A 288,358-nucleotide genomic window follows, 5' to 3' on the forward strand; every position below is an offset into this window, starting at 1 on the left:
AGACATTCTTGCTTCAGATACTGCCTCTCCACTATTTTTTATTCTCTTCTCAGGAGCTACTCTTAGACCTATGAAGAAACTGCTCATTGTTTATCTACATCTCTTTTTTTTAATTATTGAATTTATTGGGGTGACATTGGTGTGCAAAATCATCTATGTGTTTTTTAAAAAATATATTTTTATTGATTTCATAGAGGAGAGGAGAGGGAGAGAGAGATAAAAACATCAATGATGAGATAGAATCATTGATCGGCTGCCTCCTGTACACCCCGGACTGGAGATTGAGCTGGCAACTCAGTCAGGAGAATTGAACCATGAACTCCTGGATAATAGGTTGACACTCAACTGCTGAGCCATGCCAGGATATATTAATATGTATCTTAATCCCTTTACCTTCTCTCATTCAGCCTCACAAACCCCCTCCCCTCTGACAGTTCTACGCATCCACACCTCTGTTTCTATTTTGTGTATCAGTTTATTTTTTTCATTAGATTCCACATATACATGAGAGCATATTGTATTTGTCTTTCTCTGACTGGCTTATTTCACTTAGCATAATAATCTCCAGGTCCATCCATGTTGTCACAAAAGGTAAGATTTTCTCTTTTTGTCTTCCTTTTCTTTTCTTTTCTTTTTCTTTCCTTTTTTCTTTTTTTACTGCCAAGTAGTATTCCATTGTGTAAATGAATCATAGATTTTTTATCCAATCATCTACTGATGGGCACTTGGGCTGTTTTCATATCTTATAGTTATACTTTCCATTTTTGCTTTTCTCCATGTATATCCTGGGCAATTTACATATTCTGTCAAGTTGTTTTTACATTATCCTGAGTCCTTAGTAGCAATAATTTATTATTGTGTCTGCAGACTCTATCTCAGATGGCTTTTATTCTCTTGTATGTCTTTTAAAATATATTTTTATTAATTTAAGAGAGGAAAGGATGTTACAGAATTTACCAGGCAACCGAGAAATACACAGGGAGTACTCAGAGATCTAGGATAAACCCATTTATTTTCAGATGTACTAATACAGTGACTCGGGGGGGTCAGTTCTCCAAATCCTGAGTGAGTGAATATGGAGGAAGATTTTCCTTTATACCCTTTGGTTTCTTTATCCCCCAAATATGGATCAGGCTTCTGGACCTTTCGCAGGCTTTGTGAAAAGCCCTTTGGTTGGGATGGGGGACATGAGACCACACCCAAAGGCCTGTCTTGGCGCCAGCACTGATAACCCCCTCTGGGGTTTGTGTATGGTTCATGGTTTATGGCCTCTGCAAAAAGGGAGCATTCTGGAAAACAGATTCTGCAAAGCAGGACAGGCATCAATGGAGTTAATTATCGGCTAACAGGAGTGTGCATTAGAAGGCAGATTATTGGCACAGATTCAGATTGCTAGCCCCCCCAACAATGTCTTATATTCACCATCAAGGAGATGGAGAGAGACATAGAAACATCAAAGATGAGAGAGAACCATTGATCAGCTGCCTCCTGCATTCCCCCTCCTGCAACCCGGCCATGTACCCTGACTGGGACTCAAACCATGACCTCCTGGTTCATAGGTTGATGCTCAACCACTGAGCCATGCCAGCCGTGCTCTCTTGTATGTTCTGTAATTTTTTTCTAGCGAGTTCGTCTTTAGAGGTACTTGTTTATTTTCCTGAGAGGATCCCATGGGAATGTGTTGGGTCACGTTCCTTAGAACAGACACTTGAGATGAGGATTCGATGGTAGTGCTTATTAAGGAAGTGTTCCAGGGAAACTGGCAAAGGGTTGGGGGAAATAGGTCAGAGGAGAGGAGAAATCCAAACACGGTATGATCTCAGGCAAAGTCCCACAGAAAATGATCTCAGGCTGATCCTGCAGGGGACTCCGGAGTTTAAAAGCTATGCCACAGAGTTGTAACTGAGGCTAGGGAGCTATGCAAAGTGGGTGAGTAGGGGGATGTGTTTGGAGAGCAGTTTCCTGAAAAAGGAGACCCAGTAGGTGCTGGATAGGAAAGCATGCGAAAGAGGGGATTCCCCTCCCAAGAAACAGTAAAAATAGATCCAGGAATCTGGGTGAAGCACTGACACTGACATTATCCACTACAGTCTCTGCAGGACAATTTTGCATTCAACTCTGCCAGGTACTTAAGTGTGTAACTGGCTGAAGACCAACATTTATGTTTGGTTCTCAGTTTAGGGATTCTCTGATACCATGTGGCTTTCTATTCTGAAAAGTTGCAGGCCAAAGGAGTTGGTTTCTCTTTTAACAATTGTTTTCACTCAAAGTATAAGCCAGGATGAGCTTGCATGTCGGCTCCCTGGGCTCTTGAGCCATTTCCCCCCCCTTCTTTGTTCCTCTTTACATGTTGGGAACAACTCCTCCACAAAAGGCCTTTAAGCAAGATTTCAATTCCAGCCCTAACCAGTTTGGCTCAGTGGATACTGCGTCGGCCTGCGGGCTGAAAGGTTCCAGGTTCGATTCCGGTCAAAGGCATGTACCTTGATTGCGGGCACATCCCCAGTAGGAGGTGTGCAGGAGGCAGCTGATCAGTGTTTCTCTCTCATTGATGTTTCTAACTCTCTATCCCTCTCCCTTCCTCTCTGTAAAAAATCAATAAAATATATTTAAAAAAATTCAAATTCCAAACCCTAATCTCCTGCCCTGTGCAAGGATTAAAATCCAATCCAGGTATTACCTGATCAAATTATCTCTCCTTATTACTCCCATAGCACCTCCTATAGTTGCACACGTTTGCCCCTAAGTCTGTTTAAAGATTTGGGGCTGTGTCTGCGAAAGAGCTCTTCTCACTCCTATTTTGGTTTTCTGCTTATGTAATCCTTCAGTTTTGAATCTTCTGTTTCTTCTGTCTTTTAGATGAGTTTTGTGTCGGAGAACTTCATATTTGAACTGAAAGTAAGATCCTTGTCTTTCCAGTCTCAGTTTGGACCCCAGTGGTGGAGAAAAGTTGGAGAGGGAAAACAGAGAAAGCTGTGACATCAAAGAGTTCCAGGAACTGAAGTGTGGAAAAGTTGATATCCTCAAGAGCGATAAACAGGAAGGACGTGTCACCATGCTAACAGGACGAGGAGGTGAGCATACTTCTGTGCTCTATGTCCTACAAATGTATCTTATTCCTGTAGCATGAAAAGGATTGGTAGGAAATTGTCTCTTTTAAACTATTTTCTTTTCTTTTTTAAAAAATATTTTTTTTTATTGATTGCAGAGAGGAAGGGAGAGGGAGAGAGATGGAAACATCAATGATGAGAGAGAATTATTGATCGGCTGCCTCCTGCACACCCCCTACTGGGGATTGAGCCTGCAACCCGGGCATGACCTGAATCAACTTGGGACCTTTAAGTCTGCAAACCAATGCTGTATCCACTGAGACAAACTGGCAAGGACTCTTTTAAACTATTTTTTTAGAAAATAGTATGAGTTTTCTGAGACAGCTGGAGAAACAACTGAAATGCAACTTTTCTCAGTTTTCCTTCTACCCCCTAAACTGAAAATGCCCAATGTATGACAGGAGCTAAGAGTAAAGTCTGGAGTTCTGATTTATTTCTATAGTGCTCTCTGAAAACTACTGACACAGTACCACCCCTCCTAACATGTCTGATAAGGTAACAGCCCAAACAAAGCTGGATAGGAAGCATTTAAGCTTCCAGCAAAGAAAGCTTTCAACAGATGATTCAAATGCAAACTGTAGCACTGACACTGACCCTTCAAGCTACAGTTCCCAAGTATGAAGCATTCTTTTATCTTTATCAAATGCAACTATAGGTTGATGTTAGTGTAATATGAAGAAAAATAAATAGAAATTCAAGACTATTTACGAGGATTTTTGTATGCCAACTCTGCCCAGTTTGGCCAGTAGGCTTATAATAATAACGGTCATATTCAGGTTCTTACAGAGACTGTGCTACAAAAATGATCAACTAGTCAGTTTCTTTCTCATATTAGTTGCCCATTCCCTAGGAATTGGAGAAAACTAGGATAGAAGAATGTAGCAAGCTAGGCTAGAAGAATATCTGCATAAGTCTGAGAGTGGGCTGCACAGCAGGGTCTGTTTTGCTATGAAGAAACAATTTCTCCTAAGGGAGGAGAAGATAGAAGTACAGAAGTTGGGTCAAGCCCAATATGTTATTGTTAGAAGGAAGTATTTTTGCATTTGCCTCTTAGATTATAAGTCAGCCTGGCTATCCTTAGCCTGAAAGCAAAGGGCCTGCAATGAAAAATAAGCAGTGCCCTGGCTAGTGTGGTTCAGTAGGGTGAGTGTCATTCCATGCACAGAGAAGTTGCTGGTTTGATTCCCAGTCAGGGCACATGCCCGGGTTGGGGGCTCTATCTCCAGTAGTGGGTGTGCAGGAGGAAGCCAATCAGTGTTTCTCTTTCATCAATGTTTCTCTCTCTCCTTCTCCCTTCAATAAAAACATATAAGAAAAGAAAAAGAAAAAGAAAAAGAAGCAAGATCTCAAGAGACACTGAGTCCTCCTGGAAGTGATGGCATTGGTGACACAGGGACAGAATCTTAGCCATGTTGACCACAATTGCATTGGTGGTATAGGGTAATGTTAAAGTACTTGCTTCAGTGCCTTTTATTTTCCAGATATAAAACACCAGAACCTCTAACTAGAGATGAGAATCCTCAGTCTTGAACTACTTGGCATCACTAGTGGTCCTGCCTATAAGGAAGTGTCTGGACAGTTCTATTGCTAATGGGTAACAATGGCATAGCTACCACTCTGAACTTAGGTGCATATAGACACATTTTCTTAATGATCTGGATCAGGAGATAAGAAAAACTATAGGCTCCCCCATGGTAGTCAACAAAATGCTATTAGAACTTGTGGGAGACACTGGATTTTCTTAAATTTATTTGGGAAGAGCCGGGTATTATATTTTTTAAAAACATGTGGAATGCTTCATGAATTTGTTTGTCATCCTTGTGCGGGGCCATGCTCATCTTCTCTGTATTGTTCCAATTTTAGTATATGTGCTGCTAAAGCAAGCACTGGGGGTTATATTTTTTGAGGAGTAAGCCAACAACTTGTCCATCACAAACACATACTTCAAACAACTGAACAGATGATTGTATACATGGACATAACCAGATGGCCAATATAGAAATCAAATAGACTATATAATTGGAAGCAGGAGATGGAGAAACTGTATTCTCTGTGCCAAAATAAGACCAGGAGCAGATTGTGGTACTGACCACGGATTGCTAATATCAAACATTAGAGTAAAACTGAAGAACACTGAAAGAATCATAGTGCCAAAATATAACATAATGACATTCCTGATGGATTTAAAGTCCACATAAAACACAGATTTGCACTGTTAAACTTAATTGACCAAGAACCAGCAGATCTGTGGACTGAGACTTCAAATATCATTTGGGAAGAATGAAAAAACGACAATAATGGACATAAAAAGGAAAGGAAAATTGAGATGGAAGACAGCAGAAACACTGAAAATTGCTAAAGACAGGTGAGAGGCAAAAGTAGGGGTTAGAATCCTGAACACAGTTTTTTGATGACTATCATGTAGAGATAAATAGAACTATTGTAATAGTCAATGCAAGGAGATAGGAGAAAATAATAAAAAAGGAAAAACAAGAGATCTCTACCAGAAGATTAAAAAGTAAAAGGGAAATTCAAACCTACACTAGGAGTGCTGAACAACCATCAGGAAGCACATTATCTGAACAGGAAAAAATAAAGGGAAGGTATAAACAGTAAACTGAAAATCTATACCAAAGCAACAAAAGGATGGCCAGTACCTTTAAAAAAGATTCCTATGAGGAAGAACGGTAATTCTAGAAAGTGAAGTGAAAAAACTTTCCTGAAAGTATTGGAAAGGAATTAATTGCCAGGAATAGATGAGATACTAATAGAATTATTTCAAGCCACAGAAACTGAATCTAATTCTAAAAATAGTATGTCAACAAATATGGAAAGCAAAACAATGATCTACAGACTGGAAATGTTCAATATACATCAAAATCTTCAAGAAAGAAGATGCCCAGGAGTATAGTAATTATACTAATTTTCCATGCAATTAAAGTGATACTCACGGTGATGCAACAAAGGCTTCTAACTTCTTACTATGGAGCAAGAAATGCTGGATGTTCAAGTTAGATTTAGAGAAGGAAGAGGCATTCTATATCTTATTGCAAACATCCATTGAATACTAGAGTTCTCCAAAGAACTTCAGAAGGTTAGACTATGTTTTATTTATTTATTACTATTTTTAAACATATTTTTATTGACTTCAGAGAGGAAGAGAGAGGGAGAGAGAGATAGAAATGTCAATGATGAGAATCATTGATCGGCTGTCTCCTGCACACCCCACACTGGGGATCGAGTCTGCAACCCGGGCATATGCCATGACTGGGAATCAAACCATGACCTCCTGGTTCATAGGTTGATGCTCAACCACTGAGCCAGACTGGCCAGGCTGTGTCTATGTTTTATAGCCTACAATAGAACCTTTGTGCTGATCATGAAAAGCTATGGGTTTCTCTGAAAGAAATGAGCGTGCCTCAGCACTTGATCATCCTGATGTGTAACCTGTATTGTGGGCAGGAAGCCACAGTCAGGACAGAATATGGAGAGACAGAAAGGTGTCAGACAAGGGTGCATTTTATCTACCCATTTGTTTAATTTGTATGCAGAATGTATCCTTCAAAAAACTGGGCTAGACTCAGAGGAAGGAAGAGTGAAAAAAATACCAGATATACAGATGCAACCATCTTACTGGCAGAAAATAGCACAGAATGGAAATGACTTCCAATAAAAGTGAAAGAAGAAAGTACCAAAGCAGGACTGCATTTGAACTTCAAAAAGACAAAAACCATGGCTACAGAAGAAATACACAACTTCAACATAGACAATGAAGACATTATAGTGTTAAAGAATTTTGTTTATCTTGGTTTAGTCATCAATTCAAATGCAGACTGCAGTCAAGAGAAGGCTGAGATTCGGAAGGGCAGTCATGGAAGAATTAGGAAAGCTCAAGAGCAAAGGTCTGTCATTAGAGACCAAGGATAAGGCCATCCATACCTGTATTTCCCAATCATTATGTACGGATGCAAAAATTGAACAGTGATAGGAAAAACATTGATTTATTTGAAATGCGGTGTTAGAGAAGAGCTCTATGAATACCCTGAACCACCAGAAAGGCAAACAAGTGGGTCCTAGAGCAAAATAAACCCGAAAAATTGGGCACATCATGAGAAGGAAGGCAGGGTTCATTGGAAAAAAACATTAGTGCTGAAAAAAAAAATAGCAAGCCGGAAAAGAGGAAGACCAAATATGAGCTAGATCAGTGATGGTGAACCTTTTGAGCTCGGCGTGTCAGCATTTTGAAAAACCCTAACTTAACTCTGGTGCCGTGTCACATATAGAAATTTTTGATATTTGCAACATAGTAAAACAAAGACTTATATTTTGGTATTTATTTTATATATTTAAATGCCATTTAACAAAGAAAAATCAACCCCAAAAATGAGTTCGCGTGTCACCTCTGACACACATGTCATAGGTTCGTCATCACTGAGCTAGATTGACTTAAAAGACACCATAGGCATGTGTCTACAGGAGCCAAGCAGTGTTGAGGCCAAGACATGATGGACATCATTCATATTTTTAAGGTCACCAGGAGTCAGAGCTAAGTCAACAGCCTATAATACACACATGTAGGACTGCAGATAGCTTCTTTTTCTTAATGGTTATTTTTTTGTAATCTTGTTTTTAAACCCACATTACAGTGACTCAGGAAATGCAGGTTATACATTTAGTCAGAAGAATGAACTCTGTTCTGCTTTCTCTTCTGAGGTCATCCAAACTCTGTTGCTCTTCTGTGTATCTATGGCAGATGCTGAAGTGTGCTGCTCCAATCCTCCTTCAAAGAGTCTGCTCCCCAGCCTGGAGGGGTTCAGGAGCTTTCAGGCTCTAGTAGTTGGCCCCCTTAGGGTCTGCCTCAGCTTTTGAACAGAGGCCAAGTTCTCAGTGTTCCCCCCTTCCCCTGCCAATGATTGAGCAAAGTGGTGGTACAGGCTTAGCTTTGAACGATTTTTGCTCCAGAGATATCCCTCTGAGCTGGCAGAACTTTTGTTAAGTCTCTGTCAGGGTCTGACAGCTCCCTCTTCCCAATTCTACTTCATCCTCTTTCCTTTGAAGGTATATTTGCCAATAAACTCTGTACTCCTAACTTATCTCAATATCTGCTTTCAAGAGAGTCTAATGTGAAGGGCATCCCACACTCTCTTCATGCCATACAGTTCTGTGTTTTGATATTCTGTGCAATACAATATCCTTCTGCCCCAGGACTTTTCTTCTTCTTCTTTTTTTTTTGAAACAGTCATTCTTTTTTATTTTACTTTATATTTTTTTGTTAATCCTCACATGAGGATATTTTCCCATTGATGTTTAGAGAGAGTGGAAGGAAGGGGGAAGGACAGAGAGAGGGAAACATTAATGTGAGAAAGACACATCGATTGGTTGCCTCCCCTATACGCCCCAAATGGAGCTGGGAATCAAGTATGCAACCAAGGTACCAGCCCTTGACCAGAATCGAATCCGGGACCTTCAGTCTGTGGGCCGATGCTCTATCCACTGAGCCAAACCAGTTAGGGCAGGACCTTTATTCTTAATTATTTCTTATCAGATAGGTAAGTTTGTACTGTTAAAACAAAGAGACCTGGTTTTAGATTCATACTTATTTTGGGTTTGAATCTCAACTCTGCCTTATATTTAGCAATATGAACTTGATCAAGCTGTTAATTTCTATGAGCCCCTATTTTCTCACCTTCTATTATAGACCTGGGAAACAGATCTCCCATTTGATAGAAAAATGGATGCATGCAACTGTTGTGCAAAACAAACATCCTCCTAACATTTCCAAGGGGAGAGCTCTCATTTCATGCTCACTATGGACTGCATGAATTTAGTTATAGTTACTCTGTTTTTATTTTCCTATATAAGAAGAATTTACAACTAAACTGTATAAAATGCATGAGACATTATTTTTCTTCTTCTTCTCCTTCCTATTAAACAAAAATTCCCTGCACTGTAAAAGTTGCTTGTACAATTTTTTCCTTTTCCTCTTGGAATCCCTACTTTTAATTATATATCATCTTCTGCTTCACTTGAAGTAAATCTTTTCTTTCTTAAAGTTTTGTACATATCTTAGTCTTTGACTAAGTTTTATTGTTGTTATTATTTTTGCTTTCCAATGAGGGGAGATATTAGCTCTTGGTCTTTATAATTAATAGGTCAGTTTGGGGATGTGAATTGCATCCCTTGTGTTATTTACTATATTTCAAAAGAGAGGTTCCACTCCATTTAACTTCCTCTTTGTCTTTTAAAATAACTACTTGAAATATTTTCCCTGGTGTTTTTCCATAGAAACAAAAAAATTGGGAGAGGGACAGAAAGAAAAGAAGGGTTATGGGAAATGTTTCAAGTGAAGTTAGCTTTTTTAGTGATTTTTATTTTCCTTGCCAAGTTTAAATCCATGAAGTCTTGACTTGATACTAAATACAGAAAGGACCCAAACAAATTAAACCTGTCATTATAATATATATATATATATATATATATATATATATATATATATATCCTTTTCTGTGTAATAAAATCTATAATAAACACCAAATAATACTAATTTTACAATCTTATGGTTTGACAAGAGTTTTCACTTTATCTTATTTTAATCTTGTGTAAAAATACCCAAAAGGCTGAACTGTTCCTTTTGTACTCTTCAGTCTTTTTTTATATAAACTAAGAAGACTGAAAAAAAATGTAATAGAATGTTAAAGTGAAAGTCTTGCTTGAGACCTTAAGGCGACAGAGCCCAAAGTTTCTAGACACACTCAGCAGTCTTTCTGGGGAGGTGAAAGACTTGAGAACAGTCACAAAACAGTTGAATAAGCACAATTATAGCATAAATAAGAAATAAGCTTTTGGGATCTCTGACTAAGTAGCTAGCATTACCTTAGTTACTATATTTAAACAATTAGCAAAATGTATAAGACAAAACTAATAATGCTGAAGGTTACAGTGATAGTAATTTGCATAGTAAAGAAATAAAAGATATTTCTACCACATAAATTAGTCAGTCTATTGTTAATAATGTATTAAAAAATAATTCATCCCTAGCCAGTTTGGCTTAGTGGATAGAGCTTCGGCTTGTGGACTGAAGGGCCCTGGGTTCGATTCCAGTCAAGGGCATGATCCCCAACTTGGGCATGATCCCCAGTAGGGGGTGTGCAGGAGGCAGCCAATCAATGATTCTCTCTCATCATTGATCTTTCTATCTCTCCCTCTCCCTTTCTCTCTGAAATCTATATATATATAGTTTAGATTATTACAGATGTCCCTGCATAGTTTCTGTTGAGAAATCAGCTGACAGTTGTATGGGTACTCCCTTATAGGTAACTAGCTGTTTTTCTCTTGTTGCTTTCAAGATTCTCTCTTTGTCTTTTTTTTAAAATATATTTTATTGATTTTTTACAGAGAGGACGGGAGAGGGATAGAGAGTTAGAAACATCGATGAGAGAGAAACATCGATCAGCTGCCTCCTGCACACTCCCTACTGGGGATGTGCCTGCAACCAAGGTACATGCCCTTGACCGGAAACGAACCTGGGACAGTTCGGTCCGCAGGCCGACGCTGTATCCACTGAGCCAAACCTGTTAGGGCTCTCTTTGTCTTTTGCCCTTGGCATTTTAATTATGATGTGTCTTGGTGTGGTCTTCTTGGATTCCTTTTGTTTGGGGTTCTCTGCGCTTCCTGGACTTGTAAGTCTATTCCTTTCACCAGGTAGGGGAAGTTTTCTCAGATGTTGGTACGCTTGAAGTTGTCACAGAGGCTCCTTACACTATCTTCATATTTTTGGATTCTTTTTTTCTTTTTGCTGTTTTGGTTGGGTGTTTTTTGCTTTCTTGTATTTCAAATCTTTGACTTGATTCTTGGGATCCTGTGGTCTATTGTTGAATCTCTGTATATTATTCTTTATTTCAGTCAGTATATGCTTAATTTCTGACTGGTCCTTTTCCATTTTTGGGGGGCATTCTCACTAAGATCCTTGAAGGTCTCATGAAGTTCCTCAGAGGTTTCTAGAAGATTCTTGAGTAACCTTATAACTGTGGTTTTGAACTGTATATCCAGTAGTTTTCTTTCTTCCATTTCTTTCATTTGTGACTTGTTTCTTTGTCTCCACATTTTGACTGCTTCCCTGTGTTTGTTTCTATGTATTGGGTAGCTGCTAAATCTCCTTGAGTTGATAGAGTGGCCTTGTGTAATAGGGGTGCTATAGGGTCCAGTGGCTCAACCTCCCCAGTCACCTGAGGTGGACACTCTTGGTGCACCCTTTTGTGGGCTTTGTGCCCAGTCTTGTTGTAGTTGAACCTTGATTGCTGTTGGTATAACTGGAAGGAACTGACCTCCAGGCCAATTGCCTGTGTGGACCAGCTGTGTCTACAATGGAAGAGCTGCTGTGCAGGAGACACCCTTATGGGGCAGGACTTTCTTTAGTGGGGCTTTGGTGCTCACTGAGTCTGCCCCTTGAGTGTGTCCCTTATGGATGTGAAGAGTTGTAATCTGGTATGGTCTCTCACTGACCACTGGGTACACTGGCTCTTGGATCTCCAAGGAGGAGCAAAGCCAGCCACTGCCTGGAGCCATCCAGCAGTAGCTACAGAGAGATCTGCAGATTCTTCCTCTTTGTATCGGGTTTGGAAGTGCCCAGACAAGGCCCAGCTGTGTAGCAAGGCAGGCTGCTGCTGGTGCTGGCCTTGGGCCTCCTTTTGATAGCTTTGGGGCTCCCTGACCCAGCTGAAGCTTGTTTGACATGTTTTAAGCTAAAAAAGGACAGGCCATTCATATGCAAAAGCCACTGCACACAGCTTGGGTGGGGTTTTAAATTGGGTGGGGTGGGGTCTCAGGGAATCTCCAGGGCAGAGAAACAACAATGGCTGCCAGGCAACCTTGCACCAGGGAGGTCCCAGCACAGGAACAATGACCATTGCAAGCACTTCTGTCTGGAAGAAAGCCGCCCTCACATTCCTGCCTGATGCCAGACAGTCCAGTTTCTCCCCATATCTGCCTGGGTCCCCCAGAGTATCACCCAGCACTGGAGCTCAGAGCAAGCGGGAGCTTGTATCTCCCTCCAGATTAAAAAAGCGGCATGCCCCGGTGTCAGCCCGTCCCACACCTCTGCACCTCCTATCAGTCTCAATGTGCTTTCTTCTTTACCTCTCTAGTTGTAGTACTTCCACTCAGCCAGCTTTCCTGCAGTTCCGGGTGATAGTTGTTATGTATTTTAGTTGTAATTTTGATGTGATTGTGGGAGGCAGCAAGTACAGGTGTTTACCTATGCCACCATCTTGGTTCTCCAATATCAATATATTTTAAAAAATAACAATTCAATGCAAGAAAGCAGGTGAGTACAAAAGAGCTCTATATAAGCTTATATATGTTTAAAAAAGAGGAAATAACCTAAATTTTCACCTGCTGATTGGTTTATTATTGATATTAGAATAAAATTTAAGATCTTTATTGTGACCGCCTAAGGCCTTGCCTACTCGGCTTCACCTTATGCTGCTCTTCTCAGTAGTTACTATACTTTTAACCAATGGCCTTCTGTTGGTGCCTCAAAGACATGCATCCCTTTCTACTGCAGGGCCTTTGCATATGTCCTCTTGACTTAGAACATGATGATTTTCTCTAACCTATTACCTTAGCTACAGCTTAGCTGTCATTTCCATAGGAAAACTTCTGACTAGATCTGGTCTGGCAGACCTACTTTCCCTTTTTAATATTGATCACAATTTTATTTTAAAATGTGTCTTGTTTTTTATTTAATGGTTTTCTTTCTTGTTAGATTTAAAGCTCTAGAAAGACAGAAGGTATGTCTACCTTGATCAATGCTATTTCCTCTTGCCACATGTGAGACGCATAGTAGACAGTCAGTAAATATTTGTTGAATGAATAAATCAATTCAAATATTAATATTCTTTGTTTCAAGAATCAAATGCTTTGTGAGGAATCAACCTGTTAATATTTAAGACTTCATTTTCATCAAGATCTAATGAATTGTACTTTCTTTGGCTTAAGAGAGATATCTTTTTCCCCATAAGAATCATAGAAAAAAAGGAAATGTATTCTTTAAATGGTTCACATTTGCAAAATAATAAAAAATTGTTGCATGTGACTGACCCAATAGAATCTTTAGAGCTTATCTAAATTTATTAAATGACCTCAGGATTTGTTTCCCAGATTAGCCTCTGTGATCTGCTGTTCCAGAAACATCATGTTCTTTTTTTAAAAAAAAAATTGACTCTGACCTTATGTCCTTTTATAGTGTTTCTTAAGGAAGTTAATCTGTGTTCACATCCACAATAGGAGCTTTTGAATATTCAGTATTAAATGCACATGCATGAGTCTATTTCCAGATTTAAAAAATTCTTAGTAATATAAATATAAATCTTATTTATGCTTTTTGTTTTGTATAAACATTTTGAATATTCTTAATTCCCATAAACCATCTCTGGAGAAACGGCTCTCTGGCTTCTGTTGCTTGGCTCATATTAACTATGGTATCATCCAGAACAAAGTTCATTGCTTGAAAAACAATATACCTGACCCAAAATCCTATTGGCTCACATCTACAAGTGTCCTCATGATATCTCTCAAAGAACACAGCTCATTGCTCTTAACTTCTGTGTTTCTCTTTACTTGTATCTCTGTTCTCATTTTAAAAAGACTTAGGGCAGGAGAATATAAAATTCTCTATGAAGGTTGCTATGGGTTAGTGAGAGTAAGGACATGATTTAAGAGATCATAAAAGGCTACTTGTTTGATGAGACTCCACTGGCCTTTTTTCATTTGTTCTTTAGGAAATCTATGCTTTGCACTTGCAGAGAGAAGAAAAGGAGTAGCAGCTACTAAGACTGCTGCCTTCTAAGTTCTCTTGATTTGAGGAGGAATGAGTTGGTTGGGACTTGTTTTGGATAGGAGTATGCTGACTAGAACTGGAGTCTATGCTATGCTGGGGACACACTGCAAAAGCCACATTAAAGGAATTGTTACAACTACGATACCAGAAAGAAAGGGCTATAGCAATCAATTTAATATTTATTATGTGGCAGTTAGATCCACAGTTGGGTGATGCAGAAAATGGGGTGTTGGGAAAGAGGACATACAGGATTCAGAAAGGAAAAAAAAGATTATTTGGGCAGCTGGATGAACAAAGGCAAGGCAATAAGGTGATAAGAGCAGGGGTGTGCACTGGAGTTGAAAGCAGTAGAATTTGGTTGGAATACAAAGGGCTAGTGAGAATGAGGCAAGCCTTGTGAGGACTTTAAATGACATAGTGAGTCATGAAAGTTGTGTGAATGTGGTGATTGAAGATGCATTTTAGGAAGATGAATATAATAAGTACATGTTGAATGATATAGGCAGAAAGAGACCAATTAAGAGGATGATACAACAACTAATGAGACTCTAAGAGAGAAGGGAGACAGAGAGAAAAGAAAAAGGCAGATGGAAGTCATTGCTAAACATAACATAAATTAATTAATAACTGTATGTGGGGGAAGAATAAGTGAAACTGAGCAATGAGTTCAAGATCCCTTCAATTCTTCAAATCTGAGTTACCAGTGAAATTAAACAGAGAATTAGGAACTGGGCCTAGTTTAGGAGTGGGGAAAGAGAGAGAGGGAGAATGAATATACTATAGATAGTTTAAATTTTTATTATGCTGACAGGGCACTCTAATAACACACACACACACACACATACACACACACACACATATAAATATATATGTACATATAGATTTAGATTTTGTTGAAGTCCTAAAAATATGGAGAATTTTTTCATGATAAATATTAATGTTCTAGGATTTCCCTACTGCCCTCCAAAGTTATGTCTAATTCTTATTGCAATTATGAAGCAATCCACTCTGTAGTATTCTCAAGGGCAAAGGGGAAAATTCCAGTTATATTCCCAGCACCACTGGGTTGATGGTGAGAGTGGCGAGAAATGTAATTACTCTCTTATCATTAGTTTATCAACATTGAAGGATTTGTTAAATACTTAGTGGACAGAATAATAGCAAGGTTGAGTAACATGCTTAGCCTGGTGCCTGACACATAGTAATTACTCAGTTTGCTTGTTATTAGTGTTACTTTTCACTAACGGAGAAGTGAGTCCTTGTGCCTTACAGACAGGCTGATAAAGGTAACAAACTTTTCTATTGTTTCTCTCCAGGCAAATTATCTGTATAACTAGTGGCCTGGTGCACAAAATTTGTCCCTCAGCCTGGCCTACACGCCCTCCAATCCGGGACCCCTCGAGGGATGTCTGACTGCCAGTCTAGGTCCAACAGTAGACATCCTCTCTCAATCCAGGACCGCTGGCTCCTAATCGCTCACCTGCCTGCCTGCCCGATCGCCCCTAACCACTCTGCCTGTCAGCCTGCTTGCCCCAAACTGCCTCCCTGCTGGCCTGCTCACCCCCAACTGCCCCCCCTGCTGGCCTTCTCACCCCCAACTGCCCCCCCTTGCCAGCCTTATTGTCCCCAACTGTCCCCCCTGCCTACCTGCTCACCCCCAACTGCCCTCCTCTGCCGGCCTCATGGCCCCGAACTGCCCTCCCCGGCCAGCCTGATCGCCTCCAACTGCCCCCCCTTGCAGGTCTTCTCACCCCAACTGCCCCACCCTTGCTGGCCTTATTGCCCCCAACTTCCCCCCCACTGGCCTGCTTACCCCCAACTACCCCCCGTGCCGACCTGCTCATCCCCAACTGTCCTCTCATGCTGGCCTCATGGCCCCCAATTGCCCCCCACTGCTGGCCTGCTTGCCCCAACTGCCCCCCCTGCCAGCCTGATCACCCCCAACTCCCCTCCACTCCTGGCCTGATTGCCCCTAACTGCCTCTGCCTTGGCCCCGCCACCATGGCTTTTTCCGGGAGGATGTCCAGAAGGTCTCCCAGTTTAATTAGCATATTACCCTTTTATTAGTATAGATTGTATTTTTTTCCAATACTTTCAGTTATTACCTACATGATGAGGAGGATTGCTTTAGCTTTTTACTTCACAGAGTTGGGACAAAGAAAGAGCTAAAACAATCTGCAGAGAAAAGAGAGGCAATAAAAAAAAAAAACCTATTGGGTGGAAAGTTGGGATTTGACTATTGAAACAGTGATTTCATTATCCCATGGCTAACTCAATAAGAAAATAAAGATTGAAGTTAAATTATAATTACCTTAGCCCAAGAGCTGTATTTGGCACCATGATTCAGCATCATTATTTGTATTTAAAAGTATTTGTAAGGCCGTTACACCACCATGTTTCTCAAACTGGGATACTTGACATGACAGAGTAATCATGATGTTATTGTCACAATTAACTAGTTATCTACACTAATAAAAGAGAAACATGGTAATTGGTGTACGACCGCTACCCTTTTCATTGGCTAATCAGTGAGTATATGCAAATTAACTGTCAGCCAAGATGGCGGCCGGCAGCCATGCACTGAAGCGAGCAGGGAGGCTTGCTTCCTCCAGGAACTGCAGACTCCAACGTTCCCCGCCTCACTTGCTGGACTCTCAACTGCAACTCTAAGCAACTATTACTATGTTGCAAATAAGAAGCTAAACAAAACCGGCTTTCAGTCAGCCCCGGACCGCAACATTGTATCCATGTTTTCAGCAGTGAAGCCTCAGAGCTAAAGCTGGCCCAGAATAAAAAAAAAAAAAAAAAGAAAACAAGGAGCGGTTGGGAGCTTTTAGTCAACTGCCAGCCGGAAAACAGCCCTCAGCCCCTCAGCCAGCCTGGCCAGGCACCCCAGTGGGGACCCCCACCCTGATCCAGGACACCCTTCAGGGCAAACCAGCCAGCCCCCACCCGTGCACCAGGCCTCTATTCTATATAGTAAAAGGGTAATATGCCTCCCGGCACCGGGATCAGCGTGACAGGGGGCAGCGCCCAAACCCCCTGATCGCCCTGCTCTGTGCCTGATGAGGGGGAGCTCCCCAATCCCCCGATTGCCCTGCGGCTCTGTGTGTGACAGGATGCAGCGCACCAACCCCCTGATCGGCCCTGCTCTGTGTGTGACAGGGTAGAGCCATAACCTCCCCATTGGCCCTGCCCTGAGTGTGACAGTGGCAGTGCCCCAACCCCCTGATCGGCCCTGCCATGTGGGTAATAGAGGGTGGTGCCCCAACCCCCCTCCATGGGCCTTGCTCTGTGTGTGACAGGGTAGAGCCATAACCTCCCCATTGGCCCTGCCCTGAGTGTGACAGGGGACGGTGCCCCCAACTCCCCTATCAGCCCTACTCTGTGAGTGACAGGGGGGAGCTCCTCAACCCCCTGATGGGCCCTGCTCTGTGAGTGACAGGGGGCAGCGCCCCAACCCCCTGATCGGCCCTGCTCTGTGAGTGACAGGGAGCAGCACCCCAACCCCCTGATTGGCCCTGCTTTGTGAGTGACAGGGGGCAGCGCCCCAACCCCCTGATCGGCCCTGCTCTGTACGTGACAGGGGGTGGCGCTGCAACCTCCCCATTGACCCTGCCTTGAGTATAACAGGGGGCGGTGCCCCAACCCCCCAATCAGTCTACCCTGAGCGTGACTGAGGGTGGCATTGCAACCTCCCGATCCGCCCTGCTCTGTGCATGACGGGGCGGCGCCCCAACTCCCCAATCGGCCCTGCTCTGAGCCTGACCAGGGGCTGCACTTAGGGATTGGGCCTGCCCTCTGCCACCCGGAAGCAGGCCTAAGCCAGCAGGTCGTTATCTCCCGAGGGGTCCCAGACTGTGAGAGGGCACAGGCTGGGCTGGGGGACCCCCACCCCGAGTGCACAAATTTTTGTGCACCGGGCCTCTAGTCCTATATAATAAAAGGCTAATATGCAAATAGACCAAACAGCGGAACAACAAAACAACCAAACAACTGGTTGCTAGGGCATTTTCTGACCACCAGGGGGCGCATGTGGAACATGGCAGGCATTGGCCACGGTGGGATGGTGGAGCAGGTGAGCGGAGGCACGAGCAAAAGGCTGGGTGCCAGTCGCTGTCATCTGGGCTCACCTCTGGTGGTTACTGAAAATTCTTTACTCCTGCGTGCTGTGGTCCCACTTGGCACACACACCTGCTGCTGGTGCTAGCCCTGCTTGCACCCACTGCTGGTGCCGGAGCTGCCACTTGCACCCGCTGCTGGCACCCAGCACCAGCCCTGCTTGCACCCGCTGCTGGCAACTGAGCTGCCAATCACACCCATTGCCAGCACTGGTCCCGCTCACACCTACTGCTGACGCTGGCCCCATCACTCCGTGCTGTGAGTGTGTGGGAGCAGTGGTGGTGGGAGTGGGGCTGCCGGCAGACAGGAGACTGGGGGCTGTGGCAGGAGGGACTGGGTGGGGGGGCAGAGGATGGAACAAGACTCGCCTCTCTGCCCAGTGCAGCCACATGTTCCACAGTTCCTTTCATGGTGCATGAATTCATGCACTGGGCCCCTAGTTAATAATAATAAAGGAAAACAAAGGGAAGGCCAGACAGTATAAGCATAGCCACCTGGGAGCTTCATCAGGAAGGTACAGCTTCAAGCTCTCCAGGGAACCACTGGTCCATTCCCTGCAGATCACTGCAGGAGGGAATCAAACAAAGGGGAAGATTGGCACATGTAGAGTAAAGTCAGGGAGACATAGTCAGGGTGCTTGCCTGCCAGTCTAGCCTGGGAAAAAGATGATTGGCTAGAAGGATTGAGCCACTGCAAGCATGTGGAATCTTGGAAATTTCCTGGTTAAAATCCACAGACCAAGAGTTCCCTCTGTCTTGCACACTTGTTCTTTTTCCCTCTCACTCTCTAGCTCTATGATCTGTACTCACCTGTTCTCTCTCCACAGTCATGTGGCTTTAAGCAACCGCATGGCCCATGACCACGTGGACCCCACACACAATGGACTGTAGCTGGGAACACAAGCTAAGCTAGACTAGACTGGACTTTAATATGGAGCAAAAATTCCGGGCAGTGGCCTTAATTCTGGCCCTGTTCAAGACAAGATTGGACTTTTTTCATGGCTAGATGGACAGATTTGGGACCGTGGAGTGGAACCCCCTTAATTTTACGTGATCAATAAAGCTTTCCATGAAATCCTATTCTTCCATGGGGTCCTCAGGAAATTATTTTCCTTGAGGTACCCCAAGAACTCCACTTCCAATAACAGTGGGGCATATTCTTAGTGCATTGATTTTACTTGAAGATCTGGGAAGATCTATTTTTCCCCATTAATGTCAACTTAGATATATTATATAATCATTCAACAAATATTTATTGAATTCAGACAGAACGTCAGATGCTGGAACATACTGATTCAGAAAATGGATATGGTTTATTAATGGTGGTGGTGATGTTACAGTGTAGAGTACAAAGTTTGTATGTATTTTTAAGTTGAAACAACAGACAACAAGAAATTTTGATCTATGTGGACTTTTTTGGATTAAACTGCTAGGTTCATGAAGATAGAGCTGAAAAAGTCCTATTGCCTAATGATGTGGGGGCAATCATAGTCCAAAGAATTACTGTTTTGAGCAGGTTTCAGTTTGCGCATAATAATGTTATGTTGTTTTCTACAAATAACTGAGGGCATTCACTTGGGCCCAATTCACAGCTCCCCCTTCTGAACTAATGTTACAAACAACTGGACCGACCTAACTAACCACCAGGAAACATTGAAGAAAAAAAAAAAGAGTCTAGCTCTAACCGGTTTGGCTCAGTGGATAGAGCATCGGCCTGCGGACTAAAGGGTCCCAGGTTCGATTCTGGGACCCTTGGGCATGTCCCTTGGTTGTGGGCACATCCCCAGTAGGAGATGTGCAGGAGGCAGCTGATCAATGTTTCTCTCTCATTGATGTTTCTAACTCTCTATCCCTCTCCCTTCCTCTCTGTAAAAAAAAAAAAAAAAAAAATCAATAAAATATATTTATATATAAAAAAGAGTCTACTGGTATTACTTACAGGCCCAGGAGCATATGGGCCCTAGGAAGCACACAGCAATGAGGAAAGGCCGGATAGGCCCAAGCTTCTGCTTTCAATGGGGTTGAGAATGGAAGCCTGAGGTTCTAAGGTCTCCCTCTTTTTAAAAAATACATTTCGAAGTAGTCCCATTTGTTTATTTTCTCTTTAGTTTCCATTGCCCTAGGAGCAGTATCAGAGAAGAAATTCCTTTGGCATATGTTTGCGATTTCGCTGCCTGTGGATTCCTCTAGTATTTTTATGGTTTCCCGTCTTACATTTAAGTCCTTTATTCATTTTGAGTTTATTTTTGTGTATGGTGTGAGTTGGTGGTCTAGTTTCATCTTTTTGCATGTATCTGTCCAATTTTCCCAACACCATTTATTGAAGAGACTGTCTTGACTCCATTGTATGCTCTTACCTCCTTTGTCGAATATTAATTGGGCATAGTGGTTTGGGTCGATTTCTGGGTTCTCTATTCCATTCCATTGATCTATATGTCTGTTCTTGTGCCAGTACCAAGCTGTTTTAAGAATAGTGGCTTTGTAATACAGCTTGATATCTGGTATTGAGATCCCACCTACTTTGTTCTTTCTCAGGATTGCTGCAGCTATTCGAGTTCTTTTTTTATTCCAAATGAATTTTTGGAACGTTCGTTCTAGATCTGTGAAATATGTCATTGGTAATTTAATAGGGATTGCATTGAATCTATAGGTTGCTTTGGGTAGTATGGACATTTTGATGATGTTGATTCTACCAATCCATAAACACGGTATGTTCTTCCATCTGTTTATGTCTTCCTCTATCTCTTTTTTCGGTGTCCTGTAGTTTTTCGCATATGTCTTTTACCTCCTTAGTTAAGTTTATTCCTAGGTATCTTAATTTATTTTGGTGCGATGGTAAATGAGATTGCTTTTCTAGTCTCACTTTCTGTAAGTTCACTATTGGTATAAAGAAATGCCATAGATTTCTTGGCATTAATTTTGTATCCTGCTACATTGCCAAATTCATTTATTAAGTCTAATAATTTTTTGATGGAGTCTTTAGGGTTTTCTATGTACAGTATCATGTCATCTGCAAATAATGACAGTTTTACTTCTTCTTTTCCAATTTGGATGCCTTCAAAATAAAAAGCTTTTGCACAGCAAAAGAAACCATCAACAAAACAACAAGAAAGCCCACTGCATGGGAGAACATATTTGCCAATGATATCACCAATAAGGGTTTAATCTCCAACATTTACAGGGAACTCATGCAACTTAACAAAAGGAAGATAAACAATCCAATAAAAAAATGGGCAATTTACCTAAATAGACACTTTTCGAAAGAGGACATACAGAAGGCTGAAAGACATATGAAAACATGCTCAAAGTCACTAATTATAGGAGAGATGCAAATCAAAACAACAATGTGGTATTATCTCACACCTGTCAGAATGGCTATCATCAATAAATCAACAAACAACAAGTGTTGGAGAGGATGTAGAGAAAAAGGAACCCTTCTACACTGCTGGTGGGAATGCAGACTGGTGCAGCCACTGTGGAGAACAGTATGGAGTTTCCTCAAAAAACTAAAAATGGAACTCCCATTTGACCCAGTGATCCCACTTCTAGGAATATATCCCAAGAAACCAGAAACACCAATCAGAAAGGATATATGCACCCCTATGTTCATAGCAGCACAATTCACCATAGCTAAGATTTGGAAACAGCCTAAGTGCCCATCAGCAGATGAGTGGATGAAAAAACTCTGGTACATCTACAGAATGGAATACTACACTGCAGTAAAAAAGAAGGAATTCTTGCCATTTGCAACAGCATGGATGGAACTGGAGAGCATTATGCTAAGTGAAATAAGCCAATCAGAGAAAGATAAATACCACATGATCTCACTCATTTGTGGAATATACAGAACAACCTAGACTGATTAACAGGGACAGATCCAAAGACAGAGAAACAGCGATCAGACTATCAATCCCCAGAGGGAAAGTAGTGGAGGGTGAGGGTAAAGGGAAGAGATCAACCAAAGGACTTGGATGCATGCATATAAGCCAAACCAATGGACATGGACAACAGGGGGATGAGAGCATGAGTGGCGGGGGGTTGAGGGGGGTTAATAGGGGGATGAGGACACATTTGTAATACCTTAACCAATAAAGAAATTAAAGATAAAAAAATACAATTCATTGATTTTAGAGAAAGAGGAAGGGAGAGGGATAGAGAGATTAGAAACATCCATCCGCTGCCTCCTGCAGGTCCCCTACTGGGGATTGAGCCTGCAACCCGGGCATGTGCCCTGACAGGGAATCAAACTAGTGATCGCTTGGTTCATGGGTCAATGGTCAAACACTGAGCCACATTGGCCAGGCAAGGGCTTACTCTTTATTGCTGAATTTAAAACATAAGAGTGGGAATCTGAAGTGCCAGGAGAGAAAAAAGCAACTAGTCCAAGTGGTCAGTTAAAGAAATCAATCAAGATTTTAAATGAAGGAGCTGTAGTAGGGGGAGGTAGCCCAGCTCTCTGTCTAGTCCAGTGATTGGCAATGTGTTTATTAGAGACAGAGATAGCCTCTGGATGTCCCTTTTAATCTCTCATAATTCAAAGCTTAAGTCATACATTTGCATTACAAAGAGAGAAGCCAAATATCAGGGCTTACACGCAATTATTCATGTTTTTGTGGTGATGCTGTTGCCAACAAACCCACTGTGCTTTCAGACCTATAAAAGTATAGCCGGTACAGTTACAATAGTAGGCTATCCCTTACCATCCAGGTTTGTGGAAGTCCACTCTATGACATTTGAACAACCACAGAACCACCTAAGGAAGCATTTTCCCAGAGCATATCTCCTTTGTTAAGTTGCGCAGAACTGCCTAGGTGAATCCAGAGAAATGTCAGTTAGACATATTTAAATATGCTCTCTAGGATATGAACAAATCTCACATACTATATAGCACTAATGAGAAATTAATTCTAGAATTCTGCCTACTAATTTATTAAGAATTTAATAAATTAGAATCCACAAAGGGAAAGCAATTACATTGAAACGGAATTTTTGGACTGGACTGGAACTCAGATTCTTTGTCCGCAGGAGTCGACGAATGAATCCACGGACAGAGGATAGTATAGCAAAGGTGGAGATTTATTGAAGAACAAGTACAGACTCCCACGTGGGGAGAGGGAAAGAGTCCCAAGAATGGACTCCCACATGGGGAGGAGGAAAGGGTCCCACAGAGTTCCTTTTTCCTATGGTTTAAAGGCTACAGATCCTTGTGCCTTGATATCCCCTCTGATTGGTCACTATTCCCTTAGACTGGTTACTATAGTAACTCCTGAGCTCAAAGGTCAATCTCACCTGTGACATGTGAGGTTCTCCCCCCACCTTCCTTGTTGTTTTCCTATTCCCTTTGGGATTTCTTCTTCTCCTTCTGGATGAAGGGGGTCCTTCCCTTTATTTTGTAACTATAGACCTTTTGCTGTTTCCAGCTCCCTCATTCTATGGAAATGTACCTGTTGCAGCTTTTCAGTTTCCCTATTCTATGGAAATATACTTCTGCTGCTTTGCAGCCCTGTGCTTCTTTCCATGGTCCCCTTGATTTCTACATTTTCCTAAAACCTGTGTTTTCACCCCTAAAAATTCCTGTTTCAGAGCCATGAGGGTGAGTAAGTTCTCTTCTAAAGAGTGTAGGAGGTGATGAAGGAAGAGAACCTAAAGTAACAACTAAATGTAGGGAGTAAGTAGTGAACGAGTCTCTGTAGGGGACTAAGCAAAAGTACACTACTGGAAGGAAGAGTTTGATGTGTTAAAACAAAGGAAGTAAACTTCCAAAAAGGAAGATAATTAAGAGTGTCAAAGTGGTAGAGAGAAGCCAGGCAGGATTAAAACTAAAAGAGGCTGCAACATTTGGCAATTAAGGAACTGTCTGGTGCATTATTCTTCTGAAAGGGTGTTCTGTTCTCTGTCCCACTGTGATAGTGGCGGGTTAGGCCCTCACCATCTCGCACTTGTTTTGCATCCCTGTTTCCATCTCACCCCCACCAACCTGTCTTCCACATTGCCTACAGAGAGATCTTTTTAGAGTAGGGATTTGGTCATAGAATCTCATGCTTGCTTGGGAAACTTGGGAAGAAGCTTCACCTTGTTCGGCTTGAAATACATCTTTATCACAAACCAGTCTCTAGCAATCCTTCCAACTCACTGCATCTTCATTTATTTATTCCACATTAAGCTACTTAGAGTTTTTCAAGCATGAGAAGGCTTATCAGGTTTTGAGTTTCTTCGGCACATGCTGTTCTTAGTGTTTGGGAAACTTTTTGAGCCTAAGTGCCCATCAGTAGATGAATGGATTAGAAAACTGTGGTACATCTACACGATGGAATACTATGCTGCTGTAAAAAAGAAGGAACTCTTACCACTTGCAACAGCATGGATGGAACTGGAGAGCATTATGCTAAGTGAAATAAACCAGTCAATGAAGGAAAAATACCACATGATCTCACCCATTTATGGATAATAAAGACCATAATAAACTTTTGTACAAAAATATATACAGAGGCAGAGCTGCCTCAAACAGACTGTCTAACTACAGCAGGAAGGTCGGGGAGGGTTGGGGGGGCGGGGTGGGGGGGTAAGAGATCAACCGAAGGACTTGTGTGCATGCATATAAGCATAACCAATGGACATAAGACACTGGGGGGTAGGGGAGGCCAGGGGATTGTCAAGGGCGGGGAAAAAAAAAAGGAGACATATGTAATACTCTTTGTAATACTTTAAGCAATAAAAAAATAAAAAATAATAATTTATCATATAATTATATATGGTAGTGAAAATTTGGCAATTCTTTGCCTAACAATAGGAAGATGGGGTTAAAATGTTGGGATAGCCACACAATGGAATACTATGCAGCCATTTAAATGATTTCTATAAAGTTTTAAAAATACTATTAAGAAATAATTGTTTTAATTTAATTTAATTTTTAAAAGAAAGAGTATTTAAATTTTTTAAAATATATTTTTTTGATTTCAGAAAGGAAGGGAGAGGGAGAGAGAGATAGAAACATCAATGATGAGAGAGAATCATTGATCAGCTATGCCCTCCACTGGGGATGGATCCAGCAACCTAGGCATGTGCCCTGACCAGGAATGGAACCATAACCTCCTGGTTCATAGGTCGACACCTAACTACCCAGCCATGCCAGCTGGGCGGGAAATAATTGTTTTAAAAGATACTGTGGGGAGATAAATTGTTTTGTAATTTCCAATAATATAAAACATACATAGTAAAAAAATAACCATAGCATAAACATTAGCTTTTACTGAACAGCAGATACTTTCTCAGCACTTTAAATGAATTGTATTACTTACCCTCACATCAAACCTATAAAGCATTTTTTTAAAAAATTTATACCATTGAACAGTTGAGGAAACTGATATACAGAGGGATGAAGCCACTTGTCCAAAGTCTCTGTGGTAACAAGTGGGATAGCAGGATTTGATAGCAGACCAGCTTCTGCATCCAACTCTTTTAAGCACTGCACTATATGGCTTGTTTTTGTTAAAACATAACAATGTTTTCAGTGGTTTTATAAGTTTGGGGGCTCATTGGCCTCCCTTATACTTTTCTATATCTTCCAAAGTTTCTACATTGAGCATTTGTCATTATAAATAATCTTAATAATGGGTTTTTTTAATCACCAAATCAACTTGATTTTGTGTAGTCCCACTCAGAGCCTGTATCTGGGGATTATTTGCAGCTCCCTCGTTCCAGTACCTGGATCCCCAATCTTGAAGCACTCTCTTTTCTCCCTGTGCGCCTGTGTCGCCCCAAACAGCTCTGGGGTGCAGTTAGTTGCCAAGCTTTTAAAGGCCGCAGGGCCTGAGCTCTGAGAACCCTCCCTGGTGCGGCCCCACGAGGCCCTGCAGACCCCTAGCGGCCACGGGTTCCAGGTTCAGTCGCTGACCAAAGCCAGGCATTCTTCCAGAGTGAGGCGCCCATGAGGAAATCCCCAGGGGCTGGCAGGCCGGGAATCGGTCTCTGCCCACCGTCAGAGAGGCCAGGAGGCCGCCGGGGTTTAGGGTTCAGGTCCGGGATCCAGCTCCGGGTGCCGTGGCCTTGGAGCGGCGCCTCTTGGGCGAGGGGTCGCGCGGGGAGCCAGGGAGGCAGCCGCCCGCCTGCCTGACCATCAGTTACCAGATCTAGGACAGTTGCCGAAAACAGTGCTTCCTTCAAGCCGACTGAGCACTGGTCTCCGAGAAAACAGCGTGTTACTTGAAGAAGGTGGTCTAGGAGGAAATTGATGGCTGGCGTCCTGGGGGTCGGGGGTTATTGTGGAGTGAGTGTGATTTAAACACGTTATCTTCTGAAGACTAAGTGATCTCTCTAATTCGGGTGGGGAGCACGAGTAGGGAGCATTGTGTGTGCAGCCGTGGGAGCCGAAGTCCCACTTTGGGGCGCAGGAGAAGGGTGGCCCTGCGGGAGCGGCCAATGGTCCGCAGGAGGAACCGAGGTTCCCAGGCGCGTGGGGCAACCATTCGCCTGGAGCCTGCCTTGCTCCTGTAAAACGTTCGCACGCACCAATAATACACCCCCCGCGGCCGGTTCTCCTGCCTGGAATGAGCCCTTCATTACCCCGGTCTGCTCAGGGGGGAAATAGTGAAACCCCCAAATCTGCCTCCTTGTGTGATCCATCAAAGGGCGCAAACAGAGCCCGGGGAAGAAAAATGCAAGCGAATGCCTCGCGTATTTTGACGTTTAAAAACCAGACTCCGGTGAATCATTGCATCACAGAGTGAAAGTTTCTGTGTCGGATGAAGCTTGGGGGACGCACAGTACTTGAGTTTCTAAAAAATCTCGGCACCGCGCGCCCCAAGTCAGCGACTCGCGAGCCGAGCGCCGGGCCGAGCGGGGGTGGGGAGGGTCTCCAGTCGCCGGCGCTGCGCTGCGCTCGGGGCTGCTGCCCAGTTTCCTGCCTCCGAGTCGCCGCGTCCGCCCCAGCCCAGAACAGTGTGTGCAATTTAGAAACTCGATAGGAGGCAGCAGCTGATCTCCCACCACCCTAAAAATAATCCACTGCGCGCCCTGCGGGCTTCGGATAGGGGAGGAAAGCTCTGCCTTCGGAGTAAGTGAGCCCACGTCTTTTACATTAATATCATTTAACCTCTTAAGCCGTCGGTTTGGATCTAACGTTTCGCCAACCAGAAGGCGCCCGCGCACTCTGCGGGGCTCTGCCTTCCCGGTGGCTATTTCTAGGATCAGGGAGCGGGCCTCAGCCCGAGTCCAGAGGGCGTGGGGATCAGGTTTCCAGCGTTTCTTGCAAAACTGCCGGCTCCTTCTTAACCCGCTGGAGATCGTGTAAGGAGTTAATTTCCTTTTTCCCCCCCCCTCTTAGACATTAACTGTGTTTTTCACGAAGTAGTTTTCTATCTGCTTAATTTTTGTTATTCTTTGTTTTGTTTTTTAGGAGTTCTGCTTCCCGGTTTGAAATTTACCCCTAAGACAGTGTAGGAAGCCGGTGTTTTGAAGGTAGCGCCAGTGCGCCAGTAGGGGTTTGAAGCAGCATCAAGCCAATACCAAAGGTATTTATTTGTTGCTTTATTTGTTTAGTTTGGGATTTAAAAAAAAACACACACACACACCATTGGCGTGTCTGTGTAAGGAATCTTATCTGCGGAGCAGTGCCAGCATTTCCTTTGGTTTGGGATAGAACTTCAATGGGTGCGTTCAGTTCAGGCACTGAATCCGAAGTCAGTGGGCATTTTTTTGGTAGTGATTTTCCCACTCGGATCTGTCGTTTATAGACAGATAGGTAGATAGACAGATAGATAAACAGACAGACATATTTGAGCTCATGTTTTATGACCCATCGACTGAATAACTTCAAGACGGTATTATATTTGTTTTAATAACTAGTTGATCTGATCCTGAAAATGCCTTAGATAAGGATAAAGTCCTAAGTAAATTATTTAATATGTAACGTTCCTTTCTCATAACATAATTTAGTTAATCTCTGAATAACTAAAGAGTGAATTATTGTGTAAATACGAATGAAAGCTTTAATATTGCTTTTGGTGTGTTTTCTTTAGATGTTTCCAGCATGTTAAATTCTCAGGGACTGCTACTACATTAGAACTGACACTCTCTGCTGGATGAATAAGAAAGAGTACTAGTTTTCCCTTACTTTACTCGTGTAAACTAAATCCACATTTTTTAACTCCTGAGGGTAGTTCTCATACAATGCAGTTCAAAGAATAAGAATACTGAGAGTAGAATTCTTGACATGAAATCATGTTTGGTCATCTAGGAGTAGTTTCTTTTTGTGTTTTTGCTCTGCAGACCACCCCTATCACAAAATTTCACTTCAGATGTTTGTCTTTAAAGTTCATTTAGTCACGTTCTCTGACTCTATCAGCTGTCCTAAACAAATACTTGAACATCTTCCCATGGTTTTATGCTGGTGAGGAGAAAAATGTCCTGCCTTCCTGTCTGGTCTGTCTTCCCTCTCCCTCCTCCTTGATGCTGGGCCTCTGTCAGTGCTTAGCTGAGCTAGACAGATCCAGAAGGGGTGGGGCTGAAAGATGTCAGGGATCAGAGTTTAGCCAGCAAGAGCAGCAATTTGTACCCTTCCCAAACCCTTTCTAATTTAACCTGGGTTCTGCTGGGAAACCTGGAATGATATTTGGAGATCTAAGAATTAGTTAAAAATCCTGGTTGAATAAAAACTCGTAAGGTAAACACAATGATTTTCAATGTATCTACCATAAGTTCATTCCTTCCTTCTTTTTGTCCCTGTTGGGTTGTAGTATGGTCTGGCAGTTAGAATGTGCCACAGTCAAAGGGAGAGGATGGAAGAGGAGGCAGGTGAAAAGGCAAAAGGAGAGATGTGGTGAGAGACAGGGAACAGGTTGGGAGCCAGGAGGAGTCTGAGGTTAGAGATTATGGTAGAAGGAAGAAACCATTCTAAAGCTTTCGCTTTATTAATCTGAAGTATGCACCTTCGTGTGATAATGTTACTGTATATTTCTCTGACTTTTACACCATAACCTTTACATAATACCAAGAACTGTTGGGATTGATGTAGCCTATCAGTCTAAAACCACAGGGACTGTTTCTGTCATCTGCACTATTGGATCCCTACTGTCTAGCACAGGATCAGCTTCTGTGAGTATTTTTACAGTTAATTAGTTAATGGTCTAGTATCCCAGATAGCAGGTACAGGACCAAAAATATTCTTTGTCTTTTTCAGGTTGTTTGTACTTCTTTGATAATTTCTTTCCACAGTCACACACATGTATCCAAAAGTTACTTAATTGGTTGGTATTAGGACTGATTAAATACTAAGCAGGTTATCCTTAGAGCTAATGAAGTTTTGCAAATTCAGATTACATTTTTAGCATCTGACTCAGAAATAATGATTAAATGTCAAGGTTTATAAATGTGGCCAATTGGAATATTATCATTTTGAATAAAATTATAAAACCAGCTAAAATAAATAAAACAGTTTATACATGTCTTTCAATTTAGAATGTACTTAAAGTTTTCTTTTATGACGTGTATTAAAAATTTCATTACTAGCTACTATTACTTTTTATTTTCTGTTTTTCATCATTATCAGAAATAATCTAACAATTATAAATCATAATTTCTGTATTCCTGTTATTTTAAAGATCTTAAGTTATTTTTAATTCTTTTATCCAGCTTGGAATCTTATAGTTGATAAAGATTTGCTAAGTATATAACCTTATCTTGAGTTTTTTTTAAGTATAACTTTTTTTTTAAGATAGAAAAGTCTCGCCAAGGCCGGTTTGGCTCAGTGGATAGAGCGTCGGCCTGGCGACTGAAAGGTCCCAGGTTCAATTCCGGTCAAGGGCACGTACCTGGGTTGCGGGCACGTCCCCAGTAGGAGATGTGCAGGAGGCAGCTGATCGATGTTTCTCTCTCATCGATGTTTCTAACTCTCTATCCCTCTCCCTTCCTCTCTGTAAAAAATCAATAAAATATATTAAAAAAAAAAAAAAAGATAGAAAAGTCTCAACTAGAGAGCATATCAATGATTAATAAAAACAAAAAAGGTTTACCAAAACAATATGTGAGAGGAACTCCATATAAGCTTTACTAGACTGTAAATACATAGGCTTTCTAACCAGTTGTTCTACTTATATAATGTTATATAAAACTTTTGTTTGAAATTTGGTTTCTCCAATAATTTACCTACTGTAGCCAATCTTTTCTATGTAACACTATTTTTTTCCCCAGGGAAAAAATATTATTTGTGACCATTGATTCTAAAACAAATCAAAGAAAGAGGAGAGAAAAATAGTACTGTTTTAGTTATTCAAGCCACTGCCAGCCTTTAATAATCTAGCTCAGAATCCAGGCCTACATAAATGAGGAAAAGAAATAAAGTCCAGTGAGGCTAAAGTCTTAAGCTGCTACTTATTTTAATAAGAATAGGTAAGTTATTTTCTTAAAAAAAATAGATTGGAGGCTGTGTGATACAACTGGACAAACAGTTTATAGTCAGACACCTAGGTGTGGATGCCAGCTATTCTATTGGTTGGCAAGTTTCTCAACCAATCTGAACCTCTATATCCTCCTCTGTGAATTGTGAATAACTCTACTAACATTGCATGGTTTTTCTTAGGGCTTAAGATAACACCTTTTTAAGGCTATAATTTTATAATGGAAAATTTAATAATAAGAGGCTCTCCTTTTACTCTTCATTTTAGAGTAAACCATATCATAAGAAATGAACCTTTCATTCTGTGGCGACAGCATTTCTTCATATAATATCAACGGTGGTGTTTTGGAAAATACCTGCTTTGTGGATGCCCTCAACCTAGTTCCTCATGTCTTCCTGTTGTTTATCACTTTTCCAATATTATTTATTGGTAAGTAATCTGTTCTATATTACATCACCTAATGTTTATGAAAAAGTCTTATTAATGGCTGAGATTTGGTATAATGTTGACTAATTTCTCCAAGATGAAAAGTGATATATAACTCTGTAAGAAAAAAAACAACATACACACAAGCAAGTATTATGTATTCCAGTTATTTATTTATTTATTTTACCTAACATTCTGTATGTAAAATAGAATTTACATGCCATCTTAGAAATGGACATCAAGTAGCAGCAACAGGGTTTTTTTTTAAAGAGGAAAAAGATAATTATACAAGATAAATCAAAAGCATTTGCTGAGTCTTACTTTATGTTAGGTAAAGAGAATGGAAAATGACTAAAGCACAGTACTTGCCTAGAATATTCACTGGAGTAAGCCAGTGAAACAGATGTGTCAAAATTAAGATAAATGATTACAATAGTCCCCCTTTATTTATGGTTTCATCTTCTGCGATTTTACTTACCTGCGGTCAACTGCACTCAGAAAATACTAACTGGGAAATTCCAGAAATAAATTATTCATAAGTTTTAAATTGATGTTGTTCTAAGTAGCATGATGAAATCTCGTGCCTTCCCATTCTGCCCCACCAGGGATGTAGTTCATCCTTTTGTCCAGTGTGTCCATGATGTACATGCTACACAGCCATTGGTTACTTAGCCAACTTGGTGACTATCACACTATCACAGTGCTTGTGTTCATTATTTAATAATGACCCCAAAGTGCAAGAATAGTAAGAAAGCTCAACTATGTCAAAGAGAAGTCATAAAAGGCTTATTTTAAATGGTAAGGTGAATACAGAGCAATTAAATATTTTAAGAGAGAAAAAAAGAACACATTCACTTAACTTTTATTACAATGTACTGTTAAAATTGTCTGATTTTATTATTAGTCATTTTTGTTAACCTGGTGTTTTTCCAAATTTATAAATTAAACTTTATCATAGGTATGTATAGGAAAAAAGCAATATATATAGTTTGGTACTATCTTCGGTTTCATGCATCCACTGGGAGTCTTGGAATGTATCTTTCAAGGATAAGGGAAGACTGCTATATACCACATTGTAAGTCCAATTACAGATATAGGAACAAATTTACCTAGGAATTAACCTGCTAGAACAACTAACTCTTCCTAGAGCTGGAAGGGAAGTTCTTTTTTTTTTTTTTGTATCATTTTTTTTTTTAATTTTTTTATTGCTTAAAGTATTACAAAGGGTATTACATATGTGTCCTTTTTTCCCCCACCCTTGACAATCCCCTGGCCTCCCCTACCCCCCAGTGTATATGTCCATTGGTTATGCTTATATGCATGCATACAAGTCCTTCGGTTAATCTCTTACCCCTCTTCCTCCTGCCCCCCAACCCTCCCCGGCCTTCCCGCTACAGTTTGACAATCTGTTTGAGGCAGCTCTGCCTCTGTATCTATTATTGTTCAAAAGTTTATAATGGTCTTTATTATCCATGAATGTGTGAGATCATGTGGTATTTTTCCTTCATTGACTGGCTTATTTCACTTAGCATAATGCTCTCCAGTTCCATCCATGCCGTTGCAAATGGTAAGAGTTCCTTCTTTTTTACAGCAGCATAGTATTCCATCGTGTAGATGTACCACAGTTTTCTAATCCATTCATCTACTGATGGGCACTTAGGCTGTTTCCAGATCTTAGCTATGGTGAATTGTGCTGCTATGAACATAGGGGTGCATATATCCTTTCTAATTGGTGTTTCTGGTTTCTTGGGATATATTCCTAGAAGTGGGATCATAGGGTCAAATGGGAGTTCCATTTCCAGTTTTTTGAGGAAACTCCATACTGTCTTCCATAGTGGCTGCACCAGTCTGCATTCCCACCAGCAGTGCACGAGTGTTCCTTTTTCTCCACATCCTCTCCAGCACTTGTCGTTTGTTGATTTGTTGATGATAGCCAGTCTGACAGGTGTGAGATGGTACCTCATTGTTGTTTTGATTTGCATCTCTAGGATGATTAGTGACTTTGAGCATGTTTTCATATGTCTCTTGGCTTTCTGAATGTCCTCTTTTGAAAGGTGTCTATTTAGGTCCTTTGCCCATTTTTTGATTGGGTTGTGTATCTTCCTTTTGTTAAGTTGTATGAGTTCCCTATAAATTTTGGAGATTAGGCCCTTATCAGATATGACGTTGGCAAATATGTTTTCCCACGCAGTGGGTTTTCTCGTTGTTTTGTTGATGGTTTCTTTTGCTGTGCAGAAGCTTTTTATTTTGATGTAGTCCCATTTGTTCATTTTCTCTTTAGTTTCAAGTGCCCTAGGAGCTGTATCAGTGAAGAAATTGCTTCGGCATATGTCTGAGATTTTGTTGTCTTTGGATTCCTCTAGAATTTTTATGGTTTCCTGTCATACATTTAAGTCCTTTATCCATTTTGAGTTTATTTTTGTATATGGTGTTACTTGGTGGTCTAGTTTCATTTTCTTGCATATATCTGTCCAATTTTCCCAACACCATTTATTGAAGAGACTATCTTGGCTCCATTGAATGTTCTTTCCTCCTTTGTCAAATATTAATTGAGCATATTGGTTCGGGCCGATTTCTGGGTTCTCTATTCTATTCCATTGATCTATATGCCTGTTCTTGTGCCAGTACCAGGCAGTTTTGAGAACAGTGGCTTTGTAATACATCTTGATATCTGGTATTGAGATCCCACCTACTTTCTTCTTTCTCAGGATTGCTGCAGCTATTCGGGGTCTTTTTTTATTCCAAATAAATTTTTGGAGAGTTCGTTCTAGATCTGTGAAGTATGCCGTTGGTATTTTGATGGGAAGTGCGTTGAATTTATAGATTGCTTTGGGTAGTATGGACATTTTAATGATGTTGATTCTATCAATCCATGAACACGGTATGTTCTTCCATCTGTTTATGTCTTCCTCTATCTCTTTTTTCAACGTCCTGTAGTTTTCTGAGTAGAGGTCTTTTACCTCTTTAAGTTTATTCCTAGGTATCTTAATTTTTTTGGTGCGATGGTAAATGGGATTGTTTTTCTAATCTCTCTTTCTGAAAGTTCACTATTGGTGTATAGAAATGCCTCAGATTTCTTGGCATTAATTTTGTATCCTTCTACTTTGCCAAATCCATGTATTAAGTCTAGTAGTTTTTTGATGGAGTCTCTAGGGTTTTGTATGTATAATATCATGTCGTCTGCAAATAAGGACAGTTTTACTTCATCTTTTCCAATTTGGATGCCTTTTATTTCTTCTTCTTGTCTAATTGCAATGGCTAAAACTTCCAGTACTATGTTGAACAGGAGTGGTGAGAGTGGGCATCCCTGTCTTGTTCCTGTTCTTAGGGGAAATGGTGTTAGTTTTTGTCCATTGAGTATGATGTTGGCTGTGGGCCTGTCATATATGGCTTTTATTATGTTGAGGTATGATCCTTCTACTCCCACCTTGCTGAGAGTTTTTATCAAAAATGGGTGTTGGATTTTGTCAAATGCTTTTTCTGCATCAATTGATATGACCATGTGGTTTTTTTCTTTCAGTTTGTTTATGTCATGTATCACGTTTATTGATTTGCGGATATTGTACCATCCTTGCATCCTTGGAATAATTCCTACTTGGTCATGGTGTATGATCTTTCTGATGTACTGCTGGATCCGATTTGCTAAGATTTTGTTGAGGATTTTGGCATCTATGTTCATGAGGGATATTGGCCTGTAATTCTCTTTCATTGTGTTGTCTTTACCTGGTTTTGGTATTAGGGTGATGCTGGCTTCATAGAATGAGCTTGGAAGTGTTCCTTCCTCTTGAATTTTTTGTAGTAGTCTGAGGAGGATAGGTTTTAGTTCTTCCTTGAATGTTTGGTAAAACTCCCCTGTGAAGACGTCTGGTCCTGGGTTTTTGTTTGCTGGAAGCTTTTTGATGACTGCTTCAATTTCTTCCATAGTTATTGGCCTATTGAGATTTTTAGATTCTTCCTGATTGAGTTTTGGAATGTTGTATTTTTCTAGGAATTTGTCCATTTCCTGCAGGTTGTCTAGTTTGTTGGAGTAGAGCTGTCCATAGTATTTTTTTAACAATCATTTGTTAAAAAATTTCTGTGGGGTCTGTTGTTATTTCGCCTCTATCGTTTCTGATTTTGTTTATTTGGGTCCTCTCTCTTTGCTTCTCGGTGAGCCTGGCTAGAGGTTTGTCAATCTTGTTTATCCTTTCAAAGAACCAGCTCTTGGTTTCATTGATTTTCTGTATTGTTTTTTGGTCTCTATGTCATTTATGTCTGCTCTAATCTTTATTATCTCCTTCCTTCTGCTCACTCTGGGGTTTTCTTGTTGCTCTCTTTCTAATTCTTTGAGTTGTCGAGTTAGATGATTTATTACCATTTTGTCTTGTTTTTTGAGATAGGCATGTAGAGCTATAAACTTCCCTCTCAGGACTGCTTTCATTGTGTCCCATAGGTTTTGGATTGTTGTGTTTTCATTGTCATTAGTTTCTAGGATGTTTTTAATTTCTTCTTTAATCTCATTGGTAACCCAATCAATATTTAATAACATGCTTTTCAGCTTCCAAGTGTTTGAGTATTTTGGGTTGTTTTTATTGTAGTTTATTTCTAATATTATGCCATCATGGTCTAAGAAGATGCTTTTTATGATTTCAATCTTCTTGAATTTGTGGAGACTTTGCTTGTGACCCAATATGTGGTCTATTTTTGAATCTGTCCCATGAGCACTTGAGTAGAATGTATTTTCCGCGGCTTTGGGGTGAAGTGTTCTGAAGATGTCTATTAAGTCCATCTGATCTAGTGAGTCATTTAGGATTGCTATTTCTTTGCTCATTGTTTGTCTAGAGGACTTATCCAGTGATGTCAGTGGTGTATTAAAGTCCCCTACTATGATTGTATTGTTGTCAATCTCTCCTTTGATATCTTCCAGGAGTTTTTTTATGTATTTGGGTGCTCCTGCATTGGGTGTATATATGTTTACCAGGGTTATATCTTCTTGTTGTATTGATCCCTTTAGTATTATGAAGTGGCCTTCCTTATCTCTGGTTATGGCCTTTACTTTGAGGTCTATTTTGACCGATATAAGTATTGCTACCCCAGCTTTCTTTTCCTTTCCATTTGCCTGAAAGATATTTTTCCATCCCTTCACTTTCAGTCTGTGTGAGTCTCTTCTAATGAGGTGGGTCTCTTGTAGACAGCAGATATATGGGTCATGTTTTTTTATCCATTCAGCCACTCGATATCTTTTGGTTGGAGCATTTAGTCCATTTACGTTTAAAGTTATTATTAAAAGGTACTTGTTTGTAGCCATTTCTTTTTTTGTGTGGCTGTTTTCTTTCTGAGCTTTTTATTTTTTTTTACACCAGTCCCTTTAGCATTTCTTGCATTGCTGGCTTGGTGGTGATAAACTCCCTTAGCCTTTTTTTGTCTATGAAGCTTCTTTTTTTTTTATTTTTTTTTTATTTTTATTTATTTATTTATTTATTTATTTATTTATTTTTTGTAACAGTATGTGAGAAACATTTTAATAAAAATTTTGTAACTTAATTTTTACAATAGCCTGTTATACATAATTATTAATAATGAACTACAATGTTCGCTAATGACTGATTACTATAATTGTGTTGCATTCATTTCCCTTATGCGCCTTACACGCAGGCGCACCATTTCTCTCCACTAATACTAGCAGCGAATATTTCAGCAGCTGATTGCCACATCTTTAGTCTTTTTTTTTTTTTTTTTCGCTTAAAGTATTACAAAGGGTATTACATAAGTGTCCTTTTTCCCCCCCCCACCCTTGACAAACCCCTACCCTCCCTTACCCCCCAGTGTCTTATGTCCATTAGTTATGCTTATATGCATGCATACAAGTCCTTCGGTTGATCTCTTACTCCCCTCCCTCCTGCCCCCCAACTCTCTCTGGCCTTCCCACTGCAGTTTGACAATCAGTTTGAGGCAGCTCTGCCTCTGTATCTATTATTGTTCAAAAGTTTGTAATGGTCTTTATTATCCATGAATGAGTGAGATCATGTGGTATTTTTCCTTCATTGACTGGCTTGTTTCACTTAGCATAATGCTCTCCAGTTCCATCCATGATGTTGCAAATGGTAGGAGTTCCTTCTTTTTAACAGCAGCATAGTATTCCATCGTGTAGATGTACCACAGTTTTCTAATCCATTCATCTACTGATGGGCACTTAGGCTGTTTCCAGATCTTAGCTATGGTGAATTGTGCTGCTATGAACATAGGGGTGCATATATCCTTTCTGATTGGTGTTTCTGGTTTCTTGGGATATATTCCTAGAAGTGGGATCACAGGGTCAAATGGGAGTTCCATTTCCAATTTTTTGAGGAACCTCCATACTGCCTTCCATAGTGGCTGCACCAGTCTGCATTCCCACCAGCAGTGCACAAGTGTTCCTTTTTCTCCACATCCTCTCCAGCACTTGTCGTTTGTTGATTTGTTGATGATGGCCATTCTGACAGGTGTGAGATGGTACCTCATTGTTGTTTTGATTTGCATCTCTCGGATGATTAGTGACTTTGAGCATGTTTTCATATGTCTCTTGGCTTTCTGAATGTCCTCTTTTGAAAGGTGTCTATTTAGGTCCTTTGCCCATTTTTTGATTGGATTGTTTATCTTCTTTTTGTTAAGTTGTATGAGTTCCCTATAAATTTTGGAGATTAAGCCCTTATCAGATATGACGTTGGCAAATATGTTTTCCCACGAGGTGGGTTTTCTTGTTGTTTTGTTGATGGTTTCTTTTGCTGTGCAGAAGCTTTTTATTTTGATGTAGTCCCATTTGTTCATTTTCTCTTTAGTTTCAACTGCCCTAGGAGCTGTATCAGTGAAGAAATTGTTTTGGCATATGTCTGAGATTTTGTTGCCTTTGTATTCTTCTAGAATTTTTATGGTTTCCTGTCGTACATTTAAGTCCTTTATCCATTTTGAGTTTATTCTTGTGTATGGTGTAAGTTGGTGGTCTAGTTTCATTTTCTTGCATATGTCTGTCCAATTTTCCCAACACCATTTATTGAAGAGACTATCTTGGCTCCATTGTATGTTCATGCCTCCTTTGTCAAAAATTAATTGAGCATATTGGTTCGGGATAATTTCTGGACTCTCTATTCTATTCCACTGATCTATATGTCTGTTCTTGTGCCAGTACCAGGCAGTTTTGAGAACAGTGGCTTTGTAATACAGCTTGATATCTGGCATTGAGATCCCACCTACTTTGTTCTTTCTCAGGATCGTTGCAGCTATTCGGGGTCTTGTTTTATTCCAGATGAATTTTTGGAGAGTTCGTTCTAGATCTTTGAAGAAGGCCATTGGTATTTTAATGGGAAGTGCGTTGAATGTATAGATTGCTTTGGGTAGTACGGACATTTTAATGATGTTGATTCTACCAATCCAAGAACATGGTATGTTCTTCCATCTGTTTATGTCTTCCTCTATCTCTTTTTTCAACGTCCTGTAGTTTTCTGAGTAGAGGTCTTTAACCTCTTTAGTTAAGTTTATTCCTAGGTATCTTAATTTTTTTGGTGCGATGGTAAATGGGATTGTTTTTCTGATCTCCCTTTCTGAAAGTTCACTATTGGTGTATAGAAATGCCTCAGATTTCTTGGGGTTAATTTTGTATCCTGCTACATTGCCAAATTCGTGTATTAAGTCTAGTAGCTTTTTGATGGAGTCTCTAGGGTTTTGTATGTATAATATCATGTCATCTGCAAATAAGGACAGTTTTACTTCATCTTTTCCAATTTGGATGCCTTTTATTTCTTCTTCTTGCCTAATTGCAATGGCTAATACTTCCAGTACTATGTTGAACAGGAGTGGTGAGAGTGGGCATCCCTGTCTTGTTCCTGTTCTTAGGGGAAATGGTGTTAGTTTTTGTCCATTGAGTATGATGTTGGCTGTGGGCCTGTCATATATGGCTTTTATTATGTTGAGGTATGATCCTTCTATTCCCACCTTTCTGAGAGTTTTTATCAAAAATGGGTGTTGGGTTTTGTCAAATGCTTTTTCTGCATCAATTGATATGACCATGTGGTTTTTTTCTTTCAGTTTGTTTATGTCATGTATCACATTTATTGATTTACGGATGTTGTACCATCCTTGCATCTCTGGGATAAATCCTACTTGGTCATGGTGTATGATCCTTCTGATGTACTGCTGGATCCGATTTGCTAAGATTTTGTTGAGGATTTTGGCATCTATGTTCATATTGGCCTGTAATTCTCTTTCATTGTGTTGTCTTTACCTGGTTTTGGTATTAGGGTGATGCTGGCTTCATAGAATGAGCTTGGAAGCGTTCCTTCCTCTTGAATTTTTTGTAGTAGTCTGAGGAGGGTAGGTTTTAGTTCTTCCTTGAATGTTTGGTAGAACTCCCCTGTGAAGCCGTCTGGCCCTGGGCTTTTGTTTGCTGGAAGCTTTCTGATGACTGCTTCAATTTCTTCCATAGTTATTGGCCTATTGAGGTTTTTAGATTCTTCCTGGTTGAGTTTTGGAATGTTGTATTTTTCTAGGAATTTGTCCATTTCCTCCAGGTTGTCTAGTTTGTTGGAGTAGAGTTGCCCGTAGTATTGTTTAACAATCATTTGTATTTCTGTGGGGTCTGTTGTTATTTCGCCTCTATCATTTCTGATTTGGTTTATTTGGGACCTCTCTCTTTGCTTCTTGGTGAGCCTGGCTAGGGGTTTGTCAATCTTGTTTATCCTTTCGAAGAACCAGCTCTTGGTTTCATTGATTTTCTGTATTGTTTTTTTGGTCTCTATTTCATTGATTTCTGCTCTAATCTTTATTATCTCCTTCCTTCTGCTCACTCTGGGGTTTTCTTGTTGCTCTCTTTCTAATTCTTTGAGTTGTAGAGTTAGATGATTGACTACCATTTTTTCTTGTTTTTTGAGATAGGCCTGTAGAGCTATAAACTTTCCTCTCAGGACTGCTTTCATTGTGTCCCAGAGGTTTTGGATTGTTGTGTTTTCATTGTCATTAGTGTCCAGGATGTTTTTAATTTCTTCTTTGATGTCATCAGTAACCCAATCAATATTTAATAACATGCTATTCAGCTTCCAAGTGTTTGAGTATTTTGGGTTGTTTTTATTGTAGTTTATTTCTAACATTATCCCATCGTGGTCTGCGAAGAAGCTTTTTATGATTTCAATCTTCTTGAATTTGTGGAGACTTTGCTTGTGACCCAATATGTGGTCTATTTTTGAATATGTCCCATGAGCACCTGAGAGGAATGTATATTCCGCAGCTGTGGGGTGAAGTGTTCTGAAGATGTCAATTAAGTCCATCTGATCTAGTGAGTCATTTAGGATTGCTGTTTCTTTGCTGAGTTTTTGTCTAGCGGATTTATCCAGTGATGTCAGTGGTGTATTAAAGTCCCCTACTATGATTGTATTGTTGTCGATCTCTCCCCTGATATCTTCCAGAAGTTTTCTTATGTATGTGGGTGCTCCTGCATTGGGTGCATATATGTTTACCAGGGTTATATCTTCTTGTTGTATTGATCCCTTTAGTATTATGAAGTGGCCTTCCTTATCTCTGGTTATGGCCTTCACTTTGAGATGTATTTTGTCAGATATAAGTATTGCTACCCCAGCTTTCTTTTCCTTTCCATTTGCGTGAAAGATATTTTTCCATCCCTTCACTTTCAGTCTGTGTGAGTCCCTTCTAATGAGGTGGGTCTCTTGTAGACAGCAGATGTATGGGTCATGTTTTTTTATCCATTCAGCCACTCGATGTCTTTTGGTTGGAGCATTTAGTCCATTTACATTTAAAGTTATTATTGAAAGGTACTTGTTTGTAGCCATTTCTTTTTGTGTGTGTGTGTGTGGCTGTTTTCTTTCTGAGCTTGATATTTCTTCTTTTTACACCAGTCCCTTTAGCATTTCTTGCATTGCTGGCTTGGTGGTGATAAACTCCCTTAGCCCTTTTTTGTCTGTGAAGCTTCTTATTTCCCCTTCAATTTTGAATGATAGCCTTGCTGGATAGAGTATTCTTGGATTCAGTCCTTTGCTTTGCATCACTTTGTAGATTTCCGTCCATTCTTTTCTGGCCTGATGTGTTTCTGTTGAGAAATCATTTGATAATCTAATGGGAGATCCCTTGTATGTTACTTTCCGTCTCTCTCTTGCAGCCTGTAAGATTCTCTCTTTATCCTGAACATTTGCCATGGTAATTATGATGTGTCTTGGTGTGGGTCTTTTCGGGTTCACCTTGTTTGGGACTCTCTGGGCTTGTGTGACTTTTTTCTTCCCCACCTCAGGGAAGTTTTCTGATATTATTTCTTCGAATAGGTTTTCTAATCCATGTTCATCTTTCTGTTGTTCTGGCACCCCTATTATTCGTATGTTGTTTCGTTTCATGTTGTCCCAAAGCTCCCTTAGGCTCTCCTCCTGTCTTTTAATTTTTTTCTCCATTTGCCGTACAGTTTGAGTGTGTTTTGCTTCCTTGTCTTCTAATTCACTAATTCGGTCCTCCGCTTCTCCTAGTCTACTGTTGGAAAGGAAGTTCTGTTACTGAAGCATACCATGTCATGCAAAGGCCAACATACTCTTGACACATACTTTTTCATGTTAAACCAATATATTGGGACTACAGTGGCCACGTATAGAATACTAGTCATTTATGTGGTATTATTTGTAGGACATTAAGAGTGGTGTTTGGTCAAAATTAGAACATCTTTTTTTAAAGTGCAATTCTATAATTAATAATTCTTTTTTGACATCCGATTTATTTCTTTAGAGTAAGTATTATAACATTCCTAACTGTATTTCTAGCATCAAACACAAAGGCTGGCAAAAAGATATTTAAATCAAGTGGAATTGGAGTGAATATTGTCAATGGGAAAAATCCAGACTATCTCTAATATTGGCTATTTGAGCTAGTGAGAGTACATAAATAAATCACAGTGATATCAAGGATGAGGAAAACTATAATGCTGCAAAAAGACACAGGGCTTGCCTGCAAGAATTTATGGCATAAATTCTAATAAACATGTTAACTGGACTCTGGTTGTTGCTGCGGCTCGAGCACCCCGGAAGCTGCCCCTTTTCGGGGTCATGATGGGCAGCAAGATGGCGTCCGCTAGCAGGGTCGTGCAGGTAGTCAAGCCACATACTCCATTAATAAGGTTCCCTAACAGAAGAGACAATCCTAAACTAGATGTATCAGAAGCTGTGAGATCAACAGGAGTACCATCTCACTAAAATAAACAAACAAACAAAAAACAAACAAACAAACAAAAACATGTTAACTGTAACTAATCATCTAATAGTAAGTTCATTTGGAAACAAATAAGACATGAATCAATTTTCTTTTCAAAGAATGCTTCAGGGAATCTCATCCTATCTAATAATAGACAAACATGGTAATTGACCATACCTTTGCTACGCCTCCATTGGCTAATCAGTGTGATATGCAAATGAACCCAACCAAGATGGCGGCCAGCAGCCACGCAGCTGAAGTGAGCAGGAGGCTTGCTTGGAGGAAGCCAAGGTTCCCCGCCTGCCGCGGCCCGGCTCTGAGCTCCGAAAGCAACAAAGTTTCAATTATAGAAGCTAAACAAACCCCAGATACCTGCTTTCAGCAGGCCGTGGCCACAGAGCTGGAGCGAGCAGGAGCCGGCTCTTAGCTCCAGTGATGGCAACCAAGTTTCAATTATAGAAGGTAAATAAATCCCAGAATTAAAAAAAAGAAAAAGAAAAAAAGGAGAGGCTGGGAGCTTCAGTTGCAGCCAGCCTGAAAATGGCCCTCAGCCCCTCACCCAGACTGGCCAGGCACCCCAGTGGGGACCCCCACCCTAAAGGGGGTGTGGCCACCCTGAAAACAGCCATCAGCCCCTCATCTAGGCTGGCCAGGCTCCCCAGTGGGGACCCCAACCCTGATCCGGACACCCTTCAGGGCAAACCAGCTGGCCCCGACCCATGCACCAGGCCTCTATCCTATATAGTAAAAGGGTAATATGAAAACTGACCCTAACAGCAGAAAGACTGGGAATGACTGGTCACTATGACACACACTGACCACCAGGGGGCAGACGCTCAATGCAGAAGCTGCCCTCTGGGGGTCAGTGCGCTCCCACATGGGGGAGCTCTGCTCAGCCACAAGCCAGGCTGATGGCTGCCAGTACAGCGTTGGTGGTGGGAGTCTCTCCTGACTCCTCAGCAGCGCTAAGGATGTCCAACTTCAGCTTAGGTCTGCTCCACACTGGCAAGTGGACATCCCCTGAGGGCTGCCGGGCTGCCGGGCTGCCAGAGGGATGTCTGATTGCCAGCTTAGGCCCAATCCCCCAGGGAGCAGGCCTAAGCCAGCAGGTGGTCATCCCCCGAGGGGTCCCAGACTGTGAGAGGGCACAGGCCGGGCTGAGGGGACCCCCCCAGTGCACAAATTTTTGTGCACCGGGCCTCTAGTCCTATATAATAAAAGGCTAATATGCAAATTGACTGAACAGTAGAACAATCAGTCGCTATGATGCACACTAACTACCAGAGGGAAGATGCTCAAAGCAGGAGCTACCCGCTGGTGGTCAGTGCGCTCCCACAGGGGGAGCACCTCTCAACCAGAAGCCAGGCTCATGGCTGGTGAGTGCAGTGGCAGTGGCAGGAGAGGCCCATGGGGAGCGGGCCTAAGCCATCAGTTGGACATCACCTGAAGACTCCCAGACTGTGAGAGGGCACAGGCCAGGCTGAGGGATTCCCTCTCCCCTGAGTGCATGAATTTCATGCACCGGGCCTCTAGTTTGTTCATAAAGAAATTTCTTCCTGCAATATTTCAGGCACAAAACTCATTTTTAAATTTATTTATTTATTTTATTAAATTTATTGGTGTGACATTGATGAATAAGATTATATAGGTTTCAACAGTACATTTCTATGATAAATGATCTATATATTGTATTCTGTGCCCATCACCCAAAGTCAAGTCATTCTCTATCATCATATATTTGACCCTCTTTTAACCTCCTTCCCTCTAGTAACCACTGTTGTCTGAGTCTATGAGATGTTTGTTTTTCTTGTGTTTTCATTTGTTGCTTTCAGTTTTATATCCCACATATGAGTGAAATTTATGGTTATTATTTTATTTCGCTTAGCATGATATTCTAAAGGTCCATCCATGTTGTCACAAATGGCAGTATTTCATATTTTCTTATGGCTGAGTAGTATTACATTGTTTATATGTACCATATATTTTTATCCAATCATCTATCAATGAACACTTCAGTTGTTTCCAATTTGAAAACATTTATTTGCAAAGACATATGCACTCCTGTATTCATTGCAGCATTATTCATGGTGGCCAATACATTCATTCTTGACACATATAGGACTTCTCTGGATTCAAAAAATTAGAAAAAAAGATGACAAAATGAGACAAAGTGGAGTTTTTTCCTAGTATACCACATATGAGTTGGCATTACTCTAGTTGTTTGAGGGAAACCATCAAAATTTTACTAAAATGTAATGAATTTTTTCTTCAATGGTGAGCTAAGGGTAAACCTATATTGTTCTTTTTTATTTTTATTAAATCTTTATTGTTCAGATTATTACAGTTGTTCCTCTTCCTCCCCCCCCCCCCCCATAGCTCCCCTCCACCTGGTTCCCACTCCACCCTCTGCCCTTACCCCCCCCCACACACTGTCCTCAGCCATAGGTGTATGATTTTTGTCCAGTCTCTTCCTGCACCCCCCGCACCTCCCAAAACCCCTTTCCCCCTGAGAATTGTCAGTCCTCTCCCTTTCTATGCCCCTGATTCTATTATATTCACCAGTTTATTATGTTCATCAGATTATTTATTCACTTGATTTTTAGATTCACTTGTTGATAGATGTGTATTTGTTGTTCATAATTTGTATCTTTACCTTTTTCTTCTTCTTCCTCTTCTTAAAGGATACCTTTCAGCATTTCATATAATACTGGTTTGGTGGTGGTGAATTCCTTTAGCTTTTTCTTATCTGTGAAGCTCTTTATCTGACCTTCAATTCTGAATGATAGCTTTGCTGGGTAAAGTAATCTTGGTTGTAGGTTCTTGCTATTCATCACTTTGAATATTTCTTGCCACTCCCTTCTGGCCTGCATAGTTTCTGTTGAGAAATCAGCTGACAGTCATATGGGTATTCCCTTGTAGGTAACTGACTTTTTTTTCTCTTGCTGCTTTTAAGATTCTCTCTTTGTCTTTTGCTCTTGGCATTTTAATTATGATGTGTCTTGGTGTGGTCCTCTTTGGATTCCTTTTGTTTGGGGTTCTTTGCGCTTCCTGGACTTGGAAGTCTATTTCTTTCACCAGGTTGGGGAAGTTTACTGTCATTATTTCTTCAAATAGGTTTTCAATATCTTGTTGTCTCTCTTCTTCTGGCACCCCTATAATTCAGATGTTGGTACGCTTGAAGTTGTCCCAGAGGCTCCTTACACTATCTTCATATTTTTGGATTATTTTTTCTTTTTGTTTTTCCAGTTGGGTGTTTTTTGCTTCTTCGTATTTCAAATTTTGATTTGATTCTTGCGATCCTCTAGTCTGCTGTTGGAACTCTGCATAATATTCTTTATTTCAGTCAGTGTATGCTTAATTTCTAGTTGGTCCTTTTTCATAACCTCGAGGGTCTCACTAAATTTATCAGTGGTTTCTAGAAAATTCTTGAAAAACCTTATAACTGTGGTTTTGAACTCTATATCCAGTCGTTTGCTTTCCTCCATTTCTGTCATTTGTGACTTGTTTCTTTTGTCTCCACATTTTTTATGCTTCCCTGTGTTGATAGAGTGGCTTTTTGTGCTAGGTGTCCTATAGGGCGCAGTGGCTCAGCCTCAGCAATTACCTGAGGTGGACACTCTTGGTGCACCCCTTTGTGGGCTTTGTGTACAGTCTTGTTGTAGTTAAGCCTTGATTGTTGTAGGTATCACTGGGAGGAATCGACTTCCAGGCCAATTGGCTGTGAGAATCAGCTGTGTCTGCAGTGGGAGAACTTCTGTGCCAGAGACACCCTTCTGGGGCAAGACTTGCTTCAGTGGGGCTTTGGTGCTCACTGAGTCTGCCCCCTAGTGTGTCCCTTATGGATCTGAGGAGTTGTAATCTGGATGGTCCCACTCTGACCACTGGGTACACTGGCTCTTGGATCTCTGAGGAGGTGCTAATTTAGCCTCCGCCTGAAGCTACCCAGCAGGATCTAAGGAGAGATCTGTAGATTCCTCTTCCTTGTTTGGGGTTTGGAGGTACCCAGATGACGCCCAGCTGTGAAGCAATGCAAGCTGCTGTGGGGCCTTGTGCCTTCTCTTGGAAGTTCTGGGTCTCTCTGACCCAGCTGCAGTTTGTTAGTTAATTTTCAGATTGCAAAGGGCCAGGCCTTTCATATGCAAAAGCCTCTGCACACAGCTTGGGTGGGGTGGGGTCTCAGGGGATCAACAGGGCGGAGCAAGCAGCTATGGCTGCTCCTCAGTCCTACCCTAAGAGGACCCGGGTCTCAGTGTTCCATGGTATTTGCTGCAAGCACTTCTGAGAGAAAGCCGCCCTCGAGTTCCAACCAATGCCAGAGAGTCCAGTTTCTTCCCCTATGTGTCTGGGTCCCCAGAGACTAGCCCGGAACTGGAGTTCAGAGCAGTCGGGAGCTTGTGACTCCCTCCTGATTGAAAAAGACAGCCACGTCCTCAGTTGCCAGCTCTTTCCACATGCGCCTCTGTACCTCTGCACTTTACTTCCGCACCTCCTCTGAGTCTCAGTGTGCTTTTCTCTTTCCTTCTAGTTGTTTCCACTCAGCGAGCCTTCCTGTGGTTCTGGATGATGTATGTTTTGTCTTTTAGTTGTATTTTTGAAGTGGTTGTGCGAGGCAGCAATTTCTAGTTTTTACCCCTGCCGCCATCTTGGTTTTTCCCTATATTGTTCTTTAAAAAAAATATTTTTATTGATTTCAGAGAGGAAAGGAGAGGGAGAGAGAGATAGAAACATCAATAATGAGAGAGAATCATGGAATAGCTGACTCCTGCACGCCCTTAACTCGGAATCCAGCCCGCAACCTGAACTGTGACCTTTTGGTTCATAGGTCGATGCTCAACCGATGAGCCATGCCAGACAGGGCCTTGATTCTGCTTAAAGCTCAACAATGAACAAGACTAGCTTTCTTAGAGAAAATACTCTACCACTGTTGAATAGTACTGGCCCAGTCATAGGTTTTCATTTTTCTCACATGATATGCATATGATTAAGAATTGACTCAACTAATGAGTTCTATATTTCATCATCACATATGACCTTTTTTTGTTAGTCTCTCATAGATCCTGTGTTTTGAGAGGCTTTAGACACCAAACTTATTTTATTAATACTATCATTAATTTTTTTCCTTTTGAATGAATCAGGAACCTGTCAATAAGACCTCTGATTAGCATGAAATAATCATGCTGTCACTCAGAGTTGGTGGTATTCCTGAACAATGCCGTAAGTGTTAACTTGTTAACTTAGGCCAGTGGTCGGCAAACTGCGGCCCCTTGAGTGTGGCTCGTCCACAAAATACCATGTGCGGGCGCGCACGTACAGTGCGATTGAAACTTTGTGGCCACACTCAAGGGGCCAAAGAGCCATATGTGGCTCGCGAGCCGCAGTTTGCCGACCACTGACCTAGGCAGTCTTGTAAAAATAATTTTGAAATTATTTTTTAATATAATGAAAATAGATCAGGATTTCCCCCGTTTCTCTAGAACAGTGATGGCGAACCTTTTGAGCTTGGCGTGTCAGCATTTTGAAAAACCCTAACCTAACTCTGGTGCCGTGACACATATAGAAATTTTTTGATATTTGCAACCATAGTAAAACAAAGACTTATATTTTTGATATTTATTTTATATATTTAAATGCCATTTAACAAAGAAAAATCAACCAAAAAAAAATGAGTTCGCGTGTCACCTCTGACACGCGTGTCATAGGTTCGCCATCACTGCTCTAGAAAGTGCTAGGTTTAATGAACTCCCCAAAGCATATCACAATGTTAATTATTTCCATGATTATAATGGATCCTTTTACTTATCTCTTTTTTTTTTTTTCTTTTTTCAGGATGGGGCAGTCAAAGCTCAAAAGTACAAATTCATCACAACACATGGCTTCACTTTCCTGGACATAACCTGAGATGGATTCTGACGTTTGCTCTCCTATTTGTGCATGTTTGTGAAATAGCAGAGGGCATAGTTGCAGATACGTAAGTGACTTGACTTAGTTAATGGGATTACACTATGCGTACAAGAGAGTGTATTGATAAGGGTAGTAGCTAAGAGCATGGCATCTCAAGCCTAACTTTTTGGTCATAACTTAGGAACAATAGCTGCCACCCAGTATCTATGATGAGCATGCATGTTTGCCATATTTTTGTATTGCTACATAATTTCTTTGATAATACGAGTACAGATCTCTGTGGCTTGTATGCATCGACGTACTTTCTGTTTCTTTGCTCCTTCATCTATGTAGCCCTGACAGAAAGTTCTATTCTTTAAAACACTTTGATGTTTACCTTGTCTTCCAAACTAGGTATAAATAGCAAGATTTAGACAGATAGCTCTAATAACTATCTATTTACAAATAAATGTATAACCAGTTCTCAGATGTTTCCATTTATCTTGTAAAGAAGCAAATATAGATGAGGCAGGCATTAAAGGAGTCCAAGAACCTGTTAGGATATAGCTACAAATCGAGGCACAGCACAAAATTATTTTTAAATCAGGGTTTGTCATAAAACCCTGACTTTTGAAGGAATTTTGTCATTCTTGTAAAAGAAGTTTGTATCAGGCAGTTAGAATGGAATGAATTCTATTTATAAACTTGAACATAATGTAGGGAAAATGTTTTTATCACGTAGTAACAGAAAATAAACTTAGATAATAGAAAAGTTTTGATTATGAAATTATGATAAATAGTACACCTTTCATGAAGAATTTATATGAAAGGGCCTTTAAAGATTTTATAAAGAAAGCTCAAAAAAAAAACATTCATTTTCCTCTTATCTAGTAAAACTTCCCTTGACATCTGTTTATGTTTTGCTCTTGTAATTAACAAGGAATGAAACTTCTAAACTTCCGACACAGAGCCAACTATTTTGTAATGTCATCTGAGAGTTCTTTACATATATGTGCACATCGTGATTTCTGATAAAAAGAAAAATCAGAGGCTCTTAGATATGCCGTCTCCAAGCATGTAGAAGCTTAATTGGCTGTTGTTATCTTAATGATAATTGTTTAAAACACCCGGGCATATTTGTATTATATTGTATTAGCATAGCCAATTCTAGTGTTCATTTTTTTATTCCTTTAATACATGTATAGGCTGACTTGACATGTTTCTCTGTGTATGTATAAAGGGGAAGATTGGTTAGTCCAATATTTCCTAAAACCCTGACATCACATAGGCAAGGATGACTTCTTTCCACCCTCATGGTTGATGTCAGAGACTTAGAAGAGACTGAACTAATAATGATGAAGGCATATGCTAATGGCAGGACCTTGTTTTAAAGTGGTAGCGATACAAGAGATCCATGCTAAAAACAAGCAGAGGTAAACCTTTGATCTTGTCCTATTCCTCCCATTCTTCAGCTATAGCCGTCTTCCCCTTACCCTTTATATCCAAGCCTCTCCAAAGCCATCTATCTGCCAGTTACTTTTGAACCCATAGATTTAGTTTGCTTTCTCTTGCCTTGTCCTATTCTGGAAACGGCTTCTACAAGAAACCCAATGAACATTAATAACATCTTAATTTATACTCTTTCCTCCTTAACATGGTTATTATATTTGATGCAGCTAATCATTCCTTCCTTATTTTTTAAAACAAAATATTTATGAACTATATTTTACTTAAAATATCACTTATGCTCATTATAATTAGCAAAACAATGCAAAGACCTTCCTAATTGAGTAATTAATTTTTATAGTAATACAGATATTAAAGCTATTAATTTTTCTTTTGAAATATCCTTATCTGTTGCATTGGTATTTGTAATGTGTTACCTTTTTTTATTTCTATGTAAATAATTTATGATTCCCGTGTAGATACTCTCTTAGGTCTAGGAATCATTTTTTAGTTCGGTATTTAGTCTAACTTGATAGGTTTATTATAAGAGCATATAATTTGTTAAATGAATACTTTTGGGGATTTATTAATATTTTCATAATAGTAAAATACTTGATATATTCTTTGTAGGAGATGAAATTTTATTGAGTTTACTGATTGGATTACTGAAGTCTTGTATCTTTATTATTTTTATATTATTTAATCTATTACATTCTAAAAATGTGTATTAAAATCTTCACTGTTATTATGTTTTCATTTAGGATTTTTAAAATTATTTTCTCCTTTTTGAAATTATTCTTTTGTCCCCCATGATGTACACTTTTTAAATTTTCTCCCTAACTTCCTGACTAAAGATTTTCCGCTATAATGAGATGCATATGCTACCACAGAACACTGAGATCAGTGAATCACACTCTAAAAATAATAGAGCTTAAGGGAAAGATTAGGGTTGGGAAAACCACTTGCAACCCAGACAACTTTGTGAGCAGAGCACTAACAATATGACAGTAATCCTAATAAAAAACTTGAATGGTTAAAAGACACAAATAAATGCCACAGTAAAACCTTATAGTAGCTTACTAGTATCTTCATTCATCCTTTATTATTGCTTCCCTTAATTATATTTTATCATTCTTTTTCTAACTTCTTTCATTGACTCTTTGCTTTATTATAATTATTTATTACTGAATATGTTTCTGAGTATAGCTTTTACAACATTTTATATGCTTTCATAAGTAGTATGATCATTTTAAAATATCTTAAATATTAAGTGATTTTTAAAATTCTTTCTTTTGTTCAATAATTAAAGAGTATTAGAAGTACTTCCTAATTTCTGTATTGATGAAATATTTATTTTCTACTTTTTCTCTTTGAACACTTTGAACTACTTCAAAAGTGGTGGGTCGTTCTTAAGCCAGTTTTTACGCTATCACACTTTCATTAATATGTCTATATTAATGATTCCAAATTCATCACTGATGTTACAAATCATGTTACAAATCTCTACATACACTTGCCTATTAGACAACTTGCTTTGCATGTTTATTGGTCCATACATTCCTGCTGAAACTTATTGGCTTCCTCTCTCCAGTTTGTTCATCTTCTTAAAATCTTATTTGTTCACACCACCATTCACTTAGGCACCGTGGGAATTATTCTCTACATCTCCATCACCATCACCCTCATTGTGAAACTCTATTAAAGTCCTGTCCATTTTAACACTTAATATTTTTGCAAATGTATTATTTCCTCCATGTTTCTGCTGCCAAATCTTAATTCAGGGTTTCATCATCCCTCACCTGGCCTATACCAATATTTTGCTAACTGCTTTCTTTCCTTCCAAGTCTTTCCCCTCACCTCAAACCTACACACTCCCTATCAACTCCATTATTCCCATTACTAACAGATTGAACTGTCTAAAACTTAAATATGACTGTACCACTTACCTATTAAAATATTTCAATTTTTTGCAAGATTAGATTCTAGCTCCTTATATATCATACAAAGCCCTTTATCCTATCTCATTACACTACTTGGAAATTTGAACATGTTATACTGTTTCATGCTTCTATGTATTTGCACATTCTGTTCCTTCATTTAAAGTGCTGTTCCACCACTTTCCTGACAAGTGGATTCCTCTTTATATTTGTTTCCATTGCCAACCATACCTCTTCTGAAGTGACTTTCCCAAATGTTTCTCTTTCCCTCATTCTCAAACAAGTTACTTTCTTTTCTATACTGCTTGTATACTAAAATATTTAAGTATTTGAGAAAATATAAATGTTTCATTGTGTGGCATTGTTATTGCAAAAGGAGTTGAGGACTGTCTACCATGCAAATCTGTGCTGTCATGTTTCTGATCCACCTGAAGCTGTCTATTGTCTTCAGAACAAAGCTTCCTCTCCTTGCAATCACACTGAATTGTTTGTAGTACCCTTGAACTTATCTAGACCCTCTGCCTGGAATTGTCCTCCTCTCTCTTCCTCTGGGTAATAATTTCTCATTCTTAAAGTTTCCATTCAGAAGTCCAATTTTTTTACAAAGCTTCCTCTGTCACAGACTCTAGCTCTGTATGTTCTCACAGTCCCTTCACCTGGGTTGTAATTTTCTATATACTATTACTATCCTCCATAAACTCCAAATTTTGTGACCACAGACCACAGACACTGTATCTTGTCTTGTGTCCTGTTACATCCCAGAATCTAATACAGTGTCTGGACCAGCTAACACGTATGTATTCAATGAATCAAGGAAAACGGAGAAATCACTGCAAAGGTTAGGAAAGCTATCAAAAAATAAACATACTTTTCACATACATTAGAGTTTATTTCCAGTGGATTGTTTTTACTTGCTATAGGTGTTAAAAATATTTCAGCAGGTCTTCCCTTTAGCTTTGGAGCAGTTATATATTTGCCTTAGTTGTTCATATTTTAATGTCTTGTTTAGCTGTGTTTATTCAGCCCTCCATGTTAAGGTAGATCCTTTCAATAGAATTTTGTCCCCCCAATATAATCTTCCTTATATGTTCTCTTGGCAACTACTCCTGTATTCTGTATTTTAAATCTCTGATTGCTAAAAGAGAGTTTTAATGAGGAAATTGGAAACAAAATGTGAGACTATCTGGAGCCATCAGCTGTAGACACTGACACTGTACCGCTCTCCATAGACGGTGGACGTCGCGGCATCTCCACCTCTTCATGCCGGCCGTGATGGGATTTGTTGCCACTACAACATCAATAGTATATTATCATAACATTGAGACATCAAATTTTCCTAAGTTACTTTTAGGTAAGTATGATCAAGTGTCCGCCTACCCCCCAAAATTGCTATTTGTTTTCCCTTTTTCTTATAGAAACTGCTATCAGCGTGGGTTGGGATTGGGAATAATTAAACATGGGAGAACGACAACGTTTCATTCTTCTGTAGTCTCCCAATAAAGGTGGAGGGGAAGATAAATTGAATTGCTTTAGGTTGTGAAAACATATCCCAGGACCTCTGTTCTCCACTAAATACCTCTCATGAAGTGTTTGTGTGTGGCAGGAGGAAAGTGTAGGGTATGTGCTGGCCTTCTGGCTTGCAGAAGCTGTACTCTTGAGAATCAGAGCACTTGCAAGGAGCTATTGCACTGTATGGTCCCATGAAGCAGCCATCTCATCTAGTTCCACGTGTTTCTGCCTTTGGCTTGGAGTCCTGAGGCATTTTCAGAAGGTTCAAGCCTTTCATGGATACTGTGGGAGTGTCACGCTCTTCCTAGAATTTCTGCCAAGGCATCAGGGGGCCCCGTGTGGCAGAGTATCCTTCATAGCATGCTGAAAACGATGTTGTCCTGCCTGGCCAGCGTGGCTCAATGGTTGAGCCTTGACCTATGAACCAGGAGGTCATAGTTCGATTCCTGGTCAGGGCAATGGGTCAGGGCAATGCCCACTGTGGGGTGGGTTGCGGGCTCCATCCCCACGGTGGGACGTGCAGGAGGAAGCACAGCCCCTCATCATGCCTGACATCATCTTTTCAGCTTCCCTTGCCTCCCTGTCCTGTAGAAATCAGAGGCTATCTAAATGTTACTTTTTCCTTAGGCTGAAATAACATAACTCATCCCAATTAGTTATATTCAATATTCTGCCCCATCTTAGCATTCGTTGGTGTACACTTTCATAAACAGAGCTAAGAGGAAAGGATAGAGCATGGATCATGGATGGGCTCCAGGGACCTGTGACTCTCCTAAAATGATAGACAGAGTTGTATGTGTTTGGGTGTGAATGAATGCTTACACTTTTATAAGGTTCATAATTTCATTTGATTATATATGAGGAACATAACATTGACTGATAAAGAAAAGTAATAATTAAACCACACATTTTCCCCACACATTTTAAATTTTAATGTTAATAAAATTTACATTAAAATTTAAAATGGATAAGGATATATTGATTATTTAATTTTATGGTGCATTGCATTATTTGATTGGGCAAATGTAATCTAATAAAAATAAGTAGACATGATAAATATTAATTTAAAAGGCTTATCAATGTCTGAATTACTAGAATGCTCTTTAGTACAAAATGACAGAGATATTATTACAGTAATTTTTTTATGAAGATGCCCCCCAAAAAGTGAAATTTCTGATGGCAACAGCAAAAATATACATAGCATTGGGAATTCGATACACTAGACATTAACTTTCTGAAAAACTGATGATAAAAGAGTTATAAGATATAATTAGAAAGGAAAAGTGCATGTTAATAATATTTTGAAGGAAATGTGATCAGAATCTGACTGTAATTTTGATGTAGGTACCAGGCATAATTTGATCATATTTCTGGAAGAGATAAAAAAGTCTAACTTTCTCCTTAGTTTAGGAAAGAAATATTTGGACCTAGAAAGATCACACTTATTTTAAGATCACAAAACTAGTAATTTTAACCGAACATTGTATTATGACCATACCAAACATAGTTGAAAGAAAGAATTATGCAAATACTCATATATCTACTACTTAGATTCTTCAATTTATATATTTCTTTATATTTTATCAAATATCTACATCTTTCTGTCCCTCTTTATTGATCAACACATCTTATTTTTGGTGTATTTAGAGTAAGTTGCAAAAAAATAAATAAAGTTGCAGACATTAATATGTATCATCCCCTGATGATTTCAGCATGCATATCATTAAATAGAATTTAAACACTTGTTTACAGTTCTTTTGGGGCGATAAAATTTTCACACTGAAGTACAGAAATCTTTATTTGCTAAATGCATAGATGCCTGTGTAAGCCTATAATTATATAGAACATTGCCATCATCCATGAAAGTTTTCTGGTGCTCCTTCCATTCAGTCCTCATTTTCATTTCCACAAAAGCAACACCTAATCAGATTTTTCCCCCTGCCATAGATTAGATTTGACTGCTTTAGAATTTCATATAAATTGAATCATATAGTTTAAACTCTTGTGTAAGACTTCTTTCTCTCAGCATGATTTTTTGAGGCTCATTCATATTGTAGTATCAATCAGTATTTTGTTCTTGTAACTGTGGGTATTCCACTGTATAAATATACCTCAGTTTTTCATATTCTTGTTGATGTATAGCTGGGCCGTTTCCGGTTTTGGCTATCATGGGCGGGGGGAAAGGCAGCTATAAACATTCATGTGCAAGCCTTGTTGTGGATTTATTTCTCTTTGTTTTATTTCTCTTGGATATATACCTAGGAGTGAAATTGCTGGGTCATAGGGTAGGTAGGCAAATGTTTATATTTGTAAGAAGCCACAAGATCTTTCCCCAAAGTGGCTTATTTTACAGGCGCACTAACAGTATGTGGGAATCCCAGTTGTTCACATGCTCTCCATCATTTGATGATCTTAATTTTGTAATTTAGCCATGCTGGTGGGTATGTACTAATAACACATTGTGGGTTTAATTTGCATTTCCGTAAGGACTAGTGATGTTCAGCACTTTTTGATGAGTTCACTGGCTATTTGTTATTTTTGTGAAGTGGCTATTCATATCTTTTGTTGAATTTTTATTTGGTTGTATTTTTATTGTTGAGTTGTAGGAGTACTTTGCATATACTAGATACTAGTATATCATCAGATACATGTTTTGAGAATATTTTCCTTCTAGTCCGTGGCATGAACACTCACTTACTTAATAAAATATAGTGATCAGAAAATTTTAAGTTTTTAAATATTTTATTTTATTTTTTCCATCTCCTTTATCCTATCTATGTCCTCTTCCACCTCCAATAAAATTTTAATTTTGATGTACTATAATTCATCATTTTTCATGTATAATTATTGTTTCTTGTGTCTTAATAAATCTTTGCCTTCTCAGCATGTTTCCCTCATATTCTCCTTTGACAACAGATTTCTAGGAACATCTCTGCTTCCATCTCATATTTGCTACAAAATTCTGGCTGTGGTTGTGATGGTGTAGATCCCTATCCTTCTGACATGACTACTTGCAGCCTGGGTTTGCTCTGTAGGACTGTTATTATTCTCTGCGCTCTAGTTGTGTGTGGTGTTTTAAACCATTTTGACTGATTTGTAAAGCAGTAAACCTATGACATAGCTTATGGATTCCATAATAATTCCAGGGTAGCACTATTAGACATATCCCTGGGAGTTGCAAGGCACTTATCTATTGGTTAGGTTACACAAATAACAACTTGTGAATTCGTTGTATAAGCAAGGCTTCTTAAAAAACAAGACCAAAAGATAAAGTAAATTTTTAAGTCTACAGAATTACACAAGTTCTGAAGTGTGTAGGCTATCCTTACCTATATCTCTCCTTATGTCTGTGCATCTGTCACATATAATCAAAAGAGGAAGCACTAACATTTTAAAATCATTACCATACCACACTAAAGCATACATGTTTTTTCAGCAAATAAAATGATCTGGAAATAGAATATTTAAAATTGTCTTTGTTATTAAAAAGCATTATATGTATATTGAAATTTCAGTGAGGTTTTGAAAAATATCAGTGAAAGATTGAATCTGTTTCTTTTTCCTTTTCTCAGCCCTATTCCTGTATTGGGTAATGGCCTTTATTACAAAAACCATAAAATTGGTCAAGCATTGGCAGTCTGGTTGGGGATTATCAGATCTGCGTTTCTGCATCACAGGCATAATGGTCATCTTGAACGGACTCCTGATGGCTGTGGAGATCAATGTCATTCGGGTCAGAGTAGGTATCTAATGGTTCTTTGTTTAGTTTCTAGAATTCAGGACCCTAATATTAAAGATCGAAGTCAGCTAGAAATCATTTGTGTTTAAGAGGATGAAGAAATGTATGTCATCTATGTGTATAAATATAAAGTTGAACTAATCATTAAGTTTTAGACCATTAATGTTTCAGAAAACTCAATTTGACCCTGGGATCTACTTATTAGTTCAAAAATATTGATTGGATGCCTGTTATGTGCTAAACACTATGATTAGTTCATATTATAGGTGAAATTGTTTTCATTAGAAGTTTCAAAAGCTTCATCATCCATGATTGATTCAAAGCAAGCCTGTGTTAATCAAACTACTGCATTATCAGAAATTTCAAACTGAAAAGATCTAATCCAGCTTGTTCATTTCACTGATGCAAAAACTTCTATAGAGTTAACTCTTGCTATATATCCAAGTAACATGGTCAAGACTCATATCTGGTCTATGATTACAAATCTATGGTACTTTCCAGAACCTAATGCTTCCAGTTATATTGTGACATACTAGTGACTGATTCTTTAATATTTATTTTCTACCAGTGCACTTTGAATTTGCACTGAATGGCAAGATACATGTTGCAATAATGTTAGGCCACAAATTAACAGAATGACAACAATGGTGTTGATAACCCATTTAAAAAAATCTAAACAATGTAAGTCATTTAGTTGACTTTCTCACAGGATAACATGAATGATTAAATTTTAGCACTGTAATAACTATCTTTTATAGGGATAATTGATTTTTTAGAAGTGGCTTCAAGTGGATTAAATATAAAACTCTGGAATTCAATTAGTTAATTGAGTCACAACCAAAGGGAAATATTTTAAAGAATATTTCAGAAATGGATGGACCAAAGTATGCAAATACAAATTTTGGCCTCTTGAAATGAAAATGTAGAAAAGGTTTAAATTTTATTTTTAACAAATGGAAAACGAATTGGGTTGTTATTTTGTGGACTGTTTCTTGCTACAGAGATATGTATTCTTCATGACTCCTCAGAAAGTAAAACCTCCCGAAGACCTCCAGGATCTTGGTGTGAGATTTCTTCAACCGTTTGTAAATTTACTGTCCAAAGCAACATACTGGTGGATGAACACACTTATCATATCTGCTCATAAAAAGCCTATTGATCTGAAGGCAATTGGAAAATTACCAATAGCAATGAGGGCGGTAACAAATTATGTTTGCCTGAAGGATGCATATGAAGAACAAAAGGTAACAGTATCTGTTTTTCATGATAATTGTGGGGAATAGACCTATTAAACATAAAGGCTCTAAGCATAAATAATACCTATGGTTAAGGAAGAATAGATTTGCTCTCTCTGTCTTCCCCAGTAGTTTTGAGTCATGTTAATTGGGCTGCTGAGGATCAACCAGAAATACAGGGTGGGGCAAAAGTAGGTTTACAGTTGTTAAGTTTGCAAAACACAGAGTTTATTCTTATATTATTATTTCTTAATTATATTATTTTTCATACAAACAACTACAAACCTACTTTTGCCCCACTTGTATGTTGTGTCAGCTGCCCAGTCAATATATGAGCAGGGATAGAGAGAGCACTCTTTTTCTCTGGGACCAAGTGGAAGGTAAGAATTAAGTTCAATAATAATGTATGTCTAATCGTTGTTACCATATAATCAATAATTCATGGACTTTTTGTTGTCTTTTATCAAGTATCTTGTCAATATTTGTTATTTAAAGAGAAAATAGATTATATCCATTAATAACTTAACTTTAAGAAACTAAAGTTTTTTATTAACTAAAATTTGAATGCTGAATTTCAAACTTAGGAAAATAAAGCAAATAAAGGGGTACTTCTACTTATACCATGTACCAAGCTATATTTCAGCCAAAATTGGTTTCTTCAGGTACTTTCTTTGCATATTTATAATTGCTTTAAAAATAGAAATGTAGGAATCTTGGATTTTTTCAGTTTGTTTTCAACCTGCATACTCTCCACAGTGGTAAATGTATTTTATATTGCAATCATGTGCACATTTTATTGTAATTAAAAATATGAGCATACACAACCAACATTGGAAAGGAATAGGATATGGGGAATCAGTTATAGAGTTTTTGGCTGTTTAAAATTAAGATAAACAAAGGATTATGGTAAATGATGAAAATGACCTCTGTTTTGTGTCAAACATGTGTATTATGAAATTAATATTTCAGGAAATGGTTACTACAAATAAACCCGAGTCATCTCTTTGATTTCACCTCTGGGAAAAGTATTGCATAATATTTTTAAACTACTGCACTAAAGTAAAGATTAACAATATAGCCTAAGCACAATTTACAGTTCTTAGTACTCTTATAACACAGATTAACTTGAATTTGGTGTGTTAATTAATCTTTTTTATAAAAAAAACTTAAAAATAATAAAATTTTATTTATCTAACAGGAAATTGAATATGAAATACAATTTAACTCTATTGTGTTGAGTTAGCTTCTTTGCCACAGTGAAAAGACTTTATTCGCCTTTACTCCAAGAGATAATTATGATTGTTCAGCTCTTAAAATATTTTCAGCACACAACTGTAGGTCTATGAAACTATGAGTTGGCTTACGCATATATGCCATTTTTTATTTTGCATTTTTTAAAGGAAGAACTAGAAAACACAAGTCTAACATAACTTTAAAAGTATCTACTATTCACAGAGATGGGAGGAGAAACAATTTGAAGTTGGGATCTTCTGTTTTGTTTAGCTTATAATAATTTGATAGGAGAATCTTTTATGATCTAGTAACTCCAGAAACCTTGTTAGCCTGTCAGTAACCTTGCCTTTATACATTACTATCTTCTTTTCATACAATGTTATTTGGTATATTCATGACAGAGCTACATTTTCCAAATAAAATCAAAGGGAATTAAAATAGATTTGGCCTTAAGAATTTTGGGTCATCCTTTGACAACTAAAAATAATACAATGTCATTTAAAAACTGTCCTGGTTACTCTTCATTTTCTCTATTACATTAAAATGCATTCAGTAGCATAGAATGCAAGAATACAGAATCATGCATATTATACTGAAAGGGACTCATTAACAGTTATTTATAAACATAAAAAAATGGGAAGAAATGTCCATAGTGGCAAAGATTAATTGATGAGCTAGTCATTTTATTTAAGTTCATCTGTTTTTTGTTTGTTGTGTTTTTCCAGAAAAAAGTAGCAGATCATCCAAATCGGACTCCATCTATATGGCTAGCCATGTACAGAGCTTTTGGACGTCCAATTCTACTTAGTAGCACATTCCGTTATCTTGCTGACTTACTGGGTTTTGCTGGACCACTCTGTATTTCTGGAATAGTGCAGCGTGTGAATGAAACCCAGAATGGGACAACAGGAGTAAGTTTATGGTACTTTTGAAAGGAAACATTATTGGCGGGTTTCATTGTCATTGTTACTTTTTACTAATGCAGTTTTATAAATAGTTCAAACGGTTATTTATAAAGAATTCAATGCTTTTTAAAAAAGAAATCACTAATTTTTCTTGTGGAGCATATTGTGCATTTATGTATTAATTGAATGGATATGGTCAACAAAATCTTTTCTCAGATTCAGAGCCTATAAAATTTTAATAAGCATTTACTGTGAGCCAGAAACTATGCTTGGAAATTTCACATTAGTTATTTTAGTTGATCTTTAAAACAATCCTTTGAAGAATTTTCATGCATGTGTGCATGCAAGGTGGTGGCTGAGTCACTTTTCTAGAGGCCTATGACCAATAACATTAGTAATGTGATTTTCAGTATGTACATTTTCTTTTTCTAATATATTAAAGCCACAATAATAAGGGCACATCACATTATGATATTTTTATTAGATATTATATTATTATTTTGGAGGCTATATAGTATTAGATATTTGCTGTTATAAATTTATAATCTTATATTTTCTCTTCTTAATAAACTCTGCATCATGAATTTCCTAGTTTCTTTCTAAGGGCAGAGTTAATTTCCCTAGATACACAGATGGAAATGCTAGTCCAGATGCATTGATTTTCCTTTTCTAGTCTCTCAGTCTAATTTCCTGTCATTTTTTCTTTACATTTTAAAATTTTATGCATTTTCAAATCCTGCAGTAAGTGCTGCCTTCTCAGGGAAGCCTTTTCTGATGATCTTAGTTGGAATTTGACTCTGCTTGTTACTCCCCTAACACAATGTCTACTTCACTCTGGCACTTGACATAGGTGCTATTTATAATGAGGCATACCATTTATGGATACCCTTATCTTCCTAGGTTTTAAGCTGTTATTTTCTTTTGTTAATCCTCACCTGGGGATATTTTTCCATTGATTTTTAGAGAAGTGGAAGGGAGGGGGAGAGGCAGAGAAAGAAACATCTATGTGAGAGAAACACATCGATTGGTTGCCTCCCACATGTGCGCTGACTGGGTGGGGATCAAGCCTGCAACCAAGGTATGTGCCCTTGACCAGAATTGAACCTGCGACCCTTTAGTCCATGAGCAGATGCTCTATCCACTGAGCCAAACCGGCTAGGGCATGTCAGCTTTTTAAACAGAATGACTGTGAATAGTTCATACTTGTGTCCACAATGCTTAGTCCAGTTCCTTACATATATTAATCCTCAATCATTATTGAAGTAGATATTTGCACTTTTGTGATGTTTTGTCCCTGCTAGCCTAATTACATGCATAGAATTTCCCATAGAATTCTTCTTTCATCCCTCTGCCTTACATATATTAGCCACATGTTTTTCTGAAAAGAAACAGAACTTACATATTTTATGTAGCCCCGTGAAAAGTGGAAGGGCCCAAAAGTAGAATTTTAGTGGACTTAAAACATAAAAAATGAGGAGTGCTCACACTGACATGATGTACTTATTTGAGTATTACCTTTCCCTCACTTCTTTTTTTTCCCCTTATAATCCTCATCTGAGGACATGTTTTTATTGATTTGAGAAAGTGGAAAGGATAGAGAGAGAGAGAGAGAGAGAGAGAGAAGAAAAAACACCCATAGGTAGGTTGCCTCCCGTACGCACCCCAACTGTGGATTGAACCCTCAAACCTAGGGTATGTGCCCTGACTAGGAATAGAACCCGCGACCTTTCAGTATACAGGACAATGCTCCAACAAACTAAGCCACACCTGCCAGGGCTTAGTTCTAACATACTAATTATCATATGCTATTGTTACAAACAAAAAACAATCAGTTTTGTATGATTATTAAGTCATATTCCTACTAAAATAATTATTTTCAAAAGTGTTTTGTCACTTCTTAGAAGTGTCATATGGGTGAAATCAGTGGCCAAGCTATATATTGTATATTTTATTATTTATTTCATTAATATAAGTTAAGGTATATGAAAATCAGAAAAAGTCAATTCTGTAGAATTATTTTGAAACTAGAGGCCCGGTGCACGAAATTCATGCATGGGGGTGGAGGACCCCTCAGCCTGGCCTTCATCCTCTCCAATCTGGGATCCTTCGGGGGCTGTCTGACTGCCTCTCACAATCCAGGACTGCTGGCTCCTAACTGCTTGCCTGCCTACCTACCTGATCACCCCTAACCACTCTGCCTGCCTGCCTGCCTGATTGCCCCTAAATACCTCTGCCTGCCTGATTACCCTTAACCACCTCTGCCTGCCTGATCACCCTTAACCACCTCTGACTGCCTGCCTGATCACCCCTAACTGCTCCCCTGCTGGCCTGATCACCCCTAACCGCCTCTGCCTCACTCCACACTTGGGACCCAGGATTCCCCATTCTCAGTTGCAGGCACCTGAGACCCAGGCTTCCCTCTCTCTGGCCAGCCAAGGGCACCTAAGACCTGGACCGGCTTTGCCTGGGCTGGCTGCAGCCACAGGGGACTGTGGGCAGACGGCTTCACCTGGGCCGCAAGCGCTTGGGACTGCAGGGCAGGCAGCTTGTCCCTCTCCCAGGCCGAAGCCACAGGTGCTGGTGGCCAGGACTGCAGGGCAGGCAGCTTGTCCCTCTCCTGGGCTATAGGCACAGCTGCTGGTACCCGGGACCACGGGGTGTGTAGCTTGTCCCTCTCCAGGGCCACAGGTGCAGGCGCAGCCACTGGCACTTGGTATCACGGGGTGGGCGGCTTGTCTCTCTCCCAGACCACAGCCCAGCCATTGGCGCCCACGACCACAGGGTGGGCAGCTTGTCCCTCTCCCAGGCTGCAGCCTGGCTGGTCCCCATTCCTCTCTTGCTAGCTCATTTGTTCCTGGCTGGTCCCCATTCATCTCTCCCCAGTGTTGAGTGTCTAAGCTATTATGGTGTGATGGCGTGAGAGTGTGATGACCATTTGCATATTATCTCTCTATTATATAGCACTAGAGGCCTGGTGCACAAATTCGTGCATGGGTGGGATAAGCTTGATGAGAGGCTGCAGAGGTTGGCTGGCCGGCCCTGTCCCCTGGTCAAACTACTGGTTGAAGAGACAATTTGCACATCAGCCTTTTATTATATAGGACTAGAGGCCCAGTGCACAAAATTCATGCAATGGAGGGAGTGTCCCTCAACCCAGCCTGCACCCTCTCCAATCTGGGACCCCTCAGGGGATGTCCAACCAACCAACAGGGATCAGGCCTAAACCAGCAGTCAGACATCCCTCTCTCAATCCAGGACTGCTGGTTCCCAACTGCTCACCTGGCTGCCTGCCTGATTGCCCCTAACCACTTCTGCCTGCCAACCTGATCACCCCCTAACCACTCCCTTGCAGCCTGATTGATGCCTAACTGCTCCCCTGCTGGCCCAGTCACCCCCAACTGCCCTCCCCTGCTGGCCTGGTCACCCCTAATTGCCCTCCCCTGCTGGTCTGGTTGCCCCCAACTGCCCTCCCCTGCTGGCCCGGCCACCCCTAGTTGCCCTCCCTTGCTAGCCTGATTGCCCACAACTGCCCTCCCCTGCCGGCCATCTTGTGGTGGCCATCTTTGACCACATGGGGGCAGCCATCTTGTGTGAGGGCGTGATGGTCAATTTACATATTACCGCTTTATTATATAGGATAAGGATGCAGAAATTGTATTTTTGTTCCATTGGACTTGCTGACCATCAGTTTTGTGTTTTTACTTCTAAGTTACAGTCTCAATTAACATCCATCTTCATTCGTTACTTCCCATTTTACCAATGTAGAATATATCTTTTCAGAAAATGTCTTCAAATTTTTAAAAAATAAAAATGTATTTTTTTTCTACAGTCAGGCATTTCCAGCTATCATAGTGATCCATTTGGGATCTTATGCATTGAGATGATTTACATTTGTTTTTGTGGATGTGGTGAAGAAAACCCCAAATTTTCTTTTGAGACTCATTTCACTGCTGTATTATAAGGATTTTGAATTTTTATATTAAAAAGAATCATTTAATAAATGCAAACTGTAGAACTGGTATATGAAAAGACTCATTTTAATTTATGTCTTTTTTCTTCTAGGACAAGTATTTAAAATCCATCTCATCAAAGGATTTTCTTGAAAATGCTTATGTTCTAGCAGTCCTTCTTTTCTTGGCCCTTATTCTGCAAAGGACATTTTTGCAGGCTTCCTACTATGTAACCATAGAGACCGGCATTAACCTCCGTGGAGCTCTGCTGGTACGTACAAGCTTCGAATGATCTCTGGTTCTTTAAAATGCCACATGCCATCCAGTGACAGGAAGGGTAGTGGTTTCAGTTTTGTGTTTGCATGTCATCTTCACTTTGATGTTGTAATATCAACACTTCTAGGACCTACTTAATAAAAGAAACTAGAGCTAATTAATAAACCCATTGAGTTAAAAATAACTTTTATAATAATATATAAAAAAGATATTTTGGAATTTTACATTTACTGATCTATGCTTCTATCTGTTCTAGTCCTTATGTTTAAATTTGAATATATGTTTTGATTACATCACTAGAAAAAATAAGTTTGTCTTTAGTTGAAGTTTGTCTTTAGTTGAGGACTAAAAGTAACTATAATAAAATGAAAATAATAGTTGACTTAAGATGGCAATATAGGGTTTTATTTTCCCTTAAAATTTTTTTAAATGTTATGTTTAAATAATAAAAAAAAAAGAGCATAATGTTGAGTACTAAATGTAGAGCTTCATGTACATTTTCTTTTTTTTTTTTCAGGCCATGATATACAATAAAATCCTTAGGCTCTCTACATCTAATTTATCCATGGGTGAGATGACCCTGGGACAGATCAATAACTTGGTTGCCATTGAAACCAATCAACTCATGTGGTTCTTGTTCCTGTGTCCCAATCTATGGGCTATGCCTGTTCAGGTAGATCAATATAAGTAAGATTCTCATTTGCAGAGGAAGTAAAGCAAAACGAGTGTAAGATACTAATCTCAGCAGAGGGTAAGCTTTTTGAATGTGCTAATGTTATACCTTTCCTCTAGGAAGGAAGCCGAGACTCAGAAATGCTATGCCATAGGTTAAGAAAAAGGGGTTCGGAATTATATTGCTTGAGTTCAAATATCTGCCAAAGCCCCATTTTTGCACAAGCGTTTAACACCTCAAAATACTAGTTTTCTTAACTGTAAAATGTGAATGATAATAGCATCTGCCTCGTACAGTTGTTGGAATTGTCAAGACTAACTAAGTTAAAATGTATAAAGCATTTAGCACAGTGCCTAACATTTTATGGGCCCTCAGTAACAGTTCTTACTGCATAAGTTTATGCAAATCCCAGAGCCAGGACTTGATCCCTTTCATTTTGACAAACTCTCTTACAGCATTTCTAAACTAGAACAATTACTTAAGTTCATTGTGTAGTTTCAAAAGCTGGTGTGTTATAAAATGTCAAAATGTAAAAAGTACTCAATACCAACAAGCATAGGGCTATTTTGCTATTTCTGATGGAAAACAGTGATTGGCACAAAGCATGTTAGTAAAGATACAGGGGTGCTTTGGGGGTAAAAATGGCAAAAGAAATGTATTCCGTTTTTATCTTCTATGTGACACTGAATATTTTTAATTATCTCAAGTTTGTATCCTGTAGACAGAGCTTAAACTATAGATCTTACTCAATGCAGTCTGTCATCTATGTCCCTGTATACCTCCATTTTATTAAAGTACATAAAATTATAAAGAAGATAGGGTAGTTTTTATATTCATTGTTTGATTTTTTATTTTTAATGGGAATCCAAGTAAAATAAAAGTGTATATCATACATGCACAGTGTTTGGCACAAAGTAAGATTTAAAATATGCTTTGTCTCATCTCATCAAGATGTATTTATACATAGGTCAGCTGCCTACGTGGCATAATTCAGTGCACTAAAAATTCCAGGCTGCCTCTGAAATTTTTGTTTTGATTGGAATTCCCAAAGAGCCTAATTGGTCAAGCAATGTTCCATTGCTTCTAGAAGGCCACAATAAGCTGTTATCATTGGCATACAGGATGGGTTAAATGCTTTGACTGCGTGGATACAGTCCATTAGTTGGACATTTTGAACTGTGATAAACTGAACTACTGGGAAAAAAATATTTTCAAGAAAAAATAAGGAAGAAGAGGAAAGTGACACACCAGAGAGAATAGGCTAAGTGGGTCTGCTCTGGTTTTTGGGAAATAAACTTTAAAAGGGCCATGAGATAAGATGGGGCACCAACTTTAGCATCTTCAGTTTTAGTTAGACCTGGGCTTCTTTTCATTACATGTACTCACATTTTATGATGCTACCCCCTACTTTCCTCCCTCCCCACCTTGGAAAGCTAGTGCATTCCCAAGAGACTCTGGAATATCAAATTTATGGTGAGTGACAACACTTTTGAGAAAAGTTTCAATGTTCTTTTAAAAAATTGAAGACTGCTTTAGAAGGCCAGAAGCATCATGGGACCGCTACGCAACTGCATGCAATAAATTGGTTTGACACCGGTTGTACAGATCACCATACTAAAAATAAAGTCCTACTATTTAGCTTTCCCCAAATAAATCATAGTAAAACCCGTTGTCACAGTCGAGTTGACTTCCAAATAAACTAAATATAATAATTAAGAAACATTATATTTTCACTTAAAAAGATTTCCGTTCATGCAGTGGTCCCCACGCCCCATTCATTTCCCCTTTTCATTGTGTTTCTTTCCTAGATCATAATGGGAGTGATTCTGCTCTATAATTTACTTGGATTAAGCGCATTGGTTGGTGCAGCTGTCATTGTGCTCCTTGCGCCAATTCAGTACTTCATTGCTACAAAGTTGGCAGAGGCTCAAAAGAGCACTCTTGTAAGTAACCTCTTTTGGAAACTTCATTAGGAAAATCTAACACTGTGTTATTTTTAAAATACAGGAAATGAATACATACCACTCAGGATTTTTTGGAAATCATTATATTTCATTTCAATTCTTTACGTATTTTCTGTATTACAAAATAATTTTTAAAAGTGGATTGAAATTTAAGACCTGATGGTTTTAGACTTAAAATACCAGAATCACAGTTCCTGATGTTTTTAAGTGCCATGAGGTGATGAGGCTTTAGCTCTTCTTCTAGATCAGTTGCCTAGAGAATACACAAGTGTATTTTGAGTCCATTGGAAGTCAATCATTGATGTGGGAGAAATGGAGCAAGAAACAAGTAAAGGGTTGGTCTAGTGCTTCTGAAATCCAGTTTCCATAGGGTTGAATCAAACCATGTGATGCTCTATGGAGTTACACTGAAATCTTTCAGTGGCAGCTGCTCTGGCTGAATATGTTTGTGGTCCACTTAGCAAGCAAGCGAAAGCCAAAGTATTGACTCTTTCTGGCTTCCATTTGCCATGAAATCATTTTATTTCAGTAAGAATTGGCTTCTTTTAAAGAAATATTTGCAAATAATAAAATTGTTGACAGCATGTTTAGAAATAAAGTTTGATTAAATATGAGCAAGACTGTCTATCTGTAAATCAGGCATAAAATGTAGGGATGATGCCACTGATGGAATTGTTTCCCAAGTTGTGTTTCTACTGTGACTAGCAAGTTGCATGTCACACAAGTGATTTTTATCACTTGTTTTTCTGCTGCTCCTGATGAGGTTACTCATTATTTTTGTCTGAGCGGTCCACCCTCTTAACTTCAGGACATGAATACAGAAAGATGTGGAAGAGGGCACACAGAGGAGACATGACCATCCTCAAACATCTTTCACTTAGCCTTTCCTACTCTATTCATTCACTCACTCACAGTCATTGGATAGGCATTTAAGACCCCCAAAGAGACAAAAAGGTGAATAAAAACCAGGCTATTTGCTACTTTTGCTTCCTTACAGCTACCTTTTGCCACTTTACAAACCCTTTGATAGTTCACAGATCATTGTGCCTTACTAAGTCATTGTAAGCCAATATTTGATGATAGAGGAGGTTGAAACAGTTGACTAAATTGAGGTTTTTGTATCTGCTGCAAATTTCTCTACAGTTAGTCCAAGTTGTTAGTAACCAGTAAGTCTAATTTAGGCCTTCAACAGGAGCTTATGAAGAAATATGTAGAAATCTCTTGAAGTTAAAGATAATATGCTTGGTTTCAATAATTGTATTAATGAAGACACAATGTGAACACACACAATTCTGTACCCTCACATTCTCGAATGAGAAGCAAACTAACTTTTCTTACAGTCATTGTTTCTCTTAAGTGTGAGTCAGGGTGCTGAGAGGATAATGAAATGACTTAGATATTAAAAGGAAGCCATTGGAAGTCTCTTTATCACTTTCATAAATTTATGTATATATTATCAGTAGACATTCAAGAAAATCATGTCAAACTTAAGAAGCTGCTTTTATTTAAACCAAACCAAAAGGTATATAAAAGCTTTTAGGTGGAAAGAAATTTGAGGTCATCTCATTCAACTCTTCATTTTAAAGTTGGAGTCTGAAGCACAGAGAGTTTACTTCTCCCAGGTATTTCACAGCCATAACTAGTGGGAGAGCGAAGCAGCAATCAAAATCTCTGTAATCCCTGCCCATGGCATGGATGGCTTCTCTGATTCACTTGAGTGTAGCTTGCATTTTTGTTTTTTGTTTGTTTATTGTGTTCTTTTGTTTTATAGGATTATTCCACTGAGAGGCTGAAGAAAACAAATGAAATATTGAAAGGCATCAAACTTCTTAAATTGTACGCCTGGGAGCACATCTTTTGCAAAAGTGTAGAAGAAACAAGAATGAAAGAACTATCCAGTCTCAAAACCTTTGCCCTTTATACATCACTCTCTAGTAAGTTGCTGTTGTACACATGGTCGATTTTATTTAGGTTGTGATCATTGAGACATTCTAGTCATCAGAGGATGCCCATTTATTTTCTACATATGTACTGTCCAATAGCCACTGACCACATAAGGCAATTTAAATTAAAGAGTAGGGAGAGCACAGGCTTACAGTCAAATAGACCTGAATTCGATTCTTTTTTTAAAAATATATTTTATTGATTTTTTACAGAGAGGAAGGGAGAGGGATAGAGAGTTAGAAACACCGGATGAGAGAGAAACATCGATCAGCTGCCTCCTGCACACTCCCCACTGGGAATGTGCCTGCAACCAAGGTACATGCCCCTGACTGGAATTGAACCTGGGATCCCCCAGTCCGCAGGCCGACGCTCTATCCACTGAGCCAAACCAGCTAAGGCTGAATTCGATTCTTTACAAGTTATGGGCCTTTGCCTTATTACTTTACACCTGAAATCCTTCATCTGTAAAATGAGGATGGTGTTGGTAGTAGTAAAAGTCATTGAAACCCTCTTATCAGTTACATTGGGATGGATTGTATTTTCAGTAAAAATTTATGTATATGAATTCATTTGACTGTATTTATTATTGTTTTCTTATTCACAAAGATCTTTTAAAAATTGCCTATGATTGTCTTGCCTGTCTCTTTGGAGCTTATGATACTATATATTCTTAACGATTATATTTGAAATGCCATTTTTGAAAATTGAGGAGGAAAAAAGTCAACATTTTCAAGTGAAAGAAGCCAAACTATATCAACAATATATCTTTTTCAATACATTTTCAAGAACCTTTAAATATAGAATACTTTCATTCTCAACTCTAATTTTTAAAAAATAATTGTTACAAAATATTGTTGTTTTTGTGAAGGAGTGACACTGAGTACTCTCAAGAATAATGAGTTTATGTTAGTACAATTCTTATGAACATAGCCAAAATACTCCCACTAATATTCGATTTGGTTTGTGTGTCAGCTTTGCTCATCTCTATTGTTCCCAAGAATTTTAACATCTTAAAGTTTGGGAGTTTTATATATGGTTTCCTCTTGAATTCTAAACTATTTTTTAAAGATTATAATACTTCTTTTGTGAAATGGATTTAGAGGAAATATTTGGTATATGTAGCTCATTTATTCTAGCCCAAATGCTTTAGAAAGGAAATGGGAATGAGATTTGTCTTCCAGCTGTGTACTGCTACTAATGTGATATCAAAATTCTAGAAGGTAGAATGATTGATTATCCACTTACATACTATATAATTATTATATAGTATAATAATAATAATATGCAAATTAACCCTCACCCCCTCACAAGATGACTTCCTACAACCAGATAGGCAGGGGTGCTAGTGAGGGACCACCAAATGACTGAATAAGCAGGCTGCGTGGGGCAACCAGGCTGGCAGGGGGGTTAGTGAGGGATGACCAAATGACTGAACAAGCAGGCTGAGTGGGGTGGCCAGGCTGGCAGGGGGGCCATGAGGGGCAACCAGGTTGGCAGGGGGGCAGTTGGGAGCGATTAGGCTGGCAGGGGGGCAGTTAGTGGCGACGAGGCAGGCAGGCAGGTTAGCGATTAGGAGCCAGCTGTCCAGGACTGTGAGGGATGTCTGACTGCCGGTTTAGGCCCTAAACCGGCAGTCAGACATCCCCCGAGGGGTCTTGGATTGAAGAGGGTGCAGGCTGGACTGAGGGCCCCCCTCCATGCATGAATTTCATGCACTGGGCCTCTAGTGTATAATAGCACTCTAAACTGGTAGCCCCCACAATACGTTCCTCTCTGCAGTGGACTGAAATTCTCATAAGAGCATGGATGCAGCCAGAAATAATAATCAGGATGATGATGAAACTATTACCACCACCACCACCACCACCACTACCACCATCACCACTACTACTAGTAATAATAGCAACAACAAAAATATATTCAGACACTCAACCAATTATTTCCATACATGGCTTTGCATATATCATCTCATTTAATCATCACAACAGCCAAATATTTAGATTCCATTATTAACTCCACTTTAGAAGTTTAAAGGTTGAGTTGAATAGAGCTTAGGTAACTTGAACTTTCTCCAAATCATCTAGCTACTAAAAAGCAGAGGTGGGTTGTTAACCCAATTTGTCTCCAGACATGAGATTTGAGTTGGTTTTTGAAAGTCAGATACAAAAAGAGAGGGGACAGAAGAGATCATAATAGAAGAGAAAAATAAGTCATGTAGGTAAAAATGTATGATGATGCATTCATGATAGGGAGTAGGAATTCATGAGTCAGTGGTGGAAAGTTCCAGTTAGACCACTTCCAAGTTTTATGATTTGGTTAAGTACTATGTTCTGGGTAGTTAAGAGCTTGAACTAAGTCATGTGTGGACCTGCAAAAGCACAAGCTGATTCTGTGTACAGTGGTAAAGATGGTTCATGAGATCAGAGCATGAGAGCCAATGATAATTTTTGGGTGGACACTCTCCTGAGTGCCAAGAATACTAGGTTCTAGTTCACGCTCTGCCATTGCCTGTTTCTAACAATTGATTTAATCTTTTGGTCCTCAGTCCTTAAAATGCTATAGTTTATAGAAAATCCTATATAATAAAAGACTAATATGCAAATCTACCAAACAGCAGAACGACTGGTCACCATGATGTGCACTGACCACCAGGGGGCAAACACTCAATACAGGAGCTACCCCCTGGTGGTCAGTGCGCTCCCACAAGGGGAGTGCTGCTCAGCCAGAAGCCCTGAGCTGGGCTTACTGCTGGCAAGTGCAACAGTGGTGGCGGGAGCCTCTCCTGCCTCCACAGCAGCGCTAAGGCTGTCCAATTCCTGGCTTAAGCAGTTGGGCACATGGGGAGAGGGCCTAAGCCATCAGTGGGACATCCCCCATGGGCTCCCGGACTGTGAGAGGGCACAGGCTGGGGTAAGGGACCCTCCTCCCCCGAGTGCACAATTTTCATGCACCGGGCCTCTAGTATAATTATAAATCATTAACTTGGCTTTTTATTTTTATTACTACTTCCAAATGCTAGTATTTAAGCCTAAGATATGAATTTCCCTAGTTTTAGTTATGTATATCATGCTTATCAAATGATAGTACAATATATTCCTGAAGAGATATTTAAACAAGCAGGGAGTCTAGGATATGAAGTTAATTTAAGCAAAAGGTCTATGAGTGAAAATTAATATCACTGCTGGAGAACTTGGAGTGATGTCAAATTCTTGTTTTTAATCTGTATAATAACCCAATTTTCACATATTTATGTTAGTTTTGGAGAACAAACAAAATATTGTTTGTAAATATTATCACATTTATTAAATTCTAATAATTTGCATCATTAAAGGATTATTTTTATGAATTTTTCTGTTTGTAACATTTCACAAAAAATAAATTTTCAATAACAAAAGAAAACATTTCCTGGTTAAGAGTAATGTGTAGGAACTCATACAACTGCAAAAAAGGAAATACCAATTGGAAAATGTTTGTGGACTCCAGACAAGATGTTATTTAATGAATTTTTCCTTTTTGTCTTTAAGGAAAGTTAAAGTGATAATAGATTATTAATTAAGCTTACTGAAAATGTTTCACAGTTCAATGAATCTAATGTATTTTATTTCTTTCCACAGTCTTCATGAATGCAGCAATTCCTATAGCAGCTGTTCTTGCTGTAAGACACTTTTTCTTCCTTTTAAACATGGAGCAAAGTCAGTGTTTAGAAATGATTTATAAACAAGAATGTGTGGGTGGGAATTAATATTACCTCACCTATACCAGTTATTTTATTTGCCGTCTCCATTGCAATAGTTCTAATCCAAGGTTTCTCAACTGTGACACTAATGACATTTCGGCTCACATCATTCTTTGTTGTAAGGGCCCATTTAAGGATGTTTAGCAGCATTCGTGGCTTCTATCTAATTGCCATTAGAATCCTCCACACCCAAGTCCTGACAATCAAAAATATCCCGGGACATTGCCAAATGAGCTCTGGGAGCAATTTTATCAGTATGAGAACTAACTGTTCTGATCTCCCTGAGCTGGTTTCTGGACATTCTTATAGCAGGATGGTGTTAGTTCAACAACCAGAAAATGTCAAATAATTCCATTATATTTCAAAATTAAATTACAAACCCGGGAGCTAGGATCCTGTTTAGAAATGTAAATGTGCCTACATTGGACACTAATGTTGGCAGTTTTAGTAAAAGTCCACAATAAGGACCTGAAAACCCTGGGATGTTCTCTTCTTCTCCTAGAAAATTTAGTGTTGGTTGCAAAGATCCTGGATGGTTGTTAAGAGCCCTGGTTTCTCCTCACTGTTCTTCTCCCAACTCATTAACTTAACAGAAGTCAGTTATCTAATCTGTAAACAGAATCTGTTTTACCCTTCTCACAGGGTTGCTGTTAGAATGAATGAAAGCCATTAGTGTTCTACCAATAACAACTATTATTTTTCTTAAGGAGTAATTTGGATGAAGTAATTGTTTTCATAGTTGCAATAGACATACTGGCATAGCAGAATAGGTTAGGTTTGTGAAACTGAATGTAAGCATTTGTGAAACCTTCTTCAGCTTTCTCTAAAGAAATCCCTTCTTTCACAGACATTTGTGACCCACGCATACACCAGCAATAAACTTCTACAACCTGCAGAGGCCTTTGCTTCACTGTCTCTCTTTCATATCCTGGTCACTCCATTGTTCCTGCTCTCCACAGTGGTCAGATTTGCAGTGAAAGCCATCATAAGGTATGCATTGCAATGTCTGGAATTCTTTGCTTGGTTATAAAAAAATATATATACTCATGGTAGTAAATTTGAGACAGTATAAATACAACAGTAAAATCACTGTCCAGAGATAGCTATTGTCAAAATTTTGATATGCTACCTTCCAGTACTTAATGTAATAATTATTCCAACCCTGGCCAGTGTGGCTCAGGTGGTTGGGCATCGTCCCGTGCACCAAAAGGTTGCTGGTTTGATTCCCTGTTAGGGCACATGTCAAGCTCGATCCCCAGTAGGGGGCATGCAGGAGGCAGCCAATTGATATTTCGCTCTCACTTTGATGTGTCTCTTTCTCTCTCCCCCTCTCCCTTCCTCTCTGTCTAAAAATCAATGTAAAAATCTTTTTTATTTTTAAAATATTTATGTATTAAATTAATTGGGTGACACTGGTCAACATGAACATATAGGTTTCAGGTGTGGGTTTCTATGTTAGACAATCTGTATATTGCACTATGTGCCCACCACCCAAAGTCAAATCTCCTCTCACCTTATATTAGGACTCCTTTCTCCCCCCACCCCATTCCCTCTGGCAACCACCACACTGCTGTTTGTGTTCACAAGTTTCAGTTTTATATCCCACATATGAGTGAAATCATATGGCTCTTAGTTTTTTTCTGACTGACTTATTTAGCATAATGTTCTCGTGGTCCATCTGTGTTGTTGCATATGGCACTATTTCATCCTATCATATGGCTGAATACCCCTGATTTTGTAAACAAAATCAGAAATGAGAGAGAAGTCACCACAGACATCATAGATATACAAAGGATCATACTAGAATAGTATGAAAAACTTTTTGCCACCGAATTCAATCACCTAGAAGAAATGGATAAGTTCCTAGAAATATAACCTTCCTAGACAAAATAATGAAGAATTGGAAAATCTAAACAGACCAATCAGCAGTGAGAAAATTGAAACAAACTTCCCAAACCTCCCAAAAAACAAAAGTCTAGGACCACAAGGTTTCACCAGTGAATTCTACCAAACATTCAAAGAAGATTTAAAACCTACCCTTCTCACACTCTTCCAAAAAATTGATGAAGAGGCAATACTTCCTAACACATTCTGTAAGGCCAATATAACCCTGATACATAACCTGGCAAAGATAACACAAAGAAAGAAAGCTACAGAACAATATCTCTGGTAAATACAGATGCAAAAATTCTAAACAAAATACTAGCAAATTGAATAAAATAGTACATCCAAAAAATAATACATCATAATCAAGGGGGTTCATTCCAGGGCACAAGGATGGTTCAACATATGGAAATCAATCAATGTAATATACCACATTAATAAAAGAAAATATAAAAACCATATGATCTTATCAATAGATGCAGAAAAAAAACATTTGATAAGATACAACATTCATTTATGATTAAACCACTCAATAAAATTGGAATAAAAGGACAGTACCTCAACATATTGAAGGCCATCTATGATAATAAACCCTTAACTAACATCATACTCAATGATGAAAAACTGAAAGCTTTTTCTCCAAGATCAGGAACAAAGCAAGGATGTCCACTCTCACCACTCTTTAAAAAGTGTAGCTTTTGACTCCTGTTTTACTTACTGTTTTTATTATTTTCTCCCTCATTTAGGTCATAACACATGATGTTTACTGATTATGTGTTATTCCATTGTTTGGAAGTGTTATAATTTATTTCATGACTACCTTTTTATTGGACATTTAGAATATTTTGTTCTCTCCCTAATATAAATAATATTTATAACATTGAAGTAAATATCTTTATTTACCTTTAAACTTTTGTCTGATTATTTTCTTAAGTTAGATTTCTACAATTCGGAATACTAGATCTAATAGCATGTACACTTTTAAGGTCCTTGATGAATGCAGCTATGTTGTTTTCCATTGAAAGAGTAGTAGGTCAAAGGTGTACATATTTTAAGATTTTTTTATGAGTATCGTCATGTTTTCCAGTGAAGCTGGATCAGCTTATGTTTTCACCAACATTAACACATCACCTCATAATCTCAAAAAAAATAAATCCTAGGCTCACAGTCTCTGCAAATGGAAAGGCTTGATAAAACTACTCAGTATTATGTTCATTTTAAACTAGAGGCCCAGTGCGCATGAAATCGTGTGCAAGTTGCTCACTTCGGCTTGCCTCAGCTGGCCACCCCGCCCATTGCCGTTAGTAGCACTGCCCCACCCTCCACCACTCTTAGCTCTCTGCCGCTAGTAGCTCGCACCCCACCCTGTCTGCCGCAAGAGCCGCTGTGCATTTGGTCATGACGGCGTGACGGCGTTATGGCCACCGGCCTTTTATATAAGAGATATGCTTTTGTATTTCTAACCAGTGTACACTTTGTCTCAGACTCACAATTTTTCGCAATGCAAAACTATAAAAATAGATGTGATATGATAATGATTATTTCCCAACCATTTTTACTTGTATTATATAATAAATATGTTATCAAACCATATATGCTATATGACACTGTATGTGCCATAGTCTACCATATATGAATCCTCACTGTACACAAGGCAGTCTTCAAATCATATTTTCTTTTTGCTATAAGGTCCTATAAACTTTATAAAACATCAGCATGTTTCATAAAAAAGTTATTTTATTTATATTAGGCCTTTGAAAAAAATGCCAAGATATTGCAAAATTAAGGAATATTGGAAATTGAGGTCTTAAATAGACAAGGCATGGTGTTTCCATTGATAGCAATGTAGAACATCTTTTGTAAGGTCTTTTAAAATGAGCAAATTTTCCCAAAGTCTGTGTATTACTAAGAAAACAAATATTTAATATTTAAAATATCACAATCTTGAATTTTAGGCAATAGTTTATGTTGGCTTAACAACATCAATACCAAATAACTTTAAAATAACTTATTTATTCTAAAACAAGTCCTGATTGGTTACAACAGTATCCTAACATGATTTCAATCCCATCCTGTAAGATATGCCATTAGTAACCAATTCTGGAGCTGGGTTTAAAATTCCGGCTCTCAGGCCTCATCTGCCGTCATTTTTTTCCTTATTGTTCTGCCTTCTACAACACTTGTACAGATCACTGACTGATTTTTGTAGCACCGCTTCCAAATTAGGCTGTGCTCTGGAAGGGAAGCTCGTTCAAACAATAAAATTGATAAATGGCCAGAGTCTGCTATTTTGGTCCTTATTTTCATTTTCTCCATTTAATAACTGTCCCTCTCATGGTTGCATTTTAAATTGAAATTTGATTTTGTGCTGCTGCAGGTGAAGATAGAAAATAGTTGATAAGCTATACCAAATAACTCCTCTGAAATCAGGAGGCTACACCAAAAGGATGTTAAGAATTGATATGGAAAACAAAAAACAGACAAAAATCTGTGGGTGTCCTTGAGTTCATAGTATACAATCCTGCTGTTAGTAAATCCTGGTAATTTTGAGGGTGGATAATATTCCCTGTGCATTTCTGCATAGCACTCTCTCGTCCCCATGTCCCAGGGAAAAGGCATTTGCCAGTTTGATAAAGACCAGTGTGTTTTCAGGGCTCAGCTCCAGCTTTTCCAAGCCATAGGCCAAATGGAATCAGCTTACAAAACTTGCTTCTCTAGAATGAGTTTCCGTGGTTGATTTGTGGGTCCTACAGAGATGAGCGGTCCACAGAGGAGGCCAGTGCTTTTTCCCATTGTGTGCTGGTTCTGGGAACCCAACTGAGTGTTTTCCCATTGTTGACTAGGCTCAGCATATCTTCTGTGCCTGGGAACCCGTGACCGGTCTTGGATGCCAGTTGGCCCACAGCGAGTTGAACAGCCTGTTTATAATCGGGGACTTTGGTCAGCTGATTTTGAAACCTCTTCTTTAGGACTGTGGAAATCCTAAGTTCTTCGCTGCATTTTTAAATGCGTTCAGAAGTTCTTTGGGTTAGAATGGGGTGCAGCCTATTCCCAATTTGTGTTATACGTATATGTAAGAGGCTTATAAAGTCTCTACTGTAGGAAATTTCCATGCCAGCTAAATTTGTTTGCTATGGGAAAGTTCTAGGCTTTCTTCTAAAAATGTCTAGCTTTTAGACAAAATTTCTTCAAGTTGTTTATTGGGTGGTACCCCATGTACACATATAATAAAATGGAAGAAAGAGGAAGTTATGTTTCAGGATTTCTCCTTCTGGTTTGAGTTTTCTGGACATTTTAGAATGATGTGTCCAAGTCTAAGTTTGCAAAACAGAGTGAGATATGAAGAAAAGTAAGAAAAGTCGCTATTATCTAAAATAAAATACTGGAATAAGAGTGATTTTTCAGGGTGCTCGCCTCAGTTCTCCACTTTGGTTTATTTATAAGGAAGTAATTTATGTGTTTTGCTTTTCTGGAGGAAAATGTAAGTTGATATGTTATACCCTTCATAAATAATTTGAATTTAGGTTGCTGTTATTTGATGTATAATGCAACATCTATGTCCAAAGATGTTATTTGCCAAGGGGAAAATGTGCAAAACAAATCCTCTGCTTTGTTGGAAAATAACTTCGTGTCCTTTCTCTCCTGTACCTCCCAAAGGAATGTGTGCTTGGCTCATCTATTGCAATTATCTTCAATCAAGTAAATTGTTACTGATATTTGTCATAGAGCAGGCGTACACTTTGACCTGGTCTCTGTTTACAAAAATGTCATAGTTCCTACAAGAAAAATAACTGCCAGCAACAAAAAAGTTATTCCCAATTAATGCGATACCTGTATACAATACTCAGGTTGTATCTAAATACTCAAAGTGAAACTTGAAAAGTGAGAAAATAGCAGTGTAATTAAAACCTTAAGTATATTTATAAATTATCTAAATATATGGGAAGTTGATAAAATACTGACCTATAAGGATAATGGAGGCAGGATAGCAAATTGGTTGGCCTCAAATATGCCTACTTTTTAAATCTTAGTACTGCCATGGAGTACTCATTGTTTAACCTCAAACAAATTAGTTAGTATCTCTATGGCTCAGCTTCCTCAGTTATCAAATGGGCACACTAATAGGTCCTGTTTCTGGCAATTGAGAGAATGAAATAATGCATGCAAAGTGCCCAGCACATTGCCTAAATTTTTTAAGCATTAAAAAAATCTCCATTTTACTAATTTACCACCATTTTATTAATCTCCATTCCATACTTCAGAGAGATATCTCTGTGGGTCTACATGCACTTGTTAGCACTTTAAGGACTTTGCTTGGCACTGGGGATTGCAAAGAGGAAAGGTAGTGATAAATCCATAGGAAGTCCACAGTCTATCTAATTGGAGAGCACAGGAGAGGAACCCAATGACAATACAATACCTTATGCTATTATAGAGCTCTACACAGAATTCCAATTGGCCTATATCTGGGGATCATTGAAGCTCATCAAGAGACAAGGCAGATATTCTGTCCAGTAAAGGTTTAAAGTAGGTGTTGAATCCTTCATAAGATCTTAAAGTATTAGTAGGACTCAGTTATTTGAAGGAAATGGGAAAACATGTTCTATGTGAGGGAGCAATGTATGCAAGGGGAAAGGGTGAATAAGTAGGTGAGATCTCAGTCCATTCAGGGGATGAAAGTAGTTGAATGTAGTTGGAGAAAGGATCTAATGTGGAGTTAGGGGATGAAGCTGGAGAATAAAATCCTGATTAGCTTGTAGATGATGCTAAGGTTGCTGAAAAGCTAGGGGTGTCATTTGTTATTTTAAAGAGAGAATTGTCTGAACAGATTTGGATTTTTGAAATATAATCCTGGCAGCATGGTGGAAATTACTTCACCCTTGGTCAGGATTCATGCATTTTTCATCATTGTTTTGCCTCTGATTTCTGAAAGGCCTCATATGAACAGGAAATGCTTGTTGTATTACCCATTTATTCATTCACCAGACATTTCTTGAGGAATTACTATGTTATACCTTTGACACTGGAGAGATAGACAATTGTTCATTGTAATTGGAGTTGCAAAGTTGGGTGTTATAAAGTTCTCCCCTGCCCCAGTTATGCTCAGAGACCATTGTTTCTTGATGTTCAGCAAGAATGGGGCTCATTAATTCCATAAAAGCTTCAGTAAGATTTTTATGGGTACTGGAGAAGTGAAATGGAGAATTGAATCAACCAACTTTATTTAAATGTCTGAACTATGGATTTACTCCTTCTTTGATTTATTCAACAAACATTCATCTAGTAGTATGTGCAGGGAGCTGCTGGACTTAGAGTTACCAAGGCAAATAAACTGGGCTGGCCCTGTACTTTCCTTTGTGTGAGAAGACAGAGGGTGAGATTGTTTGAGGTAGTCTTTTGATTGATGAAAGACTGATCCTTAAAATCCAGTCTCTTCAAAACTTAAGAATAGAATGACAAAATCTATAAGAGGAAAGAAGATCTTTTACTACTACTTTTAAGATAGTTCTTAAAAGTTCTCATCTCAAGAAAAAAATTTGTATGTGTGTATGTTGATGGATGTAACTAGACGTATAGTTATTTTGAAATATATACAAATATCAAATTATCATGTTATACATCTGAAACTAATGTAATATTATAGTCTATTATTCCTTGATGAAAAAAAGTAAAGAAGTAACAACTACCATTAAAATGAATAAAATGCCATTGCATAAGGCATTTCTAATACTTTTTTTTAAAGTCTGTATGGCCAGGCTTTGCTGCAATGACTCAAAAAGAGTACACAAATCAAAGCTCTTTTTCTTTTTGGGCTCTGAAATTTTTTTTAATTGTAGTAAAATACATATGTATATTTCCCATTTAAACCATTTTAAGTGTACTGTTGTGACAATAAGTACATTTATACTGTTGTGCAACCATCACCTCAATCCATCTCCAGAAATTTTTTACCTTCTCAAATCAAAACGCTATACTCATTAAATAATAACTTTCCATTTACCTCTCCTCCCAGTCCCTGGTAACCACCATTGATTTCTGTCTCTATGAACTTGACTATTCTAAGTATCTCATATAAATGGAATTATACATTTGTCTGTGTGTGTGTGTGTGTGGGGGGGGGGGCTTAATTACCTTAGCATAGTGTCTTCAAGGTTCATCCATATTGTCATATCACTATGTTTAAGTGAGTCAAGAATTCCAGAACCATGGTGCAGCCACCATGGAAAACAGTATGGCGGTTCCTCAAAAAAAATTAAACATAGGATTATCATATAGTGTGGCGATTCCACTTCTGGGTATATACCCAAAAGAATTGAAAGTAGGAGCGTGAATAGATATTTGTACACCCGTATTCATAACAGCACTATTTATAATAGCCAAAAAGTGGAAACAACCCAGGTGACCATGAATGGATGAATAAATAAACAAAATGTGGCATTTACATACAATGGAATATTATTCAGCTAGAGCTCTTCTTAACCAATTATCTCTTTTAGTTCCCTGCAAATACAATTTGGAAGCTAATAGATTGCCCCAATGAATTTTTATCTACCTTTATGTTGAAAACACGAGAGGAAATAGTTTCTTTGGCATGTAGACATAAAGGGTTTAAAGGTCATGGGCAACAGACTGAATTAAATTTACTTTTCTTCATTTTATTAGTCTGTCAGAAAATCAAACTAGCTAGTCCTATCTGGAGGCAATTAACTTGACTACAAGCTCAAATGAAAAAAAAAAAATTAAAAGAAACCATTGTTTCAAATACATAATTTCTAGTTTCCTATTAAAGGCAATATTTTCCCTGTGGTTGATGCTCATATGCCAAGCCAATTTGTCCCATTCTAGAATGCTAAAAGGAACATTTCTTTTGCAGCTTCACAGAATTTTTTTAGTGTACTACTTTATTTATAGGAGGATTTTTCCAATCTTGTTATTGTTTTCTTTGATTTTTTCCTTTTGCTTCTAATCCTGTGACATTGGTCTGAAAAGTTAGAGCAGGAGGGATGGGAGCACCAATGAGTTTTGTGCCCAGCCTAAGCAGACCATACTGAAGAAAGTTGGCAAACTACTCTTCTAGAGTAGGGTTTCTCAAACTGTAATGTTGTATAAAGCATCTCGGGGCCTTATTACAACACTAGAGGCCCAGCACGTGAAATCTCACGGCCCCACCCACCCATGCATGCCCCGCCCACCTGCCCACTGCCAGCCTTGCTGTGGGCCACGGGGGAGGGTCTGAGAGGTGCTCCATGTACCTCATGGTGTCGTTTTGGTCGTGATGCCTCTTGGCCTTTTATTATCATGATGATATATTTTGATTAAGCAGGTCTGGAGTGGGGCCTGATGTCCTCTGTCTCTAGTAAGCTTTCAGGTGTTGTTGATGCTGCTGGTCCTTGGCCAACATTTTGAGTACCAGCTCTCTAGAGGGCCCGCTCCTTACCAGGTTCAGAAAATAGGTATAATATATAATGTGTAAACCAGATAGCATAGCGGCCATGGACGCCGGATCTGTGTGTTAACATTAAATGCTTTTAGGCAGGTTACTTAACTTCTCTGTACTTATTTCCCCTCATTTGTAAAGTTAGAATAATGAGTACTTTCCTCACGTATTATTTTTAACCACCCTGTTTCAAGCTCCTCTCCAACTCTACTTATCTTTGACAAGGAATACAAATGCAAAAAAAACCCCACCAAAAACGAAACCAAACCAAACAAACAAAAAAGTGCAAAGGTAATTTGACTAATTTAAGGTGACCAATTGATTCTGTTTTTTTTCTGAAAATTTTCCATTTTTAGAACTAAAAGTGCTAGGCCTGGGAATCCATCATTCCTGGGCAATTTAGGATGCTCGTTTATCTGAGTTGAATTTCCAGTTGGTCTGGAGACATGATTTTAAGTTGCTTGCTCAACAGGATAGTGAGAGGAAGAGTTTGTTTAAGTAGAACTTCATTATTGGTGGCCTTATTTTTGACCCTCTGTGTTTGTTTGTTTGTTTGTTGCAGTGTTCAAAAGTTGAATGAGTTTCTCCTTAGTGATGAGATTGGTGATGACAGCTGGCGAACTGGTGAAAGTTCTCTTCCTTTTGAGTCCTGTAAGAAGCACACTGGAGTTGTAAGTGTTTTTTCTTGTTACGGAAACTTGTGAATAGTGAATGAATGCTTTAAAATGGGTGCATTGAGAAGAAATTGTAAGCTTCACTTTAATCTATATGAAAAATGATTGACACCTGCTTCTACAACAAATCTCACAAATCTAAAATCAGTCAATAAATGTGTGAGGCCTATCTTTATAAGTCATCAAAGCATTTTCCCAAGAGACTCGGCACATGTTTTTTATTTTTATTTTAATAATCTATTTTCTATATTTCAATTATATTTGACATTCAATATTATATTAATTTCAGGTGTACAGCATGGGAGTTAGACATTTATATAACTTACAAAGTGTTCCCCCCAATAAATCTAGTATTTACCTGGCACTATACATAGTTATTATAATATTATTGACTATATTTTCTATGCTGTACTTGATATCCCGAAGATAGCACATGTTCAATTCAAATGGAAATTGAGAGGTTGTACCTCAAGCTTTATATAAAAATAATACAAAGTCAGCTTACAACTGTACCATATTCTTATAATACTTTTTAGCTGTATTACATGTTTTAGTTTAAAAAGTGCTTTCTGATGCATTATGTCTTTTGACTCACTTAACACTACATTACATCACCTATTTTTCTTTTTCAGGTTAATATATTAAGTTTGCATGTGATATGGCTTGAATAAAGTCAGAAAATTAGTAAGTAGCAGAGCCAGAATTAAAACTTGAGTATTTTAAGTCTCAAGCCAGTTTATTTATCTATTACACAAATACTCAGTATCTATATAACAGTTGGAAATACAGTAAATATTATTTTGTCATGTAATACATTTAATATGACATGTATTTGCCTGTGCTTCCACTTACTGACTTCCCTGTACTTCATGCCAAGACCTATACATGCAGCAATGAACAAGGCAGAAAAGATTGTTCTTGTCACAGAGTTTGCTTTCTTAAGGCAAGAGAAGATGTTAAACAAGTAAAAAAAAAATGAGATAATTTTTGCTGTAGAAAGAAAATAAAATGGTTAGAGAGTGACTGGGATACTTGAAGCAGGGTGGTAATTTCCCAGAAGGTCCCTTCGATAGCTGGCATTTGAGATGATACCTGAATGAAGAGTAGGCACCTGTTCTGCAAAGCTCTGGGAAAGAGCGTTTCAGGCAGAGAACTAGCCCATGCAAAGACCTCGAGGTAGTAATGAATGTGGTGTGTTCAAGGAGCAGAGGAGCACTACGGCAAAGCCTGGTAAAGGAGGAAGAGAAGGGACAAAGTAAGAACAAGGATTAAGGGTCTTATAGATATGGAAAGATTTGGATTTTATTAGCATGGAATAGGCAGCCACTAGACAGTTTCAAAGTAGGGAACGATATTAATTTGTTTATATTTCTAAAAGATCACTTTGGCTACTTGATAGAAAGTAGCCAATGGAGACAAGAGTAGAACAGATAGATCACTAAAGAGGTCTTTATAAAATAAGAAAAAATTAATGGTTGAAATTAGTTTTTATTGCGTTGCAGTGAACCTGGAGAGGAAGTGACCAAATTTATTTCTTTAGGCTGGGCTTACAAAGACTTGCTAATAGATTTCATGGAGGGAATGAAGGAGGAAGAGGACTCAAGGATGAGTCAGGTTATTGGTTTGACTGCTGGGTAGATGGTGGACCATTAACTGATATCCAGAGGTTGAGAAATGAGTGAGTTTGTGTTGAGGGGGAATCAAGAAGTATATTTTGCACATGATAATCTTGAGATATATATTTACATCCAAGAAGAGAAATCAGCAATTGAAGGTGTAAAGATATGAGTCATTAGCCATTAGATAATATTTAAATCAATGGAACTAGACTTTTGAAAGGCATGTCTGAAAAATTCTAAAGACTTTAAAATTAGTATGTATTTTCATAACAGTAAAACAGAAAGGTGCTATTCTAAAATGAGTTATGGTATAAGTTAATATTAGTTACTCATGTTACTCTTAGAGAAAAATACGAATGGATTTACCATATATGTAACCAAACCAAAATGCACATGCAGTCTCCTGACTGGAATTGATTGAGGCTTGGAAAGCCTTTATCAGAAGCAAATCAATCTTAAATTTTTCTTTACATCATGTTTAAAAATACTGAAAACAGTTAAGATGAGCAGTTGGCTGTATTTAGGTTTGTTTTTATTTTTCTGCATTTCTGAAGTTATTTTTTTACTCTCTGTTAAGTTGTTTTGTTGAGCAGGTGTGACTTTTGTCTGAGAAGGAATCACCATCCATGTTTGTGGACATGCCTCAAAATGCTTGTTTGCTATTGTGTGGATATGAACACAAAGACAAAAACACATTATGAAGTGTCTACATTTTGAGGCAGCAGGAAAGTGAAGCATTTGATTAGAAGAGCCTTGTCACACTTTGGATGATAGGAGGTTACCAAAGAACTCATTTCAGAGCTGTAGAGGAAGAGCAGGGTGAGATGACCTCGAGAAAGGGGATGTGGGAGGTCAAGTTTGTGGAGTTAGGGAAATCTGAAGAATCTTTTGTATGAGATGAGGGATAGAAGAAAAATTGAACTGAGAAAAGATTTTTGGAATGAAAAAAGAATCCCCTTCAAATGCATCTAATATCTTCAGGGTTATTGAAACCAGACTGGACTTCTGATGTCTTTCAGGGTCATTCATCACGGCTGATGGGCCAAACCACAAACGACAAACTTTTAAAAATGGAGTTGAAAAAGCTGTGTGTTTGAAAATAACACTAATGGAAACTCCTCTTGAGAGCGCTTAAGATGCTATGTATTCTGTAAAAGCTTAGAGTTAAGTGGTTTTGGCTGTAGAATCTCCATGGAGAATTAGTGACATTCTAGAGCCAAAGTCTCTTCAAATTACATCTGTGGAGCTCCGACTCAAATCTCTGTCAACACATCTCCTCCTCCCACCCTCTCCTTGGTTTTGTGAAGAACATGAAGTCATTCCTTTTGGACCTCTGGGGGCAATACTACTATAGAATTATTCTAGAAAACATTAAATATATGTATAGGTATAGACCTGTCTTGTGTGGAAAATATATGTAGCTTAAACGATAGTGACTTTCTATAGCATCTCATACAGTGTTCTTCTAGGGTCATCTGTGAGGACTGTGAGAAGAAAAACAAAACTAAGATAAAATTTCATAAGCACTCTTTTTTATTTTTTAAGTTAAAATGCATTGAGTGTTTTCTGTGTGACAAAAACACTGATACTTCTTCTTAGCGACTTTTTAATCTGTGAATTTATTTGCATGCAGCCTATTTGATGGTGTGAGATGCAGTTGATATATACCAATGATGGAAGTTGGAAGAACAGTATCTTATTTGGATTAAGTTACTGATTATTTGAGTACATTCCTAATTCTGATAGTAAAGCTCAATGAATTTTTCAAAAAGCTAAATCTATAATCCCAGACCCCCTTCCAAGTTTAACAGTTCTTTGCTTTTATATGTAGTTTATCAGTTTTAAAGTATATTACTATTTAGCCTTCACAATCTCTATAAGGCATTTAAATATTGAGCTTATAAACTTTTCTATATTAGAGGCTTACAGATCAGAATTTTCTACCTTCTCTTTCGTCAATTGTCTTTATCCCTTGAAATTAAACTCAAAATTAGAGAATAACGAATTTCTAGTTATGACAGTTTAGGTTCATCTTAAGTACCTGAAGACTATTCAATGACAGTTGGCATCTTTATTATGGACTAGAAGCCCGATGCACGAAATTTGTGCAAGAGTAGGCCTTCCTTCCCCTGGCTGCCGGCACCGGCTTCCCTCCAGCCCCCGGAAGGCACCTGGAACCCAGGCTTTCCTCGCAGCCCCGGCTTTGTCCGGAAGGTCATCTGGAAGGATGTCTGGAAGGATGTCCAGTCTAATTAGCATATTATGCTTTTATTATTATAGATGATTTAGTCATTTGACTAAGAACAATGCTATAATCCTATATAATAAAAGGGTAATATGCAGATCGACCAAACCGCAGACCAACTGGTTGCTATGATGCTCACTGACCACCAGGGGGCAGACTCTCAATGCAGGAGCTTCCCCAAGCCTGCAGGCCCCGATCACCCTGCTGGCCCACCTCTAGATCCTTTCCCCCGATGGGGAACAGGGAACTGGGGGTGGGCGAGGGCAGGCCAATGTCCCTGCCCCACCGGTTTCTCTCACACAGAGGGTGGCCGATGGGGAATGGGGGGTGGTGCTGGTGAGCAAGTGGAGGGGGGAGGCCAACCTCTCGGTCCCTTCCCCCCAGCAGGCTCTGATTGCCCGATGGCGAATGGGGAACCAGGGGTGGGTGGTGGCGGGGGGCAGTCCAGTTGGCTGGCATTCTTTCCCGACAGCTGAGACACAGGCCTGCCCATAGCTGCAGACAGTTGCTCCTCACTCCTCCCCACCTGCTCCCTGAGGGGGAGGGAGAAGCCATCAGCAAGGTAGCAGGTGTTGGTGAGGTGGGTTGTTGAGAAACCTGTCTCCTGATGCTGCTGAATTCTAACTCTGTCCAGAATTCCATGTTCTCTGCTTAAAGCACCTGATCTTATCTTCCTCAGTGGTGATGCAACCTGAAATCTAATGGGACCTTTTTGTGGGATGGGTTGTCACGCCCCAGGACCCTACGAGTAGAATCCTCCAGTGAATACACTCAGTGAACATTTGGGCAGGACCAGAGACCCTCATAGCGCTGCTGGCCCCCTGGAACTCTCTCAGGCATTGGGCCCACGCCCCATCCCTTACCTGAAAGAAATTTCACACAAAAGCACCTACCACGAACAGGCCTCCCCCAGGGGGGATCACAGCCTCCTACAGGGGCTCGAAGTATACCCTGGGCCAGGCCCACCTCGGGTGCAAGATGGCAAATGGGGAACCGGGGGTGGGTGGCGGCGGTGGGTGGGCGGCTGCCAGCAGCTGGGGAAGATGGTCTTGATCGCAGGCCAGGCCTAGGGACCATACCGTGCATGAATTTCGTGTGCTGGGCCTCTAGTATTTGATAAAGACCAGATCACTTTACAATGCTTGTGGGGTTTCCTTATGAAATAATATGCATGTTTGGGGAAAAACATCCTAGTTCTTTATACCTTTTCTCACTCCACAATGGATCCTCAGGTGATGTTAGCCCGATCTGATTTAAGTGAGTGTTTGAGATTCAAAATCCTCATGATTCAGAATGCAATAACAAATGTACTGTTGGAACATTTTCAAGCCTGGTAGCCTAACAAGTAGATTCAGGTTTAACCTGAATTAGTCTGTGTGCCTTTTGACATGACGCACAGTTCTTTATTGCCTGGGTGTATTCATCCAATAGCTGGAGAAAAGATATCCAAAACCTAGCTTGGGGTTTGACACTTTAACTTCCATCATTTTGCAAGTCACATATTTTTGTGTTTTTTCATTTTTCTTAAAAAATGTGAATTAAACTTAAAATTATAGCTTAACACTTTTTCGTTATAATTTGCCCTTTTTGAGGGGGAGGGGGAAGGGAGAAACCAGTGAAATAATTTAAGTATGACATTTACTTGTTTCTTTTTCTTGAAATTCAAGTGGAGGAGTAGCAATGTGAGTTCAGTCAAACCTCAATTTTTTCATAAAGCTTCAATTTGTGTTCTTTTCCATTTGGAATGCAACAGCCAAAAACTATAAACAGGAAACAGCCTGGAAGATATCACCTGGACAGCCATGAGCAATCAACACGACGTCTACGTCCTGCAGAATCAGAGGACATTGCAATAAAGGTTATTCTACTTCCTGGATTCTTACACGAATAGAAACATTAATGTTATGGTGAAGTTCAGCACATGTGTCCTGAAACGTGTTTTTAAAGTCTCTTTACAATGATCACTAATCTTATAACATTTAAAAAAATATTCTGGTGAGTTTAGAATTCTCAGTTCTTCCTGACCTCCCAACCGCAGTTATGCCTCAGCGGTATGTTCTAATAGCGTGAGAACGAGCCTTTCTTCTGAATCAGCATTAGAAGTTAGTATCCAACATCATTCCCTTCATATGCTTATGTTTATGTACCAAGTACATTGATTTATAGAGAACACCAGTATTATAAATCCAGTTTTTAAGGAAATAAATGAGATAGTAAGTATCTTCAACCAGGAAAAGTTTAGACCAGAGCTGCATGCATTCCCCAGGTTCCCAATACTGACCTAATTTTAAACTCAGCTGTGGGTACTCTCCCAGCCACATGTGCTTCGGTAGGACAGGCTACCAGAGTAATACAGGCTGAGGACTGTTAGTTTGGATAAGCCCTGGGGAGGGGTCAGTGCTGGATAGAGACTGGAACAGATGCTTGCAGCAGTCAAAACCTCTGGACTTCGGAGCCACCACAGTCCAGGAAACTAGCCCTTCTAGAAAACTAGCTGCTTTGGCTGCTCCAGACTATCCAACTCCTTGCACTGCCCAGCCAATCAGAGAGCGAGGGAGGCTCAGTGGAGTGTATAGTAGAGCCAAAGGCTACATTTAATTCTTCTCTCATTCCTTATTGCCTGGCACAATACCCGTCCTACAATAAGCACTTACAAAATTTGAGCAAATGTGTTAGTGGATGGAAAAAGCCTATGAGAGCCCCACCTCTGCCGTTAATTTGATGTTTGACTTTGGGGAAAATTACTTTGCCTCTCTGAGCCATGGTTTGTCCATCTTGAGGTGGAGATGCCTGTTCAGTAAGGTTGTTTTGAGGATAAAATATGTAACCTGTGAATTAGAAATAACTGTAGTGACTCTTAACCTTGGCTATATGTTAGAATATCCTAGAAAACTTTAAATATAAAATAACACATGTATACCATTTAAAAATAATTCTAGTAGTTTTATAGGCAATTATAATGTGTAAGTAGGGTGTGAAGTACTAGCTTATGAAAAAATAAGTAATGAGAGACTAGAAAGGATCCTCTATGCTGCTAATTTTCAACTGTGCTAAGATAAGTGCATCAGTGAATAAGGAAACAGTTTTTTAAATTGACATTTTCTGTTCAAAATAGTAGGAATCTAAAAATATGTCTTTTGTATGTGCCTTTTAAATTTGTTCTTATTTTGAGTGTAAAAACAGGAGGCCATTGTTTCCCCCCCAAAGTTGACACTTCCTGCACCAGTAAATAAATAAATAATAAAAAACAAACCAAAAAAATCTACCAAAAAAAAAATATCTCAGAAACCCCCTTTATAAATGGTCTAGAGTCTGCTATGCTCTGAATGGCCACTACAGTTTCAAGCCCACCTTCCAGCCCAAATTAATTGTTTACTTATGGCAGTGATTCCCAAATTGGTAATAACTCATTCATCTTTTTGAAATATTTTTATTGTGAGATATAACAGAAAAAGTACATAAAACATATATATACCATTAAATGAAAAAGTAAACAGCTATGCAGCCACCACCAAGTAAAGAATGTCAGTCCCTCTGAAGGTCCCCAACACACACATTGCTGCGCTCTCTCATCTCTCTCCTCCTTCCCCCATCATTGTGGCACCGGCTGTTATGTGCTCCATGTATGCACTTAAACACACTCATATCCTGTAAAATAGGTAGTGTTGTCCTGAGCATCTTGTGCTTTCAGTTTCCTGAAATGGTTTATGATGGCGTGCTCCTCCTACCTGCACTATTGCACCCTGTGGCATGCATCGCTGAGTTTCGCTTATCCCCGAGTGATGAACACTGGCTTTGCCTCCATCTTCCCTCTGTCATAAATCTTTCTATGATGATCTTTTTTGCACCTATTCTTTCATGAACCTTGGCAAAGGTTTATGTGTTGGCTGCACTCCCTTCTTCCTTGCAGATTCAGGGATCTGTTTTCTAGTTCATCTCTTTACCTTAGTTGGTGCACGCATGGATGAGATTTACACTTCCAAGTACGCAGCCTGTCTCATATCCCAGTCCAGAAATCCCTTAAATCTACTTCCACGGCTGCACCTGTGCTTTCATTTGGCCACATCCTGAGGCTGTTGCTCCTCTTAAGTCTTAAACCTTTTAGTACCAGTCAGTCACTCACATCAGATCCTACCTTCTAGCTCTCTCAGGCCTTCACCTTCACTGTTACTGTTTTTAAACCTCATTTCAACCTCCAGTAACTTAAACCCCTTCCTTTTCTCCCAGTCCTTCAGCACCTTTCTGTAAGCAATCCCCACCTCAGGTCCTACACTGCTTTAAGCAGGCTGCTGAGTACTGTGGAGAAAATGGTCCAAGTTGGCCTAACCACAGATTTATTATCTCCAACCTCAACTGATGCTCAGTAGTTCTTGGCAATTCTTTTGCGTGCCTCTCATCAGCATTATTTTCCATAATCTACAGTAGCTCTTCAACAGTCACCACTCTCTCCCTCTCTCCGTTCTTTCCGTTTGCACTCTCTTTCTGCAGATAACCTTCACTCCAAATTCACTGGATGCATAAAGGTTGTCATATAGGGCCTCTCGGTTCCATGCTCTTCCAAACCATCTCTGTCTGCACCTCCTTCAGCCTCCTTGTTTATCCTCTTAGAGAAAGAGTCCTCAGCTTCCGAATTTGTATAATTTCTTTGAACATTGATTGTCATTTAGGCAAAGTATCTGAAACCCCTGTCGCAGCCACCTTTATTATTCCCACAATATGTCTCATGGTTTTTGATTCTGCACCTATTCTTATTGTAGTTCTTTACCCAGAAAGGCCTTCATTAAAATTAAATATCTTTTCTAAAACTAGTTAAAAGGCTTCCTCTTTTGCAGGTTTTTTTTAAACCCATTTCAGACATAAATGATTTTCTTTCTGAACTACTGTTGCACTTACTGTTTGTCCCATCTGCTTATTACTTAGCCCAGTGTCTTATATTACACTTATGTCCATGATTTTTTAAAATTGTCACCTGAGGATACATTATTTTTTATTTATTTACTTACTTACTTAGAGGCAGGGAAAGAGAGGGAGAGGTGAGAGAAACATCTATGTGAGAGAAACATTGATCCGTTGCCTCCAATACGCTCCCTGCCTGGGATCAAACCCACAACCTTTTGGTGTACAGGGCAGTGCTCCAACCAGCTGAGCCACCCAGCCAGGGCTACCCATTGTTTTTATACTCTCCTGATAATAAGATCCATAGGGGTAGCGAGGCTGCATTATACCTTCTTTGTAGCCTACATCAGTTCCAACACAGCGCCTCAGACAGAGTGCATGCTCAGCAAATATTTGTAAAGTAATCAATAACAGCCCTTCCCTGCCACCCCGCTTTCCAGGACTAATTTTATGCATATCTATGCGATGGATATTTCATACAAAAATGCCACACATTTGCAAGCTAGAGAAAACCTATTTGGAAGAACACAATGTACCCTTTTTAAACAACTTTTTCACTCTTCAAGTTGTTTTATAAAGATGTTTTTAGGGATATATTTTGTAACAATTTAGACATTATCAACCTATTTTGCAAAATTCTAAAAAATAATGTGTTTAGGAATTTCATAATATGTGGTTTTGAAGCAAAATATTAATTTATGAGCAAGGTATATCATACTTTAATTTTCCCTAATTTTTTGGACATTTTCCCTCCCTTCAACTCTCTATTCACCTTCTCAATCTTAGGGTCCTGTCATACCTCTTTTGTTACCCATTATTGTAACTATTAAAACTACCAAGTCCACTTGAAGCCTGCTAAAAGAAGTAGATTGCCAAAATAAAATAATAACAAAAATAAAAGAAATAGATTGCTTTGGATAATTCTAAGGTCTTGTGATCTTTGCTGGTCGTTGAGGTTTGTACATAAACCCCAAGCAATGTTGCCTTATTTCTGTGCTTTATTCCTCTGTCCTCTTTACTCTTTTTTATTATTATTGTTTAAAGTATTAAATATAGTATCACATATGTCTCCTTTTCCCCCCGTTGACTTCCCCCGGCGCCCTCTCCCCCCAGCACATGCCCTTACCCCTTAGTGTCTGTGTCCGTTGGCTATGCTTATATGCATGCATACATGTCCTTTGGTTGATTTCTTCCACTCCCCCCCCTCCCCCCCCGTCTTTCCACTGAAGTTTGAGTCTGTTCAATGCTTCTCTGTATCTGTACCTATTTTTGTTCATTTCAATGAATAACAATGAATCCATATAGTTCAAGAAACTCATTTATTAGAAAACCTTTCTCCTCAGGTAACGTTTAAAAAAAAGAAAGAAAGAACTACAAATTATTCCAACCAAATTATTTGAGAGTGGAAGGGAGAGGGAGAGAGAGAGAGAGAGAAACATCAATGATGACAGAGAATCACTGATCAGCTGCCTCCTGCATACCCCCTACTGGGGATCAGGCTCACAACTGGGCATGTGCCCTTGACTGGAATTGAACCAGGCACCCTTCAGTCTTCAGGCCGAAGCTCTATCCACTGACCCAAACCAGCTGGGGCTATAGTTATTTTTGTTCTTTAATTTGCATCACCAAGATTCTAGGAATTGCCTAGTAGTGAGAAAAAAATGAAGGTTGTTACTTGGAAAATATCTGGGAGGATTGCTTTTTAAGACTGCTCACATGAAAATGGCCCAGTAATCCCAAATTTTCAGCATTCTTCATAATGTCATTAATTCAGAGAGCCTCCTTTAATGACCATTCTTGTTTGTTTTTCACTTATAACTCTTAAATATTAATAACTCTGCATTAGAATTTCACCACTGTGTGTTCTATTTTGTATTGAAAGTCTGCCAGTGCTTTGTAAAGAAAATTTATTTTAATTGGAATTATTTTTTAACACTACATATTTACATAATTTTATAATTTAATTTTTGTATTCTTATTTTCTAGGTCACAAATGGGTACTTTTCATGGGGCAGTGGCTTAGCTACATTATCCAATATAAATATTCGAATTCCAACAGGTAAGCATCATTTGTTACTAATTTTTGTGATTGTTAATTATCACAACCATGGGCTTCCAAGATAATTGAGCTTATCAAAAAGACTTTAAAAATTCATAAACATTATTTTCACCATGGAGCTCATGAGTCACTGTATCACTGTGGGAATAACTGGAAATGATAAGACTTGCCTTGTACTGCTGAGTGTAGATCTTTGGACAAGTTAATTACTGTACAAATTAACTGTGGTCAGTTCATTTGTTGACTTGACCCATTTAAATAATGGGGTTGTTGATTTCTCATTTCATTTGAGAAAGGATTTAAAGAAAGAGTTTATGAGAAAGTTATTTTTTTACCCCTAAGGAGGACTGATAAAGTTTTCAAGACATTCAAGGCTGAAATATACAATAATTTGTCTTTAAAATGTCTGAATAGTTGAATAGAAATATTTTTTTACCTCATCTGATGGTCAGTAGCTTGGGATTTTTCAATTATACATGCAAATCAATGTAAGAAATTGGAGAAGACATCTTATTAACAACCCAAATCACTCATCCCAGTGATCAATTTTAGTCAGAACTGCCTTTTTTTCCTGGATGAATTGAAATATAAAGTTAAAACTAATCTAAATTATTTAGACAATGATTTCAATGCTCTCTGTTCATCAATGTTACCTATTCTTATAGCTTGAAAAATAATAAATCAAGACCTATATCTTTTAATTTTTCTTTCCTTTTTCAAAAAACTTACGTATTAGAGAAAGGAGCTGTTAGAATACCTTATTGCCTGAGACCAAAACTGAGCCATTGATTGTGAAATGTTGACCTTTTCTAAATGTATTTTGGTCTGATTTTACAAAGAGAATTCCATCTCATTCTGTTATTATCCTTTGTTCGTTTCTCTAGGTCAGTTAACCATGATTGTGGGCCAAGTGGGATGTGGGAAGTCCTCTCTTCTCCTTGCCATCCTAGGCGAGATGCAGGCACTGGAAGGAAAAGTTCACTGGAGCAAGTACGTGCATTTTAAATTAGTGTCTATTGCTCTGTCACACATCTCATGATCTCCTAAAGCAGCGGTTCTCAACCTGTGGGTCGCGAACAATGACAATACATCCTGCATATTAGATATTTACATTATGATTCATAACAGTAGCAAAATTACTGTTATGAAGTAGCAACAAAAATAATTTTATGGTTGGGGGTCACCACAACATGAGGAACTGTATTAAAGGGTCTCGGCATTAGGAAGGTTGAGAACCACTGTAAGGAAAGAGATTAAAGCAATAAAGTCCCATGTTAGGAGTCGGAGCACAGCTATTTATTTATTTGTTTGTTTATTTAAATTTATGGAAACTTTAAGTGTCATAAATTAAGAATTACAAAGCAATTTTATAGGTGTTTATAATAGTATAAACTAGTATGTTGCTGAGATAAATGTAAGATTGAGATTGTAAAGATAGATTCAGCGTGCAATAAAAGAAGGAATGGAAAACTTGCATTATATATAAAGCTTAAATGCAAACAGAGCCTTAATGGTTCAATGTTCAGAGAAGCAATATGAAATAATCTTTTCCAGAATCTTCAGAAGGGGCTGCGAAATCAGTCACTCCTCTTCACACCCAATTTAAATGAGACACTAGAAGTACCTAGTTAGAGATATAAATAGGTCAGACTAGTGTGTTGGGTACCCTTTAAGGCATGAAAAAGGAAGTATATAGCATGGTGCTTCTTCTGGATATTTGAATGGTTGACTTGGTGTCTTCAAAGCACATGGCAGTAATAAAGTGCCTCAGAACCATAGTATTATCTACCTAGTAGACTCCCCATAAGCAGTTATGAACAAATTGCTTACAGCTTATCTAAGAAGTTGGGTTGTTGACCAGTTCTAAATCAGGTGTAACTTTGGGGACATCAGGTTATGTCTGGAGATGTTTTGGGCTGTCACAAAGAGAAATTAGGCTGCTACTGATCTAGTTAGTAGAGGCCAGACAACCTACAATGCACAGGACAACCCCCATTCCCACCCCGCAAGAGAAATTATCTGGCCCCAAATGTCAGGTGTGCCAAGACCGGAAACCTTGCTCTCTACCTACAGATGTTCTTTAATATCATTTTGTACCCATCATTCTGCATTCTATTGTGACTTAGTCTGCTGTTCAAATACACAGACATCTCTCAAGAATAAGTAGAGACTATTTAAGGGCATTTTAAGAATAGATTCTATTTTAAACTCCAATTAAGAGAAGGAAATGTTTGGATGTGAAATTTGAACTGGAAACAATAGAACTCGTAAATCCTATTTTTGGTATTATTGGCAAAAGAAGGCTGAGAAATGTTGAGTGTACATTTTATTTCTGTTGGGCACATTTAACAGATAGTATACATGAAACAGTTTTGTGAATATTCAGCAGAGAGCTTGGTAAATAATGGCTACCTGGAGTTTGCTTCATGACAAGTTCCTGTCGATCCCCAAGGTCAGGCACCAGCAGTGCTTGCCCTGCCACCATCACCTTCCATCTTGCATGAAAAGCAGGTCTTCCTGGATTAAGTTATATTGTGTGATGTGTACAGTCATGATCAAGTTACTTGGGTTTTGTTTTTACCTTGTTTCACTGTCATTAAAACAGAGAGTAAGAATGAGAGATGGTGACAGAAAAAAACTTGAGATTCTATTTTCATACCTCTGGGATGTTCTCCTTATCTAGTCTTCTCCAGTGTTAAAAAAGATTCCAGCTCTACTTGGGCCAAATTGACTCCCAATGTCATCTTTAAGAATTATTATAATTTTTTAATGGATAAATAAATGATATGGGAATCAGGAAAGTATTTTACACAACCCAGTTATTTATTTTTTGCATTCCTAAGTAAGATATCCTATCTCATTTCATAAAGGTTGTGAATTATTATATTTAAAATTACATAGTCTAATAAATATTAAAAAAGAGATAAAGGTATCAAAAGGAAAATAAGGCTTAAATAAAAATCTGAGAAATTAATAGCTACAAATGCATGCACCAGAGTCCATTATAAAATATGGGCCACAAATTCCACTTTGAGCTTCATGAAAGCTAGGCAAAGAGGGAAATAAAAAATAGAAACATACATCAATAGAGGTTAAGATTTTTTTTGAAAAGAAATCTCTCCCATGGATTCTAGTTTAAAAAGCTAATAAAAGCTTATATCTTAGAGAAAGATCCCATATGGTGAAGGTGTAAGAAAGGATGTAAGATAATTCTAAGTAATTATATAATTTCCATAATTTAAAAGTCATCTTTTTATGAATACTTAATAGACAGTAATCCCATCTCTTAATGGCAGAAGGACAAACATTGTCTTTAAAAAATGTTTGTGTTGGCTCAGATACACACACAACTTAGAAACTAAACCTTTAAAAGTTTGGATAAGCTAACACTAGTTACATTTTTCTTTCATTACAAAAAGTACTTAATTTTCCTCCATGGTATCTTTAATAGCTGATAAAACATATTTTTAATCAGGAATATTTAGAGAATACTGACCTTTTTTTAAAGAGTTATTTGTAATTACTCTTCATTTCAGAAAAAAAGCTATTGTGACTTGTCCAATAAGGAAAGGCATATAAATGTTATGAAAACAAGGCTAATTTACAAATTATCAATACTGATAGGCTGATGATGTGCAAATGATAAAAAAGTACTTTATTACAGAAGATTGGATTTTTGATATTTTTTAAAGCTTAAAAAATAAAGCAAAACAATAAACTAAATGCTATGGTAAGGCTCCCAGTGCATTGCTGTCATAGTTGCATCATTGCTTGTATCTCTGGTTATATGAATTAAATGTGTCCTCATAGAACGGCATGAGCAAAGAGCAATTAAGTACTCTGCCCGCTTGCAGAGCTAAATATTTACTTTGGGCAGGAGAGAAGGTACTGCTGCTCATGCAGGACATGCCTACGTGGCTAGAACCTGGTACATAGCAAAGACATCTGTAGATGTTTCCTTGGAAATTGCTACCTTTGACCTAGTCTGACATCTTGTAGGCCCAGAAGAGAAAGGTGAAAGAGAGGAAGCAGTGACTATCAGAATGCCTGGGTTCTTACTCCTGTATCGAGGTGTGCTCTTTGCTTGTTTCAAAGCAAATGTTCTGCCTGCCAGAAGTTGTCCTTGCCTAAATGTCATGATAAACAATGGTTTCCTACCTGTGTCGTAGGAGCTAGAACTCAAGCTTTACCTGATGGATGGTTCCCATGAGGGAGTCCAGAATGTATAACAGTGGTGCTAATCATGTGAAGTGGAACCATCATTTATCTCTGCTTTCCTTTTCCACTCGCCATGCCATCAGCCCGCCTGTTATCAGACCCCATCTGTCCTGATGTTCCACCTTCTTATGTCTTCATTAGTCAGCTTTGTCATCATGGATCAATTATTCTAAGACTCCTGAATTGAGGAGTTATTCCTTTGAATGTGACTTGACCTGGCATGAAGGAATGATGAAACATGGAGTCAGCTTTTCTGGATCAGAGAGAACATAGCACTGTTGTGTCCACATCTAGCTCTCCTTCTTCCAAATACTATTTCTGTTTTAGGCTTGTAAAAGTCACTATTTCCATTTCATAAGGTGTCAACCATGATGCTTGGAAGTGGCTAGAACACCAGGTTTAACTTTTACTCTTGAAGAAAAATACACACAAATTCTGCGTGCAGAAGTGAAATCGTATGCCATTTTTTCAGAAGAGGATTTCCCATCTGACCTCGTTGCTTTCTCTTGTTGCCTTCAGTGATGGTAACTACCACACTGAATGGTGGAAGATGAGTCTGGATGTGTACCCAGTGATTTTCATGTAATCAAATATGAACTGATGTTGGAATTAATAGCTAACTCTATTTATTTTGGAAGATATAAAAATAACCTTCCACAACTGAATTTGATTAAACATGTTGCTATGAGAAAGAGTTAGAGTAGGTGATCTCTAGAAGTTAAGGACTATGTTATTATTCCTGGAAAATGTTAGTGAAAGAACAGGGTAATTTTTATTTGTTTTTGTGAGATGACTACCAGCAAACGGATATATATCTACCTTTTCTTTCTTCCTCTGAAGCTAGTATATGATATTTAACTTTTACACTTAAAGGAAAATATACATAAATCCTGCAAGGAGAAGTCATGAAGATCCACTATATGCTGTCTTGTCTAATTCAGGACACCACTACATAAATTAACCCTTCTTTCTTATATGTCTTTAATTTCTTGCTATTTCATTATGCTCCTTTTTTTTAAAAAAAAAAAAGGTCTTGTTGATCTCTCAAATAATGGGCATTTCTCTTTTTAAGAGAAGAATCTGCCCATACTTAACCTCCTCACTTTCCTTTTACTCAGTGCATTGCAGTCTGGCTGAGAAGTTCTCACGAAGGCCTGCCTAAGTGCTTTGTTCTCAATCCTACCTAATTTCTCCAAAGCTTTTGAAACTGTTCACCACTGATCACTCCTTGAAACCAACTGGTGTCTTGATTTCCATGACACTTCCATTTATTCGTTTATTAAAAATATGTATGGCACACCTATAACATGCAAATCATTGTATTAGTTGTTGGAGGTAAATAACTGAACAAGGGAAGCCAGTCCCTATTTTCATAAAGCTTACTGTTTGCCAGCAAAGGCCCTAAGGAAATAAGAAAATACTTCCGTAATTAATTATTTGGTTCGATTTTTATGAATGCCAAGAAAAATATGTGCGTGGTTTTATGAGGAAAAATAACAGGAGGATGAATAAATGAATGATACTTGAACTTACATTTTAAGGATAAGCCAAGATTAATGTGTCAAAAAGCCAGGATCTGCAATAGAAATGAAGATGAAAGGTGGGAAAAGCATTCTGATTCTTCAGTTTTTCTGCAGTCTACTGTAGGATCCTCTTCATTTCTTAGCGCTTAAATTATTTTCTTGACTTTAGCTACTTTGAAAATACTAATAACATATAATTTCTGACCAAGATCTTTCTTTTGAAGACTGAACAGCAGCTATAAAAAGCCTTATAGAAGCTTCAAATTCAACACATCCAAAGCAAGCTCAATATCTCATATCTCCAAAACCTGTTTCTCCTGTACCTTGGTAGGGGTGTGTCCCCACCCCTGAAATCAGTTGGTGGACGCCCAAGACAGAACTCAAAGATTCAACCTAAATTCTTTTCTCTCTCTCCATTGCCTGCAAAATGCAGCCAATCACTTTTCATATGTCTGTCCTTAACATTTGTATGTGTGTTTTAATATTCCTAGTTTAAGTAGTTGCCATTTATGTGAACTACTCACTCTAATATAACTCCGTCACCTTTCTTCACACCATTGCAAGATTTACCTTTTTGAGATGCAAATTGGATTATTTCTGTGTTATAATTTATTTTATTATATAAAAAAGTAATATTCTAGAGACCTTTGCATACTATATCAGGATCTTTCATGACCTGGTTTCCAATTAACTTTTTAAACTCATATCCTGCCACTCTACTCACCTTCACCATTGTGCGCCAATAACTCTGAACTGCAGGTAGTTCTCAAGTGCGCATACTATGTATGTAATACCCTGCCCCAGACTGGTGGCCTTAGGGTAGCTAATTAGGAATTTAACTAGATTAAATTTGAAATTTTAAAGATGAGGAAGCCTCGGAGATATTGAATTCTTATGCAGACTAGGAAACTATTCTAGAGAAATTACCTAAATTTATACAACTAGTTGGAGCAGAGTTGGAGCTAGAACCCAGGTCATTGTATGAATCCAAATTTTGTATGAAAAGAACAATGATATCTATCTTTTGGAAGCTAACTAAGTAAATTATTTTCTAACCAATTAAGACATTAAAAATATCATTCATCTTATTTGTCTTTGAAACTAATATAAAAAACCATTTGGGAAATGTAACTATTTAATGTGTCCAATGTTTGTTTGATCTCTTACTTGATATGTGCACTCAGTCATTCTGTATTTATATTTCATAATTAATGAACATTGTTTGCCATACTTGCAGTGTAAATGAATCTGAACCTTCTTTTGAAGCAACCAGAAGGTATTATTTCTATTTTAATCTGCATTTAATAAGAATAACATCTTTCCTCAGACTTTACTTGATAATCTCTTGCTCCTATTCATTTTGTTCATTCTGATGATGTATAAAGTTATTTATTAAAATGTGCTGGAATATTTCCAATAGCAGTGGTTCCCAACATTTGCAGGCTGCTGAAAGGATTAATTTGCCAAAATGGTCCATTGTGTCCACTGTTTTCCTTCAGTGAGTCACATATGTCTCAACTTTGGCTGAAACTCTATCTGTTCTTAGCAAACTGGGTCTGGAATTTCATAAAACGGCAAAGAGGGATGGGGGGTGGAGTAGAATAGAGTAAAGGGGGAGTGATATATTGTGACGGAAGGAGACTTGACTTTAGACGGTGAACACACAATGCACTATACAGATGATGTATTATAGAATTGTACATCTGAAACCTGTATAACTTTATTAACCAATGTCACCCCACTACATTCAGTAAAAATGCAAGAATTAATATGTATATTGTTTATGAGTTAAACAGTGATGAAATCTGTGAATAAGCTAGAGATGGAGAGCCAAGTGCTTCAGGTATTTCAAAAAGAAAAAAATCACTTAGAAGACTTGAGGGAAGGGGAAGCAGACATGTCAGTAGTTGGGAACCACTGTTTTACTGCATATATGGTTATCTAAAAGACCATTAGCATATGTATATTATGTCTTCTAAACTCTTAGACATAATGTTTCCGGATAATTCCTCAGCATTTCTAACTACTCTTTTTCTTAACCTTGCCCTCTTTTAACCTTAATTTCTTTATTAGTACTTACAGATCATGAACTAACTGTGGACGAGTGACCCCTTCCCTGCCCCAATCCCATCATCTTCTTTATCTTCAACTCACATGCATTTTCCTAATTATTGCAATTTAATTTTGAGATATAGATCTGGTAGAATTTGCAAGCCAAAAAAGGGGGAGGGTAAATGAGAGGGTTATCATTTTTAAAAAATAAACTATTTCAGTATGTATTGAAATACATAGTTTTTAGGTGTATATGTATTTCAATATTGAAATGGACTCCTTAAGATAGTATTCTTTGCTTTGAAATACGTATTATCTATTGCCTTAAATGTGTTAATGTGAGTAAGCCACAAACACATACTATAATTATAGTACCAATTCACATTTTAAGGTCTACATATAAAATGTATAGTTATGTAAAGTGCTTTTAATACAAATTAAAATATCTGTGGCTGTGAGAAAGTGAACTGTTATTTATCTTTATTTTAAAAACTCTACTCATTTTAGAAAATAAATTTTTAATTAATGATTTCTACTTTAAAACACTTTTTTATCATAACAAAATCAAATTTCACACATTGTGTGACATTTTGATAAAAATCTAGTCCCTTGAATTCAAGTGGAATCTTTAACCATTCATTAATAAAATTGGTGGTTATTAAAATGTTCTCTTTTAGGAGTTTTCCATTTCTGTGTTTGCGATATTTTATTGGCTTTTATTTCACTTAATTACACTAAAATACACATACAGCATAGCACCCTTGCGTGATTTTGTTGTATTGTTTTTCTTTTCCGTTTTCCAGTAGGAGCAGGTATTCTGTGGCTTATGCAGCTCAAAAGCCTTGGTTATTAAATGCAACAGTAGAAGAAAATATTACCTTTGGAAGTCCTTTCAACAAACAGAGGTAATTTTGAATGTATAAAATCTAGAACTAAAATGAGCAACTATTTCGAACCCTTGTATTTGGTCCACGGTGTCTGGAATCTTTACACAGGGAGTTCCTTTTCTCTCTGCTTGACCTCCTTCCAACCGCATCATCGGGTCTTTCTTATTTATTTATTTATTCATTTATTCATTTATTTATTTATTTATATCTTATTCATTTTAGAGAGGAAGGGAGAGAGAGATAGAAACATCAATGATGCCGAAACCGGTTTGGCTCAGTGGATAGAGCGTTGGCCTGCGGACTGAAAGGTCCCAGGTTCGATTCTGGTCAAGGGCATGTACCTGGGTTGCGGGCACATCCCCAGTAGGAGATGTGCAGGAGGCAGCTGATCGATCTTTCTCTCTCATCGATGTTTCTGACTCTCTATCTCTCTTCCTTCCTCTCTGTAAAAAAATCAATAAAATATATAAAAAAATAAAATAAAATAAAGAAACATCAATGATGACAGAGAATCATTGATTAGCTGCCTCCTGCACTCTCCACTCTGGAGATTGAGCCCACAACCCAGGAATCAAACTGTGGCCTCAACCACTGAGCAACACTGGCTTGGCATCACCAGATCTTTTGATTCAACTCTTTTAAGAGAAGTCTCATTGGAATTTTCAGGCCATTATGTACATTTACTGAGAACAATTTGTACACCAAAATTAAACAGCCGAAAATGCAGTGTGTATGTATGTGCGGTGGGGAGGGGTGGTGGTGGTGGTGAGGTTATTGGTAAGCAAAAGGAAAAACCCAACTAAGCAACAGAAAGAATGTTGACTTTGGAAAGAAGAGGGAGACTGTGGGATCTTTTAATATCACTGGAGTGTTCAAAGCTATGACCTTTTCCTTAAGCCACTCTCACAAGGGTGTCTTAAGACCCCAAAACTGGGTCTTGAAAGTTAAGGAGAATTAGGTCAGGGGAGAAGCATGAGGAGGGGGGCAGGGAGAGGAAATAGATACTGTGGGAGGAAGAACCTAAATGGCATGGGGTCTGTTTGGGGCCTGGGAACAGACCAGACAGAAAGGAATTAGGGAATAACGACAGTGGGAAACTAGATTGTAAAGGAAGGCTGAGACAAGGTAGTGGTAAGCCCTGAAATACAATTGAATGTAATTGTGTGCATTCTAAGGAGGCACAGCACGTTTTAGAAAGGGAAATAATAAGGTGAATGTGATATTAATCTGGCAGTGTAATGACAGATACATGGGATGAATCTGAATTAAGAGCAATGAAACATTTAGATGATTGTTAGAATAATCACCCAAGCATGTAGATTTGTTGCCTGCATCTGGGGGTGACTAGAAAAGTGGAAAAGAAGAGGTGGTTGACAGAAGATCATTCCAGAAAAAGAATGGTCAGATATGAACAGGGAGAAGAAGAGGGAAGAATCAAGAATGACTTGAATATTTTAAGACTAGATGATTGAGAAAATGAAACCATTGATATTTTTTCCAACACTTTCAAACTCTATGCTTCCCTATATTTCCAATCCATTCGATCTCTAGTCCCAGCCTTAGATAAATTTGAATGCTGTCAATCTTCTTCATCTTCTGTTTGCTCTTCCTTCAGCATGTATGATTACTATGCACAGACACACACCCAAAACCTATGATTTAATCCTCGTGAGTCTCCTGTTGTCTGTCATATGCACCGTAAACTCATTCATCTTTGTACAGTTTTTAAAGCTTCCTTTCTCTCATATCTTGACAAATTATGACTCATCTTGCTGGATATTATTTACACCTTGCTTCCTCTGCAAAGATGTCACTAACTTCTCATAATGGTGAGTCATTTCCTTCTATGTATTCTAGGAGCACCTAACAAGGTACATTTTTATTATATATTTCTATATCAGTCTTGTTCTCCACTTACTAGCTTTGTAAGAGTGAAAACCAACACCTATTTATCTCTATATCCACATACTTATAGTAGAGAGAGGCTAATGTACCCAAATGCTCAATAAATGGCCCATTTCAGCTTCCAAGATATTGAACTTGGGACTTAGTTTATGGGCAGCATATTAATAGTGTTCTAAAAATTCAACATCATTTCTCCTAAAGGTATAAAGCCGTCACAGATGCCTGTTCTCTTCAGCCAGATATTGACTTACTACCATTTGGAGACCAAACTGAAATTGGAGAGAGGGTGAGCTATGTATAGTTTAATTAAATGATTTAAAAAAATCTAGAAAAGTCTTTTGGTTTCCTGTAATCTTTAATGGAGCATAATAAAATCTGAGAGGTTAAAATTTGTATGTTGCCCTAGTGACAAGTTCCAGAATCAGGAATACAGGAGCTCTTTGATGCCACTCTCTCTTAAGTGTTTGTTGTATAACCACCATATACTTAACATTGTGCTGGCCACTTTGAGCGTTCGCAAGGAAAATAGAGCAGTTCCTGCCTTTGATCAAATGTATTTTTACTTTCTTGAAGTTTAAAGTGATTTGGAAACTGAGATTGCTTTCGACAACTTCTTCTACTCTTGTCAACATTGATTTATTCTTGTTAAATTGTTCTTTTTTTGAGTGTGTGTAAACATGTTTTTCATTGATGTTTTACTATTCTGACCAACTGACCAATATTTATACCTTTATGTAATCTTTATAACAATGTTGGCTAAAATTGTTATAGGCGTCAAGTATTGTGCAAAAGATTTTATATGCTACCTGCATATTGAAGCTGAGCAAACGAAGGCTGAGAGGTTAAAGAGCTTGCCCAATCACAGAGTCAGTGGTGCAGCTGGAGTTAGTCTGACTCTGTAGTCTGCATTTTTTTAAATAAAAAAGTCAAGTTTATTTGTTCATTTCTTGCATTTAAAGAACTGCTCAGTGACATCCTTGGCCTGAGACTCTTTGCCGTAGTCCTCAACCACCACACGACTGACACCAACCCCATTACGGGGTCTTCCCTCTTGTGGACTTTGCAGAGGTCTCTCCATTATCCTAGTTGCTTGTTGCTGTCAATCTTAACTAGGTTGATTTGGTGTTCAGCACAAATGGCCTCCACCAATTTGACATTCTTAGGCTCATCACAGTTAGATGCAAGCACACAAAGGTGGCACTTGTCTCAGGCTGTGCCAGCTTTGCAGTGAATTCTGTTTCCTAGGCCATCCTGAATAAGGGTGGTCTTCAGCACTCCTTGTAAAGCAGTATTTTTTTTTAAAAGCAGTATTAACTATTAACACCCATTACTCCTCAGGCAGTAATACCTTCCTCAGCCATGGCAGTGGGTTATGGGTGGAGCCATATCTTGAACACACCAAGTCCTCTGCCTTTATGCAACTCTGCAGTGGCAGGGAAAGAGCTATAGTCTGCATTCTTAATGACTATTTATTGCACTATAGTTTAGTATTTAAGAGCATGGACTTAAGTTCTCAGAGCCTTAGTTTTTATGTTTGTAAAATGAGAACAATACTACATATTGGAATTACTGTGAGGAATAAAAGAAATGAGGAATGTAAAGCCATTCACACAAGTCTGACATATATCAAGGGCTCAATAAATATAGCAGACCTTCAAATAATGTCATTTTGTCATTTTGTTCAGCATCATTTCGTTCATTGTCATTTTGTTATAACATTGAGATGCTTTTGTTTTTGTTTTTAATATATTTTTATTAATTTCAGAGAGGAAAGGAGAGGGAGATAGAAACATCAATGATGAGAAAATCATGGATTGGCTGCCTCTTGCACACCCCCTACTGGGGATTGAGCCCACAACCCGGGCATGTGCCCTTGACCGAAATCGAACCCAGGACCCTTCAGTTCGCAGGCCAATGCTCTATCCATTGAGCAAAACTGGCTTGTTCCATTGCGATGCTTTTAGAACTTAACTCTTGTTTACATCAATTAGTCTGTCATTTTGCAATGGTTCCAAGAATCCGTGGGCTATGTTAAGTGAGGACTTACTGTACTAGGTTTTAAACACGTTATAATCAACACTTGACTAGAAAAGCATATTGCTGCATAGTTCTGTTGAATAAAACTTATAATACCAAATTTACCAGTACACTACAGGCACAATTCACAAAATGAGAAGAAAAAAAAAGGAATTTTTTGTGGTTTTCAACACTCACCAGTGTTTTGGTTAATAATGCTTTTGTACAGGAGAGCTCTGTATCGGAATGAAAGGGGGCTTAATGTTATCAGTTAGGAATTACCTTAACATAATTCAGGTATTGACCACTAGACAGTTTTCATTTTATCTCATCAATGTTATCACAATTTAATTAGTAAATTACCATTATTTTAAGATTTTTAAAGAAATTTTTTACTAATTACAATTTAATTAGTAAGTTACCATCATTTTAAGAGTTTTTTTGTACTTAAGGAATTTTTAGCCAGCAGATCATTTACTAATGAAAAGGTGGATATTTATGGATGTTTCTTCTCTAGGGCATCAACCTGAGTGGGGGTCAGAGGCAAAGAATCTGTGTGGCACGAGCTCTCTATCAAAATACCAACATTGTCTTCTTGGTGAGAATATGGCTTTTACTTATATTTCTATTCATTGTTTCCCCCTGGAAACGATTCTTCAAAGGATAAGTCAAATAATTTAAGAAAAGATGATTTAACTTGTGAAATCATAGAAAATGTAGGAGAAACAAATCGTCACAGTACAAATCAGATCAATATGTAAGGTTGAGACTTGGGGGCTCTATATTGATGTCCAAGAGACCGAGGTGCCCACATGGTTGCTTTTATGAGTTTCTGAACCACGAGGATGATTAATGAGGGAGTGTGAATGGTGCTGGATCAACTAGACGGAATCATAGGTCTTGTTTATATTTTCTGACAAGGAAAGAAGGTCTGGAAAATACATTCCTGGTGGACATAAGCATGGCACTCCATTCCAGTGGTGTACAACTCAGGCAACTCAGATTTGTCTGTGAAACTTCCTAAAACTCTAAGAATCTTATTACCACCGCTAGACCCATTCAATCATAATCTGTAAGGGCAGGTCTAGAGTCTGTGTCTTAAAAAAGCTTCATGAATGTTTATCATGTATATCCAGGGTTATTAAGTTTGTTCTACCTGTGGATCCACAAATAAAATTAGGTGATTATGTTGATTATGAATTTGTTCTTGTTTGATTCCTCCAGCAGGAGGAAGTCAAAGTAGCTTAGCTTACAAATAGATAATGTATATCAGAGACCGGAAGACTATGTAAATGCATCCTTCCCTGCCTTTTCCTTCTGCACGATTATTAACTATTTATAAATCTGGTTTCCAGACCTCCTTTAAAGTTTTAATTTCACCCAATCTTGAGAGCATCTTCAAAAAGTAGGTTGGTTTTGGAATTTCCCACTAAGTTGGACCCATTACTGGGGATGGGAGTAGAATTTGGACATAGTATAAATTCACTTCAGGTTAATCTCCCTAAGAATACCAATCTCCAGCCAACACTCTAAAAGCCATAGCAGGTTCTGGCAGTAATTTGTGTAATTGTAAATCTTTTTCATAATGAATGAGCCCCCAACTAGAAATGACTTCTTGAACTTTGGGATCAGTTAATGACTGAGCCACATGAGGACCAAATAACTTGGAAATCTGAAAGAGACCAAGGTCTTCTGGGTATCATATTCTATCCTCGTTCCTTTCACTGCCTTCAATTTACAGACCCTTACTTACCTCAGCTGTAGAACCACGGAACACAAGTCATAGGGTCAACTTATTGTGTATTCCTAGCCATTCATTGTAGGTTTATTTTGCATAATCTCTAATAGCTTCTTTATTTAAATTTTATTTATTGATTTTGGGAGAGAGAGAGAGAAAGAAAGAGAGAGAGAAACATTGATTTGTTGTTCCACTTGATGACTCTCTCTGAGGACAGATTGCTTATCTTTAAGGCAACGTTTTTTTTTCTTGATCAGTGTATAAGTTTCCTTTCACTGGTATAACAAATTGCCATAATTAGTGGCTTAAAAAATACAAATGTATTATCTTACAGTTCTGTAGGTTAAACGTCCAACATAAAAAAAATAAAAGCTTCATTTTAATTTATTTTTTCTGAAAACTTAAAATTATATGGGGTCTGTTTTTAAAATTATATTTGAGGGATAATTTGTCTTTTGTTTATTTGTATTTCTACTTTCTAGAGGAATTAAGTTACATAAAGGGTATAGAAATTTTTATCTTCTCCCTATTTTACTGGTTGTAGGACGATCCATTCTCTGCCCTGGACATCCACTTGAGTGATCACTTAATGCAGGAAGGGATTTTGAAATTTCTCCAAGATGACAAGAGGACACTCGTTCTTGTGACTCACAAACTGCAGTATCTCACACATGCTGACTGGGTGAGAGTTCAGAGGAGGTGTCATTAATTTTGATATGATAGTTCTTTTAATAAACAAGGACCCTAAAAAGTGCTTTCTGAGATCAAGGTGATTCCTCTGGCCAGTTAAGGCTTTTTGTGCTAATATGTGCTCTCCTTAGATCATAGCCATGAAAGATGGAAGTGTCCTAAGAGAAGGGACTTTGAAGGACATTCAAACCAAAGATGTCGAGCTTTATGAACACTGGAAAACACTTATGAACCGGCAAGATCAAGAATTAGAAAAGGTAATTGTTCACAGTTTGGAAGTGTTCAGAGTCCAGTTCAGAAGAGTGAGAAATGTACAGTATAATTACTAAAAATATTTTAAAGAAGTACTTATATTTAATGTCTAATATTTGATAATGGTCCTCATTTGAAAGTAACTGCATATTTATATGTATTATCAAATGGGCTACTTTGAAACTATAAAATTCTAATGATATCTTTTGACAGGTTTTTCGAAAATTTTTATTGGAATTTGAACCATGTTACAATTATGTGTGTGATTAAAGCTTAAACTATTTGCTGAAGCATGATATAACCTTATGTTAGTTATGTATATCTTATTTTTCTTACCTGTAATCTGAGAATATTTTCATTCACTACCTATAAGTGGAGGGTCATGGGCAAAACAAAATCCAAGATACCTTTGAAAAAAGGAAGATCTGTGAGCTGTGGGTGAAGTTGTGAAGCATGTATTGGATAGGGTTGAGTTGGGAGTGAAGGAAGGTGATCAGAAAGAAATAACAATAACATCTTATATTTGTATAGCTTTTAAAGACCACAAAGCCCCTTTTACATGATCTCATTTAGCTAGCACAAAATCCCAGAAATCAGAAAAAAAAAATAGAGAGAGTGAGAAATTAGTGGAAAAAAAATACCATCTCACCTTTACAGATGGGAAAACAAGCTCAGAGAGGCTAAGTAACTTGCTCACAGTTGTACAGTATAACACGTGGTCCTAATTGGACTTAATTTAGGTCCATATCTAATAATTTGAGTATAATGTTATGTATGACATAAATATAACATTGAATGAGGTAATAACAGAATTGAAAATCAGATTGAGTGTAATTTAAAAAGAACAATTTGTGATTGAAAGGCGAAATTATAAATTGAATTAGTAAATTTTTGAATTCCTATCTTTTGAGTTGGGCCTAAGAAATGTCCATAATTTTGTACCTCTAGCCAGGAATGAACATTATAAAATGAAATTTATATCAGCAAATTTCTGAGGATATCAAGAAATTAAAACGTATTATTTTATAAAGGAATAAAAGGACCCATGTTTCAATAGAGAAAGGAAACCAAAAAGTCAGATGCTGAGATTTCTGTGTCTTCTGTGGATTTGCCAAAAATATCAAAAGGAAGAAATGATATATGTAAATATCCTTAAGTAGAATAAGACAAATCATAGAATAATTGAAAGACATTCGCAAAAAAAAAAAATTACAAGGTACAACTGGCAAGTGCCAACTTAGGAATTATACTGTGAGAAGCTTGATTATGAATTTACTTGGGATAGCTCCAAATGATAATTTTTCAGATGCCAGGAAGAAAAGAATATGATGTAAGTTTAAGGAGTAGGATCATTTATGGTTTACTTTGGAAAGAAGATCTGGAAAGAGAGAGAGAGAGAGCTCTTGGCTTGATTTTGTGGTAATACTGTTAAGCAAGCCAGAAAGAAAGTCTGTTAAGTTGTATTTAGAAATGAAATGACCACTTGAGATAGCATAGCTATATAATTAAAGACACATTACAAGCTTCTAAATCAGTGGAGGGAGATATGGAGCAAGTTAGGGTATGGACAGCTGTGAGGTGGACTGGTGGCCAGTAGAAGCCAAAATGAACCATGCACCTGCTCAGAATCCTCATCTGGAAATGGAGGGAGGGTATGCCACCTGGGGAAGGGCAGACACCTGAATTCATCTGCAGCCAAGGAGAGTCACACTGTGGGACAAGTCCACTAGAACACCTTAGGGAAGTGTTTGTAAAACAGCTTCTTGTTTAATTTGTTATGTGGCAGGACAGGGTGTGTGCCTGGAGCACTGGTTCTCAACCAGGGCAGATTTTGCCTTTTAGGAGACATTTGGCAACATCTGGAGACATTTTTGTTGCTGCATCTGGGGGGGGGCAGGTGTTACTGGCATCTAGTTGGTAGAAGACAGGGGCGGTGCTAACCATCTACATCACATAGGCCAATCCTCACAACAAAGAGCTACCAGGCCCCAATGGTGATAGTGCCAAGGCTGAGAAAGGCTGGCCTACAGCCAGAACAGATCGAGCAAGCAGAGAAGGAAGGTGAAATTAAAGGACCCCCAAAACATCCAGTCTCAGAACATTAGGCAGAACTGTCAGTTTAAGGGTTAAGGGGGTAAACAGAAAAGAATATCTATATATATAAAAGGCTAATATGCTAAGTGTCAGCCCGACTGATAGTTATGATGTGCACTGACCACCAGGGGGCCAACGCTCAACGCAGGAGCTGCCGAGCTGCAGTGACTTGGCAGTGGCAGTTCTCAGGTGATACACCCTGAAACCAGAGAGAAGGGAGCCTGATTCCTCACAGGACCGTGCAATTCCACCTTCGGTCATGGGTTATGTTGTTGCCGGGGCAATGTGGGCCCTGAATCTGGTTTATTGCACACTTGTGTTTGTGTTCCACACCCTGTACGACAGCAACTTTGCAGAGTGCCCTCTCGCACTCCGGAACCCCTTGGGGGATGTTAGAGAGCCAGTTTCGGCCCGATCCCCACAGGCCAGACTGAGGGCCTCCACCTGCCGGTGGGACCCCACTCACTCTGCAGATGCCCTTCCAGCCATGGTGTCACCCCAGGTGAGGCCCACCGGGGAGGAATCATGGGAGGTTGGCTCTAGGGCGTATCTGGCCCTTCTCACCCAGCTCCGCACCGCCAGCCACCTTCTAATTAATTTCCTTTCAATGTTCATGAATCCATGCACTTTGTCACTAGTGTTAAAAGAAATAGCAATGAAAACAACAAGAAAGAGAAGGAAAAGACCTTTTTTAGCTGATTTAAATATTATTTAAAATTCTAGCTTGGATGACATCAACCATTATCTTCATCATGTGATTAAGTAAAATAAATTAGCATTATTTGATGTTTCCTCCCCTAGCCCCCAGCCCTCATCTTGAGCTGACCCATAACAGGCATTCAATGATATCAATTGGATAAATGAATCTAAATTCATATTTACTACCTGATCCAAATATCAACACTATTAAAAAATGTTTAACCTGTAATGAACTTAATATGAGCATTTTCTAATAAGAAACATGGTCTTAAAGATTTTTTTAAAATGTCTATGAGATGTTAAATTTCTTGCTCACATTGCATGGAGGTTGAACAAGACCCAAATCTTCTATTTTTCAATATGCAGGTTCATTTTTTTCATTACACTATTCCCAAAGTATTGGGTACTCTTGAAGTTTGTGTTTTTATCTGATCTCATGTCCAAGTATTGGTTTTCATATCATCATACAAAATAAAAAGCTGATGTCAAATTGTCTCTGGAAAATAAAAACTGTCCAGGAGACACTTTCACTTTTTTTTTTTTTTAACCAAGACTCTGGAAGCAAGAAAGCCATCTAGAATAGCAGGTCTCCTAAATCACAGGTATGAGGCTAAATAAATAAATAAGCCCCAAACCAAAATCGCTACCTAAAGACTGATCACTTCAGAGGTTTGTTGATTTATTAATGTAGGAAACTGTGATTTTTGGTGTGTGTGTGTGTGTCAGCATATACAGGAAACCCTTAAATTACCATAGATTGCAAAAGTTTGTGGGTCAGTTGTTTGGAACTCAGAATGCATTTCCCCACAGAAACCGGGGACATGGTTAGTTTCCCAGAATGTCGGGCAGAAGCTCATTTAATCCACAGTGTAACACAATGCTACTCCAGTTCCGAAGCCAGCGGGACAAGGGTGTTGGAAGCAGAGGAGTGGAGAAAATGAAACGCTCTTCCTTTCTTGAGGCTAGTCTGGAGCAACCCTTAAAAATTCACAGTTTGATTTTGATCTTTCTGCATATATCCCCCTCTTAGGTCTTTCTCTTAAACTGCTAGGCACCTAAGCAGCCTCATTTCCCATTTCCTTAAAAATTGCCTATGTTCCTTTAATTCCTATTGAACGCTCTATCTTTTGTGCAGCTGTCTTAGTGAGATGCTAAAGAAACTCATTCTGATTTAATAATTCACAATAACAGTGTAGGACAGGTAGTGCTTTAGCCAGTCTAGAAGGACATGTACTTTTTTAAACATATTTTTATTGATTTCAGGGAGAGGAAGTGAGAGGGAGAGATCGAAATATCAATGACGAGAAAGAATCATTGTTCGGTTGCCTCCTGCACGCCCCCTACTGGGGATTGATCCAGCAACCTGGGCATGTGCCCTGATAGGGAATCAAACTCTGACCTCCTGGTTCATAAGTCAAAGCTCAACCACTGAGCTACACCGGTGGGGCTAGAACAACATGTATTTTTAAGGAAGATATATGTTAACATAGGTAAACCTTCTGTTAGCGAAACTACAGGGAATATCTGAAAGTGATATAAAAATAAAGCAAGTCTCTCTGTCCCTGGGGTCAGCTCCATCATGCTGTTACTACCTTTCCAGGCTTCCTGTTCTGTGCCTTTAGCTCTGAAGCATCCCCTATAAACCTCAGGCATTGCCCCACACTGCTCCTCTGGCAGGAGTTAGGGACCTCTAGAGAGAGCAGAGCCCACATAGTAAAGATAACTAACGATTGGTACCGTGGAGTCACTGATTGGCACGTCAAAACCTTCCTGTGGCTGTAAGCTCCTTGAGTGACAGACTGATATTTCCTGTAGGATATGGAAGCTGACCAAACAACCTTAGAGAGAAAAACTCTCCGAAGAGCCATGTATTCGAGAGAGGCCAAAGCCCAAATGGAGGATGAAGATGAAGGTAGATTTTTTTTTCCCCTTACATTTGAAATATTCATATGGGGATGTGAGGGTTTTACTTTGGCAATTGACATATGAGTGTGCCACTGAGGAATAAACCTCTTTGCAGGGGGAAAAGAGCTAAATCAAATACAGAATAGTGAAAATGAAAAGAGTAGGAGTGAAGAAAAGTTGTATGTAATCAATCAACAGGCATCTTGAGGAATTTCCCATAGTGAGTCTCGGTACATTTGTGCTGTGTGAGAGAGAGCTGAAATAAGGCTTTTCCTGCCAAAAGCACTTAAATGTTCTCAGCCTAATACTTGTATTTCTATAAATTTGAGGGAGATTTTTTTTTAATATATATATTTTTTATTAATTTCAGAAAGAGGGGGAGAGAGATTGAAACATCAATGGTGAGAGATAGTCATTGATTGGCTGCCTCCTGCATGCCCCCTACTGGGGATTGAGCCCACAATCCGGGCATGTGCCTTTGGACGGAATCGAACCCGGGACCCTTCAGTCAGTCAGCAGGCCGATGCTCTGTCTGCTGAGCCAAACCGGCTGAGGGAGATTTTTATATGCTTTATTATGGGATAATACAAATTCTATCTACCCATTGCCTATCTGAAGTTTAAACAAGTGTTTTGTATGCAGAGGAAGAAGAGGAGGAAGATGAGGATGACAACATGTCCACAGTAATGAGGCTCAGGACTAAAATGCCATGGAAAACCTGTTGGTGCTACCTCACTTCTGGAGGATTCTTCTTGCTCTTTCTGATGATTTTCTCTAAGCTTTTGAAGCATTCAGTCATCGTAGCTATAGACTACTGGCTGGCCACGTGGACATCGGAGTACACTGTAAACAACAGTACTGGGAAAGCCGGTCAGGTACAGTGGTTTCTGTGTTTAAGTCATCAAGGAAAGGTTGAGATGAACAGTGATACCTTTTTATCTAGTTAGATACTAATAGCCCAAATGTTATAGGACTGTTTTAGTGATTCCCTAAGTTAATTAGAGCAGGACCTGTCAAAGTTGGATCTATTATCATCACTTTTATTTTTAAAGTTATAATAAGAAACATTTAAAGATGATGTTTGGATTTAGATTCAAAGGAATTATATACACACTAGAGGCCTGGTGCATGAATTCGTGCCCAGGTGGGGTCCCTAGGCCTAGTCAGTGATCAGGGCCAATAGGGGCCCTCTTGCCCAGTCCTGATTGGGGCCAGGCCAATCGGGGCCTGCTGGCCAAGGGGAGGAATACAGGGAGGGACCACGGGAGGTTGGCTGGCCACAGGAGGTTGGCTGTGGGAACACACGGACAACTAGGGGGCAGCTCCTGTGTTGAGTGTCTGCCCCCTGGTGGTCAGTGTGTGTCATAGCGACTGGTCAACCGGTCGTTCGATCGTAATGGTCACTTAGGCTTTTATATATATAGGTGTGTGTGTGTGTGTGTGTGTGTGTGTGTGTGTGTGTGTGTGTAACATACATATGGGACTGTGCTGTTGTTTTTCTGATGTTATTTGATATTAACCACCCATACCAGTGAATTAGCTGTTCCTTCTGAGAGTAGGGATAGAGAGAAGGAACACTGCAGTATAGAAATCCAAGGATATTTCAAACCTGAAAACAGACACTTCATCTATCCTTAGGCAAACTTTGAAAAAGGATGAAAGAAGCAAGTGGGAACTCGGCCTTAGGATTATGGTGGGGATTTGCCCCAAGTCTCAAAAGTTGCACTCCTTCAACTGTCTAAATTGATGAAAGATAATGAAGTTGATAATACTGTCTAACTTTGATATTGGTGTTCTAGTAAGAAAAAAAACTCAGTTGATAATTTCATGCGTTTTTGTGTGTTGGTTGCTTCTTAGACCTTCTATGTGGCTGGATTTAGCATACTCTGTGGAGCAGGCATTTTCCTCTGCCTTGTTACATCTCTTACTGTAGAATGGATGGGCCTCACAGCTGCCAAAAATCTTCACCACAATCTCCTCAATAAGATAATCCTTGGACCAATAAGGTAAAAAGTAATTATTTTTTACTATCATATACAAATATACATGCATTTTTAATTTAAGTGAAATGTGAAATTTTAAAGGTTTTTTTCAGTCCTTGAACAAATGAATAGGGACCTTTTCATTTTCATGACTCCAAGATGTCTGTCTATTCACAGTGCTCAGGTTCCAAATAGTTTAGTATTGTCATACATTTCAATCTGTTTATCACCTAGGTTCTTTGACACCACACCCCTGGGACTGATTCTCAATCGCTTTTCAGCTGATACAAATATCATTGATCAGGTGAGTGCCTGAGTTAGTTCCAAGTTCAAGAATAAATTTTTTAGTGTAAGCTAAGTAACATTTTGAGATAAACCATAATTCCTTTCAACAATAGAGGGTTTATAACACTTAAATGAAAACCTATTTGCATTTATATCAATATTATATGCATAGATGATTTCTAGAATAAAATCTTTAAGAAAAACCTGAATTGAAAACAATTTATGCATATAGAAGGGAATACTTAGAGAACCAGCATGAAATAAATAGAAGTAGCAGATGATAAACTAACATTTAAACTTTTTATTATAAAATGGAATGATTTTGATCAATGTTGTATCATTATTCACAGTAGAGTTTGTAAAAGTTGAGTTGGTGTGGAGTGTCTCCCAGAAGTAAAGAATACAATGTCAAGCTGTCTTAGATGTCCTTTAATTTTATTAGATGGGCTTTTGAATGAGAGAAGCTTTAGATGGTGTGGTAGTTTAGGAAAATTCCAGGATAATCAGTTTAGTCTTAGGTCCTTAGGCCTCTAGAAGTTTGTCCTGAAATTAAAGACCTCAAACTCAGCTTACATAACTCCAAGAACAGACCCCTTAGGATGGTAGAGAAAGAATCCACCAAATTCAGCCCTTGCCTCTTCAGATTTTCCAGAATGGCCTTAGGAACACCTGAATTACCCTCAATTTAGAGAAAGCATGCTTGATGCATGCAGCTGACTAAAAAGTACATGGACAAATAAGATGTATAGCATAGTGCTTTTTATATAAAGTCCACAAGATAAATAGGTAGGTAGGTAGGTAGATAGGTAGGTAGATAATAACTGACCAATGACAAGTAGGTAGATATATGGATAAATATACTAAACCAGGGGTCCTCGAACTTTTTAAACAGGGGGCCAGTTCACTGTTCCTCAGACTGTTGGAGGGCCGGACTATAGTTTTTAAAAAAAACGAATTCCTATGCACACTGCACATATCTTATTTTGAAGTAAAAAAAACAAAATAGGAACAAATACAATATTTGTATTTGCATGTGGCCTGTGGGCCATAGTTTGAGGACCCCTGTACTAAACTATGGGAAGTAAGTAGAGTTGGAGTGAAGAATTGCTTACAATGAAAATGTTTATATGCTACTTTCGTAATTAACTGAATAACATCACAATAGAAAATGAATATGTTGCATTATAACTAATGCCTATTTGAGCTAAAACATTTTTCTTTCAACCTACCTTCATAATAGCACATCCCTCCAACTTTGGAATCTCTCACTCGCTCAACGCTGCTCTGCCTGTCTGCCATTGGCATGATTTCTTATGCTACCCGAGTGTTCCTGGCTGCTATTGTGCCTCTTGGAGTTGCCTTTTATTTTATCCAGAAATACTTCCGAGTGGCCTCTAAGTAAGTTAACCAATGTTCTATTCATCTTCAAAAGCCTTAGTCATTTGACATATGTGATCCAGATTTACTGTAGTGTTTTTCAAGATAAGGTATGGAATTTGGAAATGCAACCTATTTTTAGCATGATGAAGCCTATCCTGACATTGGAGATATATTATAATTGTTTCTGTAATGGGTTGTCTGAGTCTTACATAGCCCTGGACATATATTAACATTTGGATTGATCTATTGAGTTTTGAGTCCACAGACTGTCAAATTTTTTATCCCATAGTCTTTTTACTGAACATAACATTGCCAAAAAACCTTACAAAATCCAACATAATCCCAAAGAATAAGTGAGTTAATATTATTATATTCCCAAATGATGAAAAAGGTAAAAGATTTAAAAATGCTTAAAATACATTCTATAAAACAATACAGTACAAATAAAAAAAGATTAAAGAGATAAAACAGAGTGATGTCTACACAAGTAGATAATCTTGAATGCTGTAACTTTAAGAGAATGGAAATTTTCAGATTGGATTATTTAACACTAGAGGCCCGGTGCACAAAATTTGTGCATGGGTAAAGTCCCTAGGCCTGGCCAGCGATCAGGGCTGATAGGGCCTTCTGGTTGCTGGCCAGAGCCTTCCTTTTGGCTGCTGGCCAGGGCCTTCCTTCCCTGGCTGCCAGTTGCTGGCTGGCGCCTTCCTTCGTTCTGTGCCACCCCCTGGTGGTCAGCGCACATCATAGTGAGTGATTGAACTCCTAGTCTTCTGGTCGAACTCCTGAGGGGACAATTTGCATATTAGGCTTTTATATATATAGATGCATTTGAATATCCAGCCAAATAAATGATAACCAAGGATTTTAAATTATTCTGTTAATATGCGATTAGTCATTTGCTGAGATATTGAATGGCGAAATGAAATATAATACCAGTTGTTTTGAAATGTCCAGTTTAACTTTGAAACCCTGCTATAAATAGTTCAATAAATGTTATATAATTGCAATAATCAGATTATTTCAACATTTATTAAGCATTTACTGTGTTGCAAATAATTGTGTGAGCCATGGGGCCGATGAAGAGATCAACATGATAAGAAACTATTATGAAACAGTTTTTTGGGGAAGACACAACATATTAAGTGCTGAAATAAGAAGGAAAACGAGTTTATTCAGTAAACTAAACATATTTTGTAGGACTTGAGGCAGGGTAGTGTAAGAAGAAATCAAGAAAGATAAGAAAAGGCAAGATTGTAGTTGGGAACCTCTGAAAACATCATACAACATTTCTTAATTTAAAAACTATATAGTTTCTCCCTGAAGGGTATGAATTAGAGTTCTTCAAATGTTAGAGATCTGTATTAAATCTAGAGGGTTTTTTTTCAGTTCCAAACTCATCCCCTTTTCTTATGGCAAATTCAGACCAAAAGGGAGAGGCTAGTCATCAAATTCACCCTTCCTTTTGTCCCTGGTGTTGTTGTCCATGCCACTTTGTGGAGGGGCAAAAACGTTTAGTTACTTCATTTCTGCTAGCTGTTTCCAAAGCTATCCTTGCCTTCTCACCACTAAATGAAAGTCATAACTTAACTTTAGTCACATACTTATTTTCACCCCTTAGCAATACAAATTGAGTATAGAGTCTAGGCAAATGGTCCTAGTCCATTCATTTGAATTGCAAATTCTATTCATTATAAGTGGTAATAATCTGTTAGCATTGGTAGTGACTAAAATATAGAAAGGATGATCACTTTTAAAGAATTAACACTGATAATGGATTATAAACCACTCTTATTTGAAATCCTCTGAAAGATAGCAAATATGACCACATGATTTTTAAGTCTCACAGATAAAAAAGACCCTCCTAGGTGCTGAGGTTCTGTAGGACTCACCCATGTTGAATAACTCAGGCAGCATAACAGACTATTTTGTAAACACCAAGGATAATTCGAATGGGGGATGCACTACAGGAAATACCACAACATTTTGAATGTCTAAAATCAAAGATCTAATGTATAGTTAGCTCTGTGTTTCCTGCCTACAAGATGACAAGACCAAACTGTACTCTCACCTTTATTCACAAGATGCAGTCCTATAAACAAAAGTTCCTCCTTCCTAATTTTTTACTTCACTACTAACCTCAATGTAGTGACCACCTGTTGCTTGTGTCAAAATTACAAATAGCCACTTAGTTTTATGTTTAAAAATAGCAGATTATTTACATTCCTTTTTATTCATTCTCCTCCCTTCTTCCTTCCTTTCCCCTCATCTGCACTTTCTAAAGTGAGCAAATCCATTTTAGAAACTCAAAAAAGACTTTGCATTTGTTTGTGGGACTAAACAGAGAGCCCAGAATGGCATGCATTGATTGTCAAAGATTGTGTAATAGTGTAATCAGTTAAGTTGACTCTGGCAGGTGAATGTCAATGCTTCTACTCTACTTCTCTCCACCCCAAAGACCTAGAGAAGTGCAAAAAAAAAGACTGAAAAGAAAAGACAGGAATGTTTTGAAACATGTGGTATAACTCAGCTTATCTTGTAGATATGCTAGCTTATGTGGTTTAAAGAAAAGTTGTCATGATTGTTCATCATTATGAAAAGGGTCTAATTCAGTCATTTGTCCACCAAGCATTCACTGAATGCCATATATATATATATAGCCTAATATTCTGAGTGTCTGGTCATCTGGCTGGCCGTTCAACCAATCAAAGCATAATATGCTAATGATATGCTAAGGTCACTCAGTTTTTCTCTATGACATGCACTGACCACCAGGGTTGGACAGTTGACTGGTCGACCAGTCGCTATGACATGCACTGACCACCAAGGGGCAGATGCTCCGACCGGTAAGTTAGCTTGCTGCTGGGGTCTGGCCAATCGAGACTGAACAAGATGGGCCCAGACATGCCCTGGAGTCCTCCCACAGTCCCTCCCCAGCTGGCCAACCTCCCTTGTCCTCCCCGGCCCCGATTGTGCACTGGTGGGATCCCTTGGCCTGGCCTGCACCCTCTCGTAATCCAGGACCCCTTGGGGGATGTCGGAGAGCCAGTTCTAGTCCCATCCCACAGGCCAGACCGAGGGACCCCCACTGGTGCATGAATTCATACACCAGGCCTCTAGAGTGTGTGTGTGTGTATGTGTATATATACATATACACATATATATATACTGATTGGCCAGATTATTATGACTACCCCATCAGTACTTCATTGACACTTCCAAAAATACTGAATATTGAAAACTTCCTAAGCAAATACTCTCAAGGTTTTATTATTGTTATTATTTGCATAACTAATTCACTTCATTATACTGATGGGGTGGTCATAATAATCTGGCCAGTCATAATAATCTGGCCACTCAGTATATAGACTAGTAGATTGACTTATAGGGCTCCCCTATTTTAAACCTAACCAGCATTACACTAATTTAGAACTTTAAGAACATCTCTTATATAGACTACCTAACTCACTCATTGTCTCTCATCCTTTACTTGTCTCCCAACTTCTGTTGCATAAGTACAGCTCTGATCACTTTATTTCTGGTCATCAGTGATTTTTCCAGCCTACCCAGGCTCCCCTATACTCTAGTCTCACCCGTTTTTTGTTGTTTTTTTTTGTTTGTTTGTTTGTTTGTTTTTAAATATATTTTATTGATTTTTTACAGAGAGGAAGGGAGAGAGATAGAGAGTTAGAAACATCGATGAGAGAGAAACATCGATCAGCCGCCTCCTGCACATCTCCTACTGGGGACGTGCCCGCAACCCAGGTACATGCCCTTGACCGGAATCGAACCTGGGACCTTTCAGTCCGCAGGCCGACGCTCTATCCACTGAGCCAAACCGGTTTTGGCATCACCCGTTTTTTTTATACAGCCTTTTCCCACTACAATACCCCCAAAGGATTCTGGGTACCAGCCATATTGAACTTGTCAGGTTCTTTAGTCTTCTGTGCTTGCTCTTTTCTTCCCTTGTCTGTTTGGTTAAAAATCCTCCTTATGCTTGAGGTTTGGCCTAAATTCAACCTTCTAAAAAAAATTACCCATCTCCTATGTATAGATTAATTGCTCATTCCTCTGTGTTCCCGTAGGAGTTTACTTTAGCTGTTATACAAAGCTGATATTTTTGTACTACACATTACATTTAGCTTGGACTCATATTCATTATATACCCATCTTTCTCTTCCTCTTTAGACTGTAAGCTGCTGAAATTTTTGTTAGTTGGGTGCTAGAGGAAAATAGTTACTATGACAGATAATAACCTTAATTTAGAATGAACATGGTATGGTGGTCTTTGATCCTGAAGACATGTGAAGTTTATTTTTGCACTTTTCTCTGTTCTAGGGACCTCCAGGAACTTGATGATAGTACCCAGCTTCCTCTGCTTTGCCACTTCTCAGAAACAGCTGAAGGACTCACCACCATTCGGGCATTTAGGTGAGTGTTTTCATTTTGTTAATTGATTTTAAGTCTCACAGATAAAAAAAAAAAAGACCACACCATCACAAATATTTATCTACAAATAACTAACGCTTGCTACCATTTTTTGGATGTCCACTGTGTGCATGATGCTTGTCTTATACTAGAAGAAAATGAAGCAATAAATGGTCAGAGTTAGTTTAAGCACCTGAAATTTAACAAGAATAAAGAAAGAATAAAGCACCACACTGGAGAGATACTAGCTGTGTGATTTAGACCAGGCTAGTTTCTTAGGATCATTAAACTAACTGATATAATGCATGTAAAGCATTAACCAGTGGTTAGCAAAGAAGCACCCAACAAAAATGTTAAAATAAGTGTATTAGTTAGTAATAATAAAAGAAATATAATATCAAAGTTATTTAGGACTTAGTTTCTTTTTAGAAATATGTTTTTATTAATTTTAGAGAGCAGAAGGGAGAGAGAGAGAAAGATAGAAATATTAATGATTAGAGAGAATCATTGATCGGCTGGGCTTCATCAGTTTCTTTTAATGTTGGTAAACAGAGTAATAATCCAAGCTTTTGATCAAGAGTGTTTACTTAACACTCAAAAAAAACTTGTCCCTGTTTTTCCTTTTCAAGTAAGTCATAAAAGAGGGTTGTGGCATCATTTAATCTAGAAAATTGACATCTAAAAGTATTATATCTTTCTGCAACCTTAAATGAAAATGTGTATTCAATCAGAGATTTTTCTAACCTAAGAAATACATATATATTAGTCCAAAAGTAGAATATAAACATACAATCATCCACAACATGTACCACAGAATTTCCACATATGGTAAATAGGTTTCATCATTAAGCATTCATATTTTTGCAGTTGTTTTTCAGTATATTTTTCCCATCAGATTGTGCAATGACTTTTATTGGAGATGGCAAAACTATTTATTGATGTTGAATGTCTATATTAAGACAAAATGTATATACTAATAGTAGCCAGCATTGACCAATGGTGCTCATAAGTACACCATATTAAAGATTACATTTTTCACCTAATAAGTCCTTTTTTAAAAAAATATATTTTATTGATTTTTTACAGAGAGGAAGGGAGAGAGATAGAGAGTTAGAAACATCGATGAGAGAGAAACATCGATTAGCTGCCTCCTGCACATCCCCCACTGGGGATGTGCCCACATCCCATGTACATGCCCTTGACCGGAATCGAACCTGGGACCTTTCAGTCCGCAGGCCAACGCTCTATCCACTGAGCCAAACCGGCTTCGGCGATAAGTCCTTTTGAGTTCATTTATATTTGAGTATTTAATACATGCAAGGTACTGCTCTTACTGTGGAGATATAAAGACTACAAAGAGATAGCCTTTCATTTCCACCACAGATAAATATCGCAAAGAAAATGGGTCGGATAACATGGTAGGTGGGGGCAAGCAGTGACTGGATTCAGGCAAGATGCTAGGTGGATCATCAGGAAGTTGATGGGTTCAACATATAACAGCCTCTATTTTCCCCTGAAGAACAAGGTGGGGTTATTGTCTGAGAGTGATGAGGACTAGAATCAGGTAAAGCATCTTAAAGGTTTAGCATGAGAGAAAAACTTGACCAAGAGGCAAGGCTTAGATTTTTCATATACCTTCTTCACTAGATACACAAGCAGAATTTAGCATGACTATTCCTAATTCTACATGAGGAAAATCCCAGGTAGCTGTTAGAAGAACAAAACATAGTCCCTGTTAACCTTCAAGGCTGAAGTTATGACTGGCAAAAACAAAGAGCAACCCAACTTTTCTGTAAAAGTACCTGCGTCCTGTTCGTCCAGATTCAGAACGTGCAGTGTTCATTTTAAAAGTAAATATGGAATGCCACAGATATCAGCACTGTTAAACCAAAGGGAGTTTTAAAATGTGGGGATGGTCCTGTTAGCCTGAACACATTTGTAGGATCTTTGTGTTTGGTACTTGTGGCCAAGAGTCAAACCCATTCTTTTCCATCCATTTCTTCCTTTCTTTCAAGCTCCCCAGAGTCCCCAGAGCCTTCAGCTCCTTTGGAAAGTTAGTCTTTACTGATTAGACTGCTTTGCCTCCCCTGCGTTCAGAGTTCATGGTGTACTCACATGTAGCAGTCAACTCCCTCAAGAAGTTTCACCACGAACGTATCACAGTTAAATTAGACTGAGATTTCAGTGACCTTTCCTATTATTTTTTGTCTGACAGAATAAAGGTCTAAGAATGTTCAGAAGATGAGCTGGATGTGGATGAAAAGATACAGACTGAGTGTGTCAAAGTTTCCATTAGGAAAACAGAGGGTTTCTTGCCAAATAGAAACACACAGAAAGAATGTTCACTGCATTTCCACCCCTCCCCTCTCACTGCTGCTTCTGACTGTTGCCAAGTCCATTTACAAACTCTTTAAGAGTGTATCTGAAACAATATCCCCGCACTAAAGGAAGAGAAGAGTCCCAGACAAAACACTGTCAGAATGAAGTGTTTGATGTTCATCTCAAATGTAGTCCACTGGCGTTGGTCCAACTGGTCCCACTTCTAATCTCTCTGTCACCACAGTGCTCTAGGGAGAGCACCCTGCCTCGAGCCCCTGAGAATTTTGAGGGTTTTTTTATTTCTTTGCTTTTGACCTTGTTGTCCCCTCTACTTCCAATGCTTTTTCCTCCCTTGTTCACCTGAAAAATTCAGCTCATCCCTTAAAACCTCACTCAAACCATCCTTGCAGTCCTCCGTGAAACCTTGCTTAATTCTTCTCTCCCACCCACCACCCCATTCCCTGGTGCCCCGATCCTCTGGACAGTGTAAAGCATCGTCTTCTTTTATGTTCATGTAGCATTTTGTACGTAAGACCCTTATGACTAGCTTCTGCGTTGCACCGTCCTTACTTGTGAATGCCTTACTTACCTCCTCCACAAACAGTGGATTCCCCAAGGGCCGAAGTCATGTCTTGTTCATATGTATATTCTAATCTGTTGGTGCTTTTAAATGTTTCTGAATAAATGGGTGAAAATATGCCTACCATTGCAAGTATAGAAAGAATGGCCTTTCTGTGGGTAGATCTCTTTACAGTTCATAATCACTATCTCAGTAAATTCTATGATCCTATGAACCATCCTATCTTTTAAGTATTCACTCTACTCATCTCTAAAAGGGTCATCACGAGGGTAGGTGTGTTCCTAGTACAGCTTGGTCCTGTCCCAGTGTATTGCTGTTCAGCACAGGTCCTCTGTGCCTGGCATTTGGGTCAAGGCTACATAACTCAAAGTGAGGTAATTATTTGGCTCTGATTGCAGAATCCTTTGATTATTTTAGATCAGATGTTACTGTCTGACTCAATTATCTGATTTATCTGGTTTGGCATATTGGAGTGATCAGGTCAGTTGGACAGATATCAAGTATCTGCTTTATATTGGCCTGTATGGATGGTTTCACAGGCCAAGTGAACACCCCACCCAGACTTCTTCATTCTTCGACATAGTGATGGTTTATTATAAAGTTTTACAAATTGATCTGAACATTTGGGGGGACTTGATGCAGGCAGTCTTTTATCAATCAGAAATCACTGCTGGGCTGTCAGATAAAATTTGGCCATTCCTTGCAAACACAATATGTAGACAGGAGAGCTATGTAAGATCAGCCGTGGACCCAGAGAGTGAATAAACCACATTTTGCTTTGGCATTTTCTCCAACCTTTAAATCAGTTATTTTGATTATGTTATCCAGCTTTCCGTTGTTTCTGTTATTCAGGGGAAATAATTTAAAAATGAAAAGAGACTATTTTTGTGATTTAGAAAAGATTTCTTACCATATAGCCTGAGCTGCTGTGAGAGTAGCTCATATGTTCAAATGGATATGATTTTTATTTTCCTTAATAACACAAGTTATACAGAATTTGGTCTGATTATGTTGTTCACCAAGAATCACCTTAATTTGGTCAGGGATTAATATCTAAATTGTATGTGTCATAGAACCCTGTCCTGTAAGCACCACAGAGCAAGGGTTCCTTCCACACAATGACCATCCTTACAAATAGTTTAGAACTTGGAGGCATAAGATATCTTATTTAAATCATATAATTCTTCTAAGAACATCATCCCTCTCCAAAGACCCTATTTCTTTTTCATGTCATTCCACTTTCATTTTTTGGTTCCCAGAAACACCAGGCAAAAAGAGAAATTAAGGTATATATATTTACTTACTACCAATGCATAGATTTCCATCTTGTCTGGTTCTCATCCAGCACCTCCCACCCAATTCTGACTGTGCCATTTGGAAAAGTAAAAGAGCCCAGCTGGTGTGGCTTAGTGGTTGAGCATCAACCTATGAACCAGGAGGCCAGGGTACAGGGTCAGGGCACATGCCTGGATTGTGGGCTTGATCCCCAGTAGGGGACTTGCAGGAGGCAGCTGATCAATGATAGAAATATCTCTCTCTCCCTCTCCTTCTCTTAAATAAATTATATATATATATATATATATATATATATATATATATATATATATATACATATATACAATAAAAATAGGTAGAGTATTTTACGTTTTTGTACAACTTATTCTAATTTGTGTAAGGCCCTTGCAACATTGGTTATACCTTGTTTCCATGGCTACAATAATGATGTGGAAATTTATGAAATGATTATTAATAGCACTTTGTCATCAGAAAGATTCCTTTTCATAACAAAGGTCTGAGAAATGAAGGAAACACTGGACCACACCATCTCTACTGAGAATACCCCAGAGCAGTAGCAGCTGGCCTTGATTTTGAAGTAGGAGTCATTTACTAGTCATTTCATCCCATTGGTTTGTCACTCTGTTGAGTAAATAGTGTAGTAGTAAGTGTGACTGATTTTCCTGTTTTTTATTATTTCTCCTGATGTGTGGCTACCATTATAATATTTTTGTTTTCTGCAGGCATGAAACCAGATTTAAGCAACGTATGCTGGAACTGACGGACACAAACAACATTGCCTACTTATTTCTCTCAGCTGCCAACAGATGGCTAGAGGTCAGAACGGTACGTTCATTTCACGATTTCGAAATGGAAACCAAACAGAGAAGAGGCCTGATGCAAAGAGGGAGACAGTTGTAAAAATTAGTCTGCCACTGAGATTCAGCACTAACTTGACATTTTCTGGATTTTTAAAAATAACTTAGGTTTGTTTATGTTGCAAAGAAAATGTGTCATAATTTTTTAGCTAATGGCAAGACAAATAGCCCCAAAAGCAAAAATTCATTCTGTGTTCATTAGTCTCTAGATTACATAAGTTAATGGAGTGGCAAATGTTTGTATAACTATAATTTTTTTCCAAAAGAGCAAATTTGACAAGTGAACAAATGTACTCATTTCCTTCATTCAGCTTGACAGGCCTGGAAGAGATGGCGACTTTTTATGTTTTAAGTCTGTAGAGGATCATGTTAGCACAAAATGTAAAAAACTGCAATTAATCATCTCTTGCCTCCTTGCGTTGTATGAAGTAGGAGAACAGGCACAAGCACTGGCATTTACAGACTTGATCTGGCAAGTTAATCCATTTATTTGAGTCCCAGTTCCTCATCTATAAAATAGGAATAAGTTCTTGATGGGGATATTAGGATTATTTCAACAAAACCCATAGTTCAGTGACTAGCAAATGCAGTCAACAAAAGTCTTTTGGATGAATGGATGGATGGATGAATAAATGCACAGAAACAGTACCTGCTCTGGTGAGTGATTCATAGGCAAACCAGCTGGAGTATGGAGTAGGAAATAGAAAAGACACAAGTTTTAGAAGGGAAAAGAGGATCAATGGGGGGAAAAGGGGACATATGTAATACTTCAACAATAAAGATTGAATTAAGAAATAAAGGAGGAAAATGACAAAAAAAGAAGGGAAGAGAATGTACATTTGACTCTTGAACAGCACGCACTTGAACTGCATGGATCCACTATGTGTGAATTTTTAAAAATAAGTGCTGTAAGTGTGTTTTCTCTTCCGTATGATTTTCTTAATTGCATTTTCTTTTCTTTAACTTACTTTATTATAAGAGTATAGTATATAATGCATAAACAAAATATGTGTTACTTGACTTTATGTTATCAGCAAGGCTTCCTCCAGTCAACAGTAGGCTATTAGTAGTAAAGTTTTTGGGCAGTCAAAAGTTATATGCAGTTTCTCCACGGTGTGGAGAGTTGGTGCCCCTAAGCCCTGTGATGTTCAAGGGTCAGCCTTAGTTTGCAGACTAGTCTGTGTATCTGCAGTACAGATGAGCTACGTTAGTGGTAATGATGAGTTGTCTGTCGTCTTTTAAAAATACTAATTATATATTAGTTTGTAAAAAGAAAAAGGAGGTTTATCTGTGCTATCGTAAGAATCTCACTTCAGCTGATTAAGCATCCCTATCATATGCACGCTTTCTTTCAAAACTCAACAGACCAGAGAGGGCAGACCGTAAAGGGAATTTGATAAGGTTGAAATGAAGGAACCCAAGTTAAAATCTGAGTTGTTGATGGATGGGTATAGATTGATATGGAATCTAGGACCTCTCCTATTCCCCCACCCCCTACCACCATAAGATGTAGCTGTCATGATTTCTTGCTAACTTACAGAAAGTCATTGCCAGTATATTAGTTATTATATAGAAACTATTCAGAACATAACACAATTATATTTCACATTTTTTAGATAGAAGCATTAGTTGGTGATAAGAAATTCCTTCCAGGTAGCTGTGGGGGCTGGGCAAAATGTCTTCATTAAGACAGATAACGTGTTGGTTAGAATTTATAACAAAACCAAAACATTATTTCTAGATCTGGGCCAGATCCTAAAACTTTATTTAAAACCTCTGTATTTGTTTACTTAAATCTGTTTTCTCTTAAAGAACATAACTCATATCTGAATAACAGAATTAACGATGAAATAGCTTAATGAAAGAAGACCCCAAATTCATAAGGAAAAATGTTAATAGTTACCTTTGTACGTGGTTTTCCTAAACTTGAAGATCAAATATTTTTTTTAGGGGGCAAGTATGTTTGCTTTGGACTTGAGGTGAGGGTCTGATTTGACTGCTGTTTCTGCTCTTTAGCACTTCCTACTGTCAGGTTAATGGACAAGTGTTTAACAAGAATCTTCAAGCAAACCATATGTTCTGCTCTCATAGCCAGAATACAAGATATTAGAGCCTTTAGACTGCCAAGAAAGGGAAGTCAGGAGAAAATAGAAAGGAACAGCAGCCAGATTCCGAATGAGTTAGTTTAGTTTGAATCACAACCCACTATTTTAACCCCCACAGGAAAAGGCAGTCAGACCTGAATATAAAGGAATTCTAGTTCTACTTGTAGAAACCTGAAGAAAATGCTGATAGTTCAATAGGAAGTGCACAATCTGCCGTTTATTCTGTTACCTGATGATACCTTTGTTCTTGTGTCTTTTCTTTGTTTTCTGTGTATTGCAATATTTTCAAGATTTGCTGTCTAGTCTCATTACCAGAACTCTCCTTTACACCAATACCAAAAAAAATTGCTTCTATTTCTAATGAGTAAAGGTAAATTTTGGCAAGAAAGTTGTTGATTTATTGCAAAGTTTCAGGCATATCAGCTGACAGAAGTCCAAAGTCCCTTGTGTGTCATTTGTCTTCTTTATCAATTGTATTTATGTGTCAGTAAGTTTGTGTGGGTATGTGTGTGTAAGTGCCGCACACCTCCAGACAATTCCAGGTTTACAACTTAAAACCTGTCAGGTTCACTCTTTTCCTGTGCTTCTGAGTACATTGAGAGTTTTCATTAGAACTAGAATAGTTGGAATATTAGAATATTAAAATGTTTACTTGAATATAAACGCTACAATCCAAGAACAGGTGCCACAGTAGGAGGGCTGAATAAATTAAGTGGATGACTCCCATTAGGAAATAACATGTCTCCCAATTGGTCACATATAAGTAACCTCATGACTACTGTGCTCCTGTGGACATGTCCGTATAATTGGAGGCACCATTTCAGCTTGAAATAAATGAATCTTGTGTCAGAAATATGGGTTTTGGGGTACAGGACCTTAGAGACCAAGGTGTGAACTGCCCTCTGAACCCCACAGCTGTGCACATGCTGCCTTGTAAGTCATTGTCAAGAATAAGTAATGAAAACTTTTATTTGGCCCAATGAGTCTGCATTGCTCTTATCCACAGAATTAAGACCAACCCTTTTGCCATATTACTCAGTAAATTAACAAAAATGTCTGCTTATAGCAAAGATTCTGGGAGTTTCCAGAGCAGAAACACAACTAAAATGATACGAAGAGGGTTGAGACATGGGGAATGAATGAGAAGAGGCAAGCAGGATTTCCCGACACAGATGTGGGGCTTGCACTAACTCTATTCATGCACCCATCACCTTGATGGAGAAAACTTGTTAAGCCTTCTGTGGCTAATTTTCTCGTTGGCTTCTCTTCACTTCCAATTCTAACTTTCCAAAGCGATGCCACTTGAATTCGATGGACAGAACATCTCAAGGAGAAGGAAGGGGGGAAAGCAGAGGAAAAACACCTTTTGTTGAATTTGGGAAGACCCCTGAGCCTCATACAATTTTTTATTAAAACCTACTTATTTATTCATCTTTTAACACATGGCTTTCACTTCTTTTCTGGTCTTCTTAAGTAAGAGTTAAGATGATCACTCATTACTCCCTTTCTCTGAGTAAATAGTTTTCCCTATTGAAGATTTATTCCTTTTAAATTGGAAAAAGAAAAGAAAAGGTCAAAACACACTCAAATCAATAACGGACAAGAGTCAGAAAGAATAAAATAATTTGGCGGGAGAGAAAGTAGCTAGACTGTGACCACCCAGGTTGCTTTGGCAACAGAAGGGAGTGTTTTTCCTCTGGGTGCCAAGGGAAGTGGGCCGCAGTTGTGTGGAGTGTGTCACTACGTCCTAACCTTTGAATGCCGCTTACGTTCTTTTGTTCAGCACAGCGTTTTCTCTTCATCCCTCTGCACTAAACAGTTCCAGTTCTTTGGCATCCGTGTTTCCATTTGCAAAAATTGTGTAACTCTATCTAAAGGCTGTCTTTCCAAGGCTTTGTCTTGCTGTGTGGCGTTAGGATAAAAGAAAATTCATATCAGGAAGCCAAAAAAAAAAAAAGCCTTCAGAATCAACAGGCTAAAGTGAAAATAGTCTTCAGAGTGAGCTTGCACAAGAGTATATTTTGTGAAACAGCACAGAGCCTCTTCATGTTTTCCTAACTCCATGATACACAGGTGTGCCCTTATCTTGTAATTGGGAGACCCTGATATATTCTCCCACTCAATGGTATCATAGACTTCCACATGAAGGAAAGCTATTATGTGGCTATTCATTATTTACAAGTCTGTTTTATAGAAAATTAAAATTTTTACTATAACCTATATGTGGGTAGATGTCATGGAATGACTAGAAATCTGACAAGAGGACTCCCTTTTTAAAAAATGTGTTTTTATTGATTTCAAAGAGAAGAAGGGAAAGGGAAAGATAGAAACATCAATGAGGAGAGAGAAAATTTGACTGGCTACCTCCTGGACGTCCCCCACTGGGGATTGAGCCTGCACCCCAGTCAGGCATGCCGAACACGGGACCTCCTCTTCTGATTCATAGGTCAATGCTCAACCACTGAGCCATGCCAGTTGGGCAAGAGGCCTCACTTTTAACATGGGAATCAAAGTCTTCCCTTCTGGAAGAGAGTGTCAAATTCACAAACTCTATGGAAGTTGTGATTTATCACTACACAGATAAAATGTTCTGTGGTTTGGCCCTCATTGACAGTAGGTAATTCACATAGGTAGTAACTTCTATTTCCTAAATTGAATTTTTCATTCCATTGTACTGTTTTGACCAAAGGTGTGTTTTTCGTTGAATTGATTGGTTAGGATGAGTAAGGCCTTAGCAGTAGAATAAATGCTGCTAGTGATCCCTAAGTGTTTGCTCTCCTATTTGTGAGTTATTCAGACCATCTGCTTACCTTTTTTCAATTTATTGCCTTTAAGCCATTTTACTGTTGACATATTTTTGAAGAGAGAAAAGGAGGTATAATGATAGGGTCACTTGGTAATTCATTAAACTTGATAAGTTTAATGGTAAAGAAGTGGAAAATAGAAAGCTAACATAAGTTCTTGCATTGTCTATCAATTTCACACTTTTATACTCCTGTGCTATTTGAAGAGAGGTGATCGGAATTTAGTGATTTTGCTCTGAAATTTTTGGCTAAATATTGTATACAAAGAAGCTTCCTTTCTTATGCTGATCAAGGTATAATTCTTATCAAATGCCTATAAAAATCTCCATAAATGAAAATGTTTGGGCAGTGACAATAATCTAGAAATGGGCAGGAAAGTATCTAGTTGGTATAACTAAAATACAACACAAATAGCACTTTCTAAAAAAAAAAGATAAGGAATATTTTTTGATAAATAAAATAATTTTGTTATAGACACTAAGTTGCAGACTTAATAGCTTTTAATCTCTCATATCTAGGTCTTTCCTCTGAAAAAACTGCTATAAATGCATGTATTTCAAAAAGCTATGCCTATTGTTAAAGTGTCAAAAACATCTCTACACATTATCTTTATATGTACATTTGGGCATATTTTATTTACTGGACTAATAATTAAAACAATAATGTCTGATTATCATATTGAAACCTTTACAAGTAGTTTTGAAAACCTTAGCATGGGGAAGAGGCCAGACAGTATCCATTGACTAATCTATTGATCAGCCTTTTCCCTTTCCTTCCTTCATCTATTTTCACTTCTCTTGCTGAATCTATTGCCAGGATAAGGCTACCTACCTGTTTTCAGAAGTACCATTTTAATTCAATGGAAAATAGTTAAAATTATCATCTAATTGAATCTATGATTTAGTTATATATAATGGAAAAATCCAGGATATAAACATTCCATAGTAAACTAAATTTAACAGGGATAGAGAAAGCGATTGAGTGCATAATGTTTTTCATTTCCTTTATATTTATATTAGGCCTAGAGTCAATGATTATTTTGTTGTTTAGTATCTCAAATGTGGCCTTGTTCTATTTTAGTCCTATTCATATCTATTCTTTATAACAAGGAACACAGAGTTTCAAGAATTTTTTCCTCCACAATTGAAATAGTAAAAAATTAAGGATAATTTTGAACTAAATGATGCAGTTCATGGCTTAAAGTAAAAGTGCTTTTCACTTTAAGAAAGCAAAAACCCCCTAAAACTTATGCAGAGCAAAGCATTTTAGGAGACAATCATATTACAGTTCAAAATGGGGGATTGAAATATCATAACACTTTGTATTGGACTTCCCACCATATTAATGTTTTTACATGTTCAACTATTAAAGTCTGGAAAAGGGATTGGTGGAGAATTAAATAATTTATATAAGAGTCTTTAAAAATTCAGAAGTCGATTTAGAAGATTTTTGGCTCATATAAAATTTCAGTGAAAGATTTATGAAGGGATGAATTTCTTTGGGCATCTATTCTATAAAGAATTACTGACCCTTTACAATGTACTTAGCATTATTACTATTGCTGGAGATAATAGTGGTAAAAATAGCAGCTTAACTTCTGGGAAGCTATTTAACTTCTCTGAACCCATATCTGCATGGATATAATGAAAACATTGAATCACTCCCATTGCAGCCCAAATATTGTGAGTTGCAATTTTTTTGTAACTTAGGTAGCCCTCCTCTTAACATGACACATCAGAGTGATACATATTCTCTTGGTGATCACCTAAATTGATTGAGACCTTTGGTTTAAGAACTTGGAAAAATATTTTAACATTTTTTTCTTTCTTCTTTTTAGGATTATTTGGGAGCTTGCATTGTCCTCACTGCATCTATTGCATGCATTAGCATGTCTTCCAATTCTGGATTGGTGGGCTTAGGTCTTCTGTATGCACTTACGGTAGGTACAGATGAAAATCTCTCTTTTTGTTCAGTGTTTGAGATACTTTCCATATCCATTATCAACTCTTATTCATGGATATTAGAGGATAACATTGAAATTCACAAAAAGATGACATCTTGAAAATATTAGCGGATTTGGACCTAAACCAGAGTTTTAGGACAGCATGGATTTATTTCTGACATTGTGAACCAATTTTTAGAACCTTCTCAAACCCATCCCCAAGGCTCCTTGGGACCCCTGTCCTGAGTTGCTCAAAACCCATTTAGGGACACTAAAGTGAATGTGAATATAAATTAGGTAAATACAAACAGAAGTACATATCACTATCCACTGTGTATGGAAATCAGGACTTCACTAAACAGAGACATTTGAGGACCCTTGAAGAAGAACAGACACCTTCTTTGACAAGTTTATCCCATAACATCCTCTCTGGTCTCTGATATCCTGTAGCACTTATGAATTGTGCCACATGATGAACACTAACTGTCAAAGTCATTCTATTTCCAAACATCCAGTGATTGAAAAAATTGATAATTTATTTTAAATATGATAATTTTTTTGTCATCTAACATAGATAACCAACTATTTGAATTGGGTTGTGAGGAACTTGGCTGACCTGGAGGTCCAGATGGGGGCAGTGAAGAAAGTGAACAGTTTCTTGACTATGGAGTCTGAGAACTATGAAGGCACCATGGGTATTGTTTGAAATATTATTTTGATTCATTTAAATATGTATTCTATTCAAATATTGTGTATCAGACACATTGTTACTTTTGCTTTTGTTTCCCACTTCAGTGTCCAGAGAATTGCCTCTCAGCTTGACTTTGCTTGATTAGGCACTCCTGACATAATAAGACTTTTTTGGCCCAAAGTGTCTTGGATACAGTCAGAGTCCAATAGATAGTTTTTAGTAATATTTAAAGAGAATCATACAAATATTTTGACTTATATTAATTACCAACCCAAAGCATGCACTATCCTATTTTCTTTTTCAAGACCTTATTAACTGAGATGTCAAGAAACTGGATCTTAATATTCTGACTGAGATTCTTAGCTTTGCTGGAATTGTCAGGAAATAACCCTTCTTGAATGCAAATATCATGCTTAAAATGCATTTTTTGGCCCAAATCCTCAAATAGCTATCCAGGTCTTTAAGGTCAAAATCTAGATAACTTAGCCATATAGACCACTAGACCCTTCATTAGACAACCCTTGCTCACCCAGCTCAACTCATCTCTCATCATCCATCCATACACCTTTTACTCTGGTCATGCCAACAGGCTATGTTTTCTTTTAATATTTGTTCTCCTCTCTCTATATATATATTTAAAACACATTTCCCCATCATATCTCCTCTTGAAACCCTCCTGGATGGGATAGCATCCTCTGTGCTCCCATAACATCTTGGGTTGGCCTCCCTCATGGGTCTCTCCATGCAGTACTGTAGATGCTGAGTTACTTGGACACAGTGAGCACCTGGAGGCATGTCTTTCATCTCCGTATTTCCAACACCTTACACAACAACCCTCACATTTTAAGCACTCAAGTGTTTGATGAACAGTGGAGTGAACAAATGAATCAATTCACAGATGAATTATCTTGAATAGAATTGAATAATGGAATGCTGAAGAGACACAGTTGCTCCAAAGACAAACAAACAAAAAAACAACTGTTTTGAAAGTTCTTAATCCAGAAGCCTTTACTCTATATGTAATTTTAATTTTGAAAATCCACAAAATTTGGTTCAGTATTACTTTATTTTATTTTTTAAATTTATTCTTTATTGTTGAAAGTATTATAGATATCCCCTCATTGACTCCCTCCATTCAGTATTACTTCAAATTTAGAAAAAAATATTTTCATATGTATAAACGTATATGTCTCTCCCTCTCTGTCTCTCTTCCTCTCTCTTTCCCTCTCCCTCACCCTCTCTCTTCCTGTACCCCGCCCCCCCCCCCCCCCCCCAGATCCTTCTCAAGTCCCAGAGCATTGGCCACAGGAAGGGGAGATCAAGATTCATGATCTGTGTGTCAGATATGAAAATAATCTGAAACCTGTTCTTAAACATGTCAAAGCTTACATCAAACCTGGTCAAAAGGTATGGAATTCACTGACATTTGATTTACAAACCCTCTGATGGACACTCCGTTACTACCTAAGCTCTTTAGACATTCCAGCAAAGTATATTCTCACTTAGCTCACATAATATTATCTACACTTTACATGTCAAATTATCTACATTAAAAAAAGGAGAGTTAGGATCAGGATAAAATATATGTTCTCTCAGTCATGTCGCCATTCATTAGTCTTCCATGAGATCAGGAAAGTCAACAATAGGCGTGTTTTTCATGTTTTCTGCCTCTGGCTCATAGCCATATCAGACATCTCCTTGAGAACTTTTGAATTTGTACTAGCTCTAGTCCCACATGATTTGTTTTAGTTGTTTTAAAGAGAGCAAGTATGCAGAAAAAAATGGACTCATTGTACTTTTTGTTATAAAATCATCACTTATAAGAAAAAAATATTTATTAGACCAACATATAACTAATGCAAAAATTAAGCCACAAAGGAAAACAACACAATTACACAGAAATAAAAAAGAGTTGGAATGGAATTACTGAAGATTTGGTGAGGACTCCATGTTTTTATTTAAATAATGATCACTCATAAAGGAGAATAATAGTATTAATGTAAGTACTTCAGTAGAATTGCAGTTTCACTGTGGTATCTTGTCTGAGTTAAAAATACTTTTTCCCATTTTCTATTATTTGTCTGAGTTCTCTCTCTCTCTGAGTGACAGTTGCTTTTTTAGGTGGGCATATGTGGTCGCACTGGCAGTGGGAAGTCATCGTTATCCCTGGCTTTCTTCAGAATGGTTGATATATTTGATGGTGAGTTGCTAAATTTTTTTATTGGGTAGGTGATCCTTTCCCTGTAAAAAATGCAACATCAATTTACCTAATCCTACAGAAATAAAAACCAAACATTTATAAGGACTTTGTGCCCATGTTTTGAGGCATGTATTTCAGCTAAACAGTCCAGAAGTGAAGAAAAAATGTACAATTGGAAAAATAAAACTATTAGCTCCAAATTCAGTTCTAGATATAGTTGTTAAAAAATTCTAGTAAACTGACAAAATGAACACAAGTCTACCAATTTTGAATAGCAATAGACGGAGGTGGCATTTCAAGAGGAAGGGGGAGAGGGAAAGACTTTTGTTTCCCTCAGACTAAAAATAAATCTATTTCCATCAAAGGAAAAAATACAAGGAGATAAAGTAACCTGCATTTTTCATTTTGGTGCAAGACTTTTGTCATCGTCTTCTTCATAACGTTGTTTAATAATGTTGAACATGTTGTGAGGAGTCAATCTTTGCTATAAGGTGCCAAGCCCATGTTGACAATATCCAAAAATATTTATTCACCCACAAAATTATTTATAATATGATACACAGAAATAATTTAATCTTTACTTTAGAAAAAATATGTCACATTATTTAGTCTATCAAGTGGCCTATAAATAGGCCAGCACATAAACCATCTTGAATAAAAGGGGATCCAGCAATGCGTTCTACTATCACCTCCAGGGTGAGCTTACTATTATTATCTGAAATGATTATGATAATGATGATAGTACTTCACATTTTTATTGTACTTGACAGTTTATATTAGTTCATTTAATCTACACAACAGCTCTATGAGATAAAGAGGTCAGTTTATGAACACAAAGTTGAGCTGTAGTAATTGCTATCTATTTGGGGTTTAAATTCAGAAACAAGTTAGGTATCTGCCACTGGGTTAGCAGTTTGCTCTTTCCATGGCTAGTAATAATACACAGATACTTTAAAGATTTTCTGTTGGGATTTTCAATGTAAGTCAATTATATGATCCGAAGATGATTGACACTTTTTATTAAAAAACTATGGTTATGACTGAATGTATTAGATTATGAAACATCATTTCAGGCCTATATGGACTATCAATGACTTATTCTCTTTTAAATATCATTAGACTATAGGATTTTAATAGATAATATTTCTGAAGGAAAGTTTAAGCTAACCACGTTTCCTGCTCTTTAATCTAAAGCCAACTGGAAAAGGGACTCTAGTTGCCATGCTTCATGAGAGGCACGTGCCTCTCATAGGTTCATATTGTTTTTGTGCAAAGTGGCATGATAAGATAAATTTATCAATTTTGAGGAAAGGACAGCATGATTGCACAAGTCTCTATAAGTCTATGTACGCTATGGAGATATTCATTAAAATGTGATATCTATGTCATAGATTTTAACTTTTTATTTGTAATACACTGAACTGTCCAGTCAATATACAGGAGTAAAAAAAGACAGGTAAAAATCCCTGTCTTCAAAGAGCTTATATTCTAGTTGGGAGAGGAAGACACTAAAAAAGATCAATAAATGTATATAGAATGTCCTATGAAAGAAAATAAAGCAGGGAACCAGGATAAAGGAATTTTAGGAATTTCAACCCTGAACCAGGAAAGTACTTTCAATTTTTAAAGCTAATAAATATTATTTTCCTTGTGGTTTCAATAAATGTGTGTCATTTTTGTTTCCTTTAACAGGAAAGATTGTCATTGATGGGATAGACATTTCAAAACTACCACTGCATACACTACGTTCTAGACTTTCAATCATTCTGCAAGATCCAATACTATTTAGTGGTTCTATTAGGTAGGTTACATATTCAACAGAAAACTGTGTGCCTCAGGATTTACCCTTTGGCTCATAGGAGAGTTTTTCTTAGAATTATTTTTCAGGTAGGTATGAAATGATATTATCAATATACTATAATCAAATATCTGTCCAACAATTTGGGTTAGAGAACCCTAGAGTTGTTAAATTAGTCTATAGAAGCCAATCTTTTGTGTCTCTAGTTCTCTTTCTATTTGCTTATATAAATGTCACTTTTTCTTCTGGACTTGGAGGCAGTGATTCTTGGCAGACAAGTCTTAGGTCTTCCACCCTACAGATAACCTGCCTATCTCTTGTGTGTCTGACTGGACCTTAGCAGATATTCAGTTTGGTTAGTACCTTGATTCCCATCCCTGACCCCTCATCCCTCACAATTTTTCTTTCAGCCAAAATTGCTTTTAAGAAGCTGCTACAATATTCTTTATTCCTGGTTTGTGTTTTCCCTCCCAGAGGCATGGGGGGCGGGGAGATGTATGTATCTATCTACTAGCTGCTAAGCACTTTAAATATGTTGTCTCATTAAATCCTCAAAATATTGTTCCAATATAGACAGTGTGGGGCAAAAGTAGGTTTACAACTATGAGTACAAGAAACACAGAGTTTGTTCTTGTATTATTATTTATTAATTATCATATTATTTTCCATACGAACAACTATAAATCTACTTTTGCCCCACCCTGTATATGATCAGCCCTATTTCACAGATGAGTATTTTGGACCTGAGAAGCTGTAACTTCCCCAAGTTTATGCACTTACTAGTAAATGGTAGAACTGTGATTCCAAACAAAGTTAGTCTGACTCCAAAGTTTGCCATGGCATCATCCACAAGATTATGTCTCTCATTTCATCTATCCTATGTTCTCTCTTGCTTTCCTTCTCCATTTATTTAATTACAAAGAAGTAACTTGCCACTTCCTTTTGCTAACTACTCCTTGTCTTGAAGAGAAAATGTATGTAAGATTGCTCAATATTCATCTGTAACATTAGTTTAATTTAAAGTTCTGGATGTATCAATGTATTTAGCAATACCATAGTAAATTTATATCTCTGAATATATTTATTCTCAGTAAATATACTACTACTCTTGTGCTTGGTACATCACAATGAGTTGAGAAAGCTAATAGCTTTATATGCTCCCCATAGATTTGTGTATTTAGCATAATTTCTGTAGGACTGTTTTGCTAGACACTGTTCAGGTTACATGAAACATAATATGAAAGTGGATGAATTCAAATAATGAGTTTTATTATATCATAGATACATATATATATAAACTTACTAATTATATCATCAAAAGTCATTTGTCATAACATTAAGGTCATTCATTCATTTATTAAATATAAGTTGAATGCCTGCTCTATACTAAGCACTGTTGTATATACTGTGAATACAGCTGCAGCCAAAACAAATAGAACTTACATTTTAAGGTAACAACAGCAATACACAAACATATACAAGTGTTTATTTTTATTTATTGACTGATTAACTGATTTTTCTCCCTACAGATTTAATTTAGATCCAGAATGCAAATGTACAGATGACAGACTCTGGGAAGCTCTGGAAATTGCACAGTTGAAGAATATGGTCAAATCTCTACCAGGAGGTCTAGGTAAATTTTCTAAATTATACATTTATATTTTAAAATATGCAATTAATACTACATACCTCTATCTACTATTTATGCTAGAAATTACATAATTCTAGTGTTAATCTCCTTATATTTAAAATAATCTTCTAAAGGTCATTAGAACACTTCAAAATCTAATGATTTTTTCATGGTGGCACGAGAAGATGAACCTTGTAACATTCTGTTCCATGTGAACACTCCATAGTATTATAATTAATACATTTATTGCCTTTTCACCACTGGTGGGCACAGGCCACTTCAATAAGAATATTTCCTTGTGGTCATTCTGTTCACATGATCTACCAAATCACTTACCCTCAGCAAATGGATAAGAGGACTGAAGACACTGTTATGTTGAAAGAGTGCTTGGTATCATTTAGGAGCAGGAATTTCTCCACATTGGCTGCCATTTTCTTTGCTGCCAAGAGGGCATATTCCTTTTGTTTATATAGCATATTTTTTAAAGACACTATTTTCTATTACATTGTTGCAATATCAGTTTTAGCCACTTGTGAAAAGGATGAAACATGTACTCAATCACTTATGTAAATTTGGCCCCAGAGGTAGTACAATTCTGGCAAATCACTGACGACAAAACAAAACAACAGTGTGGATAATGGAAGAACAACATGATTAATAGAACAATGGAGAGTTCACAACATAGTATTTAATTCATAAATATAAACATCTATAATTTTGGACTTGTACTTTCTTAAAATCTGAACTCATTTAAGAAAGAAATTGGAAAGTTAATGGTTGATATTCTAATTTTAATACATAATATGTAGTTGCCAAATTGATTGTGTAGTTTTGGCATTGCATTTTAATGAAATCAACCTACAACATAAAGCTATATTTATTGGTAGTCCATTTGGGAAGGAGGACCTAGTAAAAAAAAAAAATACCTTTTTATGATTCTATGTCCCAAGGAGAAGGGATCCTGCAAAAAAAATTGAGACAGCATGTCTTTAAGGATATTTTGTTGACCTTGCCAGTGCCAGACAGTGGTAGTAATTCCACAGGTCTGGATGAAGTTTCCCATAATAATCTTTGATGTCTCCTCTGGAGAGCCCAGAAAGGCTACTTGAGAAATTGATAATGCTTTATAGACACTTCTCCCTTGGTATTTAGAGACCAGCCTCTTCACCATTTATAGTCAGAAAGACAAGCAATTACATTTTTATTATAGTTTTCTTCACCAATATGAAAGCTGTAGAGTGTTTGGGGGTTATGGTACAGCGTAAGCAATGGTATTTTATTTACACTATTTTATTTACACTATTACATTGATTGAATAAAGAATACATCAAATGCTTGATAAATATCAGGTTCAGGCCAACTCTGGTGAAGGGCATTCATTATCTCCAGCTTCCTCTTTGTTTGTTATGTAAATTAAATTTTGGAGAATAAATATATAGTCTACAAGCATGAGAAATTAAAAGAATTTGATGCAACAAGAATATATCAATGGAAATTGACCCCCCCCCCCCCACACACACACACATACACAACTCACTCTACTAAAAAAATGTTTGAATTGCAATAACAGGGATACTTTGGAAAAAGAATTTATTATAAACTTACAACAGTACATTTTATGAAATGTGGATGGTAAAAATAATGAGTCTATAACATTCATCTATCCATGCAACAGTGTTTTATTCAGCTACCATGTCAGGTACCATGGTAACTGCTGGGGATATATTGATGAACAAAAGCAAACCCAGACTTATGCATTTGAAGCTTACCATTTAATTGGATGGTATAATGGAACTTAAATGGATATGGAGTTGAGAATATTCTTGTCAAGGTCTACTACAATTAAGCTATGTGATCTCAGGCAAGCCACTGCAACTCTCTGGGCCTTAAATAATTATATTAAACTAGAGGCCCAGTGCATGAAATTTGTGCACAAGTAAGGTCCCTAGGCCTGGCTGGCGATAAAGGCTGATCAGGTTCCCCGCCTCCCCGCCTCCCTGCCTCCTCCTTCCCGGCTCCCCGCTTCCTCCTTCCCTCGCTCCCTCAGTGCTCTGCCACCACTGGTCGCCCGCCATGTTCCGCGCATGTCATAGCGAGTGATAGAACTCCTGTTCTCCTGATCGAACTCCCGAGGGCACACTTTGCATATTAACTTCTTATATATATAATCTTACATTATTATATTGTATAATTAAATAATCTCCAAGGTTTTCCATTCTTCAAAATGTTTAACAGTATTTTATATCCTACTATGTGAAGGTAACATCACCTATTGACAAAAATAGGGTAGCCCAGGGTTATATTCGTTTTTCCAATGTAAAATTTCTCTTCACTTTTCACAAATGAAATCCTTGCAGTGGTACAAAGTAAAATCCAGCTTGCTGTTATAGGATATAACCTGTTTCACTACCTTACCCAAGGAATATGATAGTAGCATTTCTTCAATTAAATCCTTGCTTGTTCCTCTGATTTAGATGCAATTGTCACTGAAGGTGGGGAGAATTTTAGTGTTGGACAAAGGCAGCTGTTTTGCCTTGCTAGAGCCTTTGTCCGTAAGAGCAGCATTCTCATCATGGATGAAGCAACAGCTTCCATCGACATGGCCACAGTGAGTGCACTATCTAAGCTTTTTAAATTGATGACTTGAAGAAAGGCACGTGAAAATTACAATTTTCTCCTGATTGGGTTCTGAATCCTCAGTCCTATTATTTTGAGTGTCATTTCATTTATCTGCTTGACCAAATGATAAAAGCACATGGAGAATTATAATAGGGGACACAGATGCTAATTTTAAGGGTGTTCCTATTGCCAATAAACACAAAATCAATTTGCCATTACTTTTTGTTAAATTCTCAAAATAGTAAAATTCTAGGTCTCAGTAGATGAGCATACTGTACTATATTCAAGTATTATGATGGAAGTTCAAAGATGAAATATACAAATCTCTAGTTAATATAATCTATTAATGACCAAAGCCAATCATTAATTTCTTAAAGTAATTTGAAGAAAGATTCACTAGAATTAATAAGGGCTATAATTGATAATGATCTTCTCAATGTGTTTATACTAACAATGTGACTTTAGAAAGAAGTTATTTTAAAATGTCAATTATATACAAAAAAAGATCTTTCTAGAAGGCTGTGATTAAGTGGAAAAAATCCACATTAAATCACAAACTGAATGATCTAGCAATCAATGTTTTTATAAAAATTAACTTAATATTAAAAGTTTGGCATCATAAAGAACAAAAATAAAAAACATCCACAGCCTCATGTTATTTTCTTGCTTAGATTGGGTAAAATTACCCTGAAAAGTGAAACAGGATTAGGAGCCAATTATCTATGGAGATGCTAATTTGACATCATTTCTTTCTATTAAGTAAGATTAATCAATTAAAGTAGCTACACAAAGTTACAGTATATTTTCTCAAAGTTAACATAATTTAAAGCAATAAAGTAGTTTCTAATCAAGCCATTTCACTAAGTAAGCATAATTACATCAAAATTAGTATTAATTACTAAGGTTTTACAATATTGAGATTATTAACAGGATAATATTGCCTCAATAGAGATGAGAGAAACAGAGAGAGAATGTGAATGAGAATAAGCTGGCAATAAAGATTGTAAGATGGAACTTCTTCACATTAAGACTAAGTTAGGTAATCAAGCTTACCTCTAGGTGACAGGTAGAATTTTTAACCAAAACATCGTTTAATATATAAAAATAAAAGCAGTTTGGGGTGGAAATAAAAATGTTCCCTTCCTGGAATATTCCTTTATGGAACAAATTTCAAATTTGGAGCATGTGTTTTATTTTTCCTTTTTCTGACCCAAAGGGTAACACCTTTCTAAGGTTTTATTAATTTTGAATACAAACTATTTTTAAAAGCAAACATTTTAAATAGGTTTTTAGAGAGAGAAAAGGAGGGAGAAAAAAAACATCAATGTGAGAGAAAAACATTGATTGACTGCCTCCTGAATGCCCCCTTCCAGGGACTGAGCCCTTAATCCAAGCAAGCGCTCTAACCCAAAATCCAACTAGCTTCCCTCTGTGCACAGGACAACATCCAACCATGTAGGCCGGGGATTGAACACATGCTACTTGTGGTGTAGCTCAAGTGAGCATTTCCATGCTCAATTGCTTTCATTTTCCTCTTTCAGTTCCTTGGTCATAAACCTATCAGTCATTCTCATTGATCGGATGAGTTTTATTTGCATTTTGAAGACACTGGCATGAACTTGCTCTCGGGGACTGCTCCCTGTTACATCTTCTGCAACAGACTTAGGAGTGGGAGTTCCCAGAGAGTTTGTGCTTTGTGGAAGCATTGTTCTTGGGGACCACATATCATAGTGAGAGGAAGTAGTCCAGAAAAAAATTCAGAATTAATTTGTTTATTTTTTGGCAGGAAAACATTTTACAGAAAGTGGTAATGACAGCTTTTGCAGACCGCACCGTTGTTACAATAGCTGTAAGTACGGGAGATGGAGTGGATTTATTCCTCTTTGGTTTTCATTCCAGGATTCAATAATCTTTATTTTTCAGCAATTAAAATATGCTTATATTGAATTATGTATTTCTCTGCTAATGTTTCTGTATCTTTACAAAAAAAAAAAAGGAAACAGACAACCTGCTATGCTCTGAAAACCTTTGCATTGTTATTTCTAGCTTGTCTGATATACCCACCACCCCTAAGTTACAATGCCAGAGCATCCCAAATCTAGGTTCCAGCAGGTCATGGCCTATCTTTTTTCACTAGATACAGTGGTAGTTCATATGGAATAATTCTCTTTTCCACAATTTGATGGTCTGATGAGCAGTTTCAGAAGCAAAATTCTTAAATTTGACTGCCAGTTCTGCTACTATTTACACCTTATTTCTATGTCTCTATTCTTAACTGTTGTGTTTTTGTTTTTGTTTTTAAAGAAGGCCATAAGATACCTCACAGCTGAGACAATATTTTCTCTGAGCACCAACCAAATTGAAGAATTGCTAAGCTCTTTATAATCCATGTTATAACTTCCTCACAATAGACCATGGTTTTCTCTCTTCTCTGCAGATGGGTGGATCCTTGCTTATATTTAGGCTTCATGTTTAACACAAACTATTTTGTAAATGAATCAATCACCTGGACGTTTTCTCTCTCGCTGATTCTCTTTCTTCTTTCCACTTTTCTTTCTCTCCAGCATCGTGTATCTTCTATTTTGGACGCAGGCCTTGTCTTAGTCTTTTCTGAGGGTATTTTAGTGGAGTGTGGGAAGGTTCCGGAATTGCTTGCCAACAAGAATGGCCTCTTTTCCACTTTGGTGCTGACCAACAAGTAGACCATCACGAGCTACTGCCAAGTATCCCATTCTCTGGTAGCTATCCTAACAGCATCTCCTCAGTCAGGCAAGGCTAACCCAGTGATTCCAAGGGGAGAGATGTGGTGAGGGAACTCACTACAGGGTACTATCACAGTAATCAGCCCAACCAGGTCCTTCAGTTATGTTCAGTTTCAATGAGGTACATGTATATGTATTGAAATGTGAACATGCAAGAGAGTGTCTACAAAAACTCCGAGAACCATACTTACCTCTGTCTTAAGGACCCGTTTCCCTATTCCTTGAGGGATGTTCTGTAAGTGTCCTTAAAAATACCATGCATGTTCCTGAAGATGCATTAATTTAAATAATTACTTAAGTTTAACGGCTGATCTATGCATGGAGTGCCTGCTTAGGCTGCCCTCTTTGTGAATGCTGCATGGGAGAAAGAGCGCCCTTGGAAGCATGGCATTTTCAAGGTGGCAGGAAAGAACTCCCTGTCAGGGCCCATCTTCTTCAAACAAGGCCTCAGTAAAAAAAAAAAAAAAAACACATTTTCTCTCACTTCCCCAGTAAATTCAAGGTTCCCCCTGCTCTGAAGAAGAAGTTGCCTGGTTAATTCATTCACACTAAGGTGTGAACAATTCAATGGTGAGAGAATTGGCTAACTTGAAAAGATTCCATAATATTTTCAATAATTTTCTCAGTGGAGCAATAAGGAGAAAGAACTTTCTGTTCTCTCTAAATGGGCAGGTAAACAGGGAAAAACAGACTCTTGCCTACTCAAAAGGGGAGTTTTCTCTATTTGGCATGAAGCATGGTATTGTTAGATGGTTCCTTTTAATCTACACCAGGAAGATTACTTGAGCATCATTTGTATTTTCCACCAAAAAAAAAAATGTTCTTACTTCATTTCTGATCTGCATTCACTGAATTCTTTTTATGTGCTTATATATCTTTCACTCATTCTTCATTTCAAGACCGCTAGTGTGGAGGTGGCTACCAGGATTCTTAGAGTTCTCCCACTGGACACTCAGAAAACTATGGGGAGAACAAATTTCTGTGGGACCGACTCCTCTTCACAGACTCATAGGAGACAGAGCATGACCCACTTGTGGGGGACCCCTTGTAGAATGATCCTCAGCTCTATTACAAGTAACTATTTTTCCTCCCCTGCTAAAAATTGTTCTGTTAATTTTGTTATCTGCCAATGAAAATTATGAATAGCTTAAGATAACTTTCTCTGGCATTTATAAAGAAGCCCTCATGCACCAAAAGAGTGCATGGCATTATTTATGAAAGTGACTCATTCTTCACTCTTAATTAGATTAATTTCTGTGGAGCATTTTGAAAATTTCAATGCTATTGCTTTGGACACCACACTTTGTCAAGCAAACAATTATTTGGATTAATAGAATAAAAACCAGATATATTTATTTTCATTGGCCAAGTTTTTTAATGTTTTCATTAGAAAAATAAACATTATTTTAGAATATCAAGGCAATGTTTATAATATTCTATTTATGGATGTAGAAGTCAAACTCTAAAAAAAAAAAAAGAAGAAGAAGAAGAAGAAGAAACAGCCAAATTCTTTCCTTAACATCTGTAATATGGTTATTGAAGAACTAAATTTTTTTGGAGGGAAAATGGACAGCATATATTAAACAGTATTAAGTGTATTTTTTTCTAAATGTGTGAGTATGAAAATGTCTCTGTTCCTTCACAAAGATAAATAAACATTATCTTCCAATTAGTGATATTCCCTAAGTTATATCATTAGCTACCAATATTCAGTGAATGATAGGTTTGTCTATGGATGTTGAAAATAGTGATGCATGTTCTAAGCCATCTTTATCACACTCCATATACGTGTTTCCTTTCCCCTCTAGCTGTGAGTCCCCTAGCTTTTCTGAACGTATGAACCTTGAGACTCCCCCATCTAAGTGGTCCAGGGCAGAAGATAGGCCTTTGCCCCTGGAGACGGCTTTAGGTTGGACTTTGGATTGTTAGGAGAAGGCACTTTGGAAGCCCATGTAGCAGCTAAACAGATGGTATTTCTAGGTTTAGCATTACCATCAGCATGCTGATGTTTCCTGCATGATCCAGGTCCAACATGGTAGCACCTAGCCACATGTGGCTATTGAGCTTCTGAAATATGAGTATTTCAAATTGAGAGTTGTTATAAGTATGAAATATTCACTGGATTTCAAAAACAGTACTAACAGAAGAATGTAAGATACCTCATTAATAATTTTCATATTGGTTACATGTTAAAATAATATTTTGACTATATTGGGTTCAAGTATATAATTAAAGTATATTTTACCTATTTATCTGTGCCTTTAAAATGTGGATCCAAGAAATTTAAAATTACGTGGGTCTCACATTTGTAGCCCACATTATATTTCTATTGGATAGCACTTATTAAGCAAAAATAGTGGAAAGGCTTACTGCAGAGATTTTTCCCTTGTAAATCCTAAAAATAAAAAATAGCAGTTGCTGATATTTATTTTTTTCTTGTATGTGTCAGACACAGTGCTGAATTTTTTTTCATGGATTATCTCATTTGGTCCTCACCACCATTCTCTGAGTCAGGTACTATTATTCATTTCATAGATAGGAAACTTGAGACATACAAAAATCAAGTTTGTTACTCAAGATTGTGCAACTAACAGGTGGTGAAACCAAAATATAAGCCAACTCTACCTTCAGAGCCTGTGCTCTTAACCATATGCTAACAATGGCAGGTGAACAGTCCACCAGATACTCCCTAGGAAGCAGTTTGGTGGCCGGTTGGAAATATCTCACACTTTGAAATTAAACCCGGTTTTGATGCTGGTTCTGCTGCTAACATCTATGTGATCGCCTGATTTTGCTTTATCTCTATGAACTCCAATGGTCTGCCCTAAAAAGTAAAGAGCAATAACACCCATACTTGAGGAATGTTCTGATGATTAACAAGTATGTGTGTGGAGCACTGAATGTGTAATATATGCTCAATAAGTGGTAGCTTTTATTATTATTAATTACTAACACGTAAGCTTCTCGCCAAAGGGTGCCATGTGGAAAGACAGAACAAGTGATGGCAGTGATCTCAAAAGACTAAGAGATGGCATGTCTGAAATCCTGAATAATCCATTCTAATACTGCTTGCCAGAATGGACTTCTCCTTATTGTCTTCCCAGAATTGACCACCTTCCAGAGTTCTTCCGATTGTGTCTTAGCCCACAGAATTAGTTGATTCCACACAAGAGATAATTTTGGTCTAAGCTATAACTCAATTGGTTCATGATGGCTCTTCTTATTTAATTATTTGACAAAACACTTATTAGCCTACTTATAGAAACTATCCTTCCATGAAAATGGGTGGAACTACTATATTAGCTGCAATCAATTTAATGCATCCCATACAAGACACAGCCATACTGGCCAGTATTTTAACAATTCACCCCAAGGTAAATAAATGTCCCTGAATAATTGGTGAAATATTCATATACATTGCTGCCACTTGTGCCCAAAAATTTGTAACCAATACCTGTATTCTTTTCACTCATAGCATCGGGTTCACACTATTCTGACGGCAGACCTAGTCATTGTGATGAAGCGAGGAAATATTTTAGAGTATGACACTCCAGAAAGCCTCTTGGCTCGGGAAGATGGAGTATTTGCTTCTTTTGTTCGTGCAGACATGTGAAGGGATGTCATAAAACGCTAACACTTATTTAGAATAACGTGGTCATAACCTACTCGATGGATCATCAGCTTGGCCTTTGCAAAATGTTATCATAAACTTTTACACATTTTTATAAAACTTACTTTGTTATGTTATAGAACTTTGTAACTAGTAACAATGTCACTTTACCAATGAATATTGTATTTCCTCTCGTGACTTTTTCCTAGTTTTTGTTTTTACTGCCTAATATGTTCATTACTGATGTTTTCTAATGATTAAGCCACTTTACCTTTAAAGTTGTATAAAAACATGTAAGCTGTTTTAAGTGTTAAAATATCTCTCAGGCGTAAAAGTTACAATGAGTATTCAGTATTATTTTACTCTTTTTGTAAGACTATATATTCCTTTTTGTTGATGTCTCCAGATGTTACTGGAAGAGAATAAAAGGACAAGTTTTCTAAACAGCTAGAAAATGAAACATTCAAATTCATTGTCTACTGTGTGAGAATATTTTCTGTATTCATTAACATTAGAAATACTGGTGTTTCCTTTAGCAGTCTTTTTTGTTTCTTTATCTAAATTGATTCCTGTCACCAAGAAATTATCACATTTATAGAAACTCCGTAAAACCAAAGCCTCCACTAGGAAGCTCATGAAAGGAGTTTGAATATTTGAAAAATTATACTCAAGTTGCCATGTTTCTCTGTCTAGTAAGGAGAGCATTAGTAAGATATCAGGCATCGTGTGCCTTTTTCAGACTGAAGTTCAGAATAATTAGGTCCAATCCTTCAGTGGCAGGCCAGCTAAAGCTTTCTATGGTTCAGTTCATCATTAGACGTGGTTATGATCCTGAGCCCTAAACTTTCACATTATTCAAGATTCAGGAAAATACATAGGCCTTAGTTGAACAGGAGATAAACATGCTTCAGTCCAGTGATGGCACACATGTATCTATTTGCTCCTGCTGTAATTTAATGTGCATGTAGAAAGTATATCAAAAATGTTTTCTCATTTTAATGTGCATGTCAAAAGTGCATTAAAAATTGATGGGCTATTGATCTTATGTTGTCTTAAATGTAAATTAATAAATTCTAAAATACTAAAAGTCACCTTCACTATCATGCTAGCAGCCAACGCTTTCTACTACAGTTCTGTGCCCATCTAGTATATCCTTGATTGTCATATGAAGATCTCATGCATTGTACAATGAGAATTATGATTGAAGAATTATGATTGATTGAAAAAGAGAGCTTATGCTCCCTTCCCTTAGTTCTTGTGTTCAGTATATTATACCGTGTATCCACTCCTGGAAAATCTGTAATACTTGTCTATCCAGAATAAGTGGGCATTTACCTGAATATAGAGGCCTGATGTTTATCTAAAATAAGTTCCACAGGATGGACAAAAGTGTTCTTTGATATTTAGCTTAAATTGTCACCATTTTTGATATATATATAAACTTAATTTGGAGAAAAATCCTCTTATTGTTTCCAGAAAGGTAAGCAGAACAGAATCAGTAACTATTAATTTGATCTTGAAAATACTTTCTAAGATTTCCACCAATCTCTTCAAAGTATTTCTGGTGTGCAATGTTTTACAAGGCTGAATTTACATTATGCTTATTATACTTCATTTTCACAGAGAAATGGGGATGTAGCCATAGAAATAATCCCTCATACTATTTGTAAATTATACTGCATACAAGTAACGTCAGCAGACGCATATCTAATTACACAAAACTGAGAAACATATTTTCCATTCTTTCATCATAGTAGTAGCTGGTCCCCTTATAAGTGTTAATCACCTAAACTGTCTAAGTATTTGTTTACAAGACTAAATTGAATGAATAAAGTCAGGGATGATTTTTTAAATTGTTTAATCATTTACTATGCTATATGTATGTATGATCAATTGAATATAGAAATTACTCATGTTGAAATAACTTTTTACTAAGCAGGTTTATATCTATAAAAGGCCAGCATTAACCAAATCAAATTTTATAATTTGTAATTCCTTAATATTTATTAAAAGCAATAAATGCACAAAACTTTGTATGAAAATAACAAGGCTACTGATATCATTGAGAGAGAAGGATTCTCTGAAAGGACTGTATGTCCTCTATTTTTATGCTACTACTTATGACCCATTTAAAAGTTAATTTAGGTCTAGATTAGATACCAGAAGACCCTTCTAAGTAATTCATACTTGAGATCTGGGACCATGTCTCATTTGTCTTTGTGTCCTTGGCATGTAACACAAGTACCTAGCCCCAGAAGACTCTAATAGCCATAGTTAATTATCCATTGATTATTTTCACAACTAGTCATTTACCTAGAACTATGGGTTATTCTCTTCACTTTCTATATTGTGTTTATCCTACTGTGAAAAATATATTGGCTTGATATTATATAATAAATTACTCTTTTGTTTGCTTGATTAAAGAGGATGATTATTCTCTCACTTATGATACCATTGGCTATCAACCAGGACTGATCAATAGCTATAAGTCAGCAGCCATTGCTGAGACACTACCTACCCTGCTTTGACAGTTTTGTTTCACATTTGCCACAGTCATGCGCATCAATCATTTTATATATAGGCTTCATGGAAATTTCCATTAAGTGGAACAGCTATATCAATAAATTTTATTACAGCTCCAATTAAATAGCTGGATGTCTAGACTTCCCCTCAAGGTTTATCAATCAATTCTATGGTTGTCTTCCAATTGATCTTTTATCCCTTATATTGTACTACATTCTTTGGAGTTCTGTGATCTATAGTGCTATGCTAATTCGTTTATTGACCCATTATCCTAAGTTAAATGCCATCTTCTAGTCTTAGCCTCGTAGCATAAGACACAGTAGCCATGAGGATGCACCCTGTCACTTAGATTTAATTTTTTCTTTAGTAACTATACATCATTTACAACAGCTTTTCTCAAGTATTAGTTAGATTCACCTGTCTCAAACTACCATGAAAGGGCAGATTCTTTATTTCTAGCAAGTGCCTCCAGATGAGTTTCATAGTTAGCCAAGTTTAGGAATCACTCATCTGCCTAAGTTACCACCCTGGTTTCTCTTTATTATGCATAATACAGAACCATAAAATACTCAAGGTGACATTCACAGGCTTCCTATCCCTCCTGACATCACCTTATCTTGAATTGCTAAAACAAGTCTCTCAATGTCATTGAATAAACTGTCTTAGTTCCAGTGTAAAGGACACATGGTTAAATGAACTGGATCTCAATTGAGAAGATACAAACGGGGACTCTGAATGCTATTTTGTTTTCTGGTTTAATCAGAAGTAATGTGATCTAGGGGAAATGTTTTCACAAAGATGCAAAGTTTTCTTTTTTCCACATTTGAATTAGCTATTGAATCAGTTGCACATTATTCTACTGAATTTGAATTCATATTTCCAAATGATCATAGTATGTAAATGTGACCAGTTTGGTAGGTTCCATATTGATGTTTCATGATATGGGAAGAAGGTAAATATTATCTGTGATGATTATTTACCCTTTCCACCTTCTCATTTTTTTCTGCAAGCATTGTCATCATCAATATATTCATCTATATCTATTACATAGTGTTAAAATTATTTCCTTTTATGTGGGCAGTAGAAAATTTCCCTTAGCTATTAACACTATGGACACCTATTCCCTCTTTCCAAATTGACAGTGATCAAGGGATCCATGATTGGCTACATTAATTGGCTGTAAGAAGAATGCCCTCTGTGACTTGAGTGCCACCAACCATTGTAGAACATCTCTAATTATACACTACATATTAATGACAAAGAGCTTTGTTTTCAGACCATTATTTTTATCACTTAATCTTCCCACTATATCAAAAGATTCTTTGGTTATATACAGCAACAGTACAACACTGCTTAATGTTGATTTATTCCCTTTTTTCTCTTAGAAAGGACTATAGTATATACTATTTATACAGAAGATCAGTTATTATTAAGTGAAAGGCTGTTGACCTTTAATATATTGGAGCCAGATGGATTTAGACCAGCTCTTCCATATCTAGATATTTTGCTCTTTGGCTCAGAGTAATTGGGGCTTTATTCCAACACTAACTAAGCAAAAATCAATTTTAAAAAATTCTTAATCTCTTTCTTTCAGATATCCAAATGTTCATCAACTCTTTGTAGGCAAAAACAGAATCCTCAACTGTTTGAATCCACAAAGGATACTGCTAACCCTCTTTCACAGGTTACATTCTATCCTCCAATCCCTCAGTACATGTGTGTGACCCCCCCCCCATATACATACATGAATGTACACATTCACATTTTATCTTCACTTGCTGCCTTAAAGAAGAGTATTGTGTTATGAATTTCATATAACATATTAATGCAATGAATAGAGATGACAAACACAGGCCCTTAGAATGGATGGCATAAAGAGAAAGATTCTTGCAATCACAATAATCTGTAAGTGTGTCTTCTAGACTTAATGTCACCTTAGGAAGAAATTTCAGTCCTAAGTAGATCATAAAATGTATTTCCAGTAATAGAGGTCCAACCTATTAGTTTTTAGGATAACAACAGCAACTCATTGCTGGGCTACAGTGAGTAGGCTGTTTTTAGTTCAATAAGGGGATGGTAATAGTTGTCCAGAAAGGTAGTGAACTAGGCACCTATGAAAGGTGGCTGTTTCTTTACTAAGGGATGTTGCATGAAAATCAACTTTGGTTACTTCATCTTGATTGATAATTTGTTGAATATTTGCTATGTGTTCTCTTTGAGTAATAAAGTGTGATCAAGGAGGCTGGTGAGGTAGTAAAAAGCTTTAAGTACATTAAGAATAATATAAAATCTGAAATAATGATCTTAATTGTACTTATTTTACAGTTAAGAACATTGAGGTCAAGATTCAAATGAATTACCCCCAAATTATTCATTTAAAGTCTGTCTGGCTCCAGAGATAACCACTGTAAACACCAGGGGAAGGGAGTGGAAGGATGGGAGTGATATTGAAAGGGTACATCTGGACTGTAATCTAGAAGAAGAAGAATTATCAGGTCTCAGGACAAAACTGGGTCCACTCCCTCAATTCCATCTCTCTGTCTCAGGCTTCTCCACTTCCTTCTGTCCTCTGCCATTCAATCCCTCTGTCCACTTCTTTGTCATCTTGCAAGAAGCCTTTATGAACCTCTCAGGTGAAATCCTCTGCTTGGGCCTACAGCTACTTGTCTCCAATTCTCAGATGGTCAATTTCAAAGTATCAAGCAAGGAATCGAATCTGTCCAGCTCATCTTTTTGTCTTAGGCGTGAGGAGGACAACTTTGCATTACTTCACTTTCGGTCAGGGATCGACCTCTGGCCTTAAAAGCTGTGGCCAGATAGTATGTGCCAATTGGAAGCAATGTCTTATACTGAGGAAAACTTAACACAGTCTGGAGAGTGACATGAAAGCAAGAATACAAACCCAAATCTCAACTAGTAGTTCCAGAAAAAGAGTGATGAGACTGGGCTGGCTACTGGTTATTTTCCTTTAGGGGGAAAAACTAGAGGGAGGTCGACCATTCTTCAATCACATGAGCACTAAATCGGGCTGGTTGACTAAACTCCTTGGACATTCTTCACAAGTTTCCACACCCTACCTTTGCTCCAGAGAGAGGGAAAGTCCAAAGAAGGATGTAAAACAAGAAAACACAACAAAATCTCCTGCCATATGTAATTATCTCCAAAATATTGACTTTTTAAGCCCAAGTTTTATTTCCCTGTGGGAATGACTGCATAACACACAGCCTGTGAGACACTTTCTCACAAACACCCATTCAAAACAAACAGTAACACCCACCGAGAATTGCACTATCCCAACCATTTTAGGATCTCCGATGCACACAGCAATACAAGCATACTTTAGAGAGGCACCAATTTCTCCCAGTGACCTTAGCACTCTCAGAAACTTACACATGCCAAGCAATTGCCCATACACTGGATTGTCAGTGACCTTGGCAAACAGGAAAGAAAAAGTAGCAAAAATAAGTGATCTGGGGTGACAAGATTTCACCTGAAAATAGGAGTTTCTCTTCTTTGTTCCCACTTGACAACTTCTAGCATATATTAAATGCACTAAAACTATATTGGAAACATAGATATCAAGGCTTTTGGCCAGAAATGTAGGAAAAATTTAGCAAGCTTAATATTTCATGGCAAATTCTTGGCTGATAATAATAATATTTTAATAAAGCTTATCTACATGTGCCAATAAAGCTTAGAGATGACATAATAATTTATGATCTAGATATCAGATCATCTCTTTAATGTTTAGTGCCATCTTATATCAAACAACATGAGAGAAACAAAATCACTGGGGAACAGAAGAAAGGAGCAATGTGAAAGAAATTCAGACATCAGGAGAGTGCATATTGCAGAAACCATCTCGCTAAAAACTTGATGAAAGGATAATAATGGCTAATATATATTGACCAGATATGATGTGAGCCTCAGAAGTATAATCCCATTTGATCTTGACAAAATTCTATGAGGTAAGCATTATTATCCCCATTTTTTTCATTGACATTCAGAGTCTAATTTGCCCAAGTTTTAATGGAACTGAGATGTAAATTGAGACCATCCTACTTCAAGAACTACACTTGTAGCCATGTGCTATATTAGAATAATGATAAGTTAGTGAGTGAATTAACTTCTCTTGTTAATAAATGATTTATATGGTATGTGTACATAATAAAGAATAATTGTATGAGTTTCAGAAGACAGAAGAAATTAATTCATTTGAAACATATCGTTGAAGGAGATCTCTACAGATACCCTGGACTGCCAGAAAGACGAACAATGGGTCTTAGGGTAAATTAAGCCCGAAACATCTCTGGAAGCAAAAAGGACAAAACTGAAGCGGAAGCTGTCCTACTTCAGGCATATCATGAGAGGGCAGGGTTTTTGGAAAAGAGAATAATGCTGGGGAAAATAGAAGGCAGCAGGAAAAGAGAAAGAACAAATGTGATATGGATTGACTGTGTAAAAGAAGCCATAAGCATGAGTCTACAGGAGCTGAGCAGGGCTGTTGAAGGCAGGATATTGTGGACACAATCATTCATAGGGTCGCCAGGAGTTGGAGCCAAATCAACAGCTGTAACACCTATACATGTGAGTTTATGTAAAATATACTGAAAAAGGAACTGACCCGGAATTAAACTTAAGTTCTAGTCTTGGTTCTATCATAAATTGTATGTAAGGCCTTGGATTTATTATTTATTTCATTTCCTCACAAAAAAGGGGGGGGGTAAAAAGGCATGATAATAATAATCCTACTGGCCTCATTGAGTTCTAGTGAATTTCAAATTAAATGATGGTGAAAGGATGTTATTATTTAAAAATATTCTGCCAAGCCAGTGTGGCTCAGTGATTGAGTGTCAACCTATGAACCAAGAGGTCACAGTTCAATTCCAACTCAGGCCACATGCCTGGGCTGTGGGCTCAATCCCCAGTTGGGGGTGTGTAGGAGGCAGCCAATCAATAATTCTCTCTCATCATTGATGTTTCTATTTCTCTTTCCCTCTCCCTTGCTCTCTGAAATCAAAAAATATATATTTTTAAAAATCAGCCCTGACCGGTTTTGTTCAGTGGCTGGAGCGTCGGCCTGTGGACTGAAGAGTCCCAGGTTGGATTCCGGTCAGTGGCATGTGCCTTGGTTGTGGGCACATCCCCAGTGGGGGGTGTGCAGGAGACAACTGATTGATGTTTCTCTCTCATGGATGTTTCCGACTCTCTATCTCTCTCCCTTCCTCTCTGTAAAAAATAAATAAAAGATATTTTTTAAAAATCACATTCTGATATAAAATATTAGTATTGTCAAACCACTACATATACCACATATTAATAGCATGATAGATTTTCTTAAAGTCACAAATAAGTTTTTTTGCTCTTGAAATATTTTTTATATGATTCCAACTTTACAATGGTGAAATAATATATTCAAGCTGAGATAATATATAATTTTTTCCAGGATATTGATATCCCTGGGGTTCTAGAAAGAGCAAATGCAAAATCAGTCAGTCTATTTGGGTACAACCTACCTCTCCGGTGGAGGAAAGTAAGTAAGATGAACTCACATTCAAAATTAAAACCACATGAGAGAATGAACCATCACAATTGGAATTAAGAGACACAACAAATAAAAATATTAGCACAAGAACTAGAAATAATAAAACAGTCTAGAAGAGATTTTAAAATATGTGTTTGTCAATAAGCATGTAAAAGTGTCCTCTACATCATTCTTCAGTCAGGAATGCAAATAAAATACTAACTACCCACTACAACTACAAAAACTGACAATACCAAGTGTTGGTGAAGTTGGAACTCTCACACACTGCTGAAGGGGGTGTAAAAGGCACCACCAGGGAGGAAAACTGGCAGTTTCTACCAACACTGTGTGTCTGCCTCTACCAGGACTGAGCAATTACATTCCTGGGCATGTATCCAAGAGAAATGAGTGCCTAAGTCCATAAAAACTTGTACAGAAATGTTCATAGCAGCTTAATTTGTAATAGTAAAAAAACAACACAATCAAAATGCCTATCAGTGGGAGGATGGATGAATAAATGATGGCTCATTCGCACAATGAAATACTACTCCTGAAATATAAAACAACCTGGCCAAATCTCACAGGTGCTATGTTGAGTCAAAGAAGGAAACACTGAAGAGTACCCACTGTGTGATTCCATGCATACAGAGCTCAATGACAAGCAAACAAACTGATGGTGAAATAAGTCATTATAAAGTTAGCTCTGGTAAGGAACGATTACAGTCTGAATAGGGCCAGGAGCAAATATTCTAGGGTGATAGACATGGTTTATATCTTGATCTGTGATTTGTGTGGTAGTTATAGACACAGGGTTTTTTTTAAAGGTTGGGGGAAGAGCGAATTAATTTAAAATCACCAAAAGAACTTCTAGACAGTAAAAGGTTATTAAAATTAAAAAATCAATGGGCAGATTAAACAGCAATTAAATTTAGATGATGAGAGAATTCTTTTCATTGGAAACAGATTAGAATGTACCTAGAGTACAGAGCAGAACAAGCTGATATGAAAAAGTATTAGAAATAAAATAAGGAGGGTAATATTAGAAGGTCTGAAATAGAGATCCCAGAGGGGCAAACTAGAATGAAGAAGATTCAAAGAACAAAGAGTTACTCCTAAAAAATGTCAGACTCTTGCCAAAACCGGTTTGGCTCAGTGGATAGAGCGTCGGCCTGAGGACTGAAAGGTCCCAGGTTCGCTTCCGGCCAAGGGCATGTACCTGGGTTGCGGGCACATCCCCATAGGGGGATGTGCAGGAGGCGGCTGATCGATGTTTCTCTCTCATCGATGTTTCTGGCTCTCTATCTCTCTCCCTTTCTCTCTGTAAAAAATCAATAAAAAATATATTTTAAAAAAAAATGTCAGACTCTGATGATTTCAAAATTATTGCATTTTCAAGGAGTAAGCTAATCCATAGTCTATTTAAAGTATTCTAATCCATAGAGAAAGAATATGCATCAATTCTTTTCACAAAGACTCATAACATTTATCCAAAAAGAGGCAAAAATAATACATAAAAAATGATACAAACCAATGTCACTTATAAATTTTTATACAAAAATCTGCAATCTGAGCAAAAGAAATCCAGCATTATATGAAAATAATAATTCACCATGACCAAATGAAGTTCATCTCATAAATGTAACAATAAATTCAACAGTTAAACAAAATCAAGTGACTTAATTCACCATATTAAATTGGCTAAGGAAGAAGAAAAAAAGACCATTTTGATATATGCTAAAAAGGCATTTTATGTAATTCATCATCCATCATTGATTTACAAAGCATAGGAAAGTAGGAAAAGAACACTACCTTAAAATAATAACTATGTAAACTACATTTTCTGGAAGCATCTTCTCAAAATCACTAAGATGAAAAGCGTGCTCATTATATCCTTATTATTTACTATTGATCCAAAAATACTAATAAATTCATGCTAAATTTTTTAAAAAATAACAATGAATTAATTGAATACAAGTTAAAGAAGTTGTGACAAAGCTATAACTGTTTTAGAAGATATTATGTTTTAAGTGTTATTGGCCTGTGCTAAAATTTTTACATACTCACCTCATTTAATCTACACAACTCTGAGAGTTGTGTCTCCATTTTACAGATTTAGAAATTGAGGCTCAAAGTGATGAAGTATTTTGTTCAAAGCCACTAACCAATTAAATGGTGGAACCTGTCATTGATCACACATCTTTCTGACTCTAAAACTCTATGAACTTGAACAAAAGGTCATATATATCTCATGCATCTTTTATGCTACCTCAATTTTTAAAAAAAAAATAGGTTCAAATGCATAATAAAATTCTGTAGGTTTACAGAGAGGAGATAATTTTATTACCCCACTTATTCTAACATAAATGAGGTAAATTGACATTTTAAATTAGCAACAAATATCAAATATTTAATTCTAGTATGAACTTGTTTAGAAAAATGACCTTGTGAAAGCTTTTCTGGCACAGGTAACTTTTACCTAAAGGAAAATCCAAGTCATTTAACAGCCCCCCCGGCCCCCCCCCCCCGCCCCCTCAAAAAAAAATCCCTGGCAAATAATCATCGGGGCCAAGACCAATGAGTCTAAATATCACTTTAAAACCTCCAACCTCTATAATCCCTTCTGCAGCTGGCATTTTTGAAAGGTAGCAATAAGGAGTTACCCTACAGAGAGTTCTGGAAAATGTCGTTTCTCTTTCCAAGCACCGCATGAGTCACTGATTTTTCAAAACATAGTGACGTGAAAGCCTAGCAATAGATTAGACGTTGTTGGGAACTGCTCTAAGAGCTTCAGAAAAACCTGTGAAGAGGTCCTATAGCAAGACGGACCCCAGGCTCATGAGAACTTGCCTTTCTTTGGCACAAGAATATCAATGCATAATTTCAAGGAAAAATTAACAATGACCACTGCTATTCCTCATTTTCTCTTGGAAAAGACCCTATCAGCTTTACTTGGTACTAGCATATTTACCCTACGGACAGAAAATAATTACGATGGGTATTCTCTACTTGACTGAAGGAACCACTTTTCTCTTGGATTCACGCTATTACAGTAAAACAGACTTGTTGATTTCCTGGGTCCTTATTTTTATGACCCGTATCTTGGCTGGCTCTGGTTCAGTCCCCAGTGTATTGATTCGATTACAGAGTTGAGGAGATGCCAGTACAAGTGTTGGTTAGCACTCTGAAGGTTGGTGATATATCAAAAATAATATACCTATAAAGTGATAATTGTTTTCTTTTCTTAGTCTTAGATGAGGAAAGAGAGTTAAATTATAAATGAGTCTGTGAATCTATATCTTCTCACCTCCACACCCAGCTCTGAGATCTTGTTGACCATCACCAAGCCAAAACCTGCCCTAATGTGTGAATAAGAACTGACATGTTTAAAAGTACTTAGCACAGTCTAGTCTCTATCCTAAGCACTTATATGGATTGTATCATTGTGTCCTCATAACAATCCTATGAGCTCCTTACACCTGAGTGGGCAAGAGAAACTCCAGGGAGAATTTTTAAATGTGCTTCATTTTATTAGAAGTGTGTATACTTTCTCTTTAAAGATATTTTGATGTTGGGGCCAAATATTTTATATCTTACTAGAAGCCTGGTGCATGAAATTTGTTCATGAGTAGAGCCCCTAGGCCTGGCCAATGATCAGGGCCAATTGGGGCCTTCAGGCTGCTGGCCAGGGCCTCCCTTTCCCAGCTGCTGGTTGCCAGCTGGGGCCTTCCTTCATTCTGCACCGCCCCCTGGTGGTCAGCACACATCACAGCAATCGATCGGTCTCCCAGTCGAACTCCCAAGGGGACAATTTGCATATTAGGCTTTTATATATATAGACTAGAGGCCCGGTGCATGAAATTCATGCACTCGGGGGGGGGGGGGGGCGGTCGTCACCCTGGCCTGTGCCCTCTCACAGTCCAGAAGCCCTCGGTGGATGTCCAACTGATGGCTTAGGCCCACTCCCCATGGGAGAGGCTCCTGCCACCACCACTGCACTTGCCAGCAGTGAGCCCAGCTTAGGGCTTCTGGCTGTGCGGCGTTCCCCCTGTGGGAGCGCACTGACCACCAGGGGCAGCTCCTGTGTTGAGTATCTGCCCCCTGGTGGTCAGTGTATGTCATAGCAATCGGTCATTCCATTGCTTGGTCAATTTGCATATTAGCTTTTTATTATATAGGATTCTATCCTTGCTCGATAAAAGTCTGAGAGGCAGAAAATAATGTTGCAGGGTGTTTCTCATGTAGCTAGACCATAGATTAACAATCATTCCTTTGAGATATTTTTCAGTAAGAAAAACACAGAATTTGGGATCAGATGTTTTGACTTTGTCAGAACTTTTCACCTACATGGGATTTTATTTAAGTAAGTCATTTAGCTATAGTCTGATTGACTCCTATGTAAAATGAAGAAAATAACCAAACATACAGCTGTCTCGAGGATTAGGTCAATGTTCTTCAGAGCCTAATATATGCAGACCCTCCATCTTCATTCACTGGGTAAATGTGAATACACTTCCCACTTTTTCTATCTCATCCCCTGCTTTCCCTCTTCTCCATTGGACATATTGCACTTGTAATTGTTCTTCAAACACACCAAGCTATTTCCTACCTCAAAGTTTTTACTTGCCCTTGAGCTGCCTAAAGCACTTTTTCCTCAGTTCATCACCTGGTTCATTCTTTTTTCCAAATGTCACCTTTTATTTTTATTTTTTTTACCTTTATTGTTGAAAGTATTACATATGTCCCCCTGTCCTTCCTCATTGACTTCTTCTGGCCCGGCCCTACCGTCACCCCCTACCCAAAGGCCTTCACCACCAAATGTCACCTTTTAAAATAGGTCTCTTCTCAACTCTCTGTAACGTTGGCTGATCTCTGGCCCCAGTTACTGTCAATCCTTGGCCTGCCTTATTCTCTTTATCAATCTTGACACCATTGATAATTACATAATGTATAAGTTGTCTAGTTGGTTGCTAACAAACGGCTTCCTTTCCAAGAATGCACTGTAGCAGGGACTTTGTTTTGTTCACTTAGATGTGATTGTTATTAGTGTCCCCTTCCCGACTTTCTGATTCACCTGAGAGCAGGACTAATATTGAAGAATTGAGCATGCAAACTGAATGGAGGTCTTTTTTTATGAATGGTTCTGATGGGCAACTTTCAAAAAATGGGGCTACCTAACTTAAGGGAGAGTGAGGCTTTTTGCACATAAATAGTTATATATCTCAAAAAGATATGTTCTCTGAGCTCATTGGAAAAGATAAGTACGAAGAGTTATACTGTTATTCTCATTTCATGATAACGCCAAAAAAAAGTGAGTTTATAACATGTTGTTTTGATTACTAGTTTATGTAACAGTTTTATTAAGCTGATTCCAAAGCAATATGTTCCAGTATGTGGTTTATATGAGGACACTAATAAAGCAGCATACCAAGCAAATAGACCAACCTTTATTTGGGCTGTTAACATGAATCTCTCCCATTATCATTTTGAAGACTATCCAAATTCTTACATCCATATAGCTCAGGAAATCCAAGAGTTCAAAATTCACAAGTCAAGTCAAAGACAAGGTCACCGTATGTGAGGACTTCACCCTTTATCTCAAGGACTTTACTGGTTTGTATTTGGTAGTCACTGCAGCAGACAAGTGGGTAAAACCTTTCTCCAATTATTTGAAGGTAAGTCAAATTGTAGGTTTCGTTGGAGAATGAGGCTCTCAGAAACTTCTTTATCCACAAATAAAATGCTCATAGGGTCTAAAAGAAACCTAATAGATATTTACTTACAAGTGAACAGATATTCCTGAATTGCTTTCCAATTGCATAACTTCCTCTGATATGCAACAGATTCTACCGGGATTCGTAAATATTCAAGAAAATCGTAAGATTTTAAATTTTAGCTCTGTTCTAAATTTATTACTGGTCTCCCCTAGAAGTAGTGCACAAATGAGTCTTCACTCCTAAAAGAACAATTAGGAAAATCATAGAACAGTTAAGAAAGAGCATGTATTCTAGTGGATGACAGCAAAATAGTACTTAAATAAATAAAACATTAAAATAAGACAATGGGTTCTTAAGAGAGTAATTGATTTCCTCCACAAATTTTTCAGAGGAAAATTTAAATGTTCACCATAGGACCATAATACAAGAGGAAGAGCCAAATGGGGAGAAACTAGAGATTAATCAATAATTAATATTTTTGAGCAGCTACTGTTTTTCCAGAAGGACTTTTGGGGGTTACAGATATATTTCCATTAAGTTCAAAATCAAGTTATAAAGAGAAACATAGCCAGCAAATGCCAAGCAAGTTTAAGTATTGCTGACCTGGAGTGGGTTAGGGGATTTGCTGAGGAATGAGGGAGTGAATAATCTGAAGGAGAGAAACAATGGGATAAAGAGAGGTGATGAGGAAGGGCATATTTGCAGACAGGTAAGGCCATAGACTTCAAAGAGATCTCCAAACTTCAGGTTATCTGTGTGGACTGTAAGAAATGGTTGCAAAACCACGAGGGGAAGAGAAATGAGAAAATGCAAGAAAGAGAGAAACACCCTATTTGGAGTACTGTTGCTTCTTTCCTTCATTTGACAAGTATTTACTGAGGACCTACTTCTCAGACTTAGGAACAATTCCAGATACTGGGTGTGTGGTGATAACAACGAACAACTTGTGCTCATGCAGCTTCCACCCAGTGCAGAAACACTAGTTAAAATAAAAACACATAAAGAGTTGGTTTTAAAAAAAATGTTAGGAAGGGAACGGAAAAAGAAAAAAAAAGAAAACATATAATATTTTTATAATACACATTCATACCTTTTCTATATGGCTATTTGTTTTCAGGCATTCTATTGTCAAAATTTACTTCTTAATTTCTTAAAATTTGACCTTTATTTTGTATGTATTAGTGTCCTTATTTTTAATTAATGAACTTACATTACTGACTAATAAAAAGTATGGTATAGCTTGTCAGTTTAAAACAAGCCAAAACCACTTAAAATGGCATACTTGGAAGAATATATCTCATTAGGGGAAAATATTGAGTTCTGTGTATACATTATAACTAAAGAACAGCATTTTCATAGAATTCAGATATAGATTTACTTGTTGCAAATCTCATAATTTTTTTCAGCAGTTCATCTCTTCTCACTTCAATTTTCCTATTATATTTGTCGCCCCAATTAATATCCCATCGCCTTTGACTTTCCCCTCCCAATATTGACTCTGTATATCATTCCTTTTGTATATATTTGTCTGTTGTTCACTGACAATATCAGTGAGCAATATACAAATACGCAATATACGTATTATCAGTGAGCAATAGAGAAATGTATATAAACATATATTTATGTACATATTTATTCCTTCTCTAATCAATGCAGTACTTTCCAGTGTGACCCCTTCTATCTGCCAATCACAGTATTCTGGAGCCTCTGCTTCCTGATCAGTCCTCCTAAAGCAGTCCCTAACTGTTTTCTTTCATCAAACTCTTTCTATGGCTTACCACTACCTACTGAAGATTGCCCAGGCTCTTTTATTCAGCATTTAAGGTTGTCTGCATTTTCTTTCAAGGTCCCAACATGCTTTTCAACCTTATCTTTCCATTCATTGATTAAAAAGGGTTCTTTGAGCACCTCTGTAATTTGATCTGTGATTTGGCTCGTGATACAAAGATAAGCATGTCACAGTCCTGCTCTTCAGCAGCCCTTAGTTTCATGGGTTTTGTGTGTGGCGGAGAAGGGGCAAGTACATGAGTAACCCATCATATGTTGAGAGTGGGGGTGATGGAAACTGCCTAGGGAGGATTGGACTAAAAAAAATACTGCTATTTTGCTGACCAGGCCTCATCAATGTTGACTAAATTAGTTACTAAAACATGGACCACTCTTGTCAATACTCTAACTTTTTTTCATGATGTTTCCTCTCTTTAGAATGTCCTCTCTCTGCTTTTCTATGTACCCCAAATATATCTGGTCTTTCAAAGACTAGATTAGATGCCAAATAATCCACGAAGTTTTCTCAGTCTCTTTAGCCTCAATAACTCTCATTTAAATGTTCATGGCATTTCCAATCACATCCTTGTTTGTATTAGAGTTTATTGTCAAGGTATTGTCTCTCTCATTTTTTTTGTTTTTGTTTTGTTGTTGTTGTTGTTGTTGTTGTTAATCCCCACTGGAGGGTTTTTTCCATTGGTTTCTTTTTTTAGAGACAGTGGAAGGGGAGGCAGTAGGAAAAAAGAGAGAGGCCAGGGATCAATGGAACCTGCAACCCAGGTAGGTGCCCTTGACCAGAAAATCGAACCCGAGACCCTTCAGTGCCAGGGCCAACGCTGTAACACTGAGCCACACCAGCCAGGGCTTATCTCTCTGTGCTATAAACTGTCTGCCTCCCTAAGAACAGAAACTATGATATATATATAAACCTTCACAAAATAGATGTTTAATGAATGTTAACCAAGCTAAAAGAATAGGGCATATGTAGTACCAAAAGCAATTGTAAAATAGAATGAGGGCATTAGTGATACAAATTGATCCCCACCCTCTTGCAGTAAAACTACCACATCATTTACTGTAAAAATTAGCAACAAAGAAGAGGAGAGCTACCACTGTCAGGCGAGGACCCTCGGGCTTGAAGGGGTTAAGCAGATCTATCCATAAGAAGAAAAAATGTTCTTTGTTTGCCTTCATTAAAGACTAATTTTAGGTCTTTTGATAACTAAATGAACACACTGTTTATGCTCCATACACTTTCTGCCCTGGGTCTTGGAAAATACATGAAATTTCCAAGAATTAAAGTTTCCATTAAGACAAGTGCCAAACCAGGAGGCTTGACCTATGGAGGAAGCCATTTGTCTTTGCTGGCTCCTTTTCAAAAAGCTATAGAAACACATTTAACGCATAACCTTTCTCCTGCACAATTGCTCTGTTTAACCATTCAGACCATCGCGACAGTATGGAGAAGCTGCAGCATTTCAGAAAGCAGCCACGTACTGAAGAAGGAACGTTTGAGTTTTAAAGTGCAGACAGCGGTCCCTGTTTGGGGTAAAATTTCTCATTGGAAGACACTCTGAGTGGTTTTTAAAAAATTATTATTGTTTCGTCTCCTTGGTGTGTGTGTGTGTGTGTGTGTGTGTGTAATTTCCTGAGAGCTAGATGATCTGTCTAGTGAAGAAATAGTTTGCTATGATGGTTTTCAGAACATCTTCCACCTGTATCCTTACTAGACGGAAATTTAATATCAATAAATGTGTTTGCTCAACAGCTTGAAAACCTCCAAAGACTACTTCTCTTATTTCTCTATCTGGTTTTATTCCATCTGAAGTAGTCCAGTTATTTACCAACTTTACAGAAAAAAAAAATCTCTTTACGTCAGTGAACTTAGACTCATAAAGTTCTCTCCCCTGAGCAGGGAGCCTTTTAAAGAAGAGCGTGTCAAGCTGGCGGCAGGGGTCAGAGCTACTGGAAAATGAGCTGGTGTACAGGTCCCGCCCTCCTACCTTTGCCCCTCCCTCTGGCCGGCTCCCTACCTTCCCCGGATGCGCCCCCCACTCCCACCCCGCGACCGCCCCGCTCCCACCCTGCGACCGCCCCACCACTTCTCCAGCCCCCACTCCACAACCTCGGCGGCCTCAGAGGTCTGGCGCGCGTCAAAGCCCGAGCTGGGAGGCTGATTTGTGGAGCATCATCACCGAGCTCCTCTCCCCCCTACCCCCCTCCGCCCACTGCGGAGGCCAAGGGAGTAGAGCCGAGCAGGGGGAGGGGAAGAGCTACACCCATCCCCCTTCCTCCAGCCCTTTCCGCGTTCAGATGCAATTGCACCTTTTATTATTTTAACTTTTCTTTCCAGGACGCGCGCCCCGGGACCTGTCCCTCCGGCATTCGCGATCCCGGCTCTGGCGCGCTGGGATGGGAGCGCGAGGGACCTGCCCACGGTCCGCCGGCGTCTGCGGGAAGGTGCAGCCGCCGCACCCGCTGTGCGGAGTCTGTAAGTTTCAGCGCTCCTCCCGGGGAGCGGACGGGGACCCCGGCTGTCTGCGTCCCCGCTAGAGATTTGAAATGCAAAAACACAGCAGAGATTTGCAGTGTTGGATGGACTTTTCGGGGCACGCTTTTAACTTTCTCTGCGAGCCCGCGGGGCTATGTTCCGGGTTTTCCCTGCAGCTTGTATGTTTGCTTCCTTCGTTGCAAAGAAGTTTTCAATGTATAATATCATGAGTCTCAATGGAGAGTATTTCTAAGTGCAACTCATACTTCTTTCAAATTTAAAATACTTATTCGTAATTTTCACGTTCATGGCACTTCGCTTGTTATTTTGTCAAGTGACACTAGGCGTTATTTATACTGCGCAAGAGACCGAGGCCTCTTCTTCGCCTACGTCTAAAAAGAACGAAGGAAGAATTTCCCCCTCTCAACTTTTTCTATTGCTCTATCATGTAAATACTTTCGTAAATAGACCACGATACCCATCTGGCCTTAATTTTCGTTCTAGACGCCGCCACGTGCTTGCATGCTTGCGTTAATCTACAGACGCGGTGAATCGCCAAGATTTCTCCTTGAGCCTGCTGCTTACAGCCTCCACGTTTTGCTTAAGTAAGACTATACCCATCCATGTTCAAAATGATAAGGGCTATTGAAAGAGTTCTGCTTCGAACCAAATAATTTCTTTGGGATCCCAGAAGTGAAGCCCAAACTAACTCCGTGTTAAGACTAATAAAACCCTACCTTTAGCTTTGCCTGTCACCTCCAAGTGTATAGACAGATCCCTAAATGCAAGGACTGCAGAGGCGAGGAAGAGGGGTTGGGAGGGGAGGTTTTTAATCATCGTTTCCCTTTGCAGGAGGACGGGTCTCCAGGGAGGAGAGGCAGATCAGAGGCAGGTGGCTAGGTTGGCGATGGTGACAGGACCATGTTGGCCAGAAAGAGCATCATCCCAGAGGAGTACGTGCTGGCGCGCATCGCGGCGGAGAACCTGCGCAAGCCGCGCATCCGAGACCGCCTCGCCAAAGCCCGCTTCATCGCCAAGAGCGGGGCCTGCAACCTGGCGCACAAGAACATCCGCGAGCAGGGCCGGTTCCTTCAGGACATCTTCACAACCTTGGTCGACCTGAAATGGCGCCACACGCTGGTCATCTTTACCATGTCGTTCCTCTGCAGCTGGCTGCTCTTCGCCATCATGTGGTGGCTGGTGGCCTTTGCCCACGGGGACATCTATGCTTACATGGAGATAAGCGGAGTGGAGAAAAGTGTCTTGGACTCCGCTGTGTGTGTGACTAATGTCAGGTAAGAATGCGGTGGGATGAAGCAGGGGTCAAAAACAATATAGGAAACAGTATAGGAAACTGCTCTCTTATCACTCCAGTTTGTTGACAGTGAAATAAAGGATTTGCTTTAGTAACTTCAGAAGCAACAAAGCTAATCTAACATATTAAAAATCTTTTTTAATGTAGCTTTATGGATGAGGCATCTCTGAAAATGTGAAGCTCCAATCCCATGGGCTAGCCTTGAAAATCCTAGGCCAGTTATTAAAAAATGGTTGTGGCTCCAAGCATTCTACAGAGTGCCTTACTAAAAAAAAAAAAAAAAAAAAAAAAGAAGCACATATTTAGTTTTCAGTCTGAAAAAGCTGCTGTCCATATTTCCAGTGCTCACAAGTAGATATCTTTGATCAGGAAAAAGTATTGTGCAAATGCTAGTAATATATTTCCATGACTTCTCTTACCCATGACATTTTCAGAAATAATGAGAAAAATGGGAAGACACTGGTGGAGAGGTGCCCTAGATTTGAAATCCATAAAATGAACTAAATAAATATAAGCCCATCTTTAACAAGAATATTTTAAATAGCTGATTGCTTGCATTGGATTCCAGAATGAAAAGTTATGCTAAGATTCAGGACTATAAGATATTAATTTTAAATGGAAATTAGTCCAAATTTTTCATGGAAGAGATTATGTAGAGGTTATTTCACGTTGTGGTTTTCTTCAAAAGTTTTAATAGGATAAGAACAAGACACTTTTTAGATTGCCTAACTTTTGCTTCTTTCTCTTATATCCTAAGTTTCTCAAAGATAAGTCTAGTGAACTTGATTTCAGTGAATCTTCTCTCATATTTTCACATGGCCTAAGAACGTTTAGTTGGGATGATTTGTCTCTTAATTTTTGTTGTTGTTGTTGGGAGATGGAAAGAGGTAATTTATATCGCTTCCAAAAAATGTTCATTCTGAAGCAAAACACTAGTTGTAATACTAGAAACTTTCCCAGGATACTTTATGAATGATATTTCTAATTCATATAATGCATCAAGGAAAGCAACTTGAGCAAGCACCATTCTGCCAGGAAACTGTAAAGAATGAGACCTTTACTGACCCTGACTTCTTAGGAAACTAGCAAACCACTGCAAGAAGCAGAGACCTAGACCCTGAACTTGCCATCCTTCCATTTCCTGAGTGTCTGCAATGCCAGCATGCCAAGGAGATTTGTGTGCAGAGATCACATTCCGCAGATTCCAGCTTGGATTATGAGGAAAGAAAACTATATGGAATTGATCCATTGCCTTTACCATTGAGTAGATATTTTCTTGTCCTAAACTTATCACAAATAAAAAGTAAAGGTAAAACATATAGGAGATCATCAGTACCCCAGATATAAAGGAAATAATGAAATACTGTGTTTAACAGGTACCTTAAGTTAAATATCATTATCTGTATTTCTCTTTAAGATATTTATTGGCATTTATATTGGTGAATCATTTTCCTATTAGGATCATTTTTAATAAATATGCAGTAGGCACTCATAAAAAGATAAAAAATAAAAATGATAAACCTTGACATATTTTATTTATGAGGTAAACATGTTGGCTTTTCCTACAAAAAAAAAAAAAGAAGTCATTAAGCAATTGGGGGAATCATCAAAAGTGGTAGCTTTTCAATGATTTTTTTTTTAGAACTTTATAGAGCACACTAATTGCTAGCAGCTCTTTTACTTTAGCTCCCATTTATCAACAAGATGTGTTTTGAAGCATGGCTATTCCCCTGATGCATTCCTGCTGCTGTGAACGTTAAGTATGAGAAATGGTGTCAAAAATACAGTGAGACAAAGTTGATTTTATCAGCATAATAATTTTAGCCTTTTAAATTGCCCTTTTACCTAAAAAAATTTTTGACATCTTTAAGGTTACAAGTTTTATTTTAATGGTATGATGCTATTGATACTTTAATCTCAGCACACAGTTTAATCATAACAAACCATACATAATAACAAATTTTTACCCAAAATATAGAAACAGAAAAATTTCTATTCTCTCCCAAAGAGGGTTTAAAAGATGAGTAGTAACATTTATAATTCTTTGCATTTCCTGTCTTTCATAAGCCCATTTTCTTACCATATCATCATAATTGGAAACAACTTATTGTGATGCATACTCACTGGTATGTCCGAATAACATTTTACCATTCCCGTTTTAGAATGGCTCACTTTCCCTTTCATGTGGGATAACTCGCTAACATGAGTCAGAAAATTAATCAACATATTTCCTCTCTTATTCAGCCTAACATCCTCTGTAGTAGAACAAACAAGCAGCTAAACACTTTCATCTCTTGAGGTTGTTTAGCATGACAGGTGTCCATAAAAGGCTGGGTCTTGCACTATATAATGTTTAGAATTAAATTATTTCGTAAAATAAGCAATAAACATTATTGGCCCCTGAATAGCCTCTCAAGCCATTATAACTAAACATTTAAAGATAGTCAACATTAGGCTGCTCTTCAAAGTGTGAATATTATTAGAAATCAGCCGAAACCGTTTTGGCTCAGTGGATAGAGCGTCTGCCTGCGGACTGAAAGGTCCCAGGTTCGATTCCGGTCAAGGGCATGTACCTGGGTTGCGGGCACATCCCCGGTGGGGGATGTGCAGGAGGCAGCTGATCGATGTTTCTTTCTCATCGATGTTTCTAACTCTCTATCCCTCTCCCTTCCTCTCTGTAAAAAATCAATAAAATATATTTTAAAAAAAAAAGAAAAAAAGAAATCAACATTGTGTCCATGCCCCTCCTCTGGGGTCCATTCTTACCTGTTGCCATCTATTTATTTATTTATTTATTTATTTATTTATTTATTTATTTAAAATATATTTTTATTGATTTCAGAGAGGAAGGGAGAAGAAGAGAGCGATAAAAACATCAATGATGAGAGAGAATCCCTGACTAGTTGCCTCCTGCATGCCCCACACTGGGTATTGAGCCAGCAACCCGGGCATGTGCCCTGACTGGGAATCAAACCGCAACCACTAAACCAGGCCAGCCAGGCTGTTACCATCTTTTTAGATCATATGATATATTTTGTGTGCAACTAGTGGGAAAGGCAACTATTGTGGTTTTCCATGAATCTTTTTAGCAACAAAAAGGGTGAAGAGGGAAATAAATTTGCATGTTCCTCCTAAAAGCTAGCAGAAAGAATCTGTGTATACTTGTTCCCACCTCATGATGCCCCACTAAAGTGCAGTGTGTATACACAGCTTTCAAATGCTTAAACATTTTGCTCACTCTTTGTGTGTGGCAGCAGCAGATAGATAATACTTTGACAGGAGGCTTATCTTCTATAAAATTAGAGAAGTTTGATTGGAGTTGAGAGAAACACAGGGCTAACGTCATTTCTAACAGGAAGCTACAGCAGTAATGGATATGTAGTTAAGTGAATAAATTAATGATAAGAATAATGAAATGCAGTGCTTCTAACCAGGGGGATAGATCAGCATCACCTGAGAGCTTTTTTGGAGTCTTACCCAGGTCCACCCTAAATCTACCAAATCAGTGTGTAAATCATAGAGATACAGAAGAAATACCCAATTTGCAAAAGCTCCCCTAGAAAATCCTGACACTTGTTGACCCCTTCCCTGTGCCCTTTGCCCTTTCAAAGCACTAGGCCAGCATTTAGGGGATTCAAGTTCTTATTAATTTTGTGATCTTGCTACAGTCATTTGCTCATCTCTGCTTCGAATTCTCCCTTTAACAGCTTTAGCGTTCTCTAGATCACTTACAGAAGAAAATAAGAAAGTCAGTAAGAACACATTTTTCTTTCCAAATGGCGAAACATTCTTTTTAATTAAAAATAGTAGTTATTAAAATACTGGTGTCTTGCACCACTTTTTAGCACCGTGCTTCCTGTATATGAGGAACACACACTAAGTGTTAGCTAGTGAATATGAGTCAAGTTAGTGAGTGATAAGTACACTCACTACTCAGAACCTTCCTTATGACTTGTCACTTAAACACAGACATGCAATACATAATAAAGATCTATCTGGCAGAAATTTTCACAAAGTAAACTATGCCTTTGTGAAAGTACATTATTTCACTAAGTAAAATATTCCTACAAACATGTATTTCTATTATGTTAAACAAGTAGGCCGATTATTACATGACCTAGAAAACATTGTAGTATTGTACCCTAGAAGTCTGGAAGTAGATGTATGCAGCGAAGAGAGAGAACACAAGTGCTTGTGTTTAGAATTAGGCATTTGACAAGTTAAGTTGGCTGGTCTTTCCAAAGGCATGTAATAGCCTTTGGCGGAAGAAGATGACAAATTCAGTTTGGGACATTTCATCCTAGAAAAATAATGTTTTTGACATTGAAGGAAAAATGAGCTTGGTATGTTATTTCATTAGTCAAAACATGATCTGATGGCATTACTTTCTGATATTATTTCTTACAGGTCCTTTGCCTCTGCTTTTCTCTTCTCCATTGAGGTGCAAGTGACAATTGGGTTTGGAGGGAGAATGATGACAGAGGAATGCCCTCTGGCCATCACAGTGTTGATTCTGCAGAATATCGTGGGTTTGATCATCAATGCCGTCATGCTGGGCTGCATTTTCATGAAAACGGCTCAGGCTCACAGGAGGGCAGAAACGTTGATATTCAGTCGCCATGCTGTGATTGCTGTCCGAAATGGCAAGCTGTGTTTCATGTTCCGCGTGGGCGACCTGAGGAAAAGCATGATCATTAGTGCCTCTGTGCGCATCCAGGTGGTCAAGAAAACAACCACCCCGGAAGGAGAGGTGGTGCCTATTCACCAACTCGACATTCCTGTGGACAACCCGATTGAGAGTAATAACATTTTTCTAGTGGCCCCTTTAATCATCTGCCACGTGATTGACAAGCGCAGCCCCTTGTATGATATCTCAGCTACTGACCTGGCCAACCAAGACCTGGAGGTCATAGTGATTCTAGAAGGAGTGGTCGAAACTACCGGCATTACCACGCAAGCAAGAACCTCCTACATCGCTGAGGAGATCCAATGGGGCCATCGCTTCGTGTCTATTGTCACTGAGGAGGAGGGAGTGTATTCTGTGGATTACTCCAAATTTGGCAACACTGTGAAAGTAGCTGCTCCCAGGTGCAGTGCCCGAGAGCTGGATGAGAAGCCTTCCATCCTCATCCAGACCCTCCAGAAGAGTGAACTGTCCCATCAGAATTCTCTGAGGAAGCGCAATTCCATGAGAAGAAATAATTCCATGAGGAGGAACAACTCTATCCGGAGGAATAACTCATCCCTCATCGTGCCAAAGGTGCAGTTTATGACTCCAGAAGGAAGCACACCAGAATCATGACAGCAAGATGGCCCCAAGGAAGTCTTTGTAGCAAGTGTGGACGCTGTATGCAGGGCACTACCAGACTGTACATCTTAATGCACTAAATGATATTCATATTTAAACAATAGCACTTTGTTTATCAATAAAACAGTAACGCACAAGGGGGAGGATTCGTGGCTCACACTTGTTTCATACATGCAATATTTGCAGTGATACGCTTAATTTATGTGTAGAGAATAGTATGCTCTCGTTTCCGCTCTGTCTGAAACACAATCACATTAATAGTAACGGACCTTGAATACAAAAGGTGGCCAAGGAAGGATTCTGTTGGAATGCTTAGTGGATGAACCCACGGGTCTCTCTGTTTCTATTGTTCACTCTGAAAATACAAATAGAATAGGAGGGGGAGGGGAAACTAAAATTGTATTAACATATTTTATATATCAACCAATATGTTGCCTTTGCCTTCCCATGACACTGCACCTGGTAAAAAGCACGAGGCAAAAACTGCTGAGCTCTATCTATTCCTCCACTTGGTCCTTCACAATGACCTCTGGAGATTTCCTGGTCCTCCTCATGGCTGCCTGTTGGCAAAACTGGGCAACAAGCTTAGAGGAAAAGCTAAGAACATCCCCCTCTCATTTTAGGACTGGATTCCCAACAATGATAGTCATTTCCTTCACCTTCTCACTTCTCCGTAAGGGCCCCCACAGGGAAATGTTGTATTGAATATTTTATTAAAATATTTTCTTTGTATTCACTGTGGTTTTGTGATTCCTCTTTCACAAAATTATCCCTGGTTAAATCTCAAGGAAAAACAATACATTTTTAGAGGCATGGGAAGGAGATATCATATAATGATAACATCTCTGAGATACCTCTCTCTCTCTTTCTCTCTCCCTCTCTCTCTCTCTCTCTCTCTCTCTCTCTCTCTCTCTCCTAGAGATTGTTGTCTTAAGAAAACTCTACTTTTTGTTTTATTATTTTTTTTCATTTCATCCCAAGTTTTAAAATGTTCTCTAGGCTTTCTATCTGAACCTGTTGTGTCATAGAAATTCTGTAACTTTTTGACTCTCCCACCTCCCCATCTTAAAACTACACATTACTTCACATTACTTCCCAGAAAGATCTGAATCAGGCTTGGCATATATAAATTTAGCTTTACCTCAATTGCTGATGTGAGATTTCCTATCAAACCTCTATTAAATCATCTTTAGCTCCTGCATCTTCCAGGGAGGGGTAGGGGCACAGAGAAAAGTACTAGGCTAATAAGCTATGGGTTTATTCTTATTTCCTGTATTCCACATGAGTAAACATCAGAAAACTGAGCTCTTGAGTAGCTTTTTATACAGATTTTTTATTTTGTATTTCTTTTAGTTCATTTATGGACATTGAAACAAGAGATAAATGACACTGAATCAAACATATATTCAAATCCTGTCTTAAACAAAAGACTAGTGTTATAACCCAAGGAATGGAAATGATCAGTTTACTGAGTTCATTTCTGAATACTTCTAACCACTCTGTGGAACTTCAGACTTATACATCAAACAGGTACTAGAAACTCCATTTGAATATCTAATACTCATCTAAAACTTATGGTGTCTAAAACCAAATGCTTCCTTTTCAGTAACAAAGCCTTCTTCCAATCACTCAGGCCAAAATCTGGGAGTCATACATGACACCTTTCATACCTCACATGCCATCTCTTAGCAAAATCTGTTAGGTCTACCTTCAAAATATACCCAGTGTATGACCTGTTCTCTCTACCTCTGCCACTTCCAAGCTGGGTGCTCATCACCCAGAACATATGAATGCAGCTGTATCAATTGTTAAAATATTGAAACACTTCTGTGAGCTTGCTAAAGAAAAGTCTATCTTAATAAAACTTCCCCCAACAATGACTACAGGGAGGTGGGCAGTTCTGGCACAGATGCAGGTCTTCCACTCCCACCCCTGGGCAGCTGAGCAGACCTGGAAGGCAGCTGCCACACCAGCAATAAGAGTATGAGCAAGTGCCTGCCTGCTGCTCCGTGGCAGCCCATTTGTGGAGGTGACCCAAACTGCAGGGCAGGCAATGTTGGGGCATAGTGGGGCTGAGATGAAGGATTTCTGAGTCCAGTGGTGCAGAATGCCCTGGCACCCAAGGGTAAATCTAGCTATAGAACCCCGGGCAGTTCACCAGCCTCCTTCCAGCTGCAACCAGATGCTGGGTGCCAAGGACCTGAGGACCATTCATTTAATGGGAACGTCAGTGGAAGAGTGTGATGGGCCCCCTGTGATAAGGCATGTCTCAGACAGGGACATCATTTAGCTAGTGGCAGCCACATCAAACAAAAGATCACATCAACAGTTGCTAAAAGTCTACAAATGTTTTAGAGTATTGCTATGATTTATAACATTTTTTGCTAAAATATATTTACCTGGCTAAGCATATTTAGGAACTATATAGTTAAGTTTTAGAAAATAAGAAGACTCTAATATGTGTGTGTATAATTTTGACACATTGAATTTTATTAAATATTTAGGTTCTCTGCTTCCAACTTAGTCTTCATACAGCAACCACAATATTTTTATTAAATTTATTGGGATAATATTGGTTAATAAAATCATACTGTTTCAAATATATAATTCTATAGTACATCATAAATCACATTATCCCGTTTAACACCCTCCAATGGCTTTCTATTTTTCTAAAAATGAGAACCAAAATCCTTCCCAAGGCCCAGAAACCACTCTCTTTAATCATTCCCACTTGATACCACACTGGCCTTGCTCTTCTTTGAAACAGAGCCCTACATACTTTTATATCATGGGTTTGCTTCTACCTGGAGCACTTTCCCCAGAATGGCTCACGAGTCTCTCCTGTCATTATTTAGGTCTCTGCTCAAGTGCCATCTAATGAGAAGTACAGTGTTGGAAGCTACCCATTGCCTTCACTATCAGAGAAGTGTAAACAAGGAGCCCGGAATGCTGGTGAACCTTGAGCCCTGGCAAGGGCCAGAGCTATGCACCAATTGTTTAGTTGAGACAATGGTGGCTTAAGCAATTTCCTGACCAAAGAGTCTCAGAGTAAATCTTTACTCATATTTACTGACCTTTAAGATAGTCTGTTACCAGAATTGCCTGCCTGACTAAGGGCTATATGTGTATCCAAAACTGAATAAAAAGTTGGTAAGGCCTGGGCACCAGTGGAAGTCCTTCCCCTTGCATTGGGCTTCCCGCCTGGACCCCAATATTTCCAAATTATTATTCTTGTCTTGTCTCCATCATTTGTGCACGGCCCTTCTCCAGATCCCTAACCCTGAACCACGTGGGACGTGGCTCACACAGTATAGTATAGTGGTTAAGAAATAGACTCTGCAGCCAGACCCAATACCACATATTCCTTCTCTAATTCGTCATCAATTGCCACATGGCTCTAAACTTTCTCTGAGTAAAAATTTTGTTGCCCCTGCCTCCAGACATTTCTAAATACACCTACCTGGCCAAACGTTCTGACACATCAGTGTCTCAGAACCACAGTGGCAAAGAAATGGCCTCAGTTCCCAAAGAAAGTCTAGCTCCCAGAGAAGTTGTTAGCCACTTGGTGAACATGAGGCAGCATTTCTCCACCTCCATTGGTTTGAATCACTTTGTTGTTGTTGTATAAAAATTTGGTATTTATGGAGCAAGGAATTTCCTCTTTGATTGTAAATCAATTATAGATAAAGAAGAAAGAATAAATGATATCTATATCTCTTGGGGTTCCCACCCCCAACTTTTGTAATTTTTAGCATGTTGAAGGTAGAGGCAGAACTGAAATTAGTGTCTCCAAGGACCAGTGCATTAAAATAACCATAACAAATCTACAGGCTGTTTAAGAGGAAACCCAAGGGCCATGCTCTTCCCATGATCTTTATACACAATTCTCATCAATGGTGATGGGAATTTCCTCACAGATCTCAGGAGGAAGTGACTCTAATTACACTCTTTTGATAATTTATGCACAGATTCAAGTTTAAGTTCATGAAAATCTTAATCAGCCTTTAACTTCAGATCAAAATATCACATCCAAGGTCAATTGTATTTTGGATTATTTATGACTTCATTAGTTCTCTTTTGCAATTTTGTCACAGTTCTCATGAAGATTTTCTTGTCTGTCCTGTAGGATACCCCTTCACCAACTCTAATATCCTCTGGGGTAATCAAATTAAACTATTACTCTGCACAGTGTTTATTTTAATCACTTGAATAAACAAAAATATTAAGGCTGGATTGAATAAATATTGAGAAAGTACAGGATAAAATTGTTACATGTAAAATCAAGTTTAAATATACTTCTCACTGAAACTGTACATATTAACAGATTTTTCAGAAGGCTTCAATTATTCACCATTGACCACTGGAAAAGGTCTACATTCTTCAAGTCTGATAGCCAAGCTCTTTGTGGTTTGACTTCAAAACAACTCTCCAGTCTTTGTGATTATTTGAAATGAAATTATTCTGTCTCTGATTTTCTTTTTCAAACCACCATTGAAGTCCATTGCATTTCTTTGGGGGAACTTTTCCTTTTTTTACCCTTTTATCAGAGAATATTTCAAACACATATAGAAGTAGAGAGAATAACATAACGAACTCCATGTATTCATCACCCATCTCAATAATGACCAACTCATGATCAGCCTTTTTTCCTCTTTACTTCCTTCCCTCTTTCCTCCTCTGTTTTGAAGAAATCTCAGGCTTCAGATACTTTCATCTGTAAATATTTTACTGCATATCTAAAAAATATGGAATCTTTCAAAAAATATCACATTCCCAAAACAACAACAACCTCTTAATGTCATCAGTATGCTCTAAAAATTATTAGTGTAACAGCCATGGGAATGCATCTCCTTGGTGATAATTAGAAATACTGATTTGGTAAAATCAGTATTTGCTAAAACTATGAAGTAGTAACCAGGAGATTAGAATACAATCATGGTATAGAAAGTCCAGACCACTGAAAGGCTATAAGGTGTAAAAACTAGTAATGAATCATGATAAAGTCAAGAATACAAAAATAAAATGAAATAAAATAAAAACAACTACATAAAACAGAGAGTGGAAAATGTCAGAAATAAAATGAAATATATGGACATAAGAGAGATGCCTCTAAAAATAGACACTAATGGGATTCTAACAAATAATACGTGAATATAGTTGTAGTATTTTGTCAATTTTTGGTAAGGTAGTCAAATCCTATTTTTACTTCTATTTTTCAAATTTAAGTCAAGTTTACATTATGATTTCTTTAGATCTATTGGATGCCCACATGCATGGAACCACGTATTTTACTCTAAAACAAAAAGGAAAAAAATCTTTAATTTTTTTAAAAAATATATTTTATTGATTTTTTTACAGAGAGGAGGGGAGAAGGATAGAGAGTTAGAAACATCAATCAGCTGCCTCCTGCACACCCCCCACTGGGGATGTGCCCGCAACCAAGGCACCTGCCCTTGACCAGAATCGAACCCTTCAGTCCCCAGTCCAACACTCTATCCACTGAGCCAAACCAGTTAGGGCTAATTTTTTAATTGTTCCTTAAAATAATGTGATTTATTTTATATGCCTTTTCTAACTATTAATTGGTACCACTGAATATTATCAATATAGTCCTATACGAATAATTAGCTCCAGATACAAAGACATCCTTAAACCTTAAAACCAACAGAACTATGAAATTATCTGTGAAACACTGGCATTATTTCTTGTGTATTTCTTGCCTTTTAATTCAATGTATCAACTATGTATATACTAAAATTGTTTTGGCACAGTAATTGGATTTAAAGATGAACATAACAAAAACTCAATGCTAAAGAAAACTGCAATCTAATGAAGAAATGATGGAAAGATTAAAATAAAAAGCAGAACCTGGCAAGGGCCAAAGAGGTATGCAAATAAAAGACTCTGTGAAAATTTGACGGTGTGAATAACATTCAAATATCATGACCAAAAAATGAGACTTCAAGATGGGTCTTGAATAATGAGCAAAAGAAAATCTTTGACCTTTTAAAGCCAAGAACATTATCATAATTTCACTTTATGAAAACTATTTTATTAATAATATATTGAATGGATCAGAGAAAGGAGAGTTATGAAAATCAGATTGGAGTCATTGTAGTAGCCTAGGCAACAGGAAATGATAGCTTACAATGGGATTAGAATAAGAAATGTGTAAAGAAACAGATGTACTGGACCTTGTGGAAGAGAAAAATCTATGAAATTTGGAAACTCATTCATTGAGGAGAAGGCAAGAGACAATGAGGGATCAAAGAAGAGTAACTATGATTTATGTTGTTGGATTTTTCATCATTCAAAAGATTCAGGATGAGGAACAGACGTGTGTGTGTGTGTGTGTGTGTGTGTGTGTGTGTGTTTATGTATGTGGTATGTGTCTGGGAGGCATCTACACAGAACTCATTTGAGACCATAGAAATGTATAGTCCTGCCAGGGAAGAGAAGAAAGAATGTTAAATAGATCCAGGAAGAAAATTTGCTAAACTTTGAAAAGACAAAAAGAGGGAAATATCTGTAAAGAAGATGGAGAAGCCCTGACCGGTTTGGCTCAGTGGATAGTGTTGGACTGGGGACTGAAGGGTCCCTGGTTCGATTCTGGTCAAGAGCATGTACCTTGGTTGCGTGCACATCCTCAGTAGGGGGCGTGCAAGAGGCAGCTGATCTATGTTTCTCTCTCATCGATGTTTCTAACTTTCTATCCCCCTCTCTTCCTCTCTGTAAAAAAATCAATAAAATATATGTTTTTAAAAAAGAATGAAGATGGAGAAATATGAGAGAAACACTCAAATAGAAAAACTCCCCAAAGGATAGGAATAATCAATAATGTTGAAGTGACAGGGAAAGTTTGGAAAATAAATCTCTTTGATCCACTATAGTCATTTTCAAATTATATTTTAAGATGATTAATATACTGGTCTGACTCAGGTATAGATGACTCAGAGCTGTTCTAGGCAAGTTTCATCAGAGGCTACATACAGATACTGACAAACTGCTGTCCAACACTTGGACATTTCCATGTTAAATCAATTGGTTGCATAGTAGTTGACAAAGATAGTTCTCAGTACCTTTCAGGTGTTGAAGCATTCTCTCGCAATTCAGAGCCTAAAACCCCCTTCTCAAGGCTTCATACTGTTTCCAGAGCCTCAGACTCCTTCTAGGCTGTAGTCATGGGTTACCCATTTAATGAAGAGTCTAAACTTGGTGGAGGTGTATACATGAAACAGATTACTTCTTCTCCAAACACTGTCCTTTGTGTTTGTCAAATTTCCCCTTTTGGATGGGTAGAAAATGTCCTAATGGATTTTGGAGCAACTTTCGAAAACTTTATCTACTTAAAAATTGTAATCACATACAATCACAAGATGGAAAACTTCTATTTTACTATCACTGGAAAGTCTTACATCCTAGGGTTTGTTTGGTTTTGGGGGGTTTTATTTTTCACTCTTCTTTATTTTCTGATTTGGTGGCTGAAAGAAAATGTAAATCCCTAAGTTTAAAACACAATGATAACTTTTAGAGAATTGAAACAAAGCTCTGTTTGCTCTGTGTTCTGGACCTTTGTATGTTTAGTGAGTAATTTTACATCTGTGGGCACAGGTGAAATAGGAGAATTTTTGAAGCACTGACTTTTTAAAGGGCTCATGAGAAATACCACTTCTGAAAGTATGATGCAGTGTTTTGGTTCTTAAAATCTAAAAATAAGATTTTTTAAAGATTTCTCCCCCCACCCCCGCCACACACACACACATGCACCTTATTTAATTTTCCCCCCATCACTTTTTATCCCTTCTATACATGCTTCCCCCACAAACAAGTGGACACAGCCTGCTATTTTCATCCTCCTCCCCCTCCCTCTCCGTGGAAGAATGGCCTGTCATTGGGACATCTCCTTCCTTTTCCTTTTTAACATCACTGGTACTGGGGAAACAAGAGGGAATGAGAGAAATGGTAGAAAAATATCTTATGTAACTAGTGCCCAGTATGTTTCCACATGTAACCTGTGCCCAGTATGTTTCCATGTTCTCAATGACATGGTCTCCACCAAGGTGTTGTGTGTGCATTTTTCTTGGGGTGATTTTAGCTTCACCATTATGTTATTGAGCATCCCCCTCTGAGGGGCTTCACACTTTTTACTCATCCTTTGCAAGTGTCCATGCCTCCTCTACCTCTATATTGGTTATTATTGCTATGTAACCAATTACCACAAACGTAATGTCTTAAAACAATATTAACTTTATTATCTCACATTTTCTGAGGTTTAGAAGTTCAGGCATGGCTTAGCTAGGTCCTTTGCTTTATGATTTCTCATGAGGCTCAAACGAGTCTCATCTGAACCTTGACAGAGAAAGGATTTACTTCTGAGCTCATGTGGCTGTGGGAAGAATCCGGATCCTTGTGACATATTGGACTGTTGGTCTCAGCTGATTGTTGACCAGTGACCACCCTTAGTTCCTAACTTGGAAGCACACTTCATCAAAGCATTCAAGCCAAGAAGGCAATGAAGAGAGTCATCTAGGAAGATGTAAATTACAATCTTAGTAACAAAATCCTGGGAGTGACGTTCCATCATCTTGGCTATATTCTATTGGTTAGAAGAGAGCCACATGGTGTAAATACTAGAAAGCTGAGATCATTGAGGCCCATCTTAGAGCCAACCTACCATGGTCTCCTTTGGGTAAGCTTGGATCACCTCCTTCCTCCTATACAATCCTCTATTCAGGCTCCTTTACTGAATCACACCTTCATTTTTATATCCTTATATTTAAATGCTGTTTGGCAGGGCCAGCATAGGAGAGCTGAGGCTCCTTAGAACAGCTGAGTTACTTCTCATCTTCCAGAGAGTGAAGAACTATAGATCCTCAGAATGTTAAGATCAAAGGAAACTGTGAGGTTATGTAAGACAACTCTCTTCATTTTGTAGATGAGCAGCCTAAAGGTCAAGTTTTTTAGGAGAGGATCAAACCAATAAGCCTGGTTCCCAGTATGCTGCCTTTTCCATTGTATAATATAGTTGTTTTGGGGAAAAGGCAGAAGTATTAAAATCACACCATATTTACCACTATTACATATATTACACTATTTAAATCTGCATACATATGACTTGATTGTAACTGAATTGCTATATTTTTTTAATTTGTCTGAAAGGCTGTGCTGATTTTGCATATTATAAATGAATGGTGATCCTTTGTTTTATGAGCATTGAAATGAGAGCTCTTATCCAATGCTTACAGAAAGTACTTGCTTCTCTGTTACGATGTCGAGTGACCCTTGTTGGGGGTGAGAGGACAGTCAAGTCTTCCAGAATCTGAGAAAAGAGGCTTTTCTATCGTATCTGCCAAAAGAGACTCCATTTTAGCTAAGACGTTTGCATTAATACAACATTTGGATGAGGTTCAAAGTCAGTTGCAGTAAATCTCAATAACTACTGCTCATTTCAAGCCAGAGCCAGGCAGTTTGTTTATTTTAAACGCTTGTTCCATGGGTTACTCCCCTGGGAAAGTGACCTTGTTTTCATCCGAGGCCCAAGGGAAGCTTCTTACACTGTGGAATCTTATTCTAGAACGTGTCTGGAAAGACAAAAGCTACAGCCTATACTCAGCTGGCATCATATCATTCACTTCATTAACAATTTTTTTAAAAAGTAAAAAGACTGAGAAATTTTAACCTTTTCTCTCCCACCACCAGTTCCAAATCACAGTTGAGAACTACCTAATGTACCTAACTTATTGCATTTTCTTTTACTTCCAGTAACCCAGATGTGATAGAGGTAACAACCCCCCACTAAGTGAAAGGAAACTCAGGCGATTCTACGGACTCTGAGTGGGTGTGAAGTAATGTGAGAGGTAAGCCTACTGCCAGCAACAGGGGCACCTGGGATGGGCAGGAAGCCAGTTTGGACTAATTTTATGTAAATGCAGAACCTATTATCATGCTAGAACTCCATTCTCCTTCTTCATCTCCCTCCTCAACATACTAACAGCTAAGCAGACCTTTGCAATTTATACCTTTGGTGAGGGACCAGGCCTCTCTTGCACACACTTGCATATACCCCTTGTGTGAGAGCCCCCGGTGCTATCTCAGTTATTAACACAATTCTTGGCATTAGTTGATTTTTTCACAACAGTTAGTCACTTTTATTTAAAGATACAATAAAAATAAGTGTGCAAAATTAAATTTCATTATTAAATACACATAGAAGTAACAACCATACTTTACATTGAAACCCACATACCAAGTTAATTGATTGCATGACAGTAAAAGAATTTGCCAAACAAAGCACTTTATTTCGGGTTGCATTCATTAATTTTTTGACTTTTTTCTTAAACCCCTAGCTGAGGAAAGCAAATTGCAGAAAGGGAGTTTTATAGCTAGGAGGGACACACGATAGAGACAATTTTGGATCATCTGTCTTCACCTCCTGAAAAGCCTTAGCAGGAGGGTTATAAAACACATGGATGTAAGCTGTGATCTCACCATCCCCAGAAATTCTTGTGTCTGAGAGTGTAGGGAAGAGGAAGGAAAGACTAGCTAAGGAAAGAAAAAGGGAGATGGGTGAATAAGAAAATAATGAAAACAAAATAGACTGTGACTCTCTTACCTGGGGCACACCCACCAGGCCATTGAATGTACACATTGTAGATGGTCTCTCCATTTCTGAAGCCAGCCTTTCCAATGCTAGTCTCTGCAAACTCACTCTTGTCTTCCATCTGGAGTCATGCAAAAGTCATTTTGAGCAGGGTACTGACCAAAGATTGCAACAACTTGTCTGGAAACATGATGAGAACAGATTCCACAGTGAAAATCTCAAGATGAGCCCAGCCGGTGCAGCTCAGTGGTTGAGCATCGACCTATGAAGGTCACGGTTCAATTCCCAGTCAGGGCACATGCCTGAGTTACAAGCTCAACCCCCAGTGTGGGGCATGCAGGAAGCAGCAGATGATTCTCTCTCATCATTGATGTTTCTCTCTTTCTCTCTCTCTCTCTCTCTTTCTCTCCTTTCTTCACTGAAATAAATATATATATATATATATATATATATTTTTTTAAATCTCAAGATGATTCAATGTGCTTGAGGCAGCCCAAGTTGAAGAACTGCAACCTGTGCAAGACAGTCTCTGTCAGAGACACCAGGCCAGCCTTGCTGCTTCAGCTGGTGTCAGTTATAGGGCAGAAGTAAAAAAAGAGCAAATAGAAAATGAGAAGCAACCCCGCAGTGCTCTATGCCCAGATTCACAGACTAGCCTCCCTAATTAGTCTTTAGACATCCCAGAAACAACTCTAAACAAACAAACACCCCCAATCTAAATAGGAAAAAGATAACCCAGTGCTCTATTCTCTTGGAAAATTTACTTGTCTTGGGGAGAAAATTCTGGCTGGAATAATAACCAGGGGGACAAAAACAAGTAAAAGTCCCATTCTCTCATGATCAAATAGAAAATGAAGTGGTTTACCCAGACAGAAAGTGCAGCACCTCCCCAGCTGCATTGGAATGGGTTAGAAGAGAGGTGATGTTTTCTTGGTAGAACAGATTTCTAAAAGTGTTATCCTATTTCATATTCTACGTTCACAGCATTCAGTGTTTATTAATGTTAGGCATTAAAAAAAAACAGTATGTTATAAAAATAGCTTCTTTACTAAGCTACCAAAATTCTTTCAGGGACTGGGCAAGTCACTTAATGCCCTATGATTTGCCAACTGGTAGCTGAGATACCAAATAAGTTTGGAAAGGACCCAACCAGGAATCTATCACTTAAGGCATGTTTACATCTACTTATAAAGTCATAGTAGAAGACAACAGACTTGCCTTTCATGAACTTTGAAAAATAAAAGTTTAATAAGAAAAGTTTGCCTTAGAAACATAATATGTAGTTGTAACTTTTATGTAAGAGACGTTTTCCTAAATGGGTAGAACATGCAGCTTGACATAGGAGCTATTGGCTAGCATATTCACTTGTAGTTCACAATACGTAAAGACAGCAGATACATGTACTGGGAAAGTCCTACGCTAAGACACTACTATTAATACGGGCATAGATTCTCCAGAGAAATACAAAGAGCAGGAAGCAATGAGACTCTCATGATACCATATTCAATTTTGTGAAAAATTAGTCACAAAATAAGGATTTACAAAAAAATGAGCCGAAACTGGTTTGGCTCAGTGGATAGAGCGTCGGCCTGCAGACTTGGGGGTCCCAGGTTCGATTCCGGTCAAGGGCATGTACCTGGGTTGCGGGCACATCCCCAGTGGGAGGTGTGCAGGAGGCAGCTGATCGATGTTTCTCTCTCATCGATGTTTCTAACTATCTCTCTCCCTTCCTCTCTGTAAAAAATCAATAAAATATATTTTAAAAAAAGAATTTGGGGTGGTCATTCACTTTACAAAACATGATCCTATATAATTAAAGGGTAATATGCAAATTGACTCTAACAGCAGAATGACTGGGAATGACTGGTCACTATGACACACACTGACCACTAGGGGGAAGACGCTCAATGCAGGAGCTGCCCCCTGGAGGTCAGTGCGCTCCCACAGGGGGAGCTCTGCTCAGCCACAAGCCAGGCTGACGGCTGCCAACACAGCGGTGGTGGGATCCTCTCCCACCTCCTCAGCAGCACTAAGGATGTCCGACTGCAGCTTAGGCCTGCTCCCTGCTAGCAAGTGCACATCCCCTAAGGGCTCCCAGGCTGCCATAGGGATGTCTGACTGCCACCTTAGGCCTGATCCCCCGGGGAGCGGGCCTAAGCCAGCCGGTGGACATCCCCCGAGGGGTCCCAGACTGCAAGAGGACACAGGCCGGGCTGAGGGACCCCCCAGAGTGCACAAATTTTTGTGCACCAGGCCTCTAGTCTCATATAATGACATAAGCAATATGGCAGACTAGGAAAAGACTCTTTTCTTCATAAACATGCTGAGTTAACAAACACAGAGTAAAATACTTTTATGAGAACTCTAGCTGCCCATTGAGAAGCTATAGCAATGTAAAACCAAGTAGGGATTTCACTAAAAACGGGTAGAAATTTTTGTGAGTTTTGCACATCAGTCCATGCCCCTCCCCCTATGTGGCATAATGCTGGTGCAGCACAGTTTGGAGGAAGTCAACTGCAATGTGGCTTCCTCCTCAGGATGGAAACAAAAGAGTGGGCCACGCATCTAAGGTTCTGGCTTGTCTGGGGCCTGCCTCAGGGACATTTCTGCCTCTTCTGACTCCAAGGGCTGACTGGACTGTTTGCATAATTTGAAAGCCACTAAAAACAGGCTAGCACATAGGCACATTAGAGCTGCAGTTCCACGTGCAAATGACTAGGTGAGCAAGAGACCAGAAATGTTTAAAAGGTCCTGATATTTCTATCCAGATTGGTAAAGGTCTTCTCTTGTAGGAAGACAGTATACAAAAACTAAGAGAGGCATTTTTTTTCAAATGTCCAAATTTCAGCAAACGATAAGAGACATACCAAAAAATAAATAAAATAAAAATAAAAATGTGGTTCAATCAAGGGGACAAAATAAAACCAAAGAAACTGACTCTAAAGAAATTCAGATTTATGAGCTGCCTGACAGAGAATGTAAAATAACTGCCAACCCAATGTTCAATGAGCTAAAAAGAATGTAGACAACCAAAAGAAATCAAGAAAATTATGTATGAACAAAATGAGGATATCAAGAAAGATATAGACACTATTAAAAAGTACCAAACAGAAATATTCTGGAGCTAAAAATTACAATTGAAGTGAAAAATTCACTAGAGTGATTCAACATAAAACTTACCAGGCAGAAGGAAGAGTCAATGAATTGTAAGACAATTCATCTGAAATCATTGAGTCAAGAGCAAAATGGGAAGGAAAAAAAAAGAAGAAAATTGAAGAGAGCTTACAGGACTTATAGGAAACCATTAAGTGGGCCAACATATGAATTATGGGAATCCCAGAAAGATAAGAAAAAGAGAAAGGGCAGAAAGCTTATTTGAAGAAATAATAGTCAGAAACTTAGAAAATTTGAGGAAAGAAGTGGACATACAAATCTAAAAAGCTTTTAAAAAATTCTCCAATGAGGATAAATCCAAAAAGAACTACACTGAGACACAATCAAATTGCCAAAAGTCAAAGACAAAGAGAAAGTTTTGAAAATAGCAATACACCAATTTCTCATATTCAAGGAAGTGTCCAGAAGTTTACCAGTGGATTTCTCAACAGAAAACTTGCCAGACCAGAGGAAGTAGAATGATATATTCAAAGTGCTGAAAAACAACAACAAAAGCCTATCATCCAGGAATACTGTATCCAGAAAAACTGTACTTCAAAAATTTAAAAAAAAATTAAGATCTTCCCAGAAAAACAAAAGCTGAAGGAATTCCTTACCACCAGAACTGCTTTAGCAGAAATGCTAAAGGGAGTCCTTCAAGTTGAAACAAAGGATGGTAGACAGCAACATGAAGCCATATGAAAATATAAAGTTTTCTGTAAAAGTAAATACATAGACAAATATAGGAACCTGTATTTTGTTAACTTGGGTACATGCATTTTAAGTGACAAAAACAGAAAAATAACTATAAATATACAAATTATACAAAATATACAAATATATGTAATATATTAATATATTAAAATGTAATTTGTCACATCAGTAACGAAGTCAAGTCATTGAACTATAAAGGAGTAAACTTTTTAAAATAAGTATATTTTTATTGATTTCAGAGAGGAGGGGAGATGGAGAGAGAGACAGAAACATCAATGATGAGAGAGAATCATTGATTGGCTGACTCCTGCACACCCTTCACGGGGCATGTGTCCTGACCAGGAATCGAACCCTGACCTCCTGGTTCGTAGGTTGATGCTCAACCACTGAGACACCCCAGTCAGACTAGAAGTGAAATTATGGTACACAATTGAAGTTAATTTGTTATTAATTTAAAATAGAATGCTAAAACTTTAAGATATTTTATGTAACTTCAATGATAACCACAAAGAAACTACCTATAAACACAAAAAGAAAATGAGAAGAGAACCAAGGCTTATAACTACAATAAATAACAAAAGCAAAGGAAAACAGTTAAAAAAGAAAGGAGGGACAAAACAACTACAAGACATGCAGACAACAAAATAGCAATAGTAAGTCCTTCCTTATCCATCATTACTTTAAATATAAAATAAATCTATTTTAATATGTAATAATGTAAAATGTTTAAATATAAATCAGAAGACAGATTGGCTGAATGGATTAAAAACAGGATTCAGGATGCTGTCTACTTTAGAACTAAGGACAGACACAAACTGAAAGTAAAAGAGTGAGAAAATATATAGCAGCCCTAGCTGGTTTGGCTCAATGGATAGAGTGCCAGCCTGTGGACTGATGGGTCCTGGGTTCTATTCCAGTCAAGGGCATATGCCCGGGTTGCAGGCTTGATCCCTAGTAGGGGGCATGTAGGAGGCAGCCAATCAATGATTCTCTCTCATCATTGATCTTTCTATCTCTTTCTCCCTCTCCCTTCCTCTCTGAAATCAATAAAAATATATTAGTATATATATATATATATATATATATATATATATATATATATCATATACATGGCAAGCAAAAGAGAACAGGGGTGGCCATACTAATATCAGACAAAATAGACTTTTATGAGAGTCAAAGAAGGACATTATATAGCAGTAAGGGGATTCAATTCACTATGAAGATATAATAACTATAAGCATTTATAGTTATTAAACCTCAGAGATTTTCTTAATATGCATATGCAGCAAACTATGACAGAATTGAAGGAGAAATATACAACAACACAATAACTGTAAAAGGCTTAAAGGCCTCACTTTCAATAACAGACAAAAAATAAATAAGGAAATAGTCATATATATATACATATATATATATATGACTCCCTACCCTACCGAACAGCAGCAGAATATGCATTCTTCTCAAATGCACCACATGGGGATATCCTTTAGGACAGACATGTCAGGCCAAAACAAGTCTCAACAAATTCAAGTTTGAAATCATACAAAGTGTCCTTTTTTAAAGCAATGGAATAAAACAATAAACCCAATAGTAGAAGGAAAATATACTAGTAGTAGAAGGAAAATTGAAATTGCTACATATTTGTGAAAATCAAACATCACACTCTTGCACAACCAATAGGCAAAAAATGAAAAATACCTTGAGACAAGTGAAAATCAAAACACAATATACCAAAACCTATAATATGCAGCAAAAGCAGTGCCAAAAAGGATCTTCATAGCTATAAATTTTTACAATAAGAACAAGATCTAAAATCAACAACCTAACTTTACACCTCAAGAAACTAAAGAAGAACATACTAAATTCAAAGCTAGCAAAAGGAAAGGAATAATAAAATTACAGCAGAGATAAATAAAATAGAGAATAGAAAAATAATTTTTAAAATAATGAAATTAATAAGTTTTTAAAAAGAACTACAAAATAGATGTGCATAGATTATATTTGTATCAGTTATATGCAAATTTTATGCAATTTTATTTAACAGATTTGAGCATTAGCAAATTTTGGTATCGACAGGAGTTCCTAAAATAAAGTCCTGAGGATACTGAGGAATGACTTAACTCATTTGATTCAAGGAAATGAGATTAAAAATTTCAGCAGTGACTTGGAAATGGATGGATACAATAATGGTTTAGAATTCAATGAATAACACAACCAGAGGGTATAGCAGCAGGTGAGAAAAAGAGAAGAGAAAATCAGAGAACAGAGAGTGATCAGAAGAAAAACATTTATAATTCCATAATGAAGTACCAAAAAGACAAATAAAGGGAAAACCTAAAACAGAAGCTATTAAACCTAGAGGATAGAGTAAGAGTTTAACAAGTAACAATACTAGTACTGAGACCTCCAGAGAAAGGTGAAAGATAAAATGATCAAAAGCAATATTTGAAAAGATAATGAATGAGAGCATCTCAAAACTAATAAAACCAGAGATTCTAGAATCCCTTACACTTCAATCAGACAAGTAATTAAGAAACTTTCTAAAGTCAAATTTTTAAAATGTAAACATACTTTTTGAAATATCTAGAGCATTAAAATAATATTACCTCACAGGACTGCTGTAAGATCACGTGGTAACATATTGACACTATATAGAGATTAATTGTGATCTCAAGTGTTTTATTTTAATAATAATTCTAAATTATTTTATTTACTCAGAGCTAAAAGTCCTGTAAAAGCCTTTACTTTATACAACAATCAGTTTTGAAAATGTTAGGTTGAAAAAAAACCTGAATAATTAAGCTAGAACTTATGAAAAAAACACTTGTTACAACATATGAGCTATAATTTATTAATTATTATCCCTCTTAGCCTTTAGAGTTTTTGAGTGTAATATTTATCAATCTTAAGAAGTTGCTGGAATAATTCAGAATTACTGGAGCCAAGTGGGGTTTTTCTGGCATCAAGGAAGGAATGTGGAAGAAAACCAGCAAACCAAATCTATGAGTGAAATTAGATAGTCCTTAAGTGACTGCTATGGAATCGATATTTGTTCATATGCTTGTGAGGATAAAGATCATGAGCGTTCCAAGACTTTCGTGATTTCCAAATAAGTCTTTTTTTTAAATCCATATTCTATTTTTAAAAACCACTATTAGATGATTATTAAATCTTTATAATTCCAGGGAGTTGGAAAAGCAGAAAACTTGAAACTAGCCCATAAGCATTTTAATGACCCAATAAGAGTTATTTTCACCTACAGATATTGATCAAACTCCAGAGAACGAGAAATATTCAGCCAAGTTTTCTGTCCTCACAAGACCTATCTTGGCTGTTTATCGTTTTTGCCCTCTGCTGAAGTTCAAATCAAGACTTTCATGTTAAAATAGAAGGATAATTTACTAAGCGAATTAAGGGAAGTGGCTTCTGGAGCCCAATGAGCAAGAAAGCACCAAAAACATTGTTTTTTTCTGGGATGTTTACTTCCAAAATCAAAAATGTATGAATTTGCATCAGAAATTTTTCCACCGATAGAAAATAGTCTACCCATAGTTCCTCCATCACAGCAGCTTCCGTTCAATACAATAGGAGAGCCTTTTCTTTTCACATCAGATTTCATGAACAATATTTTCAGTTGGGGCCAAGCTGGAATACTACAACCTAGAAAGTATACAACTATAACTATATTAAATAAAACAATACATTTTAATTGGGGTCAAATTAATTTTTAATTTATTTATTACATACGAATTCAGTAATCAACTACAAAGAGGCAAGGACCAGAAGTGAAAAGATCAAAGATACAGAGCTAACTTAAAGGAGGTTATACCCCAGGGGTGGGCATCCATACAATCCACAAGTATAGAATTGTGCAATAACTGCTAAGATATATGTTATGAAACCATAAATAAGGTACATCTATGCATTCCTGGGGAAATCAGGATAGGCTTCAGAGAGGTATGACAACGTTGGGAAAGAGGAAAGAATCAAAATAAAAGGGGCAGGCATTCTGGCCTGTAAGAATAGCTTGTGCAAGTGAATTACAACATGAAATCTCACAATGACATGAAATCTAGAAATGACAATACTCCAGGTTGTCAAAGCATAAAAAACAACAAGGGAGAAGTAGGAAATGAGATTAAGGCAGGGTCTAGATAATGAAGGAGTTGAGAATTCATCCAATAAAGGCCAGTAGTTCTGAAAAGAAACATACAGTACTGGTCTTCAAACATTACTGCAGTATCCAAACGGTGTTCAGGTGGATGGGCTCCAAATCAGCCTTCTTCGAGTAAACAGACGTCATTTTATCCATTTTATGTATTTGGGGATTCAAGCAACATTTTACTGAAAATCAGTGCTACCAGCAGTGGGAGCTACCAAGTAATGTTATCCACGTTTTCTCAAGAACTGAATTAATCAGAATATATTTCACAAAATCAGTTTCAAATATATTTCTATTTTGAAAGACACATCATTCATTTTTAAAAGATAAGGAAAAATGAAAGTAAAACAGACAGGAACCCAGAAGATGACTGAGGCCACCAGCTGAATTCTAATAAACAGTACAGCAGGTCCCTGAATGCCATCATTTCATGGTAATGTTGATGAGATGCCTTAGGAATTTAACCTTCATATATATCAATTAGCCTGTGTTAAAATTAGTTTCATTGCACAACATTTCTGCTTAGAGTCGTAGAACTTATCGATGATCATTAGGTGAAGACCTACACTGTAGTGTGCTGAGTTGGATCATCTGTAAGTGGTTGGCACCATACTTTATGTGGCTGGCATGCATGATCCTGTTCCTCTTAAAGTAGCCATGTCTTGCTTGACAGTCATAGATATAAATGATAACTGTATTTTAATTAATTAAATCTTTACATCTCATAGTTCTGCTTAACTACTCTTCAACATATAGGAAGAATAAAGAAGTTATTCCTAAAGAAGAGTTCCCTGCCTTTGGAAATACAAATCGATAATTCTGAAATCCAAAGATTGCATGAAACTGATTGGCATGGCTTTTAATGAAACTGAATTCTTGTTTAAAGAAGGTAGTTATTTGCGGGTAGCCCCAGCATTAATCATTTAACAGAATTAACAGGGAGAGACAGCAACTGCTTATCCCCATATTTCTATACTTCCATGTGTTAAAACCTGATTGGTGTAAAAATTACTCTCAGAGGGGAGGGGGTTGGGAAACTGGGTGAAAAGGGTGAAAGTATTAAATACAAATTGGTAGTAACAAATAATCATGGGGAAGTAAAGTACAGCATAAGGAATACAGTCAATAATATTGTAATAACTACATATGGTAGCAGGTTTGTAGTGGAAATATCAGGGGAAACACTTTGCAAAATATATGATCATCTAACCTCTTTGCTGTACACCTGAAACTAATACAAAATAATATTGAATATAAACTGCATATGAAAAAGAAAATGACTATTGAAACCCTCTAAACTAATTAGAGATTTTTCTAAAATGTTTCTTGTTATTCAATATGGTGCCCAGAATGGTTCGGACTTGGTTATTTTAAGAAGGTATAATGTTTTAAAAATCTGCATGTAAACCTCAAAATTCATTCTGCTATTATGGATGAAAATATGAAACAAGAATAACTGCTCCACATGGAAGACTGTCTAGACAAGAATGTTAGGGGTTATGACTAAAATAATTTATTGTTTGCTGAGAGCCAACAGTACGCTTAGGATTAGGCAACACATCCAGAGAATAGGATCCCAGCCATTGGCCGGCCTCACAATTTAAGCCAGACACACAAACAACCAAATCATAAATCATAACAGCTAAAAAAAAAATGGTGTGAATTTCACAGGCATAACTTTTGGTGTTGATTTACTTTCTTAGCAATAAAAAATTAAGAGATACCAGAAATCATCATCATAAAGATTGTCAATACATGTTATTAATCCAGTCCAGAATTAGTCACTGACTAAATTTTAAAGCAGATTTTTAATATTTAGTAATCATGGGAATGCATATTTTTATCAGTGGTATTTATAAAACATTTTATTGCATGATGTAATGAAAAGCAAATCACGCTTGGTGTCTCATTCTTCTTGCCTTCGTAATCACTGGTGTTGTTTTATGAATAGGAATAGTAAGACAGTAAGATGATCTTTTCCTCATTTTTTCCTCTTATGGTAAATTTTTGCATGTGATCATATAGACCAGTGGTTCTCAACCTTCCTAATACCACGACCCTTTAATACAGTTCCTCATGTTGTGGTGACCCTCAACCATAAAATTTATTTTTGTTGCTACTTCATAACTGTAATTTTGCTACTGTTATGAATCATAATGTAAATATCTGATATGCAGGATGTATTTTCACTGTAACAAATTATACATAATTAAAGCATAGTGATTAATCACAAAAACAATATGTAATTATATATGTGTTTTCCGATGGCCTTAGGCGACCCCTGTGAAAGGGTCGTTCGACCCCCAAAGGGGTTGCGACCCACAGGTTGAGAACCGCTGATATAGACATAAATGTCACCCTGGCTCAAGAAACCAGAAAACCAAGAACCTCAGATATTTTTTATGTTATCATCTTTCCAAAGAATGCCAAAAGTCTTAGTAAGTAGTCAACTTGGAGATTAGAAGCCTGCCCTGCGATACAATACACAAATTTTCTTTATTACCCTCACAGAAATTAGGTGATATTTAGGCTTTGACTAACATAATATCCTTGGACCTTTGTTTTTTCATCAATGAAATGGGGATAATGCAGAGTTGTCCTGAGAATTAAATTAGTTAATGTATGCAAATGCAAAAGACAGGGACCTTAGTAAACCCTCCATAACAGTGAATGAGCATTATTCTCTAACACCGTATTTATTTAAATAACATAGTAATTATCAAGTTTCCACATTGTCCAAGTTTACCATGCCGGAAAACAGAGCTAATGTATTTTAGAATTATCTACAGTGAAACCCCAAGGGAAAAAAAAATTCATTTTGTTTATGATATTTTGAGAAATAAAACCTGAGAATTAGGGGGAACTTCATGAAAGTCAAATTCTTCATTTGGGAGCCACTCATTTTTATTTTATTTTATTTATTATTATTTTTTTTTTTTAATCCTCACCCAAGGATATTTTCCCATTGATTTTTAGAGAGAGTGGAAGTGAGAGGGAAAAACATTGATGTGAAAGAGACACATAGATTGATTGCCTCTTACACACACTGTGACCAGGGCCCACACCGGGGAGGAACTTGCAGCCAAGTTATATGCCCTTGACCAGAAGTGAACCCAGGACCCTTTGGTTCGCAGGCGGAAGCTCTAACCGCTGAGCAAAACCAGTTAAGGCTAGGAGCCATTCAATTAAAAAGGGCATAGCTGTTGAGCAGAAGTGGAAGCAATTTTGTTGTTCTGGAAACTTATATAATTTGAGGTTCCCTTTAACATAATAATATGTATATTTAATAGATATGGGTCACAGAAACTTAAATTTCATTAGCTTCATGGTGGATCTGCCCTTGCTGTTGAGATGAGGTGACCACAGAGGGTAGAAATGAGAAAGAAGGGCTAGGGCTAGTGTTTTAAAAGTGAGTGTGGAAACCAATTAATGTATCTCTTCTACGCAGGCAACTGCAAGAACCAAGAAGACCCATCTGTACGTCCAGAGAGTATAACAAGGACACATACACACAGTTCGAATCATATTCTGTTCAGATCATATTCTGAAGATGCTGCTTACCTGGTTCTACCCACAAAAGGACCAATATCAAGACAAGAGTCAAAGTAGAGTATACAGAGTCCAGATACACAGAACAATCCCTGCCCAGACTGTTTAAAAAGCTAATGTCTGTGTAGATTGCAAAGGGATTTGTTTGGGGTGTATCTATTTCATTCAATAAGCCAGTCAGAGAAAGACAAATATCACATGATCTCACTCATATGTGGAATCTAGTGAACAAAATAAACCCATGAACAAAGTAGATGCAGAGACACAGAAGCATGGAACAGACTGTTGAATCTCAGAGGGAAGGCTGGAGGTGGGTGGAGGGTGAGAAGAGATCAACCAAAGAACTTGTATGCATATATGCATAACCAAGGGGCACAGACAATAGTGTGATGAAGGCCTGGGGTGGGGGGTGCAGGTGGTTAGAAGGGGTCAATTTGGGGGAAAGTGAGAAATATGTAATACTTTCAACAATAAATATTTTTAAATAAATAAATACATACATACATGAATACTTATTGGGAGTTTCCCAAGTGCCAGGCAATCTTTTAAGCACTGGGAGTATAATAGTAATAGAACAGATTAAAAACAAACAAACAGAGCAAACAAAAACCATATGGTACTCACCTCCTACTCAGAAAATGTAGACAACACAACTAAGTAAATCTCATAGCATATTTGAAGGTGGTATGTGGTATGGAATAAAAGGTAGGGAAGTGGGAGAGAAGAAGCTGAGGAGTAAAGAGGTACAATTTTCAAGATCCAGGCCAGGAAAGGCCTCACTGTGAACATTATCTACACTAATAAAAGGGTAATATGCTAATTAGACCTGGTCTACCAGCCATCTTCCAGTCATCCTGCCTTCCTTCCAGACAAAGCCACGGTAGCAAGGGCTGAGGCAGAGGCAGTTAGAGGCAATCAGGTCAGCAGGGGAGGGCAGTTAGGTGGTGATCAGGCAGCCAGGCAGAGGCAGTTAGGGGCGATCAGGCAGACAGGCAGGTGAGCAGTTAGGAGCCAGCAGTCCTGGATTGTGAGAGGGATGTCCCAGATTGGAGAGGGTGCAGGCTGGGCTGAGGGACACCACCCCATGCATGAATTTTGTGCACCGGCCCTCTGGTATTTGAATAAAAGACTTAAAATAGAAGAGACTTAAAATGGTGAACCATGCAAATATAAGAAGAACACACATTCCAGGAAGAGGGAACAGCAAGTTCAAATTGCCTAGAATAGTGACTGGCACACAGCAGCAGTTCTCCAATATGTATTCAGTGAAGAGGAAAAGTTCGTTGGGCTAATCAAGATGAGTTTTAAGAGGTGACGTGGGGAGGAAAGCCATTTTTTTCCTGATGGCAATGGGAGCCCTCAACAAAGGACAGAGGAGCAGATGCTGCTGCCATGGAAGATATGTGGTTTCACAGCACCAGGTGCCATCACAGCCACTTGAGGCTGCTGTGACATGCACTTGGAATGGATCCCCCGAACCCCTGGTCCTATTCTGCCCAATAAGTATGACTTCAACTTTGTCCTCTTCAGTACCAAATTCATGGCCTCAACAATGAACTCCTTTAGCTCCCAGGAGCTCTGAGGGCCCATTAGCTCTGACATGGTGCATTCCTGCCAGTCCCTTAGTTTCAACCTCAGTTACTTCTGCAAGATCCACAATAATGGTGCTTCCATTTTATCATGGCGATTGGCACAAACCATTCAGTCTTCACTATCAGTCTTCAACATCAAGATAAATATAGCATTTATTTTTCCTAATATCAAGCAAAAATTCTACAGTCAATTAAGTTAATTGAATCAGGAGGAGAATCTGTATTTCACAAGGAAGAGAACACAACTGAGAAAAATCCAACAGCTTACTGCACTCACATTACAATAGTATACTAAACCTCTCCTACTTACATTTGCTGAGTTACAGTTCACTCTCATTGGCTCGTGTAAACTCTCAAGTCTGTAAAATTTACTAGTATGAACAGTGCCAGGCTAAAAGTAGACTGGAAAGAATTTGCTCATGTATACAACTATAATAGTTTGAGCGACTGTAACGAGCTATGGGTTAGCTTATTATTTATTCCTGCATCACATGTGATCCTTTTCTGCAGCCATTCTGGAGACATTCCTTCTTTTGCTTCCCTGGATCATATCTCAGCAACTAAAACTCTAAGTTTCTAATTTATGGAGCAGTCACTATATGTCAGATCGTAAAATCACCAATACCCTGGGAATGAAGGTAATATGAACCTTATTTTACAGTTATGAAAATTTAAGCTCAGAGAAGGCAAGTAGCTTGTTCAAGGTCACACAGCTTCTAAGTACCAAAATGAATATTAAACCATAGAGTTATAGGATGCTAAAGCTTGAGATGTTAACTATATTCTCCTCATCCCCAACTGTTAATTGTGATTGGAGAGCAGGATCAGGCAGAGGCCTGACAGTAGTAATAAGCTGCTTCCCAGGATACCTTCCTGGGACAGACATGTTTGTTTGTCTACTTTTCCCCTTGGTTGTAGGAGCCTGATTTTGCTTGAGGTGGAAATGTACCTGGCTAAATAATTGTTCATCTTTCCTTGCAGCTAGAACTAGCCATATGATGCATGGACAATATTATGTAAATTAAATTCTTCTAGGAAGTTGGGGAATGTGTGTTTTAAACCTTTCACAGAAGGAAACAAAGAACAAGCTTGACCAGAATTTTCATTCCTCCTTTCTTTCTGCCCTGAAGGTGGACAGAAGGCTGGCAGAACTTACAGTTGCCGTCTTAAAACCAGAAGTGAAAATCTAAAAAAAAAACCAAAACCCACAGATGTTGGCAATGAAATTGAACTATTGAACCACTATCCACTATCTACTCTTAGAGATCTCATTATGAAAAAAAATAAGTCTTTCTCTTTTAAATTTTTATTTATTGATTTTAGAAAGAGAAAGGGAAAGGGAGAGACATCAATTTGTTCTTCCACTTATTTATACATTAACTAGAGGCCCAGTGCACGAAATCTGTGCACTCAGGGCGGGTCCTTCAGCCTGGCCTACACCCTCTCACAGTCCAGGAGCCCTCAGGGGATGTCTGACTGACTTCTTAGGCCCACTCCCAGGGCCTATACCTTAAAGCATGGCACTCAAAGTGTGGTCCCCAGGCCAGAAGCATCGGCATCATCTGGGAACTTGTTAGAAATTAAAACTCTCGAGCCCCCGAAATCTGTGTTCTAACAAATGCTCTAGGTGATTATGATAATGCTAATATTTGAGAACCACTACTTTTTACAAGATTAACTGTGATGGAAGGAAATAAAGTGGCTGGGAAGACTCTGGAAAGAAAAATGAAAAAGAAATGAGGAGAAAGAAGAGAGAGGAAGCTAAGCATGAGGGCAGATTGCATTGTGGGACACTTTTATAATCATCCCCCACACCACCCTAACAAAATGTTCTGTAGAATTTATAAAAGATATGACAAGATTTTTGTAAATGGCTTTTTTGAGAAATTGATGTGATTAATGTGTGTGTGTGTGTGTGTGTGTGTGTGTGTGAAGAGATTGGTGAAGGAGGTGGGTTCTGGAAACATTGACACGGGGAGAAAAGATATACTGCACAAACAGAAGGCTAAGGGAAGGCCCCACTGGCATCAGAATTACACATGGAATTTCCCTAAAGAAGTTCTCCTTGATGACATTTGACACAGACTTTAAGTTTGCTGTAAATACTTATCTTCTCCTGTCCGTCTCACATCCTGACACCCCCACATAAGTGTGCACCCCACTCTATACACAGAAACACACAGATCTTCCTAGATGTAGGGTAATAGCTATATTGCTTCAGCATTTCTTTAACTAGACACTGTTATCCACTGCCCTCCTTGTTTTTAGGCCTTGATGTCATATCCTGATATTGTTGTTCTCCCTGCTCCCCCATCAGATTCCAGGTTCTTCTCGGAAGCGGATTTCCTGTTATCTTCAAGGAATCTTTGGAGGAAAATACCCTTTAAGAGCAGTTACTGAAATTGTTCTTCAAAAGTTTTGTCATTCATTTGGAATTTTGACCTCCCACTACATGCAATTTTGACTCTTGCATTCATTTGTGATTCTCTGCATCTAACCTGTGAGCCTCTTTGTCTAAGGGACTCAGTGTTATGCATCTGTGTGTTCCCAGTGACTAGGAACAGAGCCTGACACAAAGTAAATACTCTGTAAATGTCTGATGACAAAGTACTGGTGTTATCAATAGATATGAACCTTTTCAAGGCCTCAGTTTCTCCCACTCATACCTTCCCTTTGTCCCTGGATTTACTCCCCGCACCCTCAACTCCCTTGAACTCTGACTTCTTACTGGGATTGGCCAATGGAGAGTTGTGACAGGAGACTGGAGGGAGAGAGGAGAGTGAGGTCAGGGTATATATTTGCCTGCTTCCCCCTTCCTTGTGGGGCACCTTGAATTGTTTTTGTTCCTTGACCGAAGGTCATTGTTCCTCTTAAGGTGGTTTTCTCTATGATCTTTGTCTCCATTCTAGTAACTTCTCCTTCCCCTCATTCCTATGGAGTAAAGAATGATAATGGTTCTGCTGATCCTAGCCAGGTTGAATGCACTGTCCTTCATGGTCTCTCTGCACCCTGCTCACACCCATGTAAACAGAACCTGTAGTAAACCACCCTCACATTATCCTAATCTGATTGTGCCATTTGTTTACTGTTGGAACGCTGCCTCATATAACTGCCAAATATAAAATATGAGAAAACCTTACACATCTTCAAACATTCACCAACAACTGGGCTGTTCTCAGTGTATGTTATTTTTGCGTAAATACACTATTTTAAATATTTGGTAAGTGTAATATTTTACATTGGCACAGTTGTGAAATGTATGCCCTCTCTAGTCTCCCATAGAAGCAGTGCAGAGGGGTCCTGAGCCAATCTGTGTCTGTCTGGAAATGGTCCTAATAGAGCTAGGATTTCTGCAAATAACTTCATGTAAGCAAAGGATTTCAGAGAATGCACAAATATACATATAAAACACATTCCACTTGTTTTTTTATATGCATAATGCAATTTTTCTTGTGAGTATAATATCCTTGATTTATTACTTTTACATTTTGATTTGTTAAGATACTTACATTCTAAACCATTCTTTCTAGCAACAAAACCACTTGTGGAACCTTAGAAAATATAGTCTGAAATATATTTTTAAAAGCCCATCAGATGGTTCTGACTAGCACCCAGAATAGAGCCCAAGTACATATGATAGTGCAATAGGGTTAGCATTAAATAGTTTTACTTGTTTAATTTCTTAGTATGTCCTTGTAGATGTGGTGCCCCATCTGATGCTGTAAATGACCCGTATTCTTGCCTTTGCATCCAGAAGAAATGGTGAAGGAGCCAGCGGCCCTCACTTGTACTATTCCCCTGCTGCCATGGCAACGTGTTCATTTTTCTGCACCTTGCTTTTTTCAGTTGTAAAATGGAAAAGTAGAGAATCAGTCATCTCCAAAGCCATTTATGAGTCGGTACTTTTTTATCCTGGTGTCATTAGAAAAAGAAGGGGGGAGAATACATTTCATTTCAAAATTCCATCTTCATAGCTACATGCTAACTGACTAGAACCCAACCGATTTGAAGCCCTATATACTTTATTTTCCCAAGTAGGAAATTCAACTGTGCCTCTCTAAAAATTTTATAAATTCTTCCTGTCTATAACTTCTGCTCATTCGCCATTATTACCACAGTTAATTTAACTTCTATGTGTCATACTTGGCCTGTAATACCCAGATACTTTCCTTATAGTCTCATGATTAAAGTGTTTCAACCAGTCACTTCCCAATGTTTCCCTTCTTTTGTAATTTAAACCTATGGAAGACCTCTCTAATGATCCCTTCAATCTCAGTTCTCTCCAACAACTTTACATTTCTTATTGTGAACTTCTAGGCCAAATATATATCCAATAACATGGATTAGCTCTTTTTATTATAGCTACTGCTTTCTTCCCTAAGCCCCCCTGGCTAGAAGACCAATTAACTCCTCAATGCCACTTTCAGTAATAGTGAGAACTCAGCAACTTCTCCCTCACTTACACTTACTCATTCAGGAAACGTTTGTTGCTACCTATTCAGTGGTAGTGCTCTTTCCATTATCCACAAATGCTTTAAGTCCTTTCACTCATGAATATTAAATGTCTATTTCATTATCATTGAATACTCAAATGGATAAATATCTATTGGTGCTTGTTTGCATCAGAATAAACATATGTCCATAAGGAACCGTATCTGCTCACTTTAGCACAGTCATGGCCCCAGCTGTCAGTCACACTGTTTGCTCTTTGAAGGCATTCCAGGCTTTCAGAACTCTCCTGGCACAGGCCAAGGTGCTAGTGAATGTTGTGGTATGTCCCTCAGATCCTCTTGTGACGATGAAGGTCTTATTACCCCCCTACCAACAGACAGCCTCTAGGGCAGGGGTGGGCAACCTTTTTGTGAGTGTGTGCCAAAACCAGCAAAATCTCTGACTCAAAATTCTTCTGCGTACCAACCCTAATTTTTTGAGAACATGTTATGCCTACTTGATATCTCTTAAGGTGTACGTATGTGAAGAACCTTGAAGAAAGAATAAAATTCATTCGAGCGACAAAAACACAGTATATGATGATGAAAAATACATTTATTTTTAATGTATACATGTACACTGATAATTTGACAGAAAACTTTATGACTCCGTTTGATACTATCAGTGGGACTTTTGCTGCTGCATCACTGATGACAGAGATTTTACATCAGGTTTATATTTCGTGACCTTCAGAGATATGCACGAGCTACTACTTTCATCCGTCAGGCTATTCCTATCACAAGACTTAACAAAATTCATCACTGAGAACAAAGATTCACAAGCGTATGTGGATGAAACCAAAACACTGGTCGGATCTAGGAAGGCAGGGAGAGTTAAGGCAGAGGCATAGAAATTGCTCTTCCCCTCTCTCGTCCACCCCTGTCTATGGTCTTTAAGATAACTTGTTATGTAAAATTATTTATTTATCTAATATGCACCTGCACTGAATTTATGTGAAAAATAAAAAAAAGTCTATATTAAGAAAAAAATTGTAAATGGGAGATTATAAGAGAGGGTTTCGCGTGCCAGCAAAAGTTACTGGTGTGCCATGTTTGGCACGCGTGTCAGGGGTTGCCCACCCCTGCTCTAGGGTCAGCCTCTGAATAGTGCCTTAACTGAAGAGAGTCTTTTTGTCCAAGTCGAGTTCTCTTTGAGGATGGCCTATACCCAAAGACTTGGCATGAAGCTAGAAATCCCCGTCCCTCTCATCTCAACTCAGAGTGGCTGTGAAGTGTCCTATAGAACTTCCCATAGGGTTGGCTGAGGCTTCTGCTGAAACTGTCTTGAAGCTTTATTTTTTTCCTCCACCCAGTCTTGCTTCCTTTTGTTCTCTTCACAAGCTCTGATCCTAAGAACACTCTAAAATCTCCCTGCATGCTGATCTTCATCTTAGAGTTTGTTTCTCAGGCACCCCAACCTGCAACACGCTTAATGGATTTGAAAAGGTTCCCACCGTTAGGTGAGTAGGAATGCAGCGGGAGAGCTCACCTACAGCAGTCAAGTTCTTTTCAGCTTTTTGAAAAAAAGAAATGGATGCAGAGGCTGTATGTTAAATAACTGAGCAAACGGATTCAGCAAGGTGCCTGTACTTTTCTAGGCATGGTCCATTGGATAAGGCCTAAATTTAGAGAGGAGGAATAAATGTTTATTGAGTAACTATTCAGTGCTATGCATTTTACCCATATTATTTCATTCAGTAATTAAAGTTACTCCAAAAAGGCTAACATGCTCAAAGAGTTATGGTAATTTTCCAAATATCACACCATTAATAAATTAGTTAGGAACAATACTTGAATTGGTGCAAAGGATAAATGAATGAAAGTTTTTAGGTCTTTATATGAAGAGGCCAGGTAGTTCAGTTGGTTTGAGCATTGTCCTGATAGGCCAAGCTTTTGGGTTAGATCTCCTTTCAGGGCACATACAAAGAATCAGTCAATAAATGCATGAATAAGTGGAACAACAAATCAATGTCTCTCTCCTTCTCTCCCTTGCTCTCTCTCTCTCTCAAATCAATCAATCAATCAATTTTCTTAGTATGCAAAAATGTAACTTATATTTCTCTTTTCTGCATGACTTGGAAAAATCTCACTTTCTCACAATGGCAATACATTAATCTACCAAGAATACATTAGCATCGGTACACATCAAGTAACTTTGTGAAATACAAGGTTTTGGTAATTTAAGAAAAAAAGTAGAAAAGGCATTAAATCACATTTTGCCCCAAATCAGCATAATACTTCTCAGGCTCATGTTGTCAAAGACCACCCCCCAAATAAGCTATTTAAACTCCTGCAAGGGCCGGTTTAATTTATATCCCAGAGAAACTTGTTAAGTATTAGAGAACTGTGCCAAGGGACTGCTTAATTGGGTTTTTGTTAGCTGATCTGAAAATTTCTGGGCCTTTTACGAGACTTGAGAATTTCAAAGTGAATTTATACATGTTTTAATAGCCAGAAAAATCAAAGTGAAAGGGACCAAAGAGACCTTTGGAGTAAAGGTCTCTTTCTCATGTGGACAGTTTAATAGCTTCGTGTGAAATAACACCATGCTTTTAAAGATACTTTTGGAGGGCCTGTTTCAACCATAAAAGCAGTGGATTTCCTGCGAGTATTGCAGTATGTTGCCATTGGCTCATCACCACTGGAAGGCTGCTTTTGAATCCTGCAAAACTGGCTCGCTGTGATCACTCTTGAGCAAAGATCACACACAGTCAGCAAACTGGAAGAAGGAACAATAGGTCATTGGCTCAAGAAAAAAATACCATTTCCCTAGATAGGTCTTTAGATAGTGGTGCTCACGTCTTAAATAACTTCTAGCTCTTTTGGAGCAATCCATCTTGTCAATTTTTTTCAACTTCCTGCCAGGCTTTTTATCAGAGGAAATTCAATACCTGTCCTTGCAATCTTTATATCCTGAGTAAACAAAGTATCAAATTGTCAGAAATCATGAAATACTAATTTTTCTAATATTAAAAAGTTGTAATATTTTTTACACATTGCTTTTAATTCTTCTAATAGTAATACTGACTTTGTAAATGTCTCTGATTAAAATGGTTCTAAATGATAAATAGTGATAGTGATTATTTATGAAACACATACTAACCCTCACTATGGGCCAGTTACTAATTTATGCATTATCTCAAGAACCTAAAAGGAGATTCAGAGAGATTAAGTAAAAATAATACAACTAAAACTCAGCTCCATTCTTGACTCACTCCTCACTGTGATTTTAATCAGTAAACAGAAAGTGAAGCTGGAAGACAAGTAATGAATTCTTTCCTCTCTTCCTTTAGAAATACCACTACAATCCTGTCACCGGGCAAGAGATGAGGAGTTTGCTACAGTCATGTTTTATCACACCATGACTTTAAGTAAAGAGTAATGAAACTGGTTTCAGCCTGGCAAAACTCAAAATATGCACCATGCAGATTGCTTATTGTCTTGTGATCTTATTTGGTAGATAGATAAATAGATGATACATACATACATACACACACACATATATATTACAAATTATGTGTAACAAACTCTATACATATATATATATGAAAAGCACACAAAAAGTTCTGTAACAAAAGAATATTACATAGGCCTTTTATGAAGAATATACAAAAATGTTTTCAGTGGAGGAATTTGTATTTATTAAGAGATTTCTGCCAAGGACATTCATATTCTGTCAATGCTACAAGGTATATATTTTTATTCCCTTTTACAAATGAGGGCAGTATGGGTAGAATTAAGTATCTGGCACAAGGCCACATGAATATCAAAGCAAATCATCTCAACTAGAGCACCCCCTCAAATTCTCAAATTGTCAACTTTCTTATCATAATAATCTCACCATTTCCGGCTGATTTCCAACAGCTGTTTTTGTTATTGTTCTCGATGTTGTTTTCATTTCCTGTTCCCCATTTACATAGAGATATTTTCAGAATTAATCTGTCTTTCAGCCAAGATCAATTTGTCCTACGTTAATTCTCACCAAATGATATCATATAGGGTGACACTATTGCAGTGGTTGCCAAACTTTGCTGACATTGAAATTACCTACAAATCTGGAAAGACATAATCATGTTGTGTTCTTACCCAAAACATTCTGATTTAATTGGTATGGCCCCTGATCAGAGAACCCATGGGTTTTAAAGCTCCCATGTAATTCTAATGCAGCAAAACTTGGGAATTTTTGTGAATTTTTAGTGTTCTCTAGGCTGAATCTACAAAACTCCAAGCTCATGTCGTTGGACTATACTACTCACTACCCCTCTTATTGCGATCATCTGTGGACCTCCAAGACCCTCCCCTCATTCAATCCTTTGAATATCTTGTCTTTTCAGATTTTTGCCTCCTTCTTTGAATTGTGGTTGTCCTGTATACTGCCTAAGTCACCTCTGGTAAAATCACACCCCCGCCCCCATATGTTTTACCAATAATTGCAGCATTCCCCAAGCTCAATTTCAAGTGCACATCTTTCCAACCACCACATCTTATCTTTCAAGATCATTTATCTTTGTCCCTGACTCAAACAATTACTCAACTTTATTTGCACCTGTCTTTGAATCTCCAGTTATTCTACAACCTCTTCACTGTCCCTTACCCACCTCATATTCTCACTTTGTTCTTATCTACCTTAGATTCCAGAATTCATCAGTATCATTATTCCCTTACACACACTATGCCCCATTTTCCCCTCCATAGCAGTCCTCTGGCAAAATTCCAAATTTGGCTAAATACCCAACAACCTCAAGAATTCTTTAATGCCACCAGGCAACGCTACTCATTTCCCCAATTCATTCCCTCAGCCGCTAACTCTGAGCTGGTGACCTAGATTGTTACTCTGCCGAAAAATATGTATCAAATTGCAAGAAAATATCCACATGGGTCTACCACAAAACCTACTACACCATATTTTTGTGTGTTCAGATACTTGATCTTTCTTCCTGTTCTGAGGTTGAAACTTCTGTGCTCTTAATGTTCCTCTTTTTTAGAGATTATATTTCCATTAGCATACAGTGTAATAATAGTTCCTACTTAAAAAAAAAATCTTACCTTGACCTCATATCTCCCTCTAGCAACTGCCTCATATTTGATTGATTTTTATCAAAAAATTTATCACAAGAGTTCCCTATTCTCAGTCTCTTCATTTGCTCCACAATTACATTATTTCCCTGAATATCCCTTTTTTTTTTCTGGAACCCACTCTTTTTTTTTTAGTATATTTTATTGATTTTTTACAGAGAGGAAGGGAGAGGGATAGAAAGTTAGAAGCATCGATGAGAGAGAAACACCGATCAGCTGCCTCCTGCACACCTCCCACTGGGGATGTGCCCTCAACCAAGGTATATGCCCTTGACCGGAATCGAACCTGGGACCTTTCAGTCCGCAGGCCGACGCTCTATCCACTGAGCCAAACCAGTTAGGGCTGGAACCCACTCTTAACTGAGCTATTGTCCTTATACTGAAACAGCTTTTTTACATTATCCCAAATGACCTTCCCATTTCCAAAACTGAAGGTCTTAATCTTCATCTTGACCTCAGCAACATTTGAGGCAATGCGTCACTTCTTTCCATCTTAGTCAACTTTTTCCCTTGGCTCCTAGGACCGCACATTTTTTTGGTTTCCTTCTTGCCTTTCAGGTGGCATCTTTTCAGTCTCTTTACTGGTTCTACTTCATCATCTTACACACGAAATTTGGAATCCTTGAATTTCTACACTTTTTCCTCTTTTTGCACTTACTCCCAAATCATCCGTCAGACTCATGGTTTGCAGTTTCTATGCCAGAGTGAGTCCCAATGTTTTGTCCTCAGCCAGGGCTAATTCCCTGAACTCATCTCAGATATCTAGCTGCCTACACGACATGATTACTTCAATGCCAGTAGCCATCGAAAAATCGTTGCGTGCAAAAACGAACGCTTGGCAGCTGTGGGTGCCATCCATGAGGCCCACCTTGATGCACCTGGAATACTGATGGGAAGGGTCAGAAGACGCTGCTGAGGAGAAGAAAGATGAGGCAGAGATGAAGTAAAGTGTCTTGAAGTTGATTAGAAGCCATGGTGTGAGATATGAGTTAACTGTCAGCTGCTGCTCTCAAAATTGCTTCTGATATCTTCACCTATTGTTTTATTTTCTGTTTAAAAAAAATCTCTACCCCTTGATTTGTTAAATGAAAATAAATAAATAAATAAATAAATAAATAAATACTCCATTCTTTCCAACACAACCTGCTATTCCTCTAGTGGGCCACAACTTGGAAAATTGCATTTATTTCTTTCATTTGCTTGGAACAAAAATCTTAGAGTCATTATTAATTGTCCTTTTTTTCTCCCACATCACATCAAGTCCATCAGCAAATCCTGCTGACGATTCTTTGAATATGTATTTTAAATCCACTCATTTTTACTTCCCCTACCACCATCACCCTGGTCTAAGCCACTATCGTTGAAGCACAGTAATTTCACCTTTGAAAAACTGCTGTTTGAAACTGCTGTTTGAACTATTCTGTTATTCTTAGGCAGTCTCTTATTCTGTAGGTCAACTCTGTTATTTTTAGACTGTAAAATAACTTTGTTTTTTGCTTGAATAGAAAAGATAAACTTAATTGTCTGACCTTGCAAGCTAGCCATCTAACTGATGTTGATGCCAGGTGCCTGTATAGATATGACACTCAAGGTTACAGGTGTCTGTATAAATATATATACTCAAGGTTACAGGTGTTTGTTAGATATGATATGTACTCAAGGTTACAAATTATCTGTAAAAATAACTTACTCAAGGACCTAAAAGAATATAAAAAGAAAATGCTTCCTCCTTTGGGTGTTCGGAATTTGACAGAGGTAATCTGCTCTGAATCTGCGAGCAATAGGATGACTCCTAACTAATTAGCTCATTAAGGCGTCTTGTCTAGCTCACTGATTTGCGATACAACATTGTCACCCACCTGAACTGAGGCAAATTTGCCTTCTAAATGAGCTTACTGCTTCACCACTGTTCCCCTCCAATTGACTCTCCATCTACAGCTGGACATTTCCTTTTAAATGTAAGATATGTCATGTAATTTCTCATCTCTTTACCTCCCAGGGCCTCCCTCTCACTCAGATTAAAAGCAAAGTGACTATCCAAATGGACAAGGCCTTTCATTATCTGCCCCTTTGCTATCTCTGACTCCCCCTCTTGCCACTTTCCCCCTTATTCTAGCCTTTCTGTCTAACTCCTTGCAGTTCCTCAGATATGACAAGCATACTCCCATTTCATTTGCACTTCCTGTTCTCTTTGTCTGGATTCTTTTCTCTCAAATCTGCAGGGCTGTCTTCCTCACTTTCTTTACATCTGCTCAGATATTAACTTTTCAGAAACCACTTCCTAATCATTCTATATGAAAATGTATTCTGCCTTTTTAAAATAAATTATTGCCATTTTAGCTGGTTTGGTTCAGTGAGTAGAGGGTCAGCCTATGGACTAAAAGGTCCCAGGTTTGATTCAGGTCCAGGGCACATGCCCTGGTTGCAGGCTCGATCCCCAGTAGGGGGCATGCAGGAGGCAGCTTATCAATGATCCTTTCTTATCATTGATGTTTCTATTTCTCTCTCTCCATCTCCCTTTCTCTCTGAAATCAATAAAAATATTTAAAAAGTAAAATAACTTATTACCACCAACACATTGTACCAAATGTCAACCAATTGTTCAGTAAAAGGCCAGAGAGTAGATATTTTAGGCTTTGGGGGCCCAAGGTCTTATCTCTGCCACACTACTTAATGCTGCTATTGTCATGCAAAAGCAGCCATGGATAATATGCAAAGGAATGGGCATGATTGTGTTCTCATAAAACTATATTCACACAAATACCCAATGGGCCAAATTTGATCTGTGAGCCATAGTTTGTCAATACCTGCCTTGTATGATACCTGTTTATCTCCTAAACCTGCCCTCTAGAATGTAAACTCCTTGTTGGCAAAAAATTCTCTGTTTAATAGTAAATGGTCAATTAACATTTAAGAATAAATATTCAAGATTGCATAATTCTATGTCTCTTTTTGTAATTGTTTAATCTCTTTCTGTGATATTCTGCCATAGGTTGATCAGTAACAAATGACAATATGTTTAGCATTTAAGAGGTAATTCTTCATGCTTGGGTAGAATTTTCAGCAGTTTCTACTTTGGAAATATTGAAAAGAAAGAAAAACGTCTAGTGGCCATTGGTAGATTTTCTTTATAAAAATATAAAATCAATTCTTTGTATGTTTTGTGGTTAAGCACGTAATTATTCTTTGGCATCTCTGAACTGCATTTTCTTTTTTTTCTTCATGGCTAGCAAAAGTTTTAAGAAACTGAATTTTGATTGACCTAAATAATTTTGTAAATATTTTTTTATGTTTCAATTACAGTTGACATGCAATATTATACTAGTTTCAGGTGTATAACATAGTGATTAGACATTTATATAACTTACAACGTGATAATCCCAATAAGTCTAGTACCCATCTGACACCAAACAGAGTTATTACAATATAATTGGCTATATTCCCTCTGCTATACACTACATCCCCATGATTATCTTGTAACTATCAATTTATACTTCTTAATCTCTTTACCTTTTTTGCCCAGTTTCCCCAAACCCTTCTCACCTGGCAACCATCAAAATTTTCTCTGTATCTATGTGTTTGCTTCTGTTTTGTTTGTTCATTTATCTTGATTCCACATATAAGTGAAATCATATGGCATTTGTCTTTGTCTGACTTATTTCATGCAACACAATACCTTCTAGGTCCATCCATGTTGTTGCAGGTGGGATGATTTCATTCTTTTTTATGGATGAGTCATATTCCATTATATATGTACCATTTCTTTATCCATTCATCTATTGAAGGCCAATAAAGTTGCTTTCACGTCTTCACTATTGTAAATAATGCCTCATGAACATGTGGATGCATGTCTTTTCACTGTACTGTTTTGGCTTTTTCGGATAAATGCCCACAAGTGGAAATGCTGGGTCCTTCTTTGTTTCTTGTTATAGCCTTTCTTTTAAAGTCTATTTTGTTTGGTATAAACATTGCTAACCCAGCTTTGCTTTTCTTTTCATTTCCATTTTCATGAAATACATTTTCCAACCCTTTACTTTCAGACTGTGTGTGTGTGTGTCTTTCAATCTGGAGTCTTCTGTAGATGGCATATGTAAGGGTCTTGTTTTCTTTCCCATTCAGCCACCCTATATCTTTTGATTAGAGCATTTAACCATTTACATTTAATTATTAATATACTAGAGGCCCGGTGCACAAAAATTTGTGCACTCGAGGGGGGGGTCCCTAGCCCAGCCTGTGCCCTCTCGCAGTCTGGGACCTCTTGGGGGTGACCACCTGCTGGTTTAGGCCCACTCCCTGGGGGATTGGGCCTAATATGGCAATCAGACATCCCTCTGGCAGCCCGGCAGCCCTCGGGGGATGTCCACTTGCCAGCGGGGAGCAGGCCTAAACTGCAGTCGGACATCCTTAGCGCTGCTGAGGAGGCAGGAGAGGCTCCCACCACCACCGCTGTACTGACAGCCATTAGCCTGGCTTGTGGCTGAGCAGAGCTCCCCCTGTGGAAGCACACTGACCACCAGGGGACAGCTCCTGCATTGAGCATCTGCCCCCTGGTGGTCAGTGTGTATCATAGTGACCAGTCATTCCCAGTCTTTCTGCTGTTAGGGTCAGTTTGCATATTACCCTTTTACTATATAGGACAGAGGCCTGGTGCACGGGTTTGCCCTGAAGGGTGTCCTGGATCAGGGTGGGGATCCCGCTTGGGTTCCTGGCCAGCCTGGGTGAGGGGATGATGGCTGTTTGCAGCTGATCACACCCCCTTCAGGGTGGGGGTTCCCACTGGGGTGCCTGGCCAGTCTGGGTGAGGGGCTGAGGGCCGTTTTCAGGCTGTGATTTATTTACCTTCTATGGCTGTCACTGGAGCTGAAAGCCGGCTCCAGCTCTGAGGCCGGCTCCAGCTTGAGGCCTCGGCTGCTGAAAGCAGGTATCTGGGTTTGTTTAGCTTCTATAATTGAAACACTGTTGCAGCTCCAGCTCTGAGGCCTCCGTTGCTAAAAGCAGGTATCTGGGGTTTGTTTAGCTTCTATAATTGCAACATTGTTTCTTAGAGTGCAGTTCAGAGCCCGGCCGTGGCAGGCAAGGAATCTTGGCTTCCTCCATCGCCGGAGCAAGCAAGCCTCCTGCTCGCTTCAGCTGTGTGGCTGCTGGCCGCCATCTTGGTTGGCAGTTAATTTGCATATCGCCCTGATTAGCCAATGGGAAGCATGTTGGAGGTACGGTTAATTATCCTATTTGTCTTTTATTAGATTAGATATGTAATTATTGCCATTTTATTATTCAAATTTTTTAAATTTGTTTTCTCTTCTTAAAGAAGTCCCTTTAACATTTCTTGTAATTTTGGTCGTAATAAACTCCTTTAGCTTTTTCTTGTTTGGGATGAATAACATTTTCTTTAAGAAAAAAATTGCATTGAATCTGAATCAAATTTGAAAAATCTAATCTATGTTTAATGTTTTAAAATAAAACAATATTAAAATTAAGTATTCAGAATATCAATCCATTCATCTAAGTGAGTTGTTTACCCTTTAAAGGAAAAAATTCATTGTTTCTGGTATCATGTATCATAGAAGATACACATAGCTCAGGCTCTCAAATGTACATCATGACTGTGAGTTTATATGGATCCTTACATAGAGATTTCCAGTGGAATATTGTTCTAAATACCATTAGAATCCCACTTCCGTGAAACTTTAAAGTTGTTAGCTCAAAATAAAGGAAAAGTATATGGTTCTCAGCAACCCATCCTACTGCCATGTTTCCAATGTCACTGATGGTGGCGTTGCTTTCAAAGATGTATTCTAATTAAAATGCCAGGGTCTGTAATTTGCTCAAGTTTAATTTTATACTAGCATAAAAATTTTCAATTTTACAGCTTATCCTGAAACTAAATCAAAATGTTTACTCACTGAAGTTATTTCACCTCATCTACATGTTCCTAAGTTATATCTTAAAAGCATCCTCCTGGTGTATCTGATAGAAGTTATTATGAAATGTCATTAATTTTTATTTTCCTAATTGTCATAAAAATGCAGTAAATTTTCAAAGACTATAATGAGTTCCTAAACATAAAATGCTTCTGCAAATCAACACCTTATAACCATCCACAGCCACCATCAGTTAGATTTTTTTATTAGATTCTGATTCTGATAAGAACATAATATACATATTAAGAAAAATTCTCCTTAATCATAGGCAGTCTTTGTTTCAAAATTGTTGATAAAAAGTCAAATAAATACATACATAGAATTACTCAAACTAATTGAATTTTTTTCTCATCTCAAGATGTTGTTCCCCACGGACAGTTTTGAAAATAAGGGCTACTCTTCTTGCACTTACCGTGAACATAAAAATTCTACATCTACTAGGCCTTGAATTATCACCTTGAACTTTTCTAAAAACAAAAGTACACTCAGTTTACAATACATATTTCTAAAGGAAAATAAACACATTTCATTCAGATGTTTGTGAAACCAAACATGAACACTGTCATCTGAGGAGCAGAATTTATGGGAAAACAAGAGAAAAGATGTTTCTGGGATAATTCAAATCCCAAAGGAAGAGAAAGACACATCTCACTTAGCAAGAATTCCCACCAGAAACAAGGACACATGCATGTGAGACAACGAAAACCTGAATGAAACCCAAAAACAATAGACAGATAAGGAGGTTTAGATGAGTGAAAACTATTTTTTGTTGTTTATCATTACAGTGTCACAACTATCTTTTAAGGCAATTTTCCCATGATAAAGTTTTAAACCTCTTTCTAATATCAAAGTTGTTTGAGATATTTACTTTACATTTCAGTAAACATTGGCTTACAAGGGGCCACCAGCGTGCAAAAAAGAAAAATGTCGGGATTAAAATAACTGGTTGAGATTTATTGATGAGAAAACACTCATGTCAGTGTTCTAAGGAAAAGCAGCAGTAAGTAAAATAGGAGCTGTGAGAGCTACTTTGGAAAGTCTCTTCATGAAACGTGCTTTGCAGATATTAGTGACCACCAGTTGCACACCCTCGCTATTGTGCCCTTGGACTAGAGTGCAGCCCGGCAGTTCGTTAGCTCCCAGATGGGAGGAACGTTAGTCTGACTTGAAAAAGAACATGCTGCGTGCTATGGCGTGTTCGGTTGGTGCGTCTCAAACAGTCCAAAGGCTGAGTTCAATGCTATGTAAAATCCCATAGATATTTTTAACTTGGCAAATAATTTTAAACTTCTGTGAGGTCGAATGGGTAAGAACAACCAATGAATTATATAAAGAACAAAATAGCAACATGAGGATTTTATTTTACTAGATGTTAAAATTTGTTATAAAGCTATAATCAAAACTGTGGAGCTAGAATAATGAACAGATTAATGGAATATGATAGGGAGCCCCAAAATAGTTATATAAGAAACTGGTGTTTGATACATGTGTGATCAGTATGAAAATTTGTGATCAGTAAAAAATAGGAAATAAATATGTATATGTATAATAAATTTTTAAAAGATTGTTCAATCAATAAATGGTTCTGGGGAATTGATAAATTACTTGAGAGAATAAAACAAGTAATTCCAAGTTAATTATAAAGTTAAATATTAACATTTTTAAGTAAAAAAATCAAAATTAGGAGAAAAAAGTAAAGAAATATTTTCAATGCTTTATATGGAAAATACATGAAAAAAATTTTATTTCAATTATTTGCAAGTGTTATCAAGAAATTCCATTATCAAAATTAAAAGGTAAACACTAAAGTGGAAAAATATTCACATTGTGTATGAATTTGGATGATGTTCTTAATATATAATGCGTTCTTACGAACCTGAGAACCGCATGTCATACACCAAATCAATGGGAGAGAATCACAAATAGGCAGTTCACAAAAGAAAGCATTTCTATGTCCTTTAAACATAGGAAATTGCTGATCTCCTTAATAAACAAGATTGTAATTAAAATAATATGAAAACCTTCACCTGTATCTTTTTTAAAAATAGGTATCTATATACAATGACAATGCCTAGAGCAGCAAAAAGGAAGTGAATGAGCATTATGATAGGTTGTTGGAATTATAAATTCATAAATATTTTCTGGAAGAAAGATATACAGATTTTTATGAAAACATTTTTAAAAATAAAATCAAAACTAAAACAACTTAAATGACCAATAGGCAAATGATTACATAAATAATGGATATCAAGATTGTGCATTTGGATAATATTCATAACAGAAAATTCATGATGGATTATTTGTTCACACACACATTTTCACAGAAAAACAAAACAACAAAACAAAAGACAAATACATTACTTGCAATTTTTTTTTATTATTTCAGATTTGTTTTATTATCTTGGTGTTGCCCAGAATATCCAAAGGGGGTATATATTGCTACTTTTAGAAATTTTTATTTAAAGTGACATGTTCACAGCCACCAGGCATATGTCTGGACTTCAGTAGAACTATATGAGATAGTTCTCTTGCCCTCAAGGTGCGTATTTTTTCACTCCATACAAGCTTATACATAAAAGGAAATTCAAATATGTATGACAAGCTATGTTCAGAATCAAAATAGAGAATAATTTGTATTTTGAAATTCAGAGGCTTTGTGGGTTATAGTAGTCAAGGAGGGGTGCCAGGGCTGGGTTATTTATTTATTTTTATTTCAGAGAGGAAGGGAGAGGAATAGAGAGATGGAAACATCAATGATGAATCATTGACCGGCTGCCTCCTGCACGCCCCCGCTAAGGATTGAGCCTCAACCCGGGCATATGCCCTGACTGGGAATCAAACCATGACCTCTTGGTTCATAGGTTGACACTCATCCACTGAGCCATGCTGGTCGGGCCAGGGCTGGGTCTTGAAGGAAGATAAGAATTTGTCTAATGAGAAAAGAGAAGTAATAAAGACCTGAGAAGAAACAGGCAGGACTGGACGTGACATAACCAAGAGATGATGATGACAAATGCTTGACATTATACTTCATATTCTCTATCCTTTCAATGGTCATGTTAAAGTTATAAGGTATCTGGAAAACCAACAAATATACTCTTAACATATCAAAAAGAGCATTTGAAAACTTTCATTTTCTAACAGAGGCTCTATAAGAGCCTGTTTCTTTGAGAAAGAGGCAAAACTCATCTTAAAAAACTGTCAACTGAGTTATTTAAATGTACAAGCATTGTAAAAATTTTTCACACGGCAACAAGTTTGGCATTGTGAGTCCATCTAAATTCCTTAGAGATAAGTGGAACTATTTACTACTGAAAAGTGGCTATGGTGAGCAGGACTTGTATATGGGCTGTGCAGGGAAGACCGAACTTTCCCATGACCTAGAGACTCCGCGAAATGACCGCAGATGGTTTATACCAGAAAAGCTGGAAGAATTAAATGAAGTCCTGTGAAAAATCTTAGCTTAGAAAAAAAATAACAACCTTCAAATTAAAGGAGGTCTCCCTGAATCAGCCTATCTGAATTTTGACATATGGACTTTCTAAATCACAAAGGTCTGGAGAGAAGATGAGAATCAAAGTGAGTTCCAAACCCTGAGTTTTATTACTCCATTCTTACACACCAGGAAGATTCATGGGAGCCTCTCCCATAAATGTTTTGCGTGTACTGAAGAAATGGCTTGTTCTCACTGGACCTTTTTATAACGAAGCAACGCAATGTGCCAGGAGGAGCACTGAGTGAAGGGATGATGACCAGAACTCCAGCCAGCCTGGTAATTATCTTAGGGAAATGGCATCTCCTGGTTAACCTCACAGTTTTCACTTTTATTATCTTGCAACAAGAAGGCAGTGAAAGCAGAACAGTACAATCAGTCCTAAGCGGAGGGAGGAGACCGCTGTTCGGAAGCAATATTCAGAATGTTCCAACATAGGAGACTCTAGCTGAACTCATAAAAGTCTAAATAGTATGGGATACCCTATAGCCTGCTGGTGAAAGCCTATTTGTCACCAGGGTCAGAGATTCTACATTTGACCTCGAAACCTCCTGGCCTGCCCCCTTCATTTTATAACAGCACCTGACATTAATTGAATGCAATCTTAATATCAAACTTGAGGTAAGTGGTACTTTGCTTATAAATGTATAAGGTAAATCATAATTTGGAGTAAATGACATCTCTATGAGGTATATAATATTTTACAGATGAATAAACTGAATTGTGGCTGGCCGGCATGGCTCAGTGGTTGAGTGTTGACCTATGGACCAGTAGGTCACAGTTCAATTCCTGATCAGGGAACATGCTTGAGTTGCAGGCTCTATTCCCAGTGGGGGGCATACAGGAGGCAGCCAATCAATATTTCTCTCTCATCATTGATGTTTCTAGCTCTCTCTTCCTCTCTGAAATAAATAAAAATGCATTTTTTAAGAAAACAGAGGTGTAACAGAAATTAAGTCACTTGTTAGAGGCGAGACCGCTCAGCGGCCGTTGGACGGAGGGCCACCCATTCCAGCGTCATGATCTTAAGCAATTTGCTCCAATAGGAAGGAGCTGGGACCCAGCTTGGGCCAAGAATGGTTGAGGGCTTTTCCAATAAGTGCTTGGAAAGACCTACCTAATATCATAAAAATGAAAAATCACTACACTAAATTGCCCGTTAGAAAGATAGTGTGGAAACTGAGACACAACGAATAACTTAGAAAAACAACACATTGCAACGTCATTTTCAAGTTTCACTGAGAAGTTTTGAATAATTAAAGATACAATCTCAAGATAGCAATGTTGGTTACTTTTATGATAAATGTTGGTATGGAAGCATCAACACAAGTTTATTTCTCACCCTTAATGAACAAACAATGAATGGTCGTTTCATAAAAAAAGTTTGTAAGAGGTAGTGACTAAGGGCACACACTCTGGAGTTAGCTGAGTTGAGTTGAATCCTGGTCCCACGACTTCCTGGCCAGGATATGCGGTCTTAGTCATCGCTATATCCTGAATGCCTAGTAAAGGGTCTGACACCTAATAAACTGGTAATAAATGTTTATTGAATTTTTAGCACTTAATTCATTTTTCCAGAAAATGGAGACATAGACTTTAGACTTGGTCTCCTCTCTCCCTACCTCTTTCTGTCTCTGTCTGTCTGTCTCTCTCTCTGACACACACACACACACAAAAATCAATACTTTTTTTAAGAGATAACATTTCAGCTCTTTTCTTTCTCTCTTTTGGTCTGTTTGAGAATAGCGGCTTCTTCTAGGACAGGGACATTTGTAGAACAACATTAAAGCTGTGCTATGAATATTTTAGCCACAGGTTTAATGGGCACAAATAAGAAATTCATAGAGCCAGACCTCCAAGATATTGAAAGTTCGGTTCCAGACCACTGTCATAAAGTAGGTATCTCAATGAAGGGAGTGGTAATCTTTTTGCTGGTGAAGGGTCTGGCCTTAAATTTGTGAAAAATGCAACACCTGTGAAGCACAATAAAACAAAGTATGCCTGCATTTTGAAGTCTAAAATAGCCAGTTTGTCTCTTTTGATCACATTAAATGAAATATTTCTTTCCACTTTGTGCTCCATTAACTTGTCCGATTAGAATTTGGGTAGCATTTATTTTTCTGAAAGAAGCAAGAGAAGTTGAGGAACTATTTGCATGGTACTTCACATGACCTAAGAAACACAAAGTCCTTTAGCCAGGCTCTGATGTCTGCTCTTCTGAGCACTGGCAGCCATCAATAAAAATTAAAAATTATACAAAAAAGCCCAGCGGGTGTAGCTCAGCAGTTGAGCGTCAGCCCAGGAACCAGGAGGTCACTGGTTCGATTCCTAGTCAGGGCATATGCCCAGGTTACGGGCTCGATCCCCAGTGGAGGTCCTGCAGGAGGCAGCCAGTCAATGATTTTCTCTCATCATTGATGTTTCTATCTATCTCTCTCTCTCCCTTCCTCTCTGAAATCAATAAAAATACATTTTTTTAAAAATATACAAGAAAGTAAAAATGCATTTCAAAGCATCCATAACCACCAAAATGAGTAATATGGAAGACAGGAAATGGGGAGCAAAGTAGACATTCTACTTAGTGAAACATGCATTATCTTTAAGACTTTTGATTGCCTACTTTAAATTTGTATTTTCTTTTGATGGTAAGCCCAATTATAATTATAATTAGACTATTCAATTCCCCTCCAACAATACAGATTAGAAGCCTTTGGTTAAAATCCTAGCTTTATCACTAGCTAGCTGGATGATTTAGCACAAATAATTTGACCTCCTCAACCTTGCTTTCCTCATATTTAACTGAGACAGTTGCAATAGATTATTCCTCAAGGCATTTTTAGATCTAAAATACTATGATTATAAGTTTAATGACAAAAATGAGCTCTCTAGAAGATGAACTGTGTTATAAAGACTCATGGAGTATATGAATTTATTTATTCAGTAACAATGTTCAATATTTATTGAGCCAAGCACTTTTCTAACACTTCATATGTATAAACACCTTTACTCCTTTCAATGTCCCCCCTGAGATAAACACTCTTATACTGATTTTATAAATGAGAAAAAAGCACGGCAATCACAAATCTAGTGGCCAAGCAATGTAGCTGGGATTCAAACCCAGACCATCTGGCTCAGCCCCCAGGTGTTGAAGCAATTCTACAATTCTGCTCGCGCAAATACAAAGCATTTGTCCTGATCTAGAGGCGGACAAACCTCCCACCCTGACCATCACAGCAGCTGGTAATGATTCCAGTAGTGCAAAATGTCATATCTTCTTAGAAATGTTTTTTTTGGTAGAGAAAAGCATTTTGAAGGTTAAAGATGACTTTTCTCTACAGAGAACTACGTACATATATCTCCTCTCATATTTTTAGTATTTTCTCTAGTTTTTAAATTACATAGTCTGATTGCTAGGATTTAAAAATAATGCTGATACATCAATATTTTGTTCTCTGTGTTAAGACAAGTAGAAATGCATGCTGCATGATTACCTCAATCCTATAAAGACACCATGAAAAGATTTATTTACAAATATGAGTGTTGGTTTTTTAAAATGTAATTACTATTTGTTCTGACCAAGGCTATTATAAAATATAGAATAAGTGGAGAAAAATTGTGCAAATGATCACTTAGGTGGGCCTGTAAGTATTGTGTGAAGGTGCATGTGTGTATAAGTATGCATTGCTAAAGATAGTAGAAGTCAGCCTAAGTATTGCTTATTATCAGCACTTCCTAAAGAAGAGTCAATAAGGTTTTAGGTATCTATGTAGTTTGGTAAACTTTTATGTACTTACTAGTACTGAGGCAAGTTTATAAGATATAATTCATATTAAGTAAAAAACAGGGTGAACTTATTCTGTGGCAGCATATGTTCCAACAAAACATATACACAAATGTTTGTAGCATCTTAAGTGTAATAGCTAAGAACTGGAAACAACTCAAATATGCATCAACAGTTGAATGTATGAATCAATTGTGGTAAATATATACAATTAAATACTACCCAGCCATAAGTGAAATGATTATTATATAATGTAACACAGATAAATCTCAAAATAATTATGTCGAGTAAAACTAGCCAAATCAACAAGAATATATACTATATGACCCCATTATTTAAAAGACTAGAAAATACAAACTAATCTATATATATAAAAGGCTAAGTTACCATCCAACTGATCGACCATCTGACTGGCCGGTAGGTATGATGCACACTGACCACCGGGGGGCAGATGCTCAACACAGAAGCTGTCGAGCTGCGGTGACTTGGCAGTGGTGGTTCTTGGGTGACACACCCCAGAACCAGAGAGGAGGGAGCCTGATTCTGGGGTATGTCACCTGAGAACCACCCTCTTGCAATCCAAGATGTCGGAGAGCCTGTTTCTGCCCGATCCCCACAGGTCAGGACGAGGGACCCCACCTGCTGGAGGGACTCCGCTCACTCCACAGATGCCCTTTGAGCCATTGCACTGCCCAGGTGTGGCAGGCCAGGGAGGGATGGCGGGAGGTTGGCTCCAGGGCATGTCCAGCCTATCTCGCCCAGTCCCGCCCGCCTGCCACCATTTAATTAATTTCCTTTCAATGTGCATGAATCTGTGCACTGGGGCACTAGTTTATAATAACAGAAAGCAGATCAGGCTTGCCTAAGAATAGAAGAGATTGAGATGGGATTGGAGGGATGGATTACAAAAAGGCATAGGGAATATAAGGAGTGATGAATACGTTCATCTTTATTTTGTTTATGGTTTCCCATGTGTACATATGTCAAAATTGATCAAATTATACTCTATTGGTTTCCTATTGCTGCATAACAAATGATCACAAACTTAATGGCTTAAAACAACACAAATTTAATATCGCACCATTTCCCTGGGTCAGGAGTCCAAGCCCAGATTAAATGGGTGAGGATCTCGCCAAGCTGAAATCAAGGTATCAGCCAGGGCTGTGCTCTTACTGAAATTCTAGGTCTTAGAACTCAGTGTCTTGTGGTTATAGGACTAAGAGCCCCATTATCTTGCCAGTTGTCAACCAGGGGCTCTCAGCTCCTAAAGGCTGCCTCCAGGTTCTAGCTGTAGGCATGTGGCCCTTTCACAACATGGAAGCGAACTTCATGAAAGCAGGAGAATCTCCCCAGTCTTTCTGATGAAGTCTCATATAAGATAACAGGAGTGATGAGCCCACTGAGTTCACAGGTCCCTGAAGACACTCAAAGGAGGTGTCTTAGCTGAGCTAGCATAACAGAATACCATAAACTAGGTGGCTTAAACGAAAGGAATTTATTCTCTCACAGTTCTGGAGGCTGAACGTCTAAGGTCAAGATATAGGCTGATTTGGTTCCTGGCGAGAGCTCTCTGCCTGGCTTGCAGATGGCCATTTCTTGCTATGTCCTCACAAAGCCTTTCCATTTGCTCTCTCCTCCTCTTCTCCTTCAAGGCCACTATTCCCATCATGAAGGCCACTCTTCATGATGTAATCGAATCCTAATCACTTTGCCTATGATCACATTAGGGGTTAGAACTTCAACTTATGAATTTTGTGTGGACACATTCAGCCCATAGCAGATGAGACTAAACAGGGTGTATAAACCAAGGGGTGGAAATCTTGGGTGCCTTCAGAGAATTCTGCATACCATATACCCCTTAAATATGTGCAGTTTATTTTATGTCAGCAGAAAACATCAATGTAAAGAAAGAAGAAATGATATAAAGAAAATATTAGATTATCATCAGACTTTAAAATTTTTTTACATATTGAATTGAGATAGAGACATGTTGATTTGCTGTTGCATTTGTTTATATATTCATTGATTACTTCTTGTGTGTGCAAATCAAACCTGAGATCTTGGTGTATGGGGATGACGCTCTGGCCAGGGCCTCATCAGACTTTTTGAAGTAATGTTTATTCTGGGGGAAAAATAGAGCAACACTTAAGACACTGAAAGAATGAATATGTAAGTCACGTATTTTATATCCAGTAAAAGTCATTTTCAAATACAAAGGGCTCAGGCAACTTTTTATCAACATACAAGAACTCAGGGAATATTATTCCTATTTTTTTCTTAGGAATCTACTGCAGAATGTACTTTAGGCCACCCAATGAGTAGAGAATTATCTGCAGGAGCACTGATGTCAGTTGTAGTACTGACACTAAGTGAGGAATAAAGGTAGAGAGTATAGTATATAATGCCTTTATATTTAAACAACGTAGTGAAGTTATAAAGAATTGGGTATAACGTATAGAACATATTCAAAAATACTTTATCAGTTCTCAGTAATTTTTAAACATGGTGGGTTTAGTATGATTCAAGATAATTCTGTTTGTAACATGGGATAAAGTCATACAGCAATTATGAGAAATTCTAATCTTATTGTCTCCTGTATTCATGAGAACTGGGATCCTTCATGTGAAAAATTGTGGTTATGATTTAAGTAAAAACAAACAAATGTAACTCACACCTACTGTATGTGTGTGTATGCATATAGCATGAATATATGTGTATATACCCACAGGTAGATTTCCTCCCTTCTCTACTCCTTTCCAAAAGGGTCTTCTGGTAATGGGTCCCGACAAGACAATCATAGGAGCCAATCATACACAATTCCTGGGGGGGGGGGGGGGGGGGGGGGTGAATATTCCGGTCCTTTCCACTGCATCCAGTTATCCTCTCATATGAAGTGACAATCAGGCTTTGCATTTCTCAGTGATAACACAGTCTCCACTCCCCATCTCCCATGAAGACATTCTTGGGTGTGGATCAGCTACACATCTCCATAAAACAATCTTTTTCGGGCCTTATGCAGTCTATGTTTATGAAGGAAAAAAGTTCTAACTCAGCAAAGACAGAGTTGAACTAACATAAAATTTGCATGACTAAATTAAATGATTGATGCCTCAATCTGCAGGCACTGCATTTTGGTTCCTTCACTGGGTTTCAGAGCTTCTCTAAGAATAATGGGTAGGTGGGTAATCACCCCATAAAAGCATCAGGAAACTCCTGAGTGAAAGGGAAGATCTGCCGTAAAGGTAACTTCCTGTGTCACCACCAGAAGATAAAAGAGAATCACAACTCCCCAAATGGAAGCTTTCCTAACGTCTCTACATTTGAGATTCAGAAGCTATTGACCGCTCCACATTTTAGAATAAGGCAACCCAAGGCTTCTATCCAACAAATATAATCTGGCAGGTTTGCCAAACTGCCATGTGGTTTTTGAGTTCATAATCCCTCAAATGTCCCCAAGTAAAATCCTAACACACAAGTTATTCCTTCAAAGTGCCAAGATTTCACGGATCATTATCCTCTATTTCAAAAATAAGGTTTAAAGTTATTCAAAAATAAAGTATCAATCAGTTAGTGCTGAAACTGTAGGAGGGACTGTGACCATTGCCTGCCTTTAGAAATCTGAGCCAGATTCACAGCTCACAGAAATATGGGACAGAGTTGGGAAATCTTCAGTGGAGACAGATATTAGAGGTCCCTCTAAGAGGCTTTTGGTAATCCCTTCATATCGAAGCATGCTCTTCAGTCCCTCTGTCCCTTGAACAGAGCGTTTCAGAGCATTGGCTTGTTAATTACCTAATTTAATCTTCACTAAACTATTCTGATTAGTAGCATTACTTTGTGTTCAATAAAGGGAGGAGGGACTTAATTTTTTTAGTCCTGCCTTTTCCCACTTCTCTGCTTTCCCATTTCAAAAATGAGGTCTAGCTCTGAGTGTGCACTGAATAGGGAGATGACCATGGAAATGTTTTAAAATGAAAACTGAAAATTCTTTTCCCCCTTAGAGTCCCATTAGGAAAATTCCAAACCAAAGGGAGAATGTTTATAGAGTGAACTTCTGGAGAAAACAAATATGGAAGCTGAAGCTTTGCCTCTTTGCAATGCAAGCTCGAGTCAGCCTGCTTCTACCCCAAAGGTGGGCTGAGAGGGAGAAGCTGCTTTGCTGAGCAGAGCAGGCATGGAGCTCTCCATGGGCTTTATCTCAGTGAATCCCCATGTGGGCATTAATATCCCCCTTTTACACATGACAATAAAGAACACACCTACATCCACATGCCTGGTATGCGAAAGTGCACATTTCAAACCCAGACCTATGGGTTATAATTTTTAAAGATAATTTCCTTTATCTCACTGATAAAGACTGTGTTCTCTGGTCTGTAGGAACATCCTGGGTAGCCAAAGAGGCCCTTAAAATTGCCCCTTTTCTTTTTTGCTGCGGCTAAAGTCAGATCAACTAATCACTTCAAGCTATTGAAAATGGTCCAGATAGTCCTCACTAACTAAAAATACAATGAACCAAAACCCCATCTATTTCAAGCTATTTTTCCAAGTGACTTGAATTTTGAGTGTGAATGTTTGGTTTAAAAACAGCCTCATCAAGCCAAGTTTAAAGAAGTATGTCCAAGATCCTTTTGGGTCAGCACAATTATAGGTTTGGTTTTTTATTTCATGTTTAGAAGGTTTCCATAGATAGTTTTAAGTAATAAAATAAAAGTTACACACACAAAAAAAGGTTGCTTCACAAGCTGAAACATGGTCTTGTGAATCCAGGAGAGTAAGAAAATTATTCTTGGAGAAAAATATCTGAGAAAGAAAAGATGCCATATGAAGGCAAACTGAGTAAGAGAAGTGAGAAGTAAGTGGAATAGAGATCAGGATCATGCGAGTCCCCACTTCACCTCTAGAGAACCTCACTCCCTCATCCTTTTTGTTGTTGTTGTTGTTAATCCTCATCCAAGGGTATTTTTCCATTGAGTTTTAGGGAGAATGGAAGATAGAGGGAAAGACAGACAGAAACATCGATGTGAGAGAAACACATCAATTGGTTGCCTCCTGCATGAGTCCCATCAGGGCCCAGGCTGGAGAGGAGCCTGCAACCAAGGTACGTGCCCTTGACCAGGGACCCTTTGATCTGCAGGCCGATGCTCTGTCACTAAGCCAAACCAGTTTAGGGCTCACTCCTCATCCTTCATGGATGCATGCCTACAAAGTGACAAGGGTTACTTTTGACAGGTGTACCAAAACCCAAAGGAAGTTTCTCTCTCTCTCTCTCTCTCTCTCTCTCTCTCTCTCTCTCTCTCTCTCTTTCTCTGTCTCTCTTCCTCTCTCTCGTTTTACATGCTCTTTTTTATTACAATTCAAGGTAATATTTTATTACTTACTAAAAGCATTGTTACTTAGGGTTGTTAAAATTCCCACATAAGATTACATTATTTCAGAAGTTTCAAGATGGCAGCAGAATAGGTGGATTCTGCACTCACCTTCTCCCAGATCCAAACTGGAAATACAACTAAACTGGGGAACAATTACCCCAAATAACGAACTGAAGACTAGCTGAAGAAGAGTCTTATAACCAAGGATTTGCAGAAGCCACGTCAACACTGCAACTCACACGTCATAGTCAGGGTCGAACCTCATGGTCAGCCAGGCTGAGGGTTGATCCCATGCATGAATGAGCCAACAGCAATCAAGACTCAAGTACAAAAGGAGGGCTCACATAAACCACACAATGGACATTCCTAGAGCACCCAGTTAAAGAGATCAAAGAGGCTGCACCACTGGGTCCCACAGCTCGCCTACTACATAAGGCCACCCCTACATGTTAGGACAAAAAGTCTCAATAAATTTAAGAAGATTGAAATAATTTCAAGCTCCTTTCTGACCATAATGAAATCAACCACAGGAAAAAAAAACTAAAAAACACACAAATAACATGTTACTAAACAATGAATGGGCTAACAATGAAATCAAGGAAGAAATATACTGTTACCTTGAAACAAATGGAAATGAGAACATAACAATCCAACATCTATGGGCAAAGGACCTGCACAGACATCTCTCCAAAGGTCATACAGATGGCCAATAGACATATGAAAAAATGCTCAATGTCACTAATCATGAGAGAAATGCAAATTAAAACCAAATGAGATATCACCTCACACCTGCCAGAATGGCTACCATCGATAAATCACCAAACAAGGGCTGGCCAGGATGTGGATAAAAGGGAACCTTAGTGCACTACTGGTGGGAATGCATACTGGTACAGACACTGTGAAAAACAGTATGGAGTTTCCTTAAAAAATTCAAAATACAACTGCCTTTTAATCCAGCAATGTCACTTCTTGGAATATATCCTAAGAATCCTGAAACAGCAACCAGAAAGAATATATATGCCCCTATGTTCATAGCATCCAATATCTGGAACAGCCCAAGTGCTCCTCAGCAGATGAGTGGGGAAAAAAAAAAAAAAAAAAAGGCTGTGGTACATTTACACAGTGGAATACTATGCAGCCATAAAAAAGAAGGAAATCTTAACTTTTAGGACAACATGGATAAACCTGGAGATTATTAGGCTAAGTGAAATAAGCCATTCAAAGAAAGACAAATACCATATGATCTTACTTATATGTGGTATCTAATGAACAAAATAAAAACAGAGGCATCCATTCATGGAACAGACTGACAGCTGTCAGAGGGGAGGGAGTAGAGGAAAAATGGATGAAAGAAGGTGAAGGGATTAGCCAATGTATATGCACAAGCCACAGACACAGACAACAGTGTGTTGATGGCCAGAGGGGAGTGGGGAAGGAGCTTGGCGGAGAAGGACATAGGGGGAGAGGGTCAGGGATATTTGTAACAGTGTCAACAATAAAAATAAAGGGGGGGGAAAGATTACAATAATTCCATTTTGCCTCAATGCACACATTTTCACACCTTCTCTCACCAGGGAAATACGACTCGAGCATACTGACTTGTCATAGAAAATATAGTGGACATTTTTTAGCTATCATTTTTACCTTAGATCCATTGGTTCATTTCTAGAATAACATTAAGCAGGAGAATGGTAATAAGGAGGAGGAGGAAAGGGCAGGAGGAGCAGGAGGAAGAAATGTATGCATGAGGTATCACTACCATCTGGTGGCAAGGATGCAAAAATACAGCAAATACACTCAGATCAAAACAGAAATCGTTTAGGAAATTTGTTTTATAAAATGTCAAGAAAATGTTTAATTCCAGAATGATTACCAGATGTTTTATGTTACTTCTTTTACCCAGACCAGTTAAAATCTGAGCTCTTCTAACTCCCATTTTTTCCTGAAAAATGGGCGCACAGAAAAATTCAATTCACCTCCTCACAGGATTCAGCCCCAAAACTTTTTTTTCTCCATAGCACCCTCTGGTGGGCAGTTAGAGAATATGAGCCTAGTAAGGGATCAGGCTCAATAGCGCCCTCTTGTGGTATTCTAAGAAAAGCAACCAGTAGCAAATTAGGATCAATATCACCATCTTTTGGGCATTTAGAGAATAGCACCCTAGCAAAGAGTAGTGCTCAATAGCACACTCTTGTGGGCATTCTGAGAACAGCATCCTAGTAAGGGACTAGGTTGGTGCCATCTTGAGGACATTTAGAAAACAACACCCTAGTAAGAAATTCTGGGAGGCTGAAAAAAAATTCCTTGTCTCACAGCTCTCTTAAGCTGTACTCCGGGGTTTTTTTTTCTTTTTGCTTCTCTGCTTGAGTAATTTTTTTCTCACCCTGTCATCTAATTCACTGATCTAATCCTCAGCTTCCCCTAATCTGCTCTGTACTCCTCCCAATGTGTTCTTTATTAGTGCTATGTCAACCTTTATTTCTGATTGTTCTTTTTCATAGTTACTATAACTTTTCTCATGCTGTTGAGCATCTTTATCATCATTATACTGAACTTTATATAAAGTAAATGTATTATATCCATGTCATTTATTAATTCTTCTGGACAATTCTGTTCTGTCACTTCCGGGTTTTTGTCTCCCCATTTTGGCAGCCTCCTTGGATTTGTGAATATTTCTTAGGTAGATCTGCTAGTCCTCTCAATCTCTAGAGCAGGACAGTGTCAAATGTTGCTTCTCACTAATTAGATCAGGCAGAGACACAAAGTCTCTAGACATCTGCCTCTGCCTGCAGACTGATTGATCCAGTCCCATGTTCTCATGCCCACTCTGGTGTGATCACGTGGCCCCACCCCCTCAAGACTTTGGATGGTCCCTATTTCAGAGGTTCTACCTCCTTGGTTGGCAGTTGCAACTACTCTCACAGCAATCAACAGTCCCTTTGCCAAAGCCATTTCAGAAAATCATTTGCCCTTGCTCTCTCTTTCCTGCAGTATCCTGACAGCTGGGATTAAAAAGAGACAGGAGTCTGAGGAGCAGCAGCCCCATGAACAGCCTGCCCCTGTCTGAGGAGCAGCAACCATGCAAGTGGAAAAAAAATTAAAAGACAGGAAGAGGCCTAAGGGAGCTTTGGGGCAACATGAAATGAAGCAATATATGAATAATGGTGCCAAAACAATAGGAAGAAGAACAAGAGTTAGAAAACCTATTTGAAGAAATAATGTCAGAAAACTCCCTCATATAGGGAAGAAAAGTCACACAAACACAGAGTTCCAAACAAGATGAACCCGAAAAGAACCACACAAGAAACATCATAATTACAATGGCAAACGTTCAGGATAAAGAGAGAATCTTAAAGGCTGCAAGAGAGAGACAGAAAGTTATGTACAAGGGATCTCCCATTAGATTATCAAATGATTTCTCAACAGAAACACATTAGGCCAGATAAAAATGGAAGGAAGTTTACAAAGTGATGCAAAGCAAGAGACTGAATCCAAGAATACTCTATCCAGCAAGGCCATCATTCAAAATTGAAGGAGAAATAAGGAGCTTCACAGACAAAAAAAGGCTAAGGGAGTTTATCACTACCAAGCCAGCAATGCAAGAAATGCTAAAGGAACTGGTGTAAAAAGAAGACATAAAAATGGAGAAAGGAACACAGGCACAAAAAAATAAAAATGGCTACAAACAAGTACCTGTCAATAATAACATAAACGTACTAAATGCTCCAATCAAAAGACATCGAGTGACTGAATGGATAAGAAAACATGACACATACATATGCTGTCTACAGAACCCACCTTAGAACAAGGCACACACAGACTGAAAGTGAAGGGATGGAAATATATCTTTCAGGCAAATGGAAATTAGAAAAAAAACTGGGGTAGCAATACTTATATCTGACAAAATACACCTCAAAATGAAGGCCATAACAAGAGATAAGGAAAGTCACTTCATAGTACTAAAGGGATCAATACAATAAGAGGATATAACCCTGGTAAACATATATGCACCCAATGCAGGAGCACCCAAATACATTTTTTTAAAAAGCCTCCTGGAAGATATCAAGGGAGAGAACAACAACAACACAATCATAGTAGGGGACTTTAATACCCCACTGACATCACTGGATAAATCCTCTAGACAAAAAGCAGCAAAGAAACAGTAATCCTAAATGACTCACCAGATCAGATGGACTTGATTGACATCATTAAAATGTCCATACTACCCAAAGCAATCTATAGATTCAATGCACTCCCTATTAAAATACCAACAGCATATTTCACAGACCTAGAACTAACTTTCCAAAAATTCATCTGGAATAAAAAAAGACCCCAAATAGCCTCAGCAATCCTGAGAAAGAAGAAAACAGCAGGAGGGATCTCAATACTAGATATCAAGCTGTATTATAAAGCCACTGTTCTCAAAACTGCCTGGTACTGGCACAAGAACAGACGTATAGATCAATGGAACAGAACAGAGAACCCAGAAATCGACCCAAACCACTATGCTCAATTAATATTTGACAAGGGAGGCAAGAGCATACAGTGGAGTCAAAACAGACTCTTCAATAAATGGTGTTGGGAAAATTGGACAGATACATGCAAAATAATGAAACTAGACCACCAACTTACACCATACACAAAAAATAAACTCAAAATGGATAAAGGACTTAAGTGTAAGACAGGAACCATAAAAATCTTGGAGGAATCCATAGGCAGCAAAATCTTAGACATATGCTGAAGCAATATCTTCCCTGATACAGTTCCTAGGGCAGCGGTTCTCAACCTGTGGGTCGTGGCGCCTTTGGGGGTTGAATGACACTTTCACAGGGGTTGCTTAGGACCATCAGAAAACACATATATAATTACACTAGAGGCCTGTTGCACGAAAAGATTCATTCAATAGGCCTGGGTCTCAGGTGCTGGAAGAAAACCAGTGCCGCTCTGGCAGGAGCTGCCTTCAAAGCCCTCGCTGCTCCGGCCAGAGCTGCCTTCAGTCTTCCCTCCGCCGCTTCGCGCCTACGTATGCAAATTAACCGCCATCTTTGTTGGAGGTTAATTTGCATATCTCACTGATTAGCCGATGGGAGGCGTAGCAAAGGTATGGTCAATTTCAATCTTTGTCTATTATTAGATAGGATATTGTTTTGTGATTAATCACTATGCTTTAATTATGTTCAATTTGTAACAATGAAATTGGGGCCACCACAACATGAGGAACTGTATTAAAGGGTTGTGGCATTAGGAAGGTTGAGAACCACTGTCCTAGGCCATTGGAAACTAAAGAGAAAATTAAAAAATGGGACTACATCAAAATAAAAAGCTTCTGCACAGCAAAAGAAACCATCAGCAAAACAACAAGAAAGCCCACTGCATGGGAGAACATAATGCCAATGTTATCAGCAATAAGGGTTTAATCTCCAACATTTACAGGGAACTCATACAACTTAACAAATGGAAGATTAAAAAAAAAAAAAAACAATCAAAAAATGGGCAACAGACCTAAATAGATACTTTTCGAAAGAGGACATAAGGAAGGCCAAGAGACATATGAAAACATATGTCTCAAAGTCATTAATCAACCGAGAGATGCAAATCAAAACAACAATGCAATACCATCTCACACCTGTCAGATGGCTATCATTAACAAATCAACAAATGACAAGTGCTGGTGAGGATGTGGAGAAAAAGCAACCCTTGTGCAATTCTGGTGGGAACGCAGTCTGGTGCAGCCACTTTAGAGAAAAGTATGGAGTTTCCTCAAAACCTAAAAATGGAACTACCATTTGACCCAGTGATACCACTTCTAGGAATATATCCCAAGAAACTAGAAACACCAATCAGAAAGGATATATGCACCCCTATGTTCATAGCAGCACAATTTACAATGGCTAAGATTTGGAAACAGCCTAAGTTCCCATCAGCAGATGAGTGGATTAAAAAACTCTGGTACACCTACACAATGGAATACTATGCTGCTGTAAAAACGAAGGAACACCTACCATTTGCAACAGCATGGATGGACCTGGAGAGCATTATGCTAAGCATAATAAGTCAGTCAGAGAAAGATAAATATCACATGATCTCACTTATTTGTGGAATATAATGAACAACATAAACTGATGAACAAAAACAGATCCAGAGACAGAGAAGCATTGATCAGATGGTCAAACCTCAGAGGGAAGATAGGGGAGGGTGGGGGTAAAGGGGAGAGATCAACCAAAGGACTTATATGCATGCATATAAACATAACCAATGGACACAGACACCAGGGGGTGAGGGCATGATGGGAGGGGAAGGGTGGGAGGGCAATGGGGGGATAAGGACACATTTGTAATACCTTAATCAATAAAGAAAAAACAGAATCCAGGCAAAAAAAATTAATAATCTACACTAATAAAAGAGAAACATGGTAATTAGCGTACGACCGCTACCCTTCCCATTGGCTAATCAGCGTATCCTTATGCAAATTAACTGTCAGCCAAGATGGCGGCCGGCAGCCATGCACTGAAGTGAGCAGGGAGGCTTGCTTCCTCCAGGGACTGCAGACTCCAACGTTCCCCGCCTCTCAACTGCAACTCTAAGCAACTATTACTATGTTGCAAATAAGAAGCTAAACAAAACTGGCTTTCAGTCAGCCCCGGACTGCAACATTGTATCCATGTTTTCAGCAGCGAGGCCTCAGAGCTAAAGCTGGCCCAGAATAAAAAAAAAAAAAAAAAGAAAACAAGGAGCGGTTGGGAGCTTTTAGTCAACTGCCAGCGGGAAAACAGCCCTCAGCCCCTCAGCCAGCCTGGCCAGGCACCCCAGTGGGGACCCCCACCCTGATCCAGGACACCCTTCAGGGCAAACCAGCCAGCCCCCACCCGTGCACCAGGCCTCTATCCTATATAGTAAAAGGGTAATATGCCTCCCAGCACTGGAATCAGCGGAGCAGCAAGGCTCCCGGCACCGGGATCAGCGGAGCAGCAAGGCTCCCGGCACCGGGATCAGCGTGACAGGGGGCAGCGCCCAAACCTCCTGATCAGCCCTGCTCTGTGCCTGATAGGGGGGAGCTCCCCAATCCCCCGATTGCCCTGCGGCTCTGTGTGTGACAGGGTGCAGCGCACCAACCCCCTGATCCGCCCTGCTCTGTGTGTGACAGGGTGAGGCGCCCCAACCCCCCGCCCCCACGGGCCCTGCTCTGTGTGTGACAGGGTAGAGCCATAACCTCTCCATCGGCCCTGCCCTGAGTGTGACAGTGGTGGCGCCCCAACCCCCTGATCGGCCCTGTTCTGTGGGTAATAGAGGGTGGCACCCCAATCCCCCTCCACGGGCCTTGCTCTGTGTGTGACAGGGTAGAGCCATAACCTCCCCATTGGCCCTGCCCTGAGTGTGACAGGGTGCAGCGTCCCAACCCCTTGATCCGCCCTGCTCTGTGTGTGACAGGGGGCGGTGTCCCAACCCCCCTGATGGACCCTGCTCTGTTAGTGATCGGGGGCGGCACCCCAACCCCCTGATTGGCCCTGCTCTGTGAGTGACAGGGGGCAGCGCCCCAACCCCCTGATCGGCCCTGCTCTGTGCGTGACAGGGGGTGGCACCGCAACCTCCCCATTGACCCTGCCTTGAGTGTAACAGGGGGCGGTGCCCCAACCCCCGAATCAGTCTATCCTGAGCGTGACTGAGGGTGGCATTGCAACCTCCCGATCCGCCCTGCTCTGTGCATGACAGGGGGCGGCGCCCCAACTCCCCAATCGGCCCTGCTCTGATCCTGACCAGGGGCTGCACCCAGGGATTGGGCCTGCCCTCTGCCACCCGGGAGCAGGCCTAAGCCAGCAGGTCATTATCTCCCGAGGGGTCCCAGACTGTGAGAGGGCACAGGCCGGGCTGGGGGACCCCCCCCCCCCCCCACCACCAAGTGCACAAATTTTTGTGCACCGGGCCTCTAGTAAAGATAATAATAAAAGAAAAGTAGACAGGAGAGCAGTGGGCCATCCAGAGTCCATGAAAGAGGTGCAGCAGGGCCTGTGCAGTCCCTGGAAGGCTGGGAGGGAAGGGTGGTGAGAAGGCTGAGCTGATTAGGAAGCAGAAAGCCCCCAGGGCAAGTGGAACACACACACACACATTCACTCCACACTCCTGTGATGAGGAGCTGTGGCCCATTGTACATGTGAGGATACTGCAGCACAGACAGGCGAGGGACTTGTTCGAGGGCAGAGCAGTGAAAGGGCAGGGCTAAAATTGGAAACCCCAGTTGCCCACAGTCTGTGTCTCCTATACTTCACCCTAACAATAATCCTAACCCTAGTGCTAGCCCCATCCCTGATCACGTGCCCACATCCGGCCAATCGAAAGCCACCGCCCTTTGATCAGGTGCCAACCTCCAGCCCATCACTTTGTCCTCCTCGCTTGTTCTCCTGCCCACTCTGGCGTGACCACCTGGCCCCACTCCCTTGAGACTTTGGAAGGTCTCTGTTTCCACGGTGCCACCCCTGAGACAGGCGTTTTGCCCCTGCTCTCACACCTGTCAACAGTCCCTTTGACATAGTCCTCCCAGAAAATCATTTGTGTTTACTCTCTCTTTCCTGCAGGACGGTGACAGCTGGGATTGAAAAGGAAACAGGAGGGCACAGGGTCCTGTAAAGTCCCAGGAAAGCTGGGTGGGGGGGGGCTGGTGAGGCCTGGATGCTGACTAGAAGGGGGAGATCCCTCAGGGCAAGAGGGACAGTGTGAGAAACAGGTGTGGCACATTGTACAGGTGAGACTACAGCAGCACAGAGAGGGAGGGTGACATCCTCCAGGACACACAGCAGTAAAAGGGCTGAACAAAAATTGGAACCCTTGGTTGCCCACAACCTGTAACTCCTTTACCTGTGACCTCTGGGTAAGCACCCTCACCCTGTGGCCACTTGTCAAACCCCTCCTTCACCCACAGCGGTCAAGTTTCTTTAATATGCATCTGTGCCTCTGGGCACTTGCTCTCTTTGTCCTTGGCCCCCTCCCAGCTGGGAACTTCGACAGAGTCCCCCTGCATTGGGCCGAGGGCCTTGTGTGGATAACACCCTGCCTCACCTCCCCGCCTGTGGCTTAGATTCCAAAGTACCATAATTTTCCCTGTGTCCGGCTTTGGCCGCCTGCCTCCCCAGCCAGATTTTGTTTTGCCTTGAAAAGAAATGGATTCGGGGTCCGCAAACTGGCTGACTAGCTCCATCGGCTCTCTGAGACATGGCTCTGCCTGGGTGCCGCCTGGGACAAGTCCCTGATGCCACCCCACCTCCGTGGCCACATCTCTCATCCCCTGGAAAACCCATTTGGTGAACAGCACACTCAGAGCTCTACTGCAGCTCCAGGGACCAGCCCTGCCTGGGCCCCAGCCTGTCACTAGACACCAGGTCTTGCCTGCAGCCCCGGGGTCCTCAAACTAGTCTGGGAGGAGAAGTGTGTTGACCTCTTAGATAGGGGGTTGCAGACATCAGGTGGGAACTCAGCCCCCCTCTGGAATGTTCATGAGGTCACGCCCCCAGATCACCTGTCCACTTCAGCCCATCATGTGGCCGTGTCTCCTGATAGGTTGTCCACTTCCAGCCATCATGGGCCCTGCCCTGTGATCAGGTGCCCACTTCTGGCCATCAGGAAGCCTGAACCTGATCACATGCCCACTTCTGGCACCATAAGTAAACCGTTACTTTTAATTGACATGTATGCATTGCAATATTAGCCAGCATACCTCTCTCCTACTGGTTTTTCTGAAACGCAACCAAGTTTGTTGCTCTGTTTAAAAGAAAGTTAAAGTTTTTTAAAATGAACTCCCTAAATGTAGCTTACAAATTGCTCTGGGAGGAAATACAGAGGGAAACACCCTTCAAATATTTAGGAACTGCAATTAAAAGTCAATGTAGTAGGCCTTAAAAAGTACAAATATGAAAGGATTGCCTTAAGACCTTAAATGACTTTTTGTAAATTATTAAAGGACATTAATTAGTTAAGACCTTATCTAAAAATCTCTACTGGAGAAATAGAAAATTTATTCAATATACTTAGGAATTGCCGGGGTTCTTGTTCCGGCATCAAGAAGGGTTCAGCAATCTGGAAAGGGGGCTGGTGTAACTTAAGTAAGAGGAGTCCAGAAACTAAGCATAATTTTGAAAGGCATGTGGGGGTCAGAGGAGCCTCACTTAAGAAACTAAGATCTCCTTGTCTCAGGACCCCATGCTTTTTATTAACACAAATTGTCCTGAGGCAAGGCAGAGATATACAGTTCAAAGGGTCAGGGTTTCGCATACAGAGTCTATTGTCAGAATGGCGGAATTAACCTAAGGCTGTTCAGGTGTTTGGCCAGTAGGAGGCAATAACATGTAGAGTAAGATGCCCTGAGCTGTCTGGCAGCAATCATCCCTTTTCAAGTTTGGGGAAATGCCATCAGCCATTCCCAACAGGTGACAACATATGTGACTCAGCCCTTGTTGAGTCCCCAAGTCCCATCAACCTTTTGATGAAACTCTTGCAATTATGACATGCTGGAATTGGCTTCTGGCAAGGAATCCTAAGAAAGCTTTTATTAAGTGTATGCAGACAGGGGCCTGGACTGAATGTTCGAGAGCATCTCCAGGAAGGCCTGCCCAGATGGTGCCTCCACATTCTGGAAGGTGTTCTGGACTCTGCCGAACAGGATGAAGTATTTCGCCTCCAGCCAGATGAACCCGAAGTGGTTCTCATCGAACAGGATGAAGACTACAGGGAGGCGCATGGGGTCGGTGAAGCCAGGTAAGGTAAAAGTTTTCACGCCATAGAAACACATGCTGCAGGTTCGGGGGTAGTCCTGGTCAAATGAGTGCACGCCCACCGGCAGAACAAACGGAACAGGCTGCTCCTCCGAAGCTGCAGCCCCAGACTCCCCGACCCTGGGCTGGGCAGGGCTCTGCCAGCCATGGCCCTCGCTTTCCTCAGTCCCTTTTTCTTGCTGCTGCTGCTCCCGGATCACCTGCTCGTCAATCTCCTGGACCAAGCAGGAGAGCTCGTGGAAGTTGCGGAAGATCTCGCCATCTCGCAGCTGGATGCGGCGCATGAGGTGGATCTCTAACGTCCAGATAAAGTCTCCCCTGATCTCTCTGACCCTGGCATACTTCCCATGGAAGCTGAGCATGGCAATCTTTCCGTGGAAGCCATCGTATTTGCTGTGGAAGAGGCCTGGCCTGATGAGGTCGTCCGGGTGGCGTGGTGGGAGGTAGACGCGACGGTAGGTCAGGCAGTCATACTGCTGTCTGTCCTTCGGCACCAGAACCCGCCCCCATTCTCCATTAAGCCGCATTGGTAAATCCGTTCGGTGGTCTCTCTTGATCCACTGGATGCTGAACCTGTCCTTCTGAATCTGCATGTGGCGGCTGTGGGAAAAGCTGTAGAAGTCGTCCATGTACTCCAAAGTGGCTGATTTCCTCTCCGTCAGGTAAATTCTAAACAAGGGCTCGAATTGCATTGGGTCATCCACATGGGTGTTAAGGCAAGGCCTGTTCATCCAACCAGTAATGCATAAGCCATCCACCGCTACATACAGCAGTCTTCTATAGTCATCATCTGGCTGCCACAATCCCAAAATATTTCTGTATGGGTGGAGCAGCTTCGCATAGACTTCTCGATAAGACATACCTATCATCTTCAGGTTCTCCAAGGTTTCACGAACGCCATACTCCTCCAGGCAGCGCCGTCTCCAGATGCTCTCGATGTGCAGGATGTGGTGGAATTTGGTGCAGGCCTGGGCCAGGCAGGGCAGGTTGGTGCCTGGGAGCGAGGCGAAGATCTCCACCAGCAGCTCGGGAGGCAGGTCCTGCAGCGAGCAGTGCAGGGGCGGCATGGGGCTCGCGATTCCTCCACTCCCCACACAGCACCGCGTTGCCACGTCCTCCTCGAGGTACTTTTCTGCCAGGGCCGGCTTGCCCTCGGCTGCTGCCATCTCAGCTGGGCCCTGGTACTCCTGAAGACACCACTTGCCCTCGGCCGCTGACGTCTCAGCTGGGCCCTGGCACTCGTGAAGATACCCCTTGCCCTCCGCTGCTGCTGTCTCAGGTGGGCCCTGGTGCTGGGGTCCAACCCCAGTAGGTCCAGGGGGCCCCAAAGGTGTGGACGGAGTCGGTGAAGAAGGAATGACACGGAGACAGCGTTCAGTTGATCAACAGCCTAGCCAGGATCTCTAGCCACGATCTCCGGCCAAGTTCTGGTCAGGAACTCCAGTGAAGTTCTGGTGTTTACTGTCTTGTTACATTTGTATTTATACCAGTTGGTTTTAATCCTGTCAATTTCTATTGCAAAGGTTAGGGCGTTTCTTATCTCCATTCCAGGGAGTAAAGATTATGTAGCTTAAGCGTGATTGTTTGTAGTTAAAGTGATTAACTACCCGCCTGGCACCTAGTTAAGGGGTTTTATCCCCTCCCTAACTTCAGGGGAAAATCCCTACCTGGGGAAATAACCTTTCTCAGAGAGGTGACCTTGGTTAAAACACATAGCGCAAAGGGGAACAAACATATTAAGAACAGTAGGCTATATACACCAGGTCCCTTGAAACATATGCTGTGCAGATGTTTCTTTCCTGCAGCGGCTGTGTCAAGCAGCAAGGATGGACCGGCTTCCTGCAAATGGTTATTTGTCAATCTCCGATTTGTATTTTATAATTTTTGCCAGTTGAGTAGACTTCAGAAAATAATGGTTCCTTTTCCCATGCCCAGTCTCTTTCGTACAGAACTTCATGACTCCAATGAGGGTAAAAAGACCATCATCAACTTCATCCTTGAGTCAGAATTATACGATATGTCCCTATACATTATTAGAATAAAAGTTATGCCCCAAGTGGTTTGGCTTGGTGGATAGAGCATTGGCCTGCGACTGAAAGGTCCCAGGTTCGATTCTAGTCAAGGGCATGTACCTTGGTTGCGGGCACATCCCCAGTAGGAGGTGTGCAGGAGGCAGCTGATCGATGTTTCTCTCTCATGGATGTTTCTAACTCTCTATCCTTCTCCCTTCCTCTCTGTAAAAAAATCAATAAAATATATTTTTCTTAAAAGTTACTATCAGGCCTAAAATAATAAAGATTGTTAGCTAGACTGGTAGGACCAGCACTCACTTTTGGATGGAAGGACTGGGGATCAAGTATTGAACTAAAAGACCAGTCTTCTTCTTTTTTTTTTTTTTTAAGCAGAATGTCTTCTTGTACATAAGATAATTGCAATAAAATCAAGGACTCCCCTCAGTGTGGTTTTGCAATGTACTTTTAGATTTTCTATGCAAAATGATTTTATTTAAATGACATTTTTCTTTTAAATGGCTCTCTAGTGTCCCTTTTTTCTTTTTCAAACTTAATTTTCTCCATTGAAGATGGTAGTTATATTCTCTTTTCTATACACTTCACAGAGTTCTTATGAGAAATAAATAAGGGAATAATGTGAAAAATCTTTTACAAGTGTAAAAAAAAAAAAGTGTATGCAAAGACCTACAAAATCATTTTCTAATTTCGTGGCTCGCATATAACAGCAGTTTTCAACCATCTAAAAAATATAAATGCCAAGCGGTTTGGGGCCATCTGGTAAATCCTATCTTCCCTAACCCAAGGTTACTTAAAGTAAATAATTTGCATTTTGCCTCCCTAAACAAAGCTTATGTCAGTATATTCAAAAAGAGTACTAGCGGAAATCCAATTAGTGTCATTTACTGTCCACACCCAAGGACAAATGAAGTTAGAAAATAAACCTTATTTCAGACTGATTTAAATTGGCAAATTGAAATAAGTGGATATTCAGGGGGAACTTAGTTGTCACCTACTAAAAAACAAATTACTACAATTTTTATATTACACCCCTATTATTATAATACCAAAAAATACTAGGCAGGAACCTATTCCTGGAGCATTAACTGTTTTTACTGATGGCTCATCTAATGGTAAAGCTGCTTATCATGCAATTAATTCAGACCGAGTCATCCAGACCAGTCATACTTCTGTGTAAAGAATTGAATTAGAAGCCATCAAGGCTGCATTGCAGGATTTTCAAGAGCCTCTTAATATTATTTCTGATTCTGCCTATGCTGCTGGCTTGGTAAATAGAATTGAGATTGCTCAATTAAAATGGCTCAGTGACCAAAGTCTATTTATACTATTTAAACAGGTCCTAGTCCTTTATCAAAAGGAAATGCATATACTTGTTATGCCCAGATTTCAAGATTCCCAAGAAGCCACCAGGGAGCCAGCCAGTCTGATGCAAAAGCAAAGAGTCTTTTATTTTAAGCCCGGGCTTAGCTCCTCTACCTTCCTTACTGACGCAGCAGCAGGTGGCAAGGAGAGCAGTCTGCTCGAACCAGGGGTTTTATAGAGGGTTGGAGTAGGGGCGGGAGAGGGGGCTATGCTCCCCGCCGATTGGCCAGGTGCGAGCTGGTGACCCATTACACAGGATGTGGTCATATCTATGGCGCGCACTTCCCTTGATTGTCATTGGTTAGTTTAAAATCCCGGGCGTGGCCAGCAGAGGCCTGGGCTTCCGGGAAGAAGGCCGCACGTGGCCCCAACATGGAGGATACAGGCAAGATGGAGGGCATAGCCCTCGCCCTTTCAATACTGATCAATTGGTTGCTTCATTAAAACAGGACACAGAATTTCATCAGCTTTTACATCAACCTGCCAAAATGTTGTCTAAACAATTCTTAATCACATGATAGCAGGCAAAATAGATTATCAAGGAATGTCCCACTTGCATGTTCCCAATTTGAGAAACAAAAAGGGGGAATGGTGGAGAAATTTCCTGTAAGTAAATACATCAAGCCTTAATTACTTTAAATTTTTTCACTTGTAATGCTGATGGCAAGACACCCATAGAATTACACTGGTGTCAGAATAAGACAAAAGAAAATGGTTTGGTTAAATGGAAAGATCCCGAGTCTGGTTTATGGAAGGGCCCTGACCCCTTGTTAACATTTCGTCGAGGATATGCTTGTGTATTTCCAGAAAACTCCTCCAAGCCCATGTGGATTCCTGCAAGAAATATTAAACTTCAACATGGATCTGAGGCAGGAACTGACCAAATTAATGAAGGCGTTGCACCTGGAGCTGCACCCTTTACCTGCAGCTGTAGACAATCGACTACTCCAGCCACAGATAGCAGTAGCCCCAAGCAACGCGCTGAAGATAAGGAGTGGGAGGAGAATAAGACAAATGACCAACAGTCCAGAGATGTCCTGGGGGATGGGGAAGAAGATGGTCCAGAAAGCTGAGTAAATTTGTGAGAAGACCAAAACCCAAAGAACGCCTAAGAACATTTTTCTTGCCATGCTAGCAGTCAACAGTTGTGCGGTAATACAATGTGGCCTTGACTTACTAGTGTCCCGACTAACGAGTTTTTTGAGATACCACCTGTCTCTCGGCCGATTTTTTGCATTGAGTTGACAGAGTAATTTGAGTTAACCAGCTCCTTAACAAGCTCGGTCTCGAAACGAATTAAACTCGAAAGTCAAAGCCCCACTGTACTACCAGGGGCAAGTGGGGAAGTATATTGGACTTATGTCCCTGACCCTCCATGGGTAAGACCCCTTACTTGGGCTGATCCCCCGCCAAGTGTAGTCACCAAGAATACCAAGCACCTTGGTCATCCAGGGGAACCACGGGTGGGAAAAGGAAGTATATGGGCAACATATAATTACCCGGTTGTTGCCACCCATCTTCCCTTTTGTATGACACAGAATCCAACTACTGCTCCTTTGTGTGTAGAATTAAAGAGAGGCTTCTGGCTACCATGGATACCAAAGGAGGGGAAGCAAAAGCCCAAATACATTTACTATCACTATTTACTCCGGGGAGAGGTACAGAAAATGTAACATTACTAAGACATCCCCCCCACTAAGCCATTATGTAAAAAGTTTTGAATGGCACCCCACCGAGGAAGAAATTAATTGGCAAGACTGTTATAGTGACCACCCCACCAGCAGCAAACTTAATAACAGTTTTTCCTTTGTGGATTGGAGCCCCTATGGGTCTGCGTATACAATAGCACCCTGAAATGGAAGGAGACCGCATCCTATCTATATGTTGAAGCTAATCACTCCATCTCATGGCATGGAGGAGGATTTGTTGCATCTCAATTGCAACATGATAATTGGCCCCTACAAAATACGCAATGGAAATTAGCTGCTACACTTACACCTATAAAATGGTATAGTTTTAACTATAGCTTAGATAATTCCATTCATACCTTATGGGGAACTTCCAATAAGACAGTATTTGCCAATGCTTGTGTATTTGATCCTTTTGTACTCCTCTCAGGTCCCATCCAGATGCACCTTAATGCAACAAGCCATTTGTATGAGGTGTCATGCACAGGCTGCACACTATCCCATTGTATTAATTCTACATTCCAAAAAGATTCCCTCATGATTTTAAAACAACCTGCTTTTGCTTGGGTTCCTACTAATCTAACCAAACCTTGAGAATCTCATCAAACCTACCAACTGTTACATGACCTGGTAAAAATCTTCAAATGACAAAAAGATTTCTTGGAATGTTAATTGCAGGACACTTTGCTCTTGTATTGTTACTCCCTTCTGTGGGAATTGCTGCTTCATCCATGGTACAAACTGTTCAAACTTCTCAGTTTGTACAACAAGTTAAGGAAAACATAACTAAGACCTTGTCTATACAGAAAGAATTGACAGCCAGATTGAGATAGAATTATCGGCACTAAAGTCTACAGTTTTGTGGATGGATGATAAAATCTACAGCTTAGAACAAAGAATATCCTTACAGTGTCATTATAATTTTTCCTAGATTTGTGTTACCCTCGTTCCCTGTAAAAGTACCTTACACCCTTGGGAATCAATAAAAAAATCACCTTCTTGGTGGTTGGGGTAAAGGTAACACAACCCTTAATATTTTAGAATTACAACAGCATATTATACAATTATCCCAGGCAAACTTACAAACTAATTCTTTAGATGCCTTGCAGCAATTTAAAAAGGACATGAAAGAATTTAATCCCTTTCACTGGATCTCATTACATTTGCCTCTTAGCATAATCACTATTACCTGTCTCATTCTTGTTCTTATATATTTATTTCTAGTCTGCAGATATGGAATGAAGAGTCTTAAAAGTACTCAAGCCCTATAGACAGCATACGCTTTTCAAGATTTATTAAGAAAACAAAAAGGGGGAGATGCATGGAGCCATCCATTGTCAATACTATCATGAAAGTGCAACAAGGAACTTGGAAGGCTGATGAACCTTGAGCCTTAGCAGGGCTAAAAGCTATGCACTGATTGTTCTGTCAAGATAGTGGTGGCTCAAAGCAATTTCCTGACCTAATAATCTCAAAGTAAATCTTTACTGATCTTTTACTGACCTTTGAGATAGTCTGTCTGCTACCAGTTTGCCATGCTTAACTGAGGGCAAGATGTGTATCTAAAATTGAATAAAAACTAACAGGTTCAAGGTTTTAGAGAGCTTCTCCACTAGAGGGAAGTTTCTACCTGGCCCCATGCCTTCTAAATTCATATTTCTTGTCTAGTGTTTTCATTTGTGCATGGCCCCTTTTTCAGATCCTGAACCCTATCTGTAAATTGATGTGGCATAGTATGTTTTCATTTATAAAAATAACAGGATATACATATATATTATATGTGTATTCATGGGTATGTATTAATATATATATATATATACACACACACATACATATATGCTTATATTAAAACACCAACAGAAGGATAAATCACAAAGAATTTTAAATATTTACCAATAGGCTCAGAGGGAATATAGAGTAGATGGAACAGGGGGGAAAAAGCTAGTCTTCTTTCAATATAGTTTAATTTATAAATTTGTGTTGGGAATAATATGAACACTTTCATTTAAATGTTTTATACACATACATAAAATATTTATATATTAGTTATATGAACATGTACAAGTAACTGAAACACAGTAATATTTCTACAATATTTAATGCCATATGATATAAGGACAAAGAAAAGCATTAGAGAAAAACGCTGGTTCAATAATTTTGTGCACTTCTGAAGTAAGTGCACAAAATCTGTCAAGTACTCTTGCCCAAAATAATTAAACCCAAATCTCATCAAGATTCTAAATCTATCTACCAATTTACTAAAATTACAGAACTATATAAAATTATGCCACAGAGATGCAGTCAGCAAAATCCAGTTTTTTTCAACAAATAAATTATAAGAGTGGGAAAAGGGTGACAGAGAGAGGCCCTGGAGATTAAAAATGATTTGAGAGGCACAAAAGCCAATTTCAGTATAAGGTTCTTATTTAGGACCTGATTCAAAATGAAAAAAAAAAAACTTGAGCTCTAGCTGGTTTGGCTCAGTGGATAGAGCCTTGGCCTGCGGACCAAAGGGTCCCAGGTTTAATTCTAGTCAAATGCATGTACCTCAATTGCAGGATCCTTCCCAGCCTAGGCCCTGGTCAGGGCAAGTGTGGGACGCAACCAATCCATGTGTTTCTCTCACATCGATGTTTCTCTATGTCATTCCCTCTCTCTTTCACTCTCTCTAAAATCAGTGGAAAAATATCCTTGGGTGAGGATTAATAATAATAATCCTATCTAATAAAAGAGAAACATGGTAATTAGCTGTACCTCCGCTACCCTTCCCATTGGCTAATCAGGGCGATATGCAAATTAACTGCCAACCAAGATGGCAGCCAGCAGCCATGCACTGAAGTGAACAGGAGGCTTGCTTGCTCCAGTGATGGAGGAAGCCAAGTTCCCCGCCTGCCTTGCTGGCCTCTCAGCTGCAACTCTAACCAACTATGTTGCAAATATAGAAGCTAAACAAAACCCCAGAAACCTGCTTTAGTCAGCCGGGCTTCAGCCAGCAGGACCACAATATTGTTTCAAATACAGAAGGTAAACAAAGGCCAGAAACCTGCTTTCAGCAGCCAAGGCCTCAGAGCTGAAGCTGAGCCTCAGAGCTAAAGCTGGCCCAGAATTAAAAAAAAGAAAAAAAGGACAGGTTGGGAGCTTCAGTCACCCGCCAGCCTGAAAACGGCCCTCAGCCCCTCACCCAGACTGGCCAGGCACCCCAGTGGGGACCCCCACCCTGAACCAGGACACCCTTCAGGGCAAACCAGCTGGCCCCCACCCATGCACCAGGCCTCTATCCTATATAGTAAAAGGGTAATATGCCTCCCAGCACCGGGATCAGCGTGACAGGGGCAGCGACCAAACCCCCTGATCGCCCTACGGCTCTGTGTGTGACAGGGTGCGGCGCCCCAAACCCCTGTTTGGCCCTGCTCTGTGTGTGACAGGGTGCGGCACCCCAAACCCCTGATTGGCCCTGCTCTGTGTGTGACAGGGGGTGGTGCCGCAACCTCCCCACTGACCCTGCCTTGAGTGTGACGGGGGCGGTGCCCCAACCCCCCAATCGGCCCTACCCTGAACGTGACTAGGGGTGGCATCGCAACCTCCCGATCCGCCCTGCTCTGTGCATGACAGGGGGCGGCACCCCAACTCCCCAATCAGCCCTGCTCTGAGCCCGACCAGGGCTGCACCTAGGGATTGGGCCTGCCCTCTGCCACCCGGGAGCAGGCCTAAGCCAGCAGGTCGTTATCTCCCGAGGGGTCCCAGACTGTGAGAGGGCACAGCCCGGGCTGAGGGTCCCCCTCCCCTCCCCCCCCCAGTGCACAAATTTTTGTGCACCGGGCCTCTAGTCCTGTATAATAAAAGGCTAATATGCAAATAGACCAAACAGCAGAATGACCAGTTGCTATGATGCTAACTGACCACCAGGGGGCAGACATATTGGGGTCCAACCCCAGCGGGTCCAGGGATCCCCAAAGGTGTGGACGGAGTCGACGATGAAGGAAAGACACGGAGGCAGTGTTCAGGTGATCAGCAGCCTAGCCAGGATCTCCAGCGAAGTTCTGGTCAGGATCTCCAGCGAAGTTCTGTCTCTAGGTTCTCTTGCCATGTTCTGTCTAGGTTCTCCAGCCAGGTTCTCCAGCCAGGTTCTCCTGCCATGTTCTGTCTAGGTTCTCCAACCAAGTTCTGTAGCCAGGTTCTGTCCAGGATCTTTTGCCATGTTCTCTCTCTAGGTTCTCTCTCTAGGTTCTCTCTCTAGGTTCTGTCTTCTGTTGTCTTGTTACATCTGTATTTATACCAGTTGATTTTAATCCTGTCAATTTCTATTCCAAAGGTTAGGGCGTTTCTTATCTCCATCCCAGGGAGTAAAGATTATGTAGCTTAAGTGTGATTGTTCTTAGTTAAAGTGATTACCTGCCTGGCACTTAGTTAAGGGGTTTTATTCCCTCCCTAACTTCAGGGAAAAATTCCTACCTGGGGAAACAACCTTTCTCGGAGAGGTGACCTTGGTTAAAACACATAGCTCCTAGAAGGGGAGCAAACATATTAAGAACAGTATGCTATATACGCCAGGTCCCTTGAAACATATGCTGTGCAGACGTTTCTTCTCTGCAGCGACTGTGTCAAGCAGCAAGGATGGACTGGTTCCTGGCACAGACACTCAATGCAGGAGCTTTCCCCTGGTGATCAGTGTGCTCCCACATGAGGAACGCCACTCAACCAGAAGCAGGCTCACAGTTGGCGAGTGCAACGGGCCTAAGCTGTCAGTTGGACATCCCCTGAGGGCTCCTGGACTGCAAGAGGGAGCAGACCAGACTGAGGGAGCCCCCCCACCCCCAGTGCACAAATTTTGTGAACTGGGCCTCTAGTAATAGTAATAATAATAATAATAAATAAAAACAAACTTGAAATAAATTGAGACAATGGGGAAAGTTTGAACATCAACAAAATAGTTGATAATATTAAAAAATAATTATTTACATTTTAGGTGTAATGATGGTATTGTGATTATGTTAAGGAGAGTTTTTATCTTTCAATGATACTGAAGTATTTATAAATAACACTGTGTCTGGATAGTGTTATAAAATTCTCTGGTTTTCCCTAACCAGTTTGGCTCAGTGGATAGAGCGTCGGCCTGCGGACTGAAGGGTCCAAGGTTCGATTCCAGTCAGGGGCATGTACCTTGGTTGCAGGCACATCCCCAGTAGGAGGTGTGCAGGAGGCAGCTGATCAATGTTTCTCTCTCATCGATGTTTCTGACTCTCCCTTCCTTTCTGTAAAAACTCAATAAAATATATTTTAAAAAGATTCTCTGGTGCATTAGAGGAAAGTAGGGGCATAAAGGAAAACGGTTTAAGCATAAATTGGTAATTAAAACTGGTGATGAGTATATAATAAATAGTTATACAATTCTCTCTAGTTTTGTATAAATTTAAAATTTTCCATAATAAAAAGTGATAACAAAATCCAAATTCTCACCATTCACTAACAAGGACTTGTATAACCTGGTCCATGTCCACTTCTCTAGTCTTAGCTCATCACTCCCCACTCAGTCATTTTGTGCCAGCGACCCTACCCTTATTTCTTTTCTGTGACTAAATCAAGATCTTTGTCCAGAGATAATGTAGCCAAAGAAAGTTTTGAAGAGATTATGGCCCCAAATTACTCAAAAATTATAGAAGACATTAAACATAGGCATAAGAAGCTAAAGGAAGCAATAATTTTCTATTTGTCCTTTTTCTATTAATTCTAGAATTCTTAGCTTGTTACATGCACTCTATTCAGTGGGTATGTTGCATTCCAAAGCCACCCTAAATCTACAGTTGACCACCAACTCGGATTTTAACAGAGAAAAACCCCTCAGTCCCACTCTGACCTGTATTTGCATCCTCTGAGTGACCCAGACACCACCATTAACAAGCCCCAGGTTTCAGGTTCTAAAGCTAAGGTGCATCAGGATGGTGGAGGAAGAATAGCTCTTTCTCATGGAATTTGATGTTGAAATGGGAGTGGAATATAATGCTATCAACAGAATTTTAAAGATCTTGTAAAGACCCTCGTTTTCATTTCAAAGCATTTGATCTGACTGCAGGGGGAATCTGGCTTCTGAAATAAGGACTAAACAGTGAGATAGCAGTTACTTAAGGGTGAAGAAGTAAAAGTGCTTAAATCAGGTAGAAAAGGACACACACAAAAATGAGAATGGAGAGGATAACAGCTGCAAATTTGGGATGTTGTTTGTCCCAATGATTCCTTTATAAAAACACAAAAATCAATGCTACTGTTGTGTTCAGAGTCAGTTGTACAGACCTGGTGTGAAATAATCAGGATAAGGCAAAGGGCACATTGCGACAGAAGGTAGATGAAGGCAGACAGTTATGTAATTTTGCAGCAGCTTTGCAACACCATGCAAAGAGCTGACAGTTTCAAACCCAAGAATAGAGCCATATGTGATCTCTGGCTGGAAAGGAAAATGTACCTGCATGGCCTGGGACAACACTCCCAGAAAAGTGATGAGCAAGGAACTCATTTTCCTGGCCGCAATTAGGTCAGAGAACCTTACAGTGAAGAGATTTGAGGATTCTGGGGATGTAAAATACAACATAGAGAATATAGTCAATAAAATTGTAATAACTATGTATGCCAAGTGGATACTAGATTTATCGGGATTGAGAAGGATAAAGGCTAATTCTAATGTAACCCTGATATTTGTGGGGGCTAGCAATCTGAATCTGTGCCAGCATTCTAATGTACATTATTGATAACCTATAATTAAGTCATTGCCCCTTTCCCACAAACTGGTCTTGCATGACCTGTTACCTAAATGCTCACATTTCACAGAGGCCATAAACTATGACACAGCCCCCGGAGGGGGGTTATCAGCACTGGCACCAGGCCAGGCCCTTAGATATGATCTCAAGACCCCCATCCCAACCCACGGGGCTTTTTGCAAAGCCCGAAAAAGGTCTGGAAATATAATCCATATTTGGGGGACAAAGACACCAAAAGGGGATAAAAGAAGGGCTTCCACCATATTGCTTTGCTCAGAATTTGAGAGGCAACCTCTTCTGAGTCCCCTGGTGTAATAAAGCTGTGTAACTCCATTTCTCTAAGCATTGCTTGGTTTTTCTCCAGTCTTCTATAACAGGATGATCACTTAGTAAGTTACATAATGTCTAATCACTATGTTGTACAACTGAAACTAATATAATTTTGTATGTCAAGGGTAATTGAAAAATAACTTTTTAAAATAAAAAGAAGAGTTTCTGCAAATTTTAGGGGAAAAAAGAGAGATTTGAGGATTTAGAAGTCAATGATGGCCACCACTGTGCTGTTTTTTTAAAAAGGCAGGTGTTAACACCATACATCATTAATCTCATTTATCCCCCAAAAAGCATGTTCTTTGAACATACACTGTTTGCCGAGCCCTGTGCTACACAAAGGGAATGTGATACTGAACAAAACAGAGGTGGTGTCTGAGGATATATAGAGTATCTCTTCCATCTCTCTTAGGAAGTCTGTAGTCCAGAGATATTCATTGAGAGGCAAGACACTCACCTAGGCCAGTGGTTGGCAAACTATGGCTCTCGAGCCACATGCGGCTCTTTGGCCCCTTGGGTGTGGCTCTTCCACAAAATACCGACTTCTGCGCCTGGGCCACAAAGTTTCAATCACACTGTACATGCATGCCCGCACGTGGTATTTTGTGGAAGAGCCACACTGAAGGGGCCAAAGAGCCGCATGTGGCTCGAGAGCTGCAGTTTGCCGACCACTGACCTAGGCTCACCTCTCCAGAAATCCCTGCCCTGGAGCCTCTATGGACCACATTTTAAGTTTGGCAGAGTCCAAAAGAGTTTAGTACACAGAACAAAGGATATGAAGCAAAGTCCTCCAGAAGCCAGAACTTTCTCCTCTGCAGAATTTGTGATATACCACAATGAAAAAACCTAACTCCTCAAGCATTTAGTTCTCTGTAACAGAACAAAATAGCTAAGTAAAACTATCTACTTTACTATCACTATTGTAGTCACTTTTCAAAAACAGACAAGTCAAGGTTGGTATCATCTGTTTCTATTTTGTCTAGGCATTATGAAAAATATGTCAGCATCAAAAAATTGAATTACACAACTATTGAATCTCAGAGGGAAGGCAGGTCTGGGTAGGTGAGAAGAGATTAACCAAAGAACTTGTATGCATACTTGCATAACCCATGGACACAGACAATAGTGTGGTGAAGGCCTGGGGTGGAGGTGGGGTGGGCACACGTGCAGGCTAGAAGGGTCAATGGGGGAAAAAGATGGACAACTGTAATACTTTGAATAATAAAGATACATTTAAAAATGACTCTTAGGACAGAGGACCTGCTGGGGTCCAATCCCAGCAGGTCCAGGGGTCCCCAAAGGTGTGGACGGAGTCGGCGAAGAAGGAATGACACGAAGACAGCCTTCAGTTGATCAGCAGCCTAGTCAGGACCTATAGCCAGGATTTCCAGCCAAAGTTCTGGTCGGAGCTCTGGTTAGGAACTGATGAGGTTCTGATGTTTATTGTCTTGTTACATCCATATTTATACCAGCCGATTTTAATCCTGTCAATTTCTATTACAAAGGTTAGGGCGTTTCTTATCTCCATTCCAGGGAGTAAAGATTATGTAGCTTAACTACCCGCCTGGCACTTAATTAAGGGGTTGTATCCCCTCCCTAACCTCAGGGAAAGATCCCCACCTGGGGAAACAACCTTTCTCGGAGAGGTGACCTTGGTTAAAACACATGGCGCTAAAGAGAGCAAACATATTAAGAACAATATGCTATATATACCAGGTCCCTTGAAACATATGCTGTGCAGATGTTTCTTTCCTACAGCGACTGTGTCTAGCAGCAAGGATGGACTGGCTCCCGGCAAGGACCCACTGGGCTCTCCCTCCTAGGAGCATTCAAGTGCCTTTCCCTTCCCCTCCCCATCCCCACCTCAGGCACTTACCAGTAGCTTCCTCACTCCCAAGCTCCAAGAGCCCTTCCTTTACCGCTATAACTTGTTTCCCGAGCCCATTTCTTCTAGAAATTACTTATTCTACCTTTGTGATTTACAAAATAAATGTTCTCTTACAGTTTGGGTCTTGGCTCTTCCTTCCTTGCATGCAAATATGCATAATCCATGGACAAAGACAATAGGGTGGTGAAGCCTGAGTGGGGGGTGGGACGGGGATGGGCTAGAAGGGGTCAGTGGGGGAAAAGGGGACTATATATAATACTTTCAACAATAAAGATTTTTAAAAATATATAAATATAATTTTTATTGATTTCAGAGAGGAAAGGAGCTGAACCCCTACTGGGGATCGAGCCCGCAACCTGTGCATGTGCCCTTGACCAGAATTGAACCCGGGACCCTTCAGTCCACAGGTGACACTCTAACACTGAGCAACTGGCTAGGGCCGTAAAGATTTTCTTAAAAAAAGAGATGAATTAAAGTCTAAAAAATGAATTGAATTAAATCTGCTTTTTCTTATACAGGAATGGGCAAAAGTAGGTTTATAATAAAAATACAATAATAAATAATAATGCAAGAATTACTGTATTTTACAATGAGAGATGATTTTAAATATTCAGACTGTTAACCAAACCTACTCTCTCAGGAATATGAATAAAATGGAGAGTCTTAGTCAAGCGAGTTCACCGGTATATGTGTGCCATGATTAGTTTTCCAGTGTCCCATCACAGGCTCTGTTTATCAGAGAGGAGATTTAAAACCAAATAAGAGACTGCACAACTGACAAAAGGCACTTCCTTGCATGATCTAATTTATTCTCACAACAACTCTGTGAGATCCCAGTGGTCATTCCATTTTATAGTGAGACAACTAAGGACTCCAAAAATGTCCACCAAACGGCAATGGAAAAATCATGTAACACAACCTGGCCAATCACTAAAGCAATTCAAGCTAAAATATATTTTCATCCTGAAAAGAGACAGTATCAAGGACAAATTGTCATTTCTTTAAATTTAAGCTCCCAACTTTTGGGTTTAGCTTTTTACCGTCTCTTCCTGCAGACTTTTCTATTTTTTTTTTCCTCCACATGAATTCAAGCCAGTCCTTCCTTATGACTAATCTGTTTGCTAAACACTGAAAAGCTTTCTAAAACTCATCTTCACTATTTGTGCCATTTCTTCTGCAGGTAAAATAATCATGTTTATTACCTTAGTGTTCTCTGAGCATAAAGGAAAGTCCCTGCCCTGGCCGACTTGGCTTAGTGGATAGAGTGCCGGCCTTCAGACTGAAGGGTCCCAGGTTCAATTCCAGTCAAGGACACATGCCTGGATTGTGGGCTCCATCCCCATAGGGGGTGTGCAAGAGGCAGCCAATCAATGATTCTCTGTCATCATTGATGTTTCTCTCTCTCTCTCCCTCTCCCTTCCTTTCTGAAATCAATAAAAATATATTTTAAAAAAGAGAAAAGTCATTTTTTTTTTGCCTTGAGCAAAATGTTGCTGTGTTAGCTGCCTGTATCTGATTCCTAGAAAAGATGTCAACCCTAAGGTCTTTGGATGGCACCAACAACAGGCTTCTTGCACATTATAACTGTTTCCTAGCTGCCTCTTTATTGCTTTCTCCCTGGTGCTCCCCCATCAACCTTCCCTTTTATAGCTGCATATTGGCCTTGCAGAAGTGAAACAGGAACTTTAGGGGCAAAACAGGACAGGTTTAGGAAATTTTAAAAATGTTGTAAATTAAGGGGACCATGGAGGAAGCACAGGGCTGCAGAGCAGCAAAGGTATATTTCCATAGGGAAGCTGAAAAGCTGAAACAGGTACATTTCCATAGAATGAGGAAGCTGGGAACAGCAAAAGGTCTATATTTAAAAAATAAAGAGAAGGAAGCCCTTTATCCAGAAGGAGAAGAAGAAAGCCCAAAGGGAATAGGAAAACAACAAGGAAGGAGGAGAGCCCAGGAGTTACTATAGTAACCAGTCAAGAGACTAATGACCAATCAGAGGGGAGATCAAGGCACCAGGATCTGCAGTCTTTAAAAGCCATAGGGAAAAGGAACTCATTGTGACCCTTTCCCCCTCCCTACTTGGGAGTCCATTCTGTGGGACTCTTTCCCTCTCCCCATGTGAGAGTCTGTCCTTGTTCTTCAATAAATCTCCACTTTTGCTATACCACTTTCTGTCCATGGATTCATTCTTTGATTCCGGCAGACAAATAATCCGGGTTCCAGTCCAAAAATCCCGTTTCAGAAGCTATTAAAAAAAATAATCAACAATCTAAGGAACCTGGAGTAGGATCCCAAGTGCATTCCTCGATATAGCTAATTTAAGCCTTCAAGACATTATCACGGTTTCTATAAATAACTATAATTTATTAAATGCATACTATACATGAATGTTTTACATGGATTAGCTCTCAGATGTTCATAATGTTCCAATTTATAGATGAGTTAACTGAGGTTTAGAAAAATTGAGAAATTCACCTAAACCACAAAATCAGCAAGTGGCCAGATCTGATTGAATGAGATCTGTCTCAGTCCAAAACTCAGCCTCTTAGCAACTCTGAGAAGATAAGAAAAACATCAACAATTTTCAACTAAGAGTAACAGTACATAAATGCAAAAAATGGGAGTTCTACTTGAACGTTGCGCAAAACATTCCAAAGAAGTTCCAGTAGGTGGCAGTGTTTAAGAGCATTATTGAGAGCCACACGTTAACTACAGCTATGGCTGCTGGAGGTTGGGTATCAAACAAGACTTTTTAAATCAGGAGTCCTCAAACTTTTTAAACAGGGGCCAGTTCACTGTCCCTCAGACCGTTGGAGGGCCGGACTATAGTTTAAAAAAAAACTATGAACAAATTCCTATGCACACTGCACATATCTTATTTTGAAGTAAAAAAACAAAACGGGAACAAATACAATATTTGTATTTGCATGTGGCCCACGGGCCATAGTTTGAGGACCCCTGCTTTAAATACTGGCCCACATTTGCATTTACAGTTATTTTACTCGTTTTCCTTGGAAAGATTCAGGAGGTAAAGCATTACCATTTCCAGAGAATTACTTAATTTGGGGCTCACCCTTGAACTTGCACATACAGAACTTTGGCTTTACTATATTAAATTTGGTGAATCTTATTTTGGGAATCCTTCAGATTATTCCAAATACCAATTCCATCTTGGAAACTTTGTGGACCATTATACAGAGTGGTATTTAAATGTCTATTATTTTGAATTGTGTGTCAAATTGCTAGGTTGTGTTGACACTGCACAGTAATAAAAATGTTTACACTTTGCCTAGAAATAAAAGGAGCTATCACATTTCCCTAACACTTAAGGCCTTTTACAAACAGCTCTACATTCATCATTTCTTTACAACACCTTCCCCACCCCCATCCAGTCTAACAAACCATTTGCCTTTCTGTGAACATTGTGTGGTTCCCACCTCCATATTTTACACCCATTCTCCCTATTAAAAAGTTCCTTGTGTCATTCTTTCTTAGTTCCTATCTTGCTTCAAAATGCTGTTCAAAAACATTCTCTAGGCATCATTTCTTGACTAAATCTATGTTCCTCTCTCAGAACTTATAAAACCAGTTTTCCATAATGTGTATTTTCATATATGTTTATCCTGCAATTGTTCAATTTCATATTTATTCAATACACATCGAAAATATTCTGAGATTTATATACTCAAAGATTCATCTGAGGCCAATTTTATATCTCATATTAAATATCTTTAGGATTTGCATTTCTTTCAGAATTGGAATTTCTCAAAGAGGAACTTATGTTTACAAGGCACTTTGAATGAAATGTACATAATAGTCACATCTTTCTTTTTTCTTTTTCTTTTATTGCTATTTAGTGCAAACATCATTATAATATAACTAGAGGCCCGATGCACGAAATTCATGCAAAGGGCTCGGCCCTTGCAGCCCCTGCTTCATCCAGAAAGTTGTCCGGATGGTCAGTCTGCTGTTTGGTCTAATTAGCATACTACCTCTTTATTATATAGGATTTGCACGCTGAGAAGTGTGCAAATCACAGGCATACAGTTGATAAATTCTCATAAAGTAAACACACCTGTGTAGCCAAAACCTAGATTCAGAGACTAAAGATCATCAGGACCAGGAGCCCCATCAAGACCCCTTCCAGTCACAACACTCATCACTGTTAGGTCAAAGGGGAGCCCAGGAGCCCATACATGCCACCGCAAAGCAGATGGTGGCAGAGATAATGGACCTCTCCCTGGAATCCATAACGACCCCCACACAGATACTGGCTCCTTCCTGGAATCCGTGAGGACCCCCGCGGCGGGAACTTCCTCAACTCATGCCTGGCCCCTCACGAAACACCTGTATAAAAAGAAATGCCTCCCTCCCTGTTGGCGCGAATCCACTGGCCCTGCCTTTGGGGCCCGTGGGTCTCACCCGAGAACGTGGATTAAAACCTTCTCTTTTCCCTTTTCTGACCGGCTTGATTCTTTTTTGTTTCCTGCATCACGAACCTAACAATCACCACTCTCTTGACTTCTAACACCATAGATTCATATCATATTTTAAAATGTATCAATCATCTGCATACTCGTAACAGATGGAAGCAGAAAACGATGTAGAATAAACATAACTAACAAATGGTTGTAATTCATCCCCATTTATTTATGAAATCCTCACAAAAACTCTTATTTGCAGATAACACAAAGTGAATATTAGAGTGAAGACAACATTTTCTTAAGGCCACACAGATAGTTAATGGCAAAATTGAGATTTAAAATGTGATCTCAGACCCTGACTGGTGTGGCTCAGTTGGTTGAGCATCATTCCATGCACCAAGAGGTCACCAGTTCAATTCCCAGTCAGGGCAGAAGCCCAGGTTGTGGGCTGGATCCCCAGTAGTGGGCATGCAGGAGGCAGCCCATCAATGGTTCTCGTTCATTGATGTTTTTCTTTCTCTCTTCCTCTCCCTTCCTTTCTCTCTTTAAAATCAATAAAAACATATTTTAAAAATGTGATCTCTTGTACTTTTTTCAATTATCTGCATACTGTTTAAGAACTCTGGACACCCAGTTCTTAGTGATATACTGCACATAAAGGACAGAAAAACATTTCAAAAATCAATAAAAGGATCATTTATTCTTGGGGTTCTTTGGAAGAGGACAGAAATTAGATTGGTAGTTAATATGTGTCATAAATATGGGCAAGCAAGGAGGAAAGGACGATTTTACCAAAGAAGAGAAAGTGTTGGTTAATGAAAATAAAATCAATTATATTCCCCCTTTTATATATGGTATCTTTTAAAATTAAACCTATCTTTTGTGTTCTTTTCTTTCTGTCAATTTCATTGCAGGACAAGTAAAATCATAATAAACTTGAAGCGCTCTCACATAACTAACTGGCTGAGTAAAGGAAGAACATAAGAATCAACTAATTGAAGAAATAACCAGACTTGTTATTTCCGTAAGATAACACATTCTCATTTATCCTTCCCTGTAGGTGCACCATGTCAGGCAAAAAAATACAAATTTCCATTAGAAATGGTTCTGTCACTTCTTCAAACTAACAAACAAAAGACTTTGTAAAAGATAGCATTGTAAGAAAATAAGTTTGGTTTAGGCAGGAAGAAACACAACTTCTGGCCTAATTCATGTATCAGAGGTCTGCTGCAAGATGACATATTTACTTTTAAATACATGCTAAGGGACTGAGTTTTTATAGCTCCACACATAATTATACACGAAATAATTACATAGCAAACTCCCAGGCAGCAAGGGGGCACTGTGACTCTGAAAATCAAAGAGGGGCCTGGCCAGTGTGGCTTGGTGGTTGAGCTGGACCTATGAACCCATAGGTCATGGTTTGAATCCCAGTCAGGACACATGCCCAGGTTTCAGGCTCGAACCCCAGTAGGGGGTGTGCAGGAGGCAGCCAACCAGTTAATGATTCTTTCTCATCATTGATGTTTCTATCTCTCTATTCCTCTCCCTTCCTCTCTGAAATCATAAAAACTTATTTTTTTTTTAAATGAGAGGTTCTGTGGGACCATACAGCTCTACCTCTTAAACACCTTCATAGTCAACGGTTTACATGGATTTGTGCAGTATCTGCTAGGTATAAAAATAGTATATTCTGTGCACCCTGGAAGTCCTATCACCCAGTATGGAGCCATCAGAAATGTAATAGCTGGAGATGTCAGATGGGTGAAGTAGTTTTCACTCATGGGCATGGATTGCCCAGTGTTTGGGTACGGCTGCAATAAATGTCTGAGAGTTCCTTCAACTGTGCCAGAGTTGTCTGCAGAGTTGACAACTTTTAGTTTAAAAGCTTATAACTAAAGAAGTATTCATGGCCAAAACCAGTTTGGATCAGTGGATAGAGCGTCAGCCTGTGGACTGAAAGGTCCCAGGTTCGATTCCAGTCAAGGGTATGTACCTGGGTTGTGGGCACATCCCCAGTAGGAGATGTGCAGGAGGCAGCTGATCGATGTTTCTCTCTCATCGATGTTTCTAACTCTCTATCTCTCTCCCTTCCTCTCTGTAAAAAATCAATAAAATATATTTAAAAAAAAATAAAGAAGTATTCATGTTTTGAGTATGGTGTGTGTGTGAGAGAGAGAGAGAGAGAGAGAGAGAGAGAGAGAATGCCTTTTGGAAACTATTGATGAGAAAGACACCTGCACTCGCTTACTTGGAAAAACACACAGGTGCATGTATGCACAATTTTACATTTAAAAAAATGTATAGGTTTTATGGTTCTTCTGAAAGGGTAGGAAGCCTTACATCAATGAATAGGCTTTTAGGCAGTGTAGAAGGTAAACTAAAACTTTGCAGGAAATGTGGAATGTTGGGAACCATGAACATTCCCCGTTTTAAACACAGACACATGGCCTGAGTTCCTGAGTTAAGGTAAGGAAGATGTTGAGTCTAAAACCTTGTACTTCATACTCTGACAACTCAAAATTATTTGTTGCTCCATAGCTAACCATATGCCATCCCGAGTTGCAGTGTCTTTCCTCTGAATGCCTCTCTTCCTCTCATTCTTCTCCTCTCCTAAGGCTGAGATGAGGTTTCTTTAAGTCAATCTAAGGAGTGAAAACAGACTTCCATTTTTCAAGAAGCCTGCCCTGACTGCCTAGGCCCTAAACCCTCTATACTCACAGGCGAGGCCAGATGCCCCAAATATCCTCTGCTCATTAGCACGTCATTTCACAATCTCTAGACTTTAAGGAATTCAAGCCCAGGAACTATGAGTCATTTAACTTTGTGTCTTGAGGTCTGGTCTTAACGTGGTGCCTGAAACTCGAAGTGTTTTGAATGAATGAATGAATGAATGAATGTTTAAAGTTCAGACACCCTTAAACTTGTTTTCAGAATGAAACACTATCACTGCCTTTGAACAGACTTGTTTAAAAGGAGCTTGTACCCATGAATAAATTATCCCACCTTCACTCTCCCTTTCAACGAAGCATGCCCTGAAAGAAAATGGGGCAGCCGCTTCTGGGTGCAGTGAGGTCAGTTTTTGATAAGTGAATTTTTATAGTAAACATTCCTCATCTCCTTTCCTGGCATGTTTCATTATCATTATTTAAATAAATATACATGTTATAGTATAAAATTTAAAATGCTACTAAAAGATATACAGTGAAAAGTAACGTTTCTTACCACCTCAGATTCTCAATTTCCTCCCCCAAAGCAAACACAATTGGCCATATTTATAGTTTAGGCATATAAAAATATTTCTCATTACATTTTAAGACATACATTCAAGAGCAAGAATTTGCTGTGGCTAAAATATTCTCAATCTCTGACGGCTGCTGGAAGGAAGAAAAAGGACACTCTGAAGGCATTTCCTCCTGGACAGGCAGAGTCTGAAATGCCTGTAAAGGTTGCAGGCAAATCTATACAGGAGATGGCTGGAAATAGAGGCCTGAGGCTCAGAGAGAGGTGTGAGCAGGAGTTGGAGATCAAAGGTAAGAAATGATTGATGCCATTGGAATGGTGTTAATGGCCCGAGCAGCCTGGGTAAAGGGAGGTGAGAGGCTGGCATCACACTGAGTCTTGGGAAGCACCAATATTAAGAACAGATGCTAGAAGATAATAACCAACCCCAAGAAAGATCAATTAAAGACTGTCTTAGATTGGCCTGCTGTAACAGAGCACTATAGACTGGGTCGTTTATAAACAACAGAAATTTATTACTCATGGTTCCAGAGAATGGGAAGTCCAGGATCTGGTGTCTGATGAGTGTCCCCCTCACATGGCAGATGGGGCAAGAGAGCTCTCTGGGGTGTCTTTGATTAAGACACAAATCACATTCATGAAGGCTCCATGCTCATGCTAATCACCCCCCTCCTCCCCCACGCGTCATTTCTAAACGTCACCACATTGGGAATTAGGTGTCAACATATGAATTTTGGAGGAACACAATCATTCAGTCGATATTATGGGAATGAATTAATAACAGTAGATTTCAAAACATCAAACTAATAGCAAATTTTGCACTCTGGACACTTTTAAGGCCGACACTGTAAGACACTGAAAAGAGAGGAATTCAAGAAAGTATTAATAGCACAGTGAGAGATGCAAATTTTGTCCATCAAGTATTTACTGAATGGTTACTGCATGCCAGGAATGTGGAAATGTGACAAGGAGCCATACAGATTCTTGCTCTGTGCTTTATAGGTTTATATCTTGGTGCAATTGTAACTGTAGGAGAATGCCCTTACATGACCTTTCCTCCTCACCCTGCTGGAATATTCAAAGTAGAGACACAAGTCTCAGGTTGCCCTGATGTGGAAATCATCTACTTGAGTTTAGGAGGATTTGGAAAGCCCAGTAAACATCTATTGCTCAAAACCCTCGTCTAAAAAGAGGGCTTAGGAATGCAAAGGGAAAGTTTTCTAAAACATCAAAGAAGAAGAAAAAGGCACAGATGGTGGAAAAGGATGATACGAAGGAGGAGGAGGAAAGAAAGGGAAAAAAAGCAGCACTAAGAGCAGTAGGAGGGTCTGAGACTTCCATGTTTTTATATAATCTTCATTCATTCATCTATTTATAAGTAAACACAAGTCATTAAATTGTATATATATATAAAAGCCCAGCAACCAAATGGCAGAACAACTGGTCGACCAGTCGCTATGACATGCACTGATCACCAGGGGGCAGATGCTCAGTGCAGGAGCTGCCCCCTGGTGGTCAGTGCACTCCCACAGTGGAAGCCCCACTCAGCTGACCGGGATGAGCTCCTACAGCGGGAGTAGCTGCTCAGAGGGCGGGTCCACAGCCACTTGGCTGACCTAGATGAACGGCACTCCCACAGTGGGCTGATCCCTGCAGGCCACGGCCCCCCGCCAGTGCATGAATCCATGCCCTGGGCCTCTAGTCTTCTATAATATGCTTTAAATTGTCTTAGGCACTGATAATGCGGAGATGAAAGATGAGCCTCTACAATTTTGTAGTTCACAGATAAGCTAACAGACTCTACCTGTTGGTCTGAGTAAATACAGTGTCACACACACCTGAAAAAGTACAGAGAAGAGACTCGATCACACTTCTAGGACTATATCCCAAGAAAGAAACACCAATCAGAAAGGATATATGCACCCCTGGGTTCATAGCAGCACAATTTACAATAGCTAAGATTTGGAAACAGCCTAAGTGCCCATCAGCAGATGAGTGGATTAAAAAACTCTGGTACATCTACACAATGGAATACTATGCTGCTGTTAAAAAGAAGGAACTTCTACCATTTGCAACAGCATGGATGGAACTGGAGACCATTATGCTAAGCGAAATAAGCCAGTCAGAGAAAGAAAATATCACATGATCTCACTCCTTGGTGGAATATAATGAACAACATAAACTGATGAACAAAAATAGGTCCAGAGACAGAGGAGCATCAAACAGTCATCAAACCTCAGAGGGAAGATAGGGGAGGGGGGTGGAGGGATGGGGGGGATAGAGATCAACCAAAAGACTTCTATGCATGCATATACTAGTAAGCATAACCAATGGACACAGACACTAGCGGGGTGAGGGTATGTGCTGGGGGGGGGGGGGGGGGGGCGGGGAGGGGAGGCGCGGACTGCTGGAGGTTAATTCCAGCATGTCATAAATGAAAGAAATTTCATCAAAAGGTTGATGGAATTTGGGGCTTATTCAGCAGGGCTGAATATCTACATATTACCTGCTGCTGGAATAGCTGAAAGCATTTCCCCAAACCTAAAGATTTGCATATATTATTGCCTGCTACCTGACAGCCGAAGGCAGGTCCTCCCAACCTGACAATGCCTACTGTATACCAAACCTTACCTTTTGATATGTATATCTGCTTTGCTTTAGGGCAATTTGTGTTAATAAAGAGCCCTGGGTCCGGAGATAGAAAGAACTTAGCTACTACAGCTAAGCTTCCTCTGGCTCCCCTGTGGATTACAAATTTATATTATATATTTCTAGTCTCTTTAATTTACGCGCAGTGCCTTCTCTAGATTCTTGAACCCTTCCAGATGCTGGGAAAGACCCCCAGTATTAGGGGGCAATGGGGGGAAAAGGAGACATATGTAATACCTTAATCAGTAAAAAATTTTTAAAAATGCACAAAGATAAAAAAAAAATGCACAGCCCTGACTAGTTTGGCTCAGTGGATAGAGCGTCGGCCTGCGGACTGAAGGGTCCCAGGTTCGATTCCGGTCAAGGGCATGTACCTTGGTTGTGGGCACATCCCCAGTAGGAGGCGGATAATCGATGTTTCTCTCTCATCGATGTTTCTAACTGTCTATCCTTCTCCCTTCTTTGTAAAAATCAATAAAATATATTTTTAAAAAATGCACAAAGGTAAAAAAAAAAGGCTCGAAAGTCATCACCTGGTTTCTCTTATGCCTGCCGTCTTTCAATTGTTATTTCTTTTCGGTTGTTTTCAGTTTCAGACAGGTTCTTCCCTTGAGAAGCTACAATCTAAGGGGAAGAATGGGTGAGAGAGGGTCAGGAAGCTCCTAGCTGTTTTCAAAAGTAAGGTGACAGTTGCTGTTATGCCCAGATTTCAAGATTCCCAAGAAACCACATCAGGGAGCCAGCCAATCTGATGCAAAAGCATAAGAATCTGTATTTCAAGCTAGCTTGAGCTCCCTGTCCACCAGACTCACCGACACAACGGCAAACCAAGTGGCCAAGAGACAGAACTCCGCCTAGAGACGGGTTTTAAAGTGGGGGTTGGAGTAAGGGGAGGAGAAAGGACTGTGCTCTGCCGATTGGCCAGGCGCAAGTCGATGTCTTGTTCCTGGGTGTGGCTAGCAGAGTCTTAGACTTCCGGGAAGAACCTTCTTGCCAAGCACGTGGCCAAGGTCAGATGGAGGATGTAGCCCTTACCCTGGGGCAAGAATGGAGGGTGTAGCCTTTACCCTGGGGCAAGGTGGAGTGCCTAGCCCTCGCCCTTTCAGTTGCTAAGAAGAAAAACAAAACAAAATAAATGTGATTATAGTAGATGAGCAAAAAATGGAAAGTGAAAAAAAGAAAAGAAAAGCGTGTGTGTTCTATTAACATTTAAAAGGTGTAAGGTACATATCTTTACCAATAATCAAAGTTATGTAAATTTAGAACAAAATACCATTTTCATCTTACAAACTGGCAAATGTAAAATCTTAAGACAGACATGGCTGGGGAATCATGAAAGGGTCCAACCTGTCTGAGAAATAAAATGTCCATATTCTTTGGTCCTGCAATTTCTCTTACAGGGACCCTAAGGAAGAATAAAAATGTAGAAGAGGACTCTGTACAAGGATATTTTTTTCAATGTTATTTACCATAGTAAAAAGTCTAATGTCTAAAAATATAGGAATAGTTAAATAAACCATTGCATTTCGGAAAGTTTGTTTATAACCTTCCTGACTTCCTATAATCTTTAAAGTAATATTTTTAAAAAGGAAAGGGATATGTATACATCTAATTTAAGAATGATCCTCAAATTTTAAAAGTTTGCTTATGACCTATCCAGTTTGGCTCAGTGGATAGAGTGTCAGCCTGTGGACTGAAGGGTCCCGGGTTCAATTCCGATTAAGGGCACATGCCTGAGTGTGGGCTCGAACCCCAGTAGGGGGTGTGCAGGAGGCAGCCAATCAATGATTCTCTCTCATCATTGATGTTTCAATCTCTCTCTCCCTCTCCTTTCCTCTCTCTGAAATCAATAAAAATATTTAAAAAGAATAAATAAAAGTTTGCTTACTAGCTGTGTTATCTTGGACAGATTATTAGGCCTTTGTGCCTCAGTTTCCACACCTGTAAAATGAAGATAATAGGAGTGTCTTATAGGCTTGAAATGATGATTAAGTGAGTTAATACAAGTAAAATAATTCATGTAATTGCATGTATCACATGCTGTTGATGTATTACATGCATATGATACATGCAAATAATATGGCCTGTGAACCAATGGGTCGAGGATTCAATTTCAGGTCAAGAGCACAAACCTGGGATGCAAGTTGATCCCGGCCACGGTCAGGCACCTGTGCAGGAGAAAATCAATTGATGTGTCTTTCTCACATCAATGTTTCTCTCTCCCCCTGCCCTTTCCCTCCCTCCAACTGTCCCAAAAAAGTCAATGGAAAAAAATATTCTTGGGTGAGGATTAATAAAATATAGATGTATAATATAAATATATGCAATTATTATATAAACATAATAAAAATAAAGGCATGTAACAAATAAAAACAATTTTATTATATAAAACAAATTCCTAGATGTGTATTGCTTTATACATAGAACTCTAAGAAAACTTCAGGCAAGAGAATCCCAGGGATTTTCAGTTTAAAATCTCAGGGAAAACACTTTCCACCTTTCAAACTTATGTGCTTTAAAGGATTAGTTACTCAACCATATTTTCAGTGAGTACAAGGAATGAAGGGAAAGAGCAGCTGCCCTTCAGGCCTGCAATTCAAGTAGCCAAGAGGAGCCATCTCTGAGGATCCAGACCGGGCCTGAGAAGGAAGGGGCAAGGGCTGTGTATTTTATAGTAAGCACTTTTATTCTATTTGATTTTCTTATCTTTTATTTGGTAAAAATAATATTTTAAGTGTGTCGGGCCAGGACACAGAAAAACTACTTATCTCCTTCAGGGTCTCCAGCAGAAGAAAAGAAGTGTTTATAACAACAGAACAAGAGCCCTTGGCACCAGGAAGAATCAGAGGTCACAGTTCTCTGAAAGGGCGATGTCAAGGGCTATTGGGAGGCTTCACACAACGAAGCCCTTGGCTGAGGCCTGACTGTATGTGTGTGTTCGCCTCTCATCGTGGTTCCCAGAAGCAGTCCCAGGCAACCTCAAGGCCACCCTGGGAGGAGGTAGACAAGTTCTGATTTCTGACTGGCTCTGCTGGACCTGGCCTGCCTGCAGGTTAAGCTCCAGGCAAAACACTGTGAGCTCTAATCTAGTGTACAATAGTTCACTCTGTGTGACTATTTCCTTTTCAGTATCACCCTGAGGACTGAACCCTGATCAAGACAAAGCTCACCTGAGGTACCTTTAAAAGACTTATCTCTAATCTCTCGCAGTAGGAGACAGAAAGGAAGCATTTCTTCCACGAGTGAGACATGTCTAATTAAAGAGGTATGCACCGATGTTTTTCAGACACCCAGAGGAAACAGCCTCCCAGGGCAAGAGGAATAAAAATCTCTGCCACACACACTCTCTGGTTTGAGCCCAGGAATTTGTTACCTTCAGGATACTTCCAACTGCTCATTCATTCATTCATTCACTGCCTCACTCGCCAGCACTGTATTGAGGTACCAGGCACTGAGCTGGGTGTTGAAGACACAGAGATGAATGGCAACTTGCATCTTTGAAGTTACCAGGGACTAACTAACAGAGAAACCGAGCCTTACTGGTGGCACCGTATAGATTAGTAGAGAACTGGAGAGAACAGCCTCTAGGCCTCAATTCCTCAGGCAACGAGTAGGCAAATCAGGCACATTGGCTGAATTAGGTGGTGGTGTGGGGAGGGAGGAGACACACACACACACACACACACACACACTCCTGTAATTGTTGCATCAAATGAGCTTTATAACCGAGTCGATGAAAATGGAAAATTCTGCTTTATTTTGAAAACATTCCGAAGCACCAGCACTATTCCGGGCAACACATCCTCAACATCTTAGCTAGAAACTGTAGTCTTCTAAAGTTGACCAGAAAAGCGAAATTGAATTTTATTTCTATTTGGATGAAACGAGAGCGTGAAAGTCTTGAAGAGGCGAAGCCTGGTTTCCGACATCATGCGGCCTCTGACTGCGGTCACGCCGGCGGGGAGCGGGGCCGCCTTCGCCACCAGAAGGTGACCTGCCGTTTTGGGGAGGAGGAGGGCATGTGCATACTTGAGCCCTTGTCCTTGAAGGGGATTGAGCGAGCGGAGGGGAGGGGTGGGCGGTGCTCGGGTTTCCAATCACAATGGAGAAAGCTGCGAGGCTGCAGAGGGGCGGGCCCGCCTCTTCCTCCTCCTGGCAGAGCCTGCGCCCGAGCAGACGCTCGCAGCTGAAACTGTTTTCTTGGCGCGACTCTTCCTACCGTCTGAGCAGCCTTCTCTCTCCTGGTAGGTTTCAGCTCCATAGCCTCAGTCCTGACTCAAAGGCCACCCGGGAGGGTCAGACAGGGGAGTCCTCGTGTTGCAAGAGTGAGGGAGGAACTGAGCAGGAGGATGTCCTCCACGGCCTTCAGCCCTGAGCATCCGGACTCCAGTCCTGGCTCAGCCCGTGGGTTCGAGGCTGCGGGTCGTGCCTTCCGCGGGGCGAGCAAGGTGGAGCCGAGGCGGTGCGGCCGAGCCCCAGCTTTGGCCGCCGCGCAGCGGGGCTCGCATTCTGCCCGTGCTCCTGGGGCGCCGTGGGGGAGGGAGAGACTTTCATTTGCAGCTAAACCCCGGGCTCGCGCCCTTGATGGGCTCAGGGCGGTCACTGTACCCCCTGTGCCTGAGGAGCCAGGGGAGGAAGGAGGAACGAGGGGATAGGCTGGCTGATCTTGAACCTGGGCAATGGGATCTCCTGCCCCGAGAATGGAGAGATGCCCCTGCACTGGCGGGGAGGAGGGTCAAGGATGACCTGCAGGTTTGACCTGCTCTCCGGCTTGGCCTGGCAGCTGGAGACGCTGTCCTTTCCAGAGCTCTAGAAGGATGCCTTCCGGGCCTTTTTTCCTGGATGCGCGGGGTGCTGTGTTTACTTTGCCAGCTTTGGGTGTTGAGAGTAAGGAAGGCCTCGACGTTTTCCGTGGAGACCTTCTCCGAGGAGACCTGTGGTTGCCGCCTCCCTTGTGACCTGCCCCTCGGGGCTGCGGGCGCCGGGGCGCGGGAGGAGAGGTGGCCTGTGGGCCGCCAGCACTGGAGGCTGCACTTCGGGCCTGGAGAGACGGGGAGGGGGAGGAGGGAGAGGAGGGGGAGGGGGAGGGGAGGGCCGGCGCTGGCTTAGTGGAGGAATTAGATGGCAAACATGGCTTTTTAAAAAGTTAGAATGGAGAGCTATTCGTGAAGGGGGTCTTCGTTCCTGAACTTAAGGCACTGGTTTATTTCTAATGACTTCTATGCACAAGGGGGTCAGGGGGACTGCACTGTGAAGGACCAAGCATCAAGGTTATTTTTACCCTGCGTATCATTCTTTTTCCTTACAGCCACCACTCTGACCTTGGCACAGTCCTGCATACAATACAGAACCTTTTATTCTAATTTTTAGTAACTTGTATATTGAAGAAAAACACTTTCTCCAGAAAGATACGAAAGAATTTGTACTGCCTCTAAATTGTCATTTCTGAAATTCCCAAAATTGATTTTAGAAGATCTATCTGAATAACCGGTCGGTATTTATGTAGCAACCGTTACTGGATTTTTGTTTTCCATTGCTTTCTGCGTCCTCTATGTACCTAAGGATCTAAAGCAACTAATGAAAATAAACTTAATGGAGAAAAATTGTGCATTTGTATCAACGTCTGTTCAACAAGAATAGAGGCAGCATTCTTTCTTCTGATTCTGCTAAAAAATGCAGGACGTGTATGAATTTCATTGTAAGGTCATCTGGAAAGACAGTTGCATGCTGTTCTGGATTTCACTAGCATCCACAAGAAATGCAAATGTGCTCTGTAAAGGCTAAAGAATCTCTCAATTTAGGAAAATGTGCTTTTTGCGGGGGGGGGGGGGGGTAGCTTTAGAACAAAATAGTTGTTACACAGTTGTCTCCAAATTTAAGTACTTTATTCTAACTCAGAGACTTACTAACTCTTAACATATACAATTGCTAAACTAGGTTTTGTCATTTATTTTATTGCAGACTAGAAAGAAACAAACAAACAAAAAACAGGATTGGGAAGCAGGGGCGCAATTTGAAACAGACACAATGACCTCCAAGGCTACAGTCTAGCATTATAAGTAAAAGGAAACAAATAGTGGACATTATAATGGGTCACGATGATAACTGATACTTAATTCTGAAGAAGAGGCTTACTAATGATCTTTAAGAAGGCAGGGTGGTACAGTAAATTTTGCGATTTGTTTTAAGTATTCAGAAAGGGTACCTAATTATCTGATGGCACAGATAAATTTGGTATTACTGTGTAGAATGTTTTCCATTTAATTTTTAATTTCGGGGGGGGGCGCTTTTTTTTTTAATGACTGGAAAGAAACTAATTCAAAGCTTAATAATCTCTTATTGGAACCCCCTGAAAGGAGAATATGTAATTATCTAACCACCTTTCAATAAACTTCCAAGGTACACTAAAAGGAATTCAGGGTAATTTTTTGCGGGGGGAGGACACCTTTTGCACAAACATCACTCATCACTATTTTATTGTCACTGTATTTATTTAAGCACACATTGTATATTCAGTACACTGTGACACATTTTAAATAAGACTTAAGTAGCCCTAGCTGGGTGGTTCTGTTGGTTGGATGTTGTTCCATGCACATATCTGAGTTATGGGTTCCATCCCCAGTCGGGGCATGTGCGGGAGGCAACTGATCAATGTTTCTCTCTCTCCCTCTCTCCCTTCCTCTCTCTAAAATCAATGAACATGTCCTTGGTTGAAGATTTAAAAAATCATCATCATAAGATTTAAGTAGAAGAAAATAGAAGAACAAGTCAGTCCCTATCTTCCAAGTGTGATAATAACCATTAGTAGAAATTATATTGATAATTGGCCATTAACTTTTTTAGACCAAGCTTAAATACGGGTTAATAGCGACCCCTAACTTAGTTTACATAGTTACATATAAATTCTTTAGAAGGAGAGTAGAAAGATCAGTTCATTTAAATACAAATATTTTTGTCTTTTAGCCAGTGAATGAATAGCCACAAGATGAAAATTATTAAATTACAACTTATTAAATACTAATACGGAATCATAGACTGAAGAGAAGAACCCAAATTCAAACAGCTTCATGGAGGTCTTATCTTAAGTTCTCCATTAAGTGAAGCACATGGTTCTTTAAAGTATATTCTGTGTCCTAGCACACCATTACGCTCTTTTTAAACTGTGCTTTAATTAAAAAATTGCAGTAGTAACATTTTTAGGATAGTTCCCATTCAAATCTCACGTGTAATATTTTGATTCTTTTCTTACAGGGCACAATGGCGACCCTTAAGGAAAAACTGATTGCACCAGTTGCCAAAGAAGAGGCAACAACTCCAAACAATAAGATCACTGTCGTGGGTGTTGGACAAGTTGGTATGGCGTGTGCCATCAGCATTCTGGGAAAGGTACGTTTCAAGAACACCATACATGCTGGACACTTTCAGCGTGTGTTCTTCAGGGGTTTTTTTTGTTTTTTGTTTTTAATATATTTTATTGATTTTTTACAGAGAGGAAGGGAGATAAAGAGTTAGAAACATCGATGAGAGAGAAACATCGATCAGCTGCCTCCTGCACACCTCCCACTGGGGATGTGCCCGAAACCCAGGTACATGCCTTGACCGGAATCGAACCTGGGACCCCTCAGTCCGCAGGCTGATGCTCTATCCACTGAGCCAAACCGGTTTGGTCTACTTCAGGTTTTTATTGTATCTTTAAAAGATGTTTTTATCCTGAATAATTTTTTTAAATATTTTATTGATTTTTTACAGAGAGGAAGGGAGAGGGATAGAGAGTTAGAAACATCGATCAGCTGCCTCCTGCACACCCCCTACTGGGGATGTGCCCGCAACCAAGGTACATGCCCTTGACCGGAATCGAACCTGGGACCCTTGAGTCTGCAGGCCGACGTTCTATCCACTGAGCCAAACCGGTTAGGGTTATCCTGAATAATTTGAAGTAAGTTGTAGGCATGATACTGCACCTTCAAATATGTAAGCCTGTGTCTCCTGAGAGAATGACAGTGTCCCTGTATGACACAATAGAGTTAAGATTCCTAGGGAACTGAATGTTTATATAATATACAGTGCCCAGATTTAAAATTCTCCAGCTGTCAATATCATGCTTTTTATGGCTGTTTTCACCCCAATCCAAGATCACATATTTTATATACTTGTCACATCTCTTTATTCTTCTTTAATTCAGAACTATTACTCGGGTTTTCTTTGTCTTTCATATCAGTGACATTTTTGAAGAGTCCATGTCAGTTTTGTAGAACGTTCCTCCACTTATGTTGGTCTGATGTTTCCTTGTAATTATGTCCAGGTTAATATTTTTGGCTGGGGTCATGACTAGGTGATGTAGTATTCTTCCTGATACATTACATCAGGAGTCCTGCAGTGTTCAACTCGCCTCATTGCTGGTGGTGACTGCAAGATTTCTCCACTGCAAATCTCCCCTTTTCTTCTACAATTAATAAATAATGTGCACCGTGGCTTTTTGAGGTCATGGAAATATCCTATTATTCTCCTCAAAATTTTACCCAATTGTTTTATTTTGAAATAATTTAAAACTTACAGAAAATTTGTAAGAAATAGTAAAGAAAAAAACTATATCTTTCATATCCACTTTATCCAGATTTACCAATTCATAGATTTTTATTATATTCTCTCTATACACACAAACACACACACACACACACATAGTGGATTCATTTTTAACCATTTGAGAATCAAATGCAGATATCATACCCTTCTAAACCCATAAGAGTATATTTATTTAAAATAGGACATCTTCAAATATTCTCACATAACAAATGTGATTATCAATATCAGGAGGTTTAACATTGATATCATACTATTAGCACCTTCCACTCCAGACTGTATTTTTCCTTTATACTTCCATGGACCTGGGGCTTGCCTTGTATCCTGTTGTGCTTTGCATCATAATTAGCTTTGTTTAGTTTCTGAGGACTTTTGAGGAAAGAGCTCTTTTCTTGTTTACCTCACTGAATTCATTCTTGTTCCTTCTCAAGGTTGCCTTCAATATGGGAACTACCTACACACCTCCAAAAGCAAAAATGCCTTGTCTTTAGAACATACTGTCTCTTTGTATTTATGGGAAGGCTGCCTGAATAACTCCTCACCAAGCATACTTCTATTTGCAAGGTTTAAATTCTAAAGGAACAAATTCTGGATCCCCACCGAGAAAAAGTTATCAAAGCAATCAACTAAAATATGTAGGGTGCGATAATGAAGGTTTTGTTCTTTTGTATTTTTAAAAATATATATTTTATTGATTTTTTACAGAGAGGAAGGGAGAGGGAGAGGGAGAGGGATACAGAGTTAGAAACATCGATGAGAGAGAAACATCGATTCAGCTGCCTCTTGCACGCCCCCCACCGGGAATGTGCCCGCAACCCAGGTACATACCCTTGACCGGAATCGAACCTGGGACCCCTCAGTCCGCAGGCCGAAGCTCTATCCGCTGAGCCAAACCGGCCAGGGCTCTTTTGCATTTTTTTCTAGCTCATTTTAATTGACTAGGTGCCTGTGATTTACTAGTAGTATAGCTGCTTCCCAAATTACAGGGAATTTAAATAACCACACTTTAGTGCTCACTGTTCATGCCAGTAAAAATTAAACGTAGTCCATTTTACGTTCCTTTTATGTAACATTTGAGTGTGTAACCTGTTCAAAGTGTTTTAACTGAAATGCTTCATTTTTAACAACAACCTGAAGAAGTGGGAGATGTCCTATTCTGTTTTCAGCTGAGGTGGCTGAGACTTGAGATGAAGTAGTCTGCCCACAGTCACAGCTTGTGGGGGCAGAACAATATACTTTTTTCTTTTTTTAATCCTCACCAGAGGATATTTTTTCATTTTTTCATTGATTTCTAGAGACAGTGGAAGGGAGGGAGGAGAGGGGGAAGGGAAACATAGACTTGAGAGATGGTACACACACACACACACACACACACATCCTGACCTAGGCTGCATGCAACCAGGGTACATGCCCTTGATGGGAAATCAAACCCATGACCCCTCCGTCTGCGGGGCTCTAACCACTGAGCTACCAGCCAGGGCATGATGGAACTGTATTTTGAACCCAAGACTAAAATTTCTTTTTATTCTGTGCTAGTATTTGGGTGGTTAAAAACAAAGGTATTAATGCAATACCAGCTAAGGATTTTTCATTCTTCCTGCTAATCTCAAAATTTACGTTTTTCAGAAACCTGTATGTGAGCTATCATGAGTCTATGAGTACTTCTATGACTGTTTTAATTGTACATTTGAAGTCTTCCCTAGTAAATAATTTAATTGAGACGGTATCTACAGTTATATAATACTTTGGCCCATTTCAAGTGCTTGAGAGAACAGACCCTGCTGCTAACACAGTAGGAATCTTCCAATTCAGATGCTTACTGCGAGGGAATGACTACCTTGTTCAAAGGCCATTTGATTAATTAAAAATATTTAAATCTTATTTTAATGAGTAAGCATGAAAGTGCTTCAAAATTGGTATTGATATTTGCTGAGGATGATAAACCCCACTAGTTTAACAGAGAAGGGAAATGAATAGTGCCTACTCTGTTCAGTCTCTGTAATTTGCTTCATTTCTTTACGAAAGTTGTGGGAGGGGATTGTCATCTATGTTTTATCGTTGGGGAAAAAAAGACTCAGAAAGATTAAATGACTTAGTTAAGATCAAATAGATAGTGAACGCCAGACCTGGCCTTCTGAGTTCATCGCTGGTGTGCTTTACAGCGGACACACATTGCTTTGGCCCAGAAACTGAGCCTAGCTAGGGCATCAGAGATAGAGAAGTTGAGGGGGCCCACACCTCAGCTAGGCCTGTGAAGGCAGCTCAGGCCCCTAGTACCATGTCCCAGCATTACGAAGACTCAGTTAACTATTTTCTGCTTGTGCTCTTTCCCACTCCCCCGACCCTCATTGCCAACATCATAACCATAGCGAGCATTTATAAAAACGGGAACTCTCCTACTTAACACTTTTCAGTAATGCCACAGGGCACGTATGCTACACACCTGCAAAGACCCTGCAAGGCCTCAAGGATCTTTCCCTGCCTGTCTCAGGGCAAAGCAGCGGAGTGCACAACTCGAGGGGGCGCCATCCACAGTGTCAGGAGCACCTGCCGATGCAACGTGGTGGTGTTGTGTCCAACCTCATCTCTCACCCTCTGCCTTATTTCTTCAAAACATCAAGCTCATTTCTGTGTAAACCTTTTCACTTGGTTTTCTCTTCACCTGGAATGTCTACCCCATACCCGTGCTCGGCAAACCGCGGCTCGCGAGCCACATGCTGCTCTTTGGCCCCTTGAGTGTGGCTCTTACACAAAATACCACGTGCGGGCGCGCACGTACAGTGCGATTGAAACTTTGTGGCCCATGCGCAGAAGTCAGTATTTTGTGGAAGAGCCGGTATTTTGTGGAAGAGCCACACTGAAGGGGCCAAAGAGCTGCATGTGGCTCGCGAGCCGAGGTTTGCCAAGCTGCAGTTTGCTGACCACTGCCCCAGACCATCACAGAGGTGACCCTTCCTATCAGTCATATCATGCCTTTGCAGGCAGGCTTTCCCTGACTCTCCAATACAAAGTGAACTTCCCAGTAACTTCAATATCACCGTGCCCCTGGTGTGTATAGCGCTTGCATCATCAGAATCATCTCAAATTGTCTGCTTCATTCCTATTCTTTTCCTGATACATTTAGTGAGAGCAAGGACTTTGCTAAATTTGTTCATTCCTGTATTCCTGATGAGTAGAATAATGCCTGCCACATTCAGCAATAAATATATATTAAATAAATGAATATTCCTGCTGTTACTAGTAAACTGCATTTACATTTGGCTGAATTTTTTCATAGCTTTTCCTTTTTCATGGCTTTTGACAAATATGACTTCTGCCCCACTACCAATCCCAAACTCTGCAGGGAGCTGCCAACTCCCCCTCAGCCTGCCGGGGTCACATGTCGCTTCCATGAAAATTCTACCCTGAGTCTCTGTGCCCAGCTGCTTTAGGTCTGAGTGTCTGTTCTTGATCCTCAACATCAGCCGTTTTCTTGAACAAACAGCATAAGAAGTCTTTTAGAAGGAGCAAAGTAATTACGGATATACTACAAAGCGGTTTTTATAGGCAAAGTCAGCTTACAAGTGGGACTTAATTAAAACTTGGAATATGGACAAGAATAGACAGGGTAATGGAACAGACTAGATAGAAGCCCAGAAACAGGCCCAAACCATATTAAGTGATAGAAGTGACATTCCAGAGGAGAAGAAAAAACAGATTATTGAAAAATAGTGCTTACCCATGTATTTGAAAAAAGTTACACCTTTTCCTACCACAGATTTCATGCACCCTAAACACTTCAAAATAAAAATGCAACCGTCAGTGCGGCTCAGTTGGTTGGAGCATCATCCAGTGCACTGAAGGGTGGTGGGTTCCATCCCTGGTCTGGGTGTGTACAGGAAGCAACTGATCGATGTTTCTCTCTCACTTTGAGCTCTCTCTCTCTCCCCCTGTCTCTCAAATCATTGGAAAGCATGTCTTCAAGTGAGGATTTAAAAAATGCAACCATCAAATATTAAAGCATTGGTGGCAGTAATTTACCAGCTAAGAGAACCAAGAGGCAGAATATGGCTGTGCCCAGTCCACACAATACTTTAGACGAAAAGACATTTTTGTAGACATTTCAACAGTGATGGTCGTGTTTTTCAACTGGCCTTATTCCTTAATAAATTATTGCTTTTGCAATTAATCTGGGTCTTGCAGTTTCAAATATTTAAAAATATATTTACAACTTAAGTAGAATACATAGATGGCAAATTCATGGGCTATCCACTAAGTTACTGCAGACGGAGATTTATTTAAGCCGAGCAGCAGCGTCCGTCCTCAGTCACACGTGTTCCATTTGCCTGCCTCCACACTTGGAGGACATTCAGTGGTGCAGATGCAGCTAAATTCGGCGCTGCAATTATTTTTTAAAGTGTTGGATCCCTTCCTTCCTTGCCAGCTGTGTAGGCACTTCTCAGCCAATTCTCTACACCCACTGAAATAAAAGACAGGATCTGAGATCCTGTGATATCCTTTTCCACTTAAGCCCCAAATTGTTTTGCCCTGTTGCCTTCACCAGCACACATGTGATGTTACTAAAATAAGAGTGATGTTCTTTGTGTTCAGTACCTTGACAGAATGCTAGTGCTATTATTAAGTTGTATTGAACATAACTTGCCAAATAATGCTTCATTATAACATTGATGCAATGCTGTAGGGACTTATCTCTTGTTTATATCAATTAGCCTACGGTAAAATTGGTTTCGGAATAGATCATTTCACCACAGTCCCAAGAACCGATCAACAATGTTAAGTGAGGACTTACTATATAATGTAGGACTTAAAAAACAACATGAATGAGGGTTTTGTGTGACCTTGTTAGAGGCTGCAAAGGAACAAAACCGTTTTTAAAAGGGTTAAAACATGTGTTTAAGTAAGAATAGATGAAAATTAATGCTAGTGTTTGACATTTGTGGCAATGAGAAAATATTTACAAGTAATTCCCGTCTCATAAAAGGGTGATTTCAGAAAATTTGCAAGTTAAGTTGTTGCTTGGAACTAAGACCACATTCCATCACAAGGAGGCTTGAGTCTCAGATAAACCATCACACGCAAACCCTCACAGCTCACTTCTGGAGGCTAGCCAGCCACTGGGGTTCTGGAGACAGGATTGTCCTCATTCCTTGGCTCCTGCAGGGAGCGGGACCTGCTTTGATGGTCGAGCAAAAGTGGATCAAGTTTCTTGTTGGCGATCTCACCTCTCTCTGCTTCTTCTCTCTCTGCTGGTCACCAGTTCCACCCAAGGTTACTCCTTATCCTTCAAAGTTCTTCCTGAACTCCAATTACCAGTGGGCTCCAGCACTGATATATCATATTAAGCTAATTATTTTGCCAACAGTCCTACTAAAAACAGCAGAGGCAAAGACTAGTGATGTTTCAATGGGAAGGATAGCTACTTTTTACTTTGCAAATAATGGATTCCCATAGAATAACCAAATTTCAAAGCTGAAAGGCTATTTAATTGCATCTAGAGTGACACCCACCACCTTACTCCCCCACCCTACCCACTTTTATAAGAAGAAAAGATCAAGGACTTGCTGAAGAACATGCGTGATTACTGAAAGGAAGAATCCAGAGTTTTTTTTTTCTTCCTCCCCACTATTCATGCAGAGATATAGAGAAATATAACTGTGTAAAATATGTTATGTATAAGACGTTTTATAAAACATGTGAAATTATGATACTGGATCAAGATTTAGGCCAGTGGTTCTCAACCTTCCTAATGCCATGACCTTTAATACAGTTCTTCATGTTGTGGTGACCTCCGACCATAAAATTATTTTCGTTGCTACTTTATAACTGTAATTTTGCTACTGTTATGAATCGTAATGTAAATATTTGATATAAGGGATGTATTTTCATTGTTACAAATTGAACATAATTAAAGCATAGTGATTAATCACAAAAACAATATGTAATTATATATTCCATATGTATTTTCTGATGGTCTTAGGCGACCCCTGTGAAAGGGTCGTTCGACCCCCAAAGGGGTCAAGACCGACAGGTTGAGAACCGCTGATTTAGGCTTTCCTTTTGCGTGGGTGGTATAGGATGACAATTGGAATAGAAAATAAAAGAACTCTGAGACTTGGCACGTTTGGATTGATTATGTTTGGAGAATTTACTAGTCCTGGATCCCTCTGTCCATAAAACCCTCTTTCCTTGATCCACCAAGGTACTGGTCAGAGCTAAGCTGAGGATTCCAAACTTCAGCCAGGGCTTTAAATCCTACTCTAAAGTGAACTTAAATTCATGATGGTTTAAAACAGATCTGCTCTGAGAAACCCTCCTCCCTGGGGGTGACCTCAGGGATAGACACTCTGCCCAAGGTTGTTCCTGGGTCTAGGTGAATCTCTTTGTCACCATCCCCAAGTAATGTAAAGAATTGTGCACCCTGAGGCCACTGTTGAATCAAGTTGGTTTCAGCAGTAATCTTTACATCTACATATTCTTAAAGCCATTTGCATTGTGTCAGGTTGAATACTAGAATGAAATTCTGAAAAATCAGTGTCTTGAATATTAATAGTTCATTATTCAAGATGTTTTATGATGAATTTGTTTCAAGAGCACACCTAACCTCTGTGATTAAAGTCTCGAGGTTTGTAGACATTTGGTTCTTAGCCATTTAAAGGGTCTCTGAGTTGTACTGTGAGCTGGGGTACCTATCCTAGAGTAGCTTAGGGGACTAACACCTGTTTTTGTGATTCTAGTCTCTGGCTGATGAGCTGGCCCTTGTGGATGTGTTGGAAGATAAACTCAAAGGAGAAATGATGGACCTGCAGCATGGAAGCTTATTTCTTCAGACACCTAAAATTGTGGCAGATAAAGGTAGTGTTACTTCATGCCCAATGCAACCTTATCTAATGATTGATATCCTCAGCCCCTGATACAATGTTAGTCTTCCCATCATGGTGAAATTAGTGTTGGCGGTTTCTTCTTTCCTTTGGGCTCCAATTCATTCTGGAGGACAAACACAAAAGTGTTACCTCTGTAAACATCCATGTGGCTTCCACACATTTGGTACATAACATTTTAGCAAATTGTATTCTAATGTTTGTTTATGTGTGTCTGAGAATGGGAAGGTTTCGGACAGGAAAAAACATTTGCCCAAAGTAATTTATTTGAGCGCCTCGATGAAGCTAAATGCATTCATGTTCCAGCCGTCTGTTCTAGCTGAGCAGGTTTATGTGATGGCTCTGCCAGCACAGCATGGCTCTGCCTAAAGATACAGAAATGTGGGCTCCAAGGTAATGTCTAATAATACTCCTGCCAATAAGAGCTGTTACTGATTGGATTGTTGAGCAGTCTCTGTACTGTGAAACTTTCTGCATGGCTCATCTTACTTCATCCTCATAGCAGCCCTTTGAGAGGTAGGTCCTATTACCTCCGTTTTATGGGAGAGGAAACTGATAAAATATTAATGACTGTCAAAAGTTACATAGCAGCATAGCTTAATTGTGAATCATCCATAGCTATCAAGTCTAATGATTGCATCAAATCATAATGTCTTTCTATCTGGGGAAAGGACACGTCCTCCAGAGAAACTCCCTGCTCAAAGTGAATAAGCTTGAGTATTAGAAATTAATTGCTAGCCAAGAATTAAACACTTCAGTTCCCTCCTTCCCCATCATAGACTGAATTAACATTATAGACTTAAAGATACCTTTAAATTGCTTTTTAAAAAAAATTTGTAGTTAAATCAAAAAGGAGGCTGGTTCCTCTTTTATTTTTTAATATATTTTTATTGATTTCAGAGAGGGAGGGAGAGAGAGAAAAGTCAATGAAGAGAGAGAATCATTGCTGGGCTGCCTCCTGCACACCCCACACTGGGGATCGAGCCCACAACCTGGGTATGTGCCCTGCCCAGGAATCGAACCGTGATCTCCTAGTTCAGTGATGGCAAACCTTTTGAACTTGGCGTGTCAGCATTTTGGAAAACCCTAACTTAACTCTGGTGCTGTGTCACATATAGAAATTTTTTGATATTTGCAACCATAGTAAAACAAAGACTTACATTTTTGGTATTTATTTTGTATATTTAAATGCCATTTAACAAAGAAAAATCAACCAAAAAAATGAGTTCACGTGTCACCTCTGACACGCGTGTCATAGGTTCGCCATCACTGTCCTAGTTCATAGGTTGACCCTCAACCACTGAGCCATCCCGGCCGGGCTGCTTATTTTTTTATTGAAGGGCTGCCTGTTGGACTCACTGTTTATGCTTTGTATTATTACTGACAATGCAGTATTCTATAAAGTCAATTGCAAGTTGAAATTCTTAGCCAGAGGCATAATTTAAGACTTTTTTTATTTTCTGGTACATTCTCCTGAACCAGTTTTATGTTTGGAATGCTTCCCTATAGAAGGAAGGAGCCACAGGAGCATTGTAAAACCTTATAATACAGAAAATGCAATTCTCATGTAAATTCTAGAAGCGTATGAATGTTGAGATAGTTTGGGAGCATATCACACCTGGTCTGTTTTGAAAAAGAGTTGTATTTAAAGTACCTTTTACCTTCTCCCTCTAGACTACTCTGTGACCGCCAATTCTAAGATTGTGGTGGTAACTGCTGGAGTTCGCCAGCAAGAGGGAGAGAGTCGTCTGAACCTGGTGCAGAGGAACGTTAATGTCTTCAAATTCATTATTCCTCAGATCGTCAAGTACAGCCCTGATTGCATCATAATTGTGGTTTCTAACCCAGGTATTTGAATGCCTGAAGGGATCAGTTATGTTAAGTTCATTGTGTTCGGGGTTTATTTTATTTTGCTTCTTGAATTTAAGAAAATCTGTCTTGGTGTTCACTAGCAGAAGCAATTCACATGTCTTCTGTTAATGGCCCTAAAAGAGTGTTTGCAGAACTAATAGCACTGTCCCAGGCCAAATGTTTAAAAATATGAGAATTGTTTTACTGGTATATAAAGCAGTTTCATCTGTTTTTTTTTTTGTTTGTTTTTTTTTGACCAAGACGCTGGTCGAGGAGAATTTTTATTACTTTTATGTACAGAAAACGCAACAGTGCACACTTAGCCCAGCTTAGTGGCCAGCTCCTTTGCCTTGGCCTTCTCCAGCTTGGCAATGCGAGCCACCGACTTTGGACCCAGGACGTTGCCTCCCCAGTGGCGGCGGATCTCATCGTATCTGTCGTTGTAGTTGGTCCGGATGGCCTCCACCAGCTTCGCCAGAGCTCCCTTGTCTTCCGAGTTAACCTGTGTGAAGGCGACAGTGGTGCAGGTCTTCCTGTGGACGAGGCGCCCCAGCCTGGCCTTCCCCTTGATGATGCAGTAGGGGACCCCCATCTTCCGGCACAGGGCGGGCAGGAAGACCACCAACTCGATGGGGTCCACGTCGTGCGCTATCACCACCAGCTGGGCCTTCTTGTTCTCCACCAGGGTGGTGACCGTGTTCACCCCTGCTCGGAGGACAGGAGGCCTCTTGGTGGGAACATCCCCTTTGCCGGCAGCTTTTTTCTCAGCCCGAGCCAGCAACCTCTGCTTCTTCTCTTGCTTGGTCTCGGGCCTGTACTTGTGGGCCAGCTTCAGCAGCTGAGTGGCTGTCTGGCGGTCCAGGGCCTGGGTGAACTGGTTGATGGCGGGCGGCACTTTCAGCCGCTTGTAGAGAATAGCCCTCTGCCGCTGCAGCCGGATGTAGCGGGGCCACTTGACAAAGCGGGTGAGGTCCCTTTTGGGCTGGATGTCCTGTCCTGCGAGGGAAAGGCCGCCCTGAGCGAGGCTCTCACCTGCTTCCAGCCTGGGGCCGCGGGGGCAGGTGCATCATCTGTTTGTTTAATCTGGGTTTGTTGTAGAGTCTGAAGGCTTTTAAAATTTCTATAAAGATTATACTGGGGTACATAATGAAACATATGAACGTGGCTTCAATTTCTAAGCAATGTTTTAGCATATCTGACTTTTTGTTTTCCTAATCTCTAAAACTTCAAAATTGAATCATATTAAATTTGAAACTAAGAGTTTAAGAAAATCATTATTTAGTCCTGGTTTAAAGATGGAAACAGGCTGTATAAATAGACGAACACATGCTAACACCAAATGTTGTTAAAATGTAATACTTCTGGTTAAAAAGAATTGCATTATTTTAGCCTACACAGTCAAAATCCACTCTCTATTTCATACTTCTTATGTCTATAGTTTGCCACCAAACTTATTGTTTATTGGTGAGCATAATAGATACATTGATAAAATGGTAAAACTGATTATCTCTGACAGCTCATATAGAGAAAAATTGTGAATAATATTTCACAATCCTAATACTTTGTGAAATATTGAGAGTTGAAAGCCAGCAAAGACAGAGGTTATTTTAGTATTCTTATTCTCTGTAATTCTGGGTCGCAGTTTATTAAATAGTTCAATCCTGCATCTGAATGTTCTCACGGTGGCAGATAGATGTAGGACAGGAATGAGAAATGCCTGGCACATAATGAAGTTGTTGTGTCCTGTACCTAAGGCAGACATTAATAACTGGTTATACCACTTTCCAGGGGTAGCTTCAGAGTTTTAACTCTCCCAGGAGTCAGACTGGCCCGAATCCAAGTTGCCAAGGAAGGGTTTATAATATCTAGTCCATAATGACCTTAAACTATGTTAGCCAGTGTCTATCTATGACTGTGGAGATGGAGACTGCAAAATTAACCCCTTGCCTTGCTTGTGTGCGCATATTCCTACTTTTACAGCTTAGCCTGTAAGTGCTGTGACCACAAATTTTGCCTCTGTGCAGTCTCAAGCTGAGCCACATCAGAATGAAGGCTCTGTCATAGAAATCTTTTTATTAAATAGTAGGAGATGTTAATATCTTGCATTATAACAATTATTTACTAAGTAGTATCTGTTCCTGGGAAAATCTATAGTAGCATCCCTTGGTAATTTGGTAACCAATGCCTTTTGGTTTATGATGACAGTCACTAACAGTCATGGAATGTTAGAATTAGAAGAAACTTAAGGGGTGATCTAATTCAACCCTTTTTTCTTTCCACATACAGTAAATTAATTAATCTGCTAGGTTCTTATATATTCTCATTTCAAGTAAGAAATTCTCATTTCTCCTAACAAATAAAAAGCACAATATTGCATTTTTCTTGTCTCGCTAAACCCCATTATCTCTAATATGAACAGTCAAAGTACATTTTTAAAGGCACGTCTTATTTGGAGAATGGGGAAGTGGGAGAGCAGGAAGTGGGGCACCCACTAATTTACATAGCAGTCGAAATCAGTTTTGATTTACTTGCATATATTTTTCTAAAATTTGTAGTGGATATTCTCACATATGTTACCTGGAAACTAAGTGGATTACCCAAGCACCGTGTGATTGGAAGTGGATGTAATCTGGATTCTGCTAGATTTCGCTACCTTATGGCTGAAAAACTTGGCATTCATCCCAGCAGCTGCCATGGATGGATTTTGGGAGAACATGGCGACTCAAGTGGTAAAAAAAAATAAAAATAAAAATAAATTAATATAAAAGTAGACAGTATTTACTGTGTACTACTTTATGGTATTACTCTTGCCATTCTGAAATTTTTGAAGATGTTTTTATTGATTTTAGAGAGAGAGGAAGGGAGGATGATAGAGAGATACATCAATGAGAAATAGACATCGATCCGCTGCCTCTTGCACATCCCCTCTTGAATGTGCCCTGACCAGGAATCAAATCGGGGACCTCTTGGCTCATGGGTTGATGCTCAATCATTGAACCACACTGCCTGGGCTGATTTTTTTTTTAATGCATTTTTACCTAACAGTACAAATAAGTAATTTGTGGGGGATAACTTTATATAGACTAGGGAAATAATTGATTCATCATCATATTTTTTTTTGCCTGCTAAATTTAGTATTAACTAATTATTCTTAGTTAAATGCATTATTACTATGATGATGTTTTGTGTTAAAAACATTTATGAAAATTGTGATTGTATTTAATAACCCTAAGCCTATTTATTAAACATAGAATTTCATAAATTGAATAGGTTTATTGTGTAAAACTATAATAATACAAAATGTTAATATTAATAATAATGATAACAATAATCTTTCTTTTACTAAATTTATTTCTGCCCAGTATACAAATTTAAGTATAAATTTTCCTTTGGATTTACTTGGAGTTTGTAATGTGATATTTGTAATGAGTTTACCTTGGTATTATAAGAATTTGGTTTTACAATTAATACATTTGTGCATTTTTATATAATGAGGCTGATTTTTTTTCTGACACATTGTACTACTTTATCCAAGAATTCTTCATATCCAAGCATTTATCTGAATTTATTTCCTATATAAAGTATTTAGCATAGTGTCTGATGTATAGTAAAAGCTTAATAAATGCTAGTCATTACAAATATACGATTTCTGGAACCACAGATCTAGAGGTGATGTTACATGTCTTCTAGTTCAAGACTTGCATTTTAATGAGGAAGAAATGGAGGCAAGCAGTCATTGTGGCTTGTTGGAGATCCACTGTAGTTAGTGGCATCATTACAACTAGAATCAGATCTTCAGACTCTTGACCAAGTTCCATTCATTCATTACTGTCATTTTTTTCAAAACATCTTCTTCCCCTATATTATGTACATAAAATGAAAAATAATTAAACCATGCTCATTATTGAATGATTTATGTAGACCTTGTAGCTTTCAAAAACCATGAAAATGTTTGTTTTTCAACAATTGGCCTGATTTTGCCAAAGTTTTGGGCTAAAAGAGGTTTTGGTTGGCCATGGGCAACTTCTCCATTCATAGCCGAGCTAGACATCACCCCATGCTTTTGCTTATATTTCCTAAGTCTCCACTGCTTTCCTCCAAAAGTGCTTATTATTTCTTGAGGACCAGTTCCAATGCCTATATTTTGTACCCCTTTCTGTCACTCCTTTCCCCCCTACATTAATAAGACCCTTTATTTATGTTTTATTACACTTTCTCCACACTTCTGTGAGAGCTTACCCCATTGTTTTTGTTTCCTTTACTTGTCTGTTTCTCCCGGTAAATTCTAAGCTTGTCCATGTCATAGAGCAGTGGTTCTCAACCTGTGGGTCGCGACCCCTTTGGCGGTCGAACGACCCTTTCACAGGGGTCGCCTAAGACCATCCTGCATATCAGATATTTACATTATGATTCATAACAGTAGCAACATTACAGTTATGAAGTAGCAACGGAAATAATTTTATGGTTGGGTCATAACATGAGGAACTGTATTTAAAGGGCCAGAAGGTTGAGAACCACTGTCATAGAGCATGTCTTTATTCATCTTTTATGCCTAGGTCTTCAATATGTGCTTTTGGCTGGGCAGGAGGTGTTAAGAATAGGCAAGGGAGTTGTTTTGGTGCAGCCAAGCCTCCAGAGATATAGCCAATGACAGAGGAGCACCTTGTCTGTTATGCCTCTGGAGGCATTCTTGGAAGGAAATTTTTGATCCAGTTAAGACCAGAAAAATTCATTGTGGTCACATGAATTTTCTTTCAAGAAATAGACTGGCCCTGGCTAGTTTGGCTCAGTGATTAGAGCATTGGCCTGCAGCCTGAAGGGTCATGGGTTCGATTCTGGTCAAGGGCACATACCTCAGATGCAGGCTCAATCCCCATGCAGGAGGCAACCAATCCATGTCTTTCTCTCTCTCTCTCTCTCTCTCTCTCTCTCTCTCTCTCTCTTTCTCTCTCTCCTCTCTGTCTCTCTCCCTTCCATTCTCTCTAAAAATCAATATAAAAAATATCCTCAGGTGAAGATTAATGACACCAAAAAAGATATAGACTGAACTTGAGGCATGAGAAGAGATAGTTAGACTTCCCAAGATTTGTTTTAACCTCACTCCAGGAAAAAAAAAAAAAAAAAAAAAGCAGGGGAGGACTTATATTACAAAAATAAATAGGAGGAAAGTTAAAAATTTCTCAAGCCAAAAGTTTGGGATAACCCCAAACCAGAATCCCTTGTGATTTCACGAACCTAGAGAAAAACAAGAAGTCTATATTCTCTAATTATGACATAATAATTCTGTTTTGTACCCAAAGGTTGAAAGTTAAAAGTTCAGATGTGTGGCTATCTGATGCTAAAGGCAGCTTTTAGGGGGAAATACACTGGAGACAGTTGTCATTGAGCAGTTCAAGTGGGTAGCTTGCATCAGAGGTGAAATCTGAACTAAGTGAAGAAAAGGTTTCTGAAAATAGTGTTAGAAACATATAAAATGTTTATTTTAGTTATTTTAATTTTTTCAGTGGCTGTGTGGAGTGGAGTGAATGTGGCAGGCGTTTCTCTCCAGGAACTGAATCCAGAAATGGGAACGGACAATGACAGTGAAAATTGGAAGGAAGTGCATAAGATGGTGGTTGAAAGGTAAGTGGAAGAGGGCTTGATTTAAGACAATTAATTTTATCTTTGCTTAGATAAAATTATAAACACTTTCCACAGCTGCCTGCTCAGATAAACTCTTACTAAAGTAAATATGCAGCTGTTATCTGCTGAAACAGACAAGACTAACTTATACTGGTCAAGCTTGCTATGCCAGTCGCCGTAGGGAAAGTAAATATTTTTCTAGAAAAATTCTGTTGTAGAGGTAACAGAAACAATACATAGAATTAACAAGTAAGAAGGGCTTTCAAAATGCCTCCTGTCGATAGATAAGTGTGTCCTATTTAGAAAGTAAACCTAGACTCCACTAGTCTCCCAATTGCCTAAAATAAATACTTGCTGATTGATTGTTGAAAGTGTTTAAGCTGCGCTATATTTACCTTTCCATACTCAGATAAAGATGTCTCCCATTCCTTCCATTTTCTTTTTCTGGAAACTCTCTTAAGAGCAACCCATCTCTCTTTCTGTGACCTTTATGCTTATCATAAAACAAGGTGTCATTGGCCCTGGATTCAACTCATAACACTAACACTAACTATATAGTCTTAGGGAAGCCATTTAACCTTTAAGTTGAATCATGGGTTTCTCCTCTGTAAAGTCAAATGATAATAGAATTATTGTACAAATTGAGTAAAAGCACACACACCTATGCACATACTTATTATTGATAAGATTTTAATAAATGTTAGCTGTTAATTACAGAGAGTTGTTGTAACAAAACTAACGGATATCTCAAATATGGAATTATTTTATTTAGATCAATTTTAATGATCTCCTCCCCCCCTCCCCCCCGGGAATTTGACCTGTATAATCATAAAAGGAATTTTTAAAAAGTTGAAGGGGTCGTTAGAATATTATTAATATAGACCCTTTATTTTACAAATGAGAAAACGAGGGCTCACTCAGGTGATATAACTTGCACATGGTCTTCTAGTCAGTGACAGATCCCAACTTCCTAATACTCGGTTACTCCTCCCACCTCTCAAGGACCTGTCCCTTTGTGCATTTTGTAATGTACAATTTGTGTTCAGAAAATTTCCAGGCAAAATATTGCTATCACCTTGCTCTTCATTGAGTTGGTCATAGTATTTTAGGTGACATTGGTAAGTGGGACCTCAAAATCAAGATATATTTTGTCCTTTGAATATGAAGATTCATTTACTTTCATTGTTTCCTGATTTCATTAATATCTTTGGAAATGTTCGTGTCTATGAATAAGAAGATTGGTTGGAAAAAGTACATTTTTACCACCATGACTTTATAATCACTTATCCAACTGTTATTTAAATTTATCAAAACATTTACATAGCACCTACCATAATGTGTTTATACTTTAAACATTTTACATGCATATTAACTCATTTAATAAACTTATGAAATAGGTCCACTGTCACTCTCATTTTATAGAAGAAGACACTGAGACAAGGAAGGTTAAATAATTTAAACAAGATTACATAGTAAGAGACAGAGCAGGCGTTAAACCCAAAGAGTCTGGTTTTAATAACTATTGGGTATGATTTCAATGATCTCTTTTGTGACATATTTTTTTCCTTAGTGCCTATGAAGTCATCAAGTTAAAAGGATACACCAATTGGGCTATTGGATTAAGTGTGGCTGATCTCATTGAATCCATGTTTAAAAATTTATCCAGGATTCATCCAGTATCAACGATGGTGAAGGTAAGACAAAGTGTTACAAAATAGAAAGTGATTTCTAGTGTTGTAGTCTATAAATAGAGTCATTTAAGGAAGGACAAGATAAAGTCTCAGTCCACAGTTATTTCTCTTATTTCAAAATTTTATGGAGACTTTTTTCTCTTCCTACAGAAATCCAAGGATAATAAAAACATAAACTTGTAGAGGTTAAGACATCCAATAAATTTTTATAGTTCTTTTTATGTGAGGTGGCCAATTAAATATTCTGAATGTTATTGGCATAGTCTCACAATTGATGATCACTTAAATAAGTGTATAATAGTTTTATTTTAAGTTGGCATATTAAGCTATAGATTGCATATGATGTAGCACTTGATACCTAAGTAAATTTAGTTTAATTCAAAAGCCATGAAACAGTTAAATAGAAATTGATTGTTTTCACATGAAACTAAAATTGCATTAAAAAATTGTGAAAGAAAACTCATTTTCCACAAGTCAATGGCTAGGGTGAAAAAGTAAGGAGGGTGGTACAGTAGATTAAAAGAAGCAAACAAAAAAGATAAATATTGAAGCATTTTGGAGTAAAACATGGTGTCAGATTTTCTTAAAAACAAATATGGCAAAAGTAGATTCATTGCCGAATTTTAGAGTGCATATGTAAGAATGTGTTTTTTCTCTATCCTTTGGTATATGTACAAAATTTTTGGAAATTAAAAGTTTAAAAATTTATTAAAGTAACTTGTTTTGATAATTAAATAATTTAATTAATTGTGTAGTAAAATTGACCCTGTGAATAAATTAGTTTATACAAACTGGTAAAGCTTTTGGGAATTATACTATTTTCTTTTCCAGCAACTCTTAGGTGTTATAAGAATTTTGCCTTTGAGTGACCTCCAACTACTATTCTGGACCTTATAGGTTGGCTACCACCTGAAATTTTCTTCTTAACTAAAGAATTTTAAGAAACTTAAGATTTCGTGAAAAGTAGCCCATTAAGAACCACATTTGAATGCAATTTAATTTGAAGACATATGTCAAATTCTGTTAAAATCTACCCAAGAGAGAGAGAATTATCATACAGTTCAATAAAGCACTTACTACTTTCTTAATAAATTTCTAGTTTTATCAGAGTGTATATTTGTCTTTCCTATGTATAACACCTAATTCAAAACAGAAGTATTAGGGAAATCTGAGCCTGTAAGTAATGAAAACTAAAGAATGAGTTTGTGCTTACACATTTCCTACAATTCTTTCTATTCAAAGATAGGACCTAGGATCATTCTTACCTCTGGTTTTATTCTTTAATCTAAATGCTTTCCTTGTCTGGCAGGGGATGTATGGCATTGAGAATGAAGTCTTCCTGAGTCTCCCGTGTATTCTGAATGCTCGGGGATTAACCAGTGTTATCAACCAGAAACTGAAGGATGATGAGGTTGCTCAACTCAAGAAAAGCGCAGATACCCTCTGGAACATCCAGAAGGACCTCAAAGACCTGTGACTACAGGGTTCTAGGCTGTAGAAATTTAAGAACTACAATGTGATTAACCATGAGCCTTTAGTTTCCATCCATGAACATGGATCACAGTTGCTTTTATCCTCTTAAATATGTGAATCTGGGCTTACAGAATCAAAGCCCATACCTGGTATAATGCTTGCAACATGAGTCCTTGAACAAATAAATTAACGATGGTAGTGTGCTTCTGTTTCTGGAGTTTTTCCTTTAATGGTTTCTGAAAGATTTCAGTCAGTTTTGCAATTAATTTTTCTCCTACATCATAAATTTCCTTAAATTCTGTTATCTGCATTTCATCTTCTATAACTCCTCCCACCAACCAGCACAAAAATTCTTGGTCACAACATGTGCTATGATTTTGATGTCCTGAGAATATGGTTATCATTTTTTTTAAGGAATTCTATGTTTTTCACAGCAAAATTGAAAGTACAGAAATTTCACATATGTACTTGCTCCCACACATGCTTATCTTTCCTCATTATCAATATCACTCACCATAGTGGTATGTTTGTTAAAATCAGTGAACCTATATTCACACGTCATTATCATTACGTTAGGGTTCATTGTTGGTGGTGTACATTCTACGAGTTTGGACAAGCTATAAGGAATGTAATCATCATTATAAGAGCATTTTCACTGCTCTACAAATCCTGTGTTATCATTTTAGGGTCACAACTGAAGAAGGATCTGTAGCCAGTGATTACAAGGGAGTCCATTTTATTTCTCTGAATGACAGACTCTAAAACAGCTTTTTAAATTGGGATTAATTTTGTTAGAGTTAGATCTATTTCCTAGTGAAAAACAGTTTGGACTGGATTATCCAGATACAGGCTACTGGGAGACAGCATAATATGGGATTTAGTAGGTCAATTTAAGGCATACTTTCCTTAACAAGGATTCTAATTTATAAACTAGGGGTCAGTTTAGGTAGTGTAAACAACATGAAATTTGTTTTCGGTTAAACTTGGATTTCTGTGCTGATTCCATCATTGAAAAATTATGATTTGGGGCAAGTTAGGTACCTACTTACTCCTAAACCTCAATTTTCTCATCTATGAAATAGTGATGATAATGGTAACTACAATAGGAGTTGTGTAAATAAAATGAGAAAATAAAGCTCATAGTACAACGCTTGGTCATAATAGTAACTGACACTGGAGTAGTGGTTTCTGTTCCAAGTGCTTTACATATATCATCTCATTTAAATCAGTGTTGGCACTATTGATAGGTGGTGCTGGGGGATTGTGTTGCAGGCTGTTTAGCAGCATCCCTAGTACCTATTCACTAGATGCCAGCAACACACCCTAACCCCCAGTTGTGTAAACCAAAAATGCCTGCAGACATGCCAAGTGTCTTCTGGGGAGCAAGATCACCCCTGGTTGAGAATCCCTGTCCTAAAGTAAATATTTGAATCCCATTTTACAGATGAGGAAACTGAAATAGGCACACAGAGGTCACAGCCACCAAGTGGAGCTGGGGTTGATCCCAGGCATGTGGTTTCTTAATCTGTGCTCTTGAGCACAGTATACACAGTTTAGTAAATACTAGTTATAGTTTCATTTTTATATCAGAGTTCATAAAGTAATATTGAAATCATCCTTTCATTTAATACTCTAGCATATTACGAAGATATTCCTGTATTATAGAAAGGGAGACTGAGTCAGGCACCTATTAACTACCTTTCTCAGCTCACATTACCAATATGACTCCACCTTTTGGTATGACGATCATATTTAGACGTAAGGAGAAAGGTTATTTTCATTTATGTCTCGAATTCATTGTTCCAGTTTCTAGATGAATGCTGGTCTCCAAATCAGTAGTTTCCAAGTTTGACTTTTCATGGACCCATTTAAAATATTTGAAACTTTGTCAGGGATTGGAAATGAGTACTTGTGGCGAGGGAGCTACAGGGGCCTCAACATAAGTTTGCCAACTTTTTCTTTTGCCAAATAAGGACAAAGACAAAAACCAACCACATATTCTCGTCATCCTAC

The 288,358-nt window shown here is 38.9% G+C and overlaps 4 protein-coding genes, 1 non-coding gene and 1 pseudogene across 11 annotated transcripts; 3 read left to right on the plus strand and 3 right to left on the minus strand.

Annotated features, from left to right (window-relative positions):
• Positions 1 to 4,891: 4,891 nt before the first annotated feature.
• On the minus strand, positions 4,892 to 4,997 carry LOC139007758 (U6 spliceosomal RNA). The gene has a single exon (XR_011470921.1). It is a non-coding gene; the product is annotated as a U6 spliceosomal RNA (small nuclear RNA).
• Positions 4,998 to 26,971: 21,974 nt separating this feature from the next.
• ABCC9 (ATP binding cassette subfamily C member 9) lies at positions 26,972 to 151,027 on the plus strand. 6 transcript variants are annotated; one of them, XM_070410584.1, is made up of 41 exons: positions 26,972 to 27,120; positions 27,463 to 27,577; positions 30,728 to 30,889; positions 47,903 to 48,044; positions 52,569 to 52,690; positions 56,421 to 56,587; positions 57,589 to 57,831; positions 59,781 to 59,966; positions 64,023 to 64,181; positions 64,704 to 64,859; positions 66,668 to 66,802; positions 68,595 to 68,757; positions 72,382 to 72,422; positions 73,351 to 73,493; positions 82,388 to 82,496; positions 88,117 to 88,221; positions 93,246 to 93,318; positions 94,203 to 94,308; positions 100,297 to 100,335; positions 101,915 to 102,016; positions 104,105 to 104,189; positions 106,437 to 106,517; positions 108,202 to 108,339; positions 108,479 to 108,604; positions 113,208 to 113,304; positions 113,940 to 114,172; positions 115,155 to 115,303; positions 115,514 to 115,583; positions 116,805 to 116,962; positions 121,283 to 121,375; positions 126,290 to 126,392; positions 133,171 to 133,272; positions 133,850 to 133,970; positions 135,243 to 135,373; positions 136,088 to 136,166; positions 137,859 to 137,967; positions 139,494 to 139,597; positions 142,069 to 142,202; positions 144,000 to 144,062; positions 144,778 to 144,951; positions 148,451 to 148,534. In XM_070410584.1, the coding sequence occupies exons 3-40, from the start codon at positions 30,748 to 30,750 to the stop codon at positions 144,913 to 144,915; spliced, it is 4,647 nt and encodes a 1,548-aa protein (XP_070266685.1). In that variant the 5' UTR covers positions 26,972 to 27,120; positions 27,463 to 27,577; positions 30,728 to 30,747; the 3' UTR covers positions 144,916 to 144,951; positions 148,451 to 148,534. The 6 variants fall into 6 exon arrangements, with proteins under 6 accessions (XP_070266685.1, XP_070266689.1, XP_070266683.1 ...); XM_070410588.1 differs by lacking the exon at positions 100,297 to 100,335; XM_070410582.1 differs by lacking the exon at positions 144,778 to 144,951 and having other exon boundaries at positions 26,973 to 27,120; positions 148,451 to 151,027.
• Positions 151,028 to 166,239: 15,212 nt separating this feature from the next.
• Positions 166,240 to 173,959, plus strand: KCNJ8 (potassium inwardly rectifying channel subfamily J member 8). 2 transcript variants are annotated; one of them, XM_070410589.1, is made up of 5 exons: positions 166,240 to 166,254; positions 166,467 to 166,604; positions 167,109 to 167,209; positions 167,457 to 167,899; positions 172,327 to 173,959. In XM_070410589.1, exons 4-5 carry the CDS (start codon positions 167,526 to 167,528, stop codon positions 173,219 to 173,221), a joined length of 1,269 nt encoding a protein of 422 aa, XP_070266690.1. In that variant the 5' UTR covers positions 166,240 to 166,254; positions 166,467 to 166,604; positions 167,109 to 167,209; positions 167,457 to 167,525; the 3' UTR covers positions 173,222 to 173,959. The 2 variants fall into 2 exon arrangements, with proteins under 2 accessions (XP_070266690.1, XP_070266691.1); XM_070410590.1 differs by lacking the exons at positions 166,240 to 166,254; positions 167,109 to 167,209 and having other exon boundaries at positions 166,265 to 166,604.
• Positions 173,960 to 235,664: 61,705 nt separating this feature from the next.
• Positions 235,665 to 237,053, minus strand: LOC139006478 (F-box only protein 31 pseudogene; annotated as a pseudogene).
• A 27,336-nt stretch (positions 237,054 to 264,389) lies between these two features.
• LDHB (lactate dehydrogenase B) lies at positions 264,390 to 286,548 on the plus strand. Its single transcript, XM_070410591.1, has 8 exons — positions 264,390 to 264,494; positions 267,502 to 267,636; positions 275,565 to 275,682; positions 277,383 to 277,556; positions 280,115 to 280,288; positions 283,064 to 283,181; positions 284,752 to 284,875; positions 286,182 to 286,548. The coding sequence occupies exons 2-8, from the start codon at positions 267,508 to 267,510 to the stop codon at positions 286,347 to 286,349; spliced, it is 1,005 nt and encodes a 334-aa protein (XP_070266692.1). The 5' UTR covers positions 264,390 to 264,494; positions 267,502 to 267,507; the 3' UTR covers positions 286,350 to 286,548.
• LOC139005358 (large ribosomal subunit protein eL8) lies at positions 277,864 to 279,523 on the minus strand. The gene is made up of 2 exons (XM_070407624.1): positions 279,507 to 279,523; positions 277,864 to 278,602 (listed from the first exon to the last, which is right to left on the minus strand). Exons 1-2 carry the CDS (start codon positions 279,521 to 279,523, stop codon positions 277,879 to 277,881), a joined length of 741 nt encoding a protein of 246 aa, XP_070263725.1. The 3' UTR covers positions 277,864 to 277,878.
• Positions 286,549 to 288,358: the final 1,810 nt, after the last annotated feature.

Source organism: Myotis yumanensis, unplaced genomic scaffold (assembly GCF_028538775.1).
Source record: "Myotis yumanensis isolate MYYU_CA2020_CCGP unplaced genomic scaffold, mMyoYum1.0.hap1 SCAF_3, whole genome shotgun sequence".
Classification (NCBI taxonomy): Eukaryota; Metazoa; Chordata; class Mammalia; order Chiroptera; family Vespertilionidae; genus Myotis; species Myotis yumanensis.

Excerpts from the sequence above, each read along its gene's own strand:
- ABCC9 (XM_070410584.1), top strand. The coding sequence starts at position 30,748 with ATGAACCTTTCATTCTGTGGCGACAGCATTTCTTCATATAATATCAAC. Across the intron at positions 48,045-52,568 it reads GAGGGCATAGTTGCAGATAC|ACGGTGGACGTCGCGGCATC; the intron begins GTAAGTGACTTG and ends CGCTCTCCATAG. Across the intron at positions 137,968-139,493 it reads CTATTTAGTGGTTCTATTAG|ATTTAATTTAGATCCAGAAT; the intron begins GTAGGTTACATA and ends TTCTCCCTACAG.
- KCNJ8 (XM_070410589.1), top strand. The coding sequence starts at position 167,526 with ATGTTGGCCAGAAAGAGCATCATCCCAGAGGAGTACGTGCTGGCGCGC. Across the intron at positions 167,900-172,326 it reads GTGTGTGTGACTAATGTCAG|GTCCTTTGCCTCTGCTTTTC; the intron begins GTAAGAATGCGG and ends TATTTCTTACAG.
- LDHB (XM_070410591.1), top strand. The coding sequence starts at position 267,508 with ATGGCGACCCTTAAGGAAAAACTGATTGCACCAGTTGCCAAAGAAGAG. Across the intron at positions 275,683-277,382 it reads TAAAATTGTGGCAGATAAAG|ACTACTCTGTGACCGCCAAT; the intron begins GTAGTGTTACTT and ends TTCTCCCTCTAG. Across the intron at positions 284,876-286,181 it reads CAGTATCAACGATGGTGAAG|GGGATGTATGGCATTGAGAA; the intron begins GTAAGACAAAGT and ends CTTGTCTGGCAG.